Source organism: Oreochromis niloticus, linkage group LG1 (assembly GCF_001858045.2).
Source record: "Oreochromis niloticus isolate F11D_XX linkage group LG1, O_niloticus_UMD_NMBU, whole genome shotgun sequence".
Classification (NCBI taxonomy): Eukaryota; Metazoa; Chordata; class Actinopteri; order Cichliformes; family Cichlidae; genus Oreochromis; species Oreochromis niloticus.
In genome coordinates this window covers 23,235,766-23,484,466 of record NC_031965.2, presented here as the reverse complement: position 1 = coordinate 23,484,466, position 248,701 = coordinate 23,235,766, and the positions used below count along the sequence as shown (strand labels likewise).

General features: G+C 41.5%; 6 protein-coding genes and 1 long non-coding RNA gene across 10 annotated transcripts; 4 read left to right on the top strand and 3 right to left on the bottom strand.

The window, feature by feature from the left end:
- Positions 1-25,779: 25,779 nt before the first annotated feature.
- On the top strand, positions 25,780-189,238 carry gse1b (Gse1 coiled-coil protein b). Of its 3 annotated transcripts, XM_005467129.4 has the most exons (17): positions 25,780-28,796; positions 75,781-75,919; positions 164,709-164,906; positions 171,812-172,020; positions 176,675-176,841; positions 177,081-177,275; positions 178,664-178,831; positions 178,974-179,347; positions 179,544-179,865; positions 181,260-181,903; positions 182,080-182,192; positions 182,307-182,568; positions 183,644-183,757; positions 183,967-184,329; positions 184,513-184,851; positions 186,062-186,165; positions 186,562-189,238. In XM_005467129.4, exons 1-17 carry the CDS (start codon positions 26,286-26,288, stop codon positions 186,700-186,702), a joined length of 6,363 nt encoding a protein of 2,120 aa, XP_005467186.1. In that variant the 5' UTR covers positions 25,780-26,285; the 3' UTR covers positions 186,703-189,238. The 3 variants fall into 3 exon arrangements, with proteins under 3 accessions (XP_005467186.1, XP_013125209.1, XP_013125210.1); XM_013269755.3 differs by lacking the exons at positions 25,780-28,796; positions 75,781-75,919 and adding an exon at positions 126,741-127,450 and having other exon boundaries at positions 186,562-189,234; XM_013269756.3 differs by lacking the exons at positions 25,780-28,796; positions 75,781-75,919 and adding an exon at positions 162,261-162,560 and having other exon boundaries at positions 186,562-189,234.
- LOC112846748 (uncharacterized) lies at positions 147,167-148,388 on the bottom strand. Its single transcript, XR_003219868.1, has 2 exons — positions 148,252-148,388; positions 147,167-147,487 (listed from the first exon to the last, which is right to left on the bottom strand). It is a non-coding gene; the product is annotated as an uncharacterized LOC112846748 (long non-coding RNA).
- Positions 189,239-189,283: 45 nt separating the features above from the next.
- Positions 189,284-193,761, bottom strand: gins2 (GINS complex subunit 2). The gene is made up of 5 exons (XM_025906708.1): positions 193,544-193,761; positions 192,203-192,317; positions 191,531-191,630; positions 191,295-191,421; positions 189,284-189,975 (listed from the first exon to the last, which is right to left on the bottom strand). Exons 1-5 carry the CDS (start codon positions 193,631-193,633, stop codon positions 189,880-189,882), a joined length of 528 nt encoding a protein of 175 aa, XP_025762493.1. The 5' UTR covers positions 193,634-193,761; the 3' UTR covers positions 189,284-189,879.
- A 2,845-nt stretch (positions 193,762-196,606) lies between these two features.
- emc8 (ER membrane protein complex subunit 8) lies at positions 196,607-201,413 on the bottom strand. Of its 2 annotated transcripts, none has more exons than XM_025906702.1 (6): positions 200,969-201,413; positions 199,517-199,593; positions 199,338-199,407; positions 197,991-198,085; positions 197,582-197,780; positions 196,607-197,549 (listed from the first exon to the last, which is right to left on the bottom strand). In XM_025906702.1, exons 1-5 carry the CDS (start codon positions 201,179-201,181, stop codon positions 197,621-197,623), a joined length of 615 nt encoding a protein of 204 aa, XP_025762487.1. In that variant the 5' UTR covers positions 201,182-201,413; the 3' UTR covers positions 196,607-197,549; positions 197,582-197,620. The 2 variants fall into 2 exon arrangements, with proteins under 2 accessions (XP_025762487.1, XP_025762489.1); XM_025906704.1 differs by having other exon boundaries at positions 196,607-197,545.
- An 81-nt stretch (positions 201,414-201,494) lies between these two features.
- cox4i1 (cytochrome c oxidase subunit 4I1) lies at positions 201,495-204,488 on the top strand. The gene is made up of 5 exons (XM_003442244.4): positions 201,495-201,629; positions 202,388-202,464; positions 203,500-203,664; positions 203,867-203,998; positions 204,164-204,488. Exons 2-5 carry the CDS (start codon positions 202,389-202,391, stop codon positions 204,298-204,300), a joined length of 510 nt encoding a protein of 169 aa, XP_003442292.1. The 5' UTR covers positions 201,495-201,629; position 202,388; the 3' UTR covers positions 204,301-204,488.
- A 984-nt stretch (positions 204,489-205,472) lies between these two features.
- On the top strand, positions 205,473-223,338 carry dusp22a (dual specificity phosphatase 22a). The gene is made up of 7 exons (XM_003442322.5): positions 205,473-206,181; positions 206,938-206,971; positions 208,314-208,396; positions 209,794-209,843; positions 212,729-212,803; positions 213,019-213,190; positions 221,863-223,338. The coding sequence occupies exons 1-7, from the start codon at positions 206,161-206,163 to the stop codon at positions 222,061-222,063; spliced, it is 636 nt and encodes a 211-aa protein (XP_003442370.1). The 5' UTR covers positions 205,473-206,160; the 3' UTR covers positions 222,064-223,338.
- Positions 223,339-224,733: 1,395 nt separating this feature from the next.
- irf8 (interferon regulatory factor 8) lies at positions 224,734-228,586 on the top strand. The gene is made up of 9 exons (XM_005467127.4): positions 224,734-224,892; positions 225,043-225,252; positions 225,646-225,829; positions 226,021-226,118; positions 226,386-226,443; positions 226,866-226,913; positions 227,048-227,440; positions 227,588-227,703; positions 227,851-228,586. The coding sequence occupies exons 2-9, from the start codon at positions 225,082-225,084 to the stop codon at positions 228,043-228,045; spliced, it is 1,263 nt and encodes a 420-aa protein (XP_005467184.1). The 5' UTR covers positions 224,734-224,892; positions 225,043-225,081; the 3' UTR covers positions 228,046-228,586.
- Positions 228,587-248,701: the final 20,115 nt, after the last annotated feature.

The following is a 248,701-nucleotide window of genomic DNA, read 5'->3' as shown; positions in this document are numbered from 1 at the left end:
CATTAGGATGTTCTGAATGACTTCAAAGATGTCCTTAGGTTCCTTTGGATAGTCTATGTTGAGGGCAAAAAGAAGGCCCATCAGCATGGAAATGGCACTTGAGACATCCCTCAGATTAGACAGGATTACTGCCGCCTCAAGGACAACCAACACATCGATGATGTCTTCTTCTTTCACCATCGCAATGCCAACTTTCATCCTCTTAGAAAACGTGTCTTCAATACCTGTTGGCTATAAAAGGGTTCAAAGACAACAACAAAAAAATTACACAATTACAATTACACAATATCCCTTGTGCTTAACAATTCATGTCTTTCCAAAGAAGAGCCATACTGATGCTTTGGATGATGGTGATTGGCTTTGGGTAACACTTATTAGTTGTTAAAGTTTTTTCAGAATGAGATATGCACCCCCATGTTACAAATCCATTTCCTGCTTTAAACAAAGACCATGTTCATAAATAACTGAGCATGTCTTCAATTGCAGAATTCAAACAAAATTTTCAATTTAAATGGTAAATGGCCTGTATTTGTATAGCGCTTTACTAGTCCCCTAAGGACTCCAAAGCGCTTTACACATTCAGTCATTCACACACATGGGTGGATGACTGAATCGTGACTCAAGAGTTGACAGTTCGTCTTATAATTGGAAGGTTGCCGGTTCGAGTCCCGGCTCCGACAGTTTCAGTCGTTGTGTCCTTGGGCAAGACACTTCACCTGTTGCCTACTGGTGGTGGTCAGAGGGCCCGGTGGTGCCAGTGTCCGGCAGCCTCGCCTCTGTCAGTGCGCCCCAGGGCGGCTGTGGCTACAATGTAGCTTGCCATCACCAGTGTGTGAATTTAAATCTACTTATGCTAAATATTGGCTGTGCTCTAAACTAAATCTGGCTGAGAATACATGAAATGTGCAAACTGCAGCTACACTACAGGATCAGATTATGGCTCCATAGACAATGCTTCTTTAATCAGTTTATTGATTAAAGTTTATTTTTTTCCCCCCTATATTAACAGCATGAAAAAAGAGCATATAGACATGGCTGAACAGGTTGCATAATTGGCACTGAATATCAACATCCACCTTGGCCAGTAACCTTTAATTGCTTACCCAGTCTACACAGTCTCTTTTCCAGGGTCCAGGACATTTCACCAAAGTATTGCCCCCCACAGCTGTAGCAGCCACTGCAGGCCCTTAAATATCCTAATATCTCTGCCATTACAATATACAATGTGAGAAATCAAACGTAAAGCTGAAGTGAACAGTACAGCAGTGAAATGTCAAAGACCCTGGTGAAGACATGAATAAACACAAGACACTAATAATATCAATGCTAGCTTGCCAGTTAGTTTCTCTGAAACCCAGACCAAATCCAGTGTCAAAGATCTTGTAATAATACATTTGGTGAGGAAAAAGTACACATGTTATCATGTGGCATCTATTGTTTCATAGATGCCACATGTTTCATTTAAAATCCACTGTGGTGCTGTCATTATTAAATTTACTAAAAGAAACAATGCTAACCTTCACAGTCTTGAAAGTGTGTGAGGGCTCTTCCTTTAGAAAATTAGGTCCTCTGTCCTCTTCCTTTGTGTAGGGCTCTGGTCAAAGAAGTCAAAAAGAAAACAAAAACACTTTTTAAACAGTGTTTATGAAGCATGTAGACAGCTCCAAATTCACAGCTTTTTGATACATAATTCCATCAATATATGATTATCATTGGAGATTTTGAATCAGGCTTATCAGGACATTCAAGTAGAATATGATATCCAACCTACCACCAATATACACAGATTCTGTAAAAGTTACCACACTAAATGTCCAGTTGTGAAATATGATCACAGACTTTACTTATCAGCTTTCTTTCAATGAGTTCATCAGTTGAACTGGATAACCTAAAACTTAAACAAAGGAGAACATTTCGCAGTTGAACACTTATAAGATGCTTCGGTGATGATGTGAGTCTAGTTAGCCCTCCTATGCCGCTCTTGATTTTGTACAGCTCCACGAACCTCTCCATAATGGTCAAGCACAGCAAAAAGGAACCCTTTCAGGTCAACAGATGTAAGACGGGCAAATTCTGCTTCAACCTGAGCAATAGAAGAAGAGGGGTGGAGAGTACAGGCAGAATAAAAAAAGAGATTCTTTGAGACCCAAATTTAAGCAAACGGTCATCTGAGGCCCATTAGAGAAAACACAAACACACAAAAGCAAACAAACAAAAAGATGCACTTTACCTGCCGTTCAGCGAACAAGGAAGTTCAGAGAACAATAAGCTCTGTCTCGAAATCTTTTAAAGTAGAATGATTGTGAAAATGACTTATGGGATGTAAAACTTTAGTAAACGTGCGATTAAAAGAACACTGAGTAAAAGGACAAGTAACAGTTTCCTTATTCCTCAGATGTTTGCGTTGATGAGCAATACTGTTTTAGTCCAACTGCCTCATTAAAGTTACACAACAGGCTTTTTACATTAAAGCCAGCAAGTCCATTACATACTCCCTTTTTAGATCTGAAATACTGTGCACATTCTGTGTATATGTAGTGGACAGCAATTTACCCAAAAGAGCGCAAAGTTTGCAAGTCCACCTCATTTAAATGACAAAGACAGATGTGATCATCTAGACCTGTGAAAATAAATTAATGACAAACTTGCAGTTATGGATGTTATTACAACCACAAGAACCTAAACAGTCTGCTCCATTGCTTTTGTTAATGAATCATTTGTTGGTAACAGGTCTGAATATTTAGTTTATGCCACCTGCATGTGATCATCAATAGTGCTATATTACTTCTTAAGAAGTACCCTGACACTACAATCTTTATATCATTTGTTCTACAGAGCTATTAAATTACAATATAATCTGAGGTGTTTCCAGTATGACAGAATGCACAAATTGTAACTTACCATTTGACTCCACTGACAAAAATAAATCCCCAGCATCAAGTTTGGCTTCACAGACCTAAAATAAGTAAAATAAAAATATATGTTATAATTATATTGTTTTCGCCATTTATTCATGTTTGCTAATTTTCTGACATATAAACAATGTTAGTTTTGTTACAATACAGAGAATGCAGTTTAATTAAAAGGTAAATTATGCAAAAAAAAAAAAACTTCTGCAGTATACCATGCCAAAAATCAGTGTCTCTGATGCCAATTATTTTATCACTACAGCTCTTTTAGTATGGAAACTCACACAAACTAGTCATACTGATCACAAGAGTTCAAAAATAAGTTAAAATGGTGAGCTGTTGTTAAGCATAAAGCATTTCAGGGTAACAAATAACTGCACAATAGAATTAAAGCAAAAACTAAACACACTGGAGGACTATCTGATAAAAACTAATATAATGCTGGTTTGTAGACCATATTTTGTCTCAGTCCTCAGTGCACTCTTGCAGCTTAGCATGCAGCAGTTCATAACAACTTAAGTGATTACATAGGGGTAAACAGATGACAACAAGCATCCGAGTCCTGCCAAAAAGTTCTTTTTGAACCCAGTCAGTTATTGGAAATACTGCCAAAATGAACTTCCACCAAAATACAACAGCCTGTGAACTTGAAAGAAATTTACAAGTACAGAGACAATATGAAATAAGCTTTATTAATTAGCTGAGTTAGCTTGCTAATATCGCAACAGTGGTTGAGTGCACAACCTTAAAGCTAGCGGCACAATACTTGTGATTTGGTCAGTGCCACATTAAACCCATAAAAAAGGCCATGTGTCAGTTTATTAGCTCAAGTTTGGTCATGACATACAAGCTGGACCTTGTCCGCTAAAGCTACATTAGCTAAAGCAAACATTTCGGTAAAAGAGAAAAACACACATCATGCCATAGATTCAAAACATGTTCCAACTTTTGTAGCTCTCTTTCCTTATAGTTATAACCAATGTTACTCACCTTGAAAGCATATTCCAAAGAAGACGATTAGAAAACGTCCAAGTAAAGTGAGCATGTCGTTAACCGCCAATTCCCCATGATGCACCTCGGTAGCAGTCACGTGAGGCAGTTTTGAATCCTGCTGTGCTCAACTTACCCACATTGTCAAGTTCACATAAGTTGCTGATTTAGCTGGACATGAGTTTTCAAGTTAGCTTTTTTTGGTGTAATTGGGACGTTTTTAACTTGTAATTCTATGTTATAACAACAACTTCAGTCATCTATCGTCAAACTGATATAGAATAATATGTTGAAATAACAAACATCTAGAATTACATTTTACAGTGCAGGAACATTTGAGTAATGGCTATTGTTAGAATTAGGAATGCCACAAATTGATATTTTCTCCCGAAATGTTTTAACAATAAGATGTGATAGATTATCCCTAATATATGCATCAAAATGTAAAACACAAACAAACATGAAAATAAGGACTATATTGGACACTCTATGTACACAAATATCGGTGTACTCTCATCATACTAAGCTGTGAGTTCACTTAGAGATGTGTAAGAGAAGTTTAAGATGGTGAGTGTAAGTGACTATGAAATATGGAAACTCTGATGGTGAAGAAGGAGGCGACATGAGATATATTTAGTGTTTGATAACTTTTAATATGAGCGACTTATGATTGTAGTTGACTGAGTGGGCAGCAAGAGGAAGGAAATGTGATGTTGTAAAGCTTTTCTTGTGAATAGTTACAGAACAAAATGTTTGCCATCGTTTGTCGTATTTTTGCTTTTGCTCACCATCGAAAGCCTAACTCACCTCTGTCTACGACCATTTTACAACATTTCTTCCTTGATCTGCTGTCTTGTCAGTGATATTTTTGATTTCTGTAATTCCTGTGCAACCAGTTTTTACTGTAACATCTACACCCCGAGCTATTTTCTGCAATGGAACGTAACCATGTGCGCATGTGTAGCTGAAACATACCTTCATTTCATGTTCGGGTTTTAATGTAACTCATTTTGTTTAAGGTTAATAAAGGCATTTTTGATGGAAACCAAATGTTCTGCAAGTTCCTGTAGCTCACATCCACCTGGCATGATCTCTGATATCTGCGATTTAGAGTACTGTGCCGTCAGTGCTAGGGCAGCTGAAGAGCTGTGCATGTGTGCATTCCCAAGGTGTCCGTTTTGTCGGTCGACTGAGCATCTAATTTTCAAGGAGCTGCTGTTGCTCCCCATTCATAAAGGAGCACACTGCAATGAGCTGCAGCCATCGCCATTGTATACCAGGCTGAGGACATGTCCTTTGAATCGATTGCTGCTGACACCCTACCCTTATTCTGTTTACGAAGGGGAGGGGGTTGCAGCTCGAAGCAGGGAAAGGTACAGCCAGACCTGAAGAAATGCTTTATAAACTGATAATAAAATCATCACACCTTAATCCTGTTTCAATGTTATTTATTTTAAATAACCATACTACCATAGGACAGTAAAATCAGAGAGCTGGTTTATTTTATTTTAGCACTAATACAAAAGGTCAAGAGGGCTAAGTTAAACCTTTGTGTGCGACTATGTATAGACATACTACACATGAGCTTTGTTTTGGGAGATTGGTGTCAGATTAAGAACAAGACCCTGCTTAATCTTCGTGTTAATCTCCTAGTGATGACTGATCTGCGTTGGCCAACAGTCAAATGAAGCTGAGCCAAACTTTGCTTACTTAAAGAAGTGCTGAAGGCTTCCTGACACTTTGGAACTGTTCTGCTTATCAGATTAATACTTTCAGCCACCAGTCAGTGGGAATCCATATGGCCAGTCAGTGAAAACCTGCTGTGAGACTCCAATTTAATTCTGTTAATAGGCATGCTCAGCAGCTTGCTCCAATAAGTGGGAAATAAGAGTGCAGATGAAATGAGATTCAGATATTCAGAAGCAGTAAGTGGTGAACCGGGAAATGAACGCATTCACCGTTTGATTTGATTGCAGCACAGCACATTTGTCTTGTCTGCATTTTATTTAACTCCTTGAAAGATACATTAGATACATCATATGTCATCAGTCATGTAATAACAGAGTTCTTTTGGCATGAATGTGAAGACAGTAAAATGCAGGAAAAAACAAACAAACAATAACACCAGGATGCGTGGATCTGTGTAATTACCAAGCAGTGGTAATCAGCTCTGGTCTTCACGCTGTGTAGAAAGTGCTGCTTTTATAACTGCTGCATTCCTGTGATGGCGTTCTGATGAGCTTCTGATTACATTCTCCCTAAGGCCTTTTGGATTATTTTAGACTGTGACCACAGGCCCAGTTCTGCTTTTATTCCACCTGTGCAGCTTTAACCTGTGCCAAAGTTTGTCCTTTGGCTCTAATAACAGAGTTCACCAATGCTCACAAAGAGGTTTCCTGGGTCCAGTTTAAATAATTTATGTTAGGAATTGAGAGAAATGCTCTGATGACTCAGCAGCAGCCAAGGCTGCAGTGTAGCCATAAACTTGTCTTAGTGATCCCTGGACCTGAATAATTAATTGGAAAAATGAGCCTTGGAAAAATCTGTGGAAAATTCATTATGTTGTTTTGAAATCTCCTGCCTACTTTATTTATTTTTATTTATTTTTTACATTTCTTGTCTCTTTTGCCTAGTAACACAGTTTTATTTATGTTTTTTTTAATGTTGCCATTTTTCTTAGTTTATTTGCTTAATTTGTTTATGAGTGCATGTTGAGTTCATGTTGAGAATTTGCTATATTATATCTCTTGTTTTTCTGCAAAGTGATATTCATATATTTGTTCTTCTGTCTTCTTTCTCTGTATTTTTTTTCAAGCACATCTGCCAGGTCAAAACATTTTAGAGATAAAATGTATAATCTACATAAGCTGACAGCACACACACAAGTGTGAGTGCACTATATTTCACTGTTGCCAAGTAGGATTGGAACTCACCCCTGTGGAGACAATGGTTTTCCACCCTCCCCATAGCTGGTATAATTCAGGTGTGAGAAGTATGTCACATACCCACTACTTGTGTCCTTTGGTAGATGACAACCTTTTTTAATTGGTCTGAGGTTATTTAATCTGTCCTGATCTGTTTAGTGTGGTTGTGGTTGGACAACAAAAGGCTCTTGGAAAAATATAATGTGGCGATGCAGGAAAAATGATCTGGTTGTACGATTTGATATCATTTTGAAATGAAGGCGATTAGCTGGCTTCACAGGATAAAATATTTCTCAACTAGCTTGCAAATAAATGAGCTGGATAACAACAATAAGTAGAGATCAACTAGTTGCACTGTAGTTGTTATAGCTGGCTTTCCCTGCTAAATGAAGCTACTATAGTTAAAGGTTAAGTTTAAATGTTACTACATTACTTCTTGATATTGCCACTCCAAATGCTGGCAGGTTGTGTCAGATATTTAAATTTTAAGAGATGTATGGATTGACTTTGCTGCAAAAGCTGTTATGTAAAGGTAATGTGACATGTCTGACACTTAAAAACTAAAATGAATTATCATATGTGTGCTCAAAGTGACTTCAAAAAGCTGTTTAGCCAGCCCTCTCAATGACTGTTTCGTGTCCTGCCGATTTCCTCCAACCCTTGGCTGGCTGCTATGCCTTAAATAATAAAACCAACATTCTTTCTCTTATGAGTGTAGCTGGAGTTATTGCTCCGAGGAATATTACGCTGCATAAAACAAAAGGTAGCGCATTATTCCCTCCATAAATAAAAGATTTTATTCTCCTTCGTTTTCCTTTCACTGCATACTGTTATTATTATTATTATTTTTATGTATCGCTACACTAATGTAATGTTTTTGTATATACAGTTGCTTCTCATACCACACATTTGTTCACATATGGAGTAATCTTGATCTTTTGTTTTCACGTTTTCCTGCTCCTTTACTGTGTTTCTTCATTTTTACCTTCTTCACTGTCCTTCTGGGCTCTGTATTTAAATAGTGCAATGAGTATTCAGACTACTGCAGACACAGTAAATTTCTTGCACTGGCACCAGGGGAGAACTGTGGGCCAAAGGAACGCTCATAAATAATCCACAGATCCAAAATACTTCCTCCTTCTTCGGAGCACATCTGACCTTATACAAGTAAACAGAGCACACCACACTAACAAGCAGGTGGAAACAACCACTTGCTTGGCCCTTACGTAAAAGCATACTTTGAAGTGCCAGCGCTGCTGCATTGAAGAGCCATGTGTTGAGAGGAGATAATGACTGGGACACCATCAATTTTCAACTGACAGGTCTGCCACAGCCACTTTTAAAGTGTCTTACTATCATTTCTTATTAAGGACACAGGAAGCATTTTCTCTTCAGCTGTTACTGGCGAAAATACACATTTGCAGTGATCTATGGAGGATTTGAAGCTGAATGACACTGAGTCATTGTGCTTATAACACTTGCCATAATAGCAATAACATACATACATTACTACTGTGTTATATAACACTGAAAATATTATCTAGTCAACAAGAGGTATTTCTTTGTGAAATTTGTATGGCTTCCTTGCGCCTGTGTGGGTTTCCACCAGGGACTGTAGATTCGTTCCGCCTTCCAAATGTCAGGGGTCAGTTGGTCATATGCAGTTGTATGCACAGTACTTTATTCTATGCAGCTGGTGAATAGAATAAAGTATATATATATAAAAAAGTCAATATGCCTTGTAGCACTTGAAAAGTACCACATATAGTACTAAATAAATGCCAGTCCATTGTATTCTCTATCAAGCATTGATTAAAAAACAGCTATTCTGGTCTTCTATTCTATAAGTATGTGGACACTGGAATAAAAATACACTGTCAGATGTTACAGATGTTTACTGGTCACATGAGGATGCTGCTGAACATCTCTTCCAATCCTATTTAATATGAATGTCCTCTGTGACCTGCTATGGGATTTTAAAAGCCAGCTGCATGTTGTTCTTTTGTTATTTTTTTCTATATATTACCAGAGCATTAGTCATTAGTTATGGATAAGGCCTGGCATTCCAATTTCGCCCAAAGGTGTGGAATTGGGGTTGAGGTCAGACAGCCTCACCAAACAGTAGTGATCCCCTATAATTAAGAGGCTAAACCATAAAAAAGACTAGACCACTACACACAAATCCAATTAGGCTCATGGTGGTCAGATGATTGTTATATTGAGAGGCCAGTATGGGCTTTGGCAGGCGAGATTGAGCATGGGAAATGTAGGGGGGGGGCGATATTGATTATAGGCTGACAGAACCGATCTGAAGAATAAATGAATAGAGTGGAGCCACGAGGGCTGAGCGAGATGCGTCATGAATGAAGGAACAAGATTTGAGTGAAACAGTCTTGAATGAACTTGCTGGTCAAGGTGATTTGGCAGACATCCAGGACATGCTGAGACAGTAAAACCATTTAATCTGCCATAAAAGCATAGAACATGTAACTCTTTCTGAATGCAAGTGAACTGGGTAGAAAGAAAGATTGAATATGCTTAGAAACATATGGAGAAGGTCACCCTTAACAGTGCTCAACGGGGCTAAAAAAAAGAGGCCTATTGTGTGCCTCCAGTGTGTTTGTAACAGGAGCCAAAGACGTCAGCCTGTGTATAGCTGCGTGTTGCTGTACATGCCCAGTGGGGAGACTTTAGCAGCCCATCATCTCTCCCTCCTCACCAATACCAACCTTGTAGAGATGCCACAGGCGCTTTGTCACGGGGAATGATGTCACTGACTGCCACCCCCACCCTAATTTCCAAATAGAAACCCTGTCTGCTGTTTAGAAGCAGGACTGGGCGTGTGAGTGATTCAGCAAAACGTGACTGCTGTCCGTACAAATATTTGTTGGCTTGTTCGCGGGCATCTCTTCATGCAGATGGGTCCTTCAGAGTTGAGATTTATTAAGCATGAAGCAGCAGCCATGCGCGAACACGAAAATACAGTGAGTTGGTGCATGCATACATAGCTCATTACTGTGCTTATATTTAGGTTGCCCTTTCTATGTATGTCCATTCCTATGGTAACCTGAATCATATCATTTTCACCCCAATGGCTAGATCTCTGTAAGCCCTGTTGCCTTTGGGTGTAGTACACTCACAACAGGTCACATGAAATAATTATGTTGGTGCACTCTCATACACCTCTCTGTGTGTCTGGCTTCCATCCCAAAGCTCTCTCTTATGTCTCTTTGAGTCTACAGGCACTGACAGGTCACATGGTGCAAATGTGTGACTGGATGTGCGGTAGTCTTCTTTTGCCTCTGATCCTTAGCATTTACTACTGATACAAACGCTCGCTCCACTCACTCATATAAGTGTGGGTGTAAGTTTAGTATCATTGTAGTTTAACCACATTGCTAGTTCAATCTTTGCATTGTACCACTTCTACCCGCTTCTGCACCTTTAAATGCATTTCTTGCATCTACTGCATTTGACACTAAAGTTCATTTTAATGTATCATGTAAACACAGAGTAATACAGTTGATGAAAATAGAATTATTACATTATAAGCCTGCTTGCACATGTGAAAGATGATTTTTTTTTAGAAGCACGTGCACACGTGTAGAAAAAAATATTCCTGTGTGGTGAACCAAAACAGTCTCTTCTGCATGTGTGCACTGATACTGCATATGGTGACTTTTTCTGAGGACTGATAAACACCCTCTGCTGCCCTCTGCTGTGCAAAAGTGTTAAAACAAATGTGTTTGTAATTAGTGGTTCTGCAATTGCTTCAGTTTAGGAATACATGATACTTACCCATGCAGTGTTTTTGGGATGCAGATCATAATCTGCTTCCATCTAAAGGCTTCAGTATTGATGACTTTAATGACTTATGAGTAATAATGGTCTAACAATGCTGTAGCTATTGCAAAAAACACATTTGCTGCACAGACCAAACCTGCTAGTCTTACACACTGTCAGATCTTTTTAAAATGGTGTAAATCCTCTCTGCCAGTCAAGTTAATGAGCAAGGCTTTGTCGGTGTCAGATCTGAAGGCTTCTGTTCTTGCGTACAGTCACTAACTGGGTCTCATCTTTCCAGATGAGCTACAGGTTAGAAGATTAAAGAGAACAAAGCCCAGAATATGAAGCTGCTGGCAGCTCAGGTGACTGTCCCTGTCTCTGGGTCTCTGGAGCCTATTCATCAGAAACAGCATCAGTGCCTCCGTCTGTCTGAATGACTGTATTCTTTCCCCCCTCACACTCCACTCCACACCATCTGTTTTTTTTTTCTGTGCTATTTTCATGTTATTGTGACTGTCTGTGTGTGTGTGTGCGTTGCCTGAGCCTGACCATTATCACCACAAAGTGTGAAGCCTGATTGCATTCAGGCTGTCATAGCTGTGTTTGAACTAATACAGCTCTTCTCATCAGAGAAGCATGCTGAGATTTTCTAATTAACATAGTCATACCAACATGTCGAAGTGTGCCCCTCAGCACAGTGGTGCTCTGTTATTTACTTATCTGTCACTTCATATACACCCTTCTGTCTTTTGCTTTCACCCCTCCAAAGACTCCATAGTTGCCATGGTGACTTGCTACCTCATCAAAGGTGAGATCCCATTCTGATGAAAGACATTCATACATGTGTTAACAGGTGTGTTGCTGTCCCTTTTCCCTGTAGAGTACAAATACTGATTTAAACAATGACGTTCGCGCTAATTCACTGCGGCAGCTGTCAAATGCAGCTGACATTTTGTGCCACGAGGAAGAGGTTTTGGCAGGAGATGAGGGAAGAGTTTAGGGTTTTGGCGGTGCCGTATGAGAGAGGATAGAGCAGGGCTCTTAAGTATCCCCTGCTCTGTGTTGTTTCAGCTGGATAACCTCAGGGGCATAAGGGAGGGATCCAGAAGAAGAGGGTATAACAGCACAACATACTGCAGACAGGTAGAAAGACAGGCAGTCAGGCAGACAGATGAACAATGCTACATCCCTAATGACACAGAAAATCCCAAAGAGCAACCCATTAATTGCTGTAGGCTTAAAATAAAAATGCATGTCCTTCATTCAAAGGAGACAATAATAGACTCAAACACAAAAGCCATTGTGACCTTATTAGATTATTACACTCTAAACCAGAGGTGAAACCTCTTGTGACGGGAGCAGAAGATAACTGTATAGTTTTCATTATGTGATTCCACTGAAAGATCCATTTGTTTTAATCCCCACTGCAGTAGAATTCTCCAGAAGTACATTTCACCTCGATGATACAAACGCACACATAGATCCTGACAGGCTAACAAGGTGTGTTATGTGTGTGTTTGTGTGTGCTTGTTTGGGAAACAATTCTCAAAGGTCTTTATGAAGGCGATTTAGAGATGTGATATATTTGCATGCATACATGTAAAAACCCTGGTGGGTTTGACTTAGTATTGGCCATAGACAGTATAAAATATGGTCACAGCTATTGTGACAACACCCATTATTTTTTTGAAATCCTGTTTTGAAGACATGAGATAAACCTTTTTACCATCCCCATCTTGGTGTTTTGAACTCAGGTGTGCAGAATGAAAGGAGAAGATGACTTGCAATTGCATGCATATGGTTAATAATTCATCATTAGCCCATGGGAATACCCTGGATAATCACCTTTTCTGAAATATAGAATAAAGAAATTTGAAAATTGGACTTAATGTTTCATATGAAATGAGCTGAGATGAGCGACTGAGCTTATAAACTCATCAGGGAAGTGTTTCAAGTCAGAGGGTCATTTTCCAAAGACGTCTACATGGGGAGGAAGTCTTTTTTGTAACCACAGCTATCACCACTGGTGGCCACAATGAATGCTGGTTTAGCACACTTTCATATTACTTTCTTTTATACAGTCTATGGTAATGGCACAGAGCTGACACCAACAGGAGGTAGCTGTTCAGATTCACTGGTCACCAATTGGCCATCCATCCATCCATCCATCCATCCATCCATCCATCCATCCAACCATCCATCCATCCATCCATCCATCCATCCATCCATCCATCCATCCATCCAACCATCCATCCATCCATCCATCCATCCATCCATCCATCCATCCATCCATCCATCCATCCAACCATCCATCCATCCATCCATCCATCCATCCATCCATCCAGTCCCAGCCACCTCTTCCTGCTCGCCTGACAGGCCACCAAGGTATTACTATCCCAGTTGAAGACATACTATTCAGCCTGTCCTGGGCCTACCACAGGGCCTACAAGGAGGTGGGATGAGATGTTTAAGCATGCCCCAAACACCTCACCTGGGAAGAGGCATCCTACTCACAAGCTCAGATCACCTCAGCTTTTAATTAATCATGAATTAATTCATCAAAGAATGTAAAATAAGTCATAGAATAATTTTGTGATTTAACATTTGACACCATAGACCAATAAACACCATAACCCATACAGACAGCTGTACCTTATCACAAAGGGGTGCATTTACTTGCAGTAGTACTACTATTAGGGTAAATTGATTTTTCATATTTTTTCTCTCTCCATATATAAAAGCTTACGACACAGGGGCAATGAACCGCTGGATGTGGGTAACTGCATACTCATTAACATTTAGATAAGAAAAGCGCAATATGTGTGTCTGTGGTTTCATTGTTTATATTGTAATGACATGCAATAATTTTTTTACACGGTCGGTTGAAGTATTCTGTGGCAGCGGTTATATTTATGGGTAGCACAGGTCTCTAGGAAATGACTGTCACTCTAATGGGCTAAAAATTGATGGAAACTGCATGGGCATGTTTTTTTCTGTCAGTATATCATTTGTACATAAATACAAATCTACATTATTCAAAAATCTATGGTTTTAGTAAGCAGTAAGAGATATATAAGTAACATCTGCACCATTCTCTTCTGTCATAAGTCAAAATGTCGTCTATACTATATCTGCAATCACAAAATTTAATAAAAGGGTTATCTTTTAAAAGGTTTATGACAAGTGCCTGTAAACATGTTCAGTTATCTGAGTTATGTGAATAACTGCCCAATCTTAAAACGACGACTTTCTATCATCATATATTACACAGGTTGTGCAAAACAGTTAATATAAGAAATATACCTGTGTATGTCAACATACAGTGCTTTACAGATGTATTAGTCCACTTGTCAAGAAAACTATTCAAAACTGTCAAAAAATATCATTTTTAAGAAAGAGCGTGCACAGGCTAGTGGATCAACCATTACAACTTTTTTAATTATTTTGGTAATTACCAGTAATTTAGAGCAGCTGTGGGTGGTGGTCTAACATATTTGTTTGGCACTGTGTGTCTGCTTATCCATTTATCCAATGTTTCAGTTTCCACTTTGTCTGACAAATAATTTTAAAAGAGCCACAAACTCTGTCTCCTTTTTTCCAGCCATAAGAAAGGTGCCTTTTTTTGACTATGCATGCTTGAGAAAAAAAAATCTGGATTTATTTATTTATTTACTTGTATTTTGTAAAAGTGATTTTATTCATAATAATGTTTAAATTAGAATGTTTCGGTAGCCAGCTCTCCATATCTGGTAACACGCAGAAGTTAACTTCCATACTTATAATAGGAGCTACAATAAATTTCATATACTAACATCACTTTATTTCGATATTCAAAGCCAGAGTAATTGTTTGGCTAATATTAAAAGTGATTTGAAAGGTGTACATATATATGAAGAAAAAAAAAAACGTGTCCACTGCAATTTTGTAGTTAGTGTTTTTGGTCTCACGATGGCAGCAGAGTGGCAGGATTGGGTTTTTCCAGAGCACTGGGAGACTTAACAAGGATATAAACTGTAACCTCAGCCTGTGAGCCTTTGAGGAGTCTGGTAAAAGTGATGCATAAAAATGCTCTTATTGGCTCCCTCCCTCCCTCCCCCCTCACTCTCTTGCTCTCTCTGTGTTTTGCGGAGGGATTCTAGGGGCTGCTGCCTATTAAAGGGAGTCTGTGAGAGAGATGTGTTGAAGCGAGGCCAGCTCAGCTCTCGATCTGAAGAATGTGTTGGCATATACAAGGGGCGCCACTCAAATGGAACTTTAATTCATTTACACGAAAACCAGAACAATCGTAAAAACAGACCTCACTGCCGAGAGCTAACAGCTTAGGTAATCAGCGCTGGAACATAACTTCCTTTAACCTGAGAATTCAACTTTTTATTAGTTGTTTTTTTTATTTGTTTTCTTTCAGTATGTTGTGTACAATGGATGGCAGGATAGCATGCGAGTGTGTGCGCGTAAGTGCCTGCACGCATGGCTTTGTATGTGTGTCAGATGGTAGAGGTGGGCTATGAATGAGCCTTTGATGTTGCCTGCCAAGTTTCCCCTGTGGACAGCAGCTGTTATGATAAACACGCTGTCTAGTAGCAACAGATCCTCCCAAGATGGTTGCCTACCCCTCCCCTCCAGTCTCCTCTCCTACTTTTCCTCTATTTTCTCTCAGGGCTGTGCTTAATGGAAGGGAAATTAAAACAATAGCCCTGCCAGTCTGCAGGCCAGCAACAGATCAGCCAACCTGACAGTGAGTTAGAGACGCACAAACTGCGAGAGAAGAGCTGTAATGTGCTAGACACAGACTAGACAGTTTTTCTGTTTTGTTTGTTTCTTGATGTTGTTTCCGATGGGAGACTGAAAAATAAGGGGGATGAATTTTTCATGGCCATCATTAAATAAATGTTCTGTTGATTGAATTATTTTGTGTTAGCAAAGTTAGATAAAGAAAAAAGTTGCAAGATTCCCTGAAAATTATTACATATCCATTAGTACTAGTTTTGCATATGCCCATGCTTTACTTGCTATTACCAATAAAAAATGCAGATTTCACTTGTCTGTTAGCACTTTCCTAAACATAACAAAAGCTTTCTTTCTACACACAAATTGTGCCTGAAGTTTCTGTACTTCTCTTCCCTTTTGTGTATTTTTTTAAGGGGAAACTAATATCTTGGTTCAGTTATGAGCATGCTCATTTGTCAATAACAACCTGTAAAGAGTGGTTTAAAATGTAACTGCTCAGCTGAGAAATACAGTATTTAACATAACCCCTTTAAGATGCTGTTCCATGCATTGTTTGCACAATGGATTGAGCATGTATCATTTTATTGCCTGTTACTTGAATTAAAATCACACAAAACCAAGTAAAACTCTGATTTACTGTTGGGAAGTTCATCTTGTAACCGGAAGGTTGCCGGTTCGATCCCCAGCTCTGTCTGTCCTGGTTGTTGTGTCCTTGGGCAAGACACTTCACCCACTGCCTACTGGTGTTGGCCAGAGGGGCCGATGGTGCAATATGGCAGCCTCGCTTCTGTCAGTCTGCCCCAGGGCAGCTGTGGCTACAACTGTAGCTTGCCTCCACCGGTGTGTGAATGTGAGAGTGAATAAATAGTGGAATTGCAAAGCGCTTTGAGGGTCTTGAAAAGCACTATATAAATGCAATCCATTATTATTATTATTATTAATATTATTATTATTATTATTATTATTATTATTAAAAATATAAAAGAAACAGTCATAATTGGCACAACAGGTTCAGAGTTCAGGTGATCCAGGTACACCCACGCAAGGAATGCAAAGAAATTAGTCAGCTCTGTCTCTGACTAATTCTCAGCACCTCAGGTTTACTCATAGAAGTGCTGTCAGGTCTTGTAAAATGATATCATTCAGCTTTTGGTTTCCATGATCTTTGGCTCTCCATGTTGATTGAAGGTTTGAGGAATGGTTAGATAACATACATACACACAAACACCTACACACACACACACACACACACACACACACACGCACACATGCACACACGCACGCACGCACACACAGACACACACACACAGACATATGCCTGCACCCAGGCACTGTGGTCACGACAGGCCCAAACCACAGGCACCCATGTGGAACGAGTCAGTGAACAGACCTTTATTCCCACTCTGAAATGCTCTATGACTAAGCTAACAGAGGCAAATTCTCTTAAACTCTGTCTGCAACTTATCTTTACTTGCTGGTGAAGTCAGATGTGCATTGCCAGCTCTCACTCTCACTCCAAAAGTAATTCAATATAGTGAATGTGGGAAGTTGCTTTTCTCTGGTCGCATGCTGACCTTCTTACGTGAGAGTGTCATTTATCTGCTCTGTGATCTCAAAGGGAATTCTCTCAAGTTAACTTATTGCCGAGTGAGGGGCATACAGACCTTTTGGCCCTTCGGTGCCTGTGTGACACAGTGATTGGGTTACTGAGTGTGTAAACAGGTACTTCCCCACCTATTCACTTGCACAGCAAGAGTGTGCAGAGGTATACAAAGATCCTTTTAAAATGTTTGCTTTGCTGGAAGCACAAACCTCAAGAGTCGTGTATGTGTGCGTGCTTGTATTTACAGTATGTATGCATTGCATGCATATGGGTGTGCGTGCACATTTGGATGTGTGATCATATTTGTGCATAAAAACAAACAAACAAAAAAGAAAAAACATGATGCTTTTTTAGTCTGAGGAAAGTTAAAGAGCACTCCACTGAGAAATATCCACTGACATTTTTTCTCCATGAAAAACAACTCATCCTCAAATGCACTTTATACTTGAGTGCACACATGTTTAACTATAGTGGCTAATCCAGTGAAAAACTACCATTGTGCTGAGAATCTAACTTAGACAGTCTAAATGTATCTAAGTAGTAACCTACAACTCCATCTCTGTGTCTACCACCAACACACACCATGGTGTGCAAAACCTAAAGCCCCCCTCAGGCGTCTGCCAGTGAGCTGATCCATCATGGGATGTTAGGCCTAATGAGAAAAGGAGGGAAAAAGTGTAGTAGAAGGAGGAAGTAGATGACAGATGTTGGTCTAGAGCAGAATAGGTAGGGAAGGGAGAAGATGTAGGTTTGCGATCACAGTGATGGATGAGGCGGGGGATACTAGTTGATGGCTACCACCTCCCCTTTGAATCTCATGGGAACGTGAACCACAGCAGGAAAAATGTGGCTGGAAGATGGTTGGTATAAAGAGACATTAGAATTCTGGAGGAAGATGTAAATAGTGAATAGCTGATATACATGCATGTGCGTGAATCCAGGCATGTTATGAAATCTCCCCGTCAGGTTTGATTTTGTCGTTGTCCTCTATGAAAAGTCCTGTCATGATTAGCACCAATATGCGTGCAAAATCCTGTGCAGTGATAACTCACCGAGGCAGTTTTCCACAATGAAAATATCAGACAAAAGGCTGGAGGGATTGCGCTGGTCAGAAATCAGTAAAACTCAGACGAGAAGAAACCATAGTACTGTCATGATCTGAGTCCAGCAATTTAAGAATGGATAAATGTAGATTTTGAACTGCTGGGAAATACAACAATGTATGACAGGCTTTGCCACAGCCGGAATATAATGTTACCAGAGGCTATGTATCAGAGAGTTGGAGAGAGAAAATAACCAATGATTAAATAAATGTGAACATTTATGTGTGGCATATAAGGAATGGATTAGACGCAGTGACAAACACAAACCTGGTCACTATTATCACCTAATGACTTGGAAAGCCTTGGAAAGGCTGAATCTAACTGAAGGGTGATGGAAATTGGAGAAAAAGGGACAAAGGGTGGAAAGTGAAGAGAGAAGATGGAATCGCTGGAGTTTAGAGAAGTGGAAAAAAGAGAGGAAAAGAGAGAGGAGAGGTTTACCCTGCAGGGCTGTGTGGCTGGCTGTACGCTCCTGTTCTGTTAGGCGGCCGTGGCTGGCTAAACAAACAATCCTAATTGGCTGTGGAGCCCCACTAGTCTGGGGTTTCACTCGCTTTCATCCTCGGGAAGCTGCTGGGAAGCTGTGGGAGAGCTGAGGTGAGGCATCATGACGAACACACATGTGCTCAATTACACACACTCCCGAGAACTTGGAGACAAACTTACATCCGTATATAAAGTGAAAACTTAATGTACATTTTCTGTGTGTTTTCATTCTTATATACAAATAGAAATTGTCTGTGAGCTATTGGAAGTGACCTCCCCATGACTGCAGTTTAGCACACAGGAGACTAATGTGACCACCTGCACAGCACATCTGTGGTGAACAGTGCCACACACACACACACTTCCTCATGTTTGCAGAAACAGATACTCGCTTAGACATTGTGCATAATCACAGATATGATTTATACCACAGACATCCTCACAGACATAGCAGAAAAAAACACAATTACAAATTCCTGTATGTAGCAGATGCAACCAAAGCCCAGATGCCTGAGGTATTCTAACAATATTACAGTACACAACTCTAGAGCGAATAGCAGCCCAGCACACCGTCCAATGTTTTGCAAAATGAGAGACATCTAGTGGTGCAAATGGGTGATGTCTTTACATGTTATGTCATTGCAATAAAAACAAATCAGTTACGCGAATCTATAATAGTAGACAAGAGAGCACTGTTGTGAAAATGAAGCACTATTACCAACAGAGAAAATGAATGCAGTGATAGATGAGAAAGGTTAAATTAAGAAAGTAATTTAATAGAAAAAAAACTGTAATAATACTCTGAATGGTTGTCATCTCTCTGTAAATGGTTTTTAATCTGTAAAAGTAAATAGGCTTTTTATTCTCATGTGTTTCTGCTTCCACAGCCAGTATACTGGCTCCACTGCCTAATGTATATGATGGGGACCATATGCATGGTGGGGGGAAAGAGTGTCCTGAGAAAAAGAGATCTTTAACTACTCAGGACTGCATTTTCAAAGCGATGGAATGTGTTGTCAGAGAGAAAGAAAGAAAGAAGAAGAAAAGAGGCTCTTTTGCTCCTCATGACTCTGGCCCTTGGCCCGGCATGGCTCTCGGAGGGGGGATTGTGAAAGCAGTTGTCATGGTGGAGAGCATGAGATGAGCATGGGAGAAGAAAAGAATTGCTCTTTGGAAATGCAAACCACTGATCACTTGATTTTTCTGCTTTCGATGGCTATGCATAAAAATGGAAAAGGGTAACTCAACTTGTTAGGAAAACCAAAGCAGAAACATTTTATTTTCAGACAAACAAGTGTCAGTGTTGTGCACACATGCATTTAGGTGATGCACTATGCAACAGCAGCAAAATAGGTTTTTATGATCTTATTACATGTAATTATTACAGAAACTTCATGCACTATTACATGTAATAGATTAGTTTAATAAAGAGCAATAACCACAATGAATTGTCACAGAAAAAGTGAGTCTTTGAGATAGTGTTAACATCAAAAGGTCGGGGCTCATCCAAGTTTTTGGAATTCATTAATGGAGTAAAATAGATGTTACAAATTGTCACGGTTCCACACTGAAAATAATTTAAAACAGAAGTACAGGATAATCCCCAAGAACTTAAACTCAAGAATGAGAAATACACTTACACTGTAAATGCGTGAGTCATTGTATATCCAAGAAATAAAATAACTTTTGTAATTCCTGCAATTATAAACAGTTTTACAATTAAAATGCACCTCTGTTTGGGAAACAAGACTTTCTGTATCCCATGGCATTCTCTGGAAATTCACAATGCTTCTGATAAGGAGGGCCAATGGGTGAGTCAAAGAGCTGAATATAAAGATAGCTCTAGCCAGCGGATGGGTTGGATGGAAGAGAAAGGAGAGCGGATGGAGGAGAAAGGAGAGCGGATGGAGGCAGTCCAGTCTGCTTCCATCCGCTCTCCTTTCTGAACTTTTCATCATGCTGGCTGTGCCTCAGCACTGACGCTGCTCCTCGCGTGACCAACACACCCAGGAATACAGCCAAGCCATGAGAGGAGATCCTGTGTGTGTGTGTGTGTGTGTGTGTGTGTGTGTGTGTGTGTGTGTACACATGTACATGTGTGTGTCTGCGAGGAAGGAATTAAAGACTCTTTATACAAGCTGTGTGTATGTCAGGCACCTCATGTATCAGATAGCACCTCTACTCACTGGAGCAAAATGAACAGGAGCAAAGGGGCTTTCCTGCACTGCGATCACATGGGGTAAAGAGCAGAACCTGAGAAGAAAATACTAGTTCTTGACAGCTGAAACTTAATGTGTGTAAATCTGTTTGCCAGGGGTTGATAGAATAGGCTCCACTTTGGGGGCAATAGATAAGTGAGCTGACTGCTAAAACCAAGAGAAAGATGCATGTACACCCACACATCCAAGGTCAGCTGCACGGGAACATATGAGGACAGAAAGGTGATGGAGTAAGAAGGAGGCACTGAGGTGGATATTGAGTGGTGAATGAACTGAAAGGCGGGATTGCAGACAAGAAATAGGATTATTTGATATGGGTGAGGGTGGGCGGTAATCACTTTTTCCAGGGACCTTGCTGAAGATGTCATGTCATCAGCATTTCACTGGCAGCAAGAGAGAGAGAGAGAACGAAAGAGGAAAAGAAAGAGTGAAGAAAAGGAAAGAAGCAAGAGGATGAGGGCGCGCTTCTTCCGAAGGCGGCAAGCAGCCAACAACAACAGCCGACTCCAGTAGGTCGGCACAGGAAGGGGTGGGGGGAGTGTGCGTGTGTTTGTGTAGATCAATGTGCATGTGCAGGCCTATAAGTGTGTGTGTGTGTACTGCAGGGTGCTGTTAAAGCCCTTATGTGTGCACCCTGCAAGCCTCAAGCATTCTCATTTGTTGTTACTGGGCCAGAAACCCTTCGGCTGGGCCGGACCCAAGGGAGTCGTTACACCACATTCCTTTCCCATTATTCCAGGCGTCTCTTTACGAGCAGCACCATCCCCGGATTCGGCTGGCCTTTCCTCTTGCCCCTGATGTCCTGTGTTTTCATCCTCATCATTATTTCTTTTTTGGTTATTAGCTGCCGCTGCTCAGTCAAAAGATGGTGATGTGCCAGAGAGGAATAGTAGTAGGGAGGGGCATGGAAGGCTTCTGCTGCTAGAGAGATTGATAGAGCGTGTTAGCATATGTGTGTGTGTTTGTTTGGGTTTTTTTCTCTACATCCTTAAACTGTATCGTGACAACTTTGAAACCACCCCAGCTTCAAGGTTATAGAAATTTAAGTAAACCAGCTATTCAAACGCACCCCAGGTTTACTCACTGTGTGTCTCTAGTAACCTAGAGACACACAGTGAGAGAGCTCTGGATAACATCTGCCACAGAGAACAGGTGTTCTAGGCTCTCCAATTCCATGTGGATCACAGCAAAACACCGGGGTCACTTATCACCTCTCCTTCCCTACGTTTTCTCTCTGCTCTGTCTTTTAGCCTTCTGGCTCTTCTCATTACTTCTTTTTTCCTCCCCAAATGTTCTCTTCTTCTTCTCCTTGAAGAGTCTTCATCTGTTGTGTCTCAGTGACCTGAGAAGGGAGGAATGTTCATCGTTGGTATGTCATGACTTTTGAGTCTGCACTGGGAGGGGTGTAGAGCCTCAGGGTGGGGCCTCAAGACTGACTGACAAGTACAGGTGAAAGTGGTGTAGGTCAACTTTGTGTCACTGAGGACACACAAACGCACACACACACATGTACTCAGGCTCCAGCCCGGCTATGCCTCTGTGGGAAAGAGGGGAGAGGTCAACTGCATCTATGATGGGGTTCACTACAAGGGAAAGTAGAAGCTTCCTGACCTGCACATCACCATCATATCACATGACTATCATTAATCTCAATTTTTGCATTTGCACAAAACTCAGTTTGGAGTTAAGGATCATAAATTAATATTATCAAAATAATGTAAGTGAACTGTATTTGAGCCTGAAAAGCAGAGGGAAGAGCTCATCTGACTTAATCCAAATAAGTGAATGAGCAGTGGTCCAGTCCACGCTGTGTGAGCTGGACATTAAATCTTCTTGCTCAGAAGAAACACATTCCTTAGTTACACCCCTGACCTTGGAGAGAGGGAAGAAATCCTGCAGAAACAAATCAATAAGCAAACAAAAAGGAAAAAGTCCAGGCCTCTGCCCTTCTCTGTCTCTGTCTCCTCTGTGTATGCCTGAAATGCCTCATGACTGCTGATAAAGGAGTTAAATCAGATAAGGAAACCTTTTTCACCAATTTGAGAATTTGAGATGCGTCTTGTTACATTCTAATATTGTCTACTGTGAAAACTCCAGCCTTGAACTACCTCACAACCTTAAAATCCCACAATGTTATTTTGTTGTTTTTTTTGCCTATTAACACTGCAAACAATGACGATGACACTATAAGGGAGCAGATAATGGGGGATTCACTGTGGTGACTCTCCATCAAGGAACTGAACTTGTGACTCTTTGGCTTGATTCACTTTATGTGCTGCCTCGCTGTAATGGCATGTACACCCTCACTTCCTGCCTGGCAGGATACAGAGCTGTGGCTGGAAGCTAAGTGTGGCTGTTATTTCTGGCGTCAAAAGGTGTCTGCCACTTTTAAACCTTTACTTTGAAAAAAAGTAAATGTTGAAGCTGACAAAAACACTACAAAATTCCATTTTTTTCAAGTGATAATAATGAAGTTAATAAATTAGGCAAAATATAAATGGAAGGGGTTTAGACTTGCGTAGTTTATTGGGCTCTAATGTAACAAGACTTAAGTGGTATCCAGTTATTCTCAGCAAACACAAATATTACAAGTGTCTGATATAACCCAGCGTAAAAATATTTTGGAAAAATGCACATCTTTTGTGAACAGCCCCCCAAATTGACAGCAGAACAGTATTTAAAAAAGAGAGGTACAGAGAGAGGAAAGAGGCTGAGCTATGTGACTAAAGTTACAAAAAGAGTCAGGGGTGTCAATCAGGCTCAGTCTGTTTGAGCCCAGCAAGTCCTGGGGGAGAGGCCTAATCAGTCAAAATAAGAGAAAACATCTGTGTAGGTGTAGCTGAGCATTATGACATGGACAAATAGGCTTTGATAGAAAGAGCAGGTATGAAAAGTAGAAGATTTCCTACTGGTGGGTATAAAGTGATAAAGAGAGACCCGGGGAAGGTGTTAGGTGGCACTACTTTTCTTGAAAAAAAACATACAGTTGATTGGGGGATGTTTAGTGTAAAACAAGCAAACTACCAAAAATTAGATTCAGGCATTGCAAGTGCTGTAAGTTACAACCACTCTCCAGCTGAAAATGACCCACAGTCAGCAGGTTATATGAGTTTTGCTATTTAAATTCTTTTTAGGCTTTGAAACAGAACTTTCTTACAGAGTTCTACCATTTGATGGTAGATAAAGGTAGTAGTAATCCATTTCCTATTTGCCTCTTATTGATATGTCTAATTTCCAGGAGGTCTCACTGGTGAACTGCGGAGTCCTGTGGTATAACAGTAAAATAATGCCTCCCATATGTCCATTAAAGCACAGGCACATGCAGGACATTGAAGTAATGCATCCAAACAGACACATTCAAAGATCTCTGAGTTTAGAGGTAGTTTAAAAAAAAAAAAGTATAGTAATCAAAAACATAGAACAAAAACAAAATGAAATTTTATGTATTTTAAAGCACATTGACAGGTGTCCCCTCCCTCAGTGCGCACACTTACATGCACAAAACGTAGTGTCTGTGCCCTCCCCCCACTTCTGTCATCACCTTCTTCTGACAAACCTCCTGGAGGCCCTGCACTACTCAACAAGAGGATTTTATTCAAATCACTTGCAATCTGCATTCCTTTGCTCCTCTTATAACCCCACGGTGTTTTTCTTCTGCTCATCTATGATTTGCTTGCATGAGCCTCTAACTGGCTGGGTAGGGGGGATTTCCCAGATGATGCAGTACCAAAGCCTGACAGTACAAGGCAGTATTGTAAATCTATGTTGACTACAAGCTACTAGTGTTTGAGTATGTGTTAGGAATAACTTTAAGCCAGAAAAGAGTAACTAGAGTATGCAATTTAAATGCAAAACAGCAATGAATCAGAGCACCTTCTTTGGTTTACTTCATTCTTAAACTATGCTCTCTGTGCGCATGATCGATCACATTTTTCTAAGATTTCTTAAAAGACTGAGGAGGATACATTTTTCTTCAGGTGGCACAGTAGCGATAAGGACAAAATAGTGGAGCAGATAATGGAGAAGTGCAGAAGTAGAAAGTGGTAGCCTCTGACTCTCTGACATCAGTGGATCACTGAACAGCAGATGGGCCCAGGGGCAGCACACAATGGGACAGACAGTCATAATTGTTTTTGCTTACTGTTGTGGTCTTATTGCTGGACTTGTCCTGCTGCCCAGTCTTGTTGTGTAAAATGCTAAAGGTCAGCAAAGGGAAGAGTGGGCGTATGTTAGAGGAAGGTCAGTTTTGTTTCACAGCCCTCTTTCTCACCTCTTTTAGGGGACTGACTCCACTCTTTCACTAATTTATTTCTATTTTCTAATCTTTCTGTGTGTGTTGACTTTTATATCTGCTTTCTGTGTGAATCTAACCTTTGAGTATTCTGCCTTCCCACTTCTGTCAAAGGATTCTTTAAACTCTTTTTGTAAAGGTGCTATATTAATAAAGTGCCATTAGCACTGCTGCTACTACTATTATTATAATTATAATTATAATTATAATTATAATAATTATTATTATTAATCGTAGTCTAGGAGTTCAGAATTATTTTGATATGAAAGCAAAAGGGCTTGCATACTTGTCATAAAAGAATAACTGTATGACTCTCCTACTTTTCATTCCACCCAGTAAAGAAACATTAAAAATCACCAAATAATGTAGTCTAAATTCTAAATAACACTGAAAACTTACTGGGAAATAATTTCCACTAATTTGTTGATATATGTAAATAGAGTACGCTTCTGGAAAAATCAGTTTTATACAGTCTCTTACTCTATTAATTCGAATACATTAAAATAAATATTTAAAAAAATCCATGAATTTCTATGCGTAATTAAATTAACAGAAGTCTGCTTTTGGAAAAATAAATATTCACCTTTGTGCATCGATGAAAAAAAAAAAGTGTTCATGGAAAGTTTATCCTACACCGTTTCCCTAATGGATTTTTGAGGTTTTGCTCACAGGTGATCCACGAAGGAGCCTGATCGTCGGGCTGATGCACGCCCCCTGTAAACTGTGGACATCCTGTGCATGGTCAGTACTTTGACGCATGGGCAGCTACTGAAGGAATGTGTGCTCTCTGTAAAATTATTACTGGGGCTGACAGGGGGTGGAGGTTTCCTTTGGGGTGTCGAAGCGGGTCCCATGAATTGAGGATGGCGCTGTGTACAGTGTGAGCGAGTTAGCAGCCAAAGTTACATGGCGCAGGCAGGAAAGTTTGCAGGAGAGGCGGACAGTGATTCCAAGTTGTTCTTCTGTCATACCCACGGATGCCGAGTGCAATAATGTGGACTACAGTCTTCAGATAACAAGGACTACTGGGATGTTTTATGGATGTTTTGCTTGAAAAATAACAGTTAACGGTTTTTTTGCCGCACGCTGTCGTTTCAATGGACTATCATCTATCTTATCACTCAGTGAGTAACTTGAACAGAAATTGACTGCATGGTTTCTCTGACTTGGGCACAAGTGTGCATCACGAATATGAGTGTGTTGTTGACGTTATGCCATGTAGCTTAGCCTTACATGTTGTGAAACAATGAACTCCCCCCGTGACCAGGAATTGGCACCCTTATCTCGGAAACACCGACTCATGGCTGCAGCTATGCCCGGTGAAGACAGCACATTGCCCGGTAACATTTCCAGGACTGATCGGAATGGATTGGGGGGACTTGTTCACTGTTTTATATGTGGAAGCGGAGTTACACCGGGGAAGGAATTAAGGTTACAAGTGGCATATCAAAAAGAGAGGATCCCCTTTTTCCCGTTTCTCCAAAATCAGGAGCCAGCCCCGGGTGCGTGTGAAGTGAGCCCAGATGGTCATGTACTGGTGTGCGCTGTATGTCACTGCTTTCTAACGGAGCAGTGGAACTCTTTCGAGCGGAGCAGGACACCCATTGAGAAGCGCATGTACTGGCTGAAACGTCCGTACCAGTGCGACTCTCGTCGGGTCCCACAGGAGTGGAACATCTCCTATGATCTGGAGAGGAGGATCAGTGTCAGTAGCCAAAACTACGACGGGGGCGCAGAGTCTGATTTCTCTTCTTTTTCAGAAAACGAGAACATTTCAGATCAGGAGATGGATTTTGCCTACAGAGTCGGTGTGGGCAAAGACAAGTTTGTGAGAGCATCTGGAAAATCGCCCAGAGACAGCAGCAGGAAGAACAATGGCATCGGTATTAAAAACAGCCCAGATACACAGCGGGCAGTGCGTTACCCGGTGGGTGTTTATAGGGCGCAGGGATCGCCAAAAGCGGAGAGTGCTCTGACGGCGAGGCGCGGTGCTAAAATTATGAACAATGTCTGTCAATCACCAGAATCTTTGGCAAAATCCCAGGAGAGATTCCCCCGGCGATGCTATGACAGCTCGCTCTCTGACACACCTGTGCAAGACAACGGGGTCATTATGCGCAACAGGCGGTGGCTGGAGGAGGAGAATGTCAGACATGTGGAGTCGCATCAGATCCAGCGTGTAGCCGACAGCAGCTGTGCTCCTTCCAAGCATCCATCGCTGCTGTACCAGGGAAAAGGCGAGGAGAACTCCAGCACTTCTGCGTCTTCTGCTGGCACCGCTGCTGTCATCTCTAAATGTAACATGGCTCCTCCCAGGGAGAATAACTCTGACAACTCTGAAGATGAGATTAACATTACAAGCGATGACGACAGGGAATCGTATGACCGCAAAACAGACCGCACAACACAACGTAGACCTGTGGCAGATCAGCCACACCACACTGCAAACTCCAGTCCAGAAGAGTGTGTGTGCTACATCTGTGGCGCTGGGCTCAGACATGATGGGCGTTTTAAAGTCAGTGTTCAGAAACAAGAGAGGGCACAGGGTGAGCCCTTCTTTCCCTTCCTGTGGCTTCACTCCCCACCCCATAATGCAATACCTATTAGTCCAGCAGGTATAACCTTTGTCTGTGGCAGCTGTCACACCTCTCTCTTGCAGCAGTGGCAGAGCTTTCAGCTGGCTGATGTGCCTGTCCTTCAGCGTTTGTATGTAGTCCCCCTCAACCAGACCACAACTGGACTTCATTCTTCCCAGTTTCCTCAGCAGGAGGGAAAATCCTCAGGGCCCATGGAATGCATACCTGAACCTAAGGCTTCCCACGAGGCCTGCTTCCTTTGTGGACAGGAGTGTAGAGGAGACATGAGAGTAGCATATGCACAGGCAGGGGTTGGCAAATCCCGTGGCGTGATGTACTTTCCTTTCATTAATATGTTGCCTTGCCCCCCTAATGCACAGGGAGTGAGGAACGGCCGTGTGCACTGCTGTCCACAGTGCCATTTTATCCTGGAGGAGATCTGGAGTGCGTATCGACTTAGCCTCAGTGAAGACCTCATCACCTCTGTCAGCTCATTCCTTGTCAGGTACCATGCTGCCATGTCTATCGATGTCTCTGGATCAGCCCACCCTCAAACAGGGGTGGCCTCACATCCCAGCACCTCCATGTCAGTGTGCTACCTGTGTGGAGCTGAGCTGTGTGCAGGGGGAGAGTACCAGCTACATGTTAACCCACCTGGTCGCTGTGGTGAGAGGGAACCTTTCTTTCCATTTCTCACCGTCCATCCTCCTGCACCTCATGCCAAGCCAGTTGATGCCACAGGTCTGGTGTCAGCCTGTAAGCTTTGCTACCATGACCTGCATGCTCAGTGGGCCCAGCACGAGAGCAAAGGTCTAGGTCAGCCCACCCCTTCTACCTCTAGCTCATCCAGTGCCAACCCCCAACCACCCAGTTCACCCTGGGCACGCCAGTACAGCTGTGAGGTTTTTGTGTGCTTCTTCTGCAGGCAGGAGCAGCGCAGGCAAGGTAGGCTGTGCGCTGTTACTGTGGCCAGACTACCTGTGTTCTTATATGCACCTCGCAGCACACGAATGCTCCTTGTGGATGATGGCAGGAGGTTGGTGATTGGCTCATGTAAGGAATGTAAGGCAATGGTGCAGGTGGGACAGAGCATGCAGCAGGACAGGGCTAGGCTGGAGCCCGGAGCCTCAGATGGGGAGAGGAAAGAACACGAATCAACGCCGCCACAGTCTAGACATAAGGTAAGAAGGAAAAAAAAGCTGTTTGAGAGATGGCACAGTCATATTCTTTTTTTCCTACTGTTTTAAATTCTGCTCTGTTCATTCCAAAACCCAATATGCTGGGATTTGGATTGACTTGAGTATGCTGGGATTTGAGCTGTCAGTGCATACTGTGTTTGTCCTAATGCAACCTCTGAGTCAAATTAAAAGGCGTGATAAAGAACTGCAGGGAAATAATTATGTTAAATACATTAATATCACTGAAAGTCCTTGAAGTTTAGTGCAATGATGTACTCTGAATTGGGAACAACAGTAGTTTTGTTTGAATGTCTCAGTAAGTGGAGACTGAAAGCACTCAGATATTTCACTTCTATAAAGAACAGAGGAAAGCTATGGTGACAAAAACAGTCCTGTATTTGCTTTTTTGTTTTTTGTTTTTTGGATTTTTTCAGGTGGTCTCACCTGAATAGTTTATTTTGATTTGAGCTCATTCACCCAGGAGCATTTTGAAGGAATTTACTGTAAAGAAAGTCTTTATGGGCAATAATAATAAAAATTCTCAAGAGATTTATGAAGAAAAAAGAAGCCAGCACTTCTAATCAGGTTTGTGGTACTTTATGTATATACTTAATTTTCTTCACCATCTTTAGAATCGAATTAGCAGTCTGTCACCAACAGGAATTTGTACAATTAAAGTTCAGTTTTACTTTTATTAGTCCATTTAGATACTAAAAAAAAATAGAGTGAGGTGAAGAAATTGTTCATTAACGTCTTTCTCTTTTTAAATTGATTTGTTTCATTGGTCTACCTATTCATATTTACAGTAAATGTATACACAGATATTGGCATTGATCTTCGCTAAAGTAGGTAGCAAAGTAAATGGTTCTTATATAGCGCGCTTCTATTCTACCTAAGCACTGAAAGCACTCTGTACAAACCAAGCTGGTACTTTCCCAGACCCGCATTCATTCATGCGTTGTGACATTTTTACCCAGATTCTTCCCATATTAGGGTAATCTGGCAGCATGTTCTGTGTAAAGATACTGTGCATTAATCTGCTGGTTTAACGACAAATAACCTTGTATCGTAAGAAGTAATTTCGATGCAATAAACTCTTTGCACAAGTGGTCCACAAATTGATAGCAAAATTTAATTTTACCAGATGATCAACAGCAAATTTTCTGACCGTGTGGTTGTATAGGGGACCAGTGTGGGTAAATCAAAGATAGTGATGTGTTAATGAAGAGCTGAGGAGACAGCCAGCTTGCTCTATGAACAGATCTGTCTTGCAAACAAGCACTGACACACTGGCCACACAGGACATGTGAAGAACATCTGTGGATGCTATTCACACTCCGATTGGAGCTGTCTATCTAATATCTCCCTGTTCTCTGTAAAGAAGTTCTAGGTGACAGTTAGTATCGGTGTCACAAAAAAAAGAAAACAGCCAACAATCTAATGCACTTCATTATCCTGAACTAACATGCAAATGCATAACAAAATTTTGAGTCACATGCTGTAAAGAAAGATGTGTCATTAGTAACCCAGATGATGCTTGGAAAATCCCGCCATGGTTAGTTAAACATCTGGAGTTCAGACGTGTGTCTATAGAAATGTGTTATTAACAGCTTAGTTGTTTAAATGAGGGGAAAAAAGGATGGATTTGGATCATATTGGTAGGCACTCAAATTGTGAGTGATAAAGTTGTACTGCACAGTCCATACTGCCTTTTGCTAAAACCAAAGTCTTTATTCTTTGTCTAAGCATTCACATGTGAGCTAGATGAGCTCATAACAGTCACATGAGAGGGGATACTCCAGATATATATAGTGTGATATAGTGTAATTATGGGACAGGGTTTTCTCTCCACTAAGGCGAGTGGATCATAAGGTTGGCTACATGAGAACAGTGGCAGCGTGAGCAGAGGTTTGGGTGATCATTTTGGATTGGGATCTTTGCAGGTGGCACAGCCAGTTTTGGCCTGTGTGAGGCAATGACCTCATGGCTGAGAAAGTGCCAGTGTTTCTGTGGGGAAGGGGCTGTGCAAGAGAGCCGCAGGGGGAACAGGTGCTTTGTCCTCTAGTGTCATGCTGTATGCTTGAGAGGATCTGTCATCGCAGGGATTTCGGCTGTCAGGAGGGAGTGCCCATCTGGTTCCCCTTAGTGCAGTGTGTTTGGTAAAAGTGGCTGTATAAATATAAACACTATTCTATTCTATTCTATTCTATTCTATTCTATTCTATTCTTTTCTTATACATATTTATAACTGCAATATGAAGTGTCAGATTGTTGAAATATATATTTGCTTGTTTTGCGAGATACAGATTAACACATGAAATAAGAGCCAGAATGTTATATGCAGATATACTGGCAAACGTAAGTAATGGGTCGTTATCATGTTCTGTGTTGTGCTACTGTGTGTTTAATTAGTATGTTGGACACGACCTTTGACAGGTCCAACATGTTAACCTTTGACAGGTGCATAAGTATAGACTTCCAGCCTGCGACTGGGGAGGGGCAGCTGGTCAGCAGATCTTCCACTCGCACTCAGTGAGACAGATGTCCGCTGAGCTGCATTTCGCAAACGGTTTACAGTTTTATTCAGTGGTTTGGGAAATGCCTGGACAAACACTTTTTCTTTTTCAAAATATAAATCTTAAACTGATTGAAAGTATATAACCCTCTATCGCAAACAGATTTTTCAAACTGCATTTTCCTCAGTGTTACTCCACAGCTATTTTTTACACTGTTTATTAGGGGGAAAAGAAGAAAGCCATAATGTTTATTTTCTGATTAAACTCTTTCAGATGAGTGTTTTTTCAGCTCTGGTCAATTTTGAATGAGTTAGTTTGTAGTGCTGTTAAAGTGTGCTGTGCTGCAGTGTGCTCTTATTTTGTGCACCCCATAGACTAGACTGAAAAACAGAAGCAATTCACTTTATAAGACCGCACAACAGCACGACAGTATATTTACTAATGCATGCTAAAAATCAACAAGGTGCATTTTGTTTTTTATTAAAAATGCTGCTCTTTTTCTACATACATGACTTTTTGTGGTTGAAGCCGAACAGCACAATTTTAAATGTACCTGTATGCGCTCTGTTTCCAGAGAGAGCAGAATTTTGTACAAGTAATCGTTTACCTGATGGTTTGTTGAGACGACTGCTGTTGTGAATCAGTGGCTATACATACAAATGTGTGTTTTTAAGTAGTTTAAGTAGTTGCTTGATGGGTTAGTTAAGTGCAGCTCTCTTCCTTAAAATCATATTGATGTCCAAATGATGCATTAAATTGCACGTTCAGTTTTCTTTACGTTTGTTTACCTTACATGTATTTAATTACTCAAATGTATGGGGTAAACCTACAAAATCAATTAAGTAGATGGTCACAGTAGTTTTCCTTTCCAAATCGCACAATAACTGCACATTTGATCACTCTACTGCTTGGCAACAACTACAAACATGCAGCCATGAAGTCATAAAGTACCATTTTCATCTTCAAGAAGAAGAAGAAGAAGAACAGGGTGTCCTCCCACAGATGGTGTAGCTCTCAAAATGTGAAGCTTTTAGCTAAACCCACTGTCTCCCTGCAACTATTGGTGTGTCTAGTGTTTGCACAATGACATAAAGGATTGACACAGCAAATAAAATAATAGCTAGCTAGACACACTGATAAAATGTGCATGATCGATCTTTCTGTCGGGATATCCACATGACGTTTATATTTGAGTGGCGGTATGCTGGAGGCTGTTTTGGGTGGATTGTTACTGGTGATCCGCTCCGAGGGCAGAGACAGATTTCTACATCTCAAATCACTCAATTGCTTCGTGTGTAAGCAGTAGTGTGGTATTTAAGGTGCTTCTGTGGTTTACTGTGTGTTTACAGGAAGTATTGTGTGTTTAGCTTAAAAAAAGATGAATGTTACATTCTCACTGTCACGGTAAAAACACATCAGCATCTTGACAGTTTCACCAGGGAAGATTTATAGCTTAATGAAAGAGTGACTCCAACATTAAATTTAGATGTGATGTTAACTGTGGATGAATTATTGGAAGTATTTGAAAAAAGTAGAATTGGAGGCTGAGAGAAGGTGAGCGGGTTAATTGGATTTAAATTGCAGCCAGAAGAAAATCGGAAAAAAGGGATTCTTAAAATATCTTCATGAAAGGAAACATTACAGCGCGCTAACCGCAGAGTGTTTTACATAGTCCTTGCCTGTGTGGAACAAAGTGTCTTTGAGTGTGCATGTGTTTGTTCAAACCCAGTCATGTTGCGTGGATTGTGTAAAGTTTCTGCAGCTGTGGTTCTGTCCTCTGCTAGCAGTGCAGTTTGACGGACAGCCTTGCGTTTCACCTGGGATCCTCTGGGATTTGAGAGGCTTAATTTCAAAGCTGCTGGAGGTGGATTTTGATTTAGCTTTCAAAGCTTTACTGAGTCTCTTCCCGCTAGCCTTTACCCAGTGCTGCATTCTTGCCCATATCTGACTGGACAGATCAGATCATACATGGAGTAGATGAGATTGAGGTGTTCCAGTGTTTCATGTCTTACCTTTTATGTCTCATCCTCAAAACCACAAACCTATACACCGCTAAGAGCAAATGTTTGTGAACCTTTTGGAATTGCAAGGATTTCTGCATTGACTACTCATAAATGTTGTCTGAGCTTCATCCAAATCAGTCTAGATGAGTTGTAGATCAATTTTGTGAGCAATCCATTTCGGAAAGCCTCTCTATTTTTTATGCACCCTTAAATATATTCTGTCACTTGTTAGCCTAATGTTGTACTTACTTTAACAAGCCCTGATTATAGTCATTTAGACTTCGATTATAGTTATTGAGAAAATTGAATGCAAATTATTTTTTTCACTGTTTCATGTTGCTCTCGGAGAGAAAGGTTTTTCACATGAGTAAAGTTGTTTTTATGCAGTTTGATTTGAGGTTCAGGAAACGCAAAGAGATGGAAAGAAAGCAGCGCTGCTGCAGAGGATCAAAATACTGAAAATCAGTAAGAAACTGTGCGAGTTACAATGCAACTGGGAACCTTTAGCAAGATCAGCAGTAAAGATTAGAGGTTGTAGAGCTAATTTGTCATTCCTGTTGATCATATACATGAAAGTACAGGCTGGTAGCCCCATCTGTGTACCAAATGGGATTGGTTTAAAAATGAATTACCAGTTTTACTTATCAAAACTAATGCAGGAATAAAGTGGACTAGACAAGAGGATGTTGGAAATTAAGTCACCAAAGTGGGTTTACAGTGTCAATATAAGCTTGTGTGCTTTTCTCAGCTATGATCAGGTATGTGGGAATTTTGCTTCTGCTTCATTGTTCAGCGTATCTTGATCACTTTGCCCTTTTGAGTCTGTGGAGTGTACGACATGATCATTAAATTCCATGCACAGATGTATTTAAAGTTGTATTAGTGTTAATAATTTTCTCATTTGTTATATACAAATGTCAATCGACAAAACGTGCTCCCCTAAAGATGTCTCTGTTAAAGCCTTAAATATGTTTTAGATCAGCTTAAGGGGGAAAGCTGCTGATTTCACTCACCAGAATCTGTTTATAAATCATAGGAAGTACAAAGTGTTCCATAAATCTTTTAAAACTCCAGAGGAATAAATTGCCTCAAGTGATGCGACTGTTACCTTTGTATAAAAGTTGTGTGAGAACACGTGATTACAGTTTTTTCTGATGGCTTGAGCACATTTTTTGTAAATATTGGCTATTTTTGCAAAACTCTACACACAAATAAGAAAACTCTTCACCAAATCAGCAAAACATTGTAGTTTTCTTGTAAAAGCGAATAACCCTTGCTGAACTCTACACACCTTTGTAAAAATGGTATTTTTGTATCCAACAGTTAACACAAGCCATCATATTAATAAGCACACAATGCACCAACTACACACTGATGGTAGTAAGAATAAAAAACACACCTGGCTTTTGCTTTCTCTGTGCACAAGGTAGGCTATGTCAGTTTGAGGTCATACTTTTGTCATAGAGCCGTAAGCATAGACGAATCCAAACTTCAAGTACTGGTGTTTATTCACACACATCAAAACAAACACAAGTGTTTATTTCCAAGTATAGGATTATTTGCAATCGCCATATTGACTATATGGGTTTCTTGGTCTGCAGTGAACATTCTTCCTCTGCTCCCAGCATCTGGTCGTCTAGCAATTCTGTAAAGCAACAATTTCAGTATTTTTACATCTATGGTATTGTTGTGTTTCTCATTGGCATATGGCAGTGCTACAAGTCTTAGTGCAGAGTGACTGTACTAACCGATTCTCATTTCAAAATGTCCTTATGATGCTTTCTACAGTGTAGCGGCTCAAGTTAGGCTGAACCCGTTGGCCAGCTTCCCTCAGGGTCACTCCATGGTTGATTACATGGTCCACTATTGTAGCTCTGATGTCATCAGCAATTCTATTTCTTACTCTTCTTACCCTTCCTCTCCCCGCTCCTCGTCCTCCTCTCCCCGCTCCTCATCCTCCTCTTGCTCCTCCTTGTCCTTGTCGTCCTCTTCATCCTACTTCTTCACCTCCACGTCCTCTTCCTCGGCCTCCTCTACTTCTCACTCTTCCTGCTCCCTCCACTGTACTCCACACACAGAGCTTACCTGCATTATAGTGCTTAGGCTGATTGCAAAGTGAACTAATTATCTAAAAAAGTTTTCACACGTGACAGTGTGCCAGACAGTTGGCAAAATAGCATAAATAATGGCCTTAAATGTGTATAGTTTTGCTAGGAGTGTGTTGATCATTTGGAAATTGAGTGTAAAGGAGTGAGTTGTGTTTACAGTTCTGCAAAAAGAGTGCTGTGCAGTGGATTGTAGCTACAGGTTTGCAAAGTGTGTGTTACAAAATGGCAAACTGAGTGCAAAGCAGTGTTTGTGCTTTTAGTTTTGCAAACTCAGTGAGTGGTTTTGCTATAAGTATTAATAGTTTTAGAAATTGTGCTATAAGAATCACAGTTAGGGTTTAAGCATTCAGAAAAAACTGTAAATAATAGGGACTGTTTCTGTTTAACCTATTTAAACCATTTTTTGTCGAATTTTGGCACCTGTATTTCATTTTTTTTCAACCTAAGAAAGCTGTTTGTCGCTTTTTATTTTTTTCTATGACTTTTTAAGGCCTGTTCAAATGTGTAAATACTGTAAATCTGTTTGTCATATACTGCTCCTCCAGTTCACATGGGCCTTTTTTTAAAAAAAATTCTTCAGTGTTGCTTGCTTGGCGTTGCAATGTTTAAGAGTGGTTAGGCTATAAAGGCAGTCGTCCTGTGCCAGACTTAGATATGGGCACGATACAGTAGTAAACCTGGTTTGACTGTGGTAATTATAGAGGACAGTGCAATGCAACTATAGCTCAACCCTCTCTACCAGCTGCGCTCTAACCATGACATACATTCACCCACAATCACAGACTAACACTTACATATACACAAAGAGTAATGTTTCTGATCATTTACATACTGAACAGCTGCAAGCATGTGTGAATGCGTGTCTTTGCGCACACGTGTGTCTACCAGGTGGTTGGGAGCAATGGCAGGTGTTCGCTCTTGTGTTGGCAAAGGCAGCTGGATTGTGCCACAGCTGTGCATGTGTGCACTCTGTGTGTGTGTGTGTGTGTATGTGCGTGTGGGTGGTTTTGCACCTGGATGCAACTGGAGTGTGTGTGTGTGTGTGTGTGTGTGTGTGTGTGTGTGTGTGTGGCAGCACAGTAGCTAATAGCAGACGTATTTCCTTGCCAGACATTTAACATGTAACTTGTGCTCTCAGTTGACTGGATATTATTCATTGCTATTAAGTGCTAGTCATTAGTCTTGGTCTTTTAGACCTCCCAAGTGTTGGTGAAGGTCCGCCTAAATGTGATTTTTCATTCTTTGGCTCTTCCCCTTCATTTCCCACTTTGCTCTTGCCCTGCTGCCCTGCTGATATTTTTAATGGGGTGAAGAGCGAGAGAAGATTCAACCTTACCCTGCTGTCAGGACAACTGAAGATGTCAGCTGGAGACTAAAGAGTGGACTAAATATACTACACACCCTCTTCCCCTCCGCTCAGCAAACAGGGGCTCTGACTCCCGGCTCTGACCAACCAATTGCCAGATCGCTTCACCTCTTTCTGTCAGCCGACCAATGAAGAGATAAAGATTAACATTACTGGTGATCTTCTGGGAGCTTATTTTGGCTGAGGATGACATTCCCTTCTTAGATTACTCCCTCCTCCTGCAAGCATCCCCAAGTGCTGGCCGTGACCTCCTTCACCAGCACCCCCACACATGCCGCTCAGCCACCTGGTCTCACACATACTCAGCTTGTCCTGCCAGCTTCAGGACAGCTGGGAAGAAGGAGACGGAGAGGGAGCTTTGGACTGAGCCTCCCATGAAGCCAGAGACTTTTGCGCGTCTGGAAGAATCCAGACTATACAGACTAGCCTTGCCACATTTAGTATTATCTGATCTCTGCACTGTACATCAAAGTAGTAATGCTGAAGTGATCGCACAATTGTGGTACTGCTACAATTTTAGGCAGTGCCTGTTTAAAAAAACTTACTGAGGAAAGTGGCAACATTTGACCTTTGGTTTGGATTGAGATTGAGTTACCTCTAGTTATCCAGAGCATCATGCAAACAAGGAAAGGTGATGTAAACTTCCACCTACCTTTACTTAACATACCGTTAAGTGGACAGTCACAGAAACACAAACACACATGCATGGACACACACAAACATACAGGCATAGTCAGGAGACTTTGTGAATAGTTTCCATGGGTGAATTTTCCCCACACTGACGTGACCAGGCTATGAGTCAGAAATAAACTGATACAGTTTCTGCATCTGTCTGACAGATAGATACCACAGACACTTCCAGAAGGCCTGTCATTATTTATTTGTTACTTTTTGCCCGCTATCTCTTTCAAGCATGCCATTTGCACTGTTGACATGTTATTAATATAGGTTTCACGTGGCAGTTTACCACTGCTGGTCATGTCTATGACTTACTGAAAGCATATCTAACCTAATCCAAGGCTGCGAGGCTAGTATTATCCTAACATGCAACCTGCCAGCTCGGTCAGTGGCATATCCCACATGGTCAAGAGCTGTGTGCGATGTGGAGCGATGTGCTAGTCATGGCTGATGTGCAGAGCTTACTTTCAAGGCCACAGTGAAGGAGCCAGAGTGGTAAGCCACCAAAGCAGATTTGAGCTGTCAAATGATCTGAAAACCTCTTCATGTAGAGCTGCATCATTACAGACTCATGTCAGGATTTATTGACAATGCTATTGAGTCAGAACATTTCTTAAGAGGAGCCATAACACAAACAATTGGAAAAGATGGCAAGTATTACGTTAGAGAAACCTTTACCATAAGCATTGCGACGAGTATGATGTGGAAACCATCATCCTCAGATAGTCGCCATTATAAAAGGCTTAACTTGTTATGAAAGCTCACAGAGGCAGAGGGGTACTAGATGTATTCATGTTCCCCTCTTCTACAGGGGGCTATAAAAATAGCACTTGGCTTGACTTGGGTGTCAAAGGTTGTCTTTTTTCCCCTTTCTTTTTCCTTATTCTTGTTCTTCCAGCTGTGTCCTCTGTCCATCTTTCTCCTTCTCTCCCTCATCCCCTTCACCTCATTCATCTACTTTCTTTCTCAACAACCCCCCCCTCCCCTTTCTCCACTCTTTGTTTCTCTCCCCACCTCCGTCCTCCTCTTCATCTCTCCCTGTGGTATTAGCAGGGCCACATGTTGCTGGCTTCTCCTGGTGGTGTGAGCCCCATGGCAGGCCCTGGCTCCAGGCTGACGCGTTACTCAGTGTGTCTGTGTGTGTGCGTGGATGAGAGGGAGAACTGTAATGTGTTCCTGCATGCCTAACAGTCAGTGAGTGTGTGCCTGTGTGCGTGTGTGTGTGTGTGTGTGTGTGTGTGAGGCCGCTAACACAGTAACCTGATAGTGGTGCGGCTGAGCAGTACAGAGCGGAGCAGTGCTGTGATTTATCCCGCGGGCCCAGCAGATGGCTGCAACAGGAGTTTGTTTAAGTTTGCTTCAGAGCCGGGCAAGCAGCCAGGAGCATAGAGAAAGCTTGCCAGAAAAATGTTCACTGACTCTGGATGCCTAACCACACCACTCCCCCTCTCCCTTTTCTACCCCCCCTCCCCCTCCCGCCGCCTCTTACTCCTCACAGCCCCCTCAGTCCAACACACACACACAGAAACACACATGCTCTTGCAGACTTTCTGTCGCTACTCTTCTTTTACCCCTCTCTAATTTCTCTCTTTCCTCCCATCTGTTTCACACACATGCTTACATACATATGCACATTTACACACACACACACACACGTGCACACACATGCACAGACTCTACGTTGTGCGTGCTTCTGTGCTCTTTTGGCAACATCCCTGGTGCAGACATGAGCTCACACCTCAGGAGGGGGCATTCAAGACTGAAGAGGTGTCCATTCTGGTGGTGATCTTCTGAACACAACCATATGACTGAAACTTTGCATGTAGAAGAGAGATGGATCTCTGGAGCATAAACACCAACAGAGGCGCATATGCAGAGAAACACACAACTATACCATGTGTAGATGATTTATGAAGTCCAGTTGGATTTTTTTTTTTTCATTTTAAGATTTCCACACATGGGCTTTTCTTCTGTCTCTCTGGTTCAAGCGCTTCGTGTCTGCTTGCAAAGGTGATGACAAGTTCTCTCGCATCACTTCAGGTCACCACGGTGATAACTGATGACCTCACTGTCCACACATCAGCATCACTTTTTCTTCTTTGTCTGTCTCTGGTCCTTTACTTTCCTCTGTCAATCTCTTTTAGACACAGAGTTAAGTGACAAAATTTAAGGGCATTATAATTAAATCAGGCAGCAGACATTAGTCAGGCAAAGAGACACATTTTTGGAGCATTTTTTAAGAATGAGTTAGTGTGCAAAGCTGCAAAATGTATAAACTTTTTAAACTTAAAATCAGCACTTATCTACTGAAGGGCTTTGTGTTTTTTTTCACTCAATCAACCACAAAGTTGAGTCCAGGTCCTTGTATGGAAGACAGCTTTACATGTTTTCATCCAGTAAGAAATGTTGACTACATTTCTAAAAAAAAAAAAAAAAGAACTTAATTGACCTCCTACTTACCATTTTACCAAGTGACCTATTTAGTGAACTTCAGTTAGGTTTATTTGCATGTATGTTGTTTTGCTTATGTTTGTACATACTATATGTATAGTGTCTTGGTTTTTTAGTTGGGCATAAAAATAAGAATTATATAATATCTATTATATCTCTACATTTACTTATTTGTGGATCTTAAAGATTAACTCCAGCTGTCCCCAACCATTTTATGTCCGACAATATTTTCACGGACCACCCTTTAAGATGTTGCGGATAAATACAACAAAATAAAACCAGTACTGGTACCAAAAAAAAGATGATATATTCATAACACACGGGGAAATACAGAGTTAACGAAAAAAAACGATAAAAAATAATGATGAAAACCATAAATTTCACACACGAGCCTCAACTCTCGCGGCCCGGTACCAAACGACTCCGGTCCGTGGCCCGGGGGTTGGGGACCACTGCTCTAGACCATTACAGACTTTGTCAGACTGTCAGGATTTGTGTAGATTTGTGACATCTGCTAAGTGCTTATTTTTTTCATCAGCATTATTCTATACCTTTTTCTGTTTTAAAAATAAATATTTTTTTAACATTTTCACAGAAAAATGCATATTTTTATTCTATGCATTTATTTTCCGTTTCAGCATGATAATGTCCTTTTACTTTGCTTTTGTGGATCATATAATTAATTGGTTTCTTTGATTATATATACACATCTGTTGAACTGAAGTGTTTCTGTTCTCTTTGTTGCGTTCTCATATGGTCTGTAACCTGTAACCTTCTCCAGTTCAGCGAGAGTACGAAGAAGGTGGCTATTGAAGTCATGCATACACACAAACTGTGGAGGCAGGGTGAGCCTTGTGAGTGTATAAGTATGAGTAATGTGTATATGTATGTATGACTAATTGTGTGAAGCTGTCGGGGTCATTGAGATTTGGCTCAGAACTTTATTTCCTCTAAACATAAGTCATTCTCGCTGCCTGTTGTGGCTTCAGGTCAGAGACACAGCTGAATGCTATCTGTGCCGTGTAAGCCTGCAGAGTTTGTTAAGGATAACAATCATATGTTTGCATTCCTGGTGGTGTTATTCTACATGCAGAACAGTTGTGTGTTGTCTTGTATTATGGGTTTCATAATTGGTACAAATTATAGAGAAGTACGAAGTCCTCTGCTAAGAAAAGGCGATAATTAATATGTCCAAATGCCAGGAGAGCTACTAGTAACTCTGTAAAAGAGTAGAGAAATATGTGCAACTGTTTTATTTTACCTGAACAATATCTTAAAAGAAAATAATAATAATAATAATAATAATAATGATAATGATAACACTGCCCAGCTATTCAACCCTTAATATCTAACGTGTCCTATTTGAGGTTTTGAGATTTCTACATCATCAGTGTGATTTTTTTCCCCCCTAGATAATCTGCACAACACATTTTAAGCAAATATATTGAATATACTAAATTCATTATTTATAAAAATTGTCAGAGTGACCAACAAACACACTTAGAATTTTCTGGCAGTTATTTGATGTTTCTGGCTTTAATGGTTATAAAACATGTCTTTCAGCTCATTTGCGACTCTTTAATCTATGTCTCTTCAGATTACAACAAATAAACATGCAGCTGTGAACAGGGGAATCAATTTAATATGCTTTTAGATCATTATTTTAAAATGAAATGATGCTTAAAATACAGACTTGCAAGGGGACGCCAGCTGTACCAGCAATGAGTTCTCAGAGCACATGCATCTTTGGTAAAACTTTGCAACTGTATCCTGCATGTTGACAATATCCCTCCACAGAGAGACCCATATAAATACCTGCCAAAGGAGTTAAAACCACTTGTGTGGTAGTTCTCGCTACAGTGGGGGCTCGTTTTCAAGTCATTTTTCACCAAAGTGCTTTCCAGTTGATTAGCATACCACATTGTTATAACACACAAACTGACTCACTGATGTTATCTATAACTTAAAATGACATATTGGTGCCCTCAAGTGCTACTACAGCCAACACATAACATTTTTGTGTGCTACTGCAGGCATTTGATTTTAAAACCCACTCAAATATGAACAGGTCATATCGAGCAGGAATGACAAAAGGAGAGGAAGAGTAATAAAGATCAAAGTCTTTGTACGCACCATATCTTCCCACAGCTGTGCTCCTTGATACCCTCAGAGGAGAGCGAGGTCACAGCAGGTCACAGGTCAGGTAGATTAGCAACCTGCTAATGAAGATTTATCTGTCAAGATTATACTCACTTGACACAGAGGTGCCTCTTATCAGACTCATTCCTTAATTGTGCTTGTGTCAATTTATTGCCTTTGTGTGGCATATATTTTTAAATCAGCATTGTAACTTGGATATATACTGAGGGAGAGTTTATTTATTATGTCTTTATTCTAAAATTTCATTAGGCCAGCATTTAACAACTTGGCACATGCTGACACCAAATCCTTTTTGCATTTCTTTCTTTTTAATTGAAATAATTATCTGCTTTGTTATTGTAGGATCTTTACCTTACAGTATAAAGCACCTTGAGGTAACTGCAGCTGTGATTTGGAGCTATATAAATAAAACTGAACTGAATTGAGTTGCTTTTATCCAATGCACTATAGGATTTAGGCGTTGGGGGTTTGGTGCACAAACAGGAACAGTGAATTACTCATAGATCCCCTCCAGACACGTAAATGAAATATATGAATGTGGTGTGATGTAAGCAAAACTCTAGTGTTTTTCAAGTGGATTCTGCATCTTTTAAAGATAGTTTATTTTATTATTCATGTCCTCGCTATTTTGTGTATATAACATACTCTGTTGGATCCAGACCAGGTGGGCTTCTCTGTGAGCCAGTTGTTGTCCACCTGTTGGTCTGCCTGATGAGAGCAATAAGCACAGCAATTTCTGCAGACCAGAGCCTCAGACAGACTGACGCTGGCTGAACAGTGATCAGATGCTGTTTGACTTTAGCTCAATGTGAAACATGTGTCCTCAGTGTTGGACTCAGTGCAGGCCTTGAATGAGCTCCCACGATGCACGGCTCCACAGGTGTCAGAGTCGTCCAGAGTTGTGTATAAGGTCTAGTTCAAACGTGCACAAGCATATTTTTTTTCCTTTGTCCCTTCTTTGTTCTCCAAAATTTGTTTCCTCCACACAAGCACAAAACAAAATTGAAGCATGCTGTTAAGAGCAAGAATCAAACAAACAGGCAGAGATGTAACTTTAATCCAAAGTCAAGTTGGCCAATGAGAAGCAGTAAATAATAGATAAACCCTTCCCCTGTCTATATGTTTACACTGCAAACATTTGAAGTACTTGGAAAGCTACGTTTTCAATGACCTTTAACTGTTTGTGGAAAAAAGATGAAAACGCAGGGATAAAGGTACAGTTTTAAAAATACTATCATAGGTGTGGATAGGGCTGGATAAGGTTGCAATTGTGTATGAAAAAGAGTATGAGCTTTCCAGTTTATGTTCACGATCATCGGAGCATTTTGAATGGTAGAACATCTTGAGTATCTGTCAGTGCAGATCAAAGCTATTTTTTTCTCTCTGTTGTTTTCCTGTACTTGGCTGAGTAAGTGTGCCTGGACTCAGAGCTGGTTTTATGGAGTGTTGCTGAGCCGGTCAGTGGTCTGGGCCTACATGCATGGCTGTGGTCCTTTTGGATCTCTGTGATAGGCTGTTAAAACCGACTGACAATCCCGCTTTACAAGCTGCTATACATCAACCATTAGACCTGCTGCAACCGTGGGAACACAGACATATGTGTTTGTACATGTGTGTGGGTCTGAGTCAGTGACTTGCGGGGATCTGTGTGTAGCAGAAACAGGGCCTGCTGCTGAATGATAAGGCCTGCTGACCTTGTAACCTCAAACTCACTGTGACGAGGTCATATTGAATTACACCTAGCCAAATGTTCCCTGTCTGCTGGCTTTAAAACAGGAAGGTCTAACCCCTGGAACAGAAACCTTTTCTAACCCAGTGATGGATGGTCGTCTTCTCCTCAACCTCATGTCCAATAAACACAGACAAATGGACAAACAGGACACATGACCACAGCCGAGGACTCGTGATATGAAGCTAATCTTTTCCTTGTGAAAACAATATAGGTTCTGTTTAACTACAGATAGGCAAAAAGATTGCAAATTGGCATATGCTGCAGATTTATTCACTACATTATGAGGTGCTTCCTGTTTTATGGAGGTACACCAGCCTCACTTACCGGTAATAGAATAGACGAGCCGGAAAATGTGAATTCACATGTTTCGCTTAATTTTTTTACAGCGCCGTTTGACACAACCAAATTATAATTACAGTAATTTCTTTGTGAAGATTACCAAGCGTATCTTTGTCGTCGCTCATGTCGAATAATAGGTTAAATGTGAAACTCCTCGTATCAAAGTCTTATCCTGTCTCCCTTCTCTTACCCCAAGCAGTCATGGCAGATGGCTGCCCCCCCGAAACCTCTGTCAGGGGTTTTTCCTTCCCACTGTCGCCAGAGTGCTTGCTCATAGGGGTCATATGATTGTTGGGTTTTTCTCTGTATGTATTATTGTAGAGTCTACCTTGAATTGAAAGTCTCTCAGCACGACAATACACTGACATTATTGGCTTTTTTAGAGTCAGTCACACTGTCAGTAAAAAATGTGTTAACATTTTTTGCACGATTTCCATTAATCTGCTAGCTTATCATGTGTGTCCACCTGGTGTGTGTCACTAGGACGTATAGGTGAGAGTGGGGGTGTGATGTGTATGCAGGAGCAGATTTTTCCCTGTGTGTGTGGCATTGAGTGGCTCAGCCTTGACGTAAATATTTGAAAACTGCAGGCACCATTACGAGAGGGTCTGCCTTTGATGGGGTGATTTTTGTGTGAGGCCAAGATGATGTCAACTTGACCTTAGTGCATAATAGGGAGCTGGGAGGCTGTCGTGTAGTGCAGTGAGTGTGCAATCATTTCTTACATTCAGATTTCTCTGTGTGTGTTTAATCAAAGTAAAATTACTCAACACTTTGTTTGTGTTGTTACTTTTGAAAGTTTCCACTTTGTTCCCTCCATCGCTTTTTCTCCTACTGCTTTACTTGTTGAATATTTTGCCCTTCACTTTGAGAATGGTCTTCTTTTAGCGCTCCATGAAGTGGCAGGAGCTTGCTTACACCTCCAACCAAGCTGCCAGGACTCTTCATTCTGGCTCTGGATCTTTATATCTTTGTTTTTTTCCCTCCTTCATTCTCATTCTAAACTCTAAATCTTCCTCCTCCACCTCCTCATTCTTCACCTCCTCTGTCTCCCTTTCAGTGCAGAGCAAGCCAATCTTTTCTGGCGCCGGTGCCGCGTCTTTATTTTCCCCTCTGGAGGAGTCAGATTTATTGGCCCACTGTTTATTTTTATAACTAATTTTAGCTTCTCATTACTTATGTATCAGCATTAGGCGAGTTGCTTTTTTTTTCATTTTTGGTTGTAAAAGGTAGTCAGTGTGAACCACTCAGTAGGTGAACTGGTATAAATCGTGTGTTTATACTTGTTTGAGTGTGTGTATTTATGCAGCCTTATGTGTGTGGGTGTGCGTGTGTTCAGTGCATGAGTCAAGCACAGATGTTCTCAAAGGCTCCAGTTTTTAGGCAGTAGTTCTCCCTCTTCCCTCAGAGAAAAAAAGGAAGTGTCTAATAAAAGGCGGGTGTATGAAACGGAATGAGTCATGCAGACCCGCACAGAAGGAGAGAAAGAGAGCGAGGGAGAGAGAGAGAGAGAGAGTCGGCTTCCATCGATCTCTCAGAGCTTGTGAGAGAGAGTGAGTGAATGAGTGAGAGAGCGAGGCAGGAAGCAGGGAGGGAGGCTGTGCCAAGCTGGAGCTGAATTCCTGCCAAGAGTCTACTTGTTTGCTCGTCTGGCTGGAGCCAGAGGCTGACCTTATTAGCTAGGAGGGCAGCCGTCTTATTAAAACACATCTGGCGCTCAGGGAGCCCAAATAGTCCTCATATTGTCTTCCTGCTTGCTCCTGACCTTGCGTTACCTAGCAGGAATGCTGACAAGGGCTTCACGCATCTGTTGAGAGTTTCACCAGGGTCTTTCTCCCCCTCCTTCCCTCTCTCCTCCCCGCCTTTCCACCCTCGCTGTCTTTGCTGGCGCCTGCACGGTAGCTCTGTGGGACCTGTTTTTTTTCCTCCCCCCCTTTTTTCCTCTTCCATCCCACCCGTTTCCACACACCACCCCTCAACACCACCTAACTACTCTTCAGCATTGCGTCCTAGTACCCCCCACAGAGAAACTTTTTTTTTTCTTACCCTGCCAGGTTGCTGTGTTGATACAATTATTCCTGTGTGTATTTGTTTTATGAGGGGCTGTAACCTGGCCCTGTTTAAATAGCTCTTTGCTGCTTATTTTAAAGGGATGGTGCCGGGTCCGGGTGCTGCGGGCTGTTTTGAGTGAGGGGCTTTTTTATTGTATCCATTGTTCCTTACAGGACAGAAGGTGTAGGGAGCTACAAAGACACTGAAACTTTTACTGTACAGGAACCGGATCCCAGCTGGCCGGTCACTTGACGTTTCAACACTGTGCAAAACGATTTGTTTTTCACTGTCCCCCACCTGTGTAGAAAACTTGAAGTCTTTTTGGGGGGGGGATCGTGTTCATTGTGAGGACCGAGTTGCTGATCGTTACAGTAAAGGTGTGTGCAGAGTGTTACTCACTGCCCTGTAAATGAAACCAGTAATGTATCATTACTGCACCTGTAAGTAACTCTAAGCTGCTGCAGATGGAAGTCAAGAGGTGCACTTGACACATCAGTGTCACAGTCAATGATTTTTCCCCTCACACTCCTGTTAGTTCACTCTACAATATAAATTCACTTTCACTTATTTAACTCTGTCAAACGTGTCTCTTGGTTGGTCTAGTGCCTGTGCTTTTCATCTTGTGTGTCTTTATGACAGCATTAACCCTTACCCTTTAAACACAGGACCCCAACCACCACCACTACCACTTATTTCTCCTCTCTCCTCCGAGGTGAGTCTCAGCCTGTTGAATGTTCTTTTGTGGGGAGCACCAGCTGAGGAACTGTATAAGATTGCAGAGCATTTAAACAGATGAACATGAGCGATATCAGTTTCCTTGAGCAAAAAATGTGTGTTTACAGTGACAGAATCACATCTGTGATTTAACATCTGTTTGATGATGGAGTCTGGATTTACTCATCTCACTCATAACACCACTCTCTCTCTCTCTCTCCCTCTCTCTCGCTCTCTCTCCATCATCTGGCTACACTGGACATCTTGCTCCCTTTTTCATCTGTCTGGCATTTGTGTGCGAAAGCTTTGCTTTTGTGCATAATACAGCATATTTGTGTGGTTTTGCTCAGGCTCCACAACAATTACGTCCCTGTCTCCACTTTTACACTGACTCTCTGTCTTTCAAAGTAACACCACAGCTATCGATGAGTCATTTGCAAACTTATACACGCTCCCTCTGCTGATTCACATCTTATTGTCTGTCTGTATTGGTGCCACTGTAACTCACTTTTTAGCATGTGTGTATGTGTGTGTGTGCTTTTTTTTTTAATGCAAAACAGAATTGTCACCGCTGGGAATCTGCACTTAGTTTACACACCTGCATTCTAGCACGCACACAAATACTTGGCTGGTCTAAATATTCAGATTACTCATGTCCTGTGAAATCTCTGTCATCAGCTGAATGCTCTTCTCTGATTGGCTACCATCGTGTTTTGCGTTACAAACATAGTTTCTAGAGACTGTTGTGAGATGAGGAGTGTCTTGCTTGGGATTGGCAGACAGAAACAGATGTGAGCCTGATTTCTAAAAACTACAAGGTAAGAAAGTGACACATATAGACCACTAACTCTTTCACCTCTCTATTTAACATGTGCACGCACACAGACAGCCTGTGACTTTGGTTAAAGGCTTTATTTTCCTTCTTTTGGCTGTTGATCAACTTTATCGGCTCCAGATTCTTTTATCATTATCTCGGCTGCATCTTTTGCTCTGTGCACGCACCACAAACACACACACACCATCTATAGCTATAGCCCTGAGTACTTATGAGAGTGAGAGAAAAGGAGAAAGCCAAATGTATGCAGTGAGAGTTGACCGGATGGACCCTGCATCCTTCTTGGGTGATTCCTGACATTCCCTGCCCACCACAAATACACTAATTTTGCAGGGCACGTGATAGCTCTGCCTCATTACACTCACAAAGATATCCTCTTTCTGCAGCATGCTTATCTGCTCCACAGAGCTCTGTTGCAGACTAAAGATCCAATTATTAAAGCTGCAAGGGCTAATCTAAACACGCAAAGTAAGATGGATCACGGTCCTCTTTATTGTAGATTGTGTGTGAGAGTGTGTGTGTTTTGGGTTGGTGTCTGCCAGCTGGAGGGTTGTTAAGTGGGGGTCTCTTCCTCTCTCCATTGATAGAATAAATAACAGCACTTCCTCTCTCTACTCTTTGACTCTTCCTGTTGTCCCCCAGGTGGAGGGGGGGAAACATGCCACTTCCATAGCCCTCTCACTGTCTTTTCATATTCTAATTTGCTTTTTCCCCTGACACGTAGTATCTGTATTCTCTCAGAAAATCCAAAACTTTGTAATAAGCAGACAAAAAAGGGATGTGGTTAGGTTAAAAGTTCAGTTTAGAACAATAGTAATTTGAATAAAAGACACAAGTGCATTATCCCTCAGTCCCTCCTCACTATTCTTTAACCATCATTATTTTCAAAAATCTGCTATATATGTGTTATAAACATTCACACTTGCCTTGGTGGTGTATGTTCTATCTATAAATGAATTATACCTGTATGGCTTTATAGGAAATTCCCGCGTGTGTGTGTGTGTGTTTCTGTGTGCGTGGTGGCCAGGTCCTCAGCATGGGAACAGCTGTTCAGAGCAGCACTGGCCACACACACATGGGTCTGATTAGCACTTGGTGACTCCATCCCTCCCTCCCTCCTGCCCTCCCTGCTCACCTCCCTCCTTTTCAGCGGGGGCCGCAGCACGCTGGCGGCACCAATAATTTTAATGCCTAGTCTGAGTCTGCCAGGAGCAGAGGCATGTGTGTGTATGCGCCCGCACGCTCGCTGTACACAGACAACGCTTACACACAGAGCAACACAACCACCGAGTCTTGCCAAGAGAGGGAGCACAAAGCTCCCATGCCTTGATCTGCTCTTTTCCTTTATCCTCCCCCTCCCCTCGCTCTTTCTCTGTCTCTCTGTTTAACCCTGACCTTCTCCTTTCCCTCCTCATTCATTCCCTCTCTGCCACAAATGTTTTACCTTAACAAGTTCAGAGGTGACTTTTGAGGGTCTTCGCATCATGTACTGCTCTACACTAATCTCCTTGTATGTTGTATATCGGTTCTGTTTGTCATCCAGGAGGAAATGTCTTTCTATAGCAAATGGTAGATGGAGCAGATAAGAGGGAAAGAAGTGTAATAACTCACACAGGGAGATAAGTGTGTGAGAATGAGAGAAGGGAGATGATTAGGGGTGAGACTGGGGGGATTTGGGTAGAGGTTATAAAAAGGTTAAGAATACAAGAAGGAGAAAGACGGCACAAAATAAGGTTTGGAGTTAGGAGAAAAGAGAAAGGAGTGAAGAAACATACAGTGTGAGAGACAGGGAAGATCACATGCAAGGGATTACAAATAAGAAAAGAGGAGGAAGAGCCCATCATGACTCATCAGTCTGTCTCCACTTAACACACTGTCCCTGTTTCTGTGCATGGCTATTGTACTAATAAAAGCAAGACCATTACACCAAATTTAATGTAAACACATAATGTATGTGTATATAATAGAAGCAAACTCTCTGCAAGAAATAGAGGGTTTTATTTGTACAGTAAAAGCTATATTTTGGACTAAAAATAGAATAAATGTAAGATTAAGAACCCTACATTGTAAATGGTGTACATTTAAATAGAGCCTTGTAACAATGGAGGTTCTCTTGAACTCACTAATGATGGCGGAGCTGCCATCCAAAGTGCTCGCCTCCCACTTCAGGTTCAGTGTCTTATCAAGGATGCTTTGACATTTGAAGGAGCAGAGATCAAAATGCTATTTTAATTATGCTATTTTATCCTGTGTTGGACTTTAACATTTTTTTCCCCCCCTCTGTCTCTCCATCGGTGTCTCTTTCTCTATCTCTGTACTGTATGTACTTCCTGTCAGGAAGTGCCACACAGCAGACAGACATTCCAGTTAAAGAGTAAATCGGGACATTGTGGCCAATTCCAGAAATCAAGACCAACGGCGTCTGCTATTGTTGCTTGATCTGTTCAAAGAGACCGAGGTCAGGCCAGATAACCTGTTTTGGCTTCCTGCTTCTGGAGACATCTTGTCCTAAGGACAAGGTGTGCATTTTATGAGTCATTTTTAGTTTGTCCTCAGTGGAATTCTCCTATCTTTAGCTATAGCTCCATATCATTAATGTTTCTCTGTCAAGAAAGTAGTTTTTGACAGCTTTTGTGTGGATGTGTAATAATGTTGAAAGCCACCAGATGGTGTGATTGCTCCATTCAGGAGTGTTTTATTGCTAGGCAAATGCAGAGATGGAGATCTCCAATTAATGAAAATATGGAGACGCCAGTAGGTATGTAGCCAGGGTGTAGACCTAAGCATTTGTTCTCTAGTCAAAGCAGGCTAAAAGTAATTGCCCGGGCTTGTGTGTGTTTGTCTGTTTACATTTGCATATCCATTTGTGTGTGTGTGTGTGTGTGTGTGTGTGTGTGTGTGTGTGTGTGTGTGTGTGTGTAAATAAGCTTCCTTGTGCAACAGTGCAATAGTTCTAGGGTGGCTTGGAAACTGTGCATGAATGTATGTGTGGTTTCTGAAGAGTGGGGATATGGAGCAGCTGTTTAAATGCTTTGTACGGTAATTACAATGTGTGTGTGTGTGTGTGTGTGTGTGTGTGTGTGTGTGTGCTTGCATATGTGTTTGCATATGTGTGTGTGGTGTATGGTGTCATCACTTGGGCTGTGTTGTGGTAGACTCTCGGCTCCACACACCAGGCAAGTCTGTAATTACTCAAACCAGCGCTCATACACACTGTAAGCTTGTACAGTCTGTGGTCCTAACTCTCTTTTCTCTCTCTCCTAATCCTCTATCACTCTAGCCTAGCTCTTTGGTTTCCTTCCTCTCTCTCTCTTTCTCTCCCTTAAAATCTTCCTCTGTGATTCCCAGTGTGGCCTGAGCTCTGGTTTGGCCGTGAGATCTGTCTCCCGTGTTTTGCAATTTGGACTGCATCGGTGCTTCAAACCAATTCGCTTTCATGCCCATGTTTCATTGACAACACACACACAGAGGCAACATAATGTACTGGCCTCTCTGACCAACTTGACTCAGCCAGGAAGCCAACAACACGTGACTCTGTTAAGATACACACATTTTAAACAGTGAGCTAACACATGCCAGGCAGGTTTTGAAATTGTCCTGTCAGCATTGTGCTCCACTTGAGTGTGTGTGTATGTGTGTTTAAGCCAGCTGTCTGTCCAGTTCACCCACACCTGGGTTTGCAGATGGTTGCCTTCAGCCTGTTTAACCTCCAACCTCCCGAGACAGGACACTTTTGTCCCAAATCTCTTACTATTGCGCACACTAACATCAAGCCTGAGATATAACAGGCCTGTAGCTTTGATTATGCCAAGATGTGTGTTCTTGCTTGCGCATCACTCTTAGCTCTGTTTGTATGTGTGCGCTTTTGTTCCTATGTAGTTTCTGCCAGCAGCTGTCAAAGGACAAAAGGCTAAGCCACATCTCTAACCAGTTTGAGAGCTTCCCTATCTCTGCTCACACAGACAAGGTTGCCACACACACACACCCACACACCCACACACACCCACACCCATACACACACAAGCGCTCTAATATCGAAGAATTCACATACTGCACATACATACGTGCTTCTGCACTCCAGTGATGTATATTCCTGTTTTACTGTCTCTATTGCACCCCCCCCCGCCAACGCACACACACACACACACACACACACACACACACACACATAAAGACACACAAAGACACACAGAGGGAGATACACAGATTCCCTCTCCCAGCGTGGCTAAACTAGATTAGTGTGTATAAAGGCTCATAATCCCTGCTGCCTCCCCAGCAGGCAAAGAGGAGCCTGTCCTCCAAATTAGGTTGGCCTCTCCGGGTGATGAGTGGCTGCCAGCAAGGGTCCACTATATTTGTGTGTGTATTTTTGCATTTGTGCACGTGTTGTGGATCACATGTCTCTGTGACTGCTGTTTCACTTGTCCACATGTATACATTAAGTCAAAGGAAAGATAAATTCCCAGTGGCACTCTGGACCCAGTGGTTTAGTTCAACTTTTTATTTTTTTAAATCTTTCTAAAGATCACAGTACAAAATTCAACCGAATGGGCAAAAGGGTGAAGTTTACACTTAACAGCAGATTTTGATGTTACAGGGTGTGCCATATGCAATGCCTTCCAGCTTAGTCCATTACTTTGGACAGATGTGTTTTAAATATTTCTGTCGTGCCGTTGCAGAGAAAATAAAACCACTTAATTATTATAACATAAACTTAACTGCAAGTTTGCAGTTCTATGCACTTTGATCTTTACGAAGGTTGGACTCTGGCTTGTGGCATCTCACAGAATTTAGTATTTATTTTCTTGAAATAAAACTCTTGGATTCCTCAGTTTAATTATTTGGCAGAACTGCAGCAATCCCTGTTCATGCGTGGCAGTATTTTCTGTGTCTAAGATAAGACGGTTTAACACTGTTTAAGGTCTTATACACTTTTGAACTAAGGAGTGATATGAACCCCATTTCATTATGTAACAGTGTAATGCATGCAGTGACACATAAATGAATGGACAACTCAATATGTAGAAGTAGCTCTCTTTTACTGTCAACCAGAATCCCATCTCATTTTTTCAATCACTGGCAGAAACCCAATTTTTTTTTCCTTTGGTTATTAATGTAAAGTCAGTTATAAATAAAGCTTAGCACTTATCAAAAAGGTATACTTTTTGTGATGTTTATCATTATTCTTTTGAGTACTTACTGATCTTCCCTGCTGCATGCATGTCTAATCCAGCCCCAGTAGTTGTGATCCTGTAATTATTGTCCTTCTGTTACCCTCTGCTTATCATCATGATTCAGAAGGATGACTGCTACACCAAGGCTGTATTAGCTATGGGGCAACACTCTTTAGGGTTTTTAGTGTGCTAATAGCGAAGGGCCCATAGGGATCCACAGTAATTGGTCTTTATTTATGCTGAGTGAAGGCTATGATTAACTAATATCACCCTTGAGTGTATACACGAACACACACATTAATACAAACAAATGCACATCCAGTCACACACATAAGTAGATCCCCTCATATAGTGTGTGCACTTGTGAGATTGAGTGGAGAATTGAGCTAATCCCTGGTGGCAGGCTGAATGCTCTGTAAATCTACCAACAGGCAGTAAAAAAGGCATACTTTAGTTCACTTACAGTACCACAGTGGATTCTGCTACAAGAGGGGAAATGTTAGCAATATAGTTTTTTAATAGTTTTGCAACGAATCATAGGTTATAGAGAAATAAGTTTCTTGCTATGTGTGTACATGTCAGCAAGAAGATGATCCTTTTCTGACCACTGCCAAATGCCACTAAACTGCTAAGGTGTCCGTAGCATCAGTGAAGAAACACAACGTATCAGTGTCTTTGCATGTGCTGTTTACCTCTATCTCTGGTGCAGCTAATGAGCTCGGGGCAGTAAAGGCCATGCTTTGTCTTTTGAAGAGACAGACGGTAAGCAGGGAAAGTTGTGTGTGTTGGGCTTCAACCTACTAAACCTTAACACATGAAGGCACTCATATTCTGGCTGTGTTTTCATCTACACTATACCAACCTGTGTGTGTGTGTGTGTGTGTGTGTGTGTGTGTGTGTGTGTGTGTGTGTGTGTGTGTGTGTGTGTGTGTGGGTGTGTGCTTACTGTCAAATCCCCACAGTGGCAGTATTCTCATGTGTTTACTCCTAGTATAGAAACTGAACACCGGCCTGTAATCAGAGCTGCAGTGACTGGCTCACAACAACAGTGTTCCCTCATTATGGCTCCAACAGATCACCTTTATCTCCTGTGTGTGTGATTATGGTTCCCCCCTGTTAGCCTTCCAGGCAGTGGTGGTACATGTGGGTGTAGTCAAAGCAATCTGTGTGTGTGCATGTGTGTGCGCATACACATACAGTGTAAAGACTTTCATTTATATATTTATTATTAAAATATGACTCTTGATATTAAAAATCTCTTTTTACAAGATCCTGGCCTGGCACTTACATTTGTGCAGATTCTCAGGCATTCATGTCATGGTGCTTGAAAAGACAGCAACTGGACTTTAGGATCGTTTTGCCTCTCATCCAGGCTTCTTCAGTCCTAAAACAACTGATGGAGAATCCCAGGTATTTAACCTCTGGTGGGGGACGGTTTTGGGGGTTCGTGACCTACTGTTAATCATTTGAGTCATCAGATGAGCCATGAGTTGAAAAACAGCATGGGTCATTGCTGTCACCAGGGCCAAGGTTTGAAACCTCTGTAAAGCACTGCCCCACCCCACCATTATATGAGCTGTTGAGGTCACCTGAGGCAAGTTGTGAGAGGGGGTTAAAATGCCTGGCAAGGGATCTCAAGACTGCATTGCAGGTGACCGACTGCTGGTCCTTTCTAGATAACCACATATTTTAATACTTTTGAAATCCGTCTTTACTTTTCTTTCCCTTCTGCCTTAGAGGGCATGTTTTTAAATTTTCTCACCAGCAACTGAATGTGCAGTATAAAAGAGGGAGAGTCATCAATTATAATTTCCAAGTACTTACAAATAGATATTAACTCGATCTCAGAGTCCTGAACTGTATTGATATGTGAGAGGTTCAGTGGTTTTTATTTTGTTTGGGAACATTGTCAGTTTAATTTATGCGCATTTAAAACAATTTTTAAATCACACACTAGGTGCACTGTATTAAAAGTTGATTGTAGCTAACAGAGTGCCTGGTTAGGAGTAGGAGGACATCATCAAATCCTCACCATACTGTTTGCTTGATGAAAATGAAAGCTTGCTGTTGTCATATTATGACCAAGATGAATGCAAAAAATACCAGTGGTCCTAGAATTGAACCCTGGGGCACTCCTTTAGTTACATTGAGCAAGCTATATGTGACTACTACCTGCACACACTGATACTTGGCTAATGAATAATTTTGAAACCTTTCAACAATTTTCTTCCTGCAAACCCCCCCCCCCCCCCCCCCCCCCCCAAAAAAAAAACAACAAAAAAGATTGTATGTTTGAAACCTGATGATTTATAAAAAGGAAGTCTTTTAGCTGTTCACTAAGAAGAATTTCAAGCTCCCTAACAAAGTGTAGAAAGATTAAAAAGGTATGTAACTAGCGGAGAAATAGTATCATCTACTAGCTGTACAAAGAAATATCAGGGCCTGCTAATGTTCTAGTATCTATAAGTCTAAAGGAAATATATATCAAGGGCTTACCATTGACGCACTCTTTCCAGAGGACAACACACAGAAACTTTATCACTATTCATGCTTGTGCTCACAACTCAGGAATGTATGTATTACATATATATACAAATACAAGTTTGTAGTTTCGCCATGTTGCAAGGCCTCTTCATTGTGGGTATGCATTTCCTGCATGCCGGATATGTAAAAGAAAATAGTAAGTTTTGATCCTCAAGGCAGCTGCTAGCATTTCTGAAAGCTCTAAAGAATTTAAAGGCTGAGAAGTATTTCACATTTTAAATCAGTTTAAGGTGACGTACATTCTTTTCCTAGTTGCTGCTTCTGGTCTGAGATACAAATGATTACTAAAGTTACTCAGCTGAGGTGCACATCAGTTTCATCTGCATCCAGCCGATATCCATTATTGAATTAGGGTAACCTGGTCCCTTCCTCGTCTTCCCTCCCTCTCTTCTCATTCTTTTTTTTCCTTTTTTTTTTTTTGTTATTGCATTATACCCCCCACCCCACCTCCCTGCTTTATGTGGCCCAGTAATGAGACAGTGACAGATTACCCTAAACCATACTCCCTCTATCCCTCCACCCCATCCCACATACACAGACACATACACACACACACACAGAGTTAGATAGAGGCTTGCAGAAGTTCAGTCTGCGTATGTGTGTGGGTGTTCAAGCTGTGTTTGAAGTGTGTAAACGTGCATGCTTAGGTGATAAGAATATGGACACGGTTAGTATGGTACAGACTCAGTTTCTAATCCCATGACATTTAATAATAGGAATGACAGGGTACTACCACAGAGTTGAACCACAGAGTTGTCATCATCCAGCATTTTAGTTATGTGGTTATAAAATATCTTAAGTCTGATTCATATATAAATTCTTAAAAATCTCAAGAAATACTATCCTATAACATAAATATTATAGTAATTAGCAAAACCCCACCCTATGGGCATTTTTTCCCAGGACTGTGGTGCTTTCTCAAATCTTTCATTCCAAATTTAGCAGTGAGTTATACAAAATTTTACCAAGGACACAAATTTTTGTAACTGTTAAGTTATCTACAGACAGCGTACATTGAACATGTCTTTGAAAATCTTATAGATGTTAATAATTGCTGTATGTGTGATGATGCTTGTGCAAAGTGTTGCTCAGATTAGCCCACACGTTAAGGACGAGACAGAGTACAGACATATATACTGTACTTACATACTCTGTGATGATTATGTATGGATATATACATATTAGACTGACAAAAATACTGAATTAAATTATTAAAACTTTAAAATTTTAAATTAAAGTCTTACATTGAAAATATGATTGAAGTAAATATAAGATAACTATAAGATAAGATAAAATGTACAGTAAACTTCAAAATAACATAACTGAGCATTACATGTCTTCAAGCAGGCCACAAATTCAAGCTCAGTCCTGGCAGATCAGCTATCAGTGGCCTACAGGTGGTGCACATCTGCAAGCCATTTTGCAACCTGCCTCTAGCCCATCTTCTCCTTTCATCCAGTATCTGACTTAACCAAAGTCATATTTGTTGTCTCTGATATCAGCTATGTTCTGTGCTGGGGTCTTTCTGCTGATTTCCTCTGCCTCTGGCTTTACATGTATGTACACAGAAGGGCAGGGAGGTAAACTCATCCCACTGTATGCTTTTCACTCTTACAAAAGAGTGGGGAGGTCCCAGAGTGGAGCTACACCACTAAATTTTCTGGATATAAAAATAACCCTCTATTGACTATAGTGGCTCTGAGCTAAACATGTTTATTTATTGTTATAAATATACTTCCGTTCAGCATTTTTTTTCCTGTGTGTGGTTAGGTTAAAACTTCTTTATATATTTTATATACTACTGAGTAGTTTAATCTACAGTAGTACAGAATACTCTTAATGTTTTATTTTTTCTAAATCAGCAGGTAGAGAGGTTCGCCAGTTTACGACCTACATGTTGAAGTGTCATTGGTCAGGCAAAAATAGCTTCATGCGTTCTGCCTTTGAATGTGTTTTTGCATATTACTGGGTGAATGAAGGGAACTCTGTAAAGTTTGGGTTGCCAAAGATACGTGATTTGTTCTAGCAAAATGATATTCTTCAGAAAACAGAAAAATAAGAACTTTATTTCTTTACTATGTTAGTGAAAGTAGTGTTAACTTTCGGAGCTGATATGTCATATGACTCTTTGTTGATCAGACTATGTGTAATTTAGAGAGGAGAGGTCCAGTTTTCTTGAGCTGGGGGGCGAGGTAATGTTTATGTTCGTGTTGCTGTCACTGTCCCTCACACGTGTGACTGGTCAAGGTTTTATATACAGCCCCCCGTCTCCATGTTTCTCATTTCTTTTATCTTTTTATTTCTTTGTAATGATTTCATGCCAGTCGGTCACCTTATTTGTTTGCTCCACGCATTTATTATGTGTTTAACGACATATACACACGTACAGTTCTGGTGCTGGAGCGGTCTGCTCCGCCTCTGGCTTACTGTTGTCTCTTTGTCTCAGAGCACACATTCATTATCTAATCTTCCTCTATGTTTAATTTACAGCCTCGGCTGCTGCTGCCATATGCTCCTTTTGTCTCTGCCTGCTAGCACACTCTGTCGCACACAGTCTGTCTCTCACACACACACACACACACACACACACACACACACACACACACACACACACACACACACAACTCTGTGTAGCTTTTCCTAAACCTCAACCATAAGGAAAAAAAATAAAACAAACAAAAAAGAAAAAATGCCAAAGAAAACCTGCACGCACTCCCTTTAGCAACGCTTCTCAGCCTACCTACAAGCTTGTGTCGACACAGACAGAGGCGTGTGTGTCTGATTATGCCTTAGTGTGTTTGTGTGCACTGTCAGATGTCCAGGCGTTCAGACAGGGTTGCCTGAGGTGACAGATTAACCTGTTTGAGGTGAGAAACCTTTGTACTACACAGTATTATTACGTTTTTTCCATAAATAAGCCGTCTTCTTACACCCGCCGCTTCTTCTTGCCCTTTTCTGTAGCCTACCTTTATCTTTCATTGTCAGAATCCCATTGAAGTTGTGGCATTTGAATTTGGTGCAAGCTTCTCATTTTGGTACTTTTTTCTTCACTTTAACATTGAAATAAATTCTTATTCATCTGTGAAAAATGTTACTAGTTACTAATTACTATTAACTAGTTTCAATTACTTAATAGAAGTATTGTAACTGTAATATTATAAACTTGGAATAAAGAGTAAAATTTTTCTCTAAGCTTGGGTTTGACATGAAGCATTTTAATGCAGACAGCGTTTTCACCACTCTTAACCAAACTTAATATAGCGTTGTATTAAAGACATTTATTAAATATCCAGCACAGAACAGATTCTTACCTTATGACATGGCAATCCACCTTGGCCTGGACGGCTGGTCACAAAATCAATACTCAAAATTTGATCACATACTGCTTATTGAATAAAGCCTGTCTAGAGACAGGTCCCTGTAGGCCGTCCCATTTTTAACAGTGTCATATATGTACCAACTGCTTTGCTGACCCAACAGCATTCCTGCACTGCAGAAAGATGTATATTCGTTTATTGAAGGGAATGCTTTCATATTTAGCCCTTTTAAAATCACCCAACATTTTGAAGAATAACAGTAATTTGATTACATTTTTTCCTGCATCTGTAACTGATTATGGATATACTTAGTGTGAAATTAAATTTCATATGTAATTAGTTACTTCTCGGCACTGTCTGTGGGTAAGGCAGAGCCGAGTCTGCAGACTCTGTGCTCATCCAGGGGCAGCTAATGTAGTGTCAGTGTGAAATATAAATGGGCCAAGAGCAGCCATGCTGTAGATGAGCACTCCCAGGCCTTTTTACACAGTGATGTTGTGTGAAGAGCCTCTATCCTTATTCATTTTCATGGCTCTGCAGTCCCACTATTGACTCTAAGTGCAGCAATGCAACCACCTACTCTAGTGCATTTGGGAAATATAATGAGCTGCAGCAACGGGAATTTAAATACAGTGGAGTGGTGAGGGCAGGAGATGTGAGAGGATCACACAACTGTAGCGGGAGAATATGTTTCGTGTTTGTTTTTTCTCAGGATCAAAATGAATTAAGGCATTGTTCTCCGCTCACTTTGTCCCAGCCACTGCAGTTTTTCTTCATATATAGCCTTCTTTCTTTCACAAGCTACTTCCCTCGCTGTCCTGGCCAGTAACCCATGTTTTGAAATGACGTATTCAAACAGTTAGACACTTTCAACAAGGGTGTGTATGTGAGAGAGACAGGGAGACAGAGAGTTTGTGGTTAGCAAGGCTTTCTCTCTGGCTCCAGAAGCCCTGGCCAAGTCAGCGGTGAGGTTTGGCTCATTTCTCTCACACAGTCTTCCACACACACAAACACACACACACATGCACACACGCTGTCTCCTTCCTCTCTCTCTCTCTCTCTCTCCCTCTCTCTCTCTCTCTCTCTCTCTCTCTCTCTCTCTCTCTCTCTCTATTGCTGACCCATCCACATAAGTTTCCAGGGTGCCCAACCTCTATGATTTCCTGTCCCCCAGGAAGTAGATCACAGCTTATTTTAATAGTTGGTGTCCCAGGATGAACAGCACTGTGAGATTCCTTTTTATAGTACCGAACTCTCTTTCTCTTTGTTTCCTTCTGGCAGACTCTCTCTTTTTCATTTTCTGCCACACTGATCACACATGTTCACACACTTACAAGAGCACACTATTACAGCCCCTTCCAGTTCTTAACGAGACATTGATTCAGAAAGGACTACAAGGAGTTTGAAGTGATCGATTGTTTTAGCCTGCGGACACACGCTCACGACGACTGGATGATAAGGAAAGTGAAATGGACGAAGAGAGGATGGAGAAAAAGAAATGGAGAGAGCTGACTGGGGAGTGCAATCTCGCGATATGATGGTGGCATGTGCCGTGCTGTGAGGCTATTAATGTGGCCTTAAAACACTCTAATGGACCAAGTGGGCAAAACAGGAGAATTGATAAAAAATTGACTGAGGAGAAGGATGGGGTGGGGGGAGCATCAAGGACTGAGATGGAAGCAGCGCAGCAATGTACAGAGTCTTGAAGTCTGTGTCAGTGTCTGTGCGTGTGTGTGGTTGGGATGTTTTATGGTTCGGTTGTGGTCTGACTCTTGAGGCATGCATATGAGCCAGCTTTGAGTGTGTCTGTGTAAGTGTGTGTCACTGAGGATGTGCTGAGGAGATTTTTGTGCTCACTTCCCTGCTGCCACACCGTCATTTTCATGAAACAAATCTGAAAACTAAAAACACTTCTCTATAACACTTATTATAAGATAAAAAATCCAAAATAAAAACATCACTGGGCGTTAAGAAATCCTTAGTAGATCAGAAATTGTTTGATATCAGGTTTGAGGTTCTTTGATCCAGCTTAATGTGTTTGCAATATCCTTTCTAAAGTCTCAGTCACACAGGCCTAGAGACTGGTCAGTGACCCCCTGGCAAACTCTGGTCACTGGGGAAAAATGTGTATTCCCCGAACAGTTGGGAACTGGATGCTAGAGGTTCCTGCCTGTTGAAAGGTGAAATTGGTCACAACAAGGGTGCTGGTATTGCTTTAGTTACTAGCAGATTGCTGCAGTTGGAGGACGCTGTCTTATCTGTAGACCTTTGCCATTTGTTCGCCAAGCTGTAGTGACTCCTTAAATAGTGCCATGCAAACTGGAAAGGGATAACCTTTTGTTTTTGAAATGTGTAGGCTACAGTGGTAAGGCATAACCTTTACTTTGAAGGCAAATGGTCTCCATTTCCAGTTGTTGTTGCACTTTTTGCAGATTCACTACTGCTTTGTGAGTAGTTTAAGAGTAGTTGCAGTTAAGTCAGCAAACTCCTGGCAACCACAACAAATTTCGAGTGAACGAAGCAAGGAGGTTATCACTGCAGCGCTGTATACCTCTTTCTGACCAATTTCATGCTGGTGATTGTCAGCAACCACCAGCAATACTTGCCAAACAGACAGGGAATATACACGTTTGGTAGTATTGGTGCTTACCGGGGGCTGCCAGCTCATTTCCAGGCCTGTGTTAATGGGGCTTTAGCAGCTGATTTCACAGTGACTGCCAGGAACATCCAGCAATGCCTCTCAACCAGTTGGGGAATATGTGCTTTTTATTTTATTCATTTATTTATTTAGCATATAGCCAGTGGTTGCCAGACGGTCGCTCTACAGCTTCTAGTGCTGTGTGATTGAACCCTAAGCATAACCACTAAGCACCTCAGTGTATCATTCTGTCTGAAAACCTGTTTGCTGGTGTGCCATTTTGCCACAAGTATCAGACATTCTGAATTATGTTACTCGTAATACAATTCAGAATGTTCACCTTGAGCTCATTGAATCTGGAGATTTAGGATAGGATTTTAAACTCTCAAAAGTTATAACAGGGGGAAGTATTTTCTCAAAACTCCCAAGATAAGGTGAGACTGCTTGACATATTGGTCGTTGCTCAAATAGTGAAGTAAACACAACACTGTAACCTTGACTTGGTGCTCTTAATTTGCTTCAAGGTTCTCATAAATGTCCCCGCTGAAGAAAATGCACTGCTTCAGCCCTGGATTACCAACAGGAGGATGTAATGTAAAGGAATTACATAATTTAAATGCAGACACAGATGCGGTTTTTTTCCCCCTAAACTTTTCTGCAGAATGTCTCATCTTTTCCAATTGTTGCAGCAATCTTCCTCAGCTAGGAGGGTATTGTGGGAATCCTTTGCTCCAGCATCGATTCATTATAAAGATACCTATAGAGACTGACCTGGCAGGCTCATGCCTCCAGCTTGCCCAGCTTACAAAATTGGGATATGCATGAAAAAAACAACACCCAAGAACACAGGGCACTGTCAGTAATGACCAGGAATGTGTGCTTGCAGCTGTTATAATAGAGCATCTTAATTCTAAAGCAGTGGTTCTGTATCTAAGAGTAGCACTCCGTCCAATAGGTCGTATGATAAATAACATGATAGGAAAGGAAAAAAATGCACAAATTGTCAGGCTATATTTTGTTTTTGTTTTTCATCAAACTTTTTCAACCTCACAGTTTAAATTAAATCCTTCAAGATATGGAAATCATTACTGGAATTATTTTAAAAAAATCAAAGACATATAAAAATGTGGCAAGGCAAACCTCCTGAAATCAGTCTTTCTTTCTTCCTAGCTCTGTGTCGTGATTCCCACTATTGCTTGCTTGACATCCTATGATAGTGAGAACACTGGTGAGCAAAGGCTTTAAAGGAAGTTTTTTTTTTTTTATGAGGAAACATAAAACACATGAAGCAGGCGCCATTTTAAAAGACATCACACTTCCCGAGACCGCCTGCAGAGAAAAACACAGAGAGGAGGGGTTAGAATAATGTAATTGGGTTAGCAGCAGTGTACCACACAGAGTCAAATAGAAACAAAACACTCCAAATTTTTTTGATTGTTTTCTTTCGTCACCATCTGCCCCTGCCATCATTGCTGTATTACAAACATACAACAGTCTGTTTAGATATCTTAAATGTTAATTATGACTTGTATATATGACGTATATTAAATAAAACTTGCTCTCTTCTGATCGGCATCCCTTTCGCCTGTTTGTGTAGCAAGGAAATGTGTGTCATCATTCAGATTAATGTTCAAATTTGAGGCGATGTAATGGTGTGTGTAAATAATCCCCGCTGACTCTTTCACCCCACTGCTGAGTATTGAAAGACAGAGAGCATGGGGACATATGGTATGAGGCCACATGATTGCAGTAGTGTTAGTGAAATGTGTTATCTCCTTATTGTGGTTTGGCTCTGCACTGCAGAAGCGGTTTAGACTTGGTGATTAGCTGTTAGGTGACGTTCCTCCGTGGAGCAGAAGCTGGCAGTCAGTAAGGCCCGAGGAGACAGAGTTCTGCCCAGGCCAGGGCCCTCCAACTGGCCTGAGGTTTGGAAACCACCTTACCATGGAGAGCTTCCACAGTTGCTGGTGCACATCTGGTCCTGAGGACTACTGGCACTACAGATAGTGCGTGTATGCTTGTGTAATCGGCTGCACAGGGACAAATGTCCCTGTGAAAAGACCGTGAGATAAAATAAGACCTTTGGGGTGGCTCTTTTTATATGTGATATATAAAAAGACAGATGAACAAACCATGAGCATGTTTTGCTCAGATACTGAATGTTCTAATTGGAAACTATGTTGAAAAGTATAAATAACACTACAAAAACACCCAAAGAGTACTCTACTGATTTTAGTAGTGCATTGTTTTAACAGCACCAGACTCACAACTGAAAGTGCGTCTGTCTTTACTGACAGATTTGTTTTGCTCTAAGATTTCTGTCTCATGCTAGTAGAGGCTCATGTATCCTTGACACGGCACCTTCAGGCATAGATGACCTATAGAAGTCTGGATAGATCACGTGTTTCAAAGTATTACTTCTGAGACCAGTAAACAGATTTTGATGTTTCAGGCAGTAGGAAAGGCAGTTTGGGGGTAAACAAGGATCCTTCATATTGTAAATTCTAAAGAAGGATGTAAGTTTCAATTTTTGAAAATATTTTTTCCACATTTTGGCCATGGGAATGTTAGCCTTGAGCAGAGACGGCAGTTTATTTTGGTTTATTTATAGTTTATTTGCTTTTTCAACACAATCTTGTGGAATTTTGCAAAGGTCATGAAATTTAATCTAGTGATGCATGTTCATGGACATGCATTTTTCCTTTTTTTCGTAAACATGCACATGGACAACAGCTGCCATGGACAAGAGGGTATTTGTGAAATATCTTTCATTCTGTTTGGTAAATACTTACAAAAGTGGATTTAATCAATCATCATAGAAAATAGATTGCATTTTCATGGCTATTTCACTTCTGCAAAGAGTCTGGGTTTTCCATTTCCTGTTGTCTGTAGAATAATCACTGCATATATTCTACATATGGAAAATGTTTAGGTAAGGGATGGGATAATTTATCCATCAAGCTTTTGTGGTTTGACCAGTGTTGATTCCATACAAGTAAGCATGATGGAGAGGGGAGGGAGTTCATTTGAAAAAATATAATATCTTTGTTTTTTAAACTGCATTCCTAAAACAGTGATTGGTAGACAGAACAGCAAGTAATTGATGGCGACCCAGGAAGCCCCAAAATATTGTCTCTTATGCTCACAGGCTAACTAATCAATGGGTTCTAAAGTTGTCTAATTACAGTACATACATAGATACACAATTGCATTTTTAATGCCTACTTTGATGGACAAGAACTGCCATCATGTGAGTTTATTTGCTTATAATATTTCAGTTGACGAACTGACACAGTGGTGGTGAGTGTTTAAGCATGTCCACAAACAGCCATACCTAAATCTCTTAACAGCTGTTAAATGTAAAACGCACACACACACACGCACGCACGCGCACATCATGTTAAATCCATCATGGCCTCTGTGTCCCATGCTGCCAGCTGCTCACTGCTCTGCTACTACGTCTGTCTTGTTGCTAGGATACACACACATTCAGGGAGTAGCTCACCCCTTGTCGTACGCATTCTGTTTTTGCCCATACGTTGCCAAGGTGCCGCTAATTGTACACACACACACACACACACACACACACACACACACACACACACACACACACACACACACACACACATAAACAGAGAATTTCATGTGTGCCTGAACTGTTTTGAATGAAGAAGCTTTACATGCTTTCTGTGAATATTACATCTTTTTGTTAAACCATCCATCCTTAGTGTCAAATTCAAGTTTGAGAACCAACTAGAAAGCAGCTTAAATGACTGTGTTACCACTTTAATTGATTTGGAATTGGCTTCTCTTGTTTATTTGCAGTACAGTCCCTGAACAAGTGGGGCAGGATTTAGAGTGCATTACTAGAGCACGACCACCATTGGAGGGCGCTATCTATCTATTTTCATTGCTATTAAAGGGTAGCATCACTTCATTCTTATCAGTGAGGATACCTCGACAGCAGCTCCTTCTGTCTTCTCCCTCTTTGCTTCACTGCTTGGCTCCTTCTGTGTTGTCTTTTTATCTCTTCCTAAGCCTGCCTCCCTGCTCATCCCCCCACCACCCCTCTTCCTCCCTGCCTCCCTCTTGGTTCCCTTCCTACCACTGCTTTTCATCCTCACCTACCTCCTCTTCTTCTCACTTCCCATGCCTGCCTTTCTGAGTCCCTTACATGGCTGCCAATTCTTGCCCTCTCGCCTTTTTCGCCTCCTCCTTTTCATTTCCTCTCTCAAATTCCCCCTCCTATCTCACCTTCCCACAGCTACAGTAGATGAGATCCCCCTTTATAGAGCCTCGCTTTCCTGCCTCCCTTCATCTCGTTCCCTCTCCCTCTCTGGCTCTCTCCCTCCCTGCATTCACCACTCTTGCCCCTCAGGGTTTTGTTCTGCCTTAATCAGAAGCTTAAGTGTTGCATTCTCACCCAGACAATGCCTGCCATTCAGTCTGGGTTTGTGTAAATAGGTGTGCCCTGTTAGTGTGCCAGCGGGCATGCAATGCCAGCCTCGCTGCGGTAGTGGTGATCACCAGTAGCCCCCAGCTACAGGAGGCACTGCTCCACATGCACACATTGACAAACATACACACAAACTAGCAACAGCGGGAGGTGGAAGAGAAGGAACTTGCTGATGGCTGCCTTTGAAGTGCTGCCATCCAACGGCATGGATGGCCAAAGCAACACACACAACACAGACAGTGCACTTGGTCAAATGGAGTGCAGGGAGAAGGATTCTTTTCATAATCAGCCATTTCTCCCCTCCATGTTGGCGTTTTGCTTTTCAGTTCATCTGCTTCTGACTTGTAGTCTTGACTTATTTGTTGGTCTGTGTCAAAAACAGCTCTGTGTCATGTTTGGTGATATAATAGCAGAATAGTGACTACAGGGTAATGCGTGTAGTGGCTGCAGGAGACCAGCAGCCTGTTTCTTGGCCACCTGGCAAGCTCTTTATAGAAGGCAGTGTAGGCCTCTACCCAGCTGGATGATGCTTGCTCTCAGACTGCTGTGTCAAATCCAGGGAGCCAGCTTCCTTCCAACACCAAACCATCTGTCTACATTCATGATGGCACTCTACCTGCAGATGGAGAGAGAGAGAGAAATAGAGAGAGTTTGACAAACAGGTTTTTTTTTTGATGGATATACAAAGAAAGTCTTTGATGTAATGTGCAAGCAAATTGTGCATGTGTGCACCAAAGTGCAGTACGTGCACATCCACCTAACATTTTTTTTAGTTTTGTTTTTTTATGTATGAACTTCAATCTTACACAGAGAAGGATATGGAGTGATAAAGGACATTAAAGAGAAAAGGGTTGGACGGACATATAAACATAGACTAGGCAGATGAAGTGAGCCCACACTCGCCCATGCTATCTATCCTCCTCAGATGGCCATTTGGGCTTGTTAATCTATCGCCTGGTAACAGAGACAGCCTATCAACAACAGCCACGCCCCTCTGCACATGCTCATAGAGAGGGGCTCATTTGGATCTTTGAAGGGAAAGCGCGCACACCACACTAAAATACACACAGAACCCCCCACCCCACGACACAAGCATGCATGCACACACACATATAGAAAACTACCCACAAATCCTGGCCTGTCATTGCTCTCCATTGTTTGGCTGCGGTTGCTTTCTCCTGGTGTGACTGCCAGCAGATGGCTACCACTGAGCTGTCAGAGTCGGCCTGGGGCCCACACACAGACATGGGCGCGCGCGCACACACACACACACACACACACACACACACACACATACACACACACACACACACACACACACACACACACACACACACACACACACAGACACAGACACAGAAACACTCACTCATACAAAGAAGGTCTTATTGCACACCGAACATATGCACAGTGCCCACTGAATGGTGCTAGTGTTGGCTGTATAACACTACTCTAGGCCTGCTTATACCTCAATTTATATACTACATATTTGGTCTCTTTTATTCTCTCTCTGTTTTTCACACACACTGGATCCTAATAGACTGTGGAGCCTCTCAGCTACAGGTGCCCCTCATGACCCCCTCTCTGTAATGACTGTGTAATCCCATAAGAGAGCCGCCTTTCTACATTAGCATGTGCAAAGGCCATTGTGTTTGTGTATGCCTGTGCATAAGTAACTGTTGTGAATCTTGCTTCTACCACCCATTTTTTTGCATCTTTGTGTGTACAAATTGTATGTATTTCTGTGTGTGTGTGTGTGTGTGTGTTTCTATGTCTATGTGTGAGTGTGTGCAAGACTGTGTGTGTGTGTCAGAGTGATTTGATACGTGTAGCAGCAGGTGTCGGGCCTAATGGAGCATGTCATCACAGAGTAAAAGCAGCTGCTCCTGCTCCGGGTCGTCAGGGGTCACCCAGAGGTGAAAGGTCAGGGTCGGGGTGAGAAGTCGGCTGCAGCTACATGACATTCCTCCGCTCGCTAATCGTAGCTCTGATGAATGGCTGCAAAGTGGCAGCTGGTAGATAGGAGGCAGTGTGTGTGGCTGTGTCAGAGGAAGACACTGAGAGGAGGATGGAGAGAGAAGAGGGGAGGAGAAGATGAAAAGAAGAGAAAGGAGGATTGTGACTAATCTAACGCGCACACATCCGCACAGCCAGGCAGAGCGAGTATTGACTGCACAGGCCTGTGATCCTGAAGGAGCAGTACATCAGAGAGGACAAGCTCAACAACACAGGCTTTTGTCAATGTCTAAAACTCCACACACATGCACAAAACCTTTACACATACCCAGCGGCGCACATGGATGCATTGTCACTCTCTCTTTCCTTCTCTCTTTCTCTCTGTCATATGCACACACACACACACACACACACACACACACACACACACGCACACACACACACAGTTTGTTGTGTCTGCAGAAAGCTGGAACTAATGACAGACTTTGTGTTGTGTGTGTGCTCACTCAGCTGCCCCCTGGACACACTTTACCCACCCAGCAGAAAACAGCCCTTTGTGTTTCTCTCTCTCTCTCTCTCCCCTTCTATCAGTATCTCTCTCTCTCTATCTTGTTCTCGCTGTCTCCCTACTTTCTTCTGTCTCTGGAGAACAGAGTTGTTTTGCTGTGCTCTGCTGTATATATTACCTACTGTATATATTTTCTTGGCGCCTGACAACAGATATATGAGCACAGCAGTGGGTGTTTTTTTTGGCTGACACCAGCCATTCACATTTCCCAGTAAATGGTGCAATAAAGTCTGCACATAAAAAAAAGACATTTAAATGCTAACATGGTTAATATTGAACCTTAGATATGATGGGATAAATCACGGGTAGATAAATCGAATCACTGTGTTTTGTTCTTTTCTTTTTCCTTTTTTTTTTTTTTACAACTTGTGCGTACTTCACTTGACTGAAAACAGTGTGAGTAAAACTGATTTTACAACATTACTGAAAATGCTGACTGTTTCTCTGAGTCATAATTGCACCTTAAATGTAATTTAATACAACTGTTATACTTAAATTTTCCAGTGTTGCACAGTATATAATTTGACCAGCTGAGTCAGTTGTGAAGATGATTGAGATGATCGTTCCCTTTCACAAGGTTTTTGCTTCATTTACGTCTTATTTGAGGCGTTTGTGCGCATGTAACTAAAGAGTTGGTTTGTTTTAGAAAGCTAGTTTTAGAGACCAATTAATTTCTTGCTGTCTCAATGAGTTGTGCAATAAAAACGTGTAGATAATATCTTTACGTAGGCTGTTTTTGTTTTTTTTGTTTTTTTAAAGTAGTGTCATTAGTCCACCCACATATGTGCATACCCCTTTACCACTGCTTCCTTTGATTTTTTTAAGCCACAGTGAGCAGCCTATCTGTCACCATCAGTGTCTTTTTATAGACTTTATCTCTGTCTGATTTGTATCCTTCCAGCTTTCTTTTGCTTCATATCAAAATACCATCGAACACCAAAGGTTTCTATTCATAATGTCACAGTGCTGCCCAGAGGAGTGTTTTATATTGACCCAAGTGCCTGTCTTCGTGCTGGCTTCTCTTGGTACTTGTATACAAGCAGAACAGGCAACTGCAGTATAGATGAGTTTCATGGTGTGATTTTAAAGAACAGCCTGATCCAAAACATATGTAGCTAATGCTCATGAGTCCATTGCCTGGTTTCTTAATTAAATTTACTCATATAATGATTACAAACTGCTTTATTTCTGTCACACTTTCACTTAAAAATATATTTTAACATAATTTTAAGTACTTTGTTTTCATGTAAACACAAGGGACCTGATTCTGATTCTGTACTAGATGAATGGAAATATGAGCTCTATGTGTGTTAAGTGTGTATGTAGTTAAGCTACACTTTAAAAAAAAAGTATACGGTCAAATGGTCAAGCTTGTTTTCACTCTGACAGCCAACTGAAGCAGGAAGAAGCCAATCAATAGCACTTACCCTCTTCCTGCTAGAGTTCCCAACAGATTTGAGAGAAGGATGCAGTCCTGCATTGTGCCCAGCTGGGTGTGCGCATGCTTGCATGTTGCCATATGAATGATATTTTGTTGTTAGAGCATTGTGACTGAGGCTGAAGAAAAAAGGATTGCATTCATGTAGCATTTGATACATTAACTCAAGGACACACTGCATTGCCGTAAAGCAGCATTTCTCTTGATTTATTGACACCCATCTAGTTTGTTTTCAACCCACAGCTTTAGCCCTAACTGCAGGTTTAACCTTTCTAAGCCTCAGTTCAAAAAACTGAAATAGAAGTGCGATACTGTAACTTTGACTTTGAATTTTGGAGATAAACTATGAAGGGTAACAGGCAGGAGTAAAATAAACTATACATGCTTTTGTCTGTACCACATATGCAGTACTATAAGCACTAAATCTGAATGTTCCTCTGCTCCTGGTCTGCAGTGTAGTATGACTTGCCTTGAAGGGGGTGATACTGTGTACCCTACATGGGGGTCAATAAAGTGACACATCGTTATTGAGTCACTTGTACCCCTGCATCCTGCTCCTAGGGACAAATAGATCCAGGAAGCAACTGAATGCTTTCCTTCCGCTCTCCATCAGGAAACACATCTTTTACAACCATGACATCACTGACATTTGAAGGGCAGGGAGATAGTGAGGTCAGATCAGCACACACACACAGATCATCTGACCTACAGGATCTTATGGTCCTGGGGAGTTACTTTTACTTTATTCGTGCAGCATAAAGATGTGGTTTGGTTAAAGACATAATGCTGATTCAGTCTGGTGCTTAAGGAGCATTTATGATGTTTGCTGAGGACAGGAGACCAAGATCATACCTAGCATCAGTTTTCAGGTTTGTGGTAATGACAGGATGACTTTGAACTGACCATGCAAGACATGTGGTCTTGACATAGCGTCTTCTCATTTCAACAGTTTTTTGAATGTCAGGCAGATTTTTTAATATGCCACAAGATTAATATTTTTATTAGTATTTAAATACACTTACACACACTATCAAATATGGATTTATTTTACTTGGTGTGAGGCTTGATTCATTTGGGTTTGCTGTCCATCTGCCCTTAACTGACCCAGCCCTGACCTGTGTTTGGGCCCTGGGCCTCCTCACGGCTACCGTATGGGCTTCTGTGCGTTTTGTGTGTGTACATATGTGTGTGTGTTTGTGTGCGCGCGCATGTGAGGCTAACACAGGGTGGTAGGGTGTAATTTGAGCCCCAGGCTAGGACAGGACTGCTGCACAGTCCATCCAGGCAGAAAAAGCAAGACATGGGAGCCTCGGGGTGGTCAGAGAGAGAAGGAGAAAGAGAGAGAGGGTTGGACATCTGAAAGAGTAAGAAGTGGGAAAGCTGGAGACAGAGAGAGAGTGAGAGAGAGTAATGGACAAAGAGTAGCCAAGCTCTTTTTAACTCAGTCTCCGTGGAAGAGAGATGTCAGTCTGTGTCAGTTCGCTCCACTAACCAGCCTGTAGCAGGAGAAACGGATCTCTCCCTCTCTCCATCACACATTCTTGTTTTCTCTCCCTCTCACTCCCTCCCACACTATCTCTATCTACTTTCTTCTCTCATATCTTTTGCTTATAGCTTTTCTGCCTCAGTTGAGAAAAGCAGAAACACTCCACACCTCAGGGGAAAACAGCAAGACTGAGGAAAAGACCAAGCAGTGAACCAGTCATCTCTAAAAGGCAGGCAATGTATAGTGCAGGTCTTCTCCTGATCACACTACGGGTGAATGAGGACGGGGCCGCTCCAAATGCTGTAGACTAAAGCCCTGAAGGCAGGGCATGCTGCTGGCTCTGCTGCAGCATTTCCCTCGGTGCTGTGAGGAGGGCAGCACACAGCTCTTCAAACACAGAAGGGATCAAGTCTTCAAATCCCCTGGAAATGTCAACCACGTTTGAGGAAATGTCAGTAGAGCTGAGAACACACGCAAACACACATCGAGCGGCGTGCACACACACGCAGGCGCTCACAGCAAACGCCACGGCAAGAAAGGCAATGTGATATAAAGCAGTCATGTCCCGTGGGTGAAATCAGTATCATCTCGTCGTTTTCACAGATCTCAAGGGAGAATCGCTTTATGCAACTTAAAGGTGTTTATTCCCAAAAATGTTGAAGTTTTAATCCGTGGCATTTTCATATGAAAAATTTCCTTTGCTCTAGAAGGTTTAACGATTCAACACAATTGTGATTTAACCGGTAATGCCAGGGTAATAAAGACAATACGTGGAATTGTGTTTTTAATCTAAAGAGCTTGGAAAGAAAAGCAACAGGACTTCTTTGAGTTTCATCCGAGAAGCTTCTTCAGTTACTTGAAAGTCTTTCAAAAGTCTGGACTCAGTATCAGTTATGTCTTCATGTATTTGTAGATCAGCATGTCATGAGTAATTAAAAGAAAAATTTATGTTCACCCACTTTCTCTCTTACCCGCACTATGTGATAATACCATTAATTTTATATCAAGCCACATCTAATGTAGCTCCTCATACCTGATGCTTCAGGTGATCTCATCTGCAGCCACTGACATCATCCTGTGTTAGTATTGATCTCTCGTCATTCCCGCTGACTAACTTATTGACATCCTCAAGTGTATTTCCTGTCTAGACTGTCAGCAGTGCTTAAGGATGGCCCTGCACCCTGGTGACACACACACACACATGTGCGCACACCAGCTTTGCTTATTGACGTATCCTTTGGTCCTCCCCAGTCCTCCTCCTTAATGAATCTGGAAGGTGCTGAACTGCAGATGTTGTGCAGGGTTTAAGTATTGATGGTGTGGATGTGACTAAAGTGCTTCTCGCCGAAGAGGCCTTAGTTAGGCCACAGTGAGTGTGGATGAGAGAGACAGAGAGTAATTATCAAAGGCTAAATGTCTTTTTGAGTGATGTGCATATGCGTTGCCTCATCACTCCCTGCGTCTCACTTAGAAGTGATACAGACTCTAGAAGTGAGTGGATGCGTGCAAGAGGTTGTCAACGCTGTTTAGAAGCTGACAGGTGATATGTAGGTTAAGACAGGCCGATAACTACAGAGGTCGTGGCTCTCTTGACTGAAAAGCCTTTTTCTCTAAGACAGTAATAGAGGCACACAAGCATGCACACTTTTCTACATGTAAGCCTACGTACCCTCTGGACTGTTTATCTGTAGCCGCCTATCAAGATCTGCTCTCAGCTACTAATGTTTTGTGATCCTTGGAGGGCATACTATACTTCGCACAGCAAGTGATTTGTGCTGGCAGACTCTCTCCATGTCCTGTGACATCGTCCATTACTAACACCCTCCTTACCGATTAGAGAGATAATGCTGAACTCTGGAATTAACCTCAATTAGTACTACCTCTGTAGATCTTTCTCATTTCACCTCCTGACTCCTGCTTTGCATCTTAAATGGCCTTGGTCTATTTCTGGTCTATTCAGAAAGCATATGTCAACATAAGTGTGCATGCACACTCAGGCACAGCTCTTCAAATAAAAGAGTGGTTATATAGCTTTAGATCAGTTTTATTTATGCGGGCACATTTTTCTTTCTTATTTTTAGCAATGCAGCATAAATGTGAGATTCAGATTTACTGTTTTAGTGATTGATGGAGTTGGCCAGGCAGCTCAAGAGGTAGTTACTTGTAGTTTTTCTAAAATAAATTAAGAGCTTTTGGTTGGGTTAGGTTGGATGTGCAATCAGTTGTCTTCCTCTTAAATTTCCTGCTGTCATCTTGGAAGTTTTTCAATTTGTGTGACACCTTGGGAACAAACAAAGACATGCGTCACAGAGATTTCCTTAGCCCTAGCTGCACTTTGCAGTTAATATGTATTAACAAATATCAGCATTCCAACACATTAAACAGATTAAGAACAAATCGTGAATTGCTACATTATTTGCTAGTCATCGAGAAGGTAACACTTTGCTTATCTTAAAGCTGTATAGTATATAGTCACAGGGTTATGTTGTGTCACCAAGACATTGTGAAAATATATCGCTTCCCAATATTTTGGGCCTAACTGAGCCATTTTAAGCCTTTGATGCCAACATCTAAATTAGCATCAATGAGTCCTGTTATCTTGGCTTTTTCGTTGAGGGTTGGATTTCTAAGTGCTGCTTCCTGCCATCCAGTTTAGTGGATGAGAAAAGAAACAATATCTGAGTAATTAAATTCTACAGGCTAATGTCCTTGACTAGATACAGAAGTTCATGCCCTGCTAGCTGCTTCTCTGTGCCCTTCTCCTTTCTTTTTTTTAATAGTTTTACATCCATTTTAGGGAGTTCATAAATAAGCCATTTACTTGTCCCTTTTAAACAAGAAAAAAAGACACCAAAGTGGCTGATAAAAGAGAGCGAGAGTTAGAAAAGGTTAGGAAACACGTGAGCATGTTTGTTGTGTGTGTTGTCTGGAGTAGAGTTAATCCACGGGCTCAGACATGACTATTTGCCTGCACTGTCCTCCCCCTTACTTTGCTTTTAAGGTGTGTAGAGTCCTAAAGCATACCCAACATGCCTGATGAAGAGGCTAAGATAAGATATAATAAAGCAAAGAAGTCAAAATACCCAGTGACATTCTTGCTGGTTAGACAGGTGCACAGAAATACAATGGGATGAGAGTCCTAATACCTCAGTGGCATATCCGTAACCAAAAGTGCGTAGGAGAGGTGAATCATTGGCTTGAACAAAGGGTGAATGTATTGTTAAGTGAGGTGTATTTTAAATGGTTTTTAACTGCTGGTGTGGCACAGGCAGCTGTCTGGGCCTGAAAAGAAGCCCCGTGGGCAGATTTGAGAGAAGCGGTTGAGCTAACAAAAAAACAAAAATCCCCTGACCAGTATGCGAATTTACATACAGGCCAACTGCCAAAGCACTTGTCAGTTTGTTGTGTCATATTTACCGTTTTGGGTTTGCCCACTCAACCTGTAACTGTAGGAGGAAGCATTGATGCACCTTGATGTTTCACAAACATCAACAAATGTCTGTGAATACATGCAGTCAGTCAGGCGGGCACACACACTAAAAAAAGGAGGAAAAAGAGACTCTAACTACTCCCCCCGGCTCCTCATGAGAAGTCATTAGGAATGTGTCTGTGTATTTTATTTTTAGCAGTGTGTGTTTAGGAGGGCTAGTGGAGTCTCGTCAGTCTTCAGGGCCCTCCTCTGCTCTGTCGCTCCGTGTCTCTGTCTCCAGCTGAGAGCTATGTATATTTCATAAGCCCAGGGTGCCTTTTTGTCTTAAGATGTGCTGCACCTCCCCTGCCTGTCTCTCTGCTACTCGTCAATGGAGGGAGCCATCACAGTCTTTTTTTTTCTTTTCTTTTTTTTTAAAGTCTTCCCCACTCTTCTCTCTCACCTCGCTGACAGCCACCCTCTGCTTCTCCCTCTGCTTTTCATGGTCAGCTTGTCTCTCTGCTGATGTCTCATCCATCTTTCCTCTTTCAGCTGTGGAAGGGGGCAGAGTAGAGCACGTACAAACAGACTTGGTCTGTCAGGAAAAGTCTCCCTCTGTCTCGCTCTTTGATTCTGTCTGTCTGTCTCTCTGTTTTGTAGCTCTGTCACTTCAGGGAAGGGACATTTCTTCACCCAGAGCTGCAGCCCCCTTCGGTTGTTGTCTTTTTATAGCAGAAATCTGAGTGCTGTGACAGCAGCTAAAAATGTTTGCAGTCAAAATAGATCTGCAGTTAATTGCTATATTTGCACCATCAATCTCTTGTTGTTGTTTAAAGTTTATTACAATACCAGTATTTCTGCTTTAGCCCTGATAAAGTAAGAACATGTATGTTTTGCAAACATTTCCACAGCATCTCTCGTACTGTCACTTTCGCAGGAGCAGAATCTTTAAACTGAGTTGTTGTTGATGGTTATTCTAGGAAATGTATTTAGACCTAATAAACGCCTCTTATACCTCGGTACCCTTACAGTCTTTCTACGTTTCAGGGTAGTACTGTGATTGAGGCTGCAGCAGGAGCCAGTACGGAAGTGGACGCAGGTTCGGGGCCCTCACAAACTACAGGTGACCACACTTCTCCTCGCCCACTGACCTTGGAGGCAGAGAGAGCAGACCGTCAGCTTTCCAGTGAGTATTGCACTCTCAAAACCCACTCGTTCCACTGGTTTTATGCTTCCGTTTTCCCTATTTTCATCACTATTGCTTCTCTTTGTTGTTTTTCTGTTTTGCTTAAAACACTGAAACCTTTTATTTGTCTTTTATGCACCAGGGATCTGTGATTCAAAGCATTTCACTTAACACTACTGTGATTTTACAGAGCTTACTGCACTATAAAGCAGTGCAATCGAATTTCCTTTTGCCATTTTCCAGCCATTAGCAGTATTATCTGACTGACTGATATGTTTAATATTGCATTTGTTGATCTTGTCTCTGTGTGTCTCCTGTGGCCACAACTACTCGAGAGTCTGTCACTCAGAACGTTCAGTAGTAAACACTCTACAGCTAGAATGAACCACACCCTCGAAATATATACTCTTTACTTGGTAAGCAACTTATCTGTGCTTACTTTTTCCTGTGTGAGGTATCTGTGTGACCCTGCTATGTAGCAACACAGGAAGTGGTGAGACCCCCGGAGTGAATGAAATGAGGTCTTTGGCAGTTCTGACACTCTAACCGAAAAGTGACAAAAATTACTTTTGACTTCCTCTCTTCGTGCTTGTCCCACCATGTACTCTTATACTTCTGCCTTTTTTACACTTTTCAGCCCCATTTCACCTCATCCGTATACCAAGAATACGTATCACCAAGCGTCATACATTAACAGCTTCTTTTCCATCGTGTCACATCACAACTATCTATCGATACAAGCTGCCGAGTGAGATTATGGGGCGTGAAGATGATTTGCCTGCAGTTTGTTTTGCAAATGTCCCAGGCGTTTGATCTCTTCACCATCCTTTGAGTGCTTTGTTTTATAGCAGCTGCTCCTAATCACCAGCAATGCAAACCTACAAAGCCAACTTTTTTTTACAAAGCCCCCTTTTGTTATTAACTTGAAAGTTTACAGATCGATTAATCAAATACACTTTTTAATCAGTTATAGAAATTGCATGTTTTGCATCAGTTCACATCTCCTTTATAGTGCATGGAAGTGGTGCTTGACCTGAGGGTTAAGAGGATGGGACTGCTAAAGTAATGCTGGAAAATGAGGTTGAAGATGTTATGATGAAGCAGGCACAGCCACAAACAAATTGTGACTATATGTCCTGAGGGAGGCCATCACAACAGAGGGGTTTGGAGCTCAGTGTGTTTATGTGGAAAGCGCTTGCTGTCTCCTCTCATCAGTTTAGCCAAACTGCCTTTTAACTGAATGCAAAATTCCCTTTTTCTTCTCTCTTTTATTTATGGAAATGTTTACACTAATAAACATCACCGTTTTGTACGTTCCTTATCTCATCCTCCTCTTTCCACTGTCGCTTTCTTCAGCACTCTCTCTCTTGTGCTCCTTCCTGCTCAGGCCTCTCTTTCTTTTTTCCACGGCTATTTCTGTTTAGCCATGAGTGCCCTGTTGTCGTTTACAGAAACTATCTAAAGCTCTCCTTCTAACTAAACACACAGACACTGTAGCACCACCACAAAGGCACTTGGCTAAACAGTCATGACAAGGGGTGGGGGGGACCTCACATCTGAAGACACACACGTAACATTGAATGATCCTCCCTGTGGTCTACTGTGGTATGAGAACAGGGTTTTCATGAGTTATTTAAGCGCTCTTCATCATGCGTGTTGCGCTGCAGCTCACACTGACATGACACGGCCCATTTCCTTCTCTCGGGCCAGAAACGTGACACAAGACACGCTTTCCGTGTTCACACAGAATAGAGTAAAGAGGTACACAGTCAGTCATGATCACAAGGCTGTAGGGTTTAAATCATTAAATGTCCCCATGCAGCAACCGTAGTGAAGCTATAGCGATAGACTGATGATTTGAGACAGTTCCTGCTGTCCACTGCAGTCTGCACTCTATGCTCGGTTACATCATATCAGAAATATTTCAGAAGGAGCCACTTTTAATTTCAAATGCTCAAAACCATTGCAGTGAACCCTCATATGGCAGGAAACAGAGGGTTTGAACTGGGCTGACCACGATGTGATTCATGCTTGTGGACCCTTGATTTGATGAAGACTTCACAACCCACTCAGAGCAACTACACAGTCAATACATCATTAGTGGTGAGGAAGGACAAAGGTAAACCTCCTGCTGCAATAACTGCACAGATTTCTAATAGAGGGAGTGACACACAGGACTTATATCGCCTATATAATAGTAAGAGTATATAGAGTGGGAATCTGTGGTGCTATTCTCTTCTTTATCTCAACTGTTGGAGCATTTATTCGTCTCACAGCTTCTTTGATTCGTGCCTTTGTTAGCCTTTACTCTGCTCTGCTCCACTGTGTCAGAGCAGCCTTCTGAATAAATCTATTCAGAAACATATACCTTCATGTTGTTGTGTACATATGTATATTTTGACAAGGGAATTACGCATGCTGATTGCCATGAGATGAGCTGTGAGTGTGTTTTGATCGCAACAGCACAGCTGGACTTGGCAGACTTGGCAGTTGAGCGCACTTGGCTTCTGGCCAGTTCAATACAATCACAATTACCCACAGTGGGAGCATGGAACACCCCTGAAGGTAGGGTGTGGGTACTGGTTGGGGCACAGAGGGTGGGTACTTAACAGTCTTTGGCCACTTGCATCTGCTTGGAAAGACTGAGCTTGTTGTGTCTGGTTAACATTCCACATTAAGAGTGTTAGGGAAGACAGCAGGTTGACTGCTCACACAGCCATGCCACAACACAGTAAGCTACACATGCAAACATTAAACAAAGCCGGCTGTAAGAAGATGATTACAGCTGCACTTTCCCCCGTCTTTTGTCCAGTGGACAGATCGGCATGTGTATGTAAGGAGCAGTGCAAGGAATAAGAGAGCAAAGAGGTTACACGACTGAGGCACTGAGGGGTGGGGAAGGAGAGGATGGTGAGTTGAAGATGTGGTAGCAAGGAATGCGCTCAATAGAGAACGACTGGAGGGTGACAGAGGAAGCATGGAGAGGAATGCCACTGCTTGCTCCCCCTCCTCGGCTCCCTCTCTTTTCTTCTTCTCTTTTGTCCCCCTCTGTGGGGATGGGAGGGTGGGACAACTTCAAATGACAGTGACAAGCTTGCCACCGCTTCTATGAAGCACAGCAGATGGGAAAGTGTGTGTGTGTGTGTGTGTGTGTGTGTGTGTGTGTGTATGTGTGTGATTAAAATGCCGCTGGAGACTGGGGTATACTGAGTCTCTTGGCAGCACCACACTTGGCAAAGTGCCACTTCTCTGCCCTCTTTTTCCAGCCCATCAGAGTGGGCATTGAGATATGTGTATGTGTGTGTGTGTGTGTGTGTGTGTGTGTGTGTGTGTGTGTGTTAAGTGAGAGCAGGCAGTCTCAATAAACAAATATTAATTCACAGTGTTTTCATTGTTTGTTTCATTATCTTTTCTTCAGGGCCTTGCAAACTGGATGGCGTGTGTGCCTGTTTTTTTCATTCATCTATCTGAGTAACTCAGTAATGTAATGATCATAGAACTTTTGAGAAACAGAGCCCTGTTCTGCAGTGTGTGGCGCCAGTGCTGGCGTGCATGGGGGAATTAGTGAGGAGACAGTGGGTTTGGCAACATGCCATGGTTATTAGCCACTCGCAGGGTGGGCATGAGCTTATGCCCCGACTCAATCACTCACTGTGTTTGCATTTGTGTATTTAATGTGTTTGCTCCTGTGCGTGTATATGTGCAAGTCGAGCATTTGTGTCGGGATTCTCCTCTGGTCACACTGACCTTATTGTGCAGTCACTCCTGGTTGATTTGTACCCCTTCCAACACATTCCTTTCCCTGAAAGGCCGAGAAACAGGCTGTTGACCCCCTTTTCCCCCCATATTCACTGTCTCTTTCTTTCCATCGCTCTCTCACTTTCTCTCCTTTTCCCTCCGGATGGGTTTGATTTAGTGACTGTGGTTTTCCAACCAGAGCCTGGGAGCCTGAAAGTGTAGACTTAGGGAAGAGACCTATAGATTCACAGGCAGCGGAGCATGTCATTACTTGGCCATAGCTCATCAGCAGATACATCATCAGGCTGGAGCTCTATTAGATGTGAGCTGGTGCACTAAATGATGGCAGTATCTAAAATCGCGTTGTTATTTCTGGGTGGATATTTAGCTCTATACTGCATATATCCATATTCTTACCTACCTTGCTATCCTAACACCTTCGGGGAGGCAATGTTTGAAAACTGACATTCTTTCTGCGCAATGACAATGACACAGTCAAGAGTGATAAAGAAGTGTCTTCATCAACTACTCCTGCAACAAGCTTGTTGCCAGTATACCCTCTTCTGCAGCTCTCTTCTCTCCATCTCTCTTTTCCTGACTGCCTCCCACCAGATAGGCTAACTTTTGGCTTCACAAGGGATTCAACACCTTCTCTCCAAGGTGAAAGTCCCTTGCTTAACTTTTTTCTTGTACAGGCACTTGCTATACTCTACTATTATACCACTCACCACAGCTGGTCTGAAAGGACCTGATTTGTAAAGCTTGATGTGCAATGCTTTAAAATTATCTTAAACTACATCAATTACAATATGTTGAAATGCATTGCCAATTTTTATCCAAAAAGCTTAAACCCCATGTTATTGGGTAAAAAAATTAGTAAATTTATGTTGTTTTTGAAAGTGTTGCTTTTTAACTTCAAGTAACTAAACCAGTACTGCTTGTCAACTCAGTGCATTGTGAGTCCCTTTTTTGGACTTGAGAAAAAATATATTTAGATGTATTAAGATATGCTATATTTACACACTGAGACCACCTAATGTGAGGTGGAGGCCCAGCATGGAAGCCATCAGCCAAAGTTCCAGACAGCTCAGGGAAAAAAAGGGGGGAAAAAAAAGACAGCTTAGTGAGAAACTTCCAGACTCTGACCTTTGACCTCACATTGAGAAAGGAAGCAGGTGTTCAAGCATGATTAGGCCTGATGTGCTAAAAACTGGCAGCAAGCTTTGTAGAGGCTATCCCAGCTGTCATAGGGCAAAAAAAGGGGGAAGTACACTCTAGACAGGTCACCGAGCCTAACACAGAGAGACAGACAACCGTTCTCAATCACATTTGCACCTATGGCCAGGATCACCAGTTAACTCAACATGTATGTCGTTGAGCTTTCGGGTGAAGCTGAGTAACCACACAGGCACAGGGGGAGGATACAGAGGAGCCGCAGCCAGTCGGTGGAGCCAAACCCAAAAGTTTCTTGTTGCAAGGTGACAGTAATCATCTTTGCACCACTGTGCCCTCCGACATTATTGAGAACATGGGGGAAAATTAGAAAATCAAGCAATGCAATAGCTCACCAAAAGAGCTACAAATTAATCCACAGTGGGTACAAGTAAAAGTGAGGATGTTTTCTATAGATGAAAATATTTCAATAAAGCGTATTTCTGCCAGTGGTGGTCATCTAATAACAATATTGAATTCATTTTTATTTGTGCTTTTGTCATGGTTTTTTTTTTGTGCGTCACCTTTATTTATATCACCTTTCCTCTCCAGCCCTTTTTGCAACCCCATGACTTTAATCATCCCTTCCTCCCATCCAGGCTCCACTTCTAGCCTCTCTCCTTCCTTTCTTCCCACTCTCTGATCCCTCTCTCTTTCCCTCCCTTCAAACTGTCCTCCACTGTCAGACGACTTGGCTGAGACTAAGTGCTTTTTGCTGTCTCTCGGCAGGTGGGACTGTAATAAAGCTTGTCAGCGGGAGGCATGGGTCGCACTGTCACATGCTCTTTGGCTCCCCTCTGTAACTCCCTCCTCCATCTTCTTCTAGCCCCGCTCCTCCAACAACCACCAGCACTCTCTGCCATGATCTTCTGCTTTTATTTTTCCTCTCTCATTTGTCTGCCTTTTGTTCCCCATTTTGTCTTGCTCTTACCCGAAACTGTGCTCCTTGACTTGTCTCTCATGTGTCTCGCGCTTGCTCTCTCTCTCCCCGGTTTCCTTGCCAACGGCACTTTCAGGAACATGATGAAGAAGAGCAGCAACAGGAGACACCCCTCTCGACATAACAACCAAACACACAAACCCTCACACACATAGGCATAACGCACACAAACGGGCACAGCCACACAAGCAATCCATATAAATGACTCCAGGTGAGGTTGTATTGTTTGCCCAGCTGCTCTTCCTAACTACGCTCTCCTGTTCCATAGTAAACCAGCAGGCTATATGGAAATCAGCTTCCTCTACACAAAACAGTTCTCTGTTCTTTCGTGTCTTTTTTTTTAAATGGTTTTACTTGCGGTGTTTGTGCTTGCATGTTTATGTATTTGCGTGTGCTTGTCGTACCCTCAAAGGGCAAGAGAAGGTTAGCACTTGTATATTATTTGCATGCACATTTTTCAGAGTAACATAAAGGCGTGTTCTTGATCTGTTGTATGGTTGCGAATGCTTGTGTAATTAATTGAAAAAGCTTGTACATAGTCTTTCTTCTTCTAGCCACAGGATGGCATTACTGAGCCCCTTCTTTAAAGGAATCCTTCCCTTCCACCTCCTACCAGCCACAGTTCATTCACACGCACACTCTCACACACCCACATGCACACACATACGCACACAGCCCTCTTTAGTCTGTGTTAGCCCAGGCTTGTGTAAGGTGACAGAGTGCAGTGAATAATTTAGTCCTGGCCATGTTAATGGCTGACAGTGAACATGGCCTCTCCTCTCTGCCGTTGGCCCATTACTAGTACATTCTGTTTCACTTTCTCTCCTTCTTCCTCTCCTATCCTCCTCTATATCTTCCATTTATGTTGTTCTAGTGAAACTATATACGTGTCACGTTTTCGCCTTTATACGACTGTGTACATGAAAATACAGAAAGACTGTATACTCGTCTTATAATAGTGCCCAAGAGTAAAAATGTAAACGTGTAATGTAAGTGAGTTTGATTAAATATCTAATATGACTTTATTATATCGTGTTATTTTATTATTTTGCATTTATCAAAATGTTATTGACCAGATAATGTCATATCCACCTCTGCTTTCTCCTTTTGACTGCACTTATGCTGATATTAAAATGGTAAAATACAGTAACATAAAGTATATTAAATTATCCTGTCCAGGTTTCTTTCACATAAATACTATATAAACATAAAAATTTCTTAAAATTAATATTAGCTTTCATTGCATTATTATTATTATTGTTATATAATAAAGTGAAATAAGCAACATGTCTGAAATAACTGCATGGATCTTTTTTATGCTGTAATATGAGGGTTTTCTTTTATGCCTGTGGAGGCACAAACTTTTTTGGGAGCAACACTAGATATGTCTGGATGTAATTACAAGAAAAGTCTTCTACTTGGCTCTTCAAAGTGGCTTTAACACTATTAATAAAGCAGTCACTGGATATAGGTTGACACCTTAAAATTAATTATGGTGTCATTTTTATCTGTTAGTTATCTACATTTAAGTGTATTTTCCCATTAGTGTATAATTTACATCCGGTGTGGTCCCCATCATCAGTTTTTGGGGTGTTTTTTTTTTCACCTCTCATTTACCATCCGTACGGCCTCATGTTCTGCATAAACTATTTAGAAGACACTCGGGAAACCAGGGTGTGTGTTTGCGTGTGCATGTGCGTGTGTGCGCATAACTCCATTTAAGCCCTTGATTGCTCCACTGGGCTTCAGTTCTCTTGTGTGTGACGTGGGAGAAGAACAATGCGACCCTAACTCTAATCGATTCACATACACTAAACAAATTACAGCTGCCGCCCTCTTCGTCTCTCTCTTCATCTCTTTTTGCAGACCATTTAACCACAGGGACGTTACATGTAGCATATGCGGTTTGCAGCTTGTACAGCTGATGTGTGTTGAGTGTCTGCCTCACTCTATTCTTCTCTCTGATAAAATCAGTATGAGTGCGTTTGGGCCGGTAGGAGCCGAGGAGCCTGGCCTGGCAGGCTTAAGCAGCACCAAGGCCTGGCCAGGCTCATGCAGGCTCAAGGGGGATTGGTAGTGACGTATCCGGGGTGAAACGCGCCACAGTTGGGACTCCCCACCAACCTCCCTGGCTCCAGTCTGGCTGATAAAGTCCAGCTGGGACTGGGGAGGAGATGCGCCATCTATCTTGCCCCATCTCTGCTCTCTTCTTTTGAGCATCTGTCATATTTAAATAATTGTCTTCTCATTAATGGTTTGTCTTAACTAAGCTCTTCTCACCCCTTCTTGCAAGCTATGTGTCATCCATTTGTTTCTTTCTTCATCTTAAATTTTAATCAACCTACCCTTCTCTCCCTCTCTCTCTTTTGCCTGCTGTTTTTTTCCATCCTCCCTACAGCGTATCACACATTTACAGTACTCCTCCTCCACCTCTCTACCTCACGCACACAAACAGATCCAGAACCCTAGAAGTGGGGTCATGATTGAGGCTTGCTGTTAATTAGACAGCAGTGGTTGTTGTAGCAATGCAATGGTAGGGTGTAATTAATTAGGTGGCATGTGCACAGTAGGAGAAAAAGCGAAAGAGGAGAGATGGAGTGAAAGAGAAATACCGGCTATCAGTCCTCCTTTTATCCTCTGAGCTCAGATGAGTTCCCCTAATGAGAAAAAATGAGATGCTCCCAACTAGGGAAGAAAGCATTTTGTCCTTTACATGTTCTCTCTGCCTCTTCTCTGCTTGTCGTTCTGTCACTGCCTTGTTCTCTTTTCATCTGCCTATCACATCCAGGCTATTGCTAGTAGGGTGCCAGTGAGTTGGAGTCACCAGCCATAGATCTCCCACAGTAGTATGAACACAGCCTCTGGGACACATCCAGAAACACACGCAGACACGCATGCAGTGGTGACAGTTATACCACGCAGCAGAGACGGTAAAGCAGTCAGTTGTATGAGGGCATAGCGAGGATTGCAGTAGTATGAGACAGAAATGCCCTGCTGTACAGTAATGGCTGCTGCTCTGCTGCATGCCTGCTATACTAGCATTGTATATGTGCATGAAGGTAGCAAGAGGAAGAGAGAGAAAGAGGTGGAGAGATCGCAAATGAGCAAAGAAAATGTGGGAGGGAAGCAAGAGGTGCACAAACACTCAGAGCACTATTGATCCTCTTTTCAGTTCAACACTATCTCCTTGACCTCACTCTGAAGCACCTCTGTGTGTGTGTGTGTGTGTGTGTGTGTGTGTGTGTGTGTGTGTGTGTGTGTGTGTGTGTGTGTGTGTGTGTGTGTGTGTGTGTGTGTGTGTGTGTGTGTGTGTGTGTGTGTACTTATCAAACATATGTGTTGGTGCAGTTACTTCTGTGTGAGTCAGAGGGCTAACCATAGTTCAGTGTGCTGTATCTGTTAACAGCCTGCAGAGAACCCCAGCCGGTGTCAACCTGTCCATTTCAACCATATTATGAATATTTAGATGCACACAATGCCCCACCCTCGTAAAACACCTTTTTTCCCCAGTTATTTTAAATGCTCTAGTAGATTCATTAATGCTTGCAGCACAACCCCCCCCACCGCCACCATGCAGTCCTGCCTTCTCAGTGTAAGCTGATAGTTTAATGGCTGCTTGGCCCTTCCTGTCGAATGTGACTGAAACTGTCCTAGGTGACAGGTTTATGGATGTTTTGGCAATGTCACTGGAGACAGACAGCTATTTACAGCCTACTGTTAGACACTTCGAATGCTGGCTGTTAACATAAATCCCTTGGTGAGATCAGCCATTGGATAATACACACTGTCAACTGTGCTCAAACGTAAATCGTCAATTACACACACATGCAAACAGCAAGCGAACCACTCAGTCCTTCGTAACCTTGTTAATACTACCGTCACCACTCAACAAACACCTCACTCTCAAACGTCACCCGCACACTGTAAATCTCTATCTCCCTTATTTACGCCTCTCCTGCCATAACGTTAACAACCACCACTCGCTTTTCCTCCCTCGCCCCACCTTCCCTTCAGTCTCTCATCCCCTTCAACTATCATTTAGCTTTACGAGGCATCCTAAAAGAAGCCTGAGGTGTCCATCCTTCCCTTCTCCATTTTATGTCTGAGATATTGATATCCTCCATAAGTCAGATGCACCGCTCTCTGTCACTGAGCAGGAATTGATGACAGAAGGGTGCGACAGGAGGGGAGTGGTGCCAGCAGAGAGTTATAGGAGTCTGGCTAGGTATGCATTAGAGTCTGTGTTTGTTTAAAAGTGTGCACGGCATGCAAACGGGCTTATTAAGCGAAAGAGAGGAGTTCATTTGGTGAGGGTGGAGGTTAAGCAAAGGAGACAACCAATAATTGAGAAAATCTGAGAGACAGGATGTGGACAGATAGGAGAGAGGAGGGAGGGAGATCTGTTTCTTGCTTTATGAGTTTTTCATTTGTGTATGATACTGTTGCTATAAACAAGAGGTCAGCTGAACAGAGTCTGTTTATAAGGTCCATCTCACAGAGTGGGCATATCAAAAAGCCTATGAAATCCTGATCAGCCAGCTGTGGTTTCTGTGCATGTACTTGTGTTCAGTTTTGAGGTTATCCGTTACAGCAAACTGTCGCCAACAGAATGTTGCACTTTAAACAGGAGAATCAGTCTCAGTTCTCTTTCTGTTTGTATTGTATCATGCTGTGCGAGCTTGTGCATGCAGTTATAGGTTGTTGGTGACTATGCTCGTGTTTATGTTGGAGCAGTTGGTGCTGTAGGACCTGTGAGTTAGATGTAGCATCTCATAGTGTGCTTACTATCACAGCAATACATCAGGTGATGGCTTACCATAGAGCTTATGCTGAAATTGCTTTTGTTTTTGTGTGAACCACATTAGCATACAGGTGTAGCTACTTAATGGGATATCATAAGAGTCCGTTTACATGCAGGAATACTTGCTTATCTTAACCGAGTGGTTGCCACAAAGTTGAGTCATTCTACAGACTGAACATACATAATTTTAGCTTCTTTAGATGTGGCTAAATGGTGTGATTAGTGAACTTGTTTACTGTGTGGATTTTCTTTTTCGTATATTTGTCTGCCTACATGTGTTTAAGTGTTTTTGTGCTCTGACTGCTGGTGGGGTTTTTTTCCTACTATTCCACTGGGGAAAAAGAAAAGGTTTGTTTGATTAATTAATGCTGTTAGACATGAATGTAAATGATCAAAGGAGCACATTTGCATTTTGCGTTTAATTATTCATGAGTTGCGATTGCTCATGAATTAGGACACCTGTGAGGGCCTACGCCTCTCAAGCTCAGGCACTCACTCATGCACATAGACACACACACGCACACACATACTCTGATGCACACAAACACATCTTGGGATGTGATCTGGTGTGTTTAACCAGACCTGCTCATCACCCCCGTCTGTGTGCCCTGCTGTGCGCTGGGATGCAGGTCATTGCAGGTTCATCTTGCTATTATTTGGTTATGTTGCCACTCTGGCCGGGGTTCAAACATTCTGATTAGGTTACCGCGTAGCGCTAAAGCTCAGACTGTCACTCTGACTGTATGATTCATCTCCATGGAGACAAAAGAAAAGCTCTGATCTAATTACCCATACTGCTGCCATCTCAGACTTGAGGAGAGGGCTGGTAGTGTGAATAAGGCGAGAGGAGCCACAGAGGAAGAGGCAAGGGGCTGCACACAGAGGTTGTAAAAAGAGGTAGAAGCGAAAGAAAAATCAACTCAAAAAGAAGCGCAGGCTTGGATGCTTCCAATAGAGACCGTGATAAAAGCAGGTATTATTTGGCTTCTTGCTTCATCTTCCTCATCTCTCTCCTCATCATCAGCAGCATCCAACTGCTGCACAAATGGGCCCTTGTTGCCATGGATATGAGCAATGGTTCTCCTGTTCTGTTCGATGGGGCTCAGTGATAAATGGCGGGACGTGGAGGAAGTTAATAATTTATCCTGGGGAGGGAGCAACCGTTCCGGGGAGCGTTACCTAGCATAATGGGTTAAGCGCAGCAATTGCTGCGTGCCGTGCAATAGACTCACAGGAGGTGTGTATAAAAAATGAATAAAGGCTGAGTGGAGCCTGCTGGGAAGGAACTGTCAGGGGACTATGTCGGCATGCGCAGGGGGTTGGTGTGTTTGGGGAAGTAGGCTTTGTCATTTCTTGAAGTTATAGTATTGTCAGGTAAAGAACAGTAGACGCTTAATCGAGCTTTCTCCAGGCTTTCTGTGAAGATCTCCTCCCTCTCTGCTTTTTACTGGGAATGAGAAACAGCTCAATATGCTTTGGGCTTTGAAGTGTGACAACAGCAGTGACAAATGAAGTTACTGCAGAGCAGAGGTGCTAGGCCTGAGCCATGTGTACTGTGCTGCCATTATCTGTGACTCATTGACACTTGTGTATACATTAAGAGTCTTCATCATCCCACCGTGTGATCGTTTTTAAATAACATTTGTCACTTTCCCGTTTTTGTTTATGCCTCAAGTAGATACTTCTTTGTATTTGTGACTTGTTGTGACTGTGTGAAAGAGAGAATGAGAATGAGAGAAGGGGTGCATGGGGTAGGCCCACACCTCCTTGAGTATTACCGCAACACCTGCTTCACGTCTTTTTAACAATTCATGAGGCGCTACACTCTTTACACTACCTCATTTACCTTCCCTCCATTTAACCCCCTCCTTCCCCTTGCTCCCCCTTTGGTCCTGCTATCACCAAGATCTTTTGCATTTGGAGGGTGATGGTGCGTGCCCGGGGTTATGTAGGGGTCACCGTATTGTGTTATTCTGAGAGAATATATCAGATCAGCTTGATTTCATTATTGTCCCTCTGATGCCCCCGTACGCAGAGGCTCAAAGCTACTTAGAATGATCCTCTCCCAGCAATGAGGGAGAAGAAAAGCAGGAGTCTGTTATCTGGAGTCTTTTGTGTTGGACATTCTGCTGCGTCCTGGAGTGGATTTGTGTTAAAACACAGCCGAGCCTCGCAGCGTCTCCCACTGATTGTTTGATGAGTCTTTGTGACGCTCACATCTCCTTCGAGTAGTTGTAATTTCAGACTACGCTGCTTAGGTGTTTGTGTGCTGGCATCAATGCATGCGTGTACCCAGCAGAATATGCGACTTGTGGTTTCTTTTCATTTGTTCTCCATTTTGTTTTGAGTGCTTGTGTTTTCCAGGAGCCTTTTTTTCTCAGCCTCCTTGTGGCTGATAAGTGATGCAGATACTGTAGTGATGGATAATAGCACCTTACATCTGAACACACACATGCACGCACGCACACACACATTAAACCTCACTCTCTTGTCTATGATTCAGCTGAACAGTAGTGTTTCTGTGTGTGCCCGTGTATGTTTGTGTGTGCTTTATTCTCCCAAAACATGGTGTGCATTCTCAGGGAGCTGTTTCTTAAGGCAGAAGGCTGAACAGCTATGACAGACAACTGAAGAAGGCATGGGGAGAGAAGGGGAGGAGGTAGGAATACAAAAAAAACAAAACAAGAGAGAGTGGGATTATTCTCTGTATGTGAAGTAAAGTAACATTAGTAATCACCGTATTCTAACACACATAAGTAGGAAGGAAGATGTAGGTGTGTCATCTTCATGTTTTCTTAATTTTTAAAATAAAATCATTAGCTGTACTGGAACAATGACTGTCACACATTTATCATGCAAGCTGGAATGTAGATAGAGCAGCTATTAGCCAAATGGCTAATGCAAGGAAATGCTTTTCTTCCTCGTTTTTTTTTTCTTTCCTCTTGTCCTCGTATGCATGCTTTTATCTTTTTATGAGCTCTCATTGCCAATGCCAAAGAGGGGGGGCTAGGCTGGTATTACGATGAGCTGTGACAGGGTCAGGCAAGTACAGCACAGCATACAAAAATCACCTGCATATAAGCAAACACGAGAACTCTTCCTGACACCCCCAGCACGCGAAGCCCAGGGTTGATGTCAGCACCCTGCAGATACCCAACTTTTGTGTGGCACACTGACTGACAGCTTCATTGAACCTCCGCCCTGTTGTACACATTTGTGGACACACATGTGCACGCTGATAGCCGTACACACATAAACACATGTACAGACTCATGCCCCCCCCCCCAGGTTGCCTTTGTTCCCAGCATCTGTTTCCCTCAGTGATTAATTGCAATTAGCGAGAGGTTTGAAGGCCTGTGGAAGAACACAGCAAGAGGAAAAACATCAAGATTAATGAGGGGATGCATTCATCAGAGATGGAGAGAGGGTGAGAGAGAGGGAGGAGGATGCAGGGAGGATGCAGAAAGAGAGAGAGTGAGGGGAAGCGAGGGAGAATGGAGTTCGAAAGTAGAGAAGGGGGGATGGGAGGATGTAGGGATGACATGGTAAGAAGGGAGGGGCTCGGATACAATGAGGTGGAAAAGCGGGGTGCTCGTGCTCAGATGTTAATGACGTAGATAGGGAGAGCGCAGGAGCGTGACATGAAGCAAGAGAGGTGGAGTGAGAGCAGCATGAGCAGAGATGAAAGAGAGAGGGAGAAAGAAAACGAGAGAGCGGGAGAGAGCCAGTTGTCAAAGCTCAGGCCACAGAGCAACACCACAGGGGACTGATTAAATATGGAAATTATAATTGCTAATTGACCTTTATTAATCAGGGAAGTGTGGGGGGTGTATTGCATTTTTGCGTCTCTGTGTGTGTCTGAGATTGTATATGTATAAGCACGCTGATGTGTGCCTGCGTGTGTGTTTGTGCTTGACTGTGTGTGTATGTGTGACTGTTTGATCCCCTCACGCAGCTCTCTCTTGTCTCAAAGAGCTCTCTCATGTTTAAACACAGCATAATGGAAGAAGCAGCTAGAATAACTCACACATGCAGACAAGCACACTCACACACACAAACACACACACAAACTGGGTGGTAATGAGAGTGTGAGTATATTACGGAGAGCTAAATAGGGTCACTGTGGAACCTTGCTCTTTGGGTTGCCAGATGTGCAATTATGAATGCATGCGCACACTCTCATAGACATGCATACGAGTCCCCGTATTTCTCTCGCTCTTCCTCTTTCTGCTTTTCTCTCCTCCCACACTTTGATGTCTTCATGCTTATTATTACACCTTAGGAAAACCCTGACATCCCGTTTTATTTTGTATCAGAAGCATGCAGCAAGAATTTCTCTCCCCTGCCTGGCTCCAGATGGGTTTATTTCCTCACGTTATCAATAAACACTCACATACAAAATCACACAGTCGCACACACACACATGTCAGTCTTGTTGCCAGATCACACAGATTTGATTAGAGACTCCCTAAATTCATTAACCCAATGTGATTCAGCCAGCCATCATTAGAGCCACATGTAAACTGGTCTGAAGTGGTCTGATTTGGTTTCAGCTCGTCAAATGCATCAATCACCCACAATGAGCTCTGCAGGTTTTAATTACTTTTAACCAATTGCTAGCTGAAAGGTATCACAAACTTTTAACAAAAAGTGCTTCTCTTTAATGGAAGAGCACTATTTTTGGAGTAAACCACTGGCTATTGGGAGCAGCTAAAGTTAAGAGAAGTACCTTCCTAAATGGAGTTTTGACAAGAAGAAGAAAGATTTGTCTGTGCTTTTCTTTCACTTTAAAGGTTTTCTTGGCAGTTCTGAGGATTCAAGGTGGCAGCTGCCTACGCAGGTCTGTTGTTATTCCCTCACTCCCACCTTTGAATCTGTATTGGGAGTTAGTCGTCTGCAGCTCTAAGGGCATCTGCTGAGGCCGAGTGTCATTTCTGATCCCCAGGAGACAGAGACGGCAGGGACTCCTCCCCTCTTAGCCCTGGCTCCTCTAATCCTGTTAGCTCAGCTCAGGATCAGACTGCCATGACTGGTCTTCTGGCTGAACCACACACACACACACACACACACACACACACGCACAACCACCCCCCTCGGGGGCCACAGAGGCCACAGGGGGCTCAAAGGGACAATTGTAGCAGGGTCTAGCGATGGCAGTGAGGGTTAGGGGGCAGTAAGCAGTGGGGAAACTATAGGATATGCACATATGTCTGATTGCACTGCACACTCACACACATACGTCTTTAAAATGTACTCAGAGCACTGAGACAGAAGCTTGATCTCACCCTTTGCTCTCTCTCTCTCGCCGACACACACAAACATATGCACACATGCATAGAATTTTCTGAACATATAGACTGCTCTTTTCCATTTCCTTGTTTCTAAGCAGCAAATAAGCTAGACTCACCTCACATCACTGCACACAGTTACTGTACTATATCCCCGGTACATGTTGCCTGGCCTGACCACTTTTTGCGTTGATAGCGAGGAGTGTGCTTCTCTTTGGGGAGAGGACTGAATGTCAGCAGAGCAAAGACTATCAGATCTGACTCTGACGTTTGACAGTTTTCTACTGCTGAAACACACAGCAGTGAAGCACCGAGGGTTTGTGGTCTACCGCGTCCATCCAGCAGAGGGCTCTTGGAACAGTGAAGCAGAGGCTGTCTTCCTTTTGTCATGACTGCCTACTTTACTGTTCATCTATGAAGGAATAATGGCTGAAATCAACCAGTGTACAATGTTAATGACATTTGAATTAGAACACTTCTAAATTAATTAGGTAAGTAAAGTATGAAACAATCAAAATGTCACTGTTGATAAAGCTGTAAGCCGTCTTTGGGAATCGACAGACTGATTTGCTTGGTGTTATCAATCTAAGTTAGGCTCTGCTAGCTCTAGGTCTCCATGTGTGTGTGTTTGTATGTGAGGCTTGCTGGTATGTGTGTTTGTGTGTGTGTGTGTATTTACCGCTGGGTAGGGAGACAGTTTGATTGAGCTCTGCGCCGTAAAGCTGTCTGTTTGCCAGACGGTTTGTCTCCTGGCCAAGACTCTGCAGTGGAGAAGAATACAATGATTATCTGTCACAAGGCAGCAGCGTTCTTCATCAGTCTGGCTAGCAACAGCCCAGACTGCCCTGTGTAAGCCTCAGACCACACACTGAATCAGCCTCAAGACTTTCTCAACTATGAAACTCTATATAGGAGCACAACTTCAGCTTTTCACATTACCACAGAGTTCTGTGAGCAAATCTCTCTTTTTTGTGGCCTGTGTCTGCCTGTGTGTGTGGTGGGGGTGGACATGCAATAGTGTTCACACAGGAGCGTGAAAGGAATGTCAACAACCTTTAACCCCTGGACTCATTAATGTTAGCAGGGTAAGGTGATGATGTGGCAGTGGGATAATTGATGCGTGTGTGTGTGTGTGTGTGTGTGAGAGAGAGAGAGAGAGAGAGCGAGAGAGATAAGAGAGAGAGTACGTGCACACGGATCCAGAACAGTGACAGAGCAGACATGATTTATCACGTATTAGTAGGCAGAGAGGAAGAGGACAGAGCTCTCAAAAGCCCGAGGTTACAAGATCAGGTCAAAGGTCATGAAAGGTCAGACCGCTGAGTGGATATCAAAGAGCTCTCTGGGAGCCAGTTATGGCAGACCAGGCCAAGATAGGCTTGCAGGAACTGCCTGAGCAGACAATAGCATGTAAACAGACACCCACCTCACTTGCAGGCTTGAGTAGGTGGAGTGTATGAGGCTGAAGTCAGTGTGATTGCTCGGAGGTCGAGGGAATCGGTCCTTAGATGATACGGTGGATTTTCTCTGTGCCATCACTTCTCTTATGTACACACACACACACACGCACACTTTTGAAATCCAACATGGGTTACCTCTTGACAGACTGACTGCAAATATGTTCTAAAATACGCATCTAAACCAAGCGTGCTGGTACACCCAAACAGACATGCACAAGCAGACAAAGCCCCACAAAGGCAGCTAATTTCACACTGGCTCTGCTGGGGCCCTGTTTGGGCACGGCTGTGAAGCACAGACAGAGAGACAGATGGTGCAGGGCTGGCAGGAGGAGTTTCTGCTGTCCTCTGTGCACGTATGTGTAAGCGAGTGTGTGTATATATATGCATTTGACTGATTGCTTATGCACACTTGCGCTTGTGAATGCATTCTCTGGTGTCTTTGTGCATTTTCAAACGGAGATTTGTACACCCCGCACCAGCCGAGTCTTTAGGCTACGTTGGCGGTGCCTGTCCTAGATGTTTCCTGTTGCCGAGATAGGTGTCAGGAAATGTTACCCCCAGCATAACCTCTGTCTTCATAGTGTTTGTTCAATCTAGTTACAATGTTTTGTAAAAGTCATTTCCTGTTTAAGAGACTACAGAGTGTGCATATTAAAAATGAGGAAGACCTGTTTGAAGTTTAATGTAGCTGGCAGAGAATGAAACGAGCTCTTATATCCTTGTGTTTTGGAGGTAATGTTTTCCGTCACGCTGTGCATGGACATATTGGTGTGTGTGCATGTGTGTCAGGGGTGTTCACGTGTGGTTGCTGTAATTGAAATGACTGGTTGCCATGATAGCTTGTGCATAGCTAAAGCTTATTAGTGTGCTTGGCTTGGTTGAACTGCGGCCAGGGGGTAGGGGTGGAAAAAATAATGGAAGAGTTGCTAGGAAAGAAACAAAGGAATAGGAAAGAAATGAGGAGACAGTGAGGGAGGCGGCAAAGATGATGGCAAAAAACCAAGAGGATAATGAGAAGAGGTGGAGAAATTGATACAAATAGAAGGATAGAGGTGGACATTAAAGTGGTGAAGGGATGAATACAGGTGGTGCTCACAAGCTGTTTTAGCAGGTAGCAGCCAGAGGCAAGACTAATGGGCTAACGGGCAAGCTGACGAACAGGGAGACTTTAACTGACTAGGAGTGAGGCTGACAGACGGTCAGACGGATAGATGGACAGGCTGACAGTCAGTTAGCCAAATAGGCAGACAGGGAGCCAGTGTCATCCCACATTGAGAGAACAGGAGGAGCGAGAGGGGTTCATATTCCCCAGGACAGGTGGTAGAGACATGCCACTGCTGCCACTTGGCATTCACTGTCCTACGTCCTTCTCTCTCTTTTTCTCTCTCTGAGATATAATGTTTCTGTCAGCTCTTGACCTGGTCTTTCTCCAGATTTCTTGCTGTAGAAATATAGATGGGCCCTGTTTTTTCTGTTTGAGTTGCTTAAAAGACAGAGAATCTTCACAGAAAGTCTTCGCCCTCCCTGTTGTGGGGCGAATAGGCCAGGCAGGTAAAAGGCAGCATGTTAGCGATTAGAGAGGCTCAGTGAGGCATGCAGGTAAGCCCTCTGTCCCCATCAGTCAAGGCCAGGGCTGCGTGGGTGGGTGGGGTGGCGGTGGCGGGGCACTCGGGAGACTGGACCTGACTTGCTCAAGTCGCAGAGGCCACCTGCTCCTATTCACTGCTCCACAGCCCTGCCTGACCACAGCCCCGCTAGCACCATGCAGGCTAATTAAACTCAGTGTGGCACATACACTCTCACTCCCACTCACACTGGGAGACACACACTTGCCAGCTCACGTCAATGGTGAGAATACACAAATAGATACACGCGCCCAAAGTATCATCCACCTACACTCTTTGGACGGGAAGAAAACAAAGTGAGGGATGCAAACATTTTATAACACGGGAACAGAAACAATTGTAATACATGCTTACACACACATGCAGCCCGTGCGCTGCCAACAGACTGTCCCAGTTTAGAGTAGGAGTGTTCTATCTGGCGTCCACCCACAGCTCTCCTCCTTTCTCGGATCTCACTGCAGTATTTTTTATGGTCTCTCAATATACTATGCAGGGCAAAGCTGTCACTAATGTGATGGAGACAAAGCCCTCTGTGCCTCCACATGGATACTTGCTTCCAGTTAATGGAAGAACTTGGCAGAAAAGAAATCCCATCATTTGGGGCTGGTATATTCTCATTTAAGAGCATTTATTCTTCAATTTATTAAATATCTTATAATTTTTTTTGCCTCTATAGTTTAACTTCTCTTTCATTTGACTATGTGTGGCATTTATGCTTTTTTAGAAATTATTTCTAAACTGCAATTTTGAATCTGTTTTGCGATTTGGGAAAAGAGCAAAAAGAGTTACTTCTGCAGGGAGAAAATGAAATACTGTCTGATGGATTACGTTTGGGTAACCAGCTGCGATTTAAACATTTTGTAAGAAAAAAAAATAAGGAAATGGAGAAGGGATGAATATTTCTGGGGTGATGAAGCGTGAGTGTGTGTGTGTGAAAGGCAGAGGTAGACAGACAGTTAAAAAAAGAGGAGACAGTGGTGGTGAGGGACTTAGAGAGGTGTGACTGTTTCCTAAACTGATTTAAGGCCCAGCCCTCCCAGACCCCCGCAGCTTTCAACATACCACAGGGAGTTGTCCCATAATCCTCTGTTCCAGGTAAACAGCTTTTTCCCTCCTCCAAAAGCCCGGACCCATCTCTCCTGCACACACACACTATCAAAAAGCACTCCTTTGCATATGCCTCTAAAGCATTCCCTTGTTTAAAGCTTGGGGGCCCCTCATCTGTAATGGAACTCAGTGATGCACAAATACGGCTCTATAATTTTTATAAATTTACCCGGTTTGTGTTGATCGTGGCAAACGGCAGACGTTGTGCACGCAGAAGAATGCAGAACAAATAAAATGCTTAGATGAACGCTTTTCATCTAAGCATTTCCTCTCCTGATGAGGTCATACAAGGCCATACCAGCTGCACCCTCATTATCCCCTTGATTGTCTGATGTTAACCTGCACAGCTGCATCACGGGCAAAGCTGTGTTGCCTTCAGTTCTCCTCCTTCTCTGTGTTTAACAAAGTCTTTCCCCACACAGCAGAGAAACTCCTCTGTTTACACTCCATCACAGACACTTAAACACTACTCCCTCGCCTCTGCCTTCCATTTCCTCTTTAATCTCTCCCTCCTCTCTTTTCTTTTCTTTTCTCCATCCACTCCATTTAGTCATTAGGTCGCCTCTCATCTGCATAAGCTTTCCGTTGTAGCACTCGATTGCACTGGGCTCCAGCTCATGTTTATTAAATAAGCCTTCTTGTTGTGTCTGCCCCACAGCTTGCCCTGCTCTCTGCCTTGTCCTCCTATTTTCTTCCTTTGCTGTTTTCTCTCCTTGCCGCCTCTCCCTCTCTCCTTGCTTCTCTCTCAGCGGTTGGCGTGCTAGCCTGCCCCTCTCCCTCCCCGCCCTCTCCTTCTTATTCCTCTGTGGGGTATTAAAGGCTGTTTCTGTTGGCCGTCACTCTTCATAAGTGGAGTCCTGCTCAATGTGTTCGCCCCGTTCCCTGAGCGAGTGCACCTCAATGCCCTGGTGCGCACTCTCTCTACAGGCCCCACTCAGAATGGAAATGAAGGGAGTCTGTAATGAGTTCCACTCAGCCAGGGTCCCCGACCCCACCACCATCAGCCAGCTTAGAGAAGAGAATCAGAGAGACAGAGAGAGGGTAGAGAAACGAGGGTCAGAGATGGAGGGAAGAAGAGGCTCAAGGGAAAACACAGGGGTTTTTTTCTTTCTTCTTTTTTCTTTTTTTTTTACACCCCCCCTGTTTTAGTGCCTGGTTGCCAAGCTGCTACAATGTTAAGCCGGCCTTTCTTTCGGTCTATAGGGAACAGTGTGGGATCGTCACACCGAGCAGGAGAGTAGAATGATTTTGAAAGAGAGGGTGCTGGAAAGAGAAGAGGTGAAGGGAAAGGACAACAGTGCAGAGCAGAGGACAGGAGAGATGAAAGGATCAAACGGCGAACAAAGGCGATGACTGTATTTCCAACGAGAACATATTGGTGATGAAAGTGCATGATGACGACAACAGTGATGGTGGCAATTACGACAGCCGTAATTGATATCATTCAACCGCTGCCAGCTCATTACTCTGAAGAAAACTGTGAACTTCAGTGTAATTAATTGGTTGAAAATCCGGCATTCTACTTCGCTGTACAGTTTTAGGTCACAGCCCTTTGCACTGAAACTTAAGAATGGTTTTTTTTATTAAGTAGCCAAGCCATAGTCGATGTTGACTAAAGCAGGAAAAATCGGGAATCTCTATTCTAAGCCAGTAATGTTTTTTTTTTTATTTAAATGTGCAGAATTTAAATATTTTTATGCATAAAGATGGTCTAAATTAGTCCCAATTGTTTTTTATATTATTTTTATTTCTGGGTTACAAGTAGCAGCAGACGTTTTTTCACAACAGACATTTTAACTTGTCATAAAAGGAAAAACACAGTTCTTACTAATAGCAATAATGGTGCCTTCATTCATTCCTAAGTGTCCTTAGAAACCATGACAGTTTAACCTTTTCAGCACATTAATCCCGATTTCAAACATTTGGCATTCTTCAAAACCAATGCAGTTCCTAGAACGGCCACTTGAGGCTTGCTCCAAAGCTGAGTAGATCCCCATAGACTCCTAGAAAATTACCAAATTTAGAAACAAATATACAGCCCAGTAAAACATGGTTTTCATCTTTGTACCTAATATAATTTAAATTGTATCAAAGTCTACAATTTGCATAATTAGGACTGTGGCCTCTATGACAGACAAGTGATTCCTGGCACCCACGTGGCAATTAGTTGACTGCTTGCCAATAAATTGAAGGTCTCTACCAGGCTTGAGGTGTTGGGGCTAATTGTTGCCTTTTTAATGGCATTATCTGACAAATATAGGATTATCTACTCATTAACAGCCTATACAAGAGGTCTTTTCTCCAGTATTGGTAAATGAAATTCTACCGTTCTGTCTGTAATAGCAGGCAGTTTGGCATGAGAGAGTGTGTAAGCCTGTTTGGCACTTTGAGACTGTAGGAACTACAACTGCTATAAGATAACAATAACTTTGGAACCCATTCAGTTGATTCAGTCATTACCTCATTAGAAGGTTATGGAAATAAATAATTTCCTCTTAATGATGTGAGGTGTGTATCTTTGAGTGTGTGCATACATCACGAGTGATTCCTTCACAAGTGGATGAGTCATATTAGATGTTGTTTACACAGCATCTTTACCCTGTACTCCGAAGCAGCCAGCTGGAAGAACTGGAGCCATGTCGACACAAGCTAAAATTGCTTCCTAAGAGGTGTGTGGTGTGTGTGTATGCGTGTAGGTGTGTATGTGAGTGTGTGGAGAGTGAGAGTTGTGCCTGTGATAGATGAGACACAGCTGATAAGGTGACCCGGGGTTGGAGCAGTCAAAGAGTGCACAGATACAGAGTAGCTCGGTCTTTCCTATCTATTCCTGTGCGTGTATTTTGTGTCCGTGTGTGCATTTCTTGCTGTGCTGTTGTACACGGGATTGTCTGTTCAGAGGCAGATGCCTCACTGGGCGTTAAGCCCAAGCGTTGTGTGTGTGAGTGTATGTGTGTGTGTCTGAAAGAGGGTAATGGCTGACTCTACACGCCCTCTGACCCTGCTGGGCAGCACAAGTCCTCCTCTGTTTCTCCTCGCGCTGATTAGAGGGTCAGAGAAGCATCTAACACAGACACACACACACAGACACACACACACACACACACACACACACAGTGTGCCTCTTTTGGCACTACCGTCAGCACAATAGAGAAGGAGAAAGAGGACATTCAGTAACATTGAGAGGTGGGGTCAAACTGAGAAGAAGAGAGAGAGAGCGAGCGGAGAGATGTGATGCGAGGCACATAAAGAGAACAGCAGCACAACATGAATTTGCACAGATAAGACGGGGAAAAGCGGATAGCACAGGATATAGGCTCGGAGGAGACAGATATGCTCAAACAAAAGATAAAAGAGAGGTGGGTGAGAGTAATAATCCTGTTATTGGAGGCAAAAAGAGCAAAAGGATAAAAAGCAAGGATGGGTGGAGTAAAAGAAAAATGAGGGCTGTGGCCTTTTTTCCTTGCTTTGTTCTGCCTACGCTTTCCTCGCTGTCTTTAAAAAATGAATCATTCACCAGCCCTTTTTTTTTGTTAAAAAAATGATACGCATGACTTTACCCCCCCTATCTCTGTGGTAACCTCTGTATCTTCTTCTTTTTATCTGAAAATGAAAAGGAGAGGGACCTGCATGTGGATACCACTTTTGGTTTTTGGGTTTTTTTTCAAGAAACATTATGGCTGTGAGTAAGGTGTGTGTGTGTGCGTGTGCATGTGTGTGTGTGTGTGTGTGTGTGAGAGAGAGAGAGACAGAGAAAAAGGAGGCGATTCATAGAGGACTGCTTTAGCCCCTTATGCAGCATTCCTGGCATTTGACTCAAGGTTTAGGTGTCTGTGGGCCACTTAGCATACGTGTATCTATATTTGCATTAGTGTGTGCACACCGAAGTGCCTATGTAGATGTGAGTGCTTGTATGTGGCACTGACCCACGTAAAGAGAAGGTGGGGGGGGGCATACGTAATGAATGGTATGCTTGCCACGCACAAGAGTGTGCAGCATCGACAGGAATACCCAGCTTAATAATCCTGCCTGCATGTGTGCACAAAAGGGAGCGTGCAACATCTGATATAACTGATATAACTGATTCTACAGAACATAGAAATGAGTCAAATTCAGTCCCATACCCACCATCTCTTTCACCAGTAATAACCACTGGTAATTTTTTTTGTTTCGCTGTAAAAATTTGTGCTCTTTGCCTTGTATGTACGTCTCTCTTTTTTCCCTCTCTCCATATTGTTTCCCCATTGCATTGATCTCCGTGATTGGGTTTTTCATCCACCATTTACTCCTATACTCATCCGTAGTGCATACACATCACCTTCTCTTCTTTCCTGTATAATTGTGTCTTCCGCTCTTCAAACAGGCTGCAGTATCAATCTGCCTCCTGCCTCCCTTTGGAGAGGAAATGTCATTTGTTTCCCAAACTGTTCCAGAGAAAAGCAGCCAGAGTCTTCAACCTGTTAGACACTGATAGCACGTGCACACACACGCAAAACAAACACAAATGCATCAAGCCAGTTTTCCTTTAACATTGTGCACATCCTGCCTGTGAGACTCTGTATGCTTTTCAAGTAGAGAATGAGAAAGAGTAAAAAAAAAAGCAGAACCTCAGACCAATAAATACAGATGAAGCCATGCAGCTAATAAATCTTTTATGAATCTTTTTTTTCTTGCTTGTTTCTTGTTGTTTTTCCTCCTTCTATCAGCCAGTCCATTCATCTGTCAGTACATACATGTTATCCCACTTATCTCAAGTCGGGTCACTTTGAAAGAAAGTAAGCAGGGTATTAGCACGCATGCCTTCTTCTTCTTCAGCATTTTACAGTTGCTGTTAGGGTGTTCCCAGGGTAGGCGGAACATATAATATCACATAGAGACGGGTAACTACAACGTGGAGATGCTTGTCCGTTGGCTAAGGAGTGTCTCCACACTTCCCAAGTACCTGTCATCCTGATCAACTCCTCTCCAGGAGTTTGAGTCTGTGAGTCTACCACTTCACTTCCACCAGTTCTCTTTCCACCAGAGAGGTGACATTCCACATCCCTAGAAAAAAAACTGTGATGCCTGGAGTCAGGACCTTCGTACTGGTCTTTGCCTTTGGCTAGTGCATCTGACCCTAAAGACCGTTTCTCCAAGTGGGTGACCACAGGGCAGTGGCTTCATTGTTTTCCTATTTAACACAAAGGTTGTGGCCATGATGCCAGATGTCTGTTGTTGCTCTGTTCACAGGAGGAGCAGGTCTGAAGTTCAAAGGTCAAACTATTGTGCATTCTTGTGAGGGTGTCTCTATAAAACTATGTTGCCATTTTAAAGATATATGGGAACATGAATTTAGGTTGTTTGTCAGAATTGTCGCAATCAGTTAACCTTTTCTCCTGCGCTACCGCAGAGCTAATGAAATTTTGCTGTTGCTGTTGTTTTCAGCGATCTTTCAATAAGGAGAAGGCTTGAAGGATGAATTCCCATAACTGCCCATTCCATAGAACGGTAAACACTGTTTTTACAGAAGTCTTATGATATTTTCTATGTAAATTAGTCTTTAAACTTGCCATTTTATCAATTTTCTCATCCAACATGTTTAATTATTTTTTTATGTAAAAGGAAAAAGTAAAAGGGTATAAATATACCTATGAAGCAAATGCACATTTTTACCATTTCTTTTTTGTTGGGATTAATAAAGTTATGTTTGTATTTGATTTTGCATTATTTAATTCTACTAGAAGTAGATATAAAAGATGTTTACATATCCTTCCAAGGAGCTGGGTGCAAGGCATCATCTATATCTTGGGGTAGCAGGAGACTAGAGCCTATAACTGTCAGAATGCCTGTCTGCTGACAACAAGGGGATATATTGTACTCCTGGCCTAGAAGGGGAGGAAAAGCTCTGTTAGCTGTTAGACGGAAGAGGGAGAATAGTTCTGCTTCCTAATTGTCTTTTCTGCCTTCTGCAAACAAAAATGAGAAAAAAAGAATGAGAAAGGTGATGGGAGAAGAGTGGGATTTGGTGGCTAAGTAGGAGTGATGATGAGGAAGAGACCGGGGAGGGAGGGGTGGGGTGGGCTCTCTATTATAGTGGCTGGGTCACAGGGATCCCTGCCATTCACTATTGAATTGGGCCCCAATTAAATGACTTTGTAGAGCAAGCAAGCTGGAACAATGTGTTTGTGTAGCTGTATGTGCTAGTGTGTGTGTGTCTGTGTGTATCTGTGTGTGTGTGTGCTGTTGCATTTTGGAATGTGGGTCCTGACGAGTGTGTGTGTTCTTTGTGTGCGCACATGCACTCACTTTTTGCAGCATTAGGGGCGACAAAGTACTTGAAGTGTCGCCATGGTGCTGTAATTAGCGAGCAAGGGTTAAAGGTCGGCCACAATTCTGCTGGCCCGGGACAGGACCTCTCTCAAGAGCGGGGGGGGGGGGGGGGGGCATGGAGAAAGGACAAGGGGCTGTTTTACGGAGCAAAGACTAAGAACACCACTAAAGGAGACTCCTGACTGAAACAGCAGAGAATAGAAAGCCATTAAGCAGTGTTAGTTTTGTAACCGTTACCCTGCCTGCTCTGCCCCTGCTGGCATATGTCGACATGTTTAATACTGAATAGTGTGTGTGTGTGTGTGTGTGTGTGTGTGTGTGTGTGTACACGTTTGTGCAGGAAATGCAAACTAGGTGGTTTAACTGTAGGCTAAGAATCTAAAAGTGTGTTTCATTTCTAACACTTTTCTTGTCACAAGGATGTGACAAGAAAAGTCACTTCATGACTAATCTTGACGTAACTTTAAACAAGGGAACTTGATTGGAGAGGGGTAGAAAAAAGCCAAACACAAGCATTGCTGGAGTGAATGCATGCAGGCGGAATGAAATGAGAAGAAGGAAAAAGTTAAGAGAAGCACAAGGAGGAGATCGCTGGGTAGTGTCTGTTAAAAACTGCTAATGTAAAATCTATCTGACTGCTTTCTTACTGTACTCTCTGCAGCTTTAACAGCCTGATTGTTGGCGTATATCATGATTAATCTGTAAGAGCATTCTTCTTTGTCACCATGTTTTACAGGCAAACATGTTCTCATGGTAGCACCACCACCACCCCTGGACCGGGCCAATCACAGTCAAAAAAAAAATGTTTCTGGCAGAAACCCAGTAGGTTCTCCACCCTGCTGCATTGTAACAGTGTGGAAGCAGCATATAAATTAATAAAGCAACAAAACAAGTTCCCTACATCTCGTAAAACCTCCTGTAGATGTCTTGTCAGATCTTTCATTGCTCAGGAATGATATTATGACACTTTATGTTCTGCTCTCATGCAGGAATAACACTCTCTTTATCAAAGTATAATGTCTCAAGAGGGAGAGGAAGACAATTGTTCTTGTCAGTTTGTCAGCTGGAGTAGAATAAAAAAGTAGGGCTGTTTATAATTAGAGACTTCTTTCACAGTCAGTAGAATTTTTATTGCAATTTCTGGCCTCACATGAATCTAATGCCTGCTCGCACTTAGACACACCTATATTATATGCAATGACATGTTTTGTGCTTTAAAGTGCACCTTGAGCATTGGCAAAGCACAAATACTGCAGTGATCAGAAATTCTTGCTTTCTTAATGGGTGTTGGTTGTTTCAGAGGTGCAGTATGTTTCTGTGTTTGAATATAATTGCCTATAAAAGGGCTTTGTGAAATGGAGGAAAAATATTAAGCGCTCATTGAGATGGCGTAATGTGTGGGTGTCTAATACAGAGATAGTGAAGACATCAGTCCTCTCTTTTAGTTGGCATATGGCGATCAGCACACATGCTGCAAAATCTGCCAGTGACATGTGTGAGAGGCTATGCACATCTCTGTATGTGCGAGATTTGTGCCACCAGACAGAGAGCTGATTTTGAATTATCTACTTTTGTGCCAGTTTTGTCAAGGAAGAAATAAAGTTTTGGATTCAAAATTTCTGAAAAGAAATACATTTATATAGTTGCCACACTTAAAAAATATATATTGAAAGAGCATTTCAAGATAATTGGTTTGATTCTACTTTTAATCTTTTTCGGTTTTTAAACTATTTTGAAGAGTCTTATGAAAGGATAATAAAGAGTAGAAAGTAAAGGTGGTGGATACACAGCAAACGGCTTGGGGTGGAGTCAAATCCAAGCCTCTGAACTTGCCTTATGTTAATTAGTCAACCTGGTGAGCTAATCCATCACCCCAGATAAGTGTATTTAACCTTGATACTTACTCTAAATAATATTTTAAATGTAATCTACAATGTCAAATAATTAGGATTTTCTAATTAAGTTTTATTCATGTATGCTTTTCCCCATCTCTATCATGGCAGTGAATTTTGAAGCAATGAGAGGACATAAATGTACCACCACTTTGTGTTCAAAAAAGGAAAAATATTCATGTTCAGTTTGTAAACTGTACATTTTATTCTCCCTCAGACTATTTGACCTTGATTAACTTTAACTTTAAGCGAGACATTCACAGCCTATCTAGCTGTAGCCTATCGCAAACCTTTTTAAACTGCACCTTTCAAATGATGGCTGGAAGTCGACCTATTGCACCTTTACGCTGCAGTTTTGGATTGAATGAATCACTGGGCCTGATTTAAGCATCTCATACTGAATAAATATGCTGTAAAGTTGCTTTGAGCATGTAATTTCACATTTTAAAAAAGTCAAATACAATAAATCATTGACAAAATACAATATCAAAAAAATACAAAAATGTATTTTTGTTTAAAAATGACTGAAATGAAATGCTCAGCTGGTGAAGCGTTACATATAACAATAATAGATATGTTACATACCTATTAAACGCATAATAAACTCTAACATGTATTATATGTTGAGTGTACGGATGACTTTATGCTACTTTATTTATATATAGAGAGAGAGGCTTTATCATGGCTTAGTGTGTTTCTGTCTGAGTCATTTAGTTGTCTGTTGGTATCAGTTCTAAGATACTGAGCTGGTTTTGGCAAGTAATCAATTCTTCAAGATTGTTTGTGGGTTAAAAGGGAAGTTTTGAAAGGTCCTCACAAGTACATTAAGGCAAGCATATGTGTCGGCCTGTTATCTTCATGTGTGTACTGCGCTCTACATTGAGGGAGTGCGCCTGTTAACTGTGTGCCAACTGGCACAGAGCCCTTGGCAGTGGGCTGGCATTCGCGTGCCCGCTCTGCTCCTACCACCTGTCTGGTCCCTGGAAGAGTCAGCGGGCTCCTGCAGGGAGGGCCTTCTTTATGGGCGGGGGGTGTGGCGCGTGCACGTGTGTCTCCCGCTCTGTGTGTGTATGAGATGTGGGGTTTGAGGGCCCTGGCAGCTTGGGAGGAGGTGAGGCCAGGAGGAGCAGGAAGCAAGTTGGTCCTTTGGACCTCTAGCTCTCTCTACCACAGGAAGGGCTTGTGCTGCAAAGATAGTCAGACTGGGGCAGACACGGCCTGTAGTCTGGGTGAGACTACCTCCAAGAGCCTGTGGAAATCTGTCTGTCCTTCCCTCGGTCCATCTGTCTGTCTGCCTGTCCATCTGCATCCTGAATTAGTGTCTCTGTCCTTTTGACTGTGTGTTTGCCTCTATGAGCCCAGAAGATGCCAGGAGGACAGCGGGAGGGAGACAAACTGCTCTCCTCTGTTCTATTCAGCAAATCTGTTATTGAAATATGTGGCACGTTAGTTAGCTAACCCAGTGTCTCCTAAATCATCTCGCCGTGTTTGTAAAAGTATTACTCATGAGATCAGGAGGAGACATAAAGATAACAGAGAAAGGAAGAGTTAAAGGCAAGAAGCAGTGTGCTTCATGGCTGCTGCGTGTGGGAGCAGTGGGTTTTTAGAAAACCCTTGTACTACCTTTCAGCGAGGGATTGTGTGAACATACACTTGCTAAATAATTTAGCCACTGCAAAGAGTGGTTCTGATTAAATAATGAAGGAGCTTGGCACTGTTGATCAAGATCATGTGTGTGAGTGAGGGTGTGTGTCAGTTTGTATTTGGGCACGGGAGGGGAGGGAGGGGAGACTGAGGGTTTATCCGTGCACATGCTTTCTCACTCTTAGATGACACCTCAGCCCATTATAACCACAATCAGGTCTGAGCTCACACATCCTCATGACAAGAAAAGTGTTAAAAATTATCTCAAATGTAGCAGTGTGGTAAGCGCTTTGAGACAACTGCTGCTGTGAACCGGCGCTATATAAATAAAAATGGAATCAAACTGAATTCGAACCAGAATTCATCACGTGTCCATACACACTGACCGGAAGCTTTAAGGTGTAAAGCATGAACTCTTTCTCTTTAAACGTCAGTTTTTTTCTTGTTTCAGTGGAAAAAGAGGATTCAACAAAAAAGGCCTTTTCACAGTCTCTATGTCACTCCCTGGCCTTACACTTCTCTTTCATTTAACTTCCTCAGCCTCGATGGTTTCGTTGTATAACTCTGGAGAGCCCCAAAACACAAATCTTAAAAAAAAATGCATAAAAAATAAAGTTGTGACCTCTGCCTTCACTGCTGTTCTCAGAGTCCCATTTGCAGTGTCAGACTTTGCTTGGGCTGCTCATGGTTCAGGTGCAGGGCAGGGTTTCCATGCCAGGAAGCCAAAGGGTCAGATAGTAATAAAGCATGTTGTTGTCTCAGGGTTGTAGATAGTAATGAATGGGTTTAGACCACATGTCTAATGGTTTTAGAGCCTGTAACTTAACCTTTGAACTCTTTTGACCTGAGAGGTCGAGGCAGGAGGCCACAGACAGTCACCAGAGCAAGACCCCCTGACCCTTAGATCAGTTTGGGGCAGAGGTCAAAGGAAATGCTTATTGGATGGTGCTGTGTGGTCAGACTGGTGCGCTGGTGTTTTCGAGGCCTGTAACATTGCTCTTAGTTTTGAATTAGGATGTTATCCAGCTCAGATCCAATCACTACACTGAACCCACTGGAGACAGAATTTCTTGTGATTTCTTAACAGTTTAATTGGATTTTCTTGCATGTCACAACTGTATATACTTGTACCATTTCCAGTCTCAATCCTCATCCTGCAGATTGTTTTAGGATTTTCTTACTTTTACCCATTGACATAGCAGAGGAATACACACTTTCTTAGCACCTTTTCAATCCATTTCTTTATGCCAACGACCTCAGTGAATTATTTTTTTCCTTTTTTACATGATCTAAAATCGTCACACAAAAGTTGGACACAATTTAAAACACAAAGTACCATGACAGCAACACGAACACATCCTTGACTCATTACAAATCACTGCTTGTAATCGCGCTTTGTGCACATGTGTACATGTGCGACTGTGTTGTGCTTTATGTGTGAGTGTTATATGCGCAGATATCAGCAAGGAGGCTTGGGAGAGTATGCAGTGAAGCCGTTTTTCTTATAATGCAGGTTATCCTTCATGTCTTATCTGAGGCCACTAATGTCTGGGGCCAGTGGAGGCTGGAGTTTGCAATTCATGGCCTAGACCTTGGCTTTGTAAGAGCAAACATCAATAATCTTCCCATGCCCAGCTCTGCCTGCAGCACCACCAGCATCCATATAGCTCCTGTATGTGGAGAGAGTGAGGGGGGTGTAGCAAGACAAACAAAGGTTCAAGTAAACTAGGGGAGAGTCACTCAGTAAGAGGCACAGGCACAGGGAATAATGTATGACACACTTGCATCGTGACCCGCTTTGATTCATCAGCTTTACATTAGCAGACACAACCTGGATGTTGGTTTTTGACACAACAAATGGATAAAAAGCCAAATATTGGCAAAAGAAAACACAAATCTGTTGTGTCTATCATCTTAATAAGTTATCTCATGATCCATTTTAGCTTAGTGTTTTCCTGAAAATGTTTGCTCTATCACTATCACCAGTCACATCAGTGGTAGTTTGAAGATGTGTGACAAGGTTTGCACCAAAATAAAAATTTCTGAAAGAAAAAGAAAATACCAAAAATGTTACAAAAGCTTTCCTGAGCATATTTAACAACATTGAATTTTCTTGGTGGTAATGAATTTGTCTGAAGCACTACCAGGAAACTCTTAACACCACAGAGAATTTTCCCTGAATTATCGACCAAGTAAGTGTGGTCAGTCCCTGCTACAAACACATTCTTTGTGAAGACTCTATTGATCGATGCAATGATTTAAAAAAAAAAAAAAAGACTGTCTCTTTCAAAGTGAATATCAAATTGAGCAAACTATCATATTCTGAATCCAGTACAGGATGCATATTGCTCAGTGGTCTCACAGCTAATATAGCTTGTGCTGTTTATGTGGATATATTGTGTGTGCGTACAAAAAAAGCACACACACATTCAAAAAAAAGCGTGCCGCAGTATCCAGTCTCAACTGGTGCAGGGCTATTCTACAAACAGAATTTGTCATGGCGAGTTCCTCATTATTATCTGCGTCTCTGTTCAACCGTGTTCGCATCCAGAAGCATAACGAAAACACAGCAGCTTGTAGTTTGTGCATGTGTGTCCAAACTGACCATGAATGAGCCGAGCAGAAACAGAAAACAGGAAGAATTTTAGCATGACGACTCGCAGACGCAGCGAGTGACTCAGTCCGGCTCGAGTTTTAAAGGTACAAATGAAACGAGGCACGAAGGCTGAGTTAGGAAGCAGAAAATAAATAAACTGGGGATGGAGACTTGGGATCTGTAGCTAATGATTGTTTATAAAGAATTTTCTTGGTCTTTCAGTTTGGTTTCTCTGTCTGTAATCTAGCACTGAGTGGATATGATGTTGCATTTTCCTTTTTTTGTTGCATACACTTTTGAGAATATTCTTGGAGAACACGTGATGAAAAAAAGTGAGGTGATTAAAAACAAGAGAAATTGTTGAAGATAAAAACATTAAATACATGGCATTAGTAGTTTTTTAATAAGGACACATTAGATAAAGTTGAAGTTGAATAAAGTTCTGATCCTGCATACACACTGGTTTATTTATACCTCACTGGGCAGCTTCTTTTTTTCTTACATCTAAAATCTTGGCCTTCTAAATACATGTAAAAAAAAATGGAGCAATTAAAACACAATCTTCGCTTTACTAAACCAGAGCCTTTAATCGCTTAAAGTTCTTTAGTTTAAAGTGTTATTGTGACTGTTTTAGTGTTCCTTATATGAGTCAAGGACAATTTAAAAAGAAACAAAAAAAGCTAATGGATTTTTGACCACTAAGGGGCAGAAAAAGTCCAAAACAGTCTCATAAAGTATAAGAGTGTTTTCTAAAGTGCTTATAGCTCAAATTTAAGCAAAGAAATGTCTTCTCTGACATCCACTGGGAACACTTGAAATTCCACAGGAGCTTGTCTTTCTTGTTTTTTAAGCAGTTATTTAATACCACTGATTGTTTCTTTATTATTATTTATGTGATTCATTTATTGCTGTCTTTATTTGTTATTCAATTCAGTAATTCAGTAATGTGTTTTTGTAACAGGAGAATTAAAATTCCAAAAAAACCTCCCCCAAAGTTCATTAAAAAGTGCCTTGGGTATAATAGACTGAGAAATCATCCTCGCTCTTGAAATGCCCTCATACTGAATGACCCACACATTTTGTAAAAATGCGTTGAGTATCGTGTTTCTCGGGTAGCAGAGAATGGCCTTTCTACTCTAATAATAAGGTGACATTTCTCTCAGCACAGCCTCAGAATAAAAGCCGTGCTTTTTGCTCTCCTGCATCTACAGTACATCTGTTTTCCTCCTGGGCTCTCTTTGTCCCTTCCTCTCTCTGTGCTTCTTTCTGCAATTTGCCGTCATCAAATTAAAGCTTGCTCTCATCCACTTTTCAGAGGATGAACCCAGCAATGAAAGACATGTAACTTTGTAACTTGCACTGTGTGAGCCTGTAGGGAGGCAGAAACAGAGCATGTGTGCTTAATGTATAAGCTTTTCCTCAGTGACCGTAATGGCTTCTTGTAGCTTTAACTTTTTTTCTTGTTTCTTATATGTGAGGCTACTAAACTGTCTCTGCTGTCTTGTCAAAATACACAGGAAGAGCAGCTGGGGGGCAAAAACTTAAAATAAACATAACTAACTGTTGGGGGGCAGGATGTGTTCATTTACACTCTGCAAATCTGACATAGGCTGCATCATTCGATGTGTTGTGCAGATTATTTCTGAATAAAATCCAGGAACACAGAACCATAAGACAAAGGGGGGAAGCACAAGAGCTGCGTTTTTAATAAATAAGAGAAGCACAGATGACACAAGCTGATACCGGCTGCATTGTAGCCCTTTGATTCACCACGTATGGTCTGTTCACAGATTCGTATCAAGATTTCATTAGATCCTTCTTGCACTATGTGGCATGCAATAAAGCCATGCAATCATTGTTTTTCCAAAGTCTGAAGGTGCCTTTTACTCAGTCAGCCATTGATTTAGTCACTTCACGTTTGCTTATCTGCATTGTGGGGCTTCTGGGGAGCAGGGCATTTTCTTAGACATGCTGAGCCTCATCCAGTGTCTCCCACAACATTTAATTTGAGAAAAGAAATGCGGTCCCAGGCAGGTCTTGCATTCTAGCATCAACATCAACAACATGGTTTATCACAGAAGTTCATTTATCCTTCTGTTTCTCCCCCTCACCCGGTCTCTTTTTACAAGCAGTTCTTATTTTCTATATGTAGTTATCCACATGTGCAAGAGACAAAGAGAAGGAGTTGTCTCAGTTGAGCAGTGCTCAACCTTCTGCCCCTTTAATTAGCTCAGTAAATGCTGTTGAGAATACAGCACTGGAAGTGAAGCATGTAAGTCAGTGAGGGATAAAGAGAATGAATGGGAGAAGCATCAAGGTTGGAGAGAAGGAAAAGAAAAAAATCTGAGGACCTGTCTGTGTTCACAGCAGCATGTGTAAAACTCTGACCCGCTCCCTTTTTTATGCTTTTAAGCCATAACCAAGCAGATACCTTCTGATTAGGCAGTTTGTGCCACAGGGCAGTGAGAAGATGAGAAGAGTTAGAAAGGATGGAAATGAAAGAGTCCAGAAAATTAAGAATTGAGAGTTCACTCCAATCTAGTCATATCTTTTTTTCTCAATACCATCTGTATGTCTTCATCATCTTCTCTGTTCAGCCTGTAATTTTGCCACCTACTTATGAGACAAATAATAAAAAAAGAAAGAAGGTAATGCACGAGAGGCAGACACTAAGTCCACATGGTGATAACAGATTCTTATTGTTCTGCAGACTAGACTTAAGTACCAGGAACTGGCTGGTGTAATATTTAACACCATGGAAATGAATATAATTTTCATATTAAGATACAAAGTCTAGAAATCACTGGGGACGTTTTTTTTGTCCAACACTGTTTGATTTTTTGAATTTAACAATCTGTGTTACAGTTACGTGACACAATTGTGTGAGCTTTTCTGTAGCAAGTGAACACATCTCATTTATATCATAGTCATTACTTAGAATGTAATTATATATTATGAACTTTGTATGGCAATAATGACCACAAATGGTGGCATTACTTTGCTTATGTCAGCATACCTGGATTGACAAATGGCATGTTGTGTGGGCAAGTGTAACTTTGTTTTAGTGCGGGGGTTTTTTGCACAGGAAACGCATTGCTCCTACTCTTTCCCTCTCTTACCTCAGCTCCACTGAGCTGCTTGCAGTCAGCCCTTTCTCCACTACCTGCTATTATGTGTAGCAGAGGTGTCTCTAATGGCCCGTGGCACTCCTTTCCTCCACCTCTCCCCTTTCATTTTCTCATAACAAGCCCCCTGCCCTCTCTCACTGGAGCTCAGACAAGATTATCCCTTCGTTATTCCACCTTCCACTCCAACCCACACTTCCTGGCTCAGGCGTGACCCCACGGCAGCAGGAAATGGGCATTTGCAACAGTCATTTCTCTCTCTTGCCCTATGCCTCCCGCGCACAATATGTATCTCGCCCCTCCCTCAAGTGCACACACTTGGAACAGGTCACAGATCATTTCAAGCACCTTGAATCCAGTGAGGCAATTACTCTCCCTTCTGGTCACCTCCAGCCCGCCTGACACTGCTCCCTGCTCGACTTTGAGTGGGCCCTCCTCTATTATCTCCATTCCCCACTCAGTGGGAGTCACCACTCTGCTAGTAGTGTCAGCCCATGACTCACGTCTCTACTACTGCCGGTGTTCAACGGCCCGCCTATCAGCCTGGAAATCATCTTTCTGTTGCTGGTCTGCAGCGGTACTATCAGCACATCAAGGTGCCACAGAGTTATCTGTCGCAGAACAGGAGACAGGAAGATGGAGGCCGAGACCAGGCAATGTATTGCCTAAGTGTATGTTCATCTCAGACTGGCTCATTGAATGAGTGGAGCCATCCATCATCCATCTCCACGCTCTGTTTGTTTCCCCTTCATCACAGCCCCCGTGTGCGCCGCTCCTCATCATAATCCTTACACAGACAGCAACTCGTGTGTGTGTGTGTTTCTGAGGGTGTGTATGTGTGTGATTTACAGCGGGTATGGTCTTAAGCAAGAGCAAGTAATAAATTCAGTGACATCATGGCAAAAGGGGAAATCGAAGTGTTGCAGTGCTTACTCATAGACTTTACATCCCACTATTCTGTGCGGTAGTTATTATCCCACTCAGCACAGACACGCGCGCACGTACACAGACACTATTGTGTAGGTTTAATTGAGGGTGTGATCGTAAGTGTGCTGTAAATCCTGCTGCTCTGGTCACTGTTAAAAGTGCCTCTCTCCCTTTGACAGTTTGAGCAGGTTTGTTTACTGACAGGGACAGGAAACCAATCATGCGCACACACGCGAGTACACCTTATGTTCAATCTATGCAAACAAATAGCATCTAAATCACACAGCTTCCGCTCATTATTGGAAGATTGGTAGGATGGTACAGACAGCTGGGAGAGACACATTCACAGATCAGATCTGTTAATAGGGATTGCAGTCAGTGAGATTGATGACGCTAATTTTGCAATAACTGTCCCGAAACAGAAGAGCCTCTGTCTGTTTGATCAAATTCCTCCTTTAAAAAGAAATAAATAATAAATTTGGAAAACTCTGATCATCAGCTGTATCTAATAGGAGAGGTTTCTGCAAGGAGACACAGGCCTTTCCATTCCAACTGTCAAGCAGGATTTATGCACGCTTTGGAGATACTGCCAAAAAAAAGTGAAATAGAGGTATCTCCATCTTGTGGGTTGAAGTGTTAATCAGTTCCTGGAAGAGAGAGAATATGGTAGGCACTGATTAATATTGGATAGGCTGTTATTTTATGAATGCCAGGTGATGAGAACACATGTTAATCTAAAGGGTATGAAAGTATGTTTTAAAAAGGTTCAAGATAGTTTCTTTTTCTATATTTATGAAAAAATTGTAACATTATTGTTTAAAAGAATCATGATGATCATTAGCTTAGAGTAAAATACATTTCTGTTCAGTATGTTCTTGTTTGCCAGCATTTATTATTAATGTGATAACAAATATATTTTCTTGAGTTATTTTGTGTGAACAGAGGAAAACTCAGAGAAAGCCCCCCACTCCCCCCGTTTCCTCAACATTGCAAAATGCCTGTTCCCACAGTGACCAAGCTCAGCAGCGCCATGGTTACAGCCCACCACCCTTAACCCCCTTCCCTTGATCCCTTCCTCCGCCTCTCCTCCAGACTTTAAGCAAAAAAACATTGATGTTGACCTCAGTTGTAAATGATCATGACACTTTAACAAGCAGCACATCCAACACGGCACTCACACTTTAGTGGGTAATGTAAAAAGTATATGTCACATGACGTCAGTTTAGGCCCTAAAAAACACATTGAGTTTGATTTTGACTTTTTTTTTCATTGAGTGTCTTGGAGAGGTTTACCAAGGTTTATCTCCTTTTTCTGTCGTACATAAATGATCCACGCAGAGCATTTCTCCACAGCGAGTGCGGAGATTTATACGGCTGTTGGACAGATTAATCTGTGGAGAAAAAAAAAAGACAGAGAGGGAAGAGAAAGGAGGGATTCTTGGACGGCCTTTTTCTCTTTGTGTTGGTGGAAGACCAAACAGCTCTTTGCTCTGCAGGATGAATAGCCATGATATCAGGTGATTGCCTCTTTCCCTTTTTTTTCTTTTAGGCGGTTGCCATCGTTTTCCTGCTGCGATTTTCAACAGAGAAAAACATCTTTACATGCCCATAGCTGTGACAATAGGTGTGTTCAAAAATAAGCGTAGTCTCAGATCTGCATTTGCTCATATCTTTACATATTTTTGTGCAACATTAGCAGTCCATGCCACTGTATTCATCATATAAAAACAAAGAAGACAGAGCTTTAGGATGAAAAGGATAAATAAAGAAAAGAAGCGGTCAGATTGCGACTGTGATGGGAGGATTTCAGTTTCTCCCCCAGATAGAGCAAATAACAGGAGAGGGATAAGATGTGGAGGACGAAAAGGGGAAGGAGGAGGAAAGGAGAAGAAGGTGGTGTAATTTATCATTGATGTTGATCATTATTATTGCTGCATTTTAGACTGATTTGAGCTTCGGGTCAGAGAGAACAAAAGATGACCCAACTGCATTATAAAACCGGCCTTGCCTTCCCTCGTCCCCTCTCTCTGACTCGGCCTTGTTTTCAACCCAATTTCTGCATTCCAGACATTGAAGCACAAAACAGAGGTGCCACCGTTTAAATAGCTTTAGCGCTAGCAACACCAGCATGAGACTGTAATTTGCTTTTATCTTTGCACCAAGCAGAAAAGGCACAGTGAGAGCGAAACAGAGCCACAGAGAGAACACGAGAGAGACATAAGGGACATAAGGGGGAGATGCATTTAAAATCTACACGCAGACAACTCCACCCAAACAGCCTCTTGTGTATCCTGTGTGTGTGTCTGTGTCTTATGTGTGTGTTTGCGGTTAAGCGTGCTTGTTTGCGTTAACGTGCGTGCAAGTGTGTGTTTGAATATATAAAGGAGCATCCTTCTGCTTTGGCAGAGGATCACAGAGTGTTAATTCAGTTGTTATCCATGTTTGAAAATGGAGTTGGCTGCAGTGTTTGCGTGAGCTGTGGTTGCCGGTGTGTGCCTTTGTGTGTGTTTGCGCGCAGGCGTTTGGCACCAGGCTGGAGGGTTGCTGTGGGTCCACGCTGGCGTAGTTGGGGCTGGAATGTGATTGGTGGGGACAGCAGGCCAAAGGCCGCCCAGGCTAGCGACTGCCACTTGGTAGAGTGCCCCAACTAAACACAGGCCAAATCTGTAGAGATTCACCCCTATTTCTCTCTTTCTGTGCTGCTGCTGCTGCTGCTGTCATATCTCACACATTCTGGCAGCTCTTGCTCATGTGTTTCATGGAAAGAAAAAAAGGAAACATCTGACTCCTCCATACAGTTCTCTTCTCAACCTTTTCCTACGATTATATTCTTAATTATAATCAAACATTCATTATCATAGGCAGTGTTTTGTTCTCATCAAGGAGGGCCTCGCTGTTTAAGCACCGTAATGTAAAATGTATTACCACACAGAAGCAGTTTGGAGCTATTTGATTTTCCTCTTAATTAGATGTTTACTTTTTACCTTGAAGTGCCCTCGTAAACCGCCAGCCTGTTGTTTGTGTTCGTTATCCAGCAAGGGGGCGTTAACAGCGTCATCTCCTCGCCGGGGAGAGACAACAAAATCTGGGTGTTATTGTGCTTTGAAGAGAAGGAGGGAAAGGCACAAGTAAAGAAGGGAAACAGTAGAGGAGCGGAAACAAAGCGGGACAGCTAGAAAAGGAGGAGAGAGAAAAAAGGGAGAGGGAGAGATGATTAATCCAATCAAGCCTCTTAGTGTTTCATCAATAGGCATTGTTCTAAGATGGCTGCCTCTCCCCAGCTCGGGCTGTGGGCTGCGGCTAGGCTAACACACAAGCTAATCCCAGAATAATACGGAGACGAGGGCAACGATGAGGACGGGGACTGTGCCAGCAGATTAGTACTAGCAAAGGATTCACTCACACAAAATGCACACACGCACACACCCATTGGGCATCGGATAGAGAGGCAGTCACAGATTGAGTGAGGTGCCTATTGGATTGCACAGCTTATAGTTTTATCCCGTGTGAATGTGCGCTGCTGGTACTGTTGTGGAGTGCGGTGGAGCTGAACTGAGCTCCTGAGGATTCACAGACTATAGCTGTGTGAAGCTGAGGAGGTCATGCATGAAAGTCTGTGTTCTTGTGTTCACATGTAACATGAATTGCTCTTTATCATTAGGATAGGAGCTCACGGTGCAAAACAAGGGTGCGTTATCTTCAGTGGCATGATGGCATTGTGTTTTTTAGGCATTCTCCTATATTAAATTGCACAGCTAAATTGCTCAGGAATGGCTCGAGTTCCTTCCTTCTGCGTCGTATTTCTATTCCCTCTACCCAACATTTCCCTTTTGATTCTGCTTTCCGTGCTATCTACCTCGCTCTGTCCCCCTGTCGATCTTCCTCCCTGTGCCCCCTCCACCCTGCAGCATTTTCTGAGATGACAGGAGGGTGTTTTTCCTTTGTTGGGGAGCGGCTCGCACGTTCTCTCCTGTGTTGACAGGTAAAAGACATGAAAGATACTAAAAGACTGAGCATGATGGAATTCTCTGGGGATGAAGAGGAGGTGGGAGGAGAGGCAGCGGGAAGGGAGGACTGATAGCGAAGTGGGAGAGAGGGAGGGGGGGAAGAGCCAAAGGAGTGCTGAAGCTTGGCTAAAGGTAAAGTGTTTAGTGTGAGAAAAGGAAGGATTGAGTCAAAGGAGGGAGGAGGAAAAATAAAAGGTGGGTGTGGAGGGGGGGTTGACAGTCTGTGACCTCGGGTAAGTCTCTTCGACTGTGTGCTGATGCGTGAAACCTGAGCACACGCAGTATTAGCATGCCTCACTTACTGAGCACAGCAGAGGCCTGACACAGGGCAAGGCAACCTCCTTCTACACACACAAACACACAGGCAGTCGTCCAACACACAAACATTACAGGCACACACGTTGGCGCTTTTAATGATGTGCTTACCAAATACAAAACTCACACACACACAAAGATACAAACCATGTTGTAAGGTAGTGTGTTCCAAATCCAAAAGCACAATGGTGAGTGGAGAAGGTCAGTTCAGCCCTCCAACAGGCCCTGCGGTGCTGGTTCTCTGCTGCCCCGTCAGCTGCTCTCCGTTGCCTGTTACATGTACAACTTGTGTGTTTGCTTGGCGCCCGGCCAGGCCCGTGTTTGTGGCCTCATACAGTTGTGTGATGCACAACACGCCTAAGGCAGGTCGAGCCATAATCCAGCTCTCCCTCTCTCTTTCTCCCATACTCTTGGTCTCGCTCGCCTTTCCTCCTCCCTGTGTGTAAGTTAATGGGTTAACCAATAGGCAGGGATAATTGAGACAAACAAGCCAATGAGGAAATGTCACAGGAGAGCACAAGTCAAGCGAAAAACACACCGCCAACAGCTCTGTGTGTGTGCGCGAGTGTGTGTGTTTGTGTGTGTACTCAGCCTCATGTGTATGCATGCACAAAATTAAATATTAAATCAAGTATATTGAATTCTGTGTGCTATTCTTGTTTCTGCACATGTACGTAAACGTGTATGTGTCTAATCATGTGTGTGTGTGTGTGTATCTGTGTGTGTGTGCATACGTAGCCTGTCAGCTTTTTCTTTTTTTCCGGGTGTTGCTGTAGTGCAGGATTCTCCTGCTGTGTCTGCTCTCTAGGCTTCCTCAGCTGCGTTTGCATACCATACACCTGCCCCTGGGTGATTACACAGACACACACCCACATACGCACACACACATTAAACAGAAGAACACACAGCTCACATATGAACACATATTTGTTAATCAAATGAGCAGCACTTTTAAAGCGCCCCTCCTTCCTTCTTCTCCAGTTCAGTACTTTGTCTCTGGTTCTCTGCTCTTCTGTCTAATAAAAACGGGACTTGCTGAGAGGCAGCAGATCTGATGTCTTTGATATGGAGACAGATGAAGAGTTGGAGGATGCAGGTAAGAGAGCTGAGTGACTATAAAAAGCCTCATCAGAGCAAAGACGTGTGGCGCGATGCATTCCCTCGACTGAGAACAGGGACGCTTCTGTTGTCTGTGCTAGAAAGCAGGTGTGCCACAAGGCATTGTGGGAGGGAAATGATATGACGGCACATCAGTTTGTCAGCTCAGGCCAGCTCCCGCCAAATGGTTCCAGTGAATTTGTGGGTCTAAGTGAGTGTAGAATTGGGTTTTGGTCAAAATAGATGGGAATATTTTAAAAGGAAATCCACTTTAAACTCTTAGTGACAGCATTTGAGATTCGGGAATATTATCATCATCAATGATATTATCATTACTGCTTTCTGGACACTAAAAGCAAATCTGTGAATTTAGTGAGAAATTTGGGTGCTTGCTGAGCCGCAACGGTTCACTATCACAAAGATCAAGAAACAAAGGCCAAGCAGGGAATTTCAAACACTGATAGCTGTCAGCTCAGGAGGAGCATGACGCAATGTGTTCATCTGATTGCTATCGTTCCAACAATGAAAACTGGCAGGTGTCTGTGTGTGCAGTGGCTATAGAGTGCAAACATCTCTCTTCTAAAGTAACATGTGACCAGTGGATGATTGCCTCTGCCTGGACAGTTATTTTGCTGATATTTATATCAATACCTTAACTAACATTTATCTGGAAGCGTATATGCAGCCTTGTAGCTGGTAACAGTATTAATGCAAATTCTCCTGAGCACAAATCAGACCAGATGTGCTGTGTGCAGTCAGTCAGTTACTGCTACCTTCGGCTCAAGGCTCTCGTACTATCCAGTACTTTGACAAGAACCTCTCCAGGCCTTGGTTGTCAATACTGAAAGCGTTCTGATATTTGTGCAGCAGTTTGATCAGTTTTGCCAGAATAGAGAGTCAGCCTAGACTCAGTCTTGCAGTGTTATTTGCTAGCAGTGCCTCCAGTACATTTATTTATTAACTGGAGATTAGAGTGTTTATCCTCACCATCTTTTTCTTCCTTTTTTAAATAAATTCACAAAAGCAGAATTGGCAGCAGTAAAACATCACCAGTTGTTGGATGGTGACCTGTGATTCTTTTATTTTAACCAATAAACCTTCTCTTTTCTCTTTTTGATTTGAAGGTTTCTGCCATATTAAGGTTTTTTTTATTTGTCTTTTGTCTGCCAGACTGCATAACCTTAGCAAAGGCATGAGTCTTTGTAGCATTTTAAAATTATTATTACTGTTAGTTCTCTGTTGATAAAACGTATTCAGTCTTAGTTTTGTCTCTTGTGTAGACTAGATTGTGGAAATCGTGGACAAGGTTTTGGGAAGTTGAAAGACACGAACGTTATACATCCACATTTAAACACCTTTGGTGTCACAGAAGCACAGGGCAACAGGGTCATCACTAGAGCTAATGTGCGTAAAGTGTTGAAGTATTTGTGACAGGAGTGTAGCGTGCATTAGGTGAGTGTGTGGGCCGTTAACCTTAGTTTCTTGTAGCAGACGCAGATTTGTGGTGGAGCTATAACCGTATAAGGTTATGTGATGTGTAAAGTAGAGTTTAAGAGCAGGTGGTCTGCATCCAGTGACAGAGCAAACATTTAGTTTTAACGTCACCCTTGCTTGACCTCAACTTTGAAACTGAGTGCGGTTGTTAAAACGTTGTTGTGAGCTAACAACCTAAAACCTCATCTAGCAGCTCGAATGGTAAACAGTGTCAGTCTTTCCTCAGCTTCAGAGGTGGACCTGACACTGACCCTTTCTACTTCTCTCTATGCGTAATGTAAGGCAGCAGCTTGGGATAATAAGATATACTGAATACACAGGCTATTTTTAATACCACAAGCCTTTTCAGTGAGCACCTCCAACCCTGCAAAGAAACGTGAATTGTTGTGGTTTCACCAGTCTCTTATCCAGCATTTTCTTTAATTTGTCTTTAATTTGTAATTTGCTTTAAAGATGTTTAAAAAAGAAGATGTTGGTAAGCATTTCCGGCCTGAAATGTGACACATAGATACTCACAGCTTTGTATTCTTTCTTTTCCATGTCAACTGCCTTCCTCCTCATGGCCACTGCGCACTTCACCTCCCATCCTGATGCCTTACTTCACAGGTAAGTGTTCAAAATCATGCACACACATGCACATTTTTCAGTTGCTATATCCTTAATATGAAGGCTCTATGTGATGCTGTTGAAGTTCTTAGCAAGGCCGCACTTCCAGATAATGTGGAGTGAGTGAAAAGTGCGCAGCTGACCTCGGTTGCTGTCCCGTTGACACCGAGGCGAGGAGCTGTGATTAGACTCTAAACACACCGGATATCTCCTACACCTCCTACAGAACCGTTTATTTTCTCTCAGCAGCAAAGCAGATATATTTGTGTAGAAATATTTCCTGAATATTGCATCTGTACACCAGAACACCAGAATCAGAATCCATTTTGTCCAGTCGTGTGTGTGTGTGTGTGTGTGTGTGTGTGTTTGTGTGTTTGTGTGCTTGTGTGCGTGTGCGCCCATGCCTATGTGCGTGTACACATCCGTTTGCCTGCACGTGTGTGTGGTGCTCAGCTGGCCAAGTGAGACTTGTGTAATTGCAGGGTTATTGCTGCTGAGCCTGATGGGTAATGACACATTTGCAAATTAATTCTCAGCGCTAGGCTGTGATTAGCATACAGAGAGAAGCATCTCACACACAAAGACCAATATATACGCGCACACACGCTCACACACTTCACAGGCTTCTAATCACCAGTGCGAGGTCAGTTTAAATGGGAGCGCGTAATGGCGGAGCGAGTGCGAGTCTTAGCAGATAAGGGTGAGAGAAGGGTGACGATATTATTTCGCATCAGAGTTGATGCGGACACACTTATGCTGCTTTTTTTTAAATAAATAAAATCTCTCTCTCTCTCTTTTCTGCTCACGGAGGCCAGTTAAGGTAAAAATGGGACTCGCAGAGCAACTCACAATAGCAACATCGCCCGCGAACACGATATCATGATACACGTGGTGGCTAGCTACACAGCTATGGCTAGCAGAACATAAACACATTAGCACAGTGAAGCTGGAAGATGAACGCTAACTTTTTTCCATTCGGTAAAAGTTAAGGTCAAGATTCCTGATGGTTAGGGACAAACACATGGCAGGATGCTGTAAACGGACCAAACTTCAGTCAGTAGAACACCTTTGATAGCCCATCCACAATATGAGGTTAGTCATTAATTTACTGCTGCACAGGCTGGGCTGTAGTTACATTGTAAGGTTTTAAAATGAATAGTGGTAATAAAAACAAGAGAGGCCAACAGTGATCACTGCCTTTTTTTAAGGGCTTGTTCAGATTAAATAGAACAAGATACATTAAAACATGTTAAAGAGACAACAGCCTTAATCAATGCAGAGTAGTTTGGATCTGGAAGCAGGGGTCATCACATCATCACTTTGCAAACAGATTGCAAACATTTTGCCCTGTGAAACAAAGTGGACTTTATAGTGGCAGTGCCAGGTGCTCCAAATTAATTGGTGATTTACATTTCAGGATAATCTGAAAAGGAAAATGCTTCAGATGATGTTACTGTTAATTTAACTTGCACAACTTGAGTTTTTTTGAACAGATCTGGATGCTGGTCCTTTAGCTGCTTCGCTAAGTTGGAAATATTTTCCCCCTTGGTCTGAAAAACACAAAAACATGACACATATTGGCTTTTGGGAATCAATTATCATCCCTTGTACAACCATATTAGTTCTGTTGTTTAAAACAAACAACTAAAAATAGAGATAAATGCATTTAATAGTTTGATTTATATTACTGATTTTGCAAGAGAAGGTCTTAGGAGACCTCTATTCTACGTGGAAATAACTGCACATCTACAGTTCAGTTTTTGGCATCGTACCACAGCAGTTTCAGCCATGTTTGCTGCTCCACCACGAGGAGTCATGAGTCTTTTGTAGGTCAGTACTTCAGTGTTGCGGGAATCTGTTTCTAGCTGCTGCATGTTTCAGTAAAGAATTCTGTACTTGGCATGTACGTCTTGATAATTGTACCACAAGAGAAATTTGTATAATCTTCTGCTATATTGATATTTTGCCACACCCTTCATGTTGGTTGCTCTGTAGGGGATTGACATGCATTGGGCATTGACAGATGAAATGATAAATACTTTATTTATCCGATATTTGGTAAATTATTTTCAAGATTGTGTATTTTCAAAAAGCAGGATCACACTATGAAGGATTGTACTCACCATGCTATAACTTCAGAATTTCTCCTATCGCAATTACTGGCTATTAGAAATCTCCTTACCAACAGAGAGATACTCAATGAAACAGCATCACTGCATGCTCTGAATTATGTTTACACTCAATTTCATGGTTGTCATTTGTGATGCTTATAGATTGCCGCATGTAAAGAAGGATTTGCAAAGTGGAGAGGACTTTTATTTTACATTGACAATTAATGCCTTTTTTGTATTCAGTCATATAATGAGTATGTTCCAAAGAACCCATTGAAGACGTAGAGTGTTTTTTCCCCATTTAAAAGGTGAATTGCTTTAAATTTACACTGAAAATCCCCGACACTTTTGTTTTTTGAATGCACATCCTCACTTGTGATGTTGCGTGCAACACAGGCTTTATTTCTTTCTTCTCTTTGAGAATCCCACACCTTCTCTTTTTGCATTCATGTCAGAGTGCAGCGTGTTACAGGGATGCACGGTATGTGTGTGTGTTTATATTTGCAAGTCTATTTGGCACTCCAGAGGCTGTGTGAGGTAGGTAAAGATTATAGTGATGTCTTATCCTGGCACTCCCTGCTGAGGAAGAAGTCATACGTTCAACCCTCTCTCACCAGCACACACATGCACACACACACACACACACACACACTTGGGCACAATGCTTCAGAGAGTGATTATGTCTTTGAAGGGGGGATGTAGGGAAGACAATAGTATAGTGGGTTGATAGGAAGTGAGTGTGGCAGGTTTATGTGTGTGTATGTGTACAGTGTGTGTGACTGAGCTCAGTCTTGCTTTCTCTGAATATAGCCAAAGAATTAAGGAATATATAATCTCTCTCTCTCTCGCTCTCCTCTCTCTTTGTCTCTCTACCTGTTTTCATCCCCGTCTTTGTCAGCTGACTGTCTTCCTATCCATCCCGTTTTCATTTTATTCTTTTTTTAAACCCCCTTTTCACTTGTTTTTGTTCTTCCCCTCTCTTGTTCTTTCCCTCTCCCTGTTAGTTCTTGATCACAGTGTTTCAGTCTCACATGCTGCCTCGGTCCCCAGGGAGCTTTTATACCCTTTCAGAGAGAGAGAGAGAGCGAGAGAGAGGGTGTTTGTGTGTGTGTGTGTGTGTGTGTGTGTGTGTGTGAGTGCCTCCATGTACGTTTCTTCTTCTGCAGTGCACTTGTCAACTGTGACTCATTACACTACATTGAATAACAGAGGACAATAGCTGTTCTCCAGCACTGCCTATCCCTTAATGAGCAGCGAAATAAAAAAGCAGACACATGATTCTTTATCGTTACCTGTCAGTCCCACTTTTCATCTCTGCAATAACCCACATGATTTGATTTCAACACAGTAACCTGTGACGTTACTGCTCCTTTTCTCATTTTACTAGTGTAAAAAAACCAAAACTAAACGAGCAAACGGTCAATCTCAGTTTGCGTTTAAAACTTGGGGTGTTTCATGTCTTTGTTACAGAAGATCCTGTTAAACAAAAAGGAATTCTTGGGTTTGTTTTGGGTTTTTACTATAGGAAAAAAACTGTCATGCTGCAGCAGTTTGAAATTTTTACATCACCGACTGCCATTTTTTTTGTATCAACCAACATGAGGTATGACTTTTAGATCATAGCACACTTATTGCATGTGTCCCTTCAAGCGCTCTGCATGTTCTGCGTGAGAATAATCTAAATCACCAGTCCTGCATGCCAACATTGACGATAACATTGAAAGAAGCGGTTGAGCATATATTTTGCTATCCTGAGGTCAGGACTTTGATTTCAACATAGTCCACAACAGCAATACAACAGCACTGTACTATATTTTTAGATTTTTGTGTATTTAATTCAACTGAAAATACCACTGAAATTAAAATTACAGTGAATTTTGGTGAATACATTTTTATTTATTTATTTATTTTTGTTACAGCTTCTCTATTACTGTAATTAAACTCACATTTTAGATCCCTACCTACTTTTTATATCTTATTCCATGAAGTCGTGCACACATTGTGCATTCTTCAAGCAGCAGCTTTATTGTGGGTAAACTTCCCAAATTTAAGCCAAAGAAAAATCACCATATAGCAAATGTTTTGTGATATGATACCATATGATATAATATATAACAAGAAGGTCCTCGATTTAGGCGGTGGCTTTGGTTTTGATTTTGGTTTTGCTCCAACACTCCAGTGACTTGCAAGGGGTTAAGTTAATTGGAGATTTGAAATTTGCTGTAGTTGTGAATTTGTGCATGAATGGTTGTCTCTCGGTCTGTGTTACCCCTGAAACAAACCAGCGTCCTGTCCACGTTGTACCCTGCCTCTTGCCATGTAGCAGATAGGATAGGCTCCAGCTCCTCCAGCTCCCCTCAGACCCTGATCTGGATGAGCAGAAGAAAACAGATGGATGGATGCAATTGCGAATTTGATCATTCCTATTTTTAACAAAATTGTTTGAACTACTTTTTTAAGCTGCTTTAGTTTAGCAAATTTCTTCAAGTGGTTTTCCTGAGCTCCATTGGTGGCTGCTGCAAATGGTGATGAAAATAGATCCTGAAAATGATGGAAAAAAGTCTGGATCTTCCATCATCAGAAGCATACACAGCATTTGAGGTTTAAGAAGTGAGCAATGTAAAACTAGTAGAATGAAAAAAAAAAAGTCACCAAAGGTGCAACCCTTAAAAAAAAAAACTGGGATAACCTATTCCCGGTAAAATGTTTTTTTTTTTCCCATAGTAATATTGTTAAAACATGTATTTGCAGTCATAAGTTAGAAGATGTTTTAATTGAAGTCTCATATTTAGAAGATTTACATAAATGTGTTTAAAATCTTTATTAAATTTGTGGGAAGCAAGCCTCTGTTGTTCGAAAAACGAACAAATCTTCTTGTCCTCCTTCGGTCCTTCTCATCTTCATGTGGTCCAAGTTGCGGAAACTGGGCGTCGTATTTTTAGTTCCCGGTCTGTCTCTGTCTCTGCCAGTGTGTCATCAGACTAGGTGGTGTTGTCCCTCAGGGGGACACATCACCTCCCAACCTCTCTCACAAGGTGTGAGACACTTCAACACCTGCCTCACGCACACACCTTTGCAACACAACACAGAATCACACAGATGCCTCTCAGCAAAGATGATGCGTGTTATTCGGACGCACTTAACCATAAGGAATACAGTATAACGGGTGCGTAAATGTCAACATGCTGAACTTATCCACCTTTATATTAGAAGTTTCACATTCTATAATGCTAGTCTTACTTAAAAGACTATCTGCTTTACTCCTCATCTCAATCTATAGACTCCCCTTACTTTTCACATTAGTCTGTCCCTCTGTGTGTCTCCCTCTTCCTTCAGTCACCAGTCCTTGTTAGTGATTATTTGGCCTGTTTGCCTATGAGCATGTCTTTCACACTCCCGCTCTTTCTCTCGATGTGTGCTGTCTATTCCTGTGTCCTTCGAGTCTTGCTGGAGGCATGGGACCCCTCAGTGTGCCTCCTCCTCTCTCTTTCCTCACTAAACTCCTGCCAGCCTTCCCTCCCTCTCTTTTTCATAGAATGGGTTGGAGAGCAACCCAGGGGCAAAATATCCCGGTAGACTATTTCAAAATCATCTATCTTTTCCCTTTCTTTATTTTTTTCCCCTACTTTCTTGCTCTTGCCCCCACGCCTGCTGTTTTTGTGGCTGGTATGGTTTGGCATGGATGCTTCCCAGCAGATAGTTAACTCCTCACCCCTATTGCCACCATCTCGGTCAGGTTTTTGTGTGGAGCAGGGGGCATAACACAGCATGTTTTGTGTGTTTATTCGCATGTGTGTATGCGAATGTGTATGATGAAGGGAGAGGGAGCGAGAGAGAAAGGGGGAAAGTCTGCTGTCGGCGCAGCATGGTGAGCAGTCTGTGCAGAAGACTGCACAAGCCAAGTTTCCTAGACGGACACACAAATGCACCCACACACTTGCAGACAGAGACGAGGACTCTCATTTTCAGAGGAGAGAATGGAGGCGGGGGATCTTTTATATTTTCCTCCTCCAAATACGTAGCTGTTCTATTGTGAGCTGCCCTTGAAGACCCACAACACACACTCTGCACTCTCTACGGGTTGATGCTTTCCTACTGTCTGATACAGTGAGAACAGATGCTCCCTTGATAGTCGTTGGCCTCTCGCTGTCACTGGTGCTGTCCAATCAGCTGTCACCCTAACTCCAAATTGAACTGTGACCATTCTCCTCCTCGGGTGAAGCATCAGCACTGGCTGGTATTTCCTTCTCATCTGTACCCTTGCCTATTCAGGCTCTTCTTTTGCTCTAACACCACCAACCCCCTCACACTGACACACACACACACACACACACACACACACACACACACACACACACACACACTCCCTTCCTCGCTATCTGGCAGTCTTGTTGCCTGGAGGGAGTTCATTCTGCCCTCCTTCTCTCCTCCTCTCCTCCACCTCTTTCCTTGTGTATCGGCAGTGAGAGCGAGAGAGAGAGAGAGAGAGAGAGAGAGGGGAGGGTGAGAAAATGAGAGAGCGAGAGAGAGAGTGGCAGCAGTAGCGGAGGAAGCAGAGCTGTCTCTCTTCTGATCATCTTTCTTGGATAGAGGGATAAAAGGCAGTCCTAGGAATCAGTCGTTGCTCTTGTCTGCAGGATTTACCCAGCCTGAGTTTATTCTCCCTCCTTCCTCTTTTCACCTCTTCTTGACACTGGACCGCTAGCTTTTACATCTCTCTCTCCGGCCGTCCCGACTCGCCGGGTGTGTGCGCGTGTCTGTTTGTGTGTGCGCGCTTGCGTGTGTTCATGTAAGAAAGAGACTGAGAAAGCGCGTTTCCTGCTGCTGCTTAGAAACGAACAGCAAGTGTTGTGACCCTTTGCCCCTGGGATCTTGGGCAAGAGTGAGGGGGTCGAGAGCACGGGCGTGCTCTGGGGTTGACCCTTGCACCGCTCTGTCTGTGTGTATCTGTGTGGCTGTCTGAGTGTTTGTGTATGTGTGTGTGTCCTGGCTGGCTGGGCGGTCCCAGCCTCACGCTTGGTTAGCGAGGACCAGAAAGCAGGGATGACAGGCTGAGTCCCAGCCCAGCCTCACCACACACTGAGCCTCGTTTCTGGGTGGCTGCGAAGGCACAGTCCCTTTCTGTCGAAGTCATCCAGGACAGGGCTGCTGCCTGCACATTTGAAACAAGTTGCTGTGGCTTCATGACAGTTAAACAGAAACCATGTTTGGACTAAAAGCACCACTTTACTACTTGCCAGGTAAGCTTATGTCATTCATGTGTGGTGTGAAAATGAACGTGTGTGCGTATTAAATCATTTTCTAAATGCACATTTGTGTGGGCATGTTGTGCATGTGTGTCATTCTCTCTGCGTGTATTTGTGTGTTGTAACAAAGTGCTCTAGAGGTTTGAGGTTAGCTCTAGAGTGCATCTGAGGAGACACTTGTCTTTGTGCTGTTGATCCTGAGGTTGGAACCTGAGATCCGAGGCTGGTAATGCTGTGTGACAGCAGCTCGCACTCTGTTCCTCTAACCTCTCAGCTCTTTCTCGTGGAAGTCAGCGGGTAAACGGGACACTAACCCGGCTGCTTTGTTTTATTCAGCTACACGATGAGTAGAGAAGCAAATGCATAGTTTTGTACGTGTGGTCTATCCTTTTGGGGGTTTTATACGTGTGTATGCTCACATGCATACGTGCATGTTTGCAGTTTTTGTATGAGCGTGCGTGTGGTGGGTTTGAGAAAAAATACTAGGGCGGCGTGAGGTTACCGCCGGTCGGCGCTTAAGTGCGTCTCGTGCCTCACTGGGCACTGATTGTGGAGAGGACAGCCAAGAGAGGGCAGTTAGAGAAGAGGGGAGAATGACAGACTGAGGTAGAATAGTAGAGAAGAAAACTTGAGAGAGGCAATGTTTTCTTTTCTCTTTCTGTGGCTTTTGCATATGTATTCATGTGTTCATAAATATTTAAATGCTTTGCCTCCTGCTTGATTGCTTGACATACACACTGTAAACCCACACACCTCTCTGTACTCTTCCATCAACTCGGAGATGCTTTTTGCTCTTTATACAGCTTTTTCGTAATCTAAATCCAACTATAATTCAGTTTTATACCGTAACCTAAATCTGCACAATGGTGCTTTACTTCTGTTTAATGTGTGCTTTCATCTGTGTGTGGATGTTGTCTCCCTGCAGCTTAACTGAGTACACTTCACCAACACTTCTTAGAGATAAATAATTTATGTGCTTTAGTCAGCAGGAGAGTGTGCAGCTAGACCATGACCGACCGCTTAAGTCTTTCTTTTTTTTCATACACATTTTTGTATTAATTGTGTATTAGTTTAAGGACGTGACCCACAGCACAGACATGAAATATGCTGCACTTCAAATGAAATATTTAGTTGAGTGTATACTGCTTTCTTTTGTATGATTTCACATTACATTGTTATGTTTTTTTATGTTTCTAGCACCTTTTTATTTGCGTTGATATTGCAGAAACACGGAGGACTCCAAAGATTAACAGTTATAAATAAGTAGTAACAAAAAACCTAAGAGACAAAATACTCAAGTCATACCTGTGATTACCTCTTTAAGGGTACAGACACTTTTCTTTCTTGAATAGCAAAGAAGTACACAAAAACCAAAGTACTTTAATATAGGCTGATGTCATTTGCGAGCTTTAACAGCTTTTTATCTACTATTTTTTTAGCCTCCTTCTGCATGTGCCTATCTCCACCGTGTCTTTCTAGCCTACTTCTCTTTTCAGACGACTGGTTTTGAAATGGATATTTGCTGGTAAAGGCCACAGAGTGCCTGCTGTGTGAGAAATAAAGACAGAAAGAAACACAGAGAGGTGTTTGTGTCAGGGGTTAGAGAGGAGGACAAAAGACTCAATGCACTACTTTTCTACATGTGTCAAAGCCTCTGACCAGAGGGCTCTTTATTTTCCAGGTTTACACTTGAATCAAACTGAGCAATATAAGAATTAACCAGAACAAGCAGAGAGAGACTGTTTTGGGGAAATCTGCAGAATGTGATGAGACAAAATCAGGAGACATTTAAGAGAAGAGAGGGATTCGTTGCTGGCTGTAACCTCCTTTATCTCCTCACATTCCCTCTCTGATGCCTCAGGACTTCCTCTCTTTGACTCTCTGACTCCCGTTAACCACCCAGTCATCTTCATTATTTCCCTCTTCATCCTCCTTGTCCTCCTCTTCCCTTATTTTTCCAGTGGTATCTGTGACCCTTTCTTCACTCTTCATTACTGCATGTGTGTCTTGGTGTGTGTCTGTGTGTGTGTGCACATGTGTGCTCTTGTGATCCCTAAACCTCCCACACCAATGTAGCCTGCAGCGGGAGAGTCACACAGATTAGAGACACAGGTCTTCGCTGTGACAGTGGCCAAAGCTAGTAAGGTCTCTGTGTGTGTGTGTGTGTGTGTGTGTGTGTGTGTGTGTGTGTGTGTGTGTGTGTGCATAAGCGTGCGCGCCTAGCTCTGTGGGTTGCTTCTTCTCTTCCCCCTTCTTTCATTCAGCCACTAAATGAGCCCCTGCCTGCCTTCCCGTCTTAACCGCCGTTGCCTTGGAGACCATGTCAGACACATGCTAGTTCTCCATGATTATTTGACAACAAAAAAGGTTGGGTTAAATAAAGAGGAATGGGTTGGGGGTGGTTATTGATGGGAAGAAGGCAGAGAAAGTGGAGAAAGAAATGTATTAAGAGAGAATAGCAGCGAGGGGTGTCGAGATAAAGGTGCAAAGGAGAAGCACTTGAACTTGGGTTGCATTTACATCACAGGCGAGGTGGAGCAGAGCCAGGGAGCAACCACTTCAAAATGGAGGAGGGTCATAGTCACTGTTTGTCACTATACCCCCGTCCCACTTTTACACTCCTCAGGTATCTGTTCTTCTAGCTACATGTCCATCTTGCCTTCTCACAGCTGTCACCCTCTAATGATCGTCCTCCATACCTGCTGTTTGTAAAACCCAGCATTTTTAACACTATATCTTTTTGGTGTGCGCATGTTAGCTATATTGGTCACTGAACCAACGATCTTGTCTAATAAGCTTGGCTGTCATGCACAAATCCACTGTATCTCTTTCCTCTGTTGTTGTCCCCCCCAGTGGTGTCTGTACTTCTACCCTGAGGGTTACATGCTGAGAAACAGGGGGGAAAGGTGTAAGAGTTACAGAAAACAGGATGGGCAGCAGAGTCTGTGCCTGTGACAATAAAAACAACTTGTGAAGCTGAAACCACAAACCACAGAAGCAAGCAGGTGGGGTGAGGTTAAAGAGCAAGAGAGGCTGAAGTTTTGTTATGACAGGCCACAGACTGACAAGGTTTTGGTGTTGAGAGCTAATCCTGTCAGAGTCTACTTGAAACCTCCCGAGGTAGACAGATTCATTCAGACTTTGCACTTTGTTATCCAGCCTACTTGTCAGGAAAGGGTACAAAAAAAGACTGAAATGCACAGTTTACCAAAAGATAACTGATATTTATTTTAGAGGAGAACAAAATGCGCAGATAAACAAATCTGGAAATAAACCAGTTTAATTGTTGTGATCGTCTTCTCTTCCCGTTCTCCCTGGCTCTCTTTGAAAATCAATTTCAGAAGAACATGGTAATCTGGACAAAATGCCTTTCTCTTCTCTTTCAGACACATGCACACGCAGAGGGAATCGATATGTGTGGGAGCCATGCTGGGTGTTAAGCCCTAGATCAGAGTGTAGACTAATCACTGGTGATTACCAAGTGCTTGTTCAAAAAAAAAAAAAAAAAAAAAAACTCGGCTAGAGTGCCGTCTGTAGAGACGATTTCGGGGTAAATGTGCATATTGAGAATTTGCTTGTGGATATGTGCGCAACATCACACGCTGGTAAACTAAGCCACAGGAGAGCATTCATTGATAAAACCAGCAGAGGGGTCCATACTGTGTTAGAAGATTATCTGTGGAGTAGTGAAATCATTATATCCAATTAACCACAATACCTTTGCATGTTCCTTCTGTTTATTCCTAGCTGAGACCATCTCCTCTGATCAATTCCTACAAATCTCCCCACTGCATCTTTCTCTCTTTATGCTAGCGTCAACTCAAGTGTGACCCATCTCTCTGCATCTTTCTCCTCCTCCCACTGTGCTTTTATCCCACAGTTCGCTCTATCATTGTATCCATTTATCTATTTTACTCCCCCTTTGCTCCTCGCTCCAACCATCGCTCCATTCCTCCCACTCCATGTGCTCTGACAGCTCTGTCATTAGATGGCAGTAGCAGCAGTAAAGCAGTCACGGTGATGGACTACTAGCTCCCTCGCCCTTTCTCTCCGCTGCTCTCTCTCCCTCACTCTGCCCTTGCTATAAAAGCTATGACCCATTCTCGATGTGGCATCTGTTCCACGCCAGTCCGCAGGTGGTACTGCCCCGGTCATGGCTGTAAAGGTCGGTGGTGCCGTGTCTCTCCGGCTGCCCTGTTAGCCTCCTCATAAACCCGGGAGTTGTTAAACCCTGACCCTCCACACCTGTGGCCTCCACTTCTCTTTGGATACAAGCCACCACCAGCTACAGGGTCCATGGAGCTCCAGAAATTCACACACATTTTTGTATTTTACAGAGAACCTGTACTCACATCATTTAATTCAATTCAATTTTATTCATACAGTGCCAAATCGCAACAACGCCTTTGTAAGGTAGACCCTACGATAATAGATAGAAAGAAAAACCCAATAATCATATGACCCTCTGTGAGCAAGCACTTTGGTGACAGTGGGAAGGAAAAACTCCCTTTTAACAGGAAGAAAGGCTCAGGGAGGGGCAGCCATCTGCCGCAACCGGTGGCACAACCTCAGCCAACCCATTATTCAAACTTAATCAGCTAAAAGAGGTGTGCAGAGTCATGCCCTCCCCCACTCCCACCCACACCCCACCATCTCACACACTCCTCTGCTAAAATGTGCTAAAACGTACTAAAAGAGTCCAAGGGGGAACATCTCTTCTGTTTAATTTGTTTAAAAATTAAAGTGCAAACATGACAAGCTGGGGTTTAATGCTGTGTGTTTTAAAATGTCCTAAAATAGTGATCTGTTGACTTCATTAAATAGCTTGATGTGAAAATTATAAATTATACCCATTTAACTCTAAATGCTGAACTGTTTCTATGCCTTCCTCATACTGGAGCCTTTTTTTTTCTAGTGTATATCTGACAGGAAATTTAGTTCGCCTGCATTGGCAGACATGAACATACACACAAAACCCTTACACACTTTTCTAACAGACATTTGGTATACTAACAGGTGCAGGGGGGTAATGAGGGCTTCACTGGTATCACAGTTGCAAGTATGATTTATGGACTACTGTCAGTTCGCCCTTTTTCTTTATTTGCCCTGCGGTAGTCTTGTCAGTTTGGCACCAGGGAGATGCAATGCTTTTGTGTTTGTGTAATGCTTTGTGCAATGCTTTGTGTTGTATGTGGATTTGTTTGCTCTGCTCCTCTGAGGCTGTGGATTGCACATATAGAAGCAGTAGTGGGATGGTAAACGCTTTTTCTCTACAGCACCGTGTGCATCCAGGGATATCGTTGACAGGTTTTCTACGTCCGGTCTCTGAGTCCTTACGAAACACTCGACTACCACAGCGGACACTCACCTCTGATCTTTTGAGTTAAGTCACTGTGAACTGAAATGACCCCCAAGCGGAATGCGAGGGCCATAAGTAGACGCACTCATATTTTGCGGTTGAACGCGCGTATGTGCGTACATGTGCATGTGTGTGTGTGTCTGTGCTGTCACGCCTTTCCTGAAACATTATTCCAGCAGCAGAAATAGCTGATCTCTAATTTCCTTCATCTTCCTTTGCCTCCACTAATCAAATTAGACTACAGAGAATTCTAATTAAACCCTCCCTGCATCTGATGACGCTGGGTTCACACACACAGACACGCGTACAGACGCCCATGGATGCACATCATTACACAGTGACACATGGGCACATAGATGGTATTTATTTTCACTTAGGAACACTCAGATGAATTTCAGTTTAACTTTAGGCAGCAGAATGGAGAGCGCCTTGTAAACCTCCCACCATCTGACTGCTGAAATTACTAAAATGCATTGAGAATGGGTGTGGAATACTCGGAGTTAATGCTGCTCTCATTGAGGCTAGTTGTCTAATTGATTTGTTATGATGTAGTAATACAAGGACTACAAGGACAGAGGAAGCAATATCCGAGCAAACCTAATTTGTGTTGTCTGTGAGAGAAAAGGAAAGCAGAGACCAAATTGTGACTGGGTTTGAATGGGAACCACTCACCTTGTAAAGTTATGTGGCTGCATTTTTTGTGCTTGTGATGTTACCATGTTGATAAGATCTTTCCACAGACAGACATATAAACACCTGCCCCAGCGTTCCAAACTGCCTTTGTGGTAGTTACCACTGCAGCAGGTGGCTCCTGTAATGACATGACACACACGCTACTTTCAGTGTCTGTTACTCTCCTTCAAACGCTCCAGTTCTCAAACTCAGCCTTCATATTCATCCAGACTACACCACTAAGTTCCAATAATGTATCCTGAATGGTTGCAACCTCAGCGTGTTGATAAAATCTGGTGAAATAAAGAAATAAAAACCACTTGGCAAAGTACTCAAACCTAGCTTTTCGGATTATTGAGCACAGTAATTGTATCCAGGTGTTGGAGCCATATTGCGCTTTTTTTTTAAACTAATTTAAGAAAACCAATAGCACAGAGATAGTTTGAGAAGACTATGACTAATCAACTAATCCAACTCAACAAATTACATCTTCATGCACAGGTTATAAAGTGTGTGTATTGACAGCTCCCCACCTAATGGCAGGTGGCTAAAAAATGTGTTTTGGATTAGTCACTTCACCCAGACCATGTTAGCTAGACAGACTGAATAAAGGAGGCAGGTATGAAGAGAAAGATGGTGCTAAGAAGGTCGAAGAGTGTATAGGATTTTTTTAAGGTTAGAACCTTTTATTGATTTTAACCTGCAGCACATACTTGACTTTTTGTGCAAGCACTTTGCATGACTGTTGACAGAGCAAGCATTATAACACTATGCTGGACACAACTCTGACTCCAGAGGGTTAGAGTTGATGATCTATTGCTTTCACCCCTGGAACATATACAGCAGATATCAAAATCAACATAAAATGTCTAACCAAAGTTTTTTCTGAAAAAACTTATTTTGGTGATGCAGATATTTTCATAGCTTTAAAAAAAAAAAAAGAATCTGTATTTCTAAACTTTACCATAAAATCAGGAGGGTGATGCACGAAGTTGCATAACCTTCCTCACATACAGATAAACAGACAGACTGACAGTGGATAAGCTCTATCGGTTGCCAGATGACTATCTTCTGCAGTGCAGTGAAGGTTCAGTTACATTTTGTGCACTTCCTCCCTGCCAGACCACCTGCTCGCTACACCAGTCTGAGCAGTCAGGTCCTCGCACTGAACGATTTGAATAAACACGAACGGCCTCTTTTCCACGGCTACGCAGTTACAAATATACTCACACCTGAGAGGTGACAAATGTCAATGATCTCATATGTTCCCTGCCCTTTTAACTGCACCATAAATGGATGGTCGGTGGAGAAACAAGCACAAAGCAGGAGATAGATGATGTTAGGGGGAGAAGCAGGGTAATCCTCCCTCACTTCCTGTGGTAATTAGGAGTGTGTGAGGCTAAGATTTATGAGGAAGAGGAGGGGAAAAGAGGGAACCGTACTACCCAGAGAGAGGGTAATAAAGAAACTGCTATTTTTCTACTCTGAAGCTCCGTAGAGCAGTGTGTATTTGTGTGTATCATTGTATGTGTTTCATGTGGTGGGTGAGGGCAGCCTTTTAAGCTGACAGCTTTCCAATCATTAGCCGATGGGATTTCAGAGCTTAACCATCAAAGCAACCCCTTCACTTATGGCAAGAAATGAAGAAAATGCAATTTGCCCATTCCAACCCCTCCTCCTTCTCTTTGTTGAGTCAGTTATTTGTCCTCCTTATATAGACATACAGCTACTTTCTCTGGATGCAGTTTGCAACATAGTCTTTTCTCACTTTCCTCTTAGATGAGTGTCTGCTACCAGCTTTCTGTGCATATGCTGTTCAGTTGCCTCCCTCTTAGCCAGGTGTTAGGCGGGGTGTCAGTGCCCCTTTCATCTCTTGGGTCCAGGGTACGTGCCTGTGTCACCATATGTGAGTGTTGGAAGGGTTAAGAATGAACAGCCAGTGAACTCACCAAATCAGCAGGATGCGCGGTATGGTACATTAAATGTTGTAGTGAATGAATAACCTCCTGCTTTTCATGCAGTGTTTTTTTTTTTTTTCTTTTTAGATTGTGTTTGTGCGTGTGTGCTTGTTTGTGTGTCTGATTGGTGCCATGCTGCCAGCCTCTCGGCACACAGGAAATGGAATTGAATCATGGGAGATAGATTAAGAGAATGGCGAGAGCTCATCACATCCCGTTAAAGACGGGAGATAACTCAAGGCAAGGTCTCTCTCTTTCTCACTTTCATTTTTCTTTCTTTCTTTGTCCTCTCTTGTCCCTGTGTGTACCTACTCTCACTTTCTCAGCTCTTCGCTCTTTGTCGTTCTTATAAGGTGGTTTGGCATGGGGCAAGTGCTTGCTGACAGGATCTAAAATGCCATATTAAAACTAATGTCACACACTGAATTTGTGTGTGAGTGAGCATGCGACAGAGTGACTGGGAGAGACTAGATGATGGATGATAGATGATGGTTGTGACCTGAATAGATGGCTCGGGGCCGGTCAGATGACTTCCTCAGCAGGAGGAGTAATGAGGAGAGGGCACAGGATTACCGCTCCATCACTCTGTGTTTATAGAAGCCTTACAGGGTCCACAAAATAAATAGCACAGCAGCTATAGCTGGGTATAAATCTCACACACTGCGCTGTTGTTTGTCCATGTGGATGAACAATATGTGTTTTTTCTTTTTGATGACAACATAAAAGGGGCGGGGGATGATATAGCTCATCCTCTCACATCCAGTTCTTTGGGCACTCTGTTTGTGTGTTTATGCGTTGACTTGTGTTTATTTGGTTGCTTGGTGTCAGAGGGTATGGGGGTTGTTTCGCATCCTGAGGGAAAACTGAACAAGCTGAACGGTCAGACAAGGTTATGTGAGAAGTTCTAAGTGAGTGGAGACGTATAAACATGCTCCGTTTCAAACACTCACACCATGCGTCGGTGCCTTGAGCCCAGTACAAACCAGAGTAACTTGCTAGGAGTAAAACTTGCCCTACAACGCTGGTTTCCCCGATAAATCCCAGAGTACAACCAGTCGAAGGATGATGCATCGATCTGACACGCGGTCGTCATACGCTCCTGCGCTGATTGATGTGGCCTGGCTTCTTGTTCTATGAGTGTCTGCTCCGGTCTCTCGGCATTATGTCAAGGGAGGTCTCAAAAAAGAGCGCGACAACTAAGGGTTGCTCAGGAGGTGGGAGTAGAGCAGATGAAGGTCAGAGTAACGCAGAGTGTAAGGTGAGAAAAGGGCTGAAGGGGGAAGATGAAGCACAAGGAAAGATAAGACAAGTGAATGTGAGCAGGCTGCCAAAAGTGCTTCATGTCTTTGTGCGAGACAAGAGGAGGTTAGGGGTGTGTGTGTGTGTGTTTGAAGAATGTCTAGGGGTGGATACTGATGGCTGTAAGGGAGGGTGAGTGTTGGGGAGTGGGAACAGATTTGGGGAGGGCTGGCCAGCTGAATCCTGGTGGGGAGTGGCAAGAGTAAGCTGGCACTGCGGAGGCGGGCATATGGAGGGCAGGTTGGCACTTTGGCTGCCACCGGAGTGTGCACCTGCCGGCAGGGGGAGACTCTGCCAAAAGGACGGGAGGGAGAGCAAGAGAGAAAGGGAGGCAGGGTGTGTTTGTGGTATGTGACAGTAAAAGCCGAGTTTGGGGCTGCTGGAAATGGTATCTTAAGATTTTGGATAATAACGGGATTCCGAGTGTGCTCTCTCGCAATGGAGACTCATGCATGCAAGCACACAGGTGGATACATAAAAGGACAAATGTTTACTCACTCTACAACCCTTAAAACCTTAGGCATACACATATGCACACACACACACACACACACCAAGTTGCTTAACTCAACCTCTATCTAAAATAAACACTCGCTCCTCTCTTCACCCTGTTTGTCTAAATCTATCAGTCAGATGCACTAAGTGAGTCTCCCGGTAGAAGAACAAATAAACAGTGTTGATAATCAGGATAGCATTTAAACTCTTCACTACATACGCTACAACACACTTCCTAATTGGACTCAACTGTTTTGCTGCTAACTAGCTGCTAATTAGATCAGTGTATTCCTCTCACTCCCTCACTTTTCCTCCGTCATTATCGGCTGTGAACAAAACACTTCCGAGAGTTTTTACTAAAAAGTAGCAGTACTCATGCGAGCAGTGGAAAGCAAGGGGATACTTTTTTTTTAATTTTTCATGTCAGTGAATCAAAACTTGACATGTATAACATGCTGAACAGAAGAGAGATTGATACGCGTTTCCTGTGTACTTAAGAGTTTATTAATCAGGGTCTTTGTGTTTTGGCTCCTCAATACTGACACACATGCACGAGCCAAAAGGCAGTGCCCTCGTTAAGCCGCCGTCAGAGAAGGTTTGTCACAGCCCACCGGAGCCCATCTTTATCCTAATACACACATACACGTGCACACAAAGAATTTCATGTCTGTGCATGCTGGTGCAGTCATGCAGTATTGTGGATGTCGTAAGTGTCCAAAAATAAAAAATAAAAGAGGTGTGTGTATGCACATGTGGGGGGGTTTTTCCCATATATGTGGGTGTCCACAAGTCTGTGCTGCAAGTGGATGGTGAAGGGGCCGTGACTCTGTGCTCTGGTTTTAGCCTTGGCCGTGGACTCAAGTGTTTGGGCTGCCATGTTTTCCTCTGATCTGCCTCCTCTCTTTCATCAAGAAAACCACAGAGAGCAGGGCAGAGGGAGACGAAGCGGTTTAAAGGCTGGCAGCAATACCATGGCCTTGAGGTGTTATCTCTGCCCCTCACCGTGCTGGAGAGAGTGTGGATCGGATGCAGCTAAAAAGAGAGAGAGCGAGAGACAGAGAGGGAGAAAGGGATTGTGGGAGTGATTTCAGTGCAGCCCGCTTCTCCTTTTTTCCCTCCCTGTGTGGGGCAGTATGGTTAGCAGATGGTCTTGTTACCAGCAAAACGGGAATGAACGCTGTAAAATTTGCTCGTGTTAATTTCTTGTCCCCCAGGTGAGACGTCAAGCACTCACATACGCAGACCAGCACATTTACACACGTATCGCAGATACTCTTGCATGCGCGGCCTTGCCCTGCTGGCTTTAAACACACACCATCTGCATGCAAAGAAAGTGTGTCGGAGGAGTGCGAAGCGCGTGCTTGGCTTAAAGAATGTGTTTCCAATGTTCATAGCCATAGCTTATGTTGCTTTGGAATGTAAAGTGTTACCAAACACTTCATGTATCAGTCATCAGTAACCCAGTTGTCCAAAGACAGTGGGTGTTTTGAGGGCAGACTGACAGAGCTGAAAGGAGGGCTGAATTGGCAATTAGAGGCAAAGGGAAGCAAGGGAATCTGTGCTAACAGGGAGGAGGAGATGGCATGTTCATCCGCAGATGAAGACTAAATCCTTTCATTCCCTCCTCATCTTCCCTCCCTCCTTTCCCTGCTTGCTTAGCAGTGAGATGAGAGCTTGTGCTTTGTAACGTCTGCTTCTCCATGTTTATGTGTATCAAGGATCCGTACTAGTCCATAGCTTATCCCTCTGAGTGTGTGTGTTCTGCAAGGATAGAAGCGCCTTAGCCTTCCTTATCGTCTTATAGTAGGGTGCTCACTTTTGCAGTTTGAACCCCAGGGAGAAAGAAAGTAATGGAGGCAAGGGAGAAAAACATACCTACACAAAGTGCAAAGTAATAATCTTTACTTTCACTTGCTCTCACACCATTTGGAGACATGCCCGTTTTCCTCATAAAAGCACTGTCATAGCAGGACTTGCAGCAGTGGCACATGATGCTTCGCCATGGGCCTTGTGTCTCTATATAAAGCATAATCTTTTTTGCGTTGTATTCCTCTTTATTATCTAAGCTAATTCAAAATCTCAAACAGAGACACAAGGGAAGAGACGTGGTAGATATGAAAGATGGCTGCACTGACTGGATGGTGGACGCTAATAGACCTGCAACAGTCAGTGAAATAATAAGAGGTGGTAAAAGAGCAAGTAAAGAGAGCAAGCGTAAAGAAATTTATCTTACTACTTCTGCCTTTGACTGTAACATCTTTAATTTACTGAGTAAAGGCTACAACACCTGCAAACAGCATATTCAGTGGATGACCGCTGGTAGTCTTCTTGGCCTTTTCCTGCCTTTGTGAAATTGAATGCAGATGAACTTGCCTTGGAGCGCTACTACCCTGCTAACATTGCTACGTTCAGGGAAAGGGAATGACAAAATGTGAAGGAACTGATGATACTGCAGTGTGCTTTAGGTAAGCTTTAATGTCATATGCTGAACTCACATATATGTATTGCACGCACAGTAGTGTTTCTGTGGTGTTAATATGAAGCCACTATGCCACCTACGCAGTCCTTCAAAGTGAATGAAGTGAGTCATATGTGAGGAAGCTCTATATGAATACAAGATTCAGAACACATATGTTCACCTTGAACGCACAGTACACTCTTATATACATTATGCTCATAATAACATAGCAACCGCATATCCTGCCACACTGTTAAAGCACAAAAATCAGTGGCTGGAGATGTTCCACAAATCCTGTTGCTCTTTAACTACTGTGGTAGCTTGCAGGTCTTGGTTGAGTCCTTGATGTGTGCAGAAGAGGGATGATGAGCTTAATGCAGTCTGTCTGTGTCCCAGACGTGACCACCACATTAATACAGCGCTAATACAATGCTCTGTCTGCTGCATGCTAATAAAGTGCCAGCCCTTTTTCTCACACTCATTTCCTCATATAGTAAGTCTATTGTGTGAAACAAATGAGACAGGTGAGAAAAGACAGACTCCTATAGGCTGTCGAATTTGAATCCGTCATCTGTCACAGCACAAGCCCCATTATCATGTTTACATTTTCTCATGCATTTTGTTTTACAGCGATACCAGAGTCTGCACAGGAGTCCAGCTTTGACTAGCATTATGAAAACAAAACTAGACTTTCTTTAACTTTAGCACAACAGATCTTCAGCATCAGGTAGCGATGCTTGTAACAGAAATATAGAGAGAGCAAATCGGACAGAAGCACAAACAGTTCTTGCGCCAGCTATTACCACAACTTTTTGAGGAGGTCCATCTCAGCTGCGATGGGAGCCTCCAGAACACCTTGAGTGAAAATCGTGATTTGACTTTAACGCTTGGAAGACCTTGACATTTGGTCCGTCGAGGGGGCGGTAAAAACAACCCTCTGACCACCTCACACCACGCACAACCACATCTCAGACCGAATGGATAAACACGGGCACTTCAAAGCAGCTCAGCAGCCATACCAGCAGGCCTGAGAGGAGAAGCGAGAGGGAGGGAGGAACTGCAATACTGGAATAAATCAGGAGGGAGGGGGCTGGAGGGATGTGTAAGCATGACTGGTATTAATGGCCTAATAATGTATTTGGCTGTTTTGGCAGTTGTGAAAAGGGTGAAGGGGACAGAGGGCAGAGGAAAAGGGGTTGACAGCATGTCACAGCTGGTTAAAAGCAAACCCGGAGCAGAGAGAGAGGGCTTGTTTGCCGGGCTAAATGCTGTAAATAACATCAGAGAGTGCAGCTAAATGGAAATCAATGCAATTACCCTATTAGCATGGGCTTGAACTCACCCTGGCTTTTGCCAAATCTCTCTGTCTCTCTCTCTCTCCGTTTATTCATTTCCTGTACATTTACTGCTCCATATATCATGGTATACTGTACATTTGTGGACACGTTTACCATAAAAATCTGAGAAACAGCACTTAAAAATTTAGCAGCGTGTCTATATTAGGATCATTCAAGTGGACATGCTGGTTTGTTCCTACTAACACCACTGCAGGCATTTTGTTTAGATTTGCATAACCCCCTTAATCACCCCTATTTGAATACCTCACAATTGCAGGGGGAGATTATGCTGTTAAGTGGTAAGTCATAATTAGATAAATAACTGGTTTGGCTTTCATCATCCCTGTGCCATCTGTTTGAGGGTGCACGAGTTTACAGGGGTGGGTGAGAGGAGATGGGAGTGGGTGTATGCAAGAGGGTGGGGATAATGAGAAAAAGATTCCGGCTTTTAGTAGGTTATGTTGCATTTAAAAAGTGATACACAAGTCGCAAAAGAATTTGTAATTAGACATAGCACTCACAGTCTTCTTTCATTCAAATGGGTCAAACTCCTTTACATAATTCCTGTGTTTGAATCCCTACAAACTAAAAACAAGGGGTATTACAGCTTACTTTCAAACTGAGTGTCACCTCAAAGCTTGGAATAAAGTATTCTGAGCTAAAGGCTGATTCATCTGTATCAATGTTTTGTGTTTTTTGTCTTTTCTATGGCAACCTACAGCGCTATAGTACCAGTGATTGTTGTGCTGTCTGTTAGAACGCATTTGCATAAATTTACAAGACGCTTGCTTGTGTTTGTATATGTAAAAACGTCTCAGACACAATTCTTCGCTGTGCACCTCTTCTATCTTCCTATTTATTAATTATTATTTCCTCTTGCTATTTCTTCCGAAACACACGAGCACATCTGCTACTGCCTGACATGCATGCATGTCTTCATCTGTACTGATCCCAGCGCTTTCCTTTCCACACTTTCTGTTTGGATGCTCCGTTTCATTTCCTTCCCGCCCTCCCTCTGTACCACCTCCCCCTCTACTATTCCCTTCTGCTGTAAATATCACAGTAAAATGATAATGCCTTTAACCTGGTACTTTGCCTTCATCCCTCTCTTTTGGTTGCTTTGTCTCTTTATCAGAAAATAAATATTGTGGTACCTCTGTCTGCTGCTGAATTGAAAGGAACAGGCAGAGAGGTTTCATATCTACAATAACAGCGAGGTGGGAACAATTTGATCTAATTAGCAGCTGAGGTATTACCCATAAACATTCAGCTCTTATTAACTTTTGCTGCATTTAGAGCGGGACCTGCATCCCGCTTAACAAGAAATGGAGGTGTACTAAGTGTAGAAATACATATTCACACAATTGTATGAACATTTATGAACGTCATATATTTTTTTGCTGGTCTGTGTTTGTGTGGGCAGTGTGCGTAGGGGTTTAGGGTGTCTGTCTCTCAACATTCAGAATGACAGCTGACAATTAGCTTATGCCAGTGTGGTTAATCAAGGAGTGTACATTGTTAATTATACACAGCAGAGGGGTGGGAAGGTGGAATATATTTGAATAATTGGAAGAATGATATAACAGCAGGCTTTTAAATTCCTTTGCCCTTTTGCATGTTTAATGAAAGGTTGTCTATGTATGTGTATGTCCACCCAGACCCGGGGGCTTGTCTAACATCCATAAAGATAAACCACACAAGAGCACACGGGTTAGTGCACATGTAGAAAGTCACACACATTTACAACCCCCTCCCACACACGCAGACGCATCATCCGTCTCTCTTCTTCATACACACACGCACACACACCGCAAAAGAGAGGCTTGAGAAACGGAGGGTATGTCTGAGTGGTGCGCTCGTGCCTGGTTTTCCAGATCAATGATGTGTGGCTGGGTGATCGATGTGAGGGCTTAGCGGAGTGGAGAGAGCTAATGGGCAGGTCAGTGGCTTAGACACATCCTGGCTCCCCCTGCCTATTACCACTTCGTCTGTTAATAGGCCTCACCACACTCCCCTGTTGCTCACACACACACATACACAGACACCCACAGAGAAGGGGAGTGAGGAGGGAACACAGCAGAGCATGCTCGCTCCACACACCACCTCCCTACTTCCTGTTTGAATCCACGTCTCTTCAACATATAGAAATGTATTCCTTAGTTTTTCATTTATTTCCCTGTCTTCTCTACTGTGTGCTAAGAGTAAGCCTGTGGAACTGCATACATGCATACTGCCTGCATGTATGCATGATACCAGGCAGAGCAGATAAGCAGCATATTTACAGTCACGTAAAGCAAATGTAAAAGAGACTACTGTGCATCGCTCCCCTAATCTCATTAAAGTCTTCTCCAGCATGCACAGGCTTAAAGACGGCTCTTCCCTTGGATTTCTAATTGACCAAAGTATATGCATAAGTGGAAATACAATACGAGACTGGGGTCTCGGTTAGGCAAGGTAAGCAAAAAAACAGCTGGGTCTATATCACTAATAAGACTCTGTATGTTACTGGCATATTTCAAATCAGTTGTGCTTTTTTGTTGTTTCTAAAGCACTATTCAGTCACATGCTGGCTTCATATTGGACCACTTATTACTTGTGGTTTCATTCAGATGTACCTCAGTAGTGATGGAGAGCACCATATACAGAGATTTGCCTCACCCTCAAGACAGGACAGTACATAAAGTGACGTATAATGCATGAGGTCACAGTTTTCTAACCGCAACATGGCAGATTTTTTCCCCGTGTTATTGCTATTCTCAGCATTTCATTTGGTTGTTTATTTTTTCCATGTTTTTGCAGCACTGCTTCCAAGACTTTTATTTGATCAACTGTACATAGCCACAGCCTACATCAGCATGTTATAACATGCAAGCAGTTTAGATTTGTGCTGTCTGAAAGTTGGTCTGAAAGCCATTTTTTTTTAATGTAGAGAAGAGGAAGAAATATCTAATACTGTGCTTTTTTTGTTTGTTTTTACAATATTATATACTGTTTGGAGTAAAACTTCAATTTTATCTTGTATTATTGTACAACACATGGTATATCCACATATAAATAAACGTAAAATGACTGAAATCACTACTCCCTTAATTGATTTGCCTAAAAAAATAATTGCTTGATAATTTGCAAATTGTTGAAATGATGTTACAGAGCAACCGGTTAGTCAGTTAATGAAGAAAATACTTACTTGGTAAACTAATCATTAGTTGTGGCTATCTACTTTCTTTCTGTTTTTCTGGTGATGCAGTACTGACAGCAGGTCAGTAACTGAAGAAAATAATGTGGGACATGTTGTATTTCTCCCTCTTTTGTTATCTGTCATTCCATCCATCACTCTCTCTTTCTTGTCTAACATGTCACTGACTGAAGACCCCTTCTGTCTTCAGTGTGGCATCTGATCTGCATGTTAATTACATCTCTCGCCTTAATTTAATATCTGGCTTGGAAGAATGTGGAACACACACCCCAGAGGTATAGCATATGCCCTCCAGCTCTCGCTCTCTCTCACACATGCACGTATGTACATATGCCTGTACACGCACAGACATATGCAAAGCCTGATGATTTTTTTTCTACTGCATCCTTTGTGCTTGCTGAGATTGCTGCTTTGCTAAGGTTTTGTGTGGGTGATGGAGGTAGGAGGCAAAGCCTAGTATAGTCTGGATATTAAGCTCAGTGTTAAAAAAAAAGGGACCCAGGCACAATGTCCACAGGGGTGGCTGAAGTCTTTTCCAACCCGTCCACTCTGACTGTGTCTCCCTATGGCGAAGTCTAAAAGAGCTGCCACTTGTCGTCAGCTTGATGGAGGCGAAGTAGGAGGTGGGGGGGAATCTGTGCTGCTTGTCGTTGAGAGGACTGAGGGAGTTCAAAAAGGAGGTGAAGAAATCTTTTTTTTTTTTTTAAGATGCCGAAGGGAAGGAAAGCGTGCATGCATTTGTAGCGGTAGGTAGCTCTTTGACCAGACGCCACTCTCCACCAAACATATGCATATAGGCAGGCACTTTGCGACGTAGACCAGAAGTGAATTGAGAGTTCACAAGGTGTGTGATTCCATCATAGCTCTAATAATTACAGCAAATATTATTACAACCTTGCCGGCATACTCACACATGTTCACAGACACACACACACACACACACTCGATCCCTTTCTCAGCCATGCAACAAGGCTGTGTCTCTTGTGGCTGATAGATTGTAATGAATGTAACAGCAGTCAGATCCTTCAAAAGCCTCTCAAAAGCTTAAGCCCCTTTATTAAATTAAGCTAACGATGCCTAAGGCCAGGTCTGCTGCTGAGAGAGCGAACGAGAGAGGGAGGCGGAGAGAGCGAGAGAGAGAAAGCAAAATGGGGAGCCAGAGAGAGGAGAAACAGGAGAAGTAATGCATAGGAGAGTAAAGGCTGTAGAGAAAATGAAGAAGTGGAGGAGGAGGAGGCGATGTTAGGAGCGAGTATGTGAACTGGCAAGTAGTCAAATCAATGAGGGATGGTAGGAATGGGGGATGTTTAGTATCAAAGGAGGAAGGTGCAGGAGGTTAAGAAGAAAGGCTGGTGAAAGAGGAAAGGAGGAGGAGAACAGAAATGCCCTGCAGACTCCCATAGTTATACGGCAGTACACCTGCAGCTGAGAGAGATGTAGCAATTAAGAAAAGGCAAATGTGTGTTTGTTGAAAAGTATTCGTGTACACCCGACACTGTGGATGAAAACATAAATGTTTAACCACTTGGTGGAGGTTTTAAATGGTGCAGGCGTTTTGAAGTTGTTTTCACACTCTTTTGGACACAAGTTAATTACACTGTGTGCTAAATGCTGCAGCTTTGTATTAATATGTGGTGGGTCGCAAAGAGGCACAAAAAAAGCTGAATCTCCAACTCGTGTAGATGTAAAATCACATAGTTTCCTAAACTGTGACAAAATGAGCCTCTGCATGCTTCTAATAGGTTGGCCTGTGACTAAAGGAATTAAGAAACGGCTTTGTTTTTGTCTTTTGGTTTTTTTTACAAATGTATTAGATGATCCTTTTGTTCTCTCACTGATTAATGCAGTCACGCTGATGCTTGTTATAGAACAAAACATATTTATGAATATTTCAAATACTGTGATGCCAGAGATTATTTTCTAATAATGACTCATTATTTCTAAAAATGACTAATCATGATAAATCACTAAAGTCTAATAGCTAATATGTGATTAGTGATTGAAAAAAGACCATAAAAAATATTAATTTTTGAGTCAGCAAATAGATTTTAATGCCCAAATGTCTATTTGACTAATTAAACAGAAAAGGAGATCCTTATAGTGTCTGCAGAACTGAGCTGAGCAGACAGGAGGTACATCAAAGGCTGAAGTCTCCGTGCGGCATTGTTAGTCAGGACACCTTGTCTACCTGCTCTCTCACTCTCTCTTACAGGTCAAGTAGAGGCGAATGATACACTATCACTTGGATGAAAGACGTGACATGTGGTGCACAAATGCGCTCACGCATAGAGGAGGGTTATGCTGCCTGACAGAGCACGCCGTGTGTGTTGGGTAGTGCTTTTTTCTGCTGTGCTTTGCCGTTTAATAGTACAAACAAATGAGCTATACGGAATTAAGCTTACATTTGATCCAGTGCATCCCTAAATTAGCCGTGTACACCACAATGTACAAAAGGCCCTCAGACCTCTCCCCTCCCCAGCCATCACCTGCTTAATCCTCGGTTTCATCCTTGGCATCGCGAGAACACCCTGTCTTTACTGTTTACAAGTTTGGCTTTGATTTTACAGCCTGTGCAGTCGTTGGTATCTAATCCACAGTAAAACCATTGATAAGCCAGACGGGGGTAAAAGCTTTTTTAGCTGAGGCTTCTGTGTGCTTTTTGTGATCGGCTGTCCCCTTGTGGACATTTGCTGGAATTACTTTCATTTTTAAATTACCTACTGTACCCTGTGTTGTCATGCTGTAGTGGTAATTAGCAAAACAAAAGAGCAATGACATCTGTTTTTGTTGGACTATATGGTTAAATTAACTGATCTATTTTGGATCAATGTATTTCGTAAGATACTATTGAAGGTGAGCTAATAATATAACTAATATTAGATATTGGTATACATACGCATGCGCAATAAAAACAGAAATTTAAATAACAGGCTAACTTGGTGCGAATTGCATTTTAATTGATCAGGAAGTAGTCTAACCCTTTACATCCTGGTGAGCACTTTAACGTGCATTCTTGTCCCGCTGGGATGACTATGCGAGGTCAGCCCTGTTGACTGGGGGCGTGACGGGGAGGGAGCAGGTGCTTCTACCCCCGCCCCCTCCGCCTTGCCAGTCTTTCTGTGTGCCTGTGGTCCGGCCCCGCCGGGGCGGAAGCTCCACCTCTCGGCTCCCGGCAGCCGGCCGCCTCTCTCCTCCTCTCTCCGGCGCTCTGCTCTGCTGTGCTCCGTCGCTGTGGCCTCGCTAGGCGTCGGAGCTTCCTGCGTGACAACAAAAGTGCACAGTCTGTGTTCTCGACGGAGGATGGATCAACGCTTTCACCGCTAACGGAAGGAGATTTTTTTTTTTTTTTTTTAACATTTTTAAACCAATTTATAAACACTGGAATAGCCCATACTTGTTTGCGGTGAGTGATTTTTTTTTGTGTGAATCTGTTTTCAAACCTGGAGGTTGTTTGTGTATACGAGCGAACATACGGCGAGGGTTTGTTGAGGAAGTCGTTACTATATCGAGGAAACGCGTGCTTGTTATTTCATTTTAATTTTTCGAAGGTCGGTGCCGAGCCCTTGTGTGTGTGTCTCTGTGTGTGTGTGTGTGTGTGTGTGTGTGTGTGTAGCCTCGCTGGTGTGCGCGCGCGTGCTTTTGTGTGTGCGTGCTAATGTGTGAAAAAGAGACAAGAGAGAGTGAGTGCAACAGAAAGAGAAAGAAAATGAGTCGCTCCGGTGCGCTCACGCGGCCATCCAGCCCTTAATATCGTTCAGTATTTATATATCGTTGCTCACTTGTTATTAAGGACTTTAATATAATCGTGTTTTAAAATGCAGATTACCCGAAGGTCTGTAAAGAAAAGCGGCCGACCCCCCAACCCCTCAAATGAACTTCTTGTAACATTGTTACCGGTTCACTGTTGTTATTAGCCCATTAAAGCACAGCCCGGGGTTTCTGCGTTAAGCCATTTACGCTCACTTTAGACCCTTTTGACACGGACTCTTTAGCCTGTTTAAAACTGTATTGATGGATTTACTTTGTTGTTAATCCGCAGTCTTCAGTTCGTTTGGCTCCTTCGCAGTTGTTGTCTTTTCTGTGTTCCTTCTCGGGGCATTTCCTCTAAATGTGACTGCTAACGCATCTTGACCATTTTGGTGCTGTCGGGTTGGAGGATCTCACCCTGTACGTGTTTGTACGCGTGCGCGTGGCAGGTGGACCGTCTTGAATCACATCCCACGGGCTCCTTCACTTTCTGTCTTTCTTTAATTTTTTTTTCTTCTTCTTCTGTGGGGAACACACCGAAACAGACGCACACACCGCTCGTTAGTCTCGTCGGGGACACAACCTGGGTTTAAAACACGGCCTGCAAACACAGCGGTGAAGCAACAGGCTTTACTGCACACACCGTGCGGCGGGTTGAGTTTATCTATAGCCAGAAGGAGCCTTGTTGTGTGTTTTAGCTGCTGCTGATAAGCTTTGCCATAACTGCAAGAGCAGGGAATCTGACCTCCTGCTTTCTTTTTAACAGCTGCTGACTGGTGGTGGTGATAGGTCATTCATTGCTACATGACTATCCCTCTGTCATGACTTTGTTCTGACATTTTTGGCATAATTCCGAGGCGTTTAATCCATTACTTATTGTAACTGACATGGGAAACAGTCCGGCTTCTCAGAATAGAGCCAGAAATGGCTTACAGTAGGGTAAAGGGCTAAAAAATACAGTGTAGGACAATTAAAAGTAAATGAGGGGGGCACATCAGTTGGCACTAGAATAGAACAGGAAATGGTGTCATCCCAGGTATTTTGGTTATCACAGACACTATATGTATAGAGTTAGTTTCACTCCTATCAAAAAAAAAATCCTGTAAATGTATCTTACAGTTGTCATTCACTGTGTATTTAGTCAAGATATTGATCCAGATTAAGCCATATGCTAGATATGTGGTTACTGGCCAGGTGCTTTTAGGAGTTCTCCTCAAGTGCGGTTAACTTGAGCCTACAACTGACATCTTTTACCTCTGATGGTAGCCGGTGTCACCACTTCACTAATTTGTGTTTCATACAGGAAATCCTCCGCATGAACACATGCTCAACCTGCCATTTAAACAGTCCATATTAGACTGCTTTAACAGATTCAGCTCTCACTCCCTCTGATGTTACGCCTTTCAGCACAATATGTCTTTTAATTAACTGTTCGTAATCACCAAATGTTTATTAGATGTAAAAAAAAATTGAGGATAGAGACAGATTATTAAGTTTTAATTCAATTCAAAATATATAACTTTGGCTACATTTAAATTTACATTTACACTTAAATAGAATAATGTTGGAACCAGTGACACAAACTGCTACTTTCATTTCCTGATGGGTATTATCAGACACAAAAATTAAGCCAAAACCATGTAGCTAGGTCACTGTACTCTGTGCCATTTTATTTTTATTTCACGGGTACTCCTTTCCCATCGTGCCATATTTGCTTTGGGACACTTCCAGTATATGTTTTCATGCTAACATGTTCATTCGGATAGAGATTTTTTTTCATTTTAAAATGAAACTCATTCATGTGGATGTAGTTGAGAGCAGAATGGATGATGTCCTGTGTTTTCTCCATCTTATAAAACCTGTCATTCAGCTGGAGAAGCAGTTTCTAATCTTGCTTTTAATTTATTTAGGGATCTCTGTTATTACAATGGGACTGCAAATTGTGTGCTTTTAAAATAAAGCCTGAAGTAGTGATTTCACAGAGAGAATTGTTAGGGGTTTTATTTTTATGTCTCTTTTTCCCCACTGCAGCACATATATATATATTTACTAAGCATTTCACTAGGTTTTTGGGCCAGAACAGTGATCACGTCACAAGGCTGCTGGGTTAGGATCGTTCATTGGTAATAGAGAGGGCAGGGTTAGGGTTAACTAAATTTAACCAGGTTGTAATTAATAATCCAATATCATTGATAAAAACTACATAGAAGTCACTGTAATGGGTCTTCAGACATGCAGGACACAGATGCACAGTTTTTGTATAATTTGCTGACTGCACTTCTAAAAACTGGAAATGCATTTTCAGCTCCTTTTTGCTTAACAAACTAGATGGAAGCAGGGCGGTGCAGTTTGCATTGTTTCATACTTAAGGTGGATAAAAACCTGGCTGCTGCATGAATGTACCTGTTGTTTTTACCACAACTATGCAATTGTGATGGCTCTTTTGTTCAGTGGACAAGATAATAACTTTGCACCTATGAAACACTCCGCTGGTTGTGATAGTAGTTGAGTTTTCTACATTAATAGCATTCAGTTTTTGCAGGTCTGTCTGATCTTGTCTACAATCTTTTTTTTTTTATCATCAGCCACCACTTTACACTGTATGCAATATCATTAGGTAGAAAGGAGTATTAATTTCCTACTTATGTTTAACTGTAATGCAACTTCTCTATGTGATGCAATTTGTTTCCTCATCAGGAAAACCTCTACTGTGACTGGCCTAGTTTAGGCAAACAAGCACCTGCTGATAATGAAGATTTTCTGCTTGTTTTAAATGAAGCATTACCTTTCAAAGTGACTAACAGAAACTTTTCGATTGCCCAGTAATGTTCTGAGACACTAAAAAGTGTTCTTTGTTTGTCTACCACAGTTTGTGAAAATTAAGTCTTAGCAAGATATTATATATACTAAGAGGAACAAATATAGTGTTGTTGGCAGAAGTGAGTTAGCTGACTTTGGTTGGATTTATCCTCTCTTGTCACAGACTTACATGTCTCTGATGGTTCAGCACATGATAAGAGTAGGAGATTACTTATGCAAATCTTGCTCTGAGGAACAGAATTTTTTTCAGTTGTAATCTGCCATTTAAAAGTTCTTGAAGCTTTATGCTGCGAGAGCACTTATACGAGGTTGGCATGTTTTCAGGTGTCGTTGTGCTGTTTGTCATGCTGTGGTAGCCTGCAGTGCTGTGAGTGTCTGGGGGCTAGACAGCAGCTGTGTTGAGCAGAGTGTTGGTGACAGTTTGTCTGTGGCAACAGCACCTGGCTCTGTTTAGAGAGTGATTAGGAGAGTCCCAAGCAGCTTCCTGTACTGTTTACACAAGGAGCCTGGAGTTAAAGGTGACCCACTTTGCATTTTCTTATCAACAGCCCACATTGATAGCTTTGAATAGCACAGACTGTAGAAAGGCCTTTGCATGGGTTTACATAGTTCCCTATTACAGAGAATGGGATGTGTTTTACTGGGTGAGGCTTGGCTTTTACTAGCATTACAACAATGTCCTTAGGTGGTATGAAATTGTGGGTGCATTTACCACTCTCTTTGTGTGACAGGGCTGGATTCGTCTGTGGTCCGGCTCTGTGATGGAAGAGAACACAAGTGTAGGGATGTTTAGGAAATTGAGGGCTTTTTTTCTGTTTTGTCTACATACCCTCTGCCATGTTTCCTTTCCTTCTCTGTCTTTCCCTCTCTGTGTTTTTGCCCTTCTGTATCCCTAGCTAGAAATCTCATGGGGCATGTCTTAGATTTTGTAGGTTTAACCTTGGTTTGATGGCTTTTCCCTGTGGGACGAATTGAGTTTGTGTGTTTGATTGTCTTTCTAAGAATCTCCTATTGAGTGTTTAAAAAAAAAAACTGTAGTAAATGTAAGCTGTAAATGTGATGACCAGTGAAGACAGCTGAACAAACAGGTCATAAAGTATTTATCTGAAGGGAAGACAGATGGGACGTTGGGTGAAGGACCAAGCAGACAGTTCCACAGGTAGAAAGAAGTAGTAAAGTATAGAGCCAGAGAGCCAAAAGCTTCCTGTGTCTGATGTCCTCCTTTTTTTTTCTCAGGCCTGCAACATTTTCCTCCTCATTTCCAGTAATAAAGCTACTTATTACTTTACGTGTGTGTGTGTGTGTGTTTGTTTACTCTGTGTATGAGAGCAAGCTAAACCTGCTCTGTAGAATGTGTAGAGATGCATGTCTTGTCACCCAGCACTGCTGTTAAACATTGCTTAGTTTTATTAGTATGATATGTGTGTGTATTGGTTAGTGCATGCTTTTAAAAACATTAAGGCCTTGTCATACAGCCTGGCACACTCACATGCCTTGTGACACACCACATTATTTTGAGGCTAGACAGTTAATTGTACATAAAAACAAAGGACTTCAGTAACAGTAGCCTAATTCTCCAGAAATTGATCAGGAAGGCTGTAGGAAGTGTGAAAGCTACCCGATATAAGTGCATTTAAATACGTACAGTTGTTACACTGATGACAAGTAGACGTGACTATGAGAGTTTTAATGAGAGTCTTGGCCTCAATTTGTAGACTCAAGTCCTTGTAATGAGGGTTACTTGCATAGGATCGTTTCACATTGCTAAAAAAATATTCTAAGTAGGTCTGATTTTTCAGAGGTAAAAACTAGCAGGACGTACATTGTACCTGTGTTTACATGATCAGAATAATTTGTTAAACATGGAAATTAGTGTCGGGGCATTGCTGTCCTGTATGGTGCATTCATCTATAAGAGTGGATGTTTATCACTCTCACACAAGTTAACCTTTTACCATTTTTCACCTAAAAGATGCACTTTTTTGTGCAACTTCATCTCAAGTTAAACTATAGTTTGTGTTTGGCCTTTTATCAGCTTTATTTGACAGGCACAGTGAAGAAAGGACAGGAAAGCGGGGGCAGAGAGAGAAGGGGGAAGACATGCGGCAAAAGACCGCAGGTCAGACTCGAACCCGGGCCTGGCGCTCGGCCTGTGGTCATCTGCGCACGCACTGAGCTAAACCAGCACCTGAAACTATAGTTTGTGTTTAAAAGATGGCCACAGTGTTACACATTGGCTTGGGAAGTCCCATTTTGAAGCCTCAACTTGAACACTTCATTTATTTATTCATTTGTTTTTAAAGCTGAGTAGGTCTCAGAAAAAGAGGACACAGCATGCTCATACGATGGCCATTTATCAGCCTCTGTGTAGCCATATCCTAAATCATATCCTTCTCTGTCTTCTATGTTTTTCTGTATGGGACCATAACTCACACAGTGAACATCGTGCTGTTTTAATTAAGATTTGGAAATAGAGATTGGAACTATAAACTCATTAGGAAAGTCTTTAACTAGGTCATGAATCAATCTAGAAGTATGGACTTCTATACAGTCTGTATTGTCTGTTTGCAACTAGAGGAGTATTTCTTGTGCTGGGCATTGGACGAATGTAGGTTTAAAGCATTTCTCCAGTGGCTTCACTTTATTGACCGATAGGCTCCATTAATCTTTTATACATATTATCTGACCATACCATATTTTACTTCTCGTAACTGGAAACACTTTTATTCACTTTGGCTTGATTGGAGCTTAAATCGTTGTTTTCCCCAGTTTAGTGTCACATTTTTCAGGGTTTCTTTTTCGAACATGAGGACTGTGCGGGCAATCTTTATAGATGCAAGGTGAGTCACACTGCTCTCCATTGTGGTCGAGTCCCATGCTTCGAGAGCCATTCCCTGAACTGCATTGGAGACGTATTGCTTTGGTAGCCATCGTGATTTCATTTAGACAACAGGGCGCAGTGTTCGTCTGTGGAGTAATTTCCACCAACTTTGTCACAGTCTCAACTTTGTATTCTGAAGCTTCAGTTTGGATTTGATCGCCTGAGGCGTACGATAAAAAAGAAAACATTTTCATTCACACAAGCCGCTCTTGGTACATTGAGCAGACCAAACCACCTCTTTAGATTATATGCGTATGTTTGTGTAGCTCATGTTTGCTGCTGTCGTTGTCATACCCCAGAGCCTGATAAGCACAGGCCAAATAAACACAACACAGGCAACATGAGAGCAGTAGATAAGCGAATCATACACACACTCAATACTGACCATACTTGACTATTGCCCTCACCAAGTAGAGCCTCTTTCATTAACCATTTTTTTTTTTGTACCTCAGCACAATTCACATAGCGTGTCTGTCCGTCTTGTGCTTTCTCCAGTCACACTGTAAACCAGCTTTGTGCTAAGGGCTACTCTTCAACAAAGGCCTTTTCTTCTGCTATCACATCATCATCTCTTTTTGCCTCTATCTGTGTCTGCTTCCACCTCTCTTCAACATGACTCTTTGCCTCTCTTGTTTCCTTCATTTCTGTCTTTTCCTCTGTTTCTGCGATATCTGCCATATCAGCTGACTGTCATATTGTATGTGTCTGTTTGTTAGCATGCCTCATTGTGTATGAGCACAAGGTCAGATATGTGCCTGAAGAAGTGAAGCAATTTTGCGGCCAAGTGTTTTAATCAGCTCATGGACAGAGCTGCATGCCTGTGTTGGTGGAGGCCACAGTTGCCGTGTTAAACGTGCTCTCACAGAGAATCTGGTTGCCAGCTAGACTTGTTTTATCTGGCTGATATTTGCATAACTAAAAGGGTATCCATTTTGGGAACTGTTCTTTTTGTATTTTTGTTTATATCTCAGTTTCACATCTTCCATACGCGTTGTCTCTTATCTCAGTTTCACATCAACCTTATGCGTTTCTCGTTGCATTGCAACCGATTGACATAATTTCCAATAATTTAGTGAGTGGATAACGTAAACACACAGGGGGGTACATCACTGCATGGTTTTCCCAATCTATTCAATCTCATGGATGTATGCATTATGCAATCAACTGATTTGTTGTTCTTTTAGGATGGTAAGTGAATCTCTTAAATGCTGAGTAAGCCATTGAGAAAGATCATTCCGATGTACTCAACACCTGCACAAGCACGCTGCACACTTCATTGCCTCTTAAGACATTCTGCACCACAAAATCTGTGGATCGGTGCGAGCCAATCCAGTTTTTTGTTACATTTGCACAGTACCATGACAAGTACAGGCACCTGTGTTTTATGTGCACACAGAGCACAAACGGATGTTTACATTGAACAGAAAGTTTAATATACTTGAATGGTTTAATTCTATGACTAATAATGATTTCTTCTCATGCACACTTTTAAAAGAAAATTATAAAAATGTAAACAATAAAATATAATGCAATTTATAAAGATTTATAAAGGCCAAAGGTAAAAGTTTGGTCATTTTAAAAAAAAAATAAAGAAAAAAAAGGATAAGAAAGGATAAAGAAACTAATTTGAGAAACTGGAACCTGACAAAGTGTTGCATGACTAAATTGACTGATCAGTTGTCAAAATAATTGTTGTCAGCTGTTTTTCTTTTGGTTAAATAACCAAGTAACAACTGACTAAATGTTTCTGTAAGCTTGTGTAACTGTTCTAATGATCTGTAAGATTAAAGCTAGATTTTCCCTGTGCTAACTAGATAAGTCATGAACATTTGCACTTTTGAACCTCTTTTTGCATTCTTTGTGGGTCTGATCTTAAAGCACACAGTTCGCTGTTCCAGCTAATAAACAAGCAATGCTCATATTCATTGTAATATTACTGAGAAATTTTTATTTGAATTTTTAAGCACTGCAAGAGCCATTGTGATTAATCTGGACTGACCCTCGAACATTGTGAAATATTAAAATCACTTTTTAAATGAATGACTGTTCTGCAAATGGTGTACTTGTCAAGTACTTGAGAGAATCAAGGACACCACAAGTCTCAGCTCTGTGGCAAAGCCTTGTTTTTGTGGCTACTCACAAAGATTTGGCCATGGTGACAGTGGTTTGCCTTCTTCGTGCTTGCCTAGAGAAGAGAGGTTCACTCGTCAAACCGTGCAGCATCCACACATTTGGACACGCATGCACGACCAGGAACACACACCAATTATACCAATTACAAGATTACAACAGGCCAACTCTCAGCAACAGCTATGGAAAGTCAAGTGGGTGCTGTGTGCATGTCTGTCTCTGTGTGTGTCTGCTTGTGTGTGTGCGGTGGTGCCGCTTGGGAGTCAGGGCCCATGCAGAGCACTTGCAGTGCTAATTAGGCAACCACAACCCAGAAGAGTACATCACAGAGAGAATAGAAAAGGGAGAGCGGATGAAGTGAGGAGTGTATGTAGGGAATCCAGCAAAAAAAAACCAAAAACTGTGCTCATCTCCCGAGGAGGCTTGTGGAGGGAGATAAAGAGAGGAGGAGGGAGCAAGCTGAATGATGATAACAACCAAAATATGTTACATGCAATGATGTCCCCAAGCACTGAGAGTATCACAGTTCAGAACAATACAATTTATTCAGGTTTGTGGGATATATAGGTTGTCTGCTTATTTGTGAGCGTTGTGTGTGTCATCTGTGCCTGTGTACGTATTGTTTATGTGGCTAAAAGTGCACTAAAGAACCACACAGGTGCAGAAAATACTATAAGCTCCATGGCAGATTTTTGTCTTTTGATTTTTGAGTTCATGTGTGGGAGATCTGTAACATTTGTAATGTCACCCTCCCTTTTTCGGAGCCAATCTGTCACCCTTTTTCAGTCTCTGTAACAGGTGAGGTTGATTAAAAGAGCGAGTTGGCAGGACATGGTAATATCTGAGCTAACAGCCTCCATGCTTTCTGACGAACAGCTGGGCTGGGGCTGAAGCAGGCCCTCTCATCAGGGGAGCAGCAAGGCTGTGTCCCCCTCAGCAAGAGGCTGCAGAGGGCACAGCCATACAGACAGCAGCTTGACTCCTGGGGCATCGACCACAAAGAGCCAGAAACACAGACAGGAGGCTCTTGTGCGTGTTTGTGTGGCTGAATGTGTATCTCTGCATGTGTGTGTTCACACTCTCTAAGCAGCATTGTGAAGCGTAACCAGACTGTTCTGTCATACGCCCACGCTGGTGTCTCCGAGAACACAACTACACACTCCCAAGATGACATGCGCTCACGCGCGCACACACCACCACAACCCCAGCCACCCCTACCACAGCCGCTATGTAATTAACAGACAGAGGAAATGGCACTGTTGGGGTGGGTAAGTCGGATGCAGGGAGGAGGAGAGGAGAGAAAATCATCTCAGCTCGTGCCTGCCCCGAGGACACACTGTTTCTCTGTGGCTGTGTGTGCGTTGGAGAATTGAAGAGAAGAAGGTGAAGAGAGGGAGAGAGATGCCGGCTGGTCTTTTGAAATCTCTGTGTTTTTGTTGCTGGCTGCTGGAAGGCAGGTTGGGGGTGGGGTGAAAACAGTGAGTGTACGAGAGGAAGAGAAGTAGGAGGTGAGGGATGAATAATAAGGTGTTCACACACATGCACGTTCACGTACACAGCCGTATCATTTAAAGCCACACAACGTAGAAGACAGAAAGACTGCTCTCTTTGCTTGTTGCACAGTGGTGTCTGCGTGCTTGTGTGTTTAGGTGTGTGTGTGTGTGTGTGTGTTCAGGACAATGTGAGCAAGCCAGGTCAGAGAGAGATGTACTCTGTTCTCTGCTGTAGCTCCATAATGGAGGCCTGCTGTATAATGACAGCTCAGACACAGGCAATGCTGTCTCCCTCTCTTTCGGTTTCTTGATTGATCTCTCGCTCAGCCCCCACCCTCACCCCACCCCCTCCTCCTACACCACCACTTTTTTTTCTTCCTCTGTCTTGGTCTTCCTTTTCTTCTTCCATCTTCCTCCAGTGGAACTGTCGCCTTTGATTCAGCTTCTCTGCAGCCACAGCGCTTCTGTTTCAGGATTTCTCTGATATTAGGTTTTTGTCTTTGGTATGGAGTGAAAGAGATGGCACTCGTAGGGGTGTGTGTGTGTGTTTATGTGCCCGTCTATGGAAACACACACACACATCGGTTGTATCGTGCCTGAGGGTAGACTACTCTGACATCTCATCTAAGAAGTCAAACAAACTTGGAACTACCTGAGCAGGTTTATCCTGCTGTGCTCCTGGATAGTCTGCGTATGTGTGAATGTGGAGGTTTATGTGTGTTCACGAGTGAGAATGAAACATACATCTGTTTGTGTCTGTTTTCAGATATGAGTCTGGATAGCAGACTCATATCTGTGAGCATTTACAACCACCTTTGATATTATGTCCTTGGTCAAGTGGCTTTTCTTTGTTTTGGAATACCTGCCTGTGACGTTAAAGATCATCTTTTTTTGGTCAACCTTTGCTGTTTATGGATACATGAGTACCATTTATAAACAGTATATCACTCAAAGTGTAGATTTAGTTAGCCGCAGAGTTATGTTTCCTGTTGCTATGCAGTCTTTTTTGGCCGGCTTTAGGCACATGATAACTTTGCAGTGATAGCAGCTATTATGCTCATATTACATCCTGTTTAGCTAGGTTGGTTTAATCTTAATTGCAGCTTACTTAACTGCTGTTTTGTGAACCCTCGTTTGTCTCCCTTGTGTCTTTAATCTGAAGTTTCTTTCATGTTAAACTTCTTACATAGCTCCCTGTCATCTATTTCATCCTCCTGTCAGCACATCTTGTGCTACCTTGAGCTTCTGTCAACCAGTCACGATGACATGTACTCATCAAATTGACTCTAAATCCATCCTCTGTCAGTGTCTGAGCTGCTAAGGCTAAAGGTTTGGTCAGACGTGCACTGCAGCCCTGAACCTTTGTAGTAATAACCCAGAACAGTTACATATGAGGGCGCCATTTTCCAAATAATTCGGGTCAAGTATTAAATGGACTTGATTCTTCGTGCTTCCTAGTACAGAATCAGTCGGATGTCTGAATGAGCCAGTGTGTGAATAGAGTAAGTAACTGTTTGGAGAACTCGTAGTGAGTGAGTGGGCACTCTGTGTCCTGTCTCCTTGTCTCTACCCAGGCGCCACCTCTTATCTAAACCTATATATTTCCACTAGTGATGCAGACTATTTCCTGTTGTCCGTTTGTGAAAGAGGCCATCTTTGGGCAAAGTCTAAACTTGATTTTCTCGACTTTGTCTGAAGTTAGGTGTGACAGTCTAGCTGATGCATGCTTTCCCTCTGAGAATTGCCATCAGTTTTTAATAACTCTGCTGAGCAAGTCTGATTAGAGCCCATAATGTAAGTAAAGAAGAATTTCCCTCTTACTTTTGGGCGAGATGCTTAGCTGATGACATGCATGAGGCACGTCTGCAAAAACTGAACTAAACGCACGTCACTTGGAGTTCAATCATTCCATTAAAATCTTGTTCACTGTTCCTTATTCAAATATTTAATGCTGGCCTGTTGACCAAAAAACAAATATCAAATGTCCTTTACTAATCAGGGAACAAACTGTGCTAGACTTCATTTAGCCTTGAAGTAGTGGGAGTAAATGTTTGCGTTGTATTGACAGATATAGCTCTGATACTACATCGTACTACATCAAAGAACAGATTATCAGAAACCAGCGTTCATGGTGTAGGCGAAAATAAGAACTGGGATGTTGAAGTGGAACACAACAGCAGACCACACAGCTATATTACATTAGAGCTACAGAAGTACTCAAAGCTGAGCACAGCAAGGCTTTTAGAAATTGTGCTTCAGTCGCCTGCCCGACCACATGTATTGAGCCAACTGGTTTATTGTAATGACATTTTTATTGCTCATTTTAAGCGAGACACTGACCGGTTTGGCTCTGTTCCTAAACAGAGCCACAATATTGTGGCACGACTGAAGTGTGCTTTACCATGCCTCTAGAAAAGAGGCATCTGCTGCCTGAGTGAAGTAAAGCATGGAAACGCACTAGTTGTCATGTGTCAGTTGGCAGTACAGTTTCAGTCCGTGCTGTATTGGACTTGGCCAAGACAGGTTGGTGACTGGATCAGATAGATGGGCCAGCAGAACGGCACTGCTAGTTTTAACAAGCTGATAGGCAAATCCCTTCCTGGTTAAAGATTAACCACTCGCTAGAGCTGCCACTGCATTATCTCTCTACTGGCCGGGGCATACAGTAGCCAAGAGGATTTACGTTCTGTGTGTGTGTGTGTGTGTGTGTGTGTGTGTGTGTGTGTGTGTGTGTGTGTGCGCGCGCGCATGAAAGCGTAATCTGCATTCCAACCAGCAAAAGGGTGGAACTGTGTGTGTCAGTGTGTTTGTTTGACTATGGGAGTTAGTGATCTGCTTCTCTCCCAGCTGGGTGTTAAAACAGTGTGTTTACTGTATGCCATTTAGCAGTCAATCTGTTCTGTGTGTGTGTTTGTGGGTGCGTAGAATCATGTTTGTATGTAGCCTGTTGTAATCTACATTCTTTTTTCAGGGCTTTGTATTTGTTTTCCCTTAGGGCGTAACAGAAAGGGTTAATTGCATCAGTAAGCTTGGTGTGTAATAGACTCCTTTAACCCTTGGCTTGTCAGAAAAACTGCTCAGCGTTTGCCCCAGTGTCAATAGATCTAATTTATTCATATCTCTGTAAATGTTGCGTTAACATCCTTAACCTTGGTTTGTCCTTCTCTTAATCCACAACGATATCATTAAAATGTATCCATTTTCTTTTGTGTATTACTGGATTAAAGGACTGTGACATATGCTGTTTTACTGACAGAGGATTCCCCTGATTGATTGTTAGACAATGCCATCTGCTGGTTGTTTGAAGAATGAAAGGCCCAACACTGCACACACTGAGCGTGTTGTAACTGAGTGATGTTAAGAAATGACAGCAGGCCCACTTATCTGGAAATTCAAGAGACATTACTCATGCTTTCCTTAGATCATCGTCTTCATCATCACTTAGTCTGAAAATAGAGCCTACACGGCTTGTGCATGGCTTGTGTTTTTCCAGTTTAGAAAGAAATATGATAATAACACTATCACTGATTTTTGCATGACTTGTAATCGTTACGTATGTTAAAGTAGTAGGTGTTTATCTGTCTTGTTGTTGGAAGCTAACTGGGAAAATGCCACTGTTTGTTTTCCATTTCTGGGTATTTACTTTACTGGACGAGAGATGGTGGTGACAGGAAATGAGGGCAGACTGATACGGGGATAGATTGTGTGTGTATGCAACAAAGCAAGACTTAAACCATGAGAAAAGGATTCCTTATGAGTTATGCTACTCATGACTGCTGGTAGATTACTCAGAATGTAGAAGCATAAGCCCCCCACCCCCCACCCACCACCACCACCACCAATCTGTGATAGGATGTGTTGTTCAGAACCAGCTGGTTGATCTTCGTGGTTTTAGACAAAAAATGGAAGAGAGAGCCGGAAACAGCGGTGACTGTGGTGGTCCTGTATTCACAAGGGACAAACTTCTCTGGAGGAACGGAGAGGATTTCTGGGAGGTGGCATTTGGCGAAACGCTGGCCACTATGTTGTTTTAACCCAATGATTGTATCTCTCGCTCACTTGCTCCTTCACTGTTCTGAGAAAAGTAGCAAGTGACGGAAGGAGGAAATGACTAAAACAACTCATTCACACCCCTGCAATGACAGCAGGACAGAAAGAGGGGAAGTCAAACCCACACTTTTACCCTTTTCCTGAGTCCTCCACCCCAACCACTATTACGCATTAGGCTCCCCCACCCTGGTAACAGCTCTTTTTAATTGTAGCATACTGTGTGTTTACTCAAAGGAAACCTCTGTGTGTGTTGTAAAGGTTACATTGCACATACATTTTTTTCGGTATGACATCCTCATTTGTGTGAAATGCTAAAGATTCGTGTAAAAAAGAGAAGAATGTTTTTTTTTTTTATGTATTTGCTTTGAAAAAGCCTTAGTTTCACTTTAATTTGAGAATTTTCTATTGTGGAAAATGTGAATAAAGCAAATTGAACTGAATTGAATTGAGGCTAATATTTTACAAAAGAGTTTCTGTGTTGTGCTGTAGGGCTTGACACAGGCCAGGGCATGTTCTTTCTTTCTTTCTCTTAACTTCTTTGTATTTGTCTTAAGAAAAAAAGGGAGCCTCGCATATTTCACCTACCTGCTCCCCCTCCATTCATGTATATGCATACACGACCCCACACGCACACGCTTCATGACGCTTGCCAGCAATGGGGTCAGATGTGATGACCGGCTGAGCACCCTTCCCTGTTTCTCCTCCTCCTCCGTCTCCTCCTTCTCTCCCCTCCCCCTCCTCCAATTCGCCTTTGCAGGGCATGCATGCCTGTGTCTGTTATCTACAAATGGCTGAGGAATTATAGGTTGAGAAGGGTGGAGGAGGAGTGAGGGAGACTGTGGGGAGGGGGTGGGGGTGAGGTCATGTGACATCGCAGCAGCTGCTAGCCTAAGAATTTCTGTTTTCTCAGTTAGAGAGAGAGAACGAGCGAGAGCACGGAGGGGAGAGAGAGGCGGCGTGCGTAGTGTGTTGCTTTGTTAGATAAGCTCTACATGGTCTTTGTGAGCTGCGGTGCGAGAGACAGGAAGGCAGCCGGGCAGGCAGGGAGCGAGTGGACGGGCAGGACGAGAGAGATAGGCGGAGAGTGAGTGAGAGAGAAGGGAGCAGTAAGATGGTGTGTGTCCTGGCACTCGTTACCGGCGCGCACTGGGCTGGGCTCAATGAGAAGATGCAGGCATGGGAGATCCAGGCGGCTCCACTCCTTTGTGCAGTAAGAAGCTTCGATCACACTTTTTTATCTGTGAGGGGGGTTCTTGAACCGCTGCGAGAACTCCGGATGTGCGCCTCTGCGTGTATTTGTCAGGCTGCGTGCTTGTTCATCTCTTCTTTCACTGCTACTCACAGTTGTTTCTGTTTGTGCTGTGGTTTATATGTGTGGTTGATACAGTCAACCATAAGCTGCTGTCTCTGTAGTTACTCATTTAGAAAAAGTTCCTTGAATATGTCCTCCTGACTTTGTCGGACTTTCCCTAAATAGGGAGGGAAGAGTAGCACGCTATTGTCTTAAGTCACGTTACTGGAATGGAGTTGAACTTGGTGTGTGCTTTTGCTTGTTTGCCGGTCTGTCACCAGGCTCTGTGTGTGTTACTTTAGTGATTCCATTATTAATTGTTTGCTGGGTTCATTGAAAGTGCACTGGGTAACTGGGAGGTTACAGGCAGGACAACTTGAGAGGTGTTGGGAATGCTATTCACTCTCTCATGCCTGACTTGCCACTGTGTGTGTATCCACTTGAAAACACACACACACACACACACACACACACACACACACACGGTGCTCTGCTTCTGCTCTCTTCTCAGAAGGAAAAATGATCTTTTTATAGCCCTCTCAGGCTACATCCACAATAATACATTTTCACTTAAAGCAGTGTTTTTGAAATGAAAACAATCTCCGTTGTGCACACTTTCAGAAATGGTCTTCAGCTTTACTAACCTAACTGCAAATCACATTGACCGTTCACTGGACAGGCGTGTGTGTTTTTAAACATGAAATGCATAAAAGTCACTGAAAATAACAAAAAAGTATAAGACCGGAGTGACAGGAGTACCCACACAAGGAAAATATAATCCTAAAATGAATGGGAGCTGTAAAATTTTAGCTGAATTTTTGTGACTGATAAGATCTAATCGGTAAACAAACGTGGGCATTTGCACCATTGTTTACAAAGGTTTCTGTTTCTGCCCAACCAAATCCTGGAGTTTTTATACTAAACGCAGGACAACTCTGTTCCAAGAACGTTTTTTTGTTTTCGGAGGCCAAAATTACCCGAGTAGTGGGGATGCTAGGCTTTAATATAGAAAAAGTACCCTTAAAAGTGAAAATGTACCTTTGTGGCTCTGCTAGGCTTCTGCGGAAAACTGAGATCTGAACTTTCTTGCCAAACTGCTATTGATATACTTTTTAGTAAGCAGATCTTAGTCATCATGTTCATTGAAAGTTCATTTTAAATGTTGTTTTTAAGGGAGAATTCAGAACAACTGTGTGTATGTGTGCTATTGTTTATGTAACAGAAGATATTCGAGTCTGAAGCTAAACTGTCCTCCGAGCCTTCCTTTGTGTGTCCGTCTGCGCGTGTATGTGTGTTTTGCTTGAGCACGCAGGGGTATCAGACACCGCTCTGGCATTTAGGGATTCCACTGACCGTGGGGCTGTCAACATGGTGTCACTTTTCAACACACACACACATACACAGGAAGGAAGGAAAGGACAGACCCTCTCAACCCTCCTCACCCTTTCTAACCCCTTCAGCCATCAAAGCTTCTTCTAACCCAGACTGCCATCAATTTCACTTTTATATTAAGTCTGTTTCTCTTTGCAACGCAGCATTTTCTTTTATTGGTAGTGTTTTTTTGTTTTGTTTTGTTTTGTTTTGTTTTTTTCAATCAAGCTCAGTGTCAGTGTGAGAAACATTTTCTTAAGTGATGGTTATGTGAGGGAACCAAAAGGCACTCTGAATATTTTCGTGCTGATTTTTTTTAAATAAATATGATATTTCTATTTAAAGGTAGTGACGTTGGAGCATGCTCAGTAGAGGAGCTATGTAAACTCTATGACCGTGGACCTCTGGCACACATGCAGTCAACTGCAGCTCTTTGAGCAAAACAAAGAGTGACCTGCCCTCCTAACCTCTCACCTCTGACCCTATGCCATACAGCCAAAGCCCCTCTGCACCTCAGCCCCTCACACCACCGATCCCCCATCCTCTCCAGCTGTCACAAACAGAAACCCAGCACCACACGCTGTATTTTTATTTACACAAATCCTCATGCCTTGAATTTTTTTCTCATTCTTTAATGGAAATGCAGTATTGGTCCCTAATACTTTTCCATTCTCTTCCTTTCTTCTTCATTTGTAGGCATGAGCCATGAGCCAAAGTCACCATCATTAGGAATGATCTCCACGGCGACCCGTACCACGGCGACGGTCAGCCCTCTTACCCCGTCACCTCTCAATGGCTCTATCGTAGCCAATGGAAGCCCAGCTGCCCAGTCAACTCATTCGGGATTTGCTGCAGCCCTCCGTAAACTGGCAAAACAGGCAGAAGAACCGCGAGGTAAAGCCAGCCGGCCCATATGACAGGGATGTTACACTGAACTGAAATTTGGACAGTTAATTTGAATTCTCATCTAAAATCTGATCTGTAGTGCCGTAGGAAGAGTTCCTTTCACATAAAGAATGATGGCACATTTTAGCATTATACATGGTGGGCCTGGCTCAGACCTACATTGCAAATTGGAGAGAAATAGTGAAACAGGGAAGTTTATGTTTTCTGCATAGAATGATTTGGTTCGTATTATTATTTTTATTGAGGGAAATCTTAATAGTTTTGTATGCACTATCTGAGTAGTGTAAATTTACAGACCAATATATAGTCTTTATTTAAATGTGAGCATTTCCTGTTGTGTTTTTCACTTTAAAAATGATGTTTAACTGTTAGCAATGGAGTAGCCTCGATATGGTCATATCAGACAGACGGTGCTTTTAAAAGATATGAAGCTAAAGGGGCTTTTCTCAGACAGAAGGTGAACTGAGTGGCAGAAGCAAGACCCAGTGTGAGTAAACTAAGGGTCATTTTGAACAATGATTCATGCAAATCAACTCTAGCATTCCAGGAAATTACATAATAGGTCCCCATACAACGTGAAGGTTACAGTTTCTAATTTGGGTATTAAGGTCAGACTGTAAAATGGTTAGCTGAAAATATTTTGGTAATACCAAACCCTGTTCCCAGGTGTGTCTTATATCTTAATCTTGCTTCACATAGCCATACTTGTTAGACTTGGTGTTTTGCACCTCCTGTAAGCTGTCTGTGTGGTTGTATATTTAGCCTTTTTGTGTCCACATATATATACATATATATATATGTATGTATATATGTGTGTGTTTAGAGAAGTGCTCATATTTGTGCATGCGTGCATACTCCAAGACCAGTATAGCTGTGTTCAACTGTTATTAGCAGTATAGGGATATCCACATAGGGTTAAATTAGTTGGTGTCCCCACAGAGGCTGGTATGAAGGGAGCCACTCTAGCTGACCCACTTAATGTGCTGTATGTGAATCCATGTACACTTGGGCCTGCTTGTCAGTGTGTGTATCTTGACTCTCCAACTCGCTGTCATATATACTTCCTTATCAGTGGTTACACACATGAAACTTCACTAGAATTGCTCTGTTGGAGCTGTATGAATGTGAAGTAACCACTAAGTGGTTTAGTTGCTTGTTAATAACTGTAAACCAACCAGAATTGGCTCTTCAAATGTTTCATTTTAAATGTTTTTGTGGATTTTTGCTAGTAGATTTCTGGCTTTGTTTTTTGTTTGTTTTTTTCATTTTATGCAAAACTAGTCTCTCTACTACGTAGACCCATGCAAATATGTCTTAAATACGTGTACCCGAGTGTCACCGGTGCATACGTAAACATACAAATAAGGTTATAAACCACAATCTACACAAGAGAACCTCAATAGCACGACACTTATTTGTGAGTGTGTGTGTGTGTGTTTGTATATGTGGCTCTGTGCCTTGGCTCCAGAGAGGCTCAGCTACCCCAGCTGTCCACCCTTGCTCTGGCTCCTAAATCAGATGGTCCCCTCCTTTCTGGCTGTCCCTGGACACCTTGCTCCCCAGCCCACTACAGTATGGGACCCAGAGCCCTGCAGAGGATTTATTACACTCATAGAGAGCACTCAGACCCAACCTCTCCTCACCTCCCCCTCAGTACTTCTTTCCCATCAACTCTCTTCACTCCCTCCACCCTGCATGCCAGCCCCTTTACTTTGTCACAGTTTTATCTCTCGCTCTGTCAAACACTGCCTTTTCATTTTTATTGTGGACTCCTTTTTATAAATGCAGCTTTTCCCTTATCTTTGTTACATGGCCCCCTTTTCTTAGTTGGTAGAGTACACAGGGAAAGCAAAAATACAAGTTCTTGTGTGTTTCTATTTTTTGTTGTGTTAAAAGGTGAAAAAAGTGTGTCTACTTCCATCTGTAATTCACAATCTACCAAGACAGAGAGCTTCTGTCTGTCTCTGTCATACAAATACTAGATCCTGTCTGATAAAAACTTCACCACCGTTTTATTAAAAGAACAAAAAAGAAATCCCCTTTATTATTTTGAGGCCTGCTGACTGTTTCCTCGTTGAAGTAGGATGTGACATGTCAGTGAGTCAGCCATCAGGCATAAGGGCTGACTGCCTGTGTTAGGAGCACCATCTCCAGGGTGGGCAGAGAGACACGAGTCCCCCTGAAGCTCAAGTCCCTTCTCTGTCTGCAGAGCCTGTATTTATACAGAGCACACACCCAGTCACCCCACACATACAAACAGTTGCCTTTTCAACTGTGTAAGCCTCGTGATTTCTTTGCATGCTGCAGCCTGCTGTCCTCTCATTACCTTTTGACTCAGCCTCTCTTTCTCACTCACCCTCTGTTGATGCTGTGAGGTAAATAGTGCAGTATATACGAGGTGCCATGACTCAGTGTCCTCAGGTCTGAAGGAATTAGTTAGATTTGAGTACAAGTATCACTGCCACCGGCTGCTGAACTGATTTAAGACCCTGAGCACGACTGCTGTTTATATACAAACCCACACACCCATTCACGCGCACACACAGACACATACATTGTCACTTGTCTGTGGCGAGTATAATGAATAGCTCTGTGTACTGAGTGCTGCGTTGAAGAGGGGAGGTGATGGATAATGAGTATCGGAGCAGCATAAAGGACACACTCTCATCCAGTGCACACTTGCTTGAAAACACACACATATGCTCACAAATGCACACAGACACAGTTAACACACTGCCTCAAAGAGGCAGACCTGCTGATATCTGATTAATTAGGCAGCCCTGGGTTTAATCTTCTCTGTTGTTTCTTCTTACTCACTCATAGACACATAAACACCACAAGAGTTTCATGGCTGTGTCCAAACCAACCGTAGTGCACTGCCTGGAGAGAACATGAAGAGAGGGAGAATAAAGGTATACAAGATAGTTGGAATGAGCTGGCTGGATAAAAGAGGGATAGGAAGTAATTAGTAGATTTGTGAAGAACCTGGGGTGTCGGTCATATTGTGTGTATCTGTGTGTGTGTGTGTGTGTGTGTGTGTGTGTGTGTGTGTGTGTGTGTGCGTGTGTGGCCCGAGGCTTCCCTTGTTTCTGGGAGCCCAGAGCATGCTGGGACAGCGGGGCAGTGTGTCTATGACCTCTCCATCTGGAGCCTGCCTGGAGCTCGCACAGCCTCGCTGTGCTCAGTGTGCGTGTGTGTGTGTTTCTCAAAGGCAAAACACTGCAGGCCGTGACTGTCCCTGAAACACTTACAAACAAGCTTATTTCCGTCCCCCTTCTTCCTAACTCTCTCTATACACAGCAGCCTTACACCTCTCATGATTTCGGAGCGGCATTCAAACGTAATGTACCGTTTGCACCGTCAGCCGAAGGGACAGAGGATAGCTCCTCTTATTTCCATCCGCCATCTTGTACCGTCTTCCTTTCTCTCGCTGGCACAGCAATACACACTGTGTGCCTCTCCCCTCCCCCAACACAGCGATGCAGATTACAGGCTTTGTGTTGTGTTGTCAGTGCATGGCCAAGACTGTAGTAGCAGGTGTGTGCAGTGTTTTTGTGTATGCGTGTGTTTGTGTGTGAGAGTGCACGTGTTGAGGCTTGCGCTAGTGCATGCTGGTGAGGCGGCATATGGATGCAGGGTTGGCTGGGCACTGCTATGCACACCAGGTGTGAAATGGACTGTTTAATTAAGTGCTGATGTTGTTGTAATGCATGCTGGGAGGAAGGAGGGTGGAGGACGAGGTGTGGGCTGGGTGGAAAGAGAGCAGATTCTGTTTGGCTGTCTTGACAGGGGTGTTGCTGGTGAAGGGGGCGGCAGAGGGTTGGTGGGTGCCATTTGGCAACACTGAAAGATTTTTGTGTTGTGTTGAATACTGAAGAGTTGTGTCAACTTTTGCACTTTTTCACTGGGTCATTGGTCTGCCCAGGAACACCTCTGACTACGACTTAGTTTGTTTATTGCTTCTGTTGGGTGCATCGTATGTGTGTGCATGATAGTGCAGCTCAGCTTGAGCGGTCAAGTGTGGAGGCAGTCTGGGAGAGTGGGACTGGTAATAGAAGAGGCGATAGAGAAAGGAGCCTCACATTAATCACACGCAGCTTGGGACTAAGACAGCTTTCTCTCCCTTTCTGTCTTTTCCTTGCTCTTTCTTTCTCTACCGTCTCCTACGGCTTCTCTTTTTCTTTTTCTGCAACCCCCCCCATTCAACCCCGTCATCACACCACACACACCACGATACACTGAGCAAGTGACAATCAGTACTGCTAATGAAGTGAAGGTTGAGAGCTGATGAGCCTGTTTTAGACCCTGGGGAAAACAGCTTGTGCTTTATTCCTCCTACTCCTGCCTCTTCTCGCTCCCTGCAGGGTCACCATGTATGGCCATCTCCCCTCGGTATAGGTAGAATGGCAAATAACAACCAGGTTAGTGCCAGTCACACACCTCATATATATGATTTTTTTTTTCCTCCTATCATATGCCCATAGTAATGTGGGGAAAACCCCCCCCACATTGATATGGAAATTTAAGGAAGGAGGGTGAAAATGGTACACATTTAAACATGCAGCCCCTCTCGTAGACATCTCCAGTTGCTATTGCTTGTTGTAAGTACTGTGTGTTTATAAAAATTGTGCATCGAGCCTGACAGATTTACGTCTGCTTGGCAAGCGCTGTGTTTGACGAACAGAAGGAAAACGAAGGAGGGTGTATGAAAAGTTGGTAGGTGGGTGGTGGTTGCATGGGGTGTTGTTAAAGAGAAGGAGGGGGGAACGATAGAGGAATAATAGCTGTTTGTGGTCTTTGTGTACGAGTGTGCGTATGCATCGCGGAAGGACGCTTAGAAGAGCACATCAATTCTGCAAGCTGTAAGAAGAGAATGAAGCCGTTTGGTAGAAGGCACTTGTCTCTTTTATTTCCTCCTCACCCTCACGCGCTTCTCTTCCTGCTCTCTTATTTAGTCTGCCCTCCTCTTCTCTGGTCTGCTCTGCCTCTACATGGAAAAGGAGGAGGAAGGGGGTGGGATGAGCGAAATAGATGGAGTATAGGTCTGTTGCTTAGCACCCCCAACTTCCCCCTTCCATGCATGTACACACACACACACGCACACACACACCTCTTCCATTCCTCCAGCTTTATTTGTTCCCCATCCTTGTGTATGCATGTTGTGAGCGTGTGATGAGTGAAAAGGCTGTGACACTAGAGCTGTATTAAGTGTACCTCCATTCCCCAGGCTGAGTGGGCTGCTATTGATTGGCCTTGTCTTGCAGGGTAGAGTAATGGCTCTCTGAGGTGAGGGGGGAGGATTAGGCCACTAATTGCCATTGTGCAGACAAGATATGACTGCCCCCCCCAGCAGCAGCCCCACCACCACCCACTCACCCATCTGCACCCCTTATCTCTCTGCTTTCTTTTCTGCTCCTATTTTTCGCCTCACCTCACGCTCCTTTTGCACACTCACTTTATTTTCTCTCCCCCCAAACGCTCCCCATCTACTATTGTTTTTCACTTTCGTGTCTCACTTCACATGTATCATCAACCATCTTCTGCTCTCACATAGCCCCCCCCAAAAAAACCCTAACACTGCCAGTCTTACCACCACTTCCCCTCACACACAGATTTGATTTATCAGATTCTCTGATTTTTCTCTAGACGTTACCTCGCTGCATTTATCGATTCTTTCCATTATTGAGTAGTATTAGTCAGAGTTAAGTACTTGAAATCAGTCAGTGTCCTGGCCACACCTACCGTAAGCTGACGCTGTCTGTTAGGTTTTGTTGCCATGGAAACCAACGCAGGGAAGAAATGGCTGTTGAGCAAAGATCTGCTGGGGGTTTTTTTTTTGGTTTTTTTTTTTACAGGAAGCAGCCCTGAAACTGGCCTGAGGTTTCAGCTGCTTTTTATTTTACATGTCTGCACGTAAACAGTCTAACGCACAAAAACACTCGCGCATGAGTGCTCATCATTGCAGTCTTTTTGTTTTTTCCTTTTTCTTTTTTACACCACCAAAGTGTGTGTCCCATAGAGAGGTTTTGACCCAGTTTGACTGCGTAATGCTGTGGTTGCTCTTGAGTGAAAGAGACATACAGCAATACTGTCCTGTCGAAGAGAAAGAGGATGTTGGCAGAAAAGGGGAAGAAATTAAGATTAAATGGGCAAAACATGAGTATCCTTTAAAACAAAGGAAAAAAGAAAAGAAAAGGAAGACCCAACAAACGCTGTAGCCTGCTGGTGAGGAGGTAAAGTTGGAGGGATATAGAAAAATGTGACCGTATCATAGGAAAGATTTGCAACTAGAGGGAGAAAAAGCAAAATGTGTAGAAAGCAAGGCATGTGACCAGACCGTGACCCTGCGCTACAGGGTTTCCCTAGAGGGCTTTGTTAATGTGGCACAGCTACAGTGGAGCAGAGAAGCTCATTGGGCCAGCTTTTCACCACCTGCTGTGTGTGTGTGTGTGTGTGTGTGTGTGTGTGTGTGTTCATATGTATATGTGTGGCGGGGGGGATTTCTGTCTTTGGCTAAAAGCGCCACATACATACAGTATGGTGGTTGAAGCTGTATTCTTGTAGTGTGTGTGAATGTGTGTTCTGCATGTGAAGGCTGTGTGACTCTCACAAGGCTGCTCATCCTGATCACTGTCACTTCATAATAGGGGCCTTGGGCTATCCATCTGGCCCTCAGTGTGTATATGTGTGTGCTTACGTGTGTGTGTGTGTGTGTGTGTGTGTGTGTGTGTTATCCATTGCTTTTGTAATGTTCCAACCCCTTTTTTCATTCCCTTGTGAAAAAGCTACAGAATCATGTTAATTTTACCTTTTACCAGCAGAGGAAAACTGGACTGTCATCTTATTTCTTACAGACTTTGACTGATCCTACTTTTGTTTATTTGTTTCTCCAGCTGCATCCTCCATCAGCAGTGAGTCACCACCAGTGTCTTCACCAGCCACCAATCACAGCTCTCCAGTCAGTACACCCAAGAGGGGTCCTCTTGGTCCTGGTCCTGTCCTGGTACCCCCAGCAGGCCACACTGTGCCAAACACTCCACCTGTAGTCACCATTGCTCCAACAAAGACCAGCAACGGCCTATGGAGAAGCGAGGGGCGCCAGGTAAATATTTCTTCACTGTGGCCGTTTGTATTTTGTATATGTACATGGGTAACATAGATGCCCTGTCTATAAAGGTCTCATTTCCCACCACCAACTAATGGCTTTGTGCGTTAAACATTGCCAGCTGCCACTGGGACATCGAGGTGACAGCCTCAATGGCCGATAACATCTGTGCCCCTTCGCCCCCTCTCCCACTTGGCCCTTAGACCAGCCCAACCACAGTCCCAGGCTTGGGCCTCCCGTAACCACTCAACCTCTCCACCAGCCTCACCCCTTTCACCCAAGCAGTCAAGTGCGTCGTCTCCCTTGTCAACCTGGCACCCACTCATAGTGGGGAAGAGAGAAAGAGGGAGAGCTGCTTGCTTTGATAAGGAGTGGATTATGGATTATGGCCTTACTTTAAGCCGCCTTATCTCAGCTTAGGGCTAATAGTTCAGGCCAAGTGCACGGTTATGAACAGCACTCGGCAACATGCGGAAACTCTCTGAGCCGCTGACGGTTCCCTGGAGACAAACAGAAGGGGGATAGTGAAGAGGGAATAAGGAGGTCAGCCAGGCAGCAGTGTGTGGTAGCATTCAGACCATTGTCCTCTCTTTTGGAAACCCCTCCTGACCCTCCCCCCTCTCTAGCTATAGCTTTTATGAAATGAACCTTTTGCAGTTCAGGGTCAGTTAGAGCTGCGAGGGACAGACACACAGGAAGCCCTTGTAGAGATGCCACCATTTATATAATTTTGTTAGCACAGAAACTTCAAAAAGGATGGACGAAAAAGAGTACAGGTCAGAATGCCCTGTTGCTCACATATATGCTAATTCACGTATGTGTGTGTATGTTTTTGCAAGGTGTATGTGTTAAGAGGTCGACCCAAAGAATGAGAGATTTAACTGCAGTAATGTGGACAAGAGGTAGGGGTGACTGGCTATAGGCTCAAGGGACAGCAACAGGGTGAAGCGACACCCTGTTGTTGTTGGTGCGCCGCTTCACCCAGCACGTATAACTCACCCAGAGCCAGAGAATCCTTAAGGATACACAAACACATATTATCAAAATCTTCATGTACAACAAAAGTGACTTTTAATGGAACTTTCTGCTACTGAATTGCGCAAACAGTTACAAACAGAAGGAGCAGTCAAGTTCCGAGAACCCATGCAACATGTCCGGGAAAACTTGTTTGTTGCTGTGTGTACAAATTAATGCGTCCTGCTTTCACTGCTTTAAAAGAGCATTTTAGTGTCTCTCAGGCTGAGAGATGAGTCTGTCTTTCAGAGGGGGGTAACAGGCAAGGCAGTGAAGGAGGGAGGGCTTGGTGCGTTGGCATTTTGCTTTAATGACTGCAGGAGTCTGCTCCCGCTGCTGCCTGTAATTGCTTTATAATTGGCAATTTGGATTCATGGCTCCATCTGAGAGGCGTAAACGAGCACTCTACAATGCGCGGGGTCTACCACCCTCACTGAGGGTTACAGGGGCCTGGCTCACACAGAGGAAGATGGCTGTTAATGGATGTGTCTTTGAGTTTGAGTGCTTGTATTTGTGCTCAGTAGTGTGTGTATATGACAGGCTACTGGAGAATAGTGCAGGAATAGAAGGCCATGTATTTTAGCAGGTGAAAGGTCAAAATGGGATGGCTGCTTGAATGTGTAGGTGCCTGAGTTGACTATAAGGTGCCTTTCTCATAGGATGGAAGGTTTTCTCTTTGTTGTTCATGTTTTTTTTTCGTGGCCCTGACCTGCTATATGTAGAAGCTACATGTTTTTAGGTAGGCATGCATCCGTACATTAATCCATACATGCATACATGTATATACAGTCAAATGGAGAACAAGCTCAAAATGTGTGTTCATGACAGATATAGGCTGAATGCAGGTCTCCAAATTGCTTTGATCAGTTTAAATGTAAGTGGCTGAGATGGACGTTTCAAGAAAAACATATTTGTTTCAGCCATTCTTCAAAGATCCCACATCGCTCTCAAATCTTTGTGCATAGTTTTAGTAATTTTTTGGTATGCTAACTTAACCTGGCAGAGTTTACCGTGTGCCTGCTAATCTCACAAAACCATACATTATACCAATCCTGGTATATTAGTATTAGTAATGTTAGCATTCGTAATGCATTCTTGTTGTTGTTGTTGTTGTTGTTGTTGTTGTTGTTGTTGTTGTTGTGTTTCCTTCTGATGGTAGTAGTGCAATGCATACTATCAGACACTGGTAAAATAAAGGAGAATTTACATTTTAATACAAAAAATACTAGTGTACACTGTTATTATTCATCCATCCATTCGCTTCCGCTTATCCTTTCCAGGGTTGCGGGGGGCGCTGGAGCCTATCCCAGCTGTCATAGGGCGAGAGGCTGGCGACCTTCAGATAGTCTATTTAATGACTATCTGAAAATGTGAAAATCACGAGCATCTCTTGTTGGCATAACTGGTTGCCCTTCAGTGACAGTGAAAATGGTGAAAGGAAGAAGCTGAAACCAGTCCAGCACCAGCATTTGTTGTTTTATAGGCCTCTTTGTCTGATCGTCTTATGAGACGATTTCTGTGAAATTCGTTGGAAAGGAACACTTAATTCAATTTCTGTGTTAATCTATGTCTGGGACTTGCACCAATTGACAGTTATTGAGTCATAGCCATGGTTATAAAACCGTGATTGCCTCATGACACACAAGTTGTGTGTGTAACGCAGAATATCAACTACTGATCACCAGAAAAATACCAGATAGTCATTGGTCAGGACTTGAAGATAAATTAGAATTCATTCTGTCTGTGTGTGTGTGTGTGTGTGTGTGTGTGTGTGTGTGTTTTTTCTTTTTCCTTTTTATTGTATGCCATCAAAAATGTACTGGTTGTGTACTGGGGACACATAGTGAAGGAAAGGTGCAGCTTGGGCTTGGTACATCAGACGGTTGCCGACTCTCCACACCATATAACGAGCATGCGTAAATAAATGCCCAGTATATTCCCGCAGTCATTCACAGTGATTGGGCTGTTTTATCCAATTCCGATCGCTTGTCATCAATGAATGAAATGATAGAAATCAATTAACTGTCAATGTAACACCCACGGTTTTCTTTCACAGTTATTGCTCACTGATAGTTCAAGCTCATGATAATGAAAAGCGGATGGGTTGAGGAAATACACACACATTACACCTTAAAGTTAATGTGGGTTCAGAAGAGAAAGGCTTACAAGGGCTTTCGGGACAGCCCCAAATCAGCAGTGTTGGACAGCAAGGCTGTGCGAAAAGGAATGAGGTGGAGCAAAGAGCAAACAGAAATTGCATTTTCTTTCAAAGTCACTATCTGATAGAGTTTTAACATATGTGAAGTGCTTTTTCAGGTGGCTGCTGGGAGCAGCGGGGAACATCCAGCTCTCCCTGTGTTCATAAGGCTTGAAAAGAATGGCGATGGCAGTGGGGGTGATTATAGAGATGGGTGCTTTGAGAGAATAAAGTGCCACACTGTTTAGTGAAGCGCAACAAATAACAAGGAGTAAACAGTAAGATTTTGTGGGGAGTGGGGGTGGGGGTTAAGAAACAGGGTTATGTGGGGAGTCTAAACATTAGAGGCATTTAATACTGGATGTTAGCGCATCAGTGTCAGTCTGGGTCAGTGGTTGTGGAACAGGATGTGGAGGTAATGGCTCACTAAATGGGATTTGTTTTATCAGAGTCAGTGGTGAGAGAGAGGGTCATACTGCTGTAAGGTCTCTCTCTAATCCCAGGGAGCCCAGAGGTTAATTTAGTGGGGCAGGAACTGCCTTCCCCTCTTGTTCACCTTCTTTATGGCTTAATCTCTGTCTTTGCTTTCTCCCCTCTTTTTCTTCTTTCTAGTTGTTCCCTTGCCAACTTCAAGTACCATTTTGCGAAACAAGAGATAAATGTTCCACCAGTCCTACGAAAATCCTCCTTACCTGTATATTCCTATATAAACACCTTTCTTGTTCAACTTACAAGGGTTGTAGCGTTTTTCACTTCTCCAATTGCATTTGTAGTCAGAGGGAAACTGTAGCTTCTGAAAATGCACTCCCACTCCCACAGCAGGATGTCTTTGTAGCTCTGAAACGGTGTATGTGCCTGCTGAGTGTCTGTGTGTGTTTGTTGTGGGATTGGATAAGTGAGACCAGGCTTGCTGCCAGAGGGAGAGAGGGAGGTGAACGAGAAGGAAGAAAGAGAAACAGAGGCAGAGGGATGTTGCTTTTTGGACTTTGTTGTCTTCCCTGTAGATGTTGCTATGCACGCACGCTGATGCTCATACACGCACTTTGCTAAGATCAAAGTTAAGATCTCTAGAAGCACGGCTGTTGTCTACCATTACCACATCCTCATCGATCATAAGGATGACATCTCTTGTTCACAATTAGAGACAAAAACAGTGAGGCTTTTTTTGTTACCCCTGTCTGCCTGTTTCATCCATTTTACCAAATATCCTCCTTGGAGATTTGTTGAGCTGTCTATTTTTACAGGGAGGTGGTATGTGTGAGAAAATGTACAAAAGTGCCTGAGGTAGGAAGCGAGAGTGAGGAGGCTGCTTCACCACAAGCAGGCCTATTATTTCCCCGATCTGCCTGCTAGTAAGATGGGCTCCATGAGCAGTGACAACCGTAACGGTCACAGGTCCTCACAAACAATGACTAAGATTCTCTCTGTATCTCCCTGCAGGCTGACGCAGGGCCTCATGGGGCCAGCAGGGAACGTCTGGGCGCAGAAGGAGCCCTCTCCCAGGAAAAGGGTGGCCCCTCAGTCCCTGCACACCTCCTGGGAAACCCCTATGCCTTTGGTCTCACTCCGGGAGCTGTCATGCAGGAGTCACGGTTTCAACCTCTTAAGTGAGTCGCTCCCTGCTTTAACATTTTCTATGGATTTGCAAAGTGTACATGTTCATTCAAGGCTGTATTAAAAATACAGCAGCAACGCTCATGTGCCTTGTTGACATGGGTGCTGGGAAGCAATTTGTATAGTTTCTTGGTAAAAATTTAATGAATTTCCACAACACTGAACACATACAAATCGAAGTCACAATATTTTTTTTCTTGTTTTGTGCTTGTACTCCCTCTGTTACCTTCAGCCTGCCCAGACAGTTGCCTAACGCAGTGCCACCTGGTCCTGTACCAGAGGAGTATCTCCGGGGTTTTCGGCCTTATGCCACAGCCGAGGATGCCCTCCGGATGCCCTCTTTGCCCATGGGCCTAGACCCTGCCACTGCAGCTGCCTACTACTCCCACAGCTACCTGCACCACACTTCAACCTTCCCTTCATACAGGTAGGCCTCTGCATTTGTTGACTTGGCATCCATTTCCTCTGAGAGTGAACTGTGCAAAACCAGGACATACAACTGAAGCAGATATTTGTTCTGCTCGTTCTGCTCAGCAGTAAATGCAGTAGTGTATAAATGACCTTGAATTTAAGCTCTCAGAGTTAAAATGATTTTTTTGTTAGTTTTTTTATGTGTGTATTTGTTTAACTAGAGGTAAGATTTTTATGAAGTGTAAAGAAGTTAAAGGGAGATGCAAAAAAGACATGACAGCACAAATTAAAATGAAATTCCAGATAAAAGACTATCACAACAGAAGGAAGGAAGTCTGCAAACAGAAGTGAGATAAGAGTGTCTGTTAAAAAGTACATTCTACTACTGAGCACTGGGGGCACTGGGAGTCTTTGCAAAAGATCAGATCAGAGTCTTAAATGATAGCTATATGAGTGCAGGCTGTATTTTCTGACAGGCTGTTGCCAACAAGCCTCTTAGAAAATATCTGGCTCAGCTGTATCAGAAAATGCTTAACAGACTGATTAAAAATAGATATACATGACTGCTCGGAAGGCTGTAGTAATGTTATTTGCATACTTTAGAAGTATTGTAATAAAAGTTAATAAAATAAAAACAGCATGCTTTTGTTTCTGTTTTGAAGCTGTGTAAGGCACAACCCATTTTCCATGTCTTTACCCAAGCTAGGCTATACCTATGGATTAAATGAGAGGAGGAGAGGAACAGCTTGCTTTTAAATTTCTTACTTCATGTCTGGAGCATCTGTGTGCTTGTGAGAAATTATTAAAGAATCCTGTTTATATATCTGGAAAAGGGTCTTGTTCTGAAATTTTTATTGATTGATTGATTTTTTTGGCATCCTTTACAAAAGCAACAGCACAATGATTATTAACAGCAACAAAACAAACACAGTCAGAAATATAGTGTGGAATATTTGTTAAATTAATTGAATTTTTCATGGACACTGTGTACGATCATGTGCACTCTGTGTGTATGTTGAAAAGGGCCAGGCTTGCTTTGGGCTGTCTTACAGGCTGTGTGCCCCTGGTCTGTCAACCAAGCAAGATCACAGGACTGCAGCATCCATCACACACTGTGCTGTAATGGATTTAATGAGGGCTTGAGCAGCGAATGCCACACACATACACAAACACACAGTAGTGCATCAACATACAGTGCACTGTCTTCCTGGATGCTGTGTTGTGATTGAGGTTATCTGACAGACACTGTTACTTCCTTGGAAGATGGAAAAGCCTGTGATGTTCCTTCTTTGGAAGATGGAGGCACACAGGTTAATGAAAGTGAACGCTGCACTATCACACAGGGAGACTGACTGACTCCCTCTTTTCCTCTCTTTTCTCTCTCTCTCGCTTTTTATCTCTCAGGATGGATGACCCGTTCTGCCTCTCTGCTTTGAGGTCACCTTTCTACCCACTGCCAACAGGGGGAGCTTTACCCCCTATCCACCCCTCTGCTGTTCACATGCATCTACCAGGCATCCGCTACCCTGGAGATTTCACGCACCCTTCATTGTCGGCATTGCAGTCTGACAGGTAAAGCCTGCTTAATTGATGCGTGCCGTATACAGTCACATGTATTTATATGAGGTATATCAAAGTGGTGTGCTGTGGTCATGGGTTGTCCTCACTCACATCATCTTTCCTCTTTTGTTTCTCTCTCCACTCTGTTTTTTAGGCTTCAGCTAGAGGATGAGCTGCGGCAACGGGAGAGGGAACGCGAACGAGAACGCGAGCGTGAAAAAGAGAGGGAACGAGAGGCTGAGAGAGAGAAGGAACGGGAGAGAGAACGCGAAAGGGAGAGGGAACGGGAAGAGGCGGAGAGGGAGAGGCAACGAGAAAGGGAAAGGGAGAGGGAGAGGGAGCGCGAGAGAGAACGGGAGAAGGAGAGAGAAAGAGAGAAGGAACTCGAGAGGCAGAAGGAGAGGGCACTGAGGGAAAAAGAGCTGCAGGCATCCAAGGCCATGGAGAACCACTATCTGGCTGAGCTCCATGCCATGAGAGGACAGGAGGACCGAACCAAGCCTGAAAGACTAACCCCTAATCGGGCTGGTATGTGTCTGTGCATCCCACCTAGCCTCGATTAGCTACAGTCTTTGTACCTTTAAAGTGGATATCTCTCTGATATTTCTGACTCTTCAAAGCCATTTTATAGACCAAATAAATACACAAAATTAATTTGTGAAGTAATTGTTTCATGAACGTAATTATCTGTTATAAATTCTTTTATACCGATCTTTCTCTACAGACAAAACCAAAGAGCCCGCTCTTCCAGCTCCCAAACCAGTCCCACCAGGAATCCATCCATCTGTAGTCCAATCACATCATGGTCTAATCTCAGGCCACAGCATCTACATGGGGACTGGCGCTGCAGGAACAGGGCTTGCAGCCTCAATGATTGCTCAGAGGAACAACGAGGAGGAGAGGTGGATGGCACGGCAACGCAAGCTGCGACAGGAGAAAGAAGATCGTCAGTGCCAGGTGTCTGAATTCCGCCAGCAGGTTCTGGAGCAGCACCTGGACTTGGGTCGGCCAGGTGACACTCCAGATCACAGGATGGAGTCACACAGGTGAAGCAACATGCTTAACTTGTTTCAGTCCAGTCAATTTGTGCAAAAATGTCATACAACATAGCATGTAGTTGTGCAATACATGCTGTTGCAGTATTTATTTTCTCCTGTTATCTGATAGAGACGAGCAGCTTTGGGGGGTTTTTGACACCAATATTCATGCATGCATTCAATGTGCTCACTATTTCTGGGGGTTTTTGGCTGGCTCTGCTAGTCTGATAGGGACAGTTGTGCCTGTGGTTTTGAAGTCTTGGAGGCTGGCAGGCTTTAGAAGTTTGTTTTCAGGCAGGACTGTAAAAGAGTAAGAAGCTTCACATCTACTCTATATCTGTCCAAGCTCCCTTCCAAGCCTGACATGTAGAAAAATAAGAGGCACTGTGTAGGCATTGTTGTAGGTTGTGAAGAGGAATCCTGATGACTGCTGTTTCATGAGTTGAAATGGGTAAGGGGTTCAAATAGCCAGCAAGTGGAACTGCTAAGATACACAAGGGCTAATACTTTTTTAATCCTCTCACTCTTGCATAGCATAAGCCCCAGACCTTATTTGTTACTGTGCTTCTGTGTGTGTTATTGTGTTTGATTCAGAAGTGAGGTTGTGGTTCATGCTGGTAGGACCGGAAAGATACACACGTCTGCTATCAGTAACCTGCAGTATAATCGCAGAATCACAGCTGACAGGCTGCAGATTGCAGATAAGACACATTTACTCAGTGACACACACACAAACACACAGAAAAGAAAACACAAACAGGAGGCATAGATAATTTGACTGGTCATGCAGTGCCTGCTCCTGCCAGGTTTGATTTGGAAAGAAGTTTGAGACAGTGTCCATCAGTCGTCTGCCATTACCATTTCTCCCCCCCCCCCCCCCCCCCCCACTGTATCATTCTTTCCTTTACAACCTTGCTCTCCCTTTAAGGCTATTTTCTTCTACTCTCATCATTTAATGTGAGCTCTATTCTAATAATTCATTGTTCTTCTTAAGCTCTCTCTGTCAGTCCTTCTCCTCTCCGGAAGCCTGTTAGGAGAACATGGCTCTGGCCTCTTCCTCAGTATACTGCACTCTTCCTGTGTGTGCATGCCTCACTACAAGGGCCTACCAGATCAAAAACAGCTCTCTATATCTGGAGGACAGTGTGTGTGCCTTGGCCACATTCTCACTCTGCTCTGGGCTACTCTGTCTGGGCTTGATAACACTGCTTTGCACAGACACGCAAATCCACAGACATACTGACATGGATGAAAGGAAGTAGGCAGGGCATATGGGCAAATGTTGTTCGTCCCTGCATAGCATGCATGATTCAGAAACACTATTTCCCCATTTTAGAAGAGATATGGGTGTTGCCCTGCATGTATAACAGATTAATAATTGCTGTTCTGTTGTATCTCTGCAGACCAATACCTAATCATCATGAACCAGGAAACAGGGAACTCAACCCTCTCTTAGGTGCCCCTCCACCTCTCATTTCCCCCAAACCTCCACAGCCACCGCGTGAACATCACCCTCCGCCTCCTACCACCCTGTGGAACCCTGCATCTCTTATAGACACAGCCTCAGAGTCGAGACGTAACCACGAGCCCTCAGGGATGGGACACTATGAGCTCAGTCGGCTGCCCCCAGGACCCTCCAGATATGAAGACGGAGCCCGAAGAAGAGACGGGGGTGCAATGGAGAAATATCCTCCTTTGAGAGGTCCCCCAGGTCTGCCTGAGCCCAGCACATACCTTGCTGATTTAGAGAAATCCGCCCAGTCATTTTTGAGCCAGCAGAGGGCTTCCATGTCTCTGTCCAGCCAATATGAACTGGAGGGAAGCCTGAAAACCAATGCTGGAATAAAGAGCCTCCAGGGTCACCCAGGGTATAGTAGACATGGACAAGCAGTGGTTTCTGGGCCAGCAATGGGACTGGGACAGGTAGCCTCATTCGGCATGGTCCCAGACCCGAAGCTGATCTATGACGAGTTTCTTCAGCAGCATCGGAGGCCTGTCAGCAAGCTGGACCTGGAGGAGAAGAGGAGAAAGGAGGCCAGGGAGAAAGGTACTTACCCACATACTATGATGAGATGTATAATTTGCTTGGAAAATCAAAGATCAGTTCTTTTTTATATATATATATATATATATATATATATATATATATATATATAGAACTGACATCCTTATTAGAGAATTTAAAAAGTTGAGAGTCAGGGGTGACCTCTGTGTTTGCTGCAGGGTACTATTATGAGCTGGATGACTCATACGATGAGAGTGATGAAGAAGAGGTGAGAGCCCACCTCAGGAGAGTAGCAGAGCAGCCTCCACTGAAACTGGATGACTCTACAGAGGTAAAAAGATTTTCCATCACATGTGCTTTCTGTACCTTTGCATGATTGAAGAACACACGAGCGCTCATGATGAAACATCACAGTAAGATGATTGTTTTTCTCATCTCTGTACAGAAATTGGACTTTCTGGGAGTGTTTGGCCTGACCACAGTGGGCCGACGGGATGAGCTGGTGCAGCAGAAGAGAAGGAAGAGAAGGAGGATGCTCAGAGAGCACAGTCCCTCCCCACCTGCCTCACAATCAAAACGCACTCCTCCACCTCAGCTCAGCACACGTTTTACCCCTGAGGAGATGGACCGAGCGCCAGAGTTGGAGGATAAGAAGCGATTCCTCACCATGTTTAGACTGTCCCATGTGACTGTACAGCAGAGAAAAGGTAAGGCAATTTTTAGTGAGAAAGAGATTAGAGCATTCTACACTTTTGATTTGCTTACTCATTTTTGCTTTAACCCTCCAGGTGTGTGTGTGTGTTTGTGTGTGTGTGTATATATATATATATATATATATATATAGTCTGTTCTGCGGTTATTTTAAATGTGCATCTTTTAGTTTTGCTTTTTTGTGGTTGGTGGAAGAGCTAACCTTGCCTATCAGTGCATGAGTGGCTCCCTCATTGCAAAAGTAAAGATCTCCTGTATGAAAGAGGCCATGCTCGTTGCCTTCAATGAGAAAATTTCATAAATTGGGGATAGAGACTACTTTTCCCTGACACTGACAAATGTTTGAACATTATATCAAGGAATAACAGGGCACACATCAGTATGCTTTGGCAATCTAGCTAGTAACTCGTACAGCACTGAACTGCCCCAGTGCCTTTAATGCACCATACCAAACACCTCCATCAATTATTCATATATTTTCTCTTTGACATCTCATTTCAGCAGTGTAAAGAAGAGTGATTGCATGCTCATTTAGCTCTTAGAGAGTACTAGTCATTTTCAGTTCATCCTACATCTCATTAATGCTTTACTTCCATTACCTTCTCTCAAGGTAGCTTGCTGACTAAAGCCTCAAAGGAAATAAGGGGTTGAAATGATCATGTCAGTGCCATATACCTATATTAAATGCATCATATTTAATATATTTTTAACATAACATATATATATATTATATTTAACAATGCATTCCAAAAATTGACCTATGTCAGGGTCTCTTTACACGGCCAAAATGTGCCTAAATCTCAAAAATAGACACACATGCATTGACTGAATTAGGAGTGGCAACAGTAGGCTTACAATGATCTTAGTCTAATACTCTTCATTTACTGTTTCCTAATCACAGATGCCAGGCCTCCCACACTGTCAGGCCACCTCCTTTTACACACACACACACACACACACACACACACACACACACACACATACACACACACACTTGGCAAAATGAGTGCTTCTGAGTGAAACTGGATATAAGACTAGGACTGATGCAAATTTTTTTTTTTTCTGTTTTAGATAATGAAAGGGTAGTGGAGCTGCTACAGGCAATTAAAGAAAAGACTGTGACCTTGGATACCATCAGACATGCTCCACATCCACTGTGTAAAAGTCCTCCAACTCAGATATCTAGTAAGTTACGTGCTAATGAACATAAACACACACAACTTGTCATCCCTGAAGTAATGGTTAAAGTGGTGCTAATCTATGTAATGCAAATGAAGAGGGGTTTTAATTGGAGCCGTGAATGTGAAGATGTAAAGTAACAACAGTGTCTCATTGTATTGTAATATTGTGGATCTTGACCTCATCATCACTAACATATGTTTAAATGATTGCAGATCCTGCATTCTCCCAGCCTCCCTCTGAACCAGAGGAGCACCACAGTGTCAGACCACGCAGCCCCTCCTCGCATTGCCCAACATCCCCCAATGGGCATCCAAAACCCCTTGGGGACACATTAAGACCAAAGGCACCCCCTTCTCCAGCTGTCTACCCAGACAAGGCCCGGGGGCCCAGTGAGGGACCGATCTCAAAGAGGAGCTCCAGCCTGCTTAACAGCTTGAGGCCCCCACTCCCCCTGCAGGCTAAAGAAGGTCATCACAGCATCAATGGGCGCACACAACCCCGGGACTTCGCCCGAGAGGAATTTGCCCAGCAGTTCCACGAATCTGTGCTACAGTCCACTCTACAGAAACATAAAGGTAAACAGCTCAAAATAAGGTCTAACAGGTATCTTTGGAAAGGTGAATAAATGGAGAGCAGGACAACATAATGTTTGGAGACTCTATCAAATATGAAGAAATGATGGAAAATATTCCCATCCGTAAAATATAAAATTGATGAAATATGACATCTCTTTCCTCTCCTCAACATTTGTGCATTAGGTGGAGCCGCAGGGGTGTCAGAGTCATCCCACCTCCAGGAGTCCTCTGTTCACTACAACATTCCCGAGCTTCAGGGCCCTCCTGGCCGACCACCACAGCCACATTCACAGTCCCACTCAACTCCACAGTCATTTCCACATCCACTTTTGCACTCTCACCCTCAGCCCAACGGGCAGCACCTCTCGATGCCTCAGCACAGGGAGGCATCGGGGATGAGGGAGGACATGTCTGGTCCGGAGGATTCTGAAGAGGAAGACGATGAGGAGGAAGAAGAGGCTTCAGTTTTCAAGTGGCAGGGGATTGAATCTATATTTGAAGCTTATCAGGAATATGTGGAAGGTAAGTAGCTGAGGTGCCTGTGCAGCAGTTATACTACTTGAAAATCTGACAACTCTGCCCATTTGTATTACATGGATTGATATTAGATCACTTTATATACATAAACAGCTTTAATGGTCCCTCGGTTATTATCATTGTATAATTCTATGAGGGATTAGGGGTTTTCTTTATTCTTTGAAATATATACTAAGATTACTGATGGTGTACAAACACATATTATACTGTGGTTAAGTATACACCACAGTATAATATGTGTCACTGATTTATCCCCTAAATCAAAACTACTTGGTTTAGATCCAACTATATATTTTTTCCATCACTGAGCATGATCTACAAATATGCAAATTGGCCCCGGCTTTTAGCTCTTTGCCTGCAGCGAGGCCCTACTTTTCTATTCACTTCTGTGAGCCCCACTCAACTACGCATTCTCCTGCTAGATGTAAAGAGACACAGTGCTAATATTCAGTGAAGAAAAAGAAAAACACAGTGCTTAAACTTGTAAATCTGAATGTCTGGAACACAGAGAGCGCTTTGTTCCAGCAGGTCATGAAAAAAAAGTCACAGAACCCTTAAAAACGTCCACAACACATTGGGTAATCAATCGCATATATCAAAAATAAAACACTAAAAGTAAGGTAACTAACTGTAGTCAACATTTGTAGTTTCTATAAATAAATTATGTCATATAAATACGTTTCTGGATGAAAAACTACAGTAGAAATAAAGAATATTAAAGCCAACCACACATTTCTGGTTTATTGCCACTACATATGCTTGGGAAAAGTAAATAAAACAGGTGATAATAACTAAGTAATGATTTATGAAGTTTGAAAGAGCTGTCACATTATTTCTGTAATGTTCTGTTGTGCTTTCGTGTCACTTCCTTATGAGTACAATGTACATATCTCCTATTTTAAGTTGTTGTAGCATTCTGTCTCCACTAGAGGGTAGTAGTCATTGTTCATCTTACACAATTCAATTTGTAATTAGTATTTGTACAAGAAAATTAGTGAAACATGGTTGAGTTGATCTCTAATTACTCCCTGTCTCACATTCACAGCCAGCCACTAGTGTATTTTAAGAACTTTAACAATGAAGGCACGAGCCTGAAGGCGTTTGCAGCAGATTATCCTGCATCTACTATATAGATGGTCCAAATTCTGCTAATCCTGTTTTTCTTCATTTTCTCTTATTCCATTTTCTGATCCAGAGCAAACTTTGGAGCGACAAGTACTGCAGAGCCAGTGTCGAAGACTAGAAGCTCAGAACTACAACCTTAGTCTAACTGCTGAGCAGCTGTCTCATACCATGGGGGTAAGACAAGCATACGGAGCCACTTAAGCTGAGGCCAGGAAGTCAAAATATTTACTGCATAACTGCAAGTGACTTAGCAGCGGCGCTCTGCTAAGAAATTATGAGCATGTATAATAGGAGTAGGTGCACCACTTTACTTATTTTCATGGATCAGTGGTTTCATAAATAGCAGAACAAAGTAAAAACTGATGCTTTACACTATTGGCCTCTTCTGATTAATCACTGGAATCCAGACAGCTTTTCTTTATTACACTCATATTATTGCTTTTCTGTTTTTCTCTTATCTTTGTAAATATTGTTATTTATAGCACAGGTTCGCCTTCTCATGAAGGTCACTGTGATTTAAATATATATATATATGTTCTTATATATTTTTTAATGTCCTTGGTTACCTAGGAGCTGATGTCCCAAAGACAGAAGCTGGCAGTGGAAAGAGAGAAGCTACAAGCAGAGATGGAACACTTCAGGAAGTGTTTGACGCTGCCACAGACACACTGGCCAAGAGCCGGCCATTATAAAGGTTACCCTCCGAGGTGACCCTGACGCTGATTTTGATAGCCCTTGGGCCCCAGCCTCCTCCCCTTTCAGACTGACACCCAGAGTTTATTTTTAATGGCCTGGTCCTCATAGCTCCATGGAGGATAATACGGCTGGCTAGATACGATGAGTGAATGAATGGAGTGAATGGATGGATAGATAGATAGGTGAGTGCACAGGAGACCGGACCATTCAGTGAAGTACAGGCAGTCTTTGGATTATGGGTCAACAGGGACTGCACCACAAGCCACTAATGTGTGCCAACGTAGCCAACTCCAAGATCAGTGAGTGTATGGGGCAGGAAAACCTGAAGATCAAGACGACACCTGCTTTTCATTCTTCAGTCCCTGCTGCGCTATTGTTCAGTCCCTGCATCCCTCACCGCCACAGCTACACAGACAATCCTGCCAATGAGGGAGCAGCTACCCCTGGAGGGGGGTGTCGTTACAAGACTTGAAAGCTCCAAATCTCCAAATGAAGACCTTTGGTCATTTGGGACTGAATTTTTTTTTTCTTTTTTTCCTTTTACTTTGTGGCCACATGAGCTTTTGAACTGGAAATGCACTTAATAAAAGCTGAAGAACTACCTGGTGGTACTGTGTTACAACAAAGAACTGTTCAAATTAGGGAAGAACTTAGAAAATGCACATTTTTGGAAAGAATTAAGTAAATGTTTTATTTCGAAATAGAAAATTTGAAAATAAGAATTTTAAAAGGTGCTTAAGCCTTGTATTGTATATAATATGAAGACTTAAAAAGAATTTTGTATGTTTTTATTACTTTAATCATTGTTCTTTTAAAAGAAAAAGCCTGCCATTTTATATGTTTATGCTTTTTGGGTTGAAAAAAAAAGAAAGCCTTGCTTTTAGTGTTTGTACTGCTGCTGGCTAGAACAGCTTGTTTTGAGACATTTAGCAGAGTGAGAGGAAGCAGGATGCACTCCTCTTATTCTGTCCCGGCACTGCGCAGCTGAGACCCCAGCCACAGCCACTTTATCTGGCCTCTGAGCTCAGCAAAGCTTACTTAGAGGTCCTGAGATGTGGCTCCTGCCCTCCACTCCCCCTTCATTCACAGCAGTGTGTCTCTGTTTTAATGCCCATTTCATCAGCTCCTCCCGGTCAGCTTTACTGTTGCTGGCATGACTAGTTAATTAAGTACTCATGCAGAAACCAGATCCAAAGCCACTTTTTTTTTTAACTTGATTTTCTTGATTATTGTAAGACATTTTCTTACACAGCCAGCAGATAAATATTGCTTTATCCTATTTTTGGACCTTCACTTTACTTTGTATGACGCTTAGCATTGAACTCAAACACGCGATATGACGGTTTGCGGTATGCCTTACAAGATCAAGCCCCTGTCAGCAGCCATGAGACGAAATGGTGCCAAAATAATCATAAAAATATAGCATAGTAAATTATTAGTTGCAATTGGGTAGCCAAACATACAAACCAGAATGGCCATCTTAAACCGCTGAATATGTTTGACATAACATCATCTACTCTTTGCATTTCTCTATTTTTAGGACCCTCTCCACCCCCACAAAGTTGCCAAGATGTCCTAGAAACCAGGCAGGACGCTTAACTGAGCAGCTCCTGGTACATTTAAAATCAGAGGTTTGCTTTACCTTGGATATCTGTTTACAACCTCCATCTGCCCCCCATCCTCCTAATGAGATTTGGCTCGTATTACAGTGACTTTCTACCCTGTAACTCATCTTGTCTCCACCTTATGGTTCTATGTGCGCTTGGAGACCTCAGACACAGTGAAATGAGGTGTCCAGGTCATTGTTTGACATGTTAAGGTGTGGTGGTGGGATGTTTGATGTGAATGGGTTAAGGATTTCAGTATTTGCAAATAAAAACTTTAAAAATGTACCAATATTTAATTTATTTTAAAAAAAGTACTGAAGCACAACTTACCCCCTTACATACACTTTATTACAAGTGCCTCAAGAATTTGGGAGCATGTGAATGAGTTTCAGTCTACAGGACAGACATTACATGACATAACATCAGTGATCAGGGACTTTGCATATTACATCGAAGTGTCTACTGTATGTCATACCTTTCAAATACGTACAAGTCACAAACAGATACCAAGTTTCTTTCATCCAAATGAATCACAAGACAATTTTTTTTTAATATAAATGAGACGTAAGCCAGTTTAGAGGAATACAGAGTGTAGTCAGATTTTTTTTTCTTTTTTTAAAGAAGAGAGCCAACAGCGTAACCTATCTGTAAGTGAGGGAGCATGCATGCTGAGGTAAGCTGCCATTGAGCTGGGGAGGAAGGTGCAGTGTGGTAAGCCTCTCTTGCTCAGCCTCCCCGTGTCTCCAACCCACGCACGCTCATGCAATAGCCCCATTACTCAGTGGAGGATGTCTAGATGCTGTGAAATCCTGTTTTTAAAATGTACTTGTTTGAATTCATTGTAATGTAATATATTCTTTGTTGAATGTAGTAATTAGGTATTTATGAATATATGGCTGTGATTTCAGACAAAAAAGAAAATAAAATATTTCAAAAATGTTAAATATCAACCTTTGTCTCTTTGTGGGTTCTGGTTTAACTGCTGGACATTTTGCACAGGAGAGTAGGAAACTGATTCACTTTCGATGCAATCCTGAGAACAGTTCATAAAGGGGCCAATATGAACTTTAGAATAAAATGCAACAAGAGTTGAGTGGAATTCCTTTTAATTTGGGTTTTTTCCCCACCTAAATACATATTAGGAAGGAATTGTTTAGTTTACCAATGTTTGACAGAAACCACATTCATTCTAGTAAACCAGAAAACATCTTTTTTAATCACTAACACAACAACAAGATCAAAAATCAGAATAAGACTGATTAAAAATTGTGAGGGGAAAAAAGTATACATGTATATACTCTGTTTACATGCACATACATACATTTTGAAACCTAATGACAACATTCACAAATGATACACTCACTGCAAACAGCAGATACAAAGCTTTCAGTCTGTAACTACATGCAGATTCACACAAAACAGACCGGAGAGCAACATGATAACTTAAATAGCTGAGTACGTCTCTTCACTTTTCCAGAAAACTGTCTTTAATGTTAGGTTTAACCCCAGTCTTGCTAAATCCAACCCTTTTTAGCAAGCCTTGTGTGTGTTTGAGCTTTTGTACCAGTAGTCCATGAACTGCCCCTCACTGCACGTTGGACCGTAGCTTGTACATACAGTTGAGAGTATCAAGAAGAAACGCTCGTATGGTGTTGATCTCCATCAGAGTAAGGTTGTCCAGCTGTCGACAGAAAGAGGAATTAGGTATATTCAAAGATTTAAAATAACACTGTGACACAGTAGGTAACTCAATGATAAACAGGTGAAAGTTCATTGTGACTGTCACTGTCTGGTATTGTCAGCAATTGCAACATAACCAATGAATCTTTCGTCTGTGAAGGTTCTCGGTCATCCAGGTCATCGTAGTCAAAGGAGCTTGCAAAGAAAAGCGTCTGGACTTCTTTAAGTTGCTTGAAGACGTTTCACCTCTCATCCGAGAAGCTTCTTCAGTTCTAAGGTCAAATGGCCAAGAGTCCCAGATTTAAACCCAGTGGGAGTATCCCCCCAGAGAGGGAGAAAAGGACCCCCTGATGATCCTCTAATCACCTGAGCCAAGGTGTGAAAGTGGGTGTGGGTCCCAATCCGCCAGGGTTTCGGGTGAGCTCATTGTGAAACCTGGCCCACCTTGTCAAGGTGGGGCCAGTGACCAATGAATCTTTCATTACTATTACTTTTTTATGTTGACAGTTACATGTCACCGATTTGCTGTAATACCATAGACTGTATATAAAAGATGGGCACTTTCTCAGCTGACATCACCCATTGATTTGTGAGGTCCTTATGTGAAGCCTCAAGCCAAATGTTTTCACCGTTGTCGTCCTAATAATGACGAAACCGGACTTGAAAAGCTACTACAGACTACAAGTCTGCCTGCAGTGTCTGTTTTCAGATGGGGGCAGTCCTTTCTGTTGAATCAAAATAGCCATCATGTTGTTCCAATAAGGCTTGAAACTTGTGTTTGAAACCATAAACATGTCAGTAAAGTGTTTCATGAGGTCATAGGGAGCCAAAAGGTTTTTTCTTCTATACCGTCAGCCCTCAACCACATGAAGCACCCCCTGCAGGTCATCAGAAAGAATGCAAGTGTAAGACATTTCCACATTAGCTTTACTTTTAAGACAGTGTGATGCACAAACTTGCACTTTGAAACACCTAAAATGGGAGTGTAGCTGTTAAGAAAACACATTATGGAACACTTAAATTAAATTCCACATTACTTATAGACAACATTTACTGAATGCTTATATACAGCCAATTAAATTGGGGGAACTTAAGGTGATGACACTTTTTCTTAAGGACCTCAATATGCAATGGGTCCACAAGCTGAAGGGATACTAAATAAATGCACATTGTGCTTCTATGTGGAACTGGTAATTCTGTCTATTATGCTGTTGTATTTCTACTTACTTTGCATCTGTTTTCAACTCAATTAAATGTTCAAAACTCAATGGTTAAGTGACAGCAGAGAATACTAAACACCCTACATGTGATCAGTTTTACCTTGGCATAAGCTTCCTGCTGACTGATGAAACTGTCAGCAGACAGGCGGAGCTTGGCAATGCGAGTATCCCAGATGTCTTTGACCAGTGTACGGATCTCATCTGCTTTAGGAATGTTGTCAGACGCGCTGCAGAAACACAGAAACCTCTCTTTTAAGGGGAGGCGGCACATACACCAAGCACACAACAGTACTGAGGGCTGTATTTCTGTGGATTACTTAATTGTATATGACTCACTGGTTTAGTAGCAGCTTGGTAAGCTCCATGTAGTAAGGACTGGGAACAGGTGTAAACATATCCTCTTTTCTCTCAAGGTCTCGCATCTCCTCCAGTTTCTCTGCACAGTGAAGCAAAATGTCAACAGCAGCAAACTGCAGCGACACACAAAAATGCTATGAAAGATTTTCAAGATTCCTCTCTTTTCAGCTGACTTTTGTAGGAGAAGCAAAACAGAAATTCCAAATAAAACCACCAATGAATTGATTCTTTTCAGCATTTCTTACAGCATACAGACCAACAGTGACATACATATTTTACACATTTTGCATTTGTAACTAACACAAAATCTGAATAATTTACCTCTTACAACTAAGAGAACAATCTTACTGCATTTCTTGTGCCCATTTTTTTTTTACTTACCTAATGCAAACTTGGAAAAATAGTCGTAGGAGATAAATATTTTAGCACTATTTACAGTCAAAGTTATGGCAAGGCAGGTCTAGGCTTAACATGGTAGGCTAGTAATGATTACAAATGTTATAATGTGAAGGAAATAATACTCAAAATACTGAAAGACCCTCATGTGAAACATTTTTAAGTAATCCTGTCAGCATTAAAAGGAAAAACCTGAGTTCATGCCTGGAAACAAACACCTGCAAAGACCGCATCAGGAAAAACTTTGAACTTTACCAACATCCATCCACTCAGGAGGAATAATTCTACACTTCTGTCTCTGTTTTAGGTTTAGAGCCAGCCACACGGGAACATCAATAGGTAGTCCAGGGTTGAAGGGACCCAGATCTCCCTGAGAACACAAATACACATATTTTATCGTGCAGCACAATGCATTCCCCACTTCAGTGAAGTTGGAAAGCTACACATTTGCATTTTCATGATTAATAAAAAACATTGCTAGAAGATAAACAATGTCTCTTTCCAACAGCAGTAACTACAAGCTACAATCTGATTTACATCAAACGAGCCATCCTGAGAGCTTGATGAATAACAAAGGTTCTCTTGTGCAGCCAGCTATGTAAAAAATACAGAAAAATATTCCATGACTTTACTCTAGTAAGTAAGTTAAATTTTATTTATATAGCACCTTTTAAGATAAAATCACAAAGTGCTTCACAGAAGCTAAAACAAAATCAAAATCAACCAAAAGCAAGTTTAAAAAGATGAGTATTTAGCTGTTTATTTCAAAAAAAGACCACTGAGTCCGTAGATCTCAAGCTCAAAGTGAGCTTGAGACAGTACAGTGTACTGTCGGTAAATTCACATCATGCTGCAGGAGGATCTTGTTAGCTGTTATTTATTTTTATTATTTAAAAAGAAAAAAGGGGGGTTTGGAAAATGTTCAACAATTCTCTTAAACCTCATACACTCTTCATGGTGACAGTCAACACATTAATGCGCGATTTTTGGAGCCAAGTCTGCTTTGTTTATATAACACATTTAAAACAGAAGTCGACCCAAAGTGTTTTACAGACAGGCACAGTTACATTCCAAGTCTCCCCAAAAAATAAAATAATCTAAAACAAACAAACAAACTACAAAATACATAAAGCTGAAAAGTGCGTTTTATTGCAGCGCTGAGCCTGTATTTACTTGATCGATACTAAAAACTGCAGTATAATATATCAGTAATCGTTCGGGGTACTTTTTGAAAGGCCAAAGATACGGTACCGAATATTATTGGAGCTTCAATTTTTTCGAAATATATTTAGACATATTTTATTTTAGCTGGAGCGACTTATATTTATGTAAAATGGATTGTAGTTCGTTAAAGTCACCATCTGGAGTTTGAGAGATGAAGCTTTTTTGTGCGTGTTTTAATCAGTCGCTGAGTGAAGTGATCCACTCAAACAGAAATATCTTTACATACATACATACCTTCAGCTTTATACTGAGTGTGTCGTGATATAACACAAGGTTTTAGCACAAGGTTTAGCTAATATTTCTACAGTGACTGTCAACGTCTCAGTATCTGGTCAAAAACCAGCTGCTTAAATACAGACACGGCTGACTTACCCCGATTAAAAAGACTTTATCTAGGCTGAAATTTGGTATTATCTTCACCATCTCTTTCTCCGCAAGGAACTCGACCTCCGAAGGATCCATATCTGTTTGTTTTTTTGTATGTGTGTTCAAAAACTTCCTTCCCACTGGAACTGCACTACAAACCGTTCCCGCGCTGAAGGCAGCATAAACCGACAATGAAGGCAAGAAAAAGCCAACTACGTCATCAACAGGAAGCGCAGTATCGCAAAAGTGAACATTATTGTGTGCCGTTTTACGGCACGTCACATTTTTATTTTTTGTTTTTCTGTATAATTTCTCTTATCTCGGTGGAAATTGCATTTTTAAAATTGTTAACTTACGCTTGAGGCGCGGGCCTGGCCGTGACGAAGCTGACCATACCTTAAATTTTAGTTTAGCTTTGTCTGGCCCGGAAGAAGGAAGTGGGCCATGTGACAATGACAGCAGTTGCAACTAAACTCCACCAGATGGCAGCATTCACCAGGCAATAACAAGAAAGGTGGCAGTGACCTTTTTCATGTGAGAACAAAGATGTTTTTGTCAGTGACTGGGTCTAAACCCATTAGAATCGTGGGTGAGGAGGCTGAATCAGTGGACAGCTAACAACAGATACTTGGTGTTCAGTGACAGACTGTACTGAAGAACCTACAGCGATGCTGTGTACAAGAAGGGGATCAACAGATTACTTTCTGAGGAAGTCCAGATCCTTCAGTGTGTTCAGCAAGATGTTGAAGAACTTCTAACGGTCTGTGCCAGCATCCGGGCCAGCTTTGACGGAAGGATCATCAGTCTATCTGGAGGCATTTGGGTCAGTGAGAGACAGGAGGTCACTGAACATCATGGACAACCCATCACACCTGCTCCTTTCTACACTACAGAGCTCATTCTCCCTCAGACTTATTCAACCTTGTTGCCATAAAGAACCATTCTTGCATTACCAATCTGCAGAATTCTGTTTTACATAACCTCAGTCTTATTATGTTTTCTATTTCATTCATATTTCATTTTTTATCACAGTTTTACATGAAATTTTCACATTTTACAGCCTTCGGTGTTTTCCTATCGTACTTTTTAAAAATATTTCTGTTGTTCATTATACTGTTTTTATTTTTATTCTTTCTGCTGCTGAAGTAATTTCCCTTTTGGGATCAACAAATCCATCCAAAGGATTCTTCCTGGGTTGTACAAACGGCCTCACAACATTCACACCACACATCTCAAATAAATTTGCTGAGATAAAACGAACAAAGAAAATTGACAGAAGACACCGCAATCTATTATTTAAAGTAGCAATGAAACTTCTTCATGAATCCAAACCATTTATTTTAATAACATCTGCTCTCAAATCCACTTCAAATATTTCCTGTCAGTGGACTGTGCTTGAGGTATTTCTGCAGAAATACACCCATGCTGTAGTTAGAATTAGTTTCAGTTCATTTTCGTGCACTGATAGAAGAAGTACTTATCTTTACTGAAACTAGAATACTACATTCACAATTTAAACCACTTTCACATCTCTAACATCTCTGTTTTAATTCCATGTTTTATTTTGTTTATTACTATTATTTATTTATTTTTGCTGATATGGCAGTGTGTAAGTAGCATGTAAGAGTAACTAGTCAATGTAGGGACCACTTTATTAGCTTTTTATACATTTAAAAATAATGTAAGTAGCTGTCAGATTTCTGTTTTCTCACTTAATGTGCTGGAGTAGAAAGTAGCATCAAATGAATACGGATATTAGGAAAATATACAGTGTCATTTGTTTAAAAACTTCCATGAGTTCATCACAGTCTTGCTTCAGATACGACCACACTGTCATTTAGTTTTCATTTTACAAGAATTACATTATGCAGAGTATGGGAGACTGAAGCTATAGATTGGAATGGTCACAAAGCATGAAATAATCTGTAGACACGTGCGAATATGAACTTTGCACCACTAAATTATTAGAAAACCGCAGCTACTGTAACAATTCATGACGTCTAGCACTCTGAGGTTATTGGCTGTACCTTGGTCCAGGTTAAAGACAAAAGGTGATTGTGGCTCCAAAGTTATGGAACTTGCTTCCACTGGATCTAAAGTCTGTGGACTGCTTGATATCTTTAAAAATAAACTTAAGACCCATATATGCAGGATTGCTTTTATTTAGTTTTTTAATATACCATTTTATTTGTATCGTACTCTGTGCTGTAAAGCACTCTGTGTATTTTGTTCTTGAATAAAGCTATTAAAAAAACCTTAATTCAACAGGCTGCTGCTAAACCATACAAAAACCCCCAAAGCTGGGCAGTGATTATTCTAAAAGTGATTTTAGGCTTTTTTTAAATTGTCAAGGCAGAGATGCAGTCATGTGAAAAAGAAAGCTTTCACATGGCTCTGGTTGTAGAACCACCTTAAGAGCAATAACTTGAAGTGCTTGCTTTGTGTATGAGTTTATCAGTCGCTCACAGCGTGGAGAAACTTTGACCCATTGTTTTTTTGTAACACCGCTTCAGTTCATTGAGGTTTGTGGATATTTGTTTATGCACAGTTCTCTTAAGGTCCAGCCACAGCATTTCAATGAGGTTGAGGTCTGGACTGGATCAACTACAACACCTTGATTCTTTTCTTTTTCAGATGTTTTCTTGTAGATTTGCTGTTGTGCTGTGGATTATTGTCCTGTTCCTTGACCCAGATTTGACCAAGCTCTCAGACAGATGGCCTCAGATACAGAGGGTTTCATGGCCAGTTCAGTAACTGCAAGGTGCCCAGGTCTTGTGGCTGCAAAAAAATCATCACCCCTCTTCCATTACGCAACTGTTGGTATGAGGTGTTTGTACTGATATGCTGTTTGTGTTTTCAGTTTGTCTTCTTTGTTTGTGTCCAGAGGACTTTGTTCCAGAAGACTTGTAGTTTGTTCAAATGCAGCTCTATAAACCTAAGCCTATAGAAGCAGTAAGGCTTCACTTTACCTTAGCATGGCTGAACAGTCCTTTTGCAAATGACTGTATAAGACACAGCTTAATAAGTTTAACACATAAGAGGCAATAAGAGACCTGGGAAACATGTAGATGTTTTCAAAAATCAGTTTCATTGAACATTCAGCTCAAAACAATTGCAGTAGAAAATGTTTCATCGACACAATTAACTGATTAATTCTAACCTCAATTACAAAAGGTGTTTCTGTAGTCTCACAATAAATATTAACTTTTTAATATTTGGATTTAGAATAATCAGTTAAGTGTTAACATAGAATTTATCTAGTTCTTAGAACGGATATCCACACAAAACAAAATTCACACATTCCTGTGATCTGATTCAGTATAGAGCCGGTCTTCCAGATCATAAATCAAGAGCCAAAATGCACACGTGCATCATCCAGACTGACATTCTCCGTCGCATTAGTGGCAGTAACGAGAAGCATGCACGCTAGAAATGCATCTACGGAAGGATTAAAGTTGGGGCTTTTGAATGGGCCAAATCTCTGGTTCAGCGTCATCTAAAACTTTCAGACTTCACTTATATATGTGAATTTTCCTTTAGATCTTTTATAAACAAGAAATTTAATAAAGAACACACATTTATCCTATCAGTTGTAAAATCATTACCTAAAAATTAATAATTTAGAACTTGATCTCTGTATGGCTAAAAGCAAATGCATTGGTTTAAACCTCTAGAATCTAAACTTTTACACAAAACAGGATATCAAAACCCATTGCAGGGGAAAAAAACCCAAAGTTGCATAAAAAAAAAAATCCATAAAAGCTTTCATCACTGCAGCATCAACCTGTAAAAGGTGGACATGGGCCAACAGTGCACATATGATGCTTGCCCTTAAAACATTTTGGCCTAACTGGCCAGCGCCCCACAAGTTCCCATCAGCGAGAGAGACTTTTTATGGAACACAGACTATAGGTTCAGCTTTTTCATTCTCCTGTGCTACACAAGTAGCAGTGTGCATGCTGAATTGGCAGCAATATATTTGTTTGCGTGTGTGTGTGTGTGTGTGTGTGTGTGTGTGTGTGTGTGTGTGTGTGTGTGTGTGTGCGTGCATGTGTGTGTCATGGGTACTCCCGACTGAAGGTCTTAGCACAGATCCAGGACGGACTTGTTAATAACAGGGTTGGTCCAGTCGTTCCTCAGATCATCCAAGTGATTGTCAAAATCAATCAAGTTCTCATAGGAACGGCCCACCAGCAGGGCAGATGTGATTTTCTGTGCTTCGCTCCAGTCCTCAAAGGAGTCACTGGAAAACAGTTTTTTTGAAAAAATTATATATTCAAGCTATTAATACTGAAAATACAGGGTAATTACAGTGTAATGTACTTTGTCTAAATAATCCAAGTAAATGAGAGAACACTTGGAGTTGTAAATATGCTGGAAGCTCCGAGCTAGCTGCACAAATAGTCGGCAGAGGGAGATAAAATCTCACACTAAAATAGCTCTTAACACTTACGCCGTTACTTCTCTGCTTTTCCACTTGTTTTCATGGTGATCATAGATCAAGACGATGGGTTCGGAACAGCTCATTGTTAACTTACTGCTGTCCACCTGCAGGAAAACACGCAAAATTTACTGTGAATTTAGGTGCAACTTTTAGGTGATAACAACAACAACTGCAGACCAGACCAGGGTCTAAGAAAAATGTCTTTCAGAAAAAGTGTTATATATTTTATAATACATGTAATTATTTCGCCCAGACACGTCTGAGACTGAGAGCTGCATGTCAGACTCTGAACGATCCAGTAAAAAGGCAGCTACTTCAATGATCTCCAACAAAACAATGCTTTGCAAAATATGGAAGAAAACTGTTCCTGCTAAAGGTGGAAACGACAAACTTGTGTCACCACTTGAGGCAAAAACACCCCGTTGAGTATGATGGCATGTAAGGAGGAGATATAAGCAGCTGGGGATATGTCGAGCTGGAGCACTTGCCAGCTGTACTACAAATGACAGGTAGAGCAAATAGTGGCTAGAAATTACTGATGCGGTTACATGGTGGAAAAGCAGCTGACTTTAAGCAGCTGGTTAAAAAAGCACCCTGGGTAGAAATTATTTTGTTTTATTTCAGTTTTAGTATGTTTCAAAGTACTAATTCAAAATCTTTGCACAACCAAACGTGTGACAAAATTCCACAGAAACAATTCGAACTCATCGCACACTCTCCCACTTACAGCTAATACGTTTAAACTATAAAATTACAACCAGGCTCTTGCTGAAGGTCAACAGGACCGAAACATTGTCATTTATTAAATGCGAGGATATTGTGCTTACATTTGCTGTGTCACTGCTATTGCACTACAATGCCGCTGCTGCTGCTGGCACCTTGTGGCGATAGATTCACACTTCAAATTGGGCAGTGTGTCATCAGTGATAGCAGCTCATTGGAAAAGAAGGATGAAAGATGTGCTACACTTTGTTTGCATGGATTAAATCCTGCTGTCTGCGAGCTGCAATCACCTATAAAGGGCTCAGCATTTTTTTCTACATCATCATAAATGTCATTATAGCAAATTTCACTGAAATATCTGAAAGAATTTTGAGGCTTTATTTTCAACCTGTAGAACCACATCAGTCACTCTACTTATACAATATTATATATTACTGTATAAATAGAGACATAAATAGAGGCTTGTGCTGACAAGTGTATTTAAGGATTTTGGTTCATTTTTACTGAACTAAAACTCAGCTGCTACCTGAAGAGGATGCATTTATAACAATGGATGCAGCACTTGCTTTGGAGAAAAAACCCCAAAACATAACGTGTAACCCAGTTGCATCAGCCTCAATAATTTATAGTTACCATAACAATTGCTGCTTCACTGAAGTTCTCAGAAATTCTGGCCGCCACTTTCTCTGCAACTTGGTTGGGCCTGCAGGAGAAAAGATCAAGCATATATTAAAGTGAAGTCCAAACCAGGATGCAGCATGGTTTCTCAGTGGTTGTTTTTCCCTGGAACAGCAGGGCGCCAGTGTTTCTACCTTGAATCCTTTGTGCGTTCGTTGGCTTGATAATATCCGACAATGACATAATTATTTTCTTTACACCAAGTGTCAATCTGGAGTTGGAGCAGGGGCCCATCAGGTCGAGATATAAGAACAGAAACATAGTTTAGGTCAGGTATATTTTATTTTAAACATAGGAAAATGAGCTAGACTGAAACTTTATAACTATTTCAGAGCTGCAGACATTAATTTGATATTATTTCCAATCTCACTACCATAAATAAAAGTGAGACAACATTAGTAATGGATTTTAGAGTAGAGCAGGATACTTCAACAGCACCACAACCTAACAAATTGCTACAATAAAACATTTAAAATGAAAGAAAAACTGTAATGTCACTTTAGAGGGCATACTAGATGGCAAGTGTCTAAACCAGAATTTGTAATCAAACAAAAGATAATATTAAACAAAGATGCCCTGAGTAAATACAAAATACAATATTTAGTCAGGGGGGAAAAAAGCTACCCAAACCTACCTGGCTCTGTGAAAAATTTATTGTCCCCTAAACCCAATAACTATTTGTGCCACCCTTGGCAGCAAGACCTGAAGTCAAGTGATAACTGGAGAAATGCCAAAGCATTCCATACAGATTTAAGTGCAGATTTTGACTAGGTAACCTCAAAACTATCACTCTGTGAATGTACTTCTTTTTAACCACTCAGAGCTGGACTTCCTCCTTTTTTTCAGATTATTGTCCTGCTGTATAACCCAAGTGCACTTTCTGGTAGAGCAGAATTCATGGTTCTAATTACAAGTGTAGCCATTTTTCCAGGGCCTAAAACAGCGAAAGCAACCCCAGACCATCACACTAACACTGTGTTTGATTGTTGTTATGATGTTCATATTATGAAATTCTCTGGTAGTTTCATGCCAGTTGTAAACAGGTTTATGGTTTTTGCCTTAGAGCTCTCCAATGGATGCCATTTTCAGCCAGTGAATCATGAACTCTGACCTTAACTGAAGCAAGTGACACTTGTGACACGCAGGTCTTTAGTTGTTTGGGGTTCTTTTGGGACCTCCTGGATGAGTCACTGATGTGCTCTTGGAGTGATTTTGGTAGGCTGGCCAAGCCTGAGAGGGTTCACCACTGTTCCAAGTTTTCTCCACTGGTTGATAATGGCTCTCATCATTCTAATGACAACAAGAATTGCTCTGCAACCTTTCCACGCCAGCACATACTAGTGACTTTTTTTCTTCTTCTGAGTGCCTTTAGATCATAGAAAGATGGAATACTTTGAGTTGTTTTTAAACAGACGTGAAGTGATTTCTTGCTGTAACAGATCTACAGTAGTCAGGCCTGGGTGTGGATAGTGAATTAAGTGATTTTTTTTACTTCAATAAATGAAATCATCACTTTAAAACCTACATTTTCTATTTAATTGGGGCAAATATTTTTTTTTCACAGAACTCTATATGCAGATACTTACCAGCGTTAAGGCTACTTCCAGCATTGGTGCCAGAGCTAGAGTACCGTGAAACAGAGGCACACAGTCCACGCACAGAACTGGCTCACTGTGGCTGTCTTTCTTTTTGTCCTTCTTCTTTTCTGCCACCAGCAATCCATTCACGGCGCAGTGTGGATATTTGGCAGCATGTAAAAGCATTTTACAGTACGTCTGACTTGTCAGCTGAATGGGCATTTTTATAAGAAAATCGGCAGAATTTCAGTAAAGACTAAAGCTGCCAGAGTGGCTAAGTTAGACGATAAGGAGGGGGGGACAGCTGCCTGCTACCGTTAGCTATCGTTACTTAACATGCCCGGAGAAAAGTAGATGTACACCTCAGCAGTTAACTTGCTGCCACGATATGAGGTCGGAAGTACAGTTTGTGATGAGTTCATTAAGCTCTACAATTATCCGAAATGACAGCAGTCCTTTTATGCTGGATAAATTAGTCGGCGTGCAGTCACAGAAGCTAATCTTACTTCCACCTTCCACTCGTTGCTGTAGCACCGGTGGTGCCGTAAATCAGAACTGTCGTAAAACGAGATCAGAGTCCATCCGGTCAAACGCACAATTTACGTTTTTCCGTTCCCAGTCACACTTCCCTTCAGACTGTCGGCGTACGGGAGCAAGAAAGAGACAAGAGGTATGATTTTATTTTATTTTTTTAAACTCAATAATAAATTACTTATCCTTCGTAGATATACATAATTTTAGCATCCACGTCATGTGCATCCTAGGAAAAAGTAACGGCTTGCGAAGAATCGCCTATTTTAACCGAAATAAGTAGTGACTTTGTCGGAGCGGATAGGAGCGAGGACTGGCTAATGTTCCGGGTAGCTGTCATTAGCATGTAGCATCAGATTTATGAAGGCGGGTTTGATGTGAAGATAGTACATGTTTTAGTCATCTGCCGTTATTACGCATTAATGTAGTTTCAGTCAATAGAAGAATGATGAATATTGCATGGTCGCATCAGAGAATCTGGTATTTCTACGAATATTTATCCTCTGGTGCTATGACCTTGTGTTTGTTGCTAATGCTAACATCAGGTTAGCTGGACGGTCGTAGTAAAACCAAACATTTTGCACTCTTAACAATAAGCCCACCAACCTGGACGATTATTTCATGTATGGAAATTTTACATATTGATGGTAACTGACTTATTTTAAAATGAGTCAGGATTTTATGTATATAAATAGCTTATAAAAGATTGTGATGCGTACTATGTAAATATGGAGCACCTACCCTGTGCAGCTTACTCTCTGTTATGTATGTACATGATCTCGTATTGAAACGGGGTTTACTTTAAAAATTAAAAGACAGAAACAATTGTAAAGTTATTTAACCTTTATTAGTGCTTAATACGGTTTCTTAATTTCTCTTATATGACGTTTTCCACAGAATGCTGGCAACCAGAGCCCTAAGCCTTATTGGCAAACGTGCCATTTCCACATCTGTCTGTGTGCGTGGAGGACATGGTAGGTATAAGAAGAAATACATTGAATGTGTTCTATTTATGGCTGGCAGTAAAACAATAGACTCTGCTTGTGCCACTGACCCTTTGAAATCTCTGTTCATATACACCTAAACGTTTAAAATGTACCTTCAGTTGGCCATTTAAAATAAATGAAGCTGTTTGTGTTGTAAAATTAATCCATGTTCTTCCTGTAATACCACATTTCTAATATGTAATGGGAGCTTGGCTGGTGTGAAGAAAAAAAACTTGTCTCTAGTAACTGACACCTTAAGTTAGTAAGTATGGCAATAGATTAAAGAAGATGCACCAGTTTTACATCCAAAATTACACAGAGATAAAATGTTTTTTTTAAGTACAGATTACGCTGGGTTTTACTTTATTAACAAAAACAAAACAAAACAGACTTTTCAGGAGTGCTGTTGCTGCTGCAATGTTGCAGTTTATTATAGGCCAAATGAGAAACTAAACACTGCTCACAATCAGAAACCCACCCACACACACACACACTAATTGTATATAAGACATGGATGGGGCTGTTTTCCCATAAACTTGTATCTAACAAGTCTTTATCCAATCAGAGAAGTGGCCTCACTGCTGGCCATAAAAAAGAATGCAGGTTTAAGGCACTTATCCAGTGGCTTCACCTTTCATACCTGAAAGCTACTATCAATCTTTTATACTACCTGTGAATATTTCTAACATTTTGTTAGCTATAATGTTATTTGATAGCTAACAATGTAGACCAAGCTTGCACCAAATAAATATATCAATCAAAATGTTGACAAGTTTCACAGTTTGACTTGCAGTGTTCTGCAGTTTCAAGTGGCAGTACATCTAAACAGTGATAAACAGTGATAAACAACACTACAGTGAACTAGATCCAGCATTTGAGAGCAGAAATGTAAGAACAAAATTAAAACGAATCTGGTCTTGGAATAAGCCCGGTAACTAAAATAAGGTTTAAAAAAAGCATTGACATTAACTGAGGGATTATGTGTGAAAGTAATTTGATGAGTTACTGTGGTCTCCCCTGCAGGTGTTGCTAAGGTTGAGGACTATGCCCTCCCTGCATACTTTGACAGGCGTGACAGCCCTCTTCCCGACGTCAGCTATGTGCAGAACCTGAGTGCAGAGCAGAAGTCCCTGAAGGAGAAGGAGAAGGGTTCTTGGGTTGCACTCTCTAATGAGGAGAAGATTGCATGTAGGACTCAATAACGCTATAGTGTTGTTCACCCATTTATACTAATGTAATGTATAACTGCACCACTCCTATTATGTAGGATAGCGAGTACTAAAATTGTTTAAATTCATGCTAAATAATGGGAGTGGTGTAATATTCCAAGAGTATTTGTGTTTCCAAATTCTTAAAAAATGTAATCTAGAGTTGTTTTTCCACTTTACAGTGTACCGCATCAGCTTCAAGCAGAGCTTCGCTGAGATGAACCAGGGATCAGGAGAGTGGAAGTCTGTGGTTGGAGGAGTCTTCTTCTTCATTGGCTTCACTGGGCTGGTTGTGCTTTGGCAGAGGAAATATGGTAATTATGAAAAATATTGCTTATATGCAAGGAAACCTGTGTAATATCTGATGTTTAGCTGCCTCAGGTTTCCACGTTGGTTAAGTAAAGAATGCAGTATTGAACACATTTTTTGCGGTATAATCTGGCTCATCACTTGACTCATTTTTTTTTGTTTCTTTCCAGTGTATGGACCTGTTCCACATACGTTTGAGGGTGACTACAAAGAGAAGGAGCTGCAGAGAATGCTGGACATGAGAATGGGCCCAGTGCAGGGTTTCTCAGCCCACTGGGACTACGAAAACAAGCAGTGGAAAAAGTAAAAGACCAAGAGGACCATAACAGTTCTATATACAGGCAGACCAACTCAAAGATACAAAAATACATATATTTCTGTATTTATCAGATGTCCACATTACCTCACATTACCTGTGATTTTTGGAAGACCACTTCCTCTTAAGGTCGTTGTGTATAATAAAAATAAAAATTGTTAAACTGGTTAAACTTCTGATTAACTGTGTTAACTGTATGACTCCTTCATTAACACTGATTTTACATATCAGGTACAAACTATGGCAGCTAGATATAAAATTATTCTTAAGGTTGAAATATATCTAATATATATATCTGTTTGTTTATTATTTTCTGTAACCATAATCCTGAATTTTGAGTACATTTTGGTCTATGGACCGCTGAATATTGCTCCAGTTTTTCTGAGGAAAATAAGATGCAACTATTTGGTTGTTTCTTTTTCTGCTGAAGGGTGTAATGGACTGGTTCTTATATAGCCCTTTTCTACTCTGTCTGAGCACTCAGAACGCTTAAGACAACTCTGTTCACCCATTTGCACAAGCACAATGGTATTTCTATGCAAGTGCATTCTAACATTCACTCGCATTTACAGCAGCTTGGGGTTAGTTCCCGAAGGATATTTGAAATGCAAACTGGAGCACACAGGGGTCAAACCACCAACCTTCCAATAATTACGTGGCCTGCTCTACCGAGCTGTGATGGAGTTTATCATAATCAGAAAAAGTTGTGGAGGAATTTGCATGAAAATTTTTACAAGATGCATGTCTTGGTTCGTTGAAATCTGGATCCAGGAATGTTTGGACTCTTGTACATAATGTACTCTTATGAGAGTAATGAATATTACAATGAGAGGGAAATGTGTGTCATATCTTTACAAACATCACATTGACACAAGAAATTGGAAAACATCCTGTGCTTTTATGGGAGCACAGGCAGCCCCAAAGACCAGAATTTAGAGCCAATGTTTTACCATTATTGCCTGAAGAAAAGTGGCCAAACTGCATAATACTGCTCTGAGGCAACAAACCAAAAATGGTATTTTAGTAAATAAATTAAATCAGAATCTGCCATAAAAACGTATTTCAATTTAAACATGCATAAAAATGAAATTAGACTTAGCAGCAGCTAGGACTGTAAGCTGTGTCACATGCAGACTTGGCCCCGGAAAGGATTGCCCCACCCCCAGATCAAAGATCAATACCTCATCTACTCGTTGTTTAGCTAAGCACGGAGGTGTCTTGTGTCACAAAAGAATAATAAAAATAATCACCAAAAATGTTGTTTGCTGCCTGAAGGCATCAGCATACCATAGAGGGCTAACATTAAAGACTAAACAACCATACAGGGTTAACTTTGATCCCCGTTTACGAAAAATGTTCAAATCCAGGTGGGGCTGAGGCGAAATTGCAGCGATATCTATGGGTTTTCTGTGTTCCTCATAAAATTAAGTTTAAATCTTATACTGTATACTAGGTCTGATTGTGAGCTTATCTCTAGCTTCCCCCTGAAGGTGTAAGCTCAGAAAGCACAGTTGTTGTGTCGCCTGCAACATGCTGTGATGTCACACGCCGGATGAACCCGCAGCTGCACCCGCTTCACGTCAAAATAATCCGGAAGACGACACAGCATGACGGAACTGTTGTTGGGGCTGAAACGAGGTCAAAGCTAAAACAAATACAAGTGGTTTTAAAGCAGTTTAATCTAATAATGCTGTTAAATATGAGGCAAAAGTAGCGTCTGAAGCGAAGGTTATTTAACCGCTTAAAGAGTCAGTGCAGTCACACAGGCTAACCTCGCATTTTGGATTCCATATCCTTGCTCTTCAACGCATTAAAGTCTTTTAGCTAACCGCAGACTGTTCCAGGGATACCATGGGCAACGGAATGAATAAGGTAGGTTTGCTGTTGTTGTTTATGTCATGTCATTACGCTGTTTGGGGGTGTTTTTGATGGTTAAAAGTCCAAAGCGTGGCTGGTAAACGCAGGCGCCAATCACTCGTCGCTAATCAATCACGTGACACGCTCTGCCCTGTCAAAAAAACAAAAAACAAATTTGAATCCAAGCCAGGGCTCCTGTGGTAGACTCTAACCTTCAATACTGTTGTTTGCCAACCTTAAGCATCGGTGTCTGCATGTCATGTTTTGTTGCTGTGATATTGCACTCTCATTGTTAATTGACAGTTAAAAGGGTCCTCCTAAAAAGAAAAATCTAACTCATTTTGCTTTTATTAAAAAGTAAGATTGTTTATATTGTTTTGTTCTTAAAAATGAAATTGGTCATCCGCATCTATTTTGAACTGCCACAACAGTGTTCAGGTACTGTAGTGAAATGTTTCATTAGAATCAATCCAGCACTTAATTACCTTCATACAGCTATTGTTTCATAGGTATAGTACCAAAGCTGTACAGTAACACTCAGTGGCTGTTTGCCACCCATCACATCATTCAGATAACCATGCATCATTGCTTCAAACCTTGTATGGCCATAAGGAACGTTTCCTTTGCTCATAGCTCCACTAGGATCTTAAGCCTTAAGCTTTAAATCCAATCTGGCTCGAACTAGAACATTTGTTCTTTTCATGCGAGGTTCTTGAAGCTGAATTGTAATGAACTTCTAAGTGCAACATGTCTGTGACTGCTCCTTCACAGGTTGTTGATGGACTCTACCTTGGGAATATAAGAGGTAAGACAAACATGTATGTAGATTTATTGCTTTAATTACATACAGTATAGAAAGCCCAGTTGGGCCAGGTGTTTGGTGTAGCATTAGAGTACAATATTTTGCTCTGAGCACACTTTAAGTATTATTAATTCTCAAATAATGTTTAATTAGTGGAATTTTAACTCAACATAACGTAATCTTCTATATGAAAAGGTGATACATATTTTTAACATAAGCCCTCCCTTTCAAGCACATATATTTGTAGCTTAAAGAGTAAAATAATGTAATATTGTAAAGTCTCGCCTAGGGCTGTTCGATATAACGATATATATCGGATGACGATAGAAAAACGTCTATCGTTTCATTTTACGCTATCGTTTGTTTCGTGGTGTCGCAAAATAAACTGTTTACGGCAATAATTTTTTCATCATTTTGATGGTCACTGTAGTGGCTATATTAATTTCTTAAAGTTCTCTTTCTCTTATATTTAATATAACCACACTACGGACGGACAAGCGCTTGTTTTTTATGCGTTGTCGTTAGCAACAACGACGGTAAAACCACGGGGTGTCCGCTTGTTTATTTTCCACATAAACCTTTCACAATAAAGCTCAAGATCCTGTTGAGACTTTTCAAAATAAAACGAGTCACGTGAAAGATGCAGAGTATTAACGGATGAGAAGCAAAAAAGAGCCGCCAGGTGCTAAAAAATAAACCTTAGACTCAAACGTTAGAACAGACTTTTCTCCGCAGCATGCTGTGTAATAAATACTCACAAAGAAAACAGCGGCCGTTACAACTTACGTCTAAAAATGTATAGTTCCATGCATCAGTTAAAACACTCGACTCCAGGTACACGACACCCAGCTGGAAACACTTCACCCAAGTCGAGATGCCCGAGATTCACAGAATTTACAGGAAATGTTACATTTTTGTAATTTATATCGTTATATCGACGATAGATGTCTTAATATCGGGATATGAGATTTTGGTCATATCGCACAGCCCTAGTCTCGCCCACAAGAAAATTAAATTGCTAGAATGTGTGGCATAAAAACTAAAATAACAATCCAGAGCCTTGTGTTTCACACTAGTCCGACGCAACCTCTTCAAGTTAATATGGCATTTGGAACATTCTAACTTTAGCTGCCTTGATGACGGTAAGAGTATAATGGCTAAATATAGCTAAAATGACAGGGACAAGTGACCACTAGCCCATCTGTACTAAGTAATATTGCAGGATAACAAACTACTCACACACCTGCTTCTGTAGCTGCTTGTAACTGTTCAAAGTCACGATTATTTGTGTAAGATTCATACCAAAGGACCTGTTGAGATATGTTTCCCTCCCTCCTTGTCACAGATTCCGAAAACAGAGAAAGTTTATCTAAGAATGGCATCACACACATCCTGTCTGTGTACAACAATGCAAAACCGGTGTTTGAGGTTAGTGGGAAATCATGGTTAGTATTTCTGGATGTATTATGATTTAAAAATTGCTACTTTCTGTGGAAAATCTTACCTGGTGTTTTATTTTTTTTTTTTTTTCTTAAGGTCAGCCATGCAATGTTAATAATGTAATTTGTGCTTTCAGCCATCTGGGGGTGGTGATGAGTTATGGTTGGATTGCTTTGAAGTTTTGAGACTGAGATTGACAGTTAAAATTATGAGGTTCATGTGTATTAAAAGACAGAATCTTATGATGTGTAAAACTGTGAACTTTTTTTTTTACTCTGGTAAAGAAAAATGTTAAGTGTGAGAAATATGATTTAGAACACCGATATTAACAACCACAGTATATATCCGTAAGTTTCACATTGTCTCTGGTTTCACACACTGCTTACTGTAAATGCATTGTTTTGAGTGACCAAGACCAGGGGAACACATTAGATATTGATGTACAACCAGACTGACAAAAGGTTACAATGTTTTCCAAAAAAAAATATCAAAATTCAATAAAACCCCATACCTCATATATATTAACTGAAAATTGTACAAATAAAACAGAAGAAATATTAAAAATAAATATATACTGATTTTGAAATTGATTCCAGCAATATCTTCCAGAAAAGGGACACGTTTACTACCGTGCGTGCCACTTCCTATTTTAATACAAACCTGTAAACGTTTAGAAACTAAGGACACCAATTACTATAATTCTGAAAGTGTTTTAACATTTTCTTTTCATGTATAAATTTAGCTTCTATCAGTTTGGAGCCTCCTTTGTTGTATTGTTATGACAGATTTTTTGTAATTTACCACAAAAATATCAAAGTCAGTTGAACACAGAGACGCTTGTCCTACTCAAGGCACGCTTATTTTAAATGCAGAAAGCTTTGTCAGCTTATGTTAATAAACAGTTTATATTGTTCAGCATTACTATGTTGCCTATGACATCAAAGGTCATTGGGGTTTGAAATGTGCTGTGACAATAAACAACACAGTCCCTCTCGTCTCCTCTGCATAGAATAGAGTAGATTACAATAGCTCTTCGTTGTACATGTACAATGACAGCAAACTTGTTGGTGCTCCACACCGACTGTGGTTTTAGCTGGTTTTAAGCTTGTTTTTGCATCAAGTAATTTCTTTTTAATCTATAATAATGTCATTCTTTAAATAATATTATACACCATATGTGATGAAATCTCAAATATTTAAAATTGTAATCTGGGAAACTATTCTTAGTCTTACACAGAGCGCTAAACTTCTCTTGAAGACACTGTCTTTTTGAGATGCTAACACATCATGTCACTAATTCACTTGAGTGTCTTTTTATTAGTATTACACAACTTGTCCAATTTTTAGTTAGCTGTCTCCTAACATTTTTCACTAATGTTTTGCAGGACATGACATACCTTTGCATTCATGCAGCTGATGCTTCCAGCCAGAACCTGTGAGTAAACGCGTACATTAAGGTTTAAAAACATTGGTGGATTCTTTTTCACCCTCTAGTATGTCTTGGTTCCTTTGCGATTTTCAAAATATATGCAGTAGACTATTTATAGGAGAGGAGAAGAGCAGTAACTCAAACATAGTAGTCATACATAGGAGTTACAGCCATCTAATGATAGATTAAAGTTATTTAATATTCACTTCATTTCATCCTGTTCCTAAAGAATGAGCAAAAGAGGGCTTTTATTTTTCATGTGCTTGTGAGAGAAAGGTTAAGTGAAAAAAATAACAGATGAGTAAGTATGTTTAATGTGTCACTGTTCATCCAGAGTCTGACTTGTTGCTGCTTTGGGAGCAGCCGCTAACACGACACATTAGTCATAGCAGTCTTTGACCTCACACATCCCTTGTTGCTTTAAGTTTGAAGCATGAACTGAGGGGACAGTAAAGAGCCATTATTCAGTTGGAGTTTAAGCATTAAACTTTAGTGTCATATGACCCTGGTTGATGGCTTACTTTAAGATCTTTATTGGCGTTGGAGAGGATTTACGTTGTTATGTCTGCGCTAGTAGGGTACTAGTGCAGACAGACTAGTGCTGACGTGGTTAGTCAGGGTTCCTGCATAGGTACAAGTGGGATATTATTAGGAATTTGATAAATCTCCAGTACATTATGTCAAAGACTTTACCTTGTTGGGTCAAAAATTCTCAGCGTTACTTTGAGCTCCACAGTTACTCAACCTCTCCTTGATTTGAAGGGGAACTTTATTTGCTTTAGTTTGTAAAAAAGTAGAACTGAGTCAAATGTAACTTGGTGAGAACTGAGGTTTAGTGGCTGGTTGGAAGTTGATGATTGTTGGGCTGGAGATGTCTGACCTCCACTGTCGCAATCAAGCGTCCTTCCCTCAGGCAGCAGAGGAAGGAAACCTAAGTGTGACATCTGGCTGTTTGCATCGACCACCCAGGGCTTTAATAAACCCCCTCTGTCACAATCGCCGGTCTGAGTGATGGGAGGGTGAGGCCAACTGCCGCCCCACCATGCATGCCATGATCTAGGGGCCCCTGTCATTACAAGTGATGGCCTCTGTTACATGTTGATGGTACACAGCAGAAACTCTCTCACATGGATTTTGTAAAAGTTTAAAGCTTTCTGAAAAACCTTAACCTCTATGATTGCTTCAGTTTAGCAGAAAAGGGTTAAAGTTGATGTGTTTAGATACTTCCTCACTAGGAATCATCACATACTATACAAAAGAAAACTAAAGTGACAGCAAATCTTAGACCTGTGTCCTAAATCACATAAATAATACTAATACAGCAAAACTGTGGTCAGACTGCAGAAACAGCCCTTTTTTATTGTTATTCATGCAGCAGACAACAAGTAGCATAACAAAATAAATGCATCTAGCAACTAGCAAGCAGATTAAACCTATTTAAGCTTCTGTGCATTTTGTGATGTCAGTGTTTTGTGAAATTCACACTGAAGACAGTGAACGCTATGAGGAATTCACACCCAAGACAGCAAGTGCTTAATTGAAATGGCATTAAATGTTATTTATATAGCTGCTAACAATGTATGTAGATATTTGTAGAGAGCCAGGGGTTCCCCTTTTTTTTGAACCTTCTCTGAGAAAGTCTGTTAGTGTGCATAGAGCATGAAGGTGTAAACTTTTGCATTTGCATCAACGTGATGTGCTTTGGTCATAACTGAGGAAGCTCTTTTTTTAAAAATGATTTTTTGTTGTTGTTGTTTTAGGCATATTGATATAATTATATTTTTAAAAATCACCATAGAAATGCAGAAGCTCATTTTGCATATTAAACATACAGTAATCTAACAGCTTTTTGTTGCTAGAGGACTATTTTTGTTCCAGTGTTCTCCTCACAGTCATTTTCTTTTCAGTTCTACTTAACCGTAAATGTTTTTCACAACTTAGTTTTCTGCATATTAAACAAGACTGCCGGAAACTTCTGTGCTAGGATGACAGAACAAAGTGCTGAGGAGACATCTTTTAAAGAAGAGTTTGGATCTCAGGAAGGAGGAAAAAAGTAAAGTGACAGTCTATTTTAGCCCCAGTCTGTTATCCTGTCTGCTATTGAGTAACCAGCATCTGCTCCTCAAGAGACAGCGCTATCAGCCATGCAATTCTTGATTATGCAAAACACCAGCAGTGTTTCCTGACAGTGTATAAGGAGGATATTTAAGGAGCAGTAGCATTGCATTATGCTGCTTTATATTGGAAGATGTTTTGTGTGGATTGTTGTGATCTTACAATTAGCGGTGATTTATTTTTAAATTTACCCATTAAATGGCATTTGCTGTATTTTTGGTGTAAACCTAAAACAATGCCTCTGTTCGCACTGAGTAAACCAGTGCTGGAAAAAGACCAAATTTTGCAGTTAAGACAAAATGACGGCATTTACTTCCCTTGTCTGTCCCTACTGTCTGTGCTCTGGTCGACCACAGACTCTCTGTTTGAGCATATCCAACCTCTTTCTCACATGACAGCTTGGAGTAGCTGAAGGGAAAAAAAAAACACACCACAGCATGTTCTCCTGTTTCTGAGATATAACATAAATCTGTTGAAACTACCTCACACATTTCTGAACTTATCTCTAAATCTGAGAGTATTCTGTAGTTTCTACAGCTAATCTTAGTGTATTATTATGGTTTTAACAACCTGTATGGAACCACAACGTTTGGGCCTTCAACACAGTTTCAGTTCAAGGTGGCCTTTTTCATATCCTATAATGTGTATTCCATTTTTAGCTTTACACTCCTTAAATGTTACTATGACCTTAGTAAAAGTGAACTGTTGTTTTCTGTTTGATGAGCAATACTATATTGACTCAGAAAACTTTACTGTGCCTTTTTATGTCTTTCCAGACTGCAGCATTTTAAAGAGTCCATTAGCTTCATCCACGAATGTCGCTTGAATGGTGGATCTTGTCTAGTTCACTGGTAGGTATTTACATCCAGCCAGCTTCCTACTCAAAACCAGAACAGATCAGCCGTCTTTTTTAGGTACTTTCACAGTCAACATGACATTTGTCCTGATGGTTTGTGGCCTGTCCCATTTTTTTTTTTACCAGTTAACCGTAGGAAGTAAGGTATTAAACATCCAGCTGCTTAATGAAAAGAGCCAAATAAGCCAAATGTCCTTTGTGTTCTTGCAGCCTTGCAGGTGTATCACGGAGCACTACCATGGTGGTGGCCTACCTGATGACTGTCACCCACTATAGCTGGGAGGAATGTCTGTCTGCCGTCAAAGCTGTTCGTTCCTTTGTTGGGCCAAACTATGGCTTCCAGCAGCAGCTGCAGGAGTACCAGACTACACAAGTCTCAGAGGTAAACATGCAAAGAAACAGAGAAGACATGAATGCACACACACTGTACACTACCTACAGAATGCATCCAATTCCCTTTTACTACTTCAGTGTTTCAGCTTAAAGTCAAAGTCAAATAAAGTGCTTAGAAACTATCTTTTTCTAGCAGTAGCTTTGTGGTGTATTGGCATACAGGCCCACACGCGTACATGCACACAGGATATGACACATACACCATTACACAGCACAGGCAGTCTGTGGTCAGTCTAGCAACTGTTAATCTGTTCAACTGATGCATACCTATTTATATTCTTTTTTTTTTAAATTGCTTGTAATTCTTGTTGAGGACAAGAAGTATTCGTTTGAAATGACAGATCTGAGATTTACAACTGGAAAACTAAACCAGCACACACGATCATCTTCTGTTATATGCAATGGTTTACAAACCCTCAAATATTTTGATATCACAATGGCATAATGGTCTTTTGTACACACAAGCCAATTACTCATTTTGTCAATGAGTAATCCAGTCTTTAAAATAGTACCTAAGTTCTTAATATTGCATTCAATCACCTACACATCTTAGTACTAACTCTTATGTTCAGAACTCACAGCAAGGGTTTCTAATGCTCCTCTGCTGCACATCAAGGAGGATCATCTCTGCATTTCTCACCTTTCTAAAAAGTTGCTTGTGTTTTGTTTTGTTTTTGCCACCAGCAGCTTCACGGGTTTGCATAGCTGTTTTAACTTTTAGGGTACCTAATCTGTGATCACACATTTAAAAAAGACAAAACAAAAAAACCATTCCTGTAATGTTTTTAGTTTTGATTCATCCACTTTCAGAATATTACCTTGCTTTTTTCTTATATATAAATACATATATACATAAGGTTATCGTCAGAAGTTTACATCCACTTATCCTGGGCATAAATATCATGGTAATTTTGGGTTTTCGTTGGGTGCAATCATTATGCAGCATACATCTTCAGTAATTTTTAAAAAAACAAGAAGTTGGTGCACAAGTCTGAAGTTATTTTAGATTTTGTCTAATTCATACAGGATCAAAAGTAAAAATACATGCTCAAATATATACATAAACCCACACTAATATTTAGTTAAATGTTTTTTAGCAAGTTGCAGATCGATCATGAGTGGCATCCATGTCTTTCTGTGGCCAGCTTATTCTTCCAGATGGGTAGCCAATGACCAATAAAGCATGTGTATTATAATATCTTAGATCTTATTCCATCTATTGAGCTGGCTTCTGATCATCTTTTTTACCTCATGGAGGTATTTCTAATGTGTAGATTGCTGAGTTTTAGACTTTCTTCTCATCAATCCAAGCCATACTCAGGTTGGACTACTGTTCTTAGAGTCTTGATGTATTACTCTTTCAACCAGTAGATGGTGCTTTGATTACCTGGTCTTAGCCAGTCTGAACACCTGGATGAACACCTGCTGTTAGCATCTCACTTATTTGTTTTTTGCCAGGCTTTTGTGAAGTGCAGTTAGCTTCTTTACCCAGTATGTTTGGATGTCAGGTCCTGGTGCTATTCAGGTCTTCCTTCTGCAGACTTGTTATTGACTGTTTTTTGTTCTGAAAGGTTGGTTTGGTCTGCTCTTAGGCTGGTGTTGTGTGACACCTTTCTCTCCAAGATGTTCTTTCACTATTGCTCCTTTTCAGCTCTGCATGGATTTGCCCTCATACTATTGTACTTGCAGCTGAGAGTGTACCATGGATAGGTCTTGGGAGAAAAGGCCATTTATTCCCATGGCCTCTGTCCAGAGCTGTGAGCCTTTGTTTGGTAGATTCTATGGACAATCTTTTGCACTTCCTATTGATCTAGGACCTACCTCCCATGACACACTTCTACACCTCTGGTAACCAACTAAAGGACTTACCACAATGAATTTTAAATGAAACAACTCAGATGCAGTTGAAGTGCAGACTTTCAGCTTTGATTTGGTGGTTTGAACAAAAAAAATATGAGGAACTAAAGCATTTTATCACAATCCCTTCATTTCAAGGGCTCAAAAGTAATTGGAGAAACTGAATAACTAAAAACAAAATGTTCATTTCAAATACTTGGTTGAAAACCCTTTGCTGGCAATGATAGCCTGAAGTCTTGAACTCATGGACATCACCAGATGCTGGGTTTCTTCCTTTTGAAAGCTCTGCCAGGCCTTTACTGCAGCTTCTTTCAGTTGCTGTTTGTTTGTGGGCCTTTCTGTCTGAAGTTTAGTCTACAACAAATGAAATGCATGTTTATTGTGTTTAAGATCAGGTGACTGACTTGGCCATTCAAAAATATTCCACTTCTTTGCTTTAATAAACTCCGGGGTTGCTTTGGTTGTATGTTTTGCGGCATTTCATAATACAGTGACAATTAATTTGGCTTCATTTAGCTTGATTTGAGCAGACAGTACATCTCTGAACATCCTAAAATGAATTCAGCTGCTTCTGTACTGTGTCACATCGACACCTTAATTCCCACTCACATCCTGGGCCATTTGACCTCAGGAAATCACGATAAGGTGGGGCTAGGTTTCACAATGAGCTCACCCGAAACCTTGGCTGATTGTGACCTACACCCGTTTTCACACCTTGGCTCATGTGATTAGGTAGAGGATGATTAGGGGGTCCATTGTCCCTCTTGGGGGGACACTTCCACAAAGCTTAAATCTGGAACTCTCCACATTTTGACCCTAGAACTGAAGAAGCTTCTCACATAAGAGGTGAAATATCTTCAAGCAACAAGTCTAGATGCTTTTCTTTCCAAGCTCCTTAGACTACGATGACCTGGATGACTGTGAACCTTCACAGACATCATCAATAAACACTAGTGTCCCAGTGCCACTGGCAGCTATGCATACCCAAGCCATCATACTGCTACCGCCATGTTTTAGAGATGATGTGGTATGCTTTGGATCATGAGCTGTTCTTATAATCTTCTCTATACTTTTTTTTCTTGCCATCATTCCAGTAGAGGTTGATCTTGGTTTCATGTGTCCAAAGAATGTTTTTTCAGAACTGTGCTCGCTTTTTTAGATGTTTATTTTTTTTTCAATCTAGCCACTCATAAGCCTTTATGAGGCTTATGAGTGGCTTGCAGCACCTTCCTGTGAACCCTCTGTATTTACTTTTATGCAGTCTTTTTTTATTTTTTTATTTTTTTTATGGCAGACTTGAATGTCGCCTACCTCCTGGAGGGTGTTGTTCACTTGGTTTGCTCTTCACCATAAAAATGATTCTGCGATCATCCACTACTGTTGTCTTCTGTGGATGTCTGAGTTCACTAGTGCTTTCTTTCTTTTTCAGGATTTACCAAACTGTAAATTTGGCCGCTCCTAATATTGTAGCAATTTCTCAGATGGGTTTTTTCTGTTTTCACAGCTTAAGGACGACTTGTTATGCCAGCCTTTGAGTCAACTGTCCAATTACAGTGGGAACTAAGAAACTGCAGCAAAGTTTAGAAGAAGATAATATTTAAAAAAAAAAAAAAATATGAATCAGATAAAGTCCACATAGTCCAGAAATAAAAACATGGCAATGCAAATTACCATAATAGGTCCCCTTTAAATGTGAATTTTAACTTCCTACTTTATTGTCTGTCCTAGAAAATATTTCCAGGTAACTATGGTCGTGTAGTCAAAGCAAATCTCAAATATATATCCATGGTTTCCTTTAGCTTCAGCCCTGTGGTGCAGGCTTGTTGGCAACATTGGTCCTTCTCCTGACTTGAATTTTAACAGAAAATCAAATCTTTTTGTAAACCTGACTTATCTTGATGCCTAAGCCTAACCGAAAAGCAAGACAAAGCCCAAGTAAACAAAAGTGAAAATGAAATTAAACAGTTCGTCAAACAGGACACAAACTGTGGTCTAGGTTCACAGTTTTGTGATTTAAACCACTGCCACCCTACCTGCCAGTATAATCTTTAAAACAAGCATTCTAAGTATCAGTTCCATGTTTACATTATAACTATCCAAAACATGTTTCAAACAACAGTTATTAACCAGATAAGTTTAGATTACTTCAGTTGTACCCAAACTTTCTACCATTAGTTTAATAGTAAAAGCTAATTTGTTTAATTAACCATACATTTCTCATTTATTGTTAATGTTACTGTAAAGCGTTTTAATTATAATTTATTTATTATATATATTAATAATATAATATTTCAAATACTGGCAGCAGAGGTAAAATGTGGTTGTAGACAGGCTTAAACATTTTGCATAATTTTACCTAATTTATTTAGCGATAGCTCTAACTGTGTTATTCTATTCCATTGGCACTGGAGTAGTCGTTGCACACAGAAGGGGAACTGTAGGGGGTTTGCTGGGATTGCATTAGCTCGGTACTGCTCATCACGTGTTTAAGCATTACTGTCAGCATCTTGCAAAATAACATGACTGGAAAAAAAATGGTAGACTTTGCATTGACTTCGAGGATTTAAAGGGAAATGGGTTTTGTGTATTTGTGATTTTCCCACATGTGTCTCAGATAGAAAGTGAAGAATCTGAATTCAGCAATGTCTTCAATACAGCTCTAGCAACATTGTGTATCAGTGGTCATGGTTACAGTGCATGTGAGATACAGTGTAATATACATAGTGACTAAAGCTTTGTAGTCTGTAGACATTCTGTAAAAGTTCACAAAGGTTAGAAAAACAAGTTCCTGAAGCTGAATGAAGCAAAAAAGCTCCAGGCTTTTTAAATTTCAATTTCTCTAAAAAGCCTTAAACGTATCTATAAATTTGCTACAGATCATAATATTGTAAGCTAGCCAAATGCTCACTTGTAACTGGATCACTGAGTTGTCATTTACAAAAAGAACAATCTGACAATTGGAAAGCGTGTTTGTGTGGGTGTGCAGGTGCACCGGTAGGTTGTGGCAGTGATGACCGCAGATCTATCTGCTTATGAGTAGCATGATGAATTTAAAAAGGTGCAGGTCTTTCATGTTGCCTTCATTGTGAAGTTGGGCAATAAACTGGAGCCTTGTCAGAATTTACTAATCTTATGACTTGAACAAATTTCTCACTGGGTGAGCTTCTACCGATTTTATGAGTTTCTACTTTCAGTTTGTGTACCAATTGAAATGCTTCTGACATGATTCATATTCTTTATCAAGATGGTATAATGACAGATAGGAGCAGGTGTTGTATAGGATTCGGATATGACTGAGTTTATCGATGGCTTATCTTAAATCTTTGCTTTGATTTGTTATTAATTTTTACAGTTCTGTTAATATTATGAGTCAGTCGTGCTCTGTTTGGTTTTTAGGGTGAGTGTGACAGTACTAATTTTAGGAAGATAGAGACTTTCACTTCATTAAAGAGTAAGGTATTGCACAAAATAATTGAATAATTCCTGGACATCATTACAGCACCTCCCTTTTTGACCTTTTATTAAACAAACATTTAAATGTTTACTGCAAAGTAATGCTGCTGCATATAATACACTTACTGATAACTACCCCTTCTACCGACTTCTAGTGTTTATGTTAGCTCTGAGAAGTCAAAAAACTGTACTACAGTTCGGCCCGGGCAATGTGAGGAAAATCTAATAATGCGATTTTTAAAAAAAAAATTTTTTAAGCTATATCGCGATACACAATATGTATGTCACGATATGTTTAAATAACCTCCAAAAACAAATGTTATTTTCAAGCATGTAGTGCCTGAAATTGCACTGGTATACTCATTCAAATCAACCATTCAATATTTTTTTTTCCAACTTTGAATATAAAAAATATATATGATATATATGACACAATATAAAAAACATCTGAATGAATTGAAATGTTTTATTTTAACCATCAGTTGCACACAGAGGTTTTTCAGGTATGATAGTACTGTCACAGTAAGACTCTTTCTGTGGTCAACCCTAGACCAAGAACATTCACAGGTATCGCAGCTGGTTTATTTAACATTTTCTTTGGTGTGTAGGGAGACATTGACATGCAGAGTTTAAAACATTGTTCGTTTTGCAATGAATGACTTTTCAGCTGGTGGGAAAAATTTGCGGTACTGCTACCTTTTGCGGCAATAGTTTTACAGCACGTTTTGCAAATTACCGTATTTTGTTTGACGTCCTCCTTGTGAAATACAAATGGCAGTGAGTCTCATCCCCTCGCTCCTCTGAAATTCCCACTGTCGACATATTTTTCGCTACCTGGTAGTATATAAACACACATGCTCACCGCATGTGTACCAGGTAGAAAATTGTTCGGTTGGGAGGGGCTGATATTGCATTTGCAGCATGTGGGCAGAAAAATAAACCTCACAGTGAATTACATGCAGACAGTTCAATATTGCCATGGAAATTTATACTCGATGGTTACGATAAAGCCACTTTAACCATCATACATGGAAAACTTGCGATATATCGAATATAGTCTATATATCGCCCACCCCTAATTACAATACAGTTCACTTCGGTGTTATTGGATCAGGAAACGACAAACTTTTTTTTAACAATGTGGAGCAGCAAATATTCATTCAACTCTCTCTTGCGCTCTCACTTACATACACACAAGCACACACACTTCCCTTTTAAACACATAAGACAGTTTAAATTAAATTAAAATATACTTTAAATATAAATAATATAAATATTTCATAGAAGGTTCAAAATACACTCGAATCTCTGGTGACAACAGACATATATGTATGTATGTGTATATATATATATATATATATATATATATATATATATATATATAAGCTGCACAAATTACATATAGGTTTAGGAAAAGAGGAACAAGAGAGTTGCAATTTCCATGGGGGAAAAAAAAGAAACAAGTGTGTCACCATTTTAATTACACTGCTTTCTGTAAATTTAGCTTTTCGGTATGAATACTCAAACTATGCTTTTGACATGTTCTCTAATGAAACTTGGGTGGATATGTATTTATAGCTTATAATCCACCGGTTTCTCAATGTTAAGCAGACTAATGTACTGTTTGAAGACACTGTAGATGTGGTATGAGGCAACTATGTTTCAAGGAGATCTGTGAATTTTGGAGAGGACAATTTATGTTGTATATTTGTTATTGTAACTTACAGTATGAATACAGTTATACTAAAAAGTCACTATACTAGCAAATCTAAAAAAAAATGTAATATTGTAAAAGTTTTTTTTTTTTTTTCAAATAACTTAATTTTAAAATGTAAAGTTTACTATATTCTGCATTCATCACATGGTGAAACATTCCATTATTTTTTTGTTTTAATTGTGTTGATATGTATTTTAGCTCATGAAAATCAGGAATCTAGTATCTCAGATTACTATTCAGTCAGTGTAAATATTGTGCGTGTCTCAGTCTAGTTCAGTACATGCAACCGCAATCATGGGAAAGACTGCTGAGTTGACAGTTGTCCAGATGATCATCAACGCCCTCCCCAAGGAGGGCAAACCACAGGAAATTATTGGTAAAAAAGCTTGCTGTTCCCAGAGTGTTATATGAAAGCATATTAATGGTAAGCTGTCTTGGGGGGAAATGTGGTAGAAAAAGTAACTGGGATGACCACAGCCTTGACACAAAAGTTGAGCCAAGAAATTGGGTGAATTTCACAAGAAGTGGACAGAGGCTGGTGTTAGTGCATCAGGAGCCAACAAAGCACAGTCTTTGGCAAAGGAGCTACAACTGTCACATTCATAATATCAGTCATATCCTGAACCAGAGGCAGTATCAAAGGAGACTTATGTGGCTAAGGAGAAAAAGAACTGGACTGTTGCTCAATGGGACAAAATCCTCTTTTCAGGTGAAAGTAGAAGTTTATTTGGAAACTAAAGTTCTAGAATCTGAAGAAAAACCGTAGAGGCACGTTGAAAGTCCAGCGGGAAGTTTCCACAGTCTGATGACTTGGGGTGCCATTTTATCTTTTGGTGCTTTTTGTGGTTAGTCCAGTCAAAGTCAGTGCAGCTGTCTACCAGATTTTTAGAGTACTCCATGCATACATCTGCTGACAAGCTTTATGGGGATGCTGATTTCCTTTTCCAGCAGAACTCATCACCTGCCCACAGTGTCTGATGCCAAATGCCAGAAAGTTGATTCTGTTCATCTAGACGTTGAGTTTTTAGTGGGAGAAACATTTTGTCACTCATCTGAATGACGAATGCTCCGGATGAACATGGATGATTGAGCATGCATCAAGGCTTTACTACCAAATGGTTTGGTAACGATGGCATTACCAAGCTTTACTGGCCAGCCAACTCTGTTGCGCCTGACCTTAACCCTACAGATAATCTATGAGGAAGACAAGAAACAGCTGATCCAAAAATACAGACAGGCTAAAGTTGTGCTTGTGGCACTGCCAAAGTGTTCAGTAACACCTCAGCAGTGCCACAAGCTAATTGCTTCGATGCTACACTCCACGGATGCAGTATTTAGTGGTAAAGGAGCTCGAGGTATTGTGTATTAATGAACGTACTTGTCAGAAGTTGGATATTTCTTTTGGTAAATTCTTTTTCAATTTGAAAAATTGTATTAAATTGAGATTTCTGATTTTCAAAAGCTATGAATTAGTCATTAAAAAAATAAAACAAATAAGGCTTAAAATATTTGCATGTTGCATGTATATAAAATATATGACAGTGAGTTATGTAAAACTGTATTATGTAGTTTGACCTTAACCATAAAATTTTTTTATTTTAATTAATTGTTTTCCTTTCCCCTCTCATCTTCAGTACAGAGTTTGGTTACGGTCAAGTTTCCGTCCCAGTCCATTCAATGACCAGGAGCAGGTGGGTGCCCTGCTGAGCCAGTACACAGAGCAACAGCAGAGCCAGAAGAGGGGAGGTGATCACAGCTGGATAACTGTCAGTGGCTACCCATCCATGCCATCCAATGCTGATGCTGATGCTGCTGATGATGAAGGAAGCAGCTGAAACACAAGTCTGGTCATGTCAAACTTCTGTCAATTGCTGCCTGGAAATAGGCAGTACCTACTATTCTGTACTCATTTCCAAATCAACCCTCAGTCATAGCTTTTACAGTACAACTCTAAAAGCATAAAATAATATAAATCCCCTCTTACATATCGAGCACTTTTTACTTTATTCGCGTCTGTTTTTTAAGAAGAGATGGAGGTTGATTTAGAATTGTGCTACAGACCTATAACCACTACCAGTACCCGCCACAGTCCCTTACAACCAAAACAGGGGTATTGGTGCTCACAGACGCCTTACTCTAAACACCTCAGCACCTTAGCCATGATGAGTGATGACCTTTGTTTCCACATGGACTCCTGCAATGTTCAGCTCAGCAGCCTTAATGCCATAATCAGTTAACGGCATCTTAAATGAACATTTTGCCTATAGTTATATAAATATCTAATCTGTTAAATCTTAGTTAAATCTAAAACCAAACTGATGGTTGATTTGATATGTACGAGTTTGCAAATCAGCACTGCTTTTTGTGTTTGTAGGTTTGACAGCATGAAATTTGTTGTTACATTCATCCTACATATAAATAGCTGCAACATACATCATAAGCATTGTACTAGCCACCTACAGAGACCATAAAACAATGAGTTTATCACTGCCTATGTAATTTATATTCATGTTGACATAGTTGGATACTGCTCTTTCAGTATAGTTAGCACTTTCACTTTCATTTGGTTCATCGTAGAGAAAATTCCAAGCTGTGTACACACCACTTGTACCAATATTTGTTACAAAATCTAGTATCAGCAATCCACACCAAAACAACAAAACTTTATATATTTTATTCTACTTTATATAAACTAGTAGAATAGTGTGAGGCTAAAAAGAAAACTGTTATCAGTTCCCAGCAATTATTTCTTCATTGCATTCATTGCAGGGCTGAGAGGACTGGTACTAAGTTATCCCTCACCAGGCACACAGGATTAAAGAAGAGCCAAACCTTTTTAAGTAGGTTGACACACGGAGACCGCACTGTGGACGTTACAAATAAACCACTATGAGTGACACCTAAAAATACATTGAAAACAAGGCAAAATGTTCCTTTAAGTTTATTAACAGCAGGTTAAATTTGGGAATTTGAATTTAAAGTAAAACTACATATTCAGGACGCCTGTAGTCCAAATGTTAAAGTCTTCCTGATTTTACCGAAGCTCTGATGTTATCTTTTTACTGTGTCAAAACAGATTTTTAAAGAATTTCTGTTTATAGTTTTGTGGATAATGTTTGTTGTCCTAATTGTGTATTTATGGTGTTTTGTTTTGTTGTGTTTTATAATGAGAAATGCAGTGACGGAGAAAAAAATGGAATTGCTAATAAATCCAACCTATGAAGACAACGGTGTCTTTGTCTTTATAGTGAAGCAGATTTAGCTCAAGATGTATATTTGAGGATAAAACGTTAGAATGGTTAAAATAATGAATCTCATTTTTTTTCCTTAAGGAAAAAAATGAGATTTGTTTCATTATTGTTTTACATAATGAAACAAATATCAGTCTAAAAGTCTAAAATAAGGATTACGTTATGAAGCCAGGATTACGTTATGAAGCCAGCCTTCCAAGAAGTGAAGTGCAAGTCTTTCCATGGAATTCGTTCCTGCTGGGCTGGTGGGGTTGCTTCCAGTTTCCTCCTCTGAACAGCAGTACCTCATTGAAAGTGTGTGTTTACTTAACATTCCTTTACACACCAAGTGTGTGTGTGTGGGGGGGATTTTTGTACATAGGCATGTCCAGACAGGTTAATTGTTGGCAGGATTTCCAGAGAACTACCTTACAGTTAAGCAAAATATTAAAATGCTAACTGGAAGCCTGCTGTTATGACATGTGTAATGAATTGAACTGAATCCCAACTAAATCTCCCAAGTCTTGTTTTTTTAACAGATGATGAAATTATTTAAATGACTCTACATGTGCATAAAGAATCGAGTATTTAATTAGCTCGCTACTTTGTTTTTGTATTCTTTTTGTGGTGTACAGAAGTTCATATAAGCCTATGTTCATATAAAAGTAAGAATCAGATTGATGTTTCTGTTTGAAATCTTAGTTCATTTATGACAGTAAGTGTCAGTTTCTGTAATAAACAGGCACATTAGTCCCTAAATGATGTCACAGGGAATTCATGATGGACAGAGAATAACAGTAAATGTTTTTACTGGGAAGAATAATAGTTAATGTTTTGTTTTAATAATACGCTGCGGTTCCCCGTTTTGAGCCTAATATTTCACATATCATCACGATCGTTTTAAATAACGGTAAGAGTGGAACATCTCCCAGGTGTCTCTGACACATGGAATCAGTCCACCTCACCATCGGACTGACAGCTGACCACTTTTACCTGCACAACTTTCTGAACGTTCTCATCGGAGGATGAGTGGGCGCAGAAGGGATATAGTACCTTGGTCTGGAGAGTAGAAATCCCCTCAAAGCACAAGGTAACTTGTGACTTTACGGGTTTATTCATAGCGCCGCGTCCACGCAGCTTTTAGCGTAGGCAGTAACTTTATAACCATCGTCTGTGTCAGGCCATTTCTTGTAAATGCCCACGGTTAGAAGAAAAAGTCTTCCGGTATGGGCAGTCTTACTGAAGCGTCAGTACTCGTCATTGGTCAGAGTGTGGCAGCGTTGTCAAATCCTACCGCAGATATATTCATTCATGACACGGGGCACAAAAAAGTTTAAAGGCATGCGTTTCGGAGAACTCACTTGATTAAATCTGACAGTGCGCATTCTATCAAGATCACAACCCCCTGCCAAGAGCTTATCTACCTGTCAATCTGTAAGTGCCTTTGATTTTAATTTATCTTTTTTAAAAAGACGATAGCGCTTTATAAACTTCGGCTCGAAGAGATAAGACATTTTCATAATATCTTAAAGAAAGTTAACTTATACTATTTAACGAACTTTACGCGACATTCTCCACATTTAGCTATAAGCGCGCCATCTAAAAGGAGTTTCCACCATCAAGATGTCAAACACGGGAGGTCGGAGGCTGAAGCAGTGGCTGATGGAGCAGATCCAAAGTGCGCAGTATTCTGGACTCCTGTGGGAGGATGAAAGCCGCACTATGTTCCGAATTCCATGGAAACACGCAGGAAAACAGGATTACAACCAAGAAGTCGACGCATCCATTTTTAAGGTTCGTCTCATTTTGCCCCATTTAGAGATTGTTTTGTTTTTTGTTTTTTTTGCGCAGTCCTGCGCGCTAAAACCAGAACTGTTGTGATTCTTAAAGCTGTCCAGCACTTCTCCTTTGACTATAAGTCTGATTCTTTTATGTGATTTAGACTATTAAAATAATTTTTCACTTTTTTTCTTTTTGTCCTTTTTGTGCATTTTTAACTTAGAGTTATGGTGTTATGAAGTGTCGATACATTTTAATGCATTGTGGTGTAGCTATATAACTGTTAGATTTTCTTTCTTTCATTCTTTTTTCTTTCTTTCTAAAGAAGAGTTTACAAAAATGATGTCTCTTCTCAAATTCTTAAGGTTTTATCCAGTACAATCATATACTTTTTTTTTTATCCTCAAGGCCTGGGCTGTGTTTAAAGGCAAGTATAAGGAGGGGGACAAGGCTGAGCCTGCAACATGGAAGACCAGACTTCGCTGTGCCCTGAATAAAAGCCCTGACTTCGAGGAGGTGACTGAGAGGTCACAGCTTGATATATCTGAGCCTTATAAAGTGTACCGCATTGTTCCAGAAGAAGAGCAAAAACGTGAGTTTGTGTTATCATATCTCACAATACACTCTGTTATCTCTAGCAGTTAGGAAAATCACTTTTTCATTTGTGATTAGAACTGAGAGCAAAATACACATTACAGACTGTAGTTCCTATATCAGTGAATAATTAAAAGACTATATATGCACTTTGAACCGACTCATTGTTTACTATTCTTTCACCCACAGACGGCAAAAGTTCAGTGATGGCTGTGACAGCTACCACCAGCTCTGGTGAGATCACAGATATGGACTGCAACCCCGAGCTAGAAGAGCTCATTAAAGAGGTGAGATGATGTCTAACTTTAAAATCTTTTTTTCATTCCACCCCACCCCCACATATATTTAGATGCACTTAGCCTTTATTGTCACTTAGCTTTCTTGTCACTTTTTTTCCCCCCTTACCACACTGTGTCGTCTCCTGCAGTACTTCACGCGCTTCACGGGGTTCACGCTTGTTGCACTCAGCATGAAAACCGTCCCGCTTCTTCACAGCTGTAAAGTGTACAAAGGTGCTTTTAATAACATCTTATTATATTATTGTCCTTTTGCAGGAGGAAAGCTGTAGCATCCAAGCCAGTCCAGAATATTGGTCCCAGGGCAGTGTCAATGGTAAGATTATACTTTGTACCCAGTTTACAATGCAACACACAGCTAGATTAAATGAAGCTATTCACAGCAATTTGTCACTGAGTCTTTTGTCTCAGCCTTCATATATCACACTGTTGTTGTGACACCACTTTTGAGAGACATAAGCTTGAATGTATTCACAAAATAAACCCAGCGGAAAACTCAATGTCTCTGCATTTGTGGGTGCTAAATGGAGGTTATTTACTTGACTGTTGAATTCTGCAATGGAACAATTGACTAACATCCTGTAAAACTTTGCTGACTCTTGTGATTATTTCTTCGTGAGATTGTAATAGAGAAATGGCATTTCTGATGACGCAGCAAAGTAAAGACATGACACTGTGGTCGTGTCCACTGCCTTGAAAAAAAGGCCTTAACCCACCTCTTCCTCCTCTAATTCACAGCTTTCCCACTGCATCAAGAACCTTTGCCATCGAGCAGTCTCAGTTCAGGTATTTGCTTATTGTTATCCATGAGAGTACCTTATATCATCTACTTGTAGACAAGCTTTCAGCTTCCATGTTTTTGTTACATTTGTACATATTTGTTTTCATTTCTGAATCTGACCAAATGTTTTCTTCTATAGCCCTCTGCCAAATGATGATCAGTTTTTACTATGGAGGAAAGCTAATGCACTCCACACTGGTGACTCATCCTGAAGGATGCCGAATCTCTCCGCAACAACCCCTGGGTCGGGGTGCCCTCTACAGTTCAGACAGCATGCAGAGTGTTTATTTCCCACCCGCTGAACTCATTGAGTTTGAACGGCAGCGCTATGTCACGCGCAAGCTTCTGGGCCACCTGGAGAGAGGTGTATTGGTCCGTGCAAACCAAGACGGCATCTACATCAAAAGGCTGTGCCAGAGCCGTGTCTTCTGGAGCGGATTGGGAGATGTGGGCTCGCAATATGGCTCAATGCCTGGCAAACTTGACAGGGATGCTGTTGTCAAGATCTTTGATACAGGAAGGTTTCTTCAAGGTGAGGCTCTATATTGGTTCCATATTTTGGATTTACAGAAAAATACAGCTTTGTTTTATATTTCTTTCGCTTAAAGGAAGTAAGACTAGATACTGATAATTTGCGAAGATTATCTAAACAGCCGTTTGTTTGTTTTATACGCTCCAGCTCTACAGCTGTACCAGGAGGGTCAGATTCCTGCTCCTGATCCAACAGTGACTCTGTGTTTTGGAGAAGAGTTGCATGATCACAACAGTGCCAAAAACAAACTGATCATCGTCCAGGTAAGACGTGTGAAATGATAACATGTCTCACTCAGACACTCACTTTATTTTTGAGCCTTGAAAGTTTTGAAACAAGAGCTAGTTATGGCTTTATTCTGAGAAAAAACAAAAAACATCATTTTTTGTTTTTTTTTCTCCTCATGGCAGATCACTTCAGTGAACTGCCAGCACGTGCTTGAGACAATGAACATGCGTCGTGCCCAGCCTTACTGCAACAACCCAAACCTAGAGATGTCTGATGATGTGGCCACTGACCAGATGGCTCGCATCTACCAGGATCTGTGCAGCTACAGTGCTCCTCAAAGGCCAACTTACAGGGACAACATGCCAATCACTGCCTAAGATGTGAGCAGTAATACCTGACAAGAGCTCTTCAGCTTGCTCTAAACTGAATATAGAACATAGGAAGGACATTCTTTGCTTTTCTAACATACACTGGCGAGCCAAACGTGAAAGAGCACATTTCTTTTTTGACTATAAGACTTTAAAGGTGAAGCTCCATTTTAGAAAGTCGACAAATTTTTCTATACAAGTAATGTTTACTTTTGTATAAATACAGGGCATAACTCTGCCTAACGTCTGATTCATTTTTGTAAGATGTTTTTATTATCCAACTCAAGAGAACAGGTAGCATATTCATGCATGTTCAAATACTGTATTTCCTACAACTCAAGTCCGAACAAATCTTTCGTTTCTATAAAGATTTCTATTCAAAGTCTTTTTGCAAAATGGCAGCAGTTTGATATATAAAAGCAATTTAGTTTGCAAAACTGAATTTTATTTTTGATATTCTATCTTCTTCTTGCTGTTTTTGCGACTTTTTTTCTTACTTTTTGAGTTTCTTTCTTGTTTGACAACCAGCTGAATAAACAACCAAATTTTATCAAGTGTTGAGTTGATAAAAGTTGCATAAAGTTTTAGATGCAAAGTGGCATTTAATGAAAGATAGGTTTTACTATCAGACTTTTTAAATGATAAACCTTTAGTTCAACCTTTTGTAGATTGTGTTTCAAATAAAACTTTTTTTTACTGAACTACATCTGTATTCATTTGTGTACAATCATACTTATGTGTTGTTTAACAAGGACTATTCTGTTTTGACAAAAATAACCTGTAGAGAAAGTACTATTGTTCAGATCAAGGAAATTACATGAAATAATGATATATGTGTTAAAATTATGCCAGCATATTCCCAAAGCATACTGTAATGAAACCAGGGGTTCCATTTTATTATCCTATGCTTGGTAGTCCAGGAATGGTTGGTATTGCAAGCTAAAGTACACACAATCTAAGCACTTATTGAATTTCCTTAATTTTTTGGAGCACTATTTCAGTGACAGTTTGTCAAAAGGGAGAAAATAGAAAGAGAGGTAATCTTACCAGTGTGGAGAACGAAAACTTAGTCCGAACTACTCACAGTTTATAACTAGTATGAACTCAAGCCCTACTCACACAGGCCTAGAGACTGGTCTGGAACACTGTAACAGTGGTTTCCCTGAAAATGAGTTTCCCTGACCAGTTGATTAGCTGGAGGTTCCTGGCTGTCACCAGTTGAAGTCAGATCCAAAGAGGGTGCTGTGCCAAAAAGCCACCTTGTGATTCACTCAAAGTTTGCATGGAAACACTAACTTGTCTGCAAATACTTGCTATTCACTCTTCAAGCTATAGTTACATTTGAAAAGGTGCAGCTTTTGAAATGCTTTGGTTGCAGTAGTGAGACATAGCTTTTACTTTGAAAGCAAAAGGTCTATGAGTAACTGCAGCAACCTGCTATGAATCAAAGAAATCACAAGGAGGTTTTCGGTGCAGCACCATTTATGTCTTTGCGACCAATTTCATGCAAACAGCTTCTACCAGCCTCCAGCAGCCACTTATCAGTTGGTTACAGCCACACTTTTCCCCAGGAACTGGTGGTTACTAGATGGTTGCCGACAGGTTGCCTGTGTGACGGCTTTAAATCAGTTTGCTGTAAACTTTGTTAAGTGGTTTACCAAAAACCTTGTGCTCACTTAAAACAAATATTCCCACACTAAGGTTAATTATGGAACTCTACAGGGTTCTTTGCTAGGACCAGTTCTGATTATATTATACATGGTTCCCTTAGGCAGTATCATTAGCAGGGATAGCATACATTTCCACCTCTATTCAACCCAGCTTTATCTATCCTTAAAGCCAGATGACACATACCAATTAGTCAAACTGCTTGAATGTCTTAAAGACCTGGATGGCCTCTAATTTTTGGCTTCTAAATTAAGATAAAACTGAGGTTATTGTGCTCGGCCTTAAAAATCGTAGAAATATGGTTTCTAACCAGATGCTTACTCTAAATCACATTACTTTGGCCTCCAGCAACACTGTGAGGAATCTTGGAGTAATTTTTGACCAGGATATTTCCTTCAGTCTGCATATTGAACAAATATGTAGGATTGCTTTCTTCCATTTGCGTAATATTTCTAAAACTAGAAACATCCTGTGTTAGAGTGATACTGAAAAACTAGTTCATGCATTTATTACTTCAAGGCTAGACTACTGTGGTTTGTTATGATCAGAGTATACTAGCTTCTCTTCACTAGCTCTGTGTTAAATTCAGAATTGAATTTAAAATTGTTCTTGTCACATACAACGTCTGTTGAAGACTTTGTAGTACAGTATCACTGGAGACAGGAACCCTCTCTACTTTTAAGATTAGGCTTAAAACTTTCCTTTTTGACAAAGCATGTGGTTAGGGGTGGATCAGGTGACACTGAATCCTCTCTTAGTTATGCCACAATAAGTCTAGATTGCTGGGGGCTTCCCATGAGGCACTGAGCGTTTCTTCTTCACTCACCTTTTTCACTCACCATCTATTTATAAACCACTCTGCATTTAATTATTAATTATTATTAATCTCTGACTCTTTTCCAAAGAATGTCTTTGTTCTCTCTTCCTGTTAAAACTGAGTTTTTCCTTTCCACTCTTGCCAAAGCACTTGCTCATAGGGAGTCATATGATTGTTGGGTTTCTGTATTATTGTAGGTTACGTGCAATTAAAAACAAAAACAAAAGAACAAATTAAAAAACAGCAACTTTATCCTAAGGTCAAAGTAATGAGCCTCATGACCTTAACTAAGCCAAAGCTACAAGTTTGGAGCGTGTGGCTGTTCAGTTCCGCTAACTGGAGTTCTTCTTCTTCCATATGTTTGTACTGTCGGTGTCTTTTGGATTATTTTTAATATTATAATCTTAGAAATAATATCGCTGGGGTTTTTTTTTTTGTGTTGTTTTGTTTTTGGTGCATACTTATTAGTAGGAATGCCTCGACAGTCTATGGATGCAGATTGCTAACCAAGCTTGTTAGTTTTAGCTAATAACTTAGCATTTCACTCTGTCATCTAAATAGGGTTATTTCTGGCTCCAAAAAACAACATGCTGGAGGCTATAACACTAAAGTTGAAACTTCCAATGGGAATTCACAAACCAGTAACTGACCAGGCCGCTTCCATCTTTTATATACAGGTTATGACTTCATTCTACACCTAAATGGTAAACTGATACCAGACATTTGTTTTTGGTATCACAATCTGATACCAGAAACAAAAGCAAAATTAGTGTTTGTGATGAATTACCCCCCTCATGTAAGTTTCCGGGCCTCTAAACCGTACTGAAACATAAGTTGACCACTAGTGCATGTCAGTTGGGAAATAACAAAGAACAAACAATAATCTTGGTCATTATTTAGTATAGACTTTGGAAACTGAAAAAGAAATAGGAATGTATGTATTTTAAAATGCTTACCTACAAAAACTACAAATAGTTGTGAAGATGAAGTGGCTAAAAACAAATAACATATAAGGACATCAGGATCCATATACACTTCTTGTGAAACAAAACTTAACCATGTTATTGAGTTTGAAAATTATTAAATCATTATAAAAGCAACTACCCATGAAAATTGCCACTTACTTTGTCACAGTGACAGCAGCAAAAGTATATTTAGAGGGAACTCCTCCACTGCTAAAATGGTCATTTACTATGAACACACAATGTTTATGCCTCTGGCTTAGAAATGATGAAACGAAGACACAATCTGAAACTAAAAGAGGGATCTAGACAACATATGTCAGGGAATCTCTCAACTGCTCCTTCCCCACACACGCAAACATCTTCCCAGTGACTAATGATGACAAAAGACAGGAAGAGAATGGATCAACTGGTACCATTAAATGATCAAATGATTCCCAATAAGACAATGACATTCATTCTTCTTCTTCTTCATCTACTTCTTGTTCTGTGTTTCACACAGTTGGTCACTGTGGGCCATGATTGTATCAGACAAGGCGTTAAACTGGGTATATGGTGTCATTATTGGTAGGGAAGTGTGTACAGTATGATTAAATTAAAGCATCTTGGATAGAGTGACAGTGCTTTTCAGGGGGGCTCGTGTAGAGCATCTGCAGTGATTTCTACCACAGAATCATGTCTGTTTTTAACACAGCGTCATCCAAGAGATCTCTTGTAATTATATTATTTTGATTTTAAATAACCAGTCAATTTCATCATTATTGAATTAAAATTCAAAATAAGCATGTACACTATTGAGCCTCTTCATTAGGTACACCTATTCAATTGCTTGTTAATGCAAAAATGAAATCAGTCAATCATATGGCAACAAGTCAGTGCGTTTAGGCATGCAGGTATAACAAAGAAGTGACTGAACTTCAGCAGTTGAAACACAGCATCAGAATAGGGAAGAAAGGTGATTTAAGTGACTTCGATGTGACATGGTTGTTGATGCCAGATGGGCTAGTCTGAGTATTTCAGAAACTGCTCATGTACTGGGATTTTCCCACACAACCATCTCTAGGGTTTACAAAAAAATGGGCGAAAAAAAGAAAGACAGAAAAAAAGGTGAAAATATAGCGGCAGATCTGTTTGCGAAAATGCCTCACAGGTCAGAGGTGAATGGCCAGATTGCTTTGAGCTGTTAGGAAAGCAACAGTAAGTAAAAACACCGCTCATTACAGCCAAGATAACCAGAAGAACATTTCTGAATGCACAACTTGAAACATTTCTGAATGCACAACTTGAAACATTTCTGAATGCACAACTTGAAACAGAAGACCATGCTAGAGGCCACTTAGGTCAGTGAAGGACAGGAAATTGAGGCTTTAGGATGTTGTGCAAAAAAGGAGATTGGGATGGATATGCAGCAACTGTATGATGACTGTGTGATGCCGTCATGTCAGGATGGACTGAAATCTCTGAGGAATGTTTCCGGCACCTTGTTGAGCATATTGCATGAAGCACTTCTGAAGGTAAGCACTTCTAATATAGTGGCCAGTGTTTCCAAAACAAACAAACAAACAAACAAAATTTCAGCTTCAGCTCTGCTGTTTTTGTACTTCCAAAGAAAATCAAATAACAGGTTAAATTTAATTCCAGATCCCTGCATTTAATCACATACATTTTCAGGAATGTTGATGGCTCCCTGTGACATGAAAATTATTAGTACACACACAGTTTGTGTGTGTATGTATTTTCGGTTCCCTAATACGAAAAGCATTGGTTTCTATGGTAGTCATTGTATTGTACTCACTCAATACACCATATTGTGCACATATATTGCTTTCATTAAGTTAAGAACCTAAAGTAAAAGAAAAAGTTCAGAGTGGAATTTACAGGAATAGAGAAAGAACAAATACGTGTAAATAGACCAATCATAAACATAAACACAAACTACAAGTACAAGCCATTCATTGAAAAGAATAACTATAGACCCAATATCACAAATTTTTAGTATGTAGATGCTTCTGGGTACCAGGGATGGGTAAGACTTGAAATAGCTTTTAATAATGACAAGCAGATTTGCTGCAATGACTCACACAAAAATCACCCAATTAAAGGAGTCATGTGCTCTTCATATGACATCTCTGGATAAAACCTTTCACTTAAATTAGAATATTGAATGGTTCATTGAATAAACGCACAGGTGGAATACTGTGTCTGTCTGTGTGTGTTTGTGGTTATTTACATGGGGGAGTACTGTCTAAGTTCCACAGAACAGGAACTTACTTCAAAAACTGTCACAGGAAACTGATTTCACCCCCTCCACCCTCAAATATCATGTTACACACTAGAAGAAACTAATTTATTTTTTTTTTTAGGTATTTTACACTTTCTTGTGATTATACACATGAATGACAAATGAGTGTCAGTTTAATTTGAAAACATGCTCAGTACATCCAGAACATTGAAGTTTAATGCAGCTCAAGCTATAGCCTTCTTGAAGCTTTAAAATGTAATAACTCTGCTTGGGATTAATTATTTGCAAGTTCATCTAGTTTTTCTTTCTGTTGGTAAAGATTATTTTAGTGTTTATTGTTCTGCTGAAGTGTCAGCCACATTGCTAAACTGCTAGATAAACACATATTATTACTTTGTCAGCATTTACAGAATTTGCTTTTGGGAAATACTGTATAGTAAATTTGCAGCTACACACAGAAACCAGCAAGGTTAGCCTATAAAGTGGACAGTAAATCGGTCTAATGGTAAAACTGGTTGCATGGCTTTTCAGTTCTACGGGTTGTTGTTGTTTCTTAAAATGTCTGGCACTGAACTTAGAGAGCTTTTAGAAGTGCTGCCAAGCAGATGTCTCCTTTTTACAGAGCTGGTCTGCCTGTTTCCCCCTCTTTCCTGTCTACCACTAACTTCTGATTATTTTGCCATTTAGAAAAATATGCCATTCACTAGTCTCTTCACATGAGTCTTGTAAATGAAGAACCATGCTACAGTATAATATGTGCATGTTCCATGTTCCATATGCACAGATCTGACTCACAAGCACTTCATGCTTTCACTCAAAGCTTTACTTCACTTCCGTATTTCTGTTTGGAGAGTCTAAAAACTACAAACGCTGTCCCTCTGCAATATGAATTTGACTCCTCCAATTACCATGATTGTCTTTGGAGGCCTTTACAGGAAGAAAGAGAGGCCCTTAGTTTCACCAAGGATGTATGTTTGTTTAAAACATACATTCTTGATGTTAATCAAAAGATTTTAAAATTTGAATCAAAAGATTAAAATATTGTGCTTTGTACTGGTTCAACAACGATTTCATCCAAAGCAGTTGAAAAATCTTGAGTCCACCCTCATGTTGTTATATATTTTTTTTTTAGGAAAATGGTAAATAGATGTCAATTTACTGAAACAAGTGCAAACACAGAAATATAGTATATAAGCTAAAAAACATAATTTGTGCAATTCTGGGCTGCTCTTTGTTCAATTCTCTGTTAATAATGTTCAATAATGGTGAGCTCCGGGCTCTGGGAGGCCAATTCATGACTGACAGTGTCCCATTGTATTTCTCTGTTCAGGTATGCTTTTACTGCTTTAGCAGTGTGTTTGGGACCACCGTCATGCTGACAAATGAAGCCTTAATCAGATGCTTTCCAGACAATGATATACCAAGTTATCAGCTCTTTGGGAATCACCATGTTGGTGCAAAACACGATTATAACTGTGTTATCTTTGGCATTTTTCATAGATTTAATTAAAGAAATGCGAGGGAATTATATATTTTTGTGACAGGCTGCTAGTACCAAAGTCACAAAGAACAGTTGTTTAATTCATTACTCAATGTGTCCGCAACATTAGTCATATTGTAAACACAGCACAGTTTCACCCCTTAAGTCTGGTTGAATGATTCACAGGTCAGTGTTAAATTTCAAAAAAGAAGAAAAACATCCCTGTGAAAATGTACTTGATTTAAAATAAGTAAACACAAACAAACAGTAAATATCAACAAAACAAAAGCAAAACAAACAACAACAACAACAACACTTCAGAAAGCAGAACTATTGCACAAGACCACTTTCAAAAATTACAAGACTGGTCTGTCAGTCTGCCTTATGTTATTATTATTATTATTATTATTATTATTATTATTATTATTATTATGATTATTATGATTATTATTATTATTGTTGTTATTATTATTATTGTTGTTGTTGTTGTTGTTGTTGTTGTTAAGTCACAATTCAGGTAAAGTACATACCTTCAAGTTATTAGGCACTTAAATGACCTATCTATAGTTATCTATCTTTAAAGATAGGTACATTACTGGTGCTCTGAAACACTGCATTACCTTTATAGATTGGATCTATTACTTGATCTGTACTCTTGTATTTTGTATCTCATGCTGTGTTGTGTTGTGTGTTGTGATAAATATTCTCTTTGACAGTACTGCATAATATGATTTCTTTCCCACTTGAACAGAAATGGCATAGTGGAAAAGGTTTTTCTGGGAAGAGACAAAATCTTAAAACATTAACTTTTGTGAATGATCAGTTTTATTTTTAATGTTTTTATTTCTAAAACACAGATTCTTGGAACTGCTTCTATCCTTTCACTTATGTTGAAAAACTAAAAAAACCCCAAAACATTGCTGTGTTGACATGGCAGGATCTGCAGAGTGAGCAGACGGAAGAGAAGTAGACAAATGCTTCTGTGTGTTTTCTGCTAAGGGACGCTTTTCTGCTCAGATTTTCAGTGTCTGCAGTGTGGTTCTTGTCGCATTGCAACATCTCTTTGTGGCGTCTGAGGCTTCCCACAATAAACCATTAGAGACTGATCACAAACAGAAGTAATGTTGCTATCATACGCAACCATGTCCATCTGCTGTAACATTTCAATCTGTGCTCTATATAGGCGCTTAAAGGAAGCAGTTCTTCCCGTGAAAAGCAGCGCTTCAAGGAAATTAAGCAAAAGAGGAATCACTACAATTTGAAAGCTTTCTCTGATAGACTAAAGAAATTATTTTTCCTTGTTTTTTTGTTGTTTCCTGATTTCTCTCTAATGCTGACTCCTCACTTATTGTGCGGAGGTTGGCTGCAGGCTCAGCACTGACCTTTAAATTAATTTCCTTTTTTTCTTCAGTTTGTATCAGCTGTAATGTAATAGACACAGTCATAAGTTCTAATGAAAAATATCTTCACGCACCACGTCATTTTATCATTTGTGGTCTGGTAGATTTTTGAAGAATTATGTAAAAGAGCCTAATTATAGGACTTATTCTTTGCCCTGAAAGGTGAGCTAGTCAGAGTGTAAGAAATGTCTCAGTGGGAAGTTATGATTTACATTGAACAGGTTGTGTTATGCAAGTATTGCTGCTGAAGGCGTTGGTGGTGTCTCTGGGGAGAACACTGGTTTAGACTCAGTGTGGGTGAGATGAGAATAGGCATTCAGAGAGGAACTGGGAGAGCACTGAGGACACTGTGAGTGGAGAGACAGGTGGACGAGGAGCCCACATCCTGGGACACAGGGAGAAAGCCACCTAACCACACACGTTGTGTAGACACACACACACACAAACACACACCTACGCACACTCATACGCGTACACAAACACACATGTACATCCACACACACACTATGGTAGCCACTTATCTAGGATCATATCCTCTAATCAGTATCAGTTCATGTCCTTCAACCCAAAAGTCCCTTTAGTTACACACCTATGGTGGTCTTTTGAGGGGGAAAGGGGTGGGGGTGGAGAGGTGGGGGTGGGGTGGGGTAAGCTGCTAATGTGTTGTGAACAAAGAGCAGTAAAAACATTCAGAAACTGATATTCGGATTCTTGTTGTTAGATCAATTTCATAATGAAGACAACAAGACTGTTTAATAGAATCATACACCCACTGGAAAGTGTGTGACGCAGGAGGAAAAAAATTAACATGCAAAAGTGAAAATAAGGAACTTTACAGATTTATAGGAAAGGGTTTTATTGTAAGGCACCATCACTTTCAAAGTATTCAAAGGTTACAGTTGATTTGCTTTACATCGACACGTGTAGTTTATTGCTTTATAAACATTTGCTAGACAAGCCCTTCATTCTTTTTGTACACACGTTTCCTTTAAATATCTGACATGTGACTTATCTAACAGGCATTCGTATCAACAGCTAACATTTCTGGTAATTTAAAAGAAACCCTGAAAGAAGATTAAATTGAAAATTATAAGTGATCAGAGGCTTGGGTTAAAACACCTTTTAACGACATGTGTGCAGTATTCCTGAATCAGTGGGTGAAGGAACAGCTGAAAATTGCATCACTCTACGTCCTGTTTGTTGCACTCTTTGACAAGAGTGATCCCTGACCGCCTGATTTGTTTCTGGACAGGAAATACAGAAAGAAGCCCAGAAAGAAGATCCAGCAGTGAACTTCTCCCCTAAAAAAGAGGAACAGCTGCTCCACAGGCGTGCAGTGGCAAAGTACAGAGAAGTGGTTTATGGGACTAAAACTTGAATGGGAGAGAAACGACTAATTTATGATGAGAATGACGAATGTCGATTGTTTTTAAAACAGTTGACTGTTTTTCAGTTTGAAACTTACCTATATGTCAGCTTTTTTGAGTGCCAGAATTTGCAGGCCTCATACATGACCTTTAGAAACGATTTAACTGAGACAGGCTGGATCCACACTGTAACTGTTTTTAAAATGTGTCTGGAGTTCTTTTTCCACCTTTTACAACAGTTACTAGAATAATTGTTGGATTTCCTGAAGTCAGGCAAAATGAGACTTCTTTCTCAACTTTCATCAAGTTTATTTTTTGACAAGATTGTTTGGAGCTTTTGATGTTGCCACTATCAGCAGCAGCAAATGGCATAAGCTGCTACTGGCAACATACTGATTCGCATACTGATTGAACTACACAGAAATACATGCATAGTATGCGAACAAACAACATTCATGCATGATGTTTTTGTGTTTCATGTTCAAGAGAAGCAAAACTTATCAACACGAAAAGAAGGTGATGGATGATGAAATGAAGGGGAACGCCAGGGTGGGGTAACAGTCCCAGAGGAACCAGAGCTAGGCGAGCATGAGAGGTATATTGACATGAACCTCACAGCTCAGTGCTCTCTGTCTGAGTATGTGTATGTGCATGCAAAGCACAAAGGTGACGGGATGTGGGTAGCCAGAAAGGTGATAGCAGAAAAATACCTGTGAAACAGACTTTCATTCCATTACATTACATTTTGACATCACTCTCTTTAGATATGTACAGTATTAACAATATTGCTTTATTTTATCAGTTACATGCAAAAGAAGAATACAGCAAGCACTGTTTGCACAACATCATGTAGCAAACAGACAATATTATATTACTTTGTCAGTGAATTGATCATTTGTAAGTATTTAGTTTTTGCATGCATGTATGCATGATCTGTGGTGGATTACATTTAACTCCATCTTTGATTGAGGAACAGGACCTTTGTGGTTTTAAACCATGTTTCCAACTATATCGTTGGACCGACTGCATAAGTCACATTGATTACACAACCTCTCTCAGAATAAGAACCCACACATGGGCCAGGCAGCAGGTGCTGCTGTTATGGATTATTTAAAGTCGCTCTAAATCGGTTCCAGTACAGCTGAATGAGTCTGTGGGCCAAGCTGTCTGTCGACCACAAGCCTTAGTAGAAAGTACAGTCACATTATGCACTTCCCTCTTTGAAATACCATAATCCATACATGACCATCACATGACCAAGGTGGAATTACCTGTTAATGCAGTTGAATTAAAAATACAAAAGTGGTAGATCTGTTGTAAATATTGCATAGTTATGGATTGTGATATTGTGAACATAGTGCACTTATAAAAATGCATTCATGTATAATAAGCACTTTTGAGGGGGGATTGAAAGCAAAATATGGCACACAGGAAAAATCGAGAAAAATTTGCATTTTTAAAAGCAGAAACCCGGTGAAGGATTCAAGTGTATTTTTATCACGAGATTTGCATGTTGCCGTTCTCTGCCGTGCCCCGTCGAAGAAGAAGAGAAAAAGTGTCACCACTGAAGCAGATCCTCTATGGCTAGTTAACCATGATGGTTTGCACAGTTTGCAGTTCACATCAATAGAGAGTGCGCAGGGGAAAATCCTGCTTATGTAATTTAGGGCAAAAAGAAAGGTCTAATGTCATAAGAGTGCTCAACGGCATGAGAAGGAAATAGTGAAATTTATGAAAAGAGGAACTATCCTGTTGGCGAAAGATGAGTTATTGGTTTTTATTGCACATTTCATTGTGAGTTTGCTTCAAGACGTGAGTGCTGAAAGAGAAAACCGGCAGCTCACCTCAGCTTTCATAGCTTCACATTGCCATCTAGTGGAATCATGAGGTTAGAAACTAGCCACACACTACAGCACAGTACACTGGCTTTCGTTTAGTTTAGCTGAAGTACCGATTCAACCTTTTTAAGTAAAAGTGAAAAAGCGAAGGCTCTGAAATATATTCAAAGTAAGAAAGTAAAATTCTTACAGCTTTTGTGTAACTGAAGCTCGTTATCTTTGTGCCTCTTTTATCCCTTTGTATGCGATAAGCACTGGTAACGGATAACCCAAAAGGAACAGAGAGTACAGATAAAAAGTAAAAGTAAAAAGCTGTCAGAAAAATAAATACTCAAGTAAAGTACAGATACCTGAAAATTCTGCTTAGAGTGTTACTTCACAACTCTGCATTTAATATGTAAAATCTGTGGAAAACAGTGTCTCATGAAGTTCGTATTATTTCCAAAGGCTGCCTGTATGCCACCGATAACAAACAGGATCTAATTCTTCTTGGCACTGCTTGCCATCTTGATGCACACTACAGATAATTCCATTCCTTCATTTTCCTAAGCGACTCCTTCAGGAAAAGCAGATCATATCTGTCTATGAGCTCTCAGGGCTAATTGTTTATTTGTTGTTTCTGCTACATTTAAAGCCTCTAGACGTCACACGCGTGACCACCCCCCAGCTATAGATATTTTTCTGTGATTGCTCTGCAAATTATGTTGTAAAAATTTGTTTTGTACAGTGAGTAGCTGTGGTAATAACATTTCTGTGTACAACTTAAGAATGTGATTCAATAAAAAAGATATTAATTTGCAGTATCTACAGAAAGTTTCTTGTATCTTTGGTAATGTGTGACTACTTTGCTGGAGAAGTTTAGATTGTCCTTATTACATGTTTTCAACTTTTGAGCTCTTCTCTGGCAGTCTTGCCTGTTGTTATTTTAGGAAATACAGCTGTAAAAAAATAAGTTTTAAGATGTTTGTCCTGTGGAGGTTGCGAATTCTAATCTTTTCCGAAAATTAGTCACCACAGAAACCATTGCTATTATATTAAAGTGGAGTATTTGAATCTCTTTGATAGTCTTGCTGACATTATATTGAGAAATAGAACTGAATTTGAATCTGTCCAACTCCAGACTCAGAACATTAAACTTTTCATTACTGCTGGCCAGGCGAGCTATATTGCTGAAGTGGAAAGACTCTTCTCCCCCCTCACACACACAATGGCTAAAGGATATAATGTCCTGTATGGATTTAGAAAAAATTAGATATACAGTTTGTGGGTCTAAAAATAAATTTTATAAACTGTGGTCCCCCTTTCTGGACTTCTTTGAAAGGCCCACAACTACTGTTACCGAGTAGTCCAAGGAACCCCCTCCCCTTCATATTTTTTTTCTCTTTCTTTTCTTTTATGAGTCTGTTTGTTGTTGTTTTTGTTTGTTTGCTTTTTTTGTTTTTGTTTTTGTTTGTTTGTTTTTTTTCTCTGTGGTTTTGGTTTAGTTGGGCAGCAGGCTGCCAATTATTTGTTGTTTTAAGGGTCAGGGTGGGAACAAGATTGAAATTTTGAAAAATTCTGAAGCACTTTGTGTTATTGTATACATTGCAATGAAACCTTTGTTTAATAAAAAGACTTTTGAAAGAAAAGAAAAATAGAACTATGAAGATTAAAAAATTCTAATTTAGAGCTCTTAAAATAGATTTTTTTAAATAGTTTTGATGCCGTAGAGTGTTTGACAGTGTGAGATGACTCGACATCTATTTAATATTCTTTCTTGTCTTTTACTATAAACATTTGTTCAATTAATGAGTCACAAAAGCAGATGGTGTCGAAGCCCAGACAGGTCTGCGAGTCTTTAAGTGGCTCATTTAGAAGCTCATTGTATTATTGAGTCACTCAAAACTGGACAGAAAAAAATTCTGCCTATGTCTGTCTCATTTTGTCTTTGTTACACACACACATGCACAGACACACACACGCACAGATACATATATTTTAAAGACTTTCCACACCAAGCCTTACAATGATTTCTACCTCATCTACACCTAATCACTCATTGATCCTAATTGAATACTTGGCAGTGAGCACGGGTGGTGATGGCATGCACTGAACTAAGGATTCATCAGTCTTAGTCTTTAGTCCTATTAGGTACTCTGACTTGTTGAGAAAACTAATGGAACAACTTGTCCACATGTCCACTTTATGTGTCTGTGAGAAAAGTAGTTAAAGTTGTTTTTCATTGTTATTTTGGGTATGAAATAGAGAGTTCCTTCAAAGTTTGGGGATGTGAGAGTACCTTTTGTGGTTTGACCAAGCTTGTTTCCATGAGAGAGGGGCTTTTTTTCTTGCGCCTCATGTGAAAAGAGGTTTTCGGTTGTGTTTTTTAGAATTTGCAAAATGCTGAGAAATTGTTGTAAAATGCACTTGACCTTGGATCATAACAAAAGTTGTAGCTGTATCTGTTGAAAGAGAGCAGAAACCATCGGCTGTATCATCCCAATTGTAAGCTCAACACATGACAAAGGCTGTCTGTAAACAAGCATGAGTGTTAAGTTACTGCACACATATAGTGGCTATATGCAAGAATGAAGGAAAAAAAACAAGCTGTATTTTTGGTTGCCCCATATATGGCAATAGCCATCAGCGCAGTATAATATAATATAAGCTTAAGATTTACTCCACCTCTCCTAAGAGGCCAGCTGAAGCAGCTGAGCTCTCCACCCTCTTCATCGCATCCTGGATCCAGCAGCAAACGGCCGGAGAAGAGAAGACCTGGTTCGTCTTAAGCCTCTCCCTTGGGGTGAATTACGATTTCCCGAGTAACGCCGAGCCTGGGGAAGCAGACTGAACGGTCATCCATCAGCCTGGGTGTCTGCATCCTCTGAAACAATGTGTGACCCCTGGGTGCAAAGAGGGTCAGAAGAGGAAGCCTTCCACCCTCATGCACATACACACATATGCACACCCATCAATACATACGCCACTCTGCCCTACTCTAAAAAGGAATTCAGAGTAAACCCTGCGGACGTAAGATCACACTGGTTGGCAGAATTTTCAAATCTTATCAGTACTCCAGCAGCACTGTTATGCAGCTTTATACATGGCCAAAAAGCTCATACATATCGAGTTCACCAGTTTAGAACAAGTTGGAATTAATGATACAAAAGCAAGCCAAATCACCTGCTTTTTTCCAATTGTGATCCATTTCTTGAAGATTATCTTATTAAAATGTATTCAGTGGAATTCTGGGATACTTTTAATGATAGTTTTTTCAGAATCTTTATTGCCAAATGTTTTTTTTATTTATGCAAAATGTATATAAAGTAATTCAGTCTCACTTCATTAAGTTACACTGACTTCTATATAGTGAATAGGAACACAATTCTAAATATGACCCACTTACACTTTTCTGCATTTAATTAACATTAGTCTTGTTACTTAAAATAGCTGGATATATTACTCTAATATGTATTTATTTCAAAGTGTATGAATGTGTGCAGTATAAAAATACACTTGAGTAACTTCTTCTTCTAATATTAATATTTATTTAATATAAAGACATCTTTATTTAAGTTATATGATTTACTTAGCATCACCACCATCCACACGTGGAGGTTGCACAGCTTCTTTGGGGTTTTCCTAATGTCCGAATCAGAAAATACAAGAAAACAGACAATAAATACACATGAAACTCTTACTTTTATCTTTCTGGCTAAGCAATACAGTTCCTAAGAAATGATGACCCCAGCACCAGAGAAAACTGATCATTTATTGGTCTAAAGGTTGTTAATCCCAGCTGGTTGGTGGGAAGGTTTATAGTGCTGTGTAGACCAAGGGATGGGATCTATCTGTATCTCTGTCTGGGAACCTGACAGCTCTGGCTTTAGTCTGCACCCAGACCTCCTACATGCATGTCTCACTGTTTACTGCCCGCCTCACACTCCTCCCTCTACACATCTATCATTTCAGCAGACCACACACACATGCGTGACATACACAAAGACAAATACACACATACACATACCCTAACTCAAAGGTTATTATCTCTTGATTAACCTTAACCCAAATCAAAGTCATCATCCTAATAAAAATGAGGCTATAACTCTTACTAACCCAAAGTTACTGTCCTGTAACTTAAAATAAAAGAAAGAAACTTTAACCCTTGACAATTATAGCCTCATCTTTGAAAATATGCTCATACAGAACATTTAAAACTCAGTGGGTTCCCACTGGGACTCAAACACGTGAACAGACTGATTCTAACTGCACTGACTCACTTGCTATTCAAACTCTGACCTGCATCAGTGGGCTCCCTTGGTACAGATGTGTCATAGGGAGCCAGATTGGTGCTCATTCCACACGCAATTTCCTGTAATAAAAGAGCAGTTTGAGACGATGAGCTCTGAGCAAGCTGATGCCAGCCAGTGATACCTGCACACTAGGGAATTCTGCCCATGTCTGACCCCAAAAAATTAAAGTGTTGTCTGCATACCAATGAACATTTACCAAACCCTATAAAGTTAATTACACTGGTGTAATATATGGCGGAAAAAAAGAGCAAAAATGAACTGATGTGCAGATGTTTAATATGTTAGCATGTATGAGGATTCGTATGGGGATGTGTTTGTATGTGAGGGGAAAGCTGTTTCTCAATCTCTGGTCATAAAAAAAGAAGACTGTTAAGGTCAGCTTAAAAAGCAGGAAGAACTTCCGCCCCATCCACCCACCATTTTCTTACTTGCACCATCCATTTATCATTAGTCAGACTGACTACAGCTCCAGGCTTATACACGCTCTAACCACAACCCTACCACTAACCCTTAAACCCAACATGGCTGCAACTCTCAGCTTTCCCACATTAACCCATTTCCTGGGAGAGCTGGAGCCGCGTTTTCATGCCCACTCTCAGGAAATTACTCCAATCTCTGGCTGCAAACATACTCCTGTTATAGTCTCTTTTTTTCTCTTTTTCAGGCATCTGTTTTTCTGTGGACTTGTGATCCCCTGAGTTGTTCACGTGTCATATTCAATGCAAGTGTGCATGCTGGTGGGTGATAAGTGACTTTACCTTATAGGAGGGGTTTGTTAGTTCTCTGCTGTCACGCTTACCAGTGGTTTATGGTACACGTAGCACTAAAGCAAATCATTATTTTCAATGGTTATGTTGTTAAAAAACCGGTTTGGTGCAACAAAAATCTCTGTTTACTGTGAAGCTATTTATTCTTAACATAAAGATAGATCTACTTAATCATTCCAAAATTTGAGATGTGTCATCTGATACTTCATTACATCACAGCTCTGTGTGACTCCACGTTTTTACATCAGTGTTTTTGAGAAAAAACAAACATATTCAGTTTAGATACCAAACAGATTACAACTGCTCCAAGTGGGAGCAAAACATGTGGAGGCATTTTACCCACCTCCATAGATGTTAACCTCATGGTGGAGCTAGAGGAAAAGTCAGGGGGATCATGAAAGTTAGCAGAATAGATTGCCTGCCACGAATGTCTGCAGCTACACTGTCTGTAAAATGCTATGGCGTTTAGGCCAGCAGCTGACCCACAGACCGACTTTGTTATCCACTAGAATTGTTACATTTTAGTCATTTCTGGAAACAGCATCTCTCTTCTCTATTCAAGAGAATCCACAGAACACACTGCCAGTTTCCTTAAGGCCAATTTCTTCGGTAGACAGTTCCAATAAAAACTTGTTGATTGTATGTCATGCTGAATGGTTATCTAAGTATAGGGATGGTTTCTTAAGTTTGAGTGCTGTGAAAACCACAAATAAAATTCCATTTGCCCTCATTCTGGTGTGCAGTGGAAGAAATTTCAGATGTGGGTGCCTAAAAACCTGTGGATATTAAATCTTTTGTTATAGGAAACAAATAACAAAATGTGTTTTTGCAATTTGGGTGAAATGACCATTTAAATAAATAAACCTATTTAAAAAGCTATGTGCAAATTTTGGTATAAAACTTTCATGCAGTCAATAAAAAATGTAATTTAATAGTTAAATTGATTACAGAAGTATAATAATCCAGTTCTATCTCTGTGAATGAGCCTCATAAACACAGCCTCATGTTTTTTCTTTCTTTCCTTGTGCTGCAATCTCAGAGGGATTACACGATCCAGCAGATTGCTGTCTTACATGAACATTAGCACCAGGTCACACAGACAGGATGTTGATAGTATCTCTGTCTCTCTTTTGCTTTTTCTCAGTCGACCTCCACTTTTGCCCACACCAGAAAGTTCATCATAAGAAAACTGAACCGAAAAACAAAAATGAAGATGAGAATATGCACAGGAGCAAATGTACACATGTGAATGATCACACACAGAAAACAAGAGATACTTGCTATCTTAATCATCGATTAAAACCATCCCTGGTTTTACTCATGGTAGCAGAAGACGTCTTCTTTTGAGGAAATTTAGGAAAATCCATTGTTAGGATGTTGAAATTTCATTGTGAGTGTTTACACTATCCATGCACTCTTGTGTAATCTGAAATCTTTGGATTTAAGCAAAACAAAGCAATGTTACACCAAAACATATTACTCAGAGTAGCAGCGCAGGACCCCAGAGGACTTTAAATGTTAAGGTAAAATGTTTCACCTTAACAACCATCCCCATTCATAAACAACTGCACACATACATGTTTAGTATTTCGGCTATATTAACATGTTAAACACTTAACTTTGAACTTCAAATTCTCCTTAAAAGTCATTCAGTTTCCAAAACACTTTTTGGCTGGACGAGCCAAAAACATATTGTCTCACAGTCACTGATGCTAAATTAAATTTACAGCAGTATAAATATTAGCAGCTCTCACTGCTATGATCAACTTCAGGTTGTTTGCAGCTTGAGGTTTTGTTTTGTTTTTTTGACCATCTTTCCCATCAGTCTGTATGGTGAATGCAGTATTTTCTTTTTTAGATCCAGGGGGTTTGTGGTTTTACATTTTATTTTGACACACTGATACCCAAATAGCTGGAGTCCTCTCTTTGGTGGCACCACCGGAGTCTAAGTAGAAGCTCCAATATTTAGTCATGTTTTTTAAGCGTTCTCAATTCTCAGCAGCTTTGTATAAATTTCTCCTCCATGCTCTGACATTAGCTAGAGCATGAGGGTTATGCTGCGTTTACTTGCATGCCTCCCGTGGGTTGGCAGCTGTCCAGTGGGCTTAGGACTGCTCAAGCCCCTTGTCGAGTCCGGCCTGTAGGCAGGATCTTCTGGGCCTGATTACAATACTGTCACAGAATGACAGATGAAGGCTCTAAAGAGCTCTATCTTTAGCCCTGGGTAAGGCCGTCACTGCTTCAGCCTCCACTTAAGGGAAGAATGGTGGGACAAAGAGAGAAGCAGATGGAGAGAGAAAATAAGTCACTACATGGGAAGAAAGTCAGCTATGGCACTGGTTTGTTGTACCCAAAAGAATGAGTATGGCATGAAAATCTCTAAAAGTCTGCAGAGTAAAATACACAAGTGAATATTAATAGTGATTCATTTAAGCATATACCTACAGCAAGAGTGTCTTCTGTGTCTTCACTCCCTATCACTGACGCAGTGCTATTGCTGTCACTGAAGAAGACAAAGCAGAATTCTCCCTGGCCTCCCTCTGTCTGTCCACCTCCCCTCTCAGGCCACTGTTGGTTTAACCCCAGTGGGCAGCAGGCAGGCTTGACAGCACCCAGACACTATCATGTAATTTATGGTACGCTCTGAGAGTGGTGAGGAGATGACCACTCACATCTGACCTCTGCCATCTTATCGGCCAGTCATCAAGTAGAGAACACTCAGACTTATCGTCGCTTACTCATTCGTACACCGAGTCAGCATAGAGTAGAGCTAGTCATAGCAGTAGGCTGTATTTTTTAGAAGATCGGAAAGATAATGCACGCTTGTAATAGTAGATAAAAATGATAGTTTATAGTCCATCTGTTGTTCTTGTTAACAAATGCTGTGAGGTAATAAGCATATAAACCGATATGTATTGTATATTTCATCATACCAACGAAGTGACATCTGTGAGTTTCATTTAAAGAAGTTCCTTCTGTTATAGTCTACCAGTGACTTTATTATAGCAAGGTAGGATCAGTGGCCTCTTAATTTATCATAGAAATGATAACAGACTGGTGCCGGTCATTTTATCACTTTGTAGGTTTGATATTGCTACAAAGCAGTTTGTGGATTTTGTTTTTCAATTAGCAGCAAACGGTTTTGCAGTGTAGCCTAAATCCTGTAGGGGGCGTCCTGCACAACACTATCACACCTGAGGAATGACCACAGAAATCAGCACTCCACTTTGTCAGAGCTTGGAAAGCTGCAACAGCTCATTGTCACTATACCCTTCCAGTTAAACACTCACAGTGGTGTAAAATCTGCAAATACTTCTTCACACAGTAATGTCTAAAAACAGAGACCTTTGAACCATACTTTTGTAAATCTGTCCCAAATTAGGGCTCAGCTTCAAGATGTGAAATCGCTGTTAACTCAACCAGGGTGAATTTTATAAGTATACCTGGTGATTTCTTTCCAACCCAAAGAAAAAGAAACATTTTTTTCCACAGAGTTCACCACAGAACATCTTTCAAAACAAGCACTGGGCTGGGTTTAAGGTGATGTAAACACAAATCTATTTCTGTGGCTATGACACACCATGGTTTCTCTGGAAAGGGAACAGCAGGCCAGCATTACAACAAAGGAGGCCACACAGACAGTGGCGGTTAGAGCATCTCTTTGGACGTAGACATGGACAGAGAGTAGGATAAAAGGAGCGAGGCTAGACCTTCAAAGCCAAGTGCAATACAATACTAAGTTACTGTAGGCCTCAAACCCTAAAACGTACACTGCACGTTTAATAACGGGCAAAACAGAATGCTTTGGCTAGTAGTTATAATACCTAGTACT

Coding starts and splice junctions, on each gene's coding strand:
- gse1b (XM_005467129.4), top strand. CDS start 26,286: ATGAACTCCCCCCGTGACCAGGAATTGGCACCCTTATCTCGGAAACAC. Junction 172,021..176,674: donor GGAGAAGCGAGGGGCGCCAG/GTAAATATTTCT, acceptor ATCTCCCTGCAG/GCTGACGCAGGGCCTCATGG. Junction 186,166..186,561: donor AGCTGTCTCATACCATGGGG/GTAAGACAAGCA, acceptor TTGGTTACCTAG/GAGCTGATGTCCCAAAGACA.
- dusp22a (XM_003442322.5), top strand. CDS start 206,161: ATGGGCAACGGAATGAATAAG. Junction 206,182..206,937: donor TGGGCAACGGAATGAATAAG/GTAGGTTTGCTG, acceptor GCTCCTTCACAG/GTTGTTGATGGACTCTACCT. Junction 212,804..213,018: donor GGATCTTGTCTAGTTCACTG/GTAGGTATTTAC, acceptor GTGTTCTTGCAG/CCTTGCAGGTGTATCACGGA.
- emc8 (XM_025906702.1), bottom strand. CDS start 201,181: ATGCCCATTCAGCTGACAAGTCAGACGTACTGTAAAATGCTTTTACAT. Junction 199,408..199,516: donor GAACGCACAAAGGATTCAAG/GTAGAAACACTG, acceptor TTTCTCCTGCAG/GCCCAACCAAGTTGCAGAGA. Junction 197,781..197,990: donor AAAAGCAGAGAAGTAACGGC/GTAAGTGTTAAG, acceptor ACTGTTTTCCAG/TGACTCCTTTGAGGACTGGA.
- irf8 (XM_005467127.4), top strand. CDS start 225,082: ATGTCAAACACGGGAGGTCGGAGGCTGAAGCAGTGGCTGATGGAGCAG. Junction 225,830..226,020: donor TCCAGAAGAAGAGCAAAAAC/GTGAGTTTGTGT, acceptor TTTCACCCACAG/ACGGCAAAAGTTCAGTGATG. Junction 227,704..227,850: donor ACAAACTGATCATCGTCCAG/GTAAGACGTGTG, acceptor TCCTCATGGCAG/ATCACTTCAGTGAACTGCCA.
- cox4i1 (XM_003442244.4), top strand. CDS start 202,389: ATGCTGGCAACCAGAGCCCTAAGCCTTATTGGCAAACGTGCCATTTCC. Junction 202,465..203,499: donor CTGTGTGCGTGGAGGACATG/GTAGGTATAAGA, acceptor TCTCCCCTGCAG/GTGTTGCTAAGGTTGAGGAC. Junction 203,665..203,866: donor TAATGAGGAGAAGATTGCAT/GTAGGACTCAAT, acceptor TCCACTTTACAG/TGTACCGCATCAGCTTCAAG.
- gins2 (XM_025906708.1), bottom strand. CDS start 193,633: ATGGATCCTTCGGAGGTCGAGTTCCTTGCGGAGAAAGAGATGGTGAAG. Junction 192,318..193,543: donor ATAAAGTCTTTTTAATCGGG/GTAAGTCAGCCG, acceptor TTGTGTTCTCAG/GGAGATCTGGGTCCCTTCAA. Junction 191,422..191,530: donor ACCAAGCTGCTACTAAACCA/GTGAGTCATATA, acceptor GTGTTTCTGCAG/CGCGTCTGACAACATTCCTA.